General features: G+C 40.2%; 1 protein-coding gene across 1 annotated transcript; it reads right to left on the reverse strand.

Annotated features, from left to right (window-relative positions):
- Positions 1-26,707: 26,707 nt before the first annotated feature.
- Positions 26,708-167,063, reverse strand: unc13c (unc-13 homolog C (C. elegans)). The gene is made up of 32 exons (XM_030048203.1): positions 166,994-167,063; positions 154,312-158,569; positions 147,366-147,388; positions 146,602-146,648; positions 144,596-144,674; positions 141,532-141,585; positions 135,958-136,177; positions 134,019-134,246; positions 127,340-127,481; positions 125,016-125,185; positions 123,285-123,400; positions 122,174-122,337; positions 115,865-116,021; positions 114,898-114,966; positions 99,616-99,705; positions 98,292-98,420; positions 92,917-93,050; positions 90,549-90,634; positions 64,344-64,470; positions 58,819-58,915; positions 57,350-57,493; positions 57,043-57,120; positions 54,703-54,780; positions 49,309-49,397; positions 48,788-48,925; positions 47,233-47,356; positions 46,336-46,395; positions 44,082-44,162; positions 40,048-40,195; positions 31,727-31,819; positions 30,223-30,382; positions 26,708-28,321 (listed from the first exon to the last, which is right to left on the reverse strand). The coding sequence occupies exons 2-32, from the start codon at positions 158,369-158,371 to the stop codon at positions 28,036-28,038; spliced, it is 7,671 nt and encodes a 2,556-aa protein (XP_029904063.1). The 5' UTR covers positions 158,372-158,569; positions 166,994-167,063; the 3' UTR covers positions 26,708-28,035.
- Positions 167,064-204,748: the final 37,685 nt, after the last annotated feature.

The following is a 204,748-nucleotide window of genomic DNA, read 5'->3' on the forward strand; positions in this document are numbered from 1 at the left end:
TCTTGCCTACTCTTGTTATACATGCTTGTGTGGACTGACGCTTACATGTGTAATTAGATGTATTATTTGTGTGAGTAACTATATGCCAGGTGTGTCCTGTTTGTCACTGAGCATCTCCAGTGGAGCACCTGGTGGGTGCAGTGTGTTGTCCAAGGGCACCTTGACAGTATATCCTGAAGAAGATAAAGGCATGCTCATTTAGTTTCCCTGCTTGTATTTTCACATTCAATCAAGGGATTTGATTCAAAACTCTTCTGGCCATAAGCCCACTTCTCTAAGCTTTAAGCTCCTGCCACTTCATAACTAAGCAGCCTCCTCAACAGTCGAGCTTGGCTCTATTTCAGTATGTTTGATAGACGGCCACAAATACACATGTGTGCAATCCAGGGCATGTCAGCATGTATCAAAATCATGTTGCATGCTGCTTCTCGATACAGCATGATAATATATTACTCATTCAAAGGGAGGCAAGTGAAATTCAGGGCACACACAGTAATGAGATGATTCCTGCTACCTCTTCCCTTCCGCTTGCCTGTCAGGAACAGCTGGCTCCTTTTGAGGAGGACTCAGAAAACAAGAGGCAGAGGTTAATTACATATTTGAAAATCTGTTTCCTGTTTCTCATCTTTGGAATACACCCGGGCAATTCTCCCATATGAATTGTTCAAGAGGTAGTCTCCGGAATGGTATGGATATAGACTCCTCAAGAGCTTACTTTGGATATCTGCCCATAACGTCAAACTTAAATGATTTTTAGACCAAAACAACCCATGCTAAAATAAAATAAAATAAAATAAAATAAATAAAAAGAGAACAATGGTTTGCAGGATGTTTCTTGGTAGTGGTGTTCAGTTCATCAGCTTCCATCTGCTGGCAATCCCACAGAGGTTTGCTGCAGGTATGGCCTGGGCCTGCCCTTCATTTATGTTTATATTGTGAAGCCAGGGTTGGGCTCCTACCCAGCACCCTGGAGAAATATCCTGCTCTAAGCTATCAACAAATCTTCCTGGAAGGCAGCATCAGGCATCCCCCTCAACGTTCATTCGAAGCTACAGTGTAGAACGAAACAGGAGCAGGCCAAAGGAAAAGCTGCTGCAAATCATTCTTTGTGATTGCTTTAACCTTTTAGATATGTGGGGTTTATCATATAAGGAATATTCAAATCAGTTAAATATCAGTATTATATTGTCAATTGCAGAGTTGAGTTTCAGATACTATCCTGTTATTGCTAGACCTTTCTGTCAGCCATCGCATTACCCTCTGTGGCAATACCCATCCATCTGGCTCCACGGCAGGATGAACGAAACCATGTTAAGTCTTTACAAACACTATCTGACCCAAGTATGCACAGCAAGGAAGGACACTTTGACATATTGAATGTCTCTAAACAAATTACAGACCTCCCATCTCAGCCTGACTTTTCAGGCAGGGATGTGAACAGAGCATAAGCATCCTGGAGACAAGGCTCTGAGCCACTCCCATTCAAACAGATGACTTGTGCCATGGGGCCACGAGGACACTAACGGAGCCTGCTCAGCTGTTCGGCATGCTCAGCTGATTTATGATTTCTGCATACCACCCGGGCTGAGATGATTATGCAGGCGGTTCCCTGGGCCCCAAGCAGTACCATAAAGGTTATTAGAGGTGCTCCACCACTCCACATCCAGCCATATGGAGAGACCGTGGACAGATGAGTTTTTAACAGCCATGTGGGGGATTCAATCCCTCACAGGGGGTTGGGATCAATTCTATACAGCCAGTCAGCAAAATCCAATACGGCACAAACACTTTCACTTGTTCTCATCTAAGTTTCTAATCTAAGGCTGAGCGTGGTTTTAACACAGCACAGCAGATATCAGACTATCTTTGTGGAGCCTACCAAAACCCTGGTCAGCTATAGACAGTGTGCAGAGACTCTGGGGAGGGGAGGGAAGGGAATCGATATGGGATTGACTCTACCCCCCTCTGCACTGATCTTCTGGTGGCCAGTCATTTAAAGTCATTTTTTTTTCCATATGTGTGTTTATTAGGTGTGCTATTGCTGTTTCTAGTTAGACTGTGCCAATACTCTGATCTCCTGTGCTGTACTCATTGGTTTCGTAAAGGAATCTTCATTTGGAAGACAAATGAGCAGAATCTAAAAGGCAATGAATCTTTATGTGTACAACCTCTGTGCCCTGTCTTAAACCATTTGCTGAACCAAACATGCAATTACTTCATCTGTGCAAGGAGTGAGCTCAAATGAACACTGAAAGGAATCCATAATTCCAAAGAATATGTTTTTTTGCTGCTCTGTGTTTGTAATATTACGACAATGCTATTTTGTTTTTGCAATATATAATAAAAAATAAAATCAATAATAACCACTGTTATTTTGCATACATCACACTCTTTGTTTACATGCTTGGAGTCATTGATTCGACCATTGAGTGACCTACAGTAATTGTGTAATGGAAATGATGCCTCAATCTGTGGGCATGTTCAGTTTGGTTGGATTTGCTTTGAATCATCTTATCAATGCATTGTCAATGATTGTGATTGAAAATCAATGACTGGACAGTTGCAAGTGAAATGTACTTTGACAGCAAAGCTCTTTTAAAAACATAACAATAAAAGTGTGAAATATTACTGCTGTCCTCCTCCAGGCTGACCTTTTACAACTCATCATGGCCTCATTCCAAAGCATTTCATTATAGCAGAGTGATACCGGCCCCAGCTGAATGCAACCAATATCTTTAACGACATTCTAATGTGCCATCACTTCACCAGCTGAAACAAACAAACCATCGGCTATGCTGTCATTAACAATTCACTGTAACATTCTAACTGTCTGCTGCATTGCCTGATGGGTATACTGCACGCCGCCTGTCTCTGTAATGAGCCCTGCCACACTGCCCTCACCTTCATTTTCACTTTCAACCACCAAATGCTGCCTTGCATGACTTCAAATAGAAATTTCTCCTCTGATTTGTCTCTAACACACTGGTGGTGGGGGTGGCTTACCCTTTTTATGGGCTCTGCTGTTTAGAAATTGACCATCTCAACTGTTCTATTTTTCACAGTACTGGCCTCTGGCTATGGATAACAAATAGGTATGGACAGACTCCAGGCCTTGATAAACCACTGTGGGCGCCTTCCTCCACACAGTGTTTAACTAAATCAGACGCACTTTGTGTTATATTATCAACAGGGTTCTCAGCTGGTGGTACACACAACAGTGTATATATTAGAGGCACTTCAGCAATGCTAAATTCATGAATGGTAATTGTTTGGAGTATCAACAAGCCTCTATGTGTAGACTAAAATGTTTGCAAAGTTTTGTTGCTGCAATCTACATCTGACTGACATGCGTCACGGCTTCACTTTGGTATTATCGATGTTTATCATAGCCAATGTCAGGTCCAGTTTCTCATGTTTTATTCAAGTCCTGTAATTCCAGACCAACATAAACACACCCTGCTTTAAGCCACATAGATTCAAAGCACAACCTATGTGCTCAAATCAAATATATGCAAACTTGACCTTATCATTTCTAGCATCTGAATACAAAACATTGCACAGAGTGGCATCTGTACAAATAATGACAGGTCAGAAACAGTATGGGGGCAAGAGTTAACATTTTAGCACCAGAGGACAGCTTTAAACAACCCTAACAGCCTTTTCATGATCACCAATGCAACACTAGGTCACAACCAATCTCAGTGAAAAGTGTTCAAGTATCCTTTGATTGGGTTTTGGCAAGAAGAGAACTGAGAAGTGAAAAAGAAAAGAAAGTGTGGGGGAAAAAAGACCACCAAGGCACTTGTAAAACAGCCAGTTGTCTCCCTGGATATGCCACCCACACATCTCCCGCCCTCATTAAATTGCTCTTTTTGGTTTTGGAAATTGTTTACTACTGGTTCTTTTAGCAACTTAGAACTAGATTGAGGACAAGATGACAAAATGGCTCGAGAGGCCATCCTACATCCTCTCTAGTCAGAGCTGCTGAGTCAAACAGCATCTTCCATCCATCTCTCAATCCTCCTTGTAGGCGGACAATCAAAGTTACACTTGGTAACTCTTGTTCTGGGATCTCTAGAACTACAGCACGGCTGAGCCACTCAGCCAAATTGTGTCAGCTCATTATAAATTCCATGATTAATCTAACTTGGTGGTGGTAGCACTCAGGTCACCTGGTCACTCACTCACTGAGGTCACTCACATTCCTAGCTGAAGTCAAAGCAAGCAGCTGATTGTTTAAGACCATGATCACATAGGGGATGCTTGTTTACTTCTCAAATGTGAGGCATACATGAGTGTGAACCAAAAACACAGAGGATAAAATCACTGAGCACAAGAACCGTGATGTAATTTTTGTTGCTCTATACTTCTATGTATGTAATGGGGACAGCGTTGTTGAAAATGAAAACAGAAAGAAAAAGCTGTTGCAGAGAATATTGAGTCTCTGCTGTCGTGGAATTCACATATTATTATTCCTACTCTTATCACGATGGTCCACTGGCAAATGCACAAATAAAATAAAGTCTTTTTCAAAGTGTGTGCCAATATTGGCACGTTGACCCAATTCTAATATTTCATTTTAAAGCCAATCTCAGCCAATGCAGATGGCATGCTGATATTATCATATATGTATATTGTGCATATTATCTTGCATATATCACTAGTAGTATTTCATGTGTAGTTGTGTCATCATGGCCATATTTGAAATGGATGCCTCATAAATTTCTGTTTTTGACTGTTTTGAGGCATTGACAATGCCTTTACTCACAAAAAGGCCTGGTATCAGACCTAACACAATGGGTTTGAGAAATGTGTCATAAAAAAATTTTATAAATTAATTTTATGAATGAAAGTCAGCAGAGCTAATAGATACCAGAATCTATAATTGAGAGCAAAGCCAGAAGTAGGTGTGGCCATGTCAACTTGTCAGCCAGCTACACACTGAATCAAATGATGCCCCAAAAGGCCACCTTTGGAACAAAAACAACAAAAAAACAGAGGTATATGTGGCCTGAATGGAAGCTGACATGTCCCAACCATTGTGATAATTTTATTTTATTGTTTCTTAGCCCAGGATAACTTCTGTGGCCCATGAAATACCTGGTCCAAATTTTATGATGATGTGTGAATCTGTTCAGAACCTTACTGTGATATGCCACACCCACTACCATGCCCCCTATTGGACAAGGTCTTTGAAAAGTTAACTACTTCTTGTTTGACTTATGACCAACCTTCCCACCAAATGTGGTGGACATCTGTGTGTCTGTATTGAGGATATGCCACTGAGTGAGGAACAGACGAATGGACACACACCAATTTATGACCCTCCCACCTCCGATTTCATCGGTGGAGGCCAATAAACAAGCAAGGGAAATGTCTACTATCTGGTAATAATTTATTTTTTGGAAGCAAGCTAAATAGTATAGAATAAGTGCAAATGAGAAACTAGGACTACTTAAGGTGATGAAAGATGTTTGTGGTGTTGTGGGATTTAGTTGGCACTGATATTCGCCAAAGTTTGTAACGCACCTTGCTCTGCTTAGCATCAGACTTTAAAAAGCAAAATATTTCCTCACTGTTGGCAATGTCCTCTTTCTTCTTCATTTTCACTCAAATCTTCAGGGACACTCAGTATGTTAATTTACTTTAGCCTACCAACAATACAGCATGCAGTTCCTGTGTGCAGTGTATATCTCTTTGCTAACCAGGCTTACAACTGGACCTTTATTTCGGCAACATAATTGGCTGTTTATATTTCATTTGTTTGCTTGTTGTACATTCTTGTGACAAGACTGGCTATTTGTCCATCAATCATCGGATGTATTAATAATGAACATTATCTAAATTTTATTGAAAATGTTTTATATTTATATTGAGGAAAGTTATATGAAGATAATTATTGTTATTGCTTTAAGATAATCCACAAAATAGTTTCTTAAATGAGTACAAACTGGAAAAAATAGACACAGACTGATGCAGACATCATACATGTAATTTTCCAGTTATTTATATTCAACATATTAGACAAAGTTCAAATCCTTCAAATCCTACAGAAAAGAAAAATCACAGGCAATGCAAAACCAGGAGGACAAATGTCTGGATCCCTCCACCCTTTCCATATTTCTGTGATCGTAGTAAAGAGCAAAGTGCAAGGAAAAGCTATAGAATAAGAGCTAAAGATTGAGGTAGGATTTGCTGTAAAGTTATTAAAGTGAGCAGAAAGGGGATAATAATCAGGAGGGGATGATATAAAGTACTCCTTGGAGAGATCTGAATCCTATTTCACACAGGTTTTACCCTTTAACACACATACACTTGATTTAGCAACTTATCCTGTTGCCTCGGCTCAATGAAAATTCGTATGCACAGCTCATGCTCAGTCAACCAGGGTGAGCAGTCATATACTAGACAGAAGTAACACCACTTCAGGCTGTGAAGATGACATTATAGAGGACATCATCTCACCTTCCACTCGCCTTCTGAGCCACTACACAGACTTCTCTTAGGCAATGATCACATAAGGCAAGCTTTAATTGCGCCTGTGCCCTTTATCTCTTTGCAATGGTTTTTGCAACAGCCAGGTGTCTCCGACTAATGCACCTCATGATTATGACATAACGCATTTTAGTTGCATAGCATCACACATTACCAGCACCAGGAGTGACATATGTTTTGCCACATGTAAAGTTTAATGACATCACAGAGTCCATAGGTGGAAAAAAAATATGTACATAATATGTGGCATATCAGTTACTGGCAAAAATATCATGCATCCCTAATGCTTATACTTGCACTGGATGCAGCAAGTATATTCTTTCGTGATGTAACTATATATTATGCAGTAATAGCATTGCTATATTGCTTAAACTTCTCCTGATCCTTGATCTGTCTGTCCAAAACAGAAGCAGGGAAGGGGAAAAGCAATTCCATAATCATTTCAAGATGATCTCCTTGCCCTCCCCTTGGCGATATCATTCAGCACTGCGCAGTAAAAACCTATGATAATAACAACGGCTATCATCTGTATTCACAAGAGTAACTCAGGGGAAAGTGACTTTGGTGTCGTCTTACAACGACGTAGATTGTTGTTTTTCTTTGTTTTGTTTTTTTTGTTTCTGTGGCTTAGTGGGTGTTAAGGGATCCTGTCAGATGTGGAAATGAAGACGAGTGTGTAAACGGGCGGGCTGCTGGTGATGATGCATCATGCGAGGAGGGCAGCTCCTTAACATGCCCGGCCTGTGCTGTCTCCTCTCCTTATAGAGATTAACGACCCAGATATCCAAACTGGCCTATGGAAGACCCAGAGCCACTGCACACATCACCAAGCCATCAGCATGCAGGTAACCAATTCAATGCCTTAGACCAGGGCTTTTCAACTGGTGATCTGTAAAGGTACAGTGTTGCAAATGGTCTTTTACACCATTTTTTTTTTTGTTTTTACACATTTCCACTCATTACTTCTTTTTTGTGAAGAATCTAATTCATTCAAATGTAGAAAAGTCAAAAATGTTTGTTAAAAATAGCTAGTTGATCATGACTTCCCTTCAATTGTCTATGAAAAGTGAAACTAAGTAAAAGTAATTGTGAAAGTTAATGTGTGATGGGTGAATTTGAATTTGAAGTGGGCTGTTTCTCTGCTGTCTCCACCATAATGGTTGCTGATTCCTAAAAACAATTGGCAGACTACTTGGTTACCCTTAATATTGGCACACACACACACACACACAGACACACACACAAACACACACACACACACACACACACACACACACACACACACACACACACACACACACACACACGCACGCACGCACACACATGCACACAATGTGCCCTTTGACACAACAGGAGGATTTGTGTTCTGCCTCTCCAGGCCATTTCACAGAAATAACTGTCACATAACATCAAAAGATTTACAATCATTACAAAAATTAAATATTGCCATATATTCTAACACAAAAAAATGCTCCAGCCGTGTAGCCAATAACCTCCTCATTAACCTCCTTGACTATCATTTTATGGTATTAGTGGTTTTAAGATTGATTGCGGGTAGCTGGCACATCCAGATTCTTTTCCATACAGCATGCATTTCAGCATGCATTCCACACCAACATCCTGAATACTAATACCACTATGAAACAGATGAGGTGGCACATACAGACAATAAGATGGCACATATAGACAAGGGTATTTTATACATATGAGTGTTCATTCACATAAAATTAAGATAATAGTAAAGGATACATCTTTATGCTACTTTGACAACTGTGGTCTGTTTAAGAAAACATGCAATACAAAGCAAAATACAGCATAGCACTAAGTCTTAAAACATAACATAGCTTGCCCACAAAAAAACTTGGAAACCAAGAGTAGGTAACAGTTATTTTTACAATGTGATGTTTATCAACAGTGTCTGATGACCAAAATAAAGCCTGCAATTGTAAGGTCACAGACTCCTTTGTTTGTTGTCTTAGATATTCATTGGTTGGATAGATTGATAGTTCAGTCATTGCTATGACGTCTTTCTAAATGGAAACATATCCAGCTGATTGCCATGGAGATGATAGTTTCTGTCACAGATGCCCTCCAATGGTTTGTTTGAGCATAAATGCGCTGGTGTCCTGTTATTTTTTCCATCCCCCAGTATCTCAGAGATGAGATGTCATGTCTTTTGTTGTGGAGATGGACCGTAACATGATATGATTGATTGTTTCTTTGTATTGAGCTTTTACACTCACTGATGCTCTGTTTAAGAGGCTGAGGGGTTTTAGCAGCATAAACTAAGCCACATGGGCACTTAAGAATATATATAACAAATGGAGTGGAACATGTGATTAATGTAATGAATCGTTTTCCCATATGAGGGTGGCTAAAAAATGAATATTTAATCATATTATTGAACTGTGCATAACATCTGTATGATTGTTACTGAACCATTAGGAAGGGATGTTTGGTCTGGTTTTTCTCTTTGTTTGGAATAGGAATGGAATATTTTGTCTTACGAGCCAGGTCCCCTCCTACAGTCTATAAGAGGTGGTTGTCTTAATTCTTCTGTTACAGAATGGCACATTTCTGTATTCCATAAATTAGGAAATAGGGCAGAGTGGGGTAATTTGTGCCAAGGGGCAAGTAGTGCCACCCCTGTTATCTAGAAAACCATAGAAGAAGTTGGTCATGTGACCACATATTTTTGAAGAGGCATCCATTTCACTCATCCTGCAAAGAAGGGAGACACATGGCTTGAGAAGTAAGCATATTCAAGTTCAAAAAACATTTTTTTGCCCTCCAAAGTAAAATTTCCATGATCAAGGTTTTCTGATTGCTGTGTTTGAACAATTACAGAAAACTTTGAAAACAGTTCACACAGCTTTTAGTGCTTTAGTAAGCTACACCATGAGTCTATACAGTTAGCATGATGTTAGCTCAAAACAGCTGGGGGATGCATTTTTTTCAAAATGGTGGGCTTGGGGTAATTTGTGCCAAAGGGCCTTGGGGTAAGTTGTGCCAGTGGCACAGCTTGTGATTATATACTATATATTACTTTATTGTATTTTATTGTTATTGTATGTTGTCTTCTTACCTTTGATCACTAAAACTATTCAGATTCAGATGAAGATGATTTGCAGGTGCTCATTTTTGAATTTTTATTTTGTTCTGGGTATGTGTTCATGTGGCGCTAGGCCTCGTTATACAAAAGTGGCCTGTGATCTTGTTAAAATAATAAATAAACGTTAAATAAATAATTTTGTATTGAATTTGTTTTGCTTTCATATAGCATTATCATTTGTGAGATTAAAATGACCTGTTTTACTTCAATTATCAATGGCACAATTTACCCCAGTGTATTCTCTCTAATGGCACAATTTACCCCGCACTGGGGGCAAGTTGTGCCACAAAACCACTTTTTTTTCAAAAGCTATATTTCTCAAACAGTTTATATAAGATCCAATGTGATTGTTCCCAGGGATGCACAACATCCTATACAACATCCTAACTATATGTGCATATTTTAGTTGGAGGCATTACTGTAATCCCCTCGCTTTAAAGGCACTTTAAGTAAAAATTGGCACTATTTACCCCACTCTCCCCTATAGTAAGAGTTTTTGGTTCCCACTTTAAGAACCACTGCAAAGTGCTAACCTTACAAAATCGCACAAAATGAATGACTATAAAGGAAATGAATGATTGAAAGATGTTACACAGCAGTCCAGGTTTGAATCCAACCCAGGCCCTTTACTGCATGTCATTCCCTCTCTTTCCCCTGCCTTTCCTGTCTCTCTCTGCTGTCACTATCAAATCAAAGCAGAAATACCAACAAAAAAAACTTTCAAAAATCTGTTTCAGCTTTCATTCCTCCCACATCTGTTTGATTGACTCTTAAGCTGCACCTCTTATTTTCCACAAGGATCCACAAATGGTAGTGAGTAGGGGTGACACGATTCACTGATTCATCTGAAGCACAGAAAAAATCTGTGTGTCGGTACATTCCCGAAATGACACGCATGTTTTATTTTTTGCATCAACTAATTGCCATTGCTGTCACTCTCACATTGTGCGCATTTCTCTCTTGTTTTCTCTCCCTCTGCATGTCTCTCTCTTCACTGTGGAGTGTGAAGGGTCACATCAGGTCACATGACCCCCATTCCATTCGCCCAAAGAAAGTTTCCTTCTTGTGTCATCACCTCATTTCCTTAAAGATATTGCTTGACAGTGAAGAAATTTATTCTGCACCACCAAACATTCATAAATTGCAAATGTGGACTATGTTTGAGTTTTATAGAAAAGATGGGAAACCTTATAAAATTTTAGCATTGGGCAAAATAGATTTTGGGAGAGTGAGAGGCTGCTTCCCCCTTAAATGTGTAATGAGATGTTAACAATATTGTAAAACGCCCTCTGTCTCCTGCTACTGGATTTAGTAAATTGATCAGGATTTCTTCTTGTGGTTTCAGAAAAGTCTTGTCATCCTTCTCTACCCTTTCACTACTGAAGGTAGGCTGTAATTATTGATGAGATACAAAATAATCAAATATTCATTTTTTACTAATATGATGTATAGGCCTATTTTCTGAATTAAAAATAATTAAAAAGCAAAGAAACATGTTGCTTACAGACGGTAAATTAATCATATTATTTATGAATCAGTGACACTTCCTTCAATAAAGGAGGCGATAAAGGAGGCAGGGTGAAACTGATCCAGTCCAATTCAGCCGCTGAGCTGTTTTTGAGCAAGTCTGCTCTTCTCAGATGGGAATCTGCTAAAATCGGATCTCCTAGCTACTCTTTGGGTCTCAAGGTTTCACCATTTTCTCCTGTGGTGACCTATAGTTGTTTGCTGTTATTTCACCCCTCTGTGTAGTAGGCTACATCCCTGTCTGGTTATTGATGGTCAGAGTGGGAGATGTAACCACAGGGACGGTGTACATCGCATACCATGTCACTGCTGATATTTGAGATTCTAACCTGCCAGATTTCCAAATGTCATATGTCATGTTGTGCAGTCCCTATGTCATACACACTCTTGAGTACACACTAGTGTGTATTTGAGAAAATGAGTGACCCACATATAGTGTGTATGAAGTGTGAAAGGTGCTCCTACTCCAGTGATCATGATTAATAGCACAACTGTCAGTGTGCACCAGCCATAGCTAAATGCCTACATGGGTTATGTTCCATTGTATGAACATAACTTGTGTGTTTGGGAGGCTGCATGTGCACACAAGCCTCTTCACATTTAATTTACATTTAATATGCCAGACAGTGCCCCTGAGGCCGAGCCACTTATGCTAAATGGAATTTTACACAGCATTGCAAGCATAATGGCAATGTTGCTCATGAGGTGGTCTACCTGAGAGTTGGCAGAGGAAATCTTAATGGGTGGTTGGTAGAAAAAAGTGCCACTATAAATAAGCTATTTGTCATATAAATGAAAGTGCTGGGAAAAATATATATATAGCCCAGAAGAATTTTAAGGACATAATGGCTTATCCTAAATCATCCATTCCCTTTTTAAGATTTCCCTCATGCTCAGATCCAATAAGCCAGGTTTTCAAAAGGTTAGACCAGAAAAAATCCACATGTATCCATGAGCTTCGTAACTCAGAATCAGAAACATTATTGTCCATTGGTTGTTGATCTCCAACAAGGTGAGTTTTAGCCAACATGTGTGGGTTTTTCATCGCTTTACAAAAACAACCAGGACTATATGTATCAAACATGACTTCACATTTTAATATTTCATCCGTGGCTCATTGAGATATTATCATATCAAATCTGTTATTGTTCACAGAAAACAGGACAAATTCATTTTGCATCTAGAATCCTGATTTATCTGTCTTGATTGTACAACATGGAAGTGTGTTCATGTGTACGTCGTGGTGGGAAACTGGAATATACCCCATAACGCCAACTCCACGTGAATGGCGTATGAGGCAGAGCAGAGCAGAGGTCCAGCTGAGGCTCAGAGCAGTAATTAAACTCAGACAGATGGCATTGCTGGAAGAGTCTCCAGCCAGCCCCCTGCTCCCAGACCTGCTACCTGCAGCGCATGGAGCTCAGTGCGCTCAGCATTGTTGCACACTGACAACTGTCCACAAAGGTCACTGAAGCCATGGGCACTGTGGAGCAGCTCGGTGGTTAAAGAAACGCTTCTTTTACCAAGAAGTCACACGCTCAGTCCCTTACAGTCAAACTGTGTAGCTGACACTCTTAATTTATATCACTCTCAGAGGTGGGAAGCTCAGATTTTGTGAATAGAAGGTCAGTGTCACACTGCTGTACTCCAGGTTGCACTGAGAAAACTTTATTGCTTTGTTTCCTATTAAACCAAAACCAACTTTAAGGCACACACAAAGCTATATGTTTTTTTCCCCATGATATTGCCATTGCAGAAGAATCTTGATAAAACATGTCAAAATCTTTTTTTTTCCCATGTTCAAATCAACAAAACAAGAGCTGTGAGCCACTCCTTTATCACTCAAGAAGGGACCATTACAGGAATGGAACCATTCTGGGTCTTTGCCAGAAGACACATGGCTTTTGACAGAAACCACATTTCAGAAAAAGCACAAATTAAAATATTAAAAATTAAAATCACTACTATGGTCTCTTTCTCTCTTTCACTCTCTCTCTCTCTCATTCACACACAAACCCACACACACCCACACACATACACACCCCACTTGGTCTGTCACACTCATTGCACACACACCAGCTTACCCCCACCTCTCTGTCCCTTAGTCCTCTGATGTAGGAAACATCGACAGCCATTTTACAAAGAATTTTTTTAGAGTCGTGAAGCATCAGGCTACTTCACCCCCCTTACTGACAGATTACATCAGTCTCTGTGTTTCATCAGTGTTTTTCTCCCGTGTGTCTGCTCTGTGTTCTGTTTATTTTCTTTGGGTCACCCAAAAAACACAACACACTGCCTGTATTTTTGCACCTGAGATCAAAGCAAACTCGGCCACAGCAGGATAAAAAATATATACAGTACAGGCCAAAAGTTTGGACACACCTTCTTATTCAATGCGTTTTCTTTATTTTCATGACTATTTACATTGTAGATTCTCACTGCAGGAATCAAAACTATGAATGAACACGTGGAGTTATGTACTTAACAAAAAAAGGTGAAATAACTGAAAACATGTTTTATATTCTAGTTTCTTCAAAATAGCCACCCTTTGCTCTGATTACTGCTTTGCACACTCTTGGCATTCTCTTGATGAGCTTCAAGAGGTAGTCACCTGAAAGAAGGTGTGTCCAAACTTTTGGCCTGTACTGTATATATATTTTAGCCTGATTGGCCCAGTCGTGTGCGAGATTAGCTATGGACAGACAAAATGACACACAGACAGACACGCTAGACCAAACACATGGTCCTCTCTAGGCTACCACACAGGACACTGTCGTATGACATTTTGTGTACTTCCCTCGAGACATGAGAGTACAGTGGCTCCTGTGTGAATATGGTCAGTTGTCCCTAAGCAGGTTATTGCATCCCATGCTATTCCTGGCTCACCATGTGCTACTTTGTTGAAATGTGATAATGCAGGGCTATGTGTGTCTCTGAGTTTTATGCAAGGATACAAATTTCTCGTTTCACTTAACGTGGCAAGTGAGAGCTCTTGTACTCCCTCGAAGAAAGATGCCCCAGAATTGACTTTCTCTCAGGAATTTGTTGAGGTCTCACTTTGTTAGCACAATGTGAGACATCCTAATGAAGAGGCGGACACCTGTTGGGCAAAAAAAGGGAAAACATTTATTTTCACAGTGAGCTGAACTCTGTGTCCTCCAACCATGGCAGTAAGAATAGATATTAAAAATAAAATGAATGAATACAAATAATAGTATGCAGTGCTGTGTAGCTGAGCATTTTCCAAGAGTGTTTCTGTGGACTCCCACGAGATAAAGACTGAGCTGAATAGATGCTTGCTGTGTTAGCCATGTCCTTTGTTCTTGCTTTGAAATCACTCAGCTGATTTATGAGCAAAGAATACAAATAGTGTCTCTGTTGTATTTTTGCTGTGTAGCAGCGGCCCAATGGAGAGGGAGAGCGGTACAAACAGCTTTGAGTCCGACACAGGGAAATCTCTGGAGATATGTCAGGCAAAGAGATTGTAGAGGCAGGGAGAGAACAGGAGATTTTATTTCTCAGGACCAAGAAAAAAAAAAAAAAAAAAAAAACCTTGACAGATAAAGTTCAGCTCTGGCCTTTAAAATCCAATGATTACTCTAATCAAAATGAAATACTTGCTTTTCAGTGATGTGGTGACCAAATAATAGATGTGCACACTTCCTTTTAATCAAAAGTTGAAAAATGACACTGTGCAATCTTTTGAAAAGTGTACCAAGATGACTCTATTCCACACAGAAATAAATAACACTTATCCCTATTTTCAGCCCCACCACCTTCCCTTCTCACTGTCATGCGTGTTTGCTATAAAACTGTCAAACTGCAGAAGTAATTACAGCATTGTGCTACAGGCCCGCGGTGGGCTGCTCTGCAACGGTGCCATAGTTCAGTTCAACATCTCATCTGTTACAGCCAAAGAGCCAGAGCTGATGTCCTGTGCAATGCTGCAGAGGTCACAGAAGCTTTCCCCTGTGTCTAATGACCATAAGAGCCAAGCCTGTGCTGCCTTAGCAGTCCTTCCCTCTGTTCTCAACAGCTACAATATCCACCTCCATGTTTTAATGGCTTGCTGTTTTGTCCCCATTGTGGCTGTAGAGCAGCAGCTTTCCCTGTATTTAATGTCAGGCGCTGGAGCAGACTCCCTTGCCCACTGAGACACAGATTGCTGTAATTACACTGAGGCAGACTGGCGAGGGAAAGAGGGCAGAGTACACACAATCATATATGTCAAGAGACACACATTTGACCATATGTATGTTATAGGGAGTGGGTGCACACATGCCCAAATAGGCATAAAATGCACAGTCACACACCTACAAAGGTAGTGCTGTGTTACAATATAGATGCGGCGCTCACAAACACACACTCACAGAGACACACACCACACAATGCTGAAGATTTATTAATGCAGTAAGAGGAGAAAAGGAGACACACAAGGCACTAGTTGTGGAGAGGTGAGGGGAAAGCCTTGGGGAGATGAGGTGGAGCCGAGACCAGGAGGACTGTGGATGACTTAACACTGTGATGCTCGCAGAGAGTGTACTGTCCAGGGAAACTGCCTAGACAATTACAGAGAGATGGGGAAAAAATGATCACATCATTTACTTGTTTGCCCAAGGCAATGGACAGTAAGTTAGCAAGTAATTAGAGTTGTAACTAAGTAAGTAAATGTAACAGTGGAGTAAAGCAGCTGAATTAATACATCAGGTTATGTTAAGTGGATGAGTGATGACTAGGGGAAGTCAATTCTCAATTAACTATCAGCCACTCTATAAAGTGTGATTAGGTGTTACTCAAGAACTGGTTCACCATCAGTTAGATCCTCATTTGTTCCCTGGTAACTACTTCAAATTTTATGTACCTTATTGTGAAGTACCAATGAGCGTATTAAATAGAGCATTATCTAACAGTGTAACTAGGTGGATTTTAAGGTATACAGCTCTGAACAGAGCAGCTGATAAAAGGCCATAGTGTCCTGTTTACCAAAACCCCTGAAGGTCAAGAAATAGATTTCATTCATGGGATGGAAACATTTGAATATTTATGTATGTATGTTGGATAAATGACTTAGTTTATTCTTTTTCTTTATAGCTATATATCATAAGTGGTACTGTATTGATTTCCATTGTGCTCTATTTTCTGCATTTACTGTATCACACTGTATTATATCATATAACACGTATACTATTATGTTCATCGTGAAATGAAGTCAAGTTAGCTCTTTATTGTATTTCTCAGAGGGCTTTACATTTATCATTTGCATTGTATTCTTTTGAGCTGTACTGTATTATACTGTATCATATCAGATTGCGTCATATTGCATGGTAATATAAAACATCTCATCATACTGTATTTTTTAAGGAGAGGGAGAACACTGCCTTGGGCGAGCCTCTGCCCTTTGGCTCTCAGCTCGTTACTCAACGCTTGAGCAGCTCTGCCCTCTCATCCAGCCCTGTGGCTCTCATTCAGGCTAATGAGGAACCACATACTGTACTCTGCTGTATAAAGGGAGCTAGTAGCATAAGTCTAAGTGTAATATATTCTTTGAATTGATTTTTTTTTATATGTATATATTATTGAACTTTGTTCCTCCTCTTCATTTAACCAGGTTGGTCCAATTAAATTTAAGTTTCAACCTTTTTGTAACCTCAAATTTATAACAGCAACTAAGTCTATACATGGTCAGAGGTGGACACACATGTGGGCATATAGGTTAGCAAGGATATTGACTGGATGTTGTCTGGTCTGAGTTTTCATCCAAGAAGGAAAAATGCAATGAGTGGATAATCCTTGCCCCAAGGTGTGTTCTATCAGTCTTCCCCTGATACATTAAAAAAAAAAAAAAAAAAAAAAAAAAAAGGACAAGAAAAAAATGTGTTTGCAGTGAAGGATGCACAGAAAATCTAGGCTGGATGCTATATGCCTGTTGGGTGTTCCTTCATCACAACAGCTGGCTATAACATATTACATTACAGATTCCTCCTGTCTCATATGACCTGTATAATGCATCCCCCTCTTGTGCAGACTTTATCATTACATGGTTTTCCTTTGTCTTACGCTGTATCATTTGTCTCTGGAATTCATCGAGGCCTTTCCTTGTAATTGATTTTAACGAATCATCAGTGAGGTAAACCAGCTTTCTGGCTGTTTGCCAACCTCTCTGTTTATGTTTTTATGTCCAGCACAGGAAGCTGCTGTGCTTCAAGTGTACAGCAGATTGAGATAGGTTAATGGTTATAAAGGCCTAAACAAATTCTTATCTGATGTTATACATGGGCAAAGTAAAGATAGGCTTTCCTTTTACAAAAGTGCTTCTCTCATTGCCTCAGGAATGATACTGGAACAGTAATTGTACATTTAATACAGGTGAGTGAATGAATGAATGAATTTCCATGTCCGGTCATGAAAGCCTGACCCATTCCGACTGTCAGACATTCTTAGTTATGGGTAGTGGAAGGAAGGCAAGCCAGCTCGACAGGCATAATGGCTCAGGCGAGCAGCATCGTGAAAAGTAAAATTTATGCCAGGCACAATTAGCACAAAGGGTCCGAGGGTCAGATTGTTTTTGAGGAGAGGACCCATTTGCAGGGAGAGAGGCATGGTTGAATGCCACTGTTTATTATGGCTTCTCGGCATGACAAAACAAAAACCGAGGGAAGATTTCTGGAGGACAGGTAAAAATAAACAGACATGAAAATGTGGCACAAAAACACAGTACATACAAGGCAAAACAAAACAAATGACCAAGCAGGAAATAAAGTAAGCAAATTAATTAGCAGGAAATAAAGTAAGCAAATTAATTTAAATACTGCAGCTCACCGGTGAAACTACTGATCCTAAAATTTACCTGCACACACACCATAACACACATGGAGACCCACCCACACATGTAGATTCAAAGACTGTTGATATATTTAAAATCAATTAAAATGACTTTTCAAAAATTTCCACATTACATAAGGTATATTTATTTTGAAATTTATTATCCGCTTTTGTGGTGAGATTATGTTCTCACTCAGTCACTCTCTATTTGTTACTCACCTACTCCATAGTCATCACCTCTTCTTTTCTTCCACCATTTGAACTGTTTCCTCCTCCTTTTCTTCTTCTCCTCTGTTCCGGTGGCGATTCTGTAATATTATACATTGGATGGCAAGGTGAAATATAGGGGTGGAAGGAGAGATGCATCATTTTAAGCAGTGATATCAGTTTTCAGTGACAGTTGTTATACACTTAAGAAAATGGATTCTGAAAATCAATGTTCCCACAACCTGCTTGAAATAAATTAAATACATTTACAATATAGGTTACACTCTGGCAGGAAAAAGAGCAAAGTATTGTACTTGTGTGAATATAAGTGATTATATTGAGTAAATATAATTCAATTTTCAGTGCACGAAAACAAGACCGATTTTGAAAAGACTAATCAATGACTGATATTCCCCAGGGATAATTCCAGTAAAGGTAATATAGCCAGTGGTTACAGCAGCTACCAGCAGGATGATAATTCTAGCACCAAAGATGTGTAAAAAACAAACAAACAAACAAACAAAAAAACCATAAAACTGGTGAATTTATAATCCAAGAAAGCAAGCACATTATTAAGAATGCAAAAAAAAACTTCAAAGCAGAATGTGCAACATTTACTCTACATTTCAGAGACATATCTCGTACTTAGTTTTACTTCTTTTCCCGATACCTGTAGTTTCTTGCTCCTTTGCAAAAAAAAGTGTTTGCATGCAAAACATTGGAGAAGCTCATAAACAAATACATTGTTTGACTTCCAACCCGCCATTAGCATATGCATTAGAAAAGGCCAACTGCACCACCTTCAACATCAAAGTACTTCTTACAGGTGAGCATATCAAACACCCTGAAAGAAATGACTCTTCTGAAGTATAACTTTAATGTTTGTTGTAATGTGGACCAATACTTTTACTTTTGGTATAGTAAGTGATATTAGACCATTGCTTTCCAAATCCAGTGCTTTAGCACATCGGGACTCTTGACTTCACACTGACCACGGAGGTGACTGGTGATACCACAGCTAAATGACATAACCAGTGCAATCATGGCATCTGGAATGGAGTTATACACTGTAAATCCAGCACTTTTTGCAGTCTTTTTCTGTCTGCTGTCCAAGACTAGATGCAACCCTACCTTGAAGATGACCTGTTCTCCATCTGGCCCTTTTGACTTGTTGAGTATCTCTGCCCACAGCTCATCAAAAAAGGTCTCACTGCAATAATCTTTGAGAGTATCTTGGAGTGTTTCTGTCAGCAGGTTTAGTAAGATTGAGCTTTGTTGACTGGAGCATATCTGACAAAAAATTTTGAGTCGCCCAAAACCTTTTGGATGATTGCAACATATCCAATAAGATTCATATCTATGTGACTCAGTATCCCTCTGGCTCCAGCTGCTCTGTCAGCTTGTCTTTGTCTGAAATTTCTTCCAGAATCCACATTGTATCAGGCAACTGATCCATTACACTGAGACAAGATATGTACCTGCAGGCCCATCTTGTATCATTTAGACCCTGGAGCTCCCTTGGTGCACTCTCAGTTATTTGTGCACCTCCAACCATTTGTTATGGACATAAAAGCCTGACATAAACACATACAGTTGTTCTAAAAAAGAAAAGAATGTTGCTGCCTGGGGTTCAGATGTCATGCTGTCTGTGATCACTGAGTTAAACAATGTGCACTGCAGTGCACACAGTGGGCATGCTTGGCTACCTCGCTGATTCTGGCTCCAACACCTGTGTGTCTCCCACTCACAACTGCTGCTGCATCATAGTCTTCCCCTACTACAGACACAGTCACAAAATTAGAGGGAAAACCAACAGAGGCACCCTGGTGGCACACTCAGTAGAGTGCGTATCATGTATCACGCAGGTTTGATTCCAGCCCTTTGCTGCATGTAATCCCCTGCCTTTCCTGTCGCTCTCTACAGCTGCTATCAAATAAAGCCGGAATACTAAAACAAAGCTGTTTTGGCACCAACATAAAGTGTCTTAATGAGGTATTTGGCCACCATGAGCCACAATGTGCCTTGGCATAGATTCTACAAGTCTCGGGAACTCACTGGAGGGGGGGAAGACCACTCTTCTAAAAGATTTCTCTCTCATTTGGTGTTTTGATGATGTTTCACCTTCATCCTGTGTTTCATCACAGGATGTAGGTGATCACTCAGAATAACTTTGTATTGATTTGCAGAGAGCCTGCCCTCTAAGTGGACGTAAAGCAGTACATATGGTGTTTGTATTGCTGAACTCTCAAAAGTGCATTTGTCTTCAATAATGAGGGCTTTGCACACTACAGCCGATGTAATATCCCTATCTACGTACAGTATTTTCTGGAAGAAAAGGGGGTCTCTCCCTCCAATACAGTTCCAGAGTCTGCAGAGCTGTGTGGCGGCTTGTGGTGGCCAAACACATTACTACGACACGTTATGTTGGTTTTTCCTTTAATTTGTCATTCGGGTGTTCTATTTATAATCCAAAACACGCCTAGACAGCCAAAAGTTGTTTTAGTTAAACCAGCAGCATACTGTACTCTGTGTGCCTCTTGAAACTCTAAAACACCCTCTTGCACCATATCACTGTTAGCGTTTCTCTACATGCTGCACTAACCAAGTCGGTTGGGAACTCGTGATAGAGAATTTTGCATGGTGTGCTGCTTTTATTTCTGTCCTGAAGCCTAATGTGCTCACCAAGAGGGATAGTGTTTAATGGAGTGTCAAAGGCCAAGGCCTCTTCTCTGTTTGCTTAGGTGTTTGTTTAGTTCTCTGGAGTTTTCTCTGTCAGGTGTCATGTTTGGACATCATTAGTGAAAAAAGACCTAAAGAACGTTTTGTTTTTAATCATCCTTTAGATCAAAGAAGGCTGGCATTATATGTGAGTAGGATGCACTTGAGTCTGAGACACGTTTGAAGTGACTTCATATTTTGTGGTGGTTGTGTCGTGGAAATATCTTATTTGTGTGTGCGCCTATGGCTTTTTGGGTTATGCATTTTTGGTTTCCAGTTTCTTGTCTTTTTTCTCTTTATGGGTGTGTTAATTGGTTTGTGTAAACAAATTGCTTAGCTAATGTAAAGCAAAAGAAAGTGGCCATAACTCTGTACAATTCTCTAATTTGGTCAATTAAAGGTTGCTAATAGCTAGGGTAAAAAGGCTGATAAACACTATTAGGACTAGAACTTCACTTTGTTTTTCCCTCTTCTAAGTAGTTGGAAGTATGCAATTAGATCTTATCCTCATTTTAATATTGTAAAAAAAATATGATTTTTTTGTCCATTTGGTTCAGGAATGTGTTCAGTGCAGTATGCCGACAACACTATGTGCACATACATACTGGCTCACACAATCTGCAGGATTACAGTTCTGCATGTGTGCTGCTGTACCTGGTGCTGACACAGGCAACATTGGTTAAAAAAAGAAAAAAAATCCTCACTAAGCCACATAAATGCATTGCCGTTAATCAGTAAGGAAAGCCCTGTGGGGAGATGCGTTTCAATTGAGTGTAAGTTCTGGCATCATTTCGGTGTGAGGAAGATCCATTGATCTCCAAAGGCATTATGGATCAGAGCTAAAAATATCTCCCTTCCTTTCTCCCCTTCTAGTTCCTCTATATTTCTTTACTCACTCTGCTTTTTCCTGCATGTCTCCATTTCACTATCCCATCCTCTCGCCTCTATCTGTGCTTTTCCTGTCTCTCTCTTGATACCACTCATTTTCTTTCTATTGCTCTCTGCTCCCCAACAGCTTCTCCTGCTGTAAAGAAAAGACAATAAGATGACATTGACAAATTAACTTACTTTGTCTGGCCTGATTACGCCCTGGCACAGGTGATGAGCTATGTGGGCGTCTGACCAAGGCACAGCTGATAGCAAGGATAAGCAGCTTTGGAATGCACTTGGCCTTTAAAGGGAGAGTCTTTTTCATTGTCATCACCGGGTGTTAAAACATGAAACTCTGAGAATCTGAGGTTCTTTCTACGCAAGGGGAGGCTCATCAGTCAAGGGAGTCAAACAGGCATTCTTGCTGTGGAGGAATCAATTGACAATTCAATATAAATCAGTGCAGTTACATCCTAATTCAGCGCACAAAGTTCATTTACACATTGCAGTAGCATGTTCAAGGTATTCAAGGCAAATTCAGTGCTTATGCCATCTATTCCTGTCTCACAGCTGACTGCCAATCAGCCTGCTTGCCAGTTGTTTTGAATTTTGTATTTGTTGTGTTGTATAGCATCGGGTAGAGGGACACTGCAAAAATCTCTCTCTTCTTTTCTGTCCTCTCAACCTTCAGCTGTGACTGTGATGTTTTCTGTGTTACTAACAAGTTCTCCTCTGTCTGTGTGAGTGGTTTGTGTCAGGGTCTGCTGCACGGACGAGGCCCCCATCTTTAGGTCAGCAGACTATAGACTGTTGTGTGATTGTATGTTTTCTTTTGCTTTATGAGTGTAATGCTTTTATTTTGCTCACTGGGTTGATACCTATTATGCACCTGTCTGGCCAAGAATGTGGTTTCCTCTCTCTGTGGTCCCTCTCAAGATTTCTTCCTTGTTTCCCTGTTCAGCTGGGGTTTTTTGGTCATTTTTTTTCTTGGCTGCTACGATGATTAAGTCAGGGGGTGTTGTCCTGTTTGTTGTAAATGTGGCCATGTATACCCCTTTGAGACTGTAAACAGTGATATTGGGCTCTTAATAAACCTGAACCTGAATTTGTAACATGTTTTAAGATAGCCACAAATATTCCAAAAGCTGGTCTGAATAGCTGTCAAATCCAAATGGACATTCATCCTGTCTCTCTTCTGTCTGGACAGCTGGTCAACTGTCCACACAGGGATAGACTGAGACTATAAAACAACGATGGACTTTGACCCAGACTGGCCCACCTTTATTATATCAGTTACACCATAGCCCCCATCCAGTATAACTAACACATACACATACACACATCAGCTCTTAACACCTTCACCTGTCTGAATCACAGCTATAGTACACTAATGTAGAGGCCTGCCTTTCGTGCCAAAATACAGAACTATTTTCAGAAAGGTGCAGAACACACACACACACACACACACACTCTTTGAAGATTATTATAAGGCGTCTAATCACCACATACAAATTGTCCCAGTTGAACAGCATCCCATGATCTTATGCCTACAATAAAACAGATGATGTACTTACTAGAATAGTCACTGAAACATAGACCGCTGGCTGCCTTTCAAAGCCTGGCTGGCCTGACAACAAAACAGAAGCCCCAGCATTTGATAAAACTGGCGAATATATAATAATAAACCTTGAACTGTACAGCATGAATGGGCTTGTACACAGTATTAGTTTTAGTTGCAGAGCAAACGCTTTGAGGCTAATGTATGCTTAAAATCCTACCACTTAGGCTTCATTCATTTGACACAAGGAGTAGTTGTGCTCTATTTTCAATTAAGAGCAAAAGCATGAGAGAAAAAACTGTGTTTTAAATTCTAACGCTATGATTTAACAGGAGGCATAGGCGGAGTTTGCGGGGGGGGCAGGGGGGACATTGCCCCCCCTAGCATCTGAAATGTGTCACTACATTGAGTCAAAAATAGGTCCAATATTTTTTTTTTTCCTGTATACATATCTATAAACATTTAAGCAATGCAATAAAATAAGATTATTTTCAGAAATAAATCTGAATTACATTATGTTTGGTATTGTAATAAATAAAATAATAATAAAAAAAAACATTTGCCCCCCCCAGCGCAAATTTCAAACTCCGCCTATGACAGGAGGGTCAAACACTCAATAGTCGCTGGAGCTTTTGTCTTTATGTTAGGTTATCTCGATTAAGCAAAATCTTATGCAGAATTATTGCAGATGATTGTATTTATTAAGTTGTTGCATTTAGAATGGTATAAACAACAGTAAAACCTTTGCTACCTTAAATAGCATATTCATGAACTGATTTATTAAATCAACAAAACATTTTTATTGCAGGAAACAACTGAATAATTTATGTAATACATAGCTAACATATTCTCATCTAGTGGAAAGCCTGCCTCAATATCCCTGTCATATCTCCTGCCACTTTAACGACACTGTCTTGCTGGTTTGTTTTTGGCTCTCACTCACCTTCAGGCAAGTCCTCACCAAGCTTGTCCTTTGGGCTCCAGCTTTAGCACTTTCTTTTTAAGCATGTGATGTTGCATGCATTTTGTTGTTGTCTACATAAGCATCACTGCCAATTCCAACTTGTATTTACTGGTTGGCAGAAATGTAAAATGGCAAACATTTTATTCTGGCAACTGAGTTAAAATTAGAGCTTCTGTTTAGAAGTGATGATACCTAACATGTTGTGTGACAGAGGAATGGATGGCCAAGTGTGAAGCAACTTGTTGGCATGAGTCAGACACCCCACAAGGTAAAACTGCAAATAGCTCAAGTGGGCATGGCAAACCTTGAAAAATGTTGATATACTAATCTTTTGGTATGCTATGTGAGTTTTTGTGAATGCCTATGCCACACTCACTGTTATCTCCCCTTTGGACTGAATGGCCTGAAAAGTTATTCAGGTCTTCAGGTGTCCTGCTACATACTTGGTCAAAGTTTTCTGTTATCTGTTTCAGAGTTATGAGGCTTTTTGTTACATGCCACGCCCATTACCATGCCCCCTTTACAACAAGGGGCCCAAAATTGTAGCTACCTCTTCCCAGGCCCATGGCCATGCTTCCCACTGGATTTGGTTGAAATGTAAGCATCCTTTTGGATGTTATGCATTATCATTAGGAGGTACCTTAACACTGTGACTACCAAGCGCACACCGATTGATAGGCCCACAACCTTTGATTTCATTGGGTGGGGGACGTTTATATAGTGACTTTTCATCCCAAAAGGCAAAGATGTGTTGAATAAATTGAGGACTGTCAAATCTTGCACATCCCTGTTCTGCTTGATGAGAAGGAGAGTTCTCATGTAACACAGGAATGCAGGACAAACTCTCCAGTTTACACTGCTACACGTTGCTTAATGACACATGAACTGAAGGAGTTTCTCCTGTTACCAAGCTGTTGCAACTTTGTCCTCTAGCGCCACCACATTGGAAATTGTTGAAATGTGTGCTTCTTCTGGATGCTGAACTCTTGCAACTCTTACTCAATTCCTAAGTGGCACTAACAAGCTGCAGCTACTATGTGACCCATAAAAAACGATTTTCAAGTTCAAAATCCTGTAAGATATGTCACATGAACTGGTGAAGTTAAAATGTTTTCCTTTTAAAACTGAATTTTCTGCTGAAATGATCAGCACAATGTAAGCCAAAAGACTCCCCTCCTCTGGCACCATGTCTTTAAATGATGCCTCTGGAGTCCAGGCTTTCCACAGCCTCTTCTGTTATTTGGCAGTCAGCGTTTAGCTACCATGGTCTCTTGGCTCGTCTTGGAAAGTCCTTAAAGCTCTTAAGTGCAACTGATGTAGCTCCAGAGATAGCAGGCATTGCGAGAAACTGGAACTAGTGTGAAAATTTACTGTTATTGCAAACTCTGTCCATATTACTCTACCCTCCTTCTCAGACACTCCTACTTACACAGACAGACATAACCAACCTTGTCATTTAGATGTGCACAGGCAGAGTAAGACAAATAATACATTTATAAACAATGCTTCCATCACAATCTAAATTTACCAACACCAGTTGATCAATGTGATTTAGTGAAATAGAATATTGTAGATAATGCGGACATTTTGAAGATAATGTGTGTGAGAATTCTGGGTGCCATAGATGGGTATAGCTATGGGAAACACCATCTTACCTATTTGGGAAAACATGGGCCATATTCCTGGTTGGTGCTTGATTATTTACCAGCCCAAAGTCAGTTCAGTTCTTTTGCTGTGACATCTATTGATTTCCTTTTTTTTTGCTTGTAGACTTTCTGCAGAGACAGTTCTTCTAGGCTTGGTGGCTGCAGCCTTGTCTGCCACTGCTGTGAACAAAACCATAGCTTGTAGTCTTGCCATTTCGGCTTCGTAGATAACATGATTTTCTGAACGCCAAAAAGCTAACTTGTCTTGTGATATTGCCTGGTCTCGCGAGACGTGTTGTACAAGACGCTTTAGCAGTGAAAGTGCTTGATGTACTCAAGTGCCAATGGGTACGATCAAAGTCAAGAACGTCATTAAGTAATACAATTCTATTGCTTAACTTCTGAGACAGGATATGTTTTAATTACTTTCAGGTTGAACTGTTGGGGATTACATTGTCCTTGTTTGTGTGTGTTGGAGAGCAATGCTGACAGCAACCTGGAGGCATGTATATTAAAGTGAGTGACAAAATTTTGAGCACTATCAATTATCATGATGGCAAACACTAGGGAAACACCTTTTTTTGTGTCTCAACCCATGGTTTAAGATACAAGGGTTTATGTGTCTGTCTTTGGAATGTTAGTTACCCTTGACTGTAAATACACTCACAAATTATGAATGTCTGTGGATATTATTAAAGAAGAGCTGACTGGAAAATTGTTCCACATGACCCAGATTTTTTTAACACATTTGAACATACTTTATCCACATTGAAAAAAGGAGACTTTTGTACAATATCTCACTAAATATATTTACATGACATACAATTCGCCATCAGTGCAATACATAGGAATGTTGCATATTTACCAAATGTTAGACTCTTTCCTTTATGAAGAAAAATAAATCAAATGACAGAAGCTGATAAAACTAATGTGTAAAGTAACATGTGCAACTTTCATATTGGTTAACAGCTTCACAAGAAATCAAAAAATAAAATCTTAGTACCACCCTATCAACAATCAAATATTTAGCATTGAAAAAGTAATAGATCACATGTACATATATATCTTCATACATGTAATGGATTGCTTTTGTACAAATATTTTATAACTTTGGCAGTTTCTCAGGAACAAAGTTATCGTAAAATATGAAACAACAATATCAAACTGTCAGCAATGTTATGTAAGCTTGCCTTCCAAAGCTCATGTTCACAGTGGTCATTCAGAAAGGCTGGAAGCCGATGGACAAAAACAAAAGAAAAAAAAAAACAGCAAAAGAAAACAGGACCAAAAAAAATTCCATCCTTTCTGCTAAGACTGTTAGCACTGGAGGCTGTCATCATTGTTGTCATGGTTATAAAATTACAAACACCTATGAAGGTTTACATAGCAGTCATCGCCGTTTAAAAAAAATGGTCTATTTTCAGGTTGACTTAAAATACAAAGAGTTTGGAGGCCAGGGCACAGGACCCTGCCCAGTGGTCACTGTGGAGTCATGGGAGAGACATGGTCATGAAAAGGGACATGCACAACAGTGCTGTGTGGACAAACATGAAGCAAAACGAGGGTGCAAAATGAAAGACTTTTCAACGATCAAAACGCCACACGGTCAGAGAATGACTTACACCGGACAAAATAATCGAGCAAATTTCAAACATACTAAGTTCACCATAATTCATATACGTTTGTTTTGTTCTTTTTTTCTCTGGTTTGGCACTTTATTGGAACAAATCTCTGTTCAAAAAGACTAAATGTTGTACAAAAGGTATTTCATGTCTCGTTAACATAATTCATAGAATATAGTACTTAATAGTAAGCATACGGTAAGTAAACACTTTTACATACTGTAGTTTAAAATGAACATTCCAACAGATGTTTTACGCACATGCACAAAAACAAACAAACACAACCTTCTCTCTCTTGCTTTCCCACATCCAGTTGGGCCTCCTCCTGTTCTCTTTGGACAATCCTATTCTCCTACTGTCTCCATTCTATCTGGACAGCCCAACGTGTGCTACTGCTCTCGCCCTGTCTCTGTCTGTCTCTCGTTCTGTCGCTCTCTGTCTGTCTCTCTCAGTTAAGACAACACAACTGTTTCAATACTGCTTTTTGCTCCCCATTATGACACTTCTTCTGTCGAGCGTGTATCCGTCTTGAGACGTACAAACTCTTTGGCCACCTCATCGTGGGTCCTTTGAGAAAGTATCCTCATGATGGTTAGGCCTGTTTCGTCCATGGAGATGCTCTTTACTAAGGGGTAGCAGGCAGAGCAGCTGCCCTTTTCTGCCAGCTCTCGGAGCTGGATGACTGTCATGCCAATGATGCGGTCCTCCCGGGCAAAGCAGTAGTCCTTTACCGAGACGTGCAGCTCGTAGGCCTCTGGACCATGTTCGTTACTCAGAACACTGGGGAGAAACGATAAGCAGAGATCAGAAAGATCTAACTCAAGATATGTACACACATACACTGGACCTGATCCAGGTCAAATAGTTTTTGAAACTCCAAGTTCTTCAAAATAAGTACATATCACTGTTGGCCATAGCTCCAAATAATTGAAAAAAAAAGTCAGCAGTCTGTACATTGTAAAAGGTGCACTTTGCAAAATTACCTAGTGTCTCATGAAGTGAGCAACAGACGAAAATGTGGAATAAGCATGTAATCAATCAGAGATCCATACTGACAAAGACAGCCATGAAGGCTCAACCATCAAATTATATTCTTATTCTGTGTGTTATCTGTTACGGTGCTCACCTCAGGTGCCCTAATGCAATTTTGTGCAGTGCAGCTTTAAAAAAAAAAAAAAAAAAAGGAAAATGTGCACAGTGAGGCTTGCAATACAAAATAATTTATTTGGAGTGTCCAGTGTTAATGGGCAGCTTATTATGAAGTTAAGTATCTACATTAACTCAACTGTGAAACTAAACCAATACAAAACTGATAAAAACATATTGATAAAAATATTTCTGATAAAAATATAAACATTGGACAGCCCAACTAAAATGTGACCAATTCCTTAATACGAAACATCTAATTCTTAGTATTTTATTTAACCTGCATGGTGTACTAGATATGTCATGTTTACCACATCACCTAAGGGTCATGGCACAAGTTGACATGAAAATTTGCTGTAAATGACTGTGATATAAGTTATTTCTTGTGAATACCTAAGCTTATTGACTTGAGTATGCTGTCCTATACTACAAACCCAATTATCTGGTATCTATGCTGACTGTAAAGATGAAAATGATTTATAAACTCTACATGACCCAAGTCTGACACAGTAAAAAATGTGATAGATATTACAGAGATAAAATGCTCAACAGTCTCATTTAGGAGAGACCTATGTCCATGCACACCATTCACTTTTTAGATCTTGACATTTGGCTTTGTTCGCGGCTGAATATAATTTGTCAGTAAAAGACGCTGTCTGGGTGACATTTCAGCAGATAGAGGGGGGACTTATTGTATGTGTGTCTGTGATGAGACAATTCAATCATGTGTAGCAAGTGAAATGAACATCTCCATTCATAGCAGCCCTTATCCCCAGCCAGCCTTTCTTTAGGCTGTTTTGTAATTATCTCCGGCAACTTAATAACTTCTTAAAATTCAAACGACATTGCCAGGAGTGAATACATATGCAGACAGCGTTGAGCATGCATTGATCTTAATGGCGTTACTACAAGTCACAGTCTAAGATCTCACTACCTCTATTACATCGGTTGGCACGGCTCAGAGAATTACTGTGTCGGTGAGGGTACAAGTCTATAGATTACTGAAGCAGTCACCTGGCTTCCCCTGACTGCTTTTCAACAAAGTAATACTGCTGAATGAGCACTGCTCCCTGGTACAATAGCCTTGATGCAAACAAATGAGGTCTAAAGTCTTGATGCTAGGCCATGTTGGAAAACTTCTACTGATTACAAGCTATACACATCTGTTTGCTGCAAAAGCTTAGAGCATTTGAAAGTTGTTGATAAGAACCAGAAAAATTAGGAAGCTGTGGAATATGGCATGCTTAAAAACAGTTGTTTAATATTATAAGGTTTAAATGTTGCTGTATTTTATATATATCAACTTCCTACGTTTTTGCAGGTATTATGCAGACACGTACATTGCTGCGTGCTGTTTTGTAGGAAACTAGCATAGTGAACACAAGCCAAACGATAGAAAGTGAATACTATTTTGTAGCTTGTCTCAAGGTAGGTAGGATGCTGCACACTATTTAATGGTACTGCAGCACTCTGAAGCACATCCACAGTGTCCGTCCCTCCCTTTCTTCCCCAACCAATGAAGCAGGTTTACTCACTATTGGAATGTTTCATTGTACTTTGGTGACCAGTTGTTATTCTTGGTCTTAGTACTGAATTTGCGCTTCTTGTCAGCCAGGTGCGGTCCCACAGCATTGACCTCTACGAAAGGCCGGAACATGGCGTTGGTCTGCCAGCTGAGGTTGTTCACAGCCATCACTGGGGAGTGCAGAGGAGGGAATAAGCAACACAGATATGGTGCAGAAGAATTAAAAACTAAGCAGCATAAAACACAGCTGATTCAAGAACAATCATACGGCAGGAAATCTGTTGTGAGAAAGGCATATATATACATTTCTCCGCCGACAGTAGCTTGAAATAGACCACAATGTAATGTAGCCAGAAGTTGGTGCATTTTAAGAAATCATAGACATGCCTGATATTCACAAAATAGTTGGCTATCTACTTGTATTTTTTATCCCCAATATGCCCAACTTTGATTGAATGTAATAAAGTTCCCTAGGGTTTCTTAGACATTACTCTTGGACATGGAGGAGACCACTGACAGAAATTGATGAGACTGGTCCAAAAGTGAATATACCAAAAAAATAAACAGCAGCACTGTTCAGACTGCTGCCAACAGCTTTGTCATGTTACTGCCGGCTGATTGGAGTTAGCTGATTGCCAGCTGTAGTGCATATGGTACCTCAGTGATAAGCAGAACACACATCAATGCAAGTATGTAACTGGCAGTAGACGAGTGATAATGTTTTCAGCTTCGTCCAACTTTTTGTTGCTGACAAATGAGGAAGCAAGGCGACAACATGTCCCTGATTATAGAATAGATGTCTGAAAACAGTTGTTGCATTTTTAATCAAGGAAATGACAAGGGCTAGCACCTGTTTCTGCTACTTCCATACAAAAAGTTACAAATTTACTGAAATACAACAAAGCATAAAAATTCATTATACAAGAAATTAAAGTTGGTAAAGCAGTTGGCAATAGCAATCATTTGTACTTCACTAATTATTTGCAAAGACTCCTGTAAAACATTTTGAAAAAAGCTTTCTGATATTTAGCATTTGGAGAGTTTGGTCATTCATAATTTGATGGACTGTCAAAGAGCTCAACAGGTAAGTTAGGTTGTTTTATCAAAAAATTTTAGGCTAGACTGTATAAAGCAGTGTAATATAGCAGTGGTATTTAAAAACTTGCCTTTCCTTAAGTGAACCGGCCTCAACCATGATAGAAAATGGACTGTATTTTGCTACAATATTCCTGATCAAGTACTCCAAAATTAAAAAAAAAAATAAATAAAATAAAATTCATATGCTCCCAATTGTTGTTGTGGTCTTGGCTCTTTGGTTCTTATTCTCTGGGAAAAACAAACCTCCAAAGATGCCTAAGAATCTTGACGATAATGGCCACAACGTTGCTTTTGGACAAACAATATTACTCATATAATATTACTGCTGTCACTGGTGGTGGCCTTTAAACATCTGCAGGAGTACACATATTTGAAGAGAAATGATGAATAACAAGTGGGAGCACAGGAAATCTCACCCTTTACGCTGACTTTGTGCTCTCCAGTGCCGGGGTGAGAGATGAGATCCACTTGCATCGACACCTCCCCCACTGATCCATTGGATGACTGACCTGGACACACACCAAAACAGCAACAGGAGAATTGGAGAGAGGCGTAATAAAAGAGACAAAAAAGAGGGATGGCAGAGGCAGAGTGAATAAGAGAACGAGAATGTGTGTTTGTGTGTGTGTGTGTGTGTGTGTGTGTGAGAGAGAGAGAGAGAGAGGGAGAGAGATGAAGGCAGAGACTAAGGGTGTAGTTTTTGAAGATGAGGTACCGAGAGATTGATCCAAAAAAGTGTGGATAAACACCTCTCTGTGTGTCAGAGATGAAAAATAAACCCAAGCAGAACAGTGGGGTAGCAAGCTAGAATTTCACCCCCCCTGTCTCCCCGGCAACCAGCGCAGGAGTCCTTTAGCTTGAGGCTGAACAAGGCCAGAAAACAGTACAACATAAAACAACCGCCCTGGTTTCAAAGAGAATTCAGGTGGTGTGAACAGAAACACTGAATAAGTAATGTTTAACAAGATGAAATCACCCACATTGAACTGATCGACTCTGGAGCACCGAAAACACAAAGTGCTGCATTTGACGGTGTACTGACAACTCAAGTGACCAAGAAAGCAACTTAGTCTAATAGACACTGGGGAGGAAGACTGAAAAGTGCACAGGGAAAGTTAAGAGAAAATAAAGGGTTAAGGACGTGCTACAAAGGACATCTTTTTGGGCAAATCTATTGGACGACAGTATAAGGAGTTACATCATCATTGTTGCTTCAATAATGTAGGGAAATCTTGTTGCCAGGAAACAATTCACCATTCCGACGCTGGCAGCACGCATAGTTACTGTTGCTATGTCTCACAAGCCACTGCCCCACCTCAATGCAATCACCTGGTCTCACTTCGGCAGTTGCAACTTCAAGATGTCAGATGATTTATCTTTAATCCCCGATAATATAGGGCTACATTATCTAACGACTGACATAACAATGCTCTCCAAGAAGGTTTTAACTAAAGGGCTAAATTATTTTACCTAGCTAACTTAGGCTAGCGACAACAAACAGCTAACGTTATAACGTTATAGCCAGGGGTTAAAGTGGGCCGGAGCCCTCCGGAGCTGAGCTCTGCCACCTTAGTCAAATAAATAAATTATTCAATTCAAACTGGCAGTAGCGCCGCGGACTACAGATCATTTTCGCATGCACAGTCTGCATGGCTCTCTCATAAGCGCCAAGATGCGGCGGGAGGGGCAGGAGTAATGGAAGTTTAGGGCTCCCCCCACCGGTCAAATCCCACTTTAACCACTGGTTATAGCTGGAGCTAACGTTGCACTGTTGGACATGTCATTACGTTAGCATATCCCACTGTAGTACTCAAGGCTACGTTACTTCTAAACAAATTCATCTGCTTACCTCTGAAGTCTGAACATGCTCGCAGACTGAGCACACATTAACGTTCGTTACGTCCGGAGCTAAGACGCCTGGTGAACTCCTTTTGACCTCCTTGGTTGAACTGAATCCTTAACTGAAACAACCCCTGGTTTGGGACCGGATAGCTGGGCGGTCTTAGAGCGCCTATTAGTGTCAAGGACTAGTAACGTTACTAATGTATTGTAAATGCACTGAGAATAATTTTCTTCACCGCAAGACTTCAGTCTAGTAGCCGAGTGATACATCGTCGCTAAAGCAGTTTGTTTGTGAGACATTAGTTGGACGTGGAATTATGAGGGGCGTGGTCTTGTGAAATCGGCCAATCCTATTGGCTATATTTCTCCGGGTCGGAATGGTGAATTGGACCCTGGGTCTCATTTTAGCTGATACTGGGAATGCTGCCTGCTTAAATTGCCTGGTGTTTCACCACCCGAGGACAAACAGGCGTTGAACACAGGGAGGCAAGTTCTGCTGTGGCTGATGAAGGGGTATGTTGATCCAATAGCTAATCAATACATGCCAAACAAGCAGTGCCCATTATTGCTGGTAATGAAGAAACAAGCATCCTGATTTATGATAATGATGCCTTTAGTGGGTGGAGGAGGGCAGGGAAACACTGCAACTGCACAATTAAGCCCTGGACATGTGGGAAATTAACAGAGCAGTGCCATAGCACCCCGCTCTTGACTGATAAAATATATAGACGAGTGTGAGGTATGTTTCCTACTGCTAGTAAAAGACACGAGCAGCTTTGTCTGACTGACTGTTTGATTGAGTGTTTGTGTAAACCTAAGGGACACATGGAGGGAAGATCCTCATTTTCAGTGGTGCTGAGAAAAATCAACAGCAGGGCTAACAAAAGGAAAACATTTGTTACAACATGTAGAATCAGATTTAGATAGATTTACAATCAGTCCTGGTACAGTAGCCAATCGCAACAATGACTCAAAACACAGCTTAGTTAATTCCAAGTGTGCAGAGCACTGAGGCAAAACACCTCTTTTCCAGTTCAGAATTAAATTTAGTAACCTGATGTAAGAGCCAATCTTAAGAGAACATGTGCCTTTTAAATAACATTACAAACCAACAATGACAAGATGTTAGATGGTAATTTACTAAGGATGGCTTTATAAATTAATGAATACCAGTGTTAGTCACGCCTCAAAGACAGAGAGGACGAGCCTGCTTTCACATAAAGAAGACAATGATGTGCGTCATCGTTATCACCAGGAATGAACCTAGATGCAGAATGGTTGCCCCAAAATGGGGACAAAGATAGCTTTGACTGTTCTCTTCCTGCAAAACTCAGAGAAGCAGGACATGTTTCTAGACAGAAAACTAGGTTTTTTAAAGACAGCTCTTAACCGTCACTGTGAACTGTCAGAATCATCAACACTAAAGCCCCAGTATTTATGATGAGGCACCCTCTCTATAAGACTGTCATCCAAAGACAAAATGTAGAATTTACTGTAGCCAATCTTTGTAGCTATAGAAAAAAACACCCAGTTAGTTTTTAACACAATGTTGAGATTAATTAGCTAGTCTTGCAGAACATCAAATATAACCTTAAGATTTTCAGTGACTAAAAGCTTAGATTCTATACAACAGTAAGGAACAGTGTGGTGGGCACAGAAATGAAAATTACAGGTATTCAGATATTAGGCAATAGCAGTAATATAAACTGTGAGCAAAAATCGCACCTAGGACTGAACTCCTTGGTATTATGTAAAAGCCTGGACTGTACAACACTCACTTTTATGCACTGCTACCAATCGGAGAGGTAGTTGTGATACCACTGACATGACTTAGTGGCAGAATCAAGGCCAATACAAAATAATCATTGTGGGTCTTGACTGTATGGGAAGTAAAGAATGCCAACTGTATCAAAGATTTCTGGTATAGTGACAAAAAGCGTTTGATACAGTGACAAAAAGACATTGTGCTGTACTTAGCGCTGAATCCTGACTAAAAAGGAGTCAGCACAGAGGATTTTTACTAGGCTAGATAAATTAATAATAGGATAATAATTATTCAAGTCATTTTATGCTCCTCCTTTACACAGAGGAAGAACATGAGCAGTTGCCCAAGCTTTAGGAATTATACTTGGTATAATAGTTTTGATTAAAGATGTACATTATATACTCTGTAATAAATGGTCCTGACAGTTTGAGAAAGTAAAGTAAGTAAAGGGTTAAACTGTCCTGGATCAAACTCAGATTGTGGATCAAGAAAAAACCCAATAACATTCCAGACACTGGAGTGTGCTGTTTGAGAGACATGAGATGGCAGAGTTTGAAGGAGATGAATGGTATACAAAGGAAATACAGGAAAGTGGAGGTATATAAAGCACAGGGTGAAGTGAGACGACCAATAGATTAAGTTACAAAAAAGCTAATAAAAAGGGAGGTGAGCGGTAAGCGTGGCCGGAGAGTGGTACTTCAATTCATTATGAGTGCTTCCCCTTTGTGCTTTGTGTCAAACAACAAAGATGTTACCATTAGCACTCCCAGTGACAAATGACACTGAAAATTACTTTGTTCTCTCCCCAGTCTGCCCGTCTATGCTGTCAGGAGTTCAGCTAGCTTGTCCTCCTGTCCTCCTGGCAGCAGAACCTGGTCAGCTGACAGAGGGGGAAAGCACCTCACCCATTCACTTCTACCACAAGAGACTTGACTGGAGGGTAAATTTGATGTTCATGATCAATAACAGTTCCCTTCTCTGAGTGTTCAGTCCCATCCTCAATCTCCTGTGGCACCTGGATCCCAGTTGTCTCGCTTCTGTTCACTAACTCGGGAAGCCAGCAGGCATGCTCGCATCTCCATGGTGCTCTGAGCAGCATCGCCTCCAAGGCAGTTCCCAGGTAACACACCATTCTCATCACAGACACCACGGACTACAGTACTGCCTCCATCTACGATGACAGTTGGTGAATCCATTATAAGGGACGTGAAATGAAAGCTGGCTGCATCAATCTACTACCCGGGTGCTCAAGTCTCCGACCTAGTTTATGTCATCTCTGGCCTGCTTACAGAGCACCCCTCTGTTAAGAAGGCTGTTGTCCACGCTGGGACAAATGACACTAGGCGGCAACAATTTGAACTGATGAAACAGGATTTTACTGAACTTTTTGAACTTTTATAATCAAGTGGTGAGAACATTTTTTATTTAAGTCTCCATTCCAATGCTGGGTCAAGGGACTGGGCCTTTTAGCAGGCTCTTCAGTCTGCATGAGAGGTTTTAGGCTCAATGTGGAGCTCAAAATTTTGGTTTTATTGAGAATTTCAATCTATTCTAGAAGCACTCTGCATTCTTCAGAAAAGACTGTCTTCATCCAAATCGACTGGGTTCATGTTTGTTGTTCTGCATGAGTGTTTACAATCACTGGCATGTGTGTCCCTGCTCATTGGTCATCAGTTCTTCTTTGCAGCCATCTAAAGGTATTGCTTCTGAAATTTATAACATCCAGTATACTGACCTTTGAGAGGATTGTCATTACTGGTGATTTCAGCATCCATATAAAGCAGGGGTCCTCTGCATTTTTCCACCCCAAGCCTCCGCTATTCATCTTTATAACATGTCGGGGCAAAGCTGTTCTTTTGTTTATTAAACCAGTGCTGACCCTAATACCAAATTTTATGAATGGAAATGCGAGTAAGTTGTAAAATCAGAATTGTCTGTAAAAGTAAAAAAAAAAAAAAAAAAAAAAAAAAAAAAACATTCCAAGCTACCATAACTCCTTCAATAGAAACAAAACAAAAGAAAAACAAACAAACAAAATAAGGGATGTCACTGCCCTGACTGATAGTGAATGAAAGCGCACACTGATCATCATCAGCATTGATGAAGAGGTGAACATCTGATTGCTGAAAACACATCCATGAATGCAAAGTCAGCTGTATGGAATTACTTCAGTATGACTACAGACGGCGAGAATGAAGTTGTCAATGGATTCACTGTAAAGTTACAAAAAACCTTATCAAACAGAGTGTGGAGCGATGTGTTTGATAGTGGGTATGGGTTGGGTTGCGGGTCTTGCATTAATGGGTCAGGTCAGGTCCAAATTGGATTTAGAGGAATTTGCGAGTAACAGGTCGGGTGTGGTATTGAGCTTGTGGCTTCAGGTCAGACACGAGTTTGTACAACTTGACCTGTGCTGGGCCCTGGCTGCACAGTGCATGGCTGGAAACCCATGACATTCTGTGGCCCACAGGAAGGGCGCTTGTGGCCCACTGATTAGGGGGTATAAACTTAATTTTCACATCATGCTAATGACATGCAGCTTTACATTTCACTTGAATCTGACAATGACAATGCCTTGTGTTCCCTGACTACTAGCATGGCAGCAGATGGAATGAGTTGTAATTAGAGGAGCAATAACTTCTTGAAACTTAAAGAGGATAAAAATGAGATAACCTCAGTTGGCTCCTGAGGTAAAAGAGATCTACTCTCTTGCAAACATGGGCATCTGGGTTCCACAACATTAAATCAGAAGTAGCAAGCTTGAACATTGTTCTAGATTCAGAGTTACATTTTACTTCATACATAAAAAGGTGACCAAAACAGCTTTTTATCACTTAAGAAACATTGTTGAAACATTGCAACTTACTCATACTTATACTTCAAATTAATTTGATTATTATTATTGTCTTTTCACTGGTCTTTCTAAGCTGTTAATTGAAAAATTTCAACAAATTCAGAACTGTGCTGCAAGACTTTTAACCAAAACAAGGAAGAGAGAGTATATTACCCCGGTTTTAGCTACATTGGCTGCAAGTATCTCTAAGATTTTTTTTAGTTTCTAAAGATTTTAATGGTTTCGGACAGGCTTACGTTGCAGACTGTCGTTCTATAATCTTTCACAAGCTCTTAGATCTTCCACTGCCAGGCTTTTAAATATACACAGCTATGCAAGAATTTATTTAATTATTTAATTTAATTTGGCTTTTAATTAATTTAGGTAATCCTTTATAATTTTAATAATTCCCTCATATTTCATCATTCTTATTGGTTTATCATCTACTCATCGTCATTTTATCATTGACTGTGTTTTTATTGTCTAATTTTATTGTCTTTGTATTTGCCCTTGTTTCAATATGTTGAACTTTTATTTATTTTATTGTAAAGCACTTTGAGCCACATCTTTTGGATGAAAAGTGCTCTATAAATAAAGTTTATTATTATTATTATTATTATCATTATTGTTGTTGTTGTTGTTATTATTGTTATTACTAACAACATCATCATCATTATTAATATTGTTTAAAATAACTGTGGAATTATTCATGTATTATTTTGCCATTAAGCATTAAGCATTAAGTAGCGATACAATGTCATTCCATGTGTGTGCGTCGAAGCACACACTTTGGCAGCATAACGAGTGCATGCCCTGGTCTAAATGCACTGTTGTCAGAGGACCGAGGTTGGTGATTAATGAAGCAGTGTCCACAGTGCCACATCAAGCATCAGCCCATCCCCGCACTGTTTATTGACTTAATGCATGTCAACCACCTCACTACCTCCACTTAAGGACATCACATTAGACCACCTCAGATAAAGAGCCACGACGGAGCTACATGGTGTGAACACAGAGGAATAGGGCATGGGATAACAGAGAGAGTGAGAGAAGAACAGAGGCAGACTGAGAGAGCGCAGTCTCAAAATAGTGCCGTGCATCTATGCCCATCTGCTAGTCAGTGAGAGTGGCCATGATGGTTGGCCTCCTGGCTGCCTGGCTGACTCCCACTGCCAGCCTGTTTCCTGCCGCCTGCCTATGCAGCGTTCTGCAAGGCTGCACTCAATGAGGCAACCAGGACCTTAAAGCTTCAGTGCCCCACTGGGCTAAATTCCCTCTCACATCTCTCCAAACACCTGAAGGAATTTCCGCTTTGCTACAGAGACAGAGGAAAAAAACAATTCCATATCGAGAAAGATGGATGAAATATCAACGCATAGAAATGAGACAGTAATAACAAAAGGGGCGTGGCCAATGTAGTCCACAGTAAAAATGTGGTTTATGGAGAGATGAAGAATAAATGGGCAGTGGAAAACACAAGAGAGCTGGTAGACTTAACAAATTAATAAATGTATACATACAGTTTATACATTTGTAATGATAATGTTTTTTGATGTATTTCTAATAAGAGAAAGAGATAGAAAAAAAGGACTCAAAGCTTTGATACCCTTATGGTATGGCCTGAAAAGGGCACTGAGAGTCCTCACTTACTTGTTAATTTATTTATTTAAAGTGAAAGAGACAAATGACTAATGCAGCAAAGGGACAAATGCAATTATTTCGATGTCCACTGCATATAGTCAAGCCTAGAGAAATTAAACTGACACAGAAAGACCCTACCCACCCCGGATCCACAGTACAAATACAATGGGAGCTGGTAGAGGCTAGGGATGGTGAAGAAAACAAAGTTTGGTGAGGTTAAAACAAACCATGGCTGAGGTCAAATTCACTTTCTTTTCAATTCAGGTCCAAATGGAAAAGGAAACTGCAAGTCATTTCTTCTCAGAGACAGAAAGTCTATCATACACTAAAAGATTCAGTTGCTGTAATGAATCTTAACAGCAACAAAAACAAAATGTATTGAAGTGAAAAAAACATTACTTTGCCAGGCATCTTCATGTGTAATCATTCTGAAATGGGGTCTGAAGCCTTTCCAGTGTAAGGTAGAGCATATTCACCACTGTGTGAACTATTATTTCTGGTCTAACTGGCACCTTAGATGAGTGCTCCTATGCAGAAATCATCCATAACCTATTTGAAAAAAAATCCCAATATTTTTCAGCATCTGGATGTTGAAGTAAACACTGCCTGAACTGAAATGAACCCAACCTTGGTCAAAACTAATGGTACTACCTTACCTTGAGAGGTTTGGGTGCATATATATTTCTTGATCAAGGCATCTGTAGGTTGAGTATAAAGGCTGAGAGCATATTTCAGGGACTTCAGGTCAGGGCTCTTCTCAAGGAAGGTTTTCTTCAGCCCGTTTCCTCCGGCATGGAAGTATTGCTACGAGACAAAATACCAGCAAACAATGATGCATTTCTCTGGCCAGCCCAGAATCACAGCATGCCAAGCTAAGTAGAAATTAATGTGTTATTTTGGAATATGATGGAAAGCTCTGGTGAGTACACACAATAGGAGATGGTTGCCTTAGGGACAGCATGGGATTAAGGTATGGACAGTATGCATTTTAAGAGGCGGGGCTGACAGACTGTGAGATACCAGTAATAGCCACCTTGGTAGCTGATAACCATGCATTTAAAGCTGAGACCCAGGCTTGGGGGAGCAATGCAAATTTGTGCTGATAAGTCTGATAGAAGGCTTTGCTTGCATGTGGTGTAAGAAAGTGGCCATGGCCAGAAATTTTTGGGAAGCAGGTGTCCTGACCATGAATCTAGGTGCTTACATTTCTAAACCCTCTCTGTCCTTATTCATTTGATTTTATTTCTGTATCCAGCAATCTTTCATCATATTGATTATTCGAGGGACACATAAATATTTGTTACATCTGTTGTCAGGGTGCTGTGGCGCTGACCCTTGCATTCTTTACTCTTGGTTGCTTGTACTGTGACTGATCTGGAAATTTGAACTCATTCTACTGTTTTCTCATTGTAAGCTGCTTTCACTAAAATATAAACATTAATATTTGGCCTTTCTGTACAAAATCCATGCATGGTTCACTGCTCTCTGTGGAGGCAGTAGCTGAAAAGTTAGTGAGTCGGGGATGTGACCAGAATGTCACCAGGCTGAATCCCTAAACCTGCTGTGAAAATATGGGTGAGAAAAGTGAAAGAGTAATGCTCTCCACTTCCCCAAGGCATTTAAACATACATTGGTGTAGAGGGATGATGATAGAAATGCACATACTGCATGTGCTCAACACCCCCTCACCCTGGAAAAGTAAAAGTTGAAAATACTGTCTCTAATATGGCCAAGCTGGATTTAGTTAGACAGACAGAGCAGCTGAGTTTCTTTTATACAATCACTCAGAGTTCAGAGATACTCTAAAGAAAGGAACAAATTATGCATTATTGGAAAACATTTGAATGGACTGAATGCTATTTTTGCCAGATGTGGGTTCTTCTGGGCAAATGCATCTACCCATAATCTCATCCATTATAGTTCACTGGTTCAAAGTTCATTCTCAGTTTAATTCTGGGTAAACCATACTGTCAATGGGATCATCACTCAATGCATTCTCAAACACTCTCACACACGCACACATGTATGCATATATATATATATATATATATATATATATATATATATATATATATAGATAGATAGATAGATAGATAGATAGATATAGCGAGATATATAGATATAGATATACATGTGTGTGTGTGTGTGTGTGTGTTCCATTATCTATCCATCCATCCATCTATCCATTATCTATTCAACCAGCAGTCATGCATAGTCATGCATTATGGTGTATTTCTCATGGATATTTTATGATTCTAAGATATACTGTTTATCAGTGCATATGCAAATATATTTGTATGTAGGTATACTTAATATATTAAATTGTGTACATCACAGATATAACAGCCAACATATCAAAATATATATATATGTTTCGTTGGTTAATATGCGCCCCTGAGTTAACTATCTGGTGCTAATTTAAAATTGCTTTAGTTTTGTGATCAATTGTATTTGATAATCTAAAACTTCCTCTCTTCATTCACTCTCTAAATCACTCAACCACCTCTCTCTCTCTCTGTCATGGTTTTGTGTTTTGTTAGGTCTTGTATCTGTTTCATGTGTGTTTCTTTTGCCTGGTTCTTTTTAGTGATTTTCACCTGTGTCTTGTTTGCTCCTCCCGGTGCCACACCTGTCCTGTGTCTGTCAATTATCCCTGATTGTTCTGATCCCTCCCAGTGTTTTACCTCAGCCTATACTCTGTCCCTGTGTTCCAATACTCATACTACCATACTATTTAGTAGGAGAAAAAAAGATTTAGTATGTCCCAATACATAGTATGTCAGATGCAGTATGCCAAGAGTACCAGGATGTTCTACTACATCCGGTCAGATTTCGCAGTATGGATTTCAGCAGGCTGCTCTGGCCATTCTGACCCACAATCCTATGCGCAGCGGACGTTACGTCGCACTGACTGAGTTGCATGTACAAGCCACGCCCACATACGGACGACAACAAAGCACACATATCGCACAAAACTCGCTCAGTGACAGCAGAAGCGACAGGAAGACAGAAGATAAGAAATATGACAGACGGCAGTGCAGTATGAAACAGCACCGGCATTTTGACAACAACATACAAATTTGCCGCTACAGGCGGCGGCGGAAGTGAGCAAGAGGGGCGGACTTCAGGGACGATGTATGTAGTGTGCCCCAATAGTATGCATATGCATGCATATTTCATATTAAACTACATACTTTGTAAGGGCAGCTGCAGTACATACTAAAAGTAAAAAGTATAAGTATGCGATTTGGAACGCAGGGTATGTTCTCCTGTCTTGTGCTCCAGCCCCTTCCCCAGGTGTGTCTTGTTTGATCATTAGTTCTTGTGCATTTAAGTCCTGTTTTGACTTATGTTCCTTGTTGGTTTATTGTATTGTATTGTGCTCTTTGGTCATTCCTGCCTTGTGTTCCCTGGGCTTCTGGTGATTAAATTAAATATATTTTTGTTGCTGAACTTTGTGCCTCCTGGCTCCTGCATTTGGGTCCTACACCTTCCTCCACCCCTGACACTCTCTCTCTCTCTCTCTCTCTCTGTTTGTACCATTCTCCCTCTCTCTCACTTTCCATATTGCAGGCATAAAATCTTCAAGTAAACCTGTGCATGGCCTTTCTTGCTCTGACTGGCCAAGCTCTCCTAAAGGCATTACTGAACTGTGTTAATTGGCTGTTTTCATTGGAATACTGATGAAGAGAATTTCAGAGGCATGATTGATCTGCACCTGCAGGTGGTCTCCTTGGAGACACCAGAATCAATTAGTTTTCCCAGCACTTTCACAGTGCAGCATTCATCCCATGGCACCTCTCCATAACTGACTTTTGTCCCGGGAGAAATATGGCTTGGTCTTGCAATTGCCTCATATTCCCTGACCACAAATAGCCACGTGGAAGTAAAAAGGTGTCATAAATTAATAAGACAACAGCCCACCGATTTTTCAGGTGGGCAGCCTTTTCCAGCTTTCTGTACTCCTCTGTATTAATTGTAGTGCCTCGGATGGGTGATTTCTAGCATAATATCAAGTATTTAAAATTATGACAGTATTATTTGAAAGGATTTAGTTTAGGTGCATCATTCTCTTACAAACATTTCCCATCTAGAACAAAGAGCTACTATATCATCAAATTAATATCTGTGACCACCTCCTGTAACCAGCATCTTTTTGGGTCTGTTGCCAAACAGGACTAAGGATCAGGCAAACACGTGTGTAGAACATTGTTTGAAACATTATTTTCTGTGGTTAGGTCTGATGAAGCTGATGAAGCTGAAATAAATAAATAAATGAATAACAATGTGTAATTTTCAGAATACTAGATTTAAGTTCTTAGTATTTTTATTGCAATGACCCAACATAAATTTCTATGTTGTATATTTGTCCATGTGTAATTTAAGCGTATCTTTAGTAATTTAAGCGTATCTTTATTCATGTGGCCTATTAAAGCTTGAACATATATATTACTACTCAGATAGCTCGCTGAGCTTTCAGTCTTTACCTCACTGCTTGTCACGTGTTACATTTCTGCTTTACTAGCCAATACATGATGGAAAGTGACAGGAAGAATGGTGAACAGGGGACCCATCACATCCATAGGCACATGTAATGTGTTTGGGATGTGATACTAATGTAGCTCTGCTTTCCTTCTCAAGCTCAACAGCTCAGCCAATGAGCAACAATGTAACCCAGTAGGAAACTCACCTTGATGGTGGGAAGCACAAGGTCCATGGCTGCACACTGGCGTGGAGTCAGGCTTCTGGCTTCCTCTCGGATTACATGTTCCTGGAGGGATGAAAAAAAAAAATAATCTAGTAGCTAGAATAAAATAAAAACATACAGCTCAAATATGCAGTATAGTATTTCACACAGGTCAGATTTTTTTTTTTTTTTCATTTTAAAATATTCATCCAGTGGGATGAAATGGTGAGCCTTGGTGCTCTGTGTTTTAGCATTTATTTATTACAGTTTATTACAGCACAACCTTGGTCCTTGCAGACACTGATTGGTCTGCTGTGCATAAGCCTTTTCCTTTCAAGGCTAGCTCTTCCATAACCGACTTATTTTAATAATCGAAGACATCATTTTGCCATTTCAGACTGTAGGGTCCCTGATTTGTAAATGCAATTAGCTTGTGACACCTCCCGATTGCCAAGGTGTTTTACTTCGCTTTGAATTTGGACTAACTGGTTCAAATAGGAAGAAATGAAAGGAGATACTTACTTTTTCACATCAGTGGGGCTAGGTGGGTCAATATTATTGATTTTATTAAATGGAATTTGGTTATCTTTTTCTCAGGTTTAGACAGAATTGTGGGAAGCGGATAACACCATAACACCCTAATACCTTCATCAGCAGAGAGGAGCAATACAAAGTAGAACAGTTATCAGACAGCAGGACTGTCAAAGTGAGGCTGCATACAGCACCACTGCTCCACGTTTTATTTATTTCAGACAAACAATGCTTCAGTTTGAGTAGGTTTTATTATTCGATGAATGCGTAACCTTTCACGGGTCAAAAGTCATGGCACATTCACTGTAATGTGACATGGTATTCACACAGTTCAGTTATGTTACACTCGGTTCATGAGTCTGGGAGGTACGACATCCAAATTTTAAGAGGTTCCTTGCCAAGGAAAAAAAGCATACTGGAAACTGTTTATTTTACAGTAGCTGAAAACAGGAGCCAGTATAGCAGCTATGTACTGTGTCACAATTACACAAATGATCTAAATAACTCAGAAATGAAGTTTATAAACAATTGCGTAGTGGAAACCTAATGATATTTGTGATTGTACCTGACAGCATAGCAAGAAGCAGCACTTTTCACTTGAGCTCATCAACAACAGATCATCACATGCACGTGCACATGTACACACACACACATACACACAAATTCTAACAGCATATGTACCTAATGGACCTCATGTAAAGAATAAATCGAGTGAGGCAATCAGAAGATAATCAATTATAATCAGAATTAACAAGAGGGTGATTAATCACTCGAGTGCGTATGGGAAGGAGACACCCATCTGTGTGCTGATGCAGGGTACACAGCTGTTGCCTCAAAGGACATCCGAGAACCATCCGAGATCACCCCCACCAAACACACACACAAACACAGACACACACACTCACACACCCACATGCATACACACACACACAAACACATGAACACACATTGACAGTGCACAGCCGTTGTATGACTCAGTGCTAAGCAGCTCTCTTTCTGAGGTACTCCCACATCAGGTTTATTAGTTTCATCATGGTGAAACCTTTACATCGATCCATTCCAACACTTCATTTCCCAGGAAGGGAAGGAAGAAATATCTTCAGGTCAAAGCAGCAATTAGAAACCAGCCAGGCCTGGTGTAGCATTGACCTATATTGTACATTGCCAAAGCACAGCCTACTAAACCCTGTTTCAACCTGACACAATTTACTACCCATATCAGGACACAATGTAAATCTTGCTGCAGTGTATAAGCATACTGCATGTTTTACTCCTACATAAGGTTTACATGGGAGCACAGGCTTGGGTGCAGCTTAGGTCACTCGTCCCTCCATTGATAAATTGCAATTTTTAATTACAGTTTTAGGTACACATCTTGCTGGCTACCAAGTAAGAAGGAATCCCTTTTTCAGTATTGACAGTCCCGAAGAGAAACTCACTGCTTTTGAGTTAACTGTAATGGAACAGGAATCTACTCGGTGCCTGTCTACATATGCCATGTTTCCAATATGTAAAATATAAAGCATAATCCTTGATCAACAGGTCAGGAGATCTCAGCACAGCCTAATGCAGACATGTTGCATGTTCTAAAGCTGAGATGACGGCAAATCAACTAAGCTGCGAGAAATCCCTTTGGAATCACAGAAAGATACCAATAGGAGGTTTCAGTGCCGTGATGAGACTGGGGATGCACACAACACACACAATGGCCTCGTCCAAAAATTACCTTCAGTTTGGACAGCTGTCCTAAGTCCTTGGCAGCGTTGAATATCATCTGAGCTCCTTGCTGTTGGAGAGACAAAGGGAAAAGAAAGGTAGCTTACGATGTTGTTCCCATTTTATGCCAAAATAATGACGATGTTAATAATAATAAACTTTTCTTATAGCCCTTATTCAAAATCCTATATATATTTATATGTAATGGGAGAGCAAGTAAAAACTGCATTAGGCAACTTTGCACATTGGTGGCTCCAAATGACAAAGTAAATGTTTGAGAACTGTATGAATTGTAGCACCCTGAAATACTGAGATGTGACATCAGTAAACTGGACACAACACTCCTGTTTAACAACCAGAGCCGGCCTGTTACTTTTACCAGAGGGACAATAGAGGCACAATATATAACATTAGGACAAAGTTACATATTTTGCTTTTATGTTTCAATTCAATACTTTCCCACCAGTGCACACACTGGAAAACAGAATTTAAATTGAGTAAGCAGGGAAGGCCTACTAATTTTAGTTTCATGAGATGGGACACCCTTCTCTGTGATAAAATGAGTGTATTTTTATAAAAGGTCTGGCCTAGTGCAGCCTTAAGAAGTATTTAAAAGATGACGCTGAATTAGCGATCCTAAATTCCTCAGGCAGGGCATTCCACAGTCTAAATGAGATATCTCTGAGTTTAAAATGTGCCTTCTGCTCTTACAAAAAGATTAATAGTATGACAATATCACTAACTGTGTGCAAAGATTGGGAAAGGCCATGTTACTCCATCTACTATATGTAATTGGAGAGTGTTAGCAAGGGAACAGAGAAAGAGAGAGAGATGAATGGATGGAGACAGACAGGGAGATACAGACAGACAGAGGAAGAGAGACAGAGAAATAAGTGATTAAACTCACACTCTGGTCACTGAGTGGGGGCAGAACAATTGTTCTCTCGATGGTGTTCAGCACAATCTTCCACAGCTCTTTGAGGACTCGTTTTAGCACAGTCTTCTCACAAATCTTGGCAAATAGCATCAAGCTGAAAAGCAGCAAAAAGGAGTGCAATTGTCAGGTCATGACTTCAAGCACTTCTTGCAAAGTCAAGGCTGTGGGGCTCCAAGCCATGATGTCTTCATAGCTAACATATGCCCCAGGTTGAGGAAAAACATAAGAACGCCCATGATACACTGAGTAAATGCAGCAGCTTAACATTTTAATCTCAGCCTATTGTAAAAGCATGGTCTGGGAGATAGGAGGAAGGATTTAGCATTTCCATATCATTAAGAGGATTCTCTGTAATACCCCATTGGCCTCAATGTTGCTTTGACAAGTGGCTGAGAGCGATTCGTAGAGCTTAGTTGCAACATACCAACTCTGTGGCTCTTTAAAGAATGTCAAAGAAGTAAATACAATTCCTGCATTGACTCCTGGATTGATAACAATATTCAAAAGAGGATGCTGCTCTTGTAAAGTAGGCAGGAACAAGCCTTTCTTTATTCAACCACTGGCTCTGTCCCAAACACAAGGATTTGTTCTATTTAGGTACTATTTCCAGGAAAAGAGTGAAAAAATCCAAGTCATAGTACTGTTAGTACAAACAAGAAGCATCCATTTTATGTCCAGAGTCATTTTGGCCAATATTACATGAAGGATAAAGTGGTTCTGAAGGAGGACATCCCACAACACCTTGCAACATCAGCAAAGACAAACAAAACTTCACCAAAAGCTGCTAAAATGAATGGCAGACACATTGAGAAAAAGTTTTCCAAAACAAATCAATTGGAAATAATTTTACTTCATTTTAATACAGTCTCTTGCTTCAGGAATGCTGATGAAATTATTTTTACTCAATTTAGCATTTTGGCACAGATCAGCTAGTTAGTGACAGCACCACTACTGCAGCAAAGCCCATTAAAGGGTTAGCGTGATATCTGGCAGTGTGTAACATTAACAGTAGTGATATGATCTCTAGGAAGCCAGTCTAAAATTATTACTTTCTTTGCAACCTACAGTCAAAAAAGTACCTTATGAGGAAGGCAGGTATCAAGGAAGATCCAAACAGAGCCACTGTCTGCCATTTCATTTTTTTTTTCTTGAGCAACAGCTGTAATGATTATTATCCTACTGGATTTCTATATTTCATGTCACTCATTTCACTAGCACCACTGTGGGTCCACAAATGAACTGCACCAGGATTAGAAACAGAAACAGAGCAAAGGTGAAATATTCATCCTAAATGAAGGAATAGTGGTTCAAGATAGACACGGGCTGATCTCACCGCCAACTTTATCGCCTCACCTCTGCGCTATGTGAGACATTCTTGTGTCCTTACACCATGTGTCTCAGTATGGAATGTAAAGCTATTTGGATCACTGATTTTATTATTATTTTATTATGTTTTTTACATATTCTAATCCATGTGTAAAGCTTTAACACCAGCTCATATTTACAAATATTTACAGATACTTACTTTTTATCCAAGAGGTCCATGAGAGGCCGGAGGACAGTCTCCGCATCCATAGCAGCATTGCTCCCTTTGGCCGAACCTTTCATCTGCACCAGCTCCTGGTTCATCTGCTTCACACAGTCTTCAATCACAGGTTTGAAACTGAGTGGTGGAAAAATAGGGACATTTTTCAGACCCACTTATATTTTTGGTCTTGTAGCACTCAGCAGATGCTTTCAGAAGAAGCTACTTGGGCCCCCTGCTGATGTCATTAGATTATTAAAAACGTGTTAGGAGCATGACTGTCTTTCGCTATTGCTGAGTTTTTATTTTTTCAACTTGGGACGCATACTGGACACATTGTTTACACTGCAAGAGACTGAGCAAATTTTGAGTACATATCTTTCAATAACTGTACAGAAACTATTTCTCTGACAGCACTCTAACAGGATATAGAGACATTTGCCTTAATAAAAATGGTACAGACAGACACAGAAAAACAAAAAAGCACATACACACGTTGTGTCACACTCTCTCACGCTCACCTGGAGCCAAACACTCCGCTGAGCTCATCTAGCACTGTGTTGAGTTTATTCTGCAGCTCCTTTAGCAGATCACTGGCCTCCGCATCCAGCTGTCAGAAGAGGACAGAGTGTCACTATATCATTACATTACATACATGATACCACACTGACTAGATCTCAGTATCTCTGGAGGATGCCTCAACCAGGGTGGGGGTGTTGGGGAAGAGTACAGGCACAGAGGAGAGGTACCCAGCCTGGCTGGTGGCCTCCCACTCATACTGCCTGCCATCTGTACAGAATAGCACTCTGAATACAAATGGACAGCTCACCGCTTGAGTGCTGCAATGGTAACTGCTCGCCAAGTCTTGAGTACCAGCATGGAAGCAGCCAGCTACAGTATAGTGGTCACCTCAAAAGGAACAATTTTGTTGAGCACTATTGAGCAGAGCTAGTTCAGTCAGGACACTGTCCATGTACCATCAGCTGATTGCTTCCTGACTGGCGTGCTTTGACTGATCATCACTCCCAAACTCCCTCAATTTGAAACCCTTTTAATATCACATCAGTTTACCTTGACAGGTTGCTTGTCAAGCTGCCATGCTGCTGCTTCTTATGCATTACAGCATCACTTTAACCCACCTCCACCCCCAGCTACACCTGCTTAGATCTGTTTTTATGTTCAAGGATTGCTTTTCTCTCTTCCAAGTATGCATATGCAGCAGTGATTTATGAACTAAATGTGCGTAGCAGCTAACATAAAAGCAGATCTAGTCTACCAAAGTAAAACCCATTGTCATGCCTCATCATTTAATAAATACATTTCTTATATGTCAGTTGTCCTGACTGAATTATATAAGTTATAGCAGAAACTGTTCAGCATGTTGCTGGCCAGTTTTGCTACTGTAACATCTCAGGGAAATAAAGTTTCCATCCCAAGATACCCATACACATAAATCCTTGTATTTAAAAAAAAGCTGACTTATTAAAGTACTTGGGTTTTTTTTGTAACCAATCTTGTATTAGAGTTTTTATTTTTAGGAGCATAATTGTTACTCAGGCAGTATTAGCCAGAATTTTTGTTGTGTGTTTGTTTTCTGTAGGAAATGATTGCAAGTAACTGGGTGTCTGGCAGTTCTTGATTTATGGCAGTGGGTAAGCTTCATTAGAAGCCTCGTTAGGAATACTTTTCCCAAAAAGCTATACGTTTTGCATCATTTACTCACCCTGAATTGTCTTAAATGACATTGGAAAAAAATTCAATCATGTGCCTCACGGAGAAGGATGGTTCCAAAAACTGTAGCGACTTTTGTTACAATGGAGTTGATTGGTGACTTCCACAAAGAGTGGCAAAAAGGATATTAAAGATGTCTTTTTCAAATCATAGCATAATCTAAGTCTTTGACTCTCTATTTGTATGTTCATTATGTCCCAAACCAGGTACACTGCAAAATAAGCCACTTCACACCTCCGGCTTGTCCTACTCACTCATTGGCAACACTGATGGGAGGTGTCAGTGTAGCTGATGAAATCCATTCCAAGTTCAATTCCATTGTCACAAAAATGGCTACAATCTTTTAAAACCTTGTTGTCCGTGATGCTTGTAATTAAAAACCTTTTTCATCAGATATTAAAGACAATTCAGCGTGATGAAATGGTATATTTAGTTTTTGGGTGAAGTATTCCTTTAAATCCATCTGGTGTGCATCCTAGTGCCCTATGATATATAGACAAACATTTAGCTCTAGTATCCCTGTGTGGGTTAGCACTGGAGTCTCTAATTTCCCTGTCTATTCATCACATACTTTCAAGATCCCAACCCAAATACCCTTAACAGCCCATACAATCAGCTTTGCAAATTAAATTCACAGTGTTTATGTGTCCATGCATTGCTTGGCATATTTGTTTTTTGTAGCAGACCTGTATTTATGCATGAGCATGTGATGGACAGATAAGTACATAATTTTGTTTATCTTGTTTATCTAGTTTATCTATGACTTTGGGCATACTGTGAGAAAAATGTATTTGTTGCCATTGTGTGTGTGGGTGCATGTGAGTGTGCACCGTGGTGTTTGTGAGGGTGTATCCACACTGTGTCTATGATAGCATATCTGAGCATCCATGTTTGTGTCACTGTGTTTCCGTCTGTATGCATATGAATTATGTTTGCCATGTGTCTATGTCCAAATATTGATGCCTGAAATGGGGGTGGAGAACACAAGACACTGAGGCTCAGTGCCTGAGATGGATGTGTGAGGCCAGGCGCCGCACCACATGCATGACAGATCATCACATTAGTCCCGATAAGCTTAGCCATGGAGCCGCTCATCTCACACATTCTAATGGAGGATGGCTCAGCTGCGAAGAAGATGTGTAAACCAAACCATTTATACACACTGTTACACCGCAGACATGCTGCTATCCAGAGGAACAGGGCAGATCTGTGTGTGTGTGTGTGTGTGTGTGTGTGTGTGAGAGAGAGAGAGGGAGAGAGAGAGCGAGGGAGAGAGGGAAAGAGAGAGAGAGAGAGAGAGAGAGAGAGAGAGAGAGAGAGAGAGCACACACACATGTGCATATCATGTCTTTGGCCCGCTCATGCAAAATTTTTTCTGTCACAGAAAAAAAATTGCCCATTCAGGTTTGGATTGGATTGGATGGTCTTCATTGTCCCCAAGGGGCAATTTGGTTTGCAAACAGTAGCCAGCACAACCAATACACATCCTAAGAGTGGAGCTGGTATCTCACTACTGTTTCAGTAACAGATAACATCTTCTGAAGTGAGAGCAGAAAAATTGTGCTTGGTCTTTTATTACCCCCTTTGGTCTCAGAAAAGTTTTGGACTGAGGTGTAATCTGCAGTCTGTGAAATTGAGATTCTCTTTTCTTTTAAGAACGCTGTTCTTTATGGGAAATGGGGCTACAAGAGATTCACCCTGCTGTCAGATAAGCCGAGGTACCTGTTGCATTATGAGATAAGAAAAGTACATACTGACTCCATATGATTCCTGATGCAGCAGTCAAATGTCTATCTGAAGACTGCACACTTGTCGGAAAGACCTTTCTTCAAAGGCAGCCACAGACTGTTCTGGGACTCACCAAGTGGCAAAGCTTTGCAATATGAAAATATCAAAGAGGCATATTCAGAAATGTCAGTTTATGGTTAAGGTCTTGGATTATCTTAAAATGTCACATAATATCCAGTACTGGATGGTGAATGTAGAACATTCAGAATGCAGAATATTATTTAAAGTCTATAGTTTACATCATATCCTGCCCTGTCCCTTTGCACGGTGACGTCCTGTTTATAATGTGGAACTCTTTGCTGTCAATTTGTCTCTGCACCAATGTCGCCAAAACAAATCCCAATGCAGTTATTGGTCTTGGCAATCTGACTATTGTGGTGATCCAACTTGATGCAGTGGAAACATCAGGTTTGGAATCTGTAGAGCATCCAGCTACATGGTCGCCAGTTTCACTGGACACTGACTGAGTCTGACAGGCGTCCAGAGCCCCTACTGTACAAACTCTTCTCTGGCTAACAGCCTATCAACAGCTGCCCAGCCGCGTATCCCTCTGACTGTTTCAACACTATCTACTCACCAGCAGGTTGTTATTCTGAAACACAATTTGTCCTAAATGATTAACAGTAAATAAAGGTCTAATAGACTGCCGTCACTAAATGTGAGAAGAAATATATTAGCACACAGGCCAACACCCAAAATAATGCCTGATGCCAATCTGAAGAGATCAGTTAATGGTGATTTTATAAATGCGGGCACTGTGAGAGATTATTGCTAATCTCTGTTATTGGTAATGCCATGATAACAGCTTTCGGTAATTAGGTTGGCTCTCTGGGAGCTAATTGCTGATGGGGAACTATTCTGTGATGAGCACTACACAGAGGCATACCTAATAGAAAAAACTTTTACTTCAATTACACCTCAGCTGTATAATTCACATCTAAATGTGAAGTGGTTTAATCCTTATGTGCACACAGTCTGAAAAATATTCTTAATTGCCCAATAACAGGGCATTTTGTCCTGGGAGTGATCCAGGCCTGGCTCTGTTAGTTGTGAGAAGGCAGCAGCACCTCAGCTGAGGGCACTGCTGAGGAGATTTGTAAGTATTTGAGAAGCTCATCAAACATGGTCTGAAAAATCCTGTCTGACGTATTTTGTGGCTGCAGCCTTGGGAATAGATAGAGATGATCAAAACCACAACCAGCGACTCGGTGAGCGTCTGACTCCAGGCTCCAGGTTGAGAAAAAATAAATAAATAAATAAAAAAATAAAAATAAATCTCACTGTTAAATTAGCCATGGATAGAGAAGTGGCAGAGGAGGGGAAAAAGCAAGCTAAAAATAAAGATGGGATCGGATGGGTTGAGCCACTATCCCCAGAGCGCTGGGGATGGTGAGCTCTCGCAGCCTATCCAAAGGGTGATGGGTAATTCTGATTCCGTATGCTCTGTGGCACATGCTGCTGAAGGGGTGGGGGGTGAGAAGCATAGGAGCGTGAGGGGTGGCAGGGAGAAACGAGGGGGGAGGGGGCGTGCTTTTTAGTATCATTCAGTAAATGGTGGGAAGGGATGTTAAAGAGGCCTATTTCACACACCTTACAGAAGGACACAACCCCCTCCTCCTGGAGACAGAGAGACAGCACAGAAGGGAAATGGGGGAAACAGAAGACACATCGACAGGAGACAAAACGCAGGGCAAGACAGGCGTTAGATACTGAAGAGAAACATGCGTGTAAGTCGTAAGGAGTCGTGGCTGCTGTTTCTCAGGGTTAGAACGACACGTTGACAGACTGACATGGTTAAAAGAGGGAAAATACTCCACAGTGTTTCAAACTCAGCACGCAGATTCAGAGGAGTCATATCAACACTTACAAAACATTATCGCAAAACACAGTGCACAGAGGGGAATAAGAGGTGGGGAAACAGTGATGGGCTACAGAGGAATTTATAGAAGGACAGCTGTAGAGGGTAATAGTAGGAAAGGTAATAATAAAATAAACTACATGTCAGTTATTCAGTTGTCAGTTGTTAGTCCATTAGACAGATATACACAGAGGGAAAAGATTACAGTAGGTCACAGCTGGGGTCAATTCACTCTCACTGAAGCTCAAATGTAAACGAAAACTGTAATTTGCATAATAATAATAGTATAACAATAGATTAGGAACCAATCATTTGGCAGCAGGGTGGTGTAGTGAGTAGCAGGACCATGCTTTGCCCAGAGGAGCTGGGTCAAAGCCCCAATGATGTATCACAATAAAATACCCTGATACATTGTTATTATTGTGGCGAAACAATTCCAGTCTTTCATCTGAGAAAAAATCCACTGCATAAATTGAAGTCAATCAACTCCCATCTTGACACAGTTGCATCAAGTCGATGCACTAAGGAAAGCACAGACCTGTTTGCCGCCCATGGATTCGAACATCTTCTCCAGTTGGACTCGGAGCTGCTGAATGTTGTTGAGGAGGATGCAGGGCTGCAAGAGAGCATTGACAGGGGAGATACATGACCTTGCACAGCAATGAATGAATTTTTGCACTATGCTTTGAGTGGTAAAGTGTAGAGTTACATCTTATTTGATCTGAATATCAAAGCTATCAAATCCTTAATATTGCTGATATGCTACAAACAACTTGTATCATAAAAATGCAATTTTTCTTAAGTGAATAACATTATAAGTAATACTTTATGAGTTTGGGACCAACAAAATCACTGGAAACAAAAAAGTACAGTAACATGTCAAAAAGCGTACTAGTGTCAACTGAAAAAAATCCACCAGGAATTCTTTGTTGTGAACACACTGACTATATGGAAATGCAAGGTTCCTACATAACACTGACAACTATCAAGAGGGAGAGAAATGTCTGCACTGAATATATCAGCCAGTATTGATTCTCAGCTACACAAAAAGTCACCCAGATGACATCAGTCACACTGCTTTCTGTGGGGGACATGAGGCTGAAAACAAAAAAACAAGTTTTTAGTCCATGAAATATTATGTATATCAACTACCTAAAAAACAATATTAACAAAAATAAAACTCCCCAAAACTATGATAGCTGTAATGCATATCTCTAGAATGATAATTCTGTACCATAGAGGAGCAAAGTGACTGTTGTCTTTCATTACACAGAGCAGTCAATAGTGTCTCAGCAGCAGGACATAATGGCTTGCTATCTACTAGATTTATGTGCGTATTTGTATATGAGTGGCATTACATTAGATATTCTAAATCTGAATGAAAGCAAAGGCGATTCCACTCAGCTATACTTCTAGCTTGAAATAGGGTGAAAGATGAAGATTAGTGATCTTGGTCCACTGATTCATTGGTACTGGACCTAAGCTACCAGCTAAATGCCAGAGTAACAGACCCCTGTGATATCAGTCAAGCCCACAGATAGCAAGAAAAAGTGCAAAGCTGTTTGAAAGTGCTCAAATCACTCTTATCAACTTATTGCATTACAAAGCTAGAAAGGAGAAGGCTGTCTGATTTGACTGATGCTAAAAAAAATTATTGGCAAATACGATCAGTACCAAGACATCCATTCATAACAGCACTCAGTATTTGTGTATTGTACCGCACAAGGGGGGCACAATTCGCTGTTTACCAGGGATAATGTAGTTAACTGAAACTAAGCCCAGTGAAAAAACTGAATATATACATAAACATAGAAGTCTTCCTCTGAAATTAACTTAAGGGTACACTAAGCTGGCCCTGATCAACTATCAACACATCAAAACATGGGTCCTGATCAACTATCAATACATCACCTATACACTGTGCAAAAAGGTATTTTTCTGCCAGGATGGACCCAAGACAGCTACATACCACCACTCTCCAAGCAGAGAATGAATGAATGAAAAACTAAAACTTCAACTGAAACAAAATAAAGCTAAAACTATGGCAGTCTACAATACAACAAGTGAACAAAATTTGAAAACTAACTGAAATCAAACTGAAGAGGAAATTAAAATTCAACATAAAACATGACAACTGATGGAAACTGTTCAACTATAGTAACACACTTAGTAATTCTCATCCCATAGATGATTGGCAGGGAAGCCTGACAGATACATTATTACTATACATGGCTCCACAATATAGAACACAACAAAGTGCCAGCTGAACAATATAATAGAATAAATATATTTGGTTACATTTTGGCAAGAGCCTTCCATTGGCCTATTAATTTATGTTTTAATTTTCCTATTTACATGTTTCTATAGGTTTGCCACGCTAGAGACTTCTGTCTCTAGTATGGACACCTCAAGCTTTCTGGGTGACAAATGTAATGAGCTTGTCAACACTGCAAAGAAACATATGCCTCTTCCACTCGTACCCTGTGTGTTAGCTTTCACTTCAACTTAAAAGACCAGCATGGATAATTAGACCTCTCAGAAGTCTCTGTGCTTTGTCATCCGTCACATTAAACAATAGACAAGGAGCCCAGAAAATACCAATGAATTTTCCCCATTAGCTATGGGCCGTGAGATGAATAATTGCCTCATAGTTAATGGAGACACTTTGTTGAGTGCATTAAAAAATACAGGGCAGGGCTAAGCCTAGGACAGACTGGGCTATATACAGAAGGTTACTGTCTGAAACATTTCCACGAAGGTCCCCACCTCACCTGCTACTGAATATAGTCACTATAGAAACAGTGATGTCTGCATTGCGGCGAAGTGGTCAATGAAACCATTGCTATTAAAGTCAGGCAGACACGGAGTGGCCACTTACCACGTTCTCCTTGCTCAAATGCAAGTGAAAGTCCTTAGATATGATTGCGGCATACTGCAGAAGAACTTTGTTGATAGTCTGCGGGGAAGGAGACAGACACTTTTAGAATTATGGTTTGTTTGCTGTGCTATCATTAGATTCACTGAAGCTCAGTGGAAAACTCAGAACTTAATAACCAGATGATACCAAACAGAAAGCAAATACCCATAGGTCCCTCTCAGATCAATGGCAAACTCTTGTAGTGTGAGTTATTACTGTCTGCAAGTGTACTCAAGAGTTTAGTGGAGGCCTTTCCAAAGAGCCTGACCTTCGCGAAGCGGCACATGAAGTGGGCCAGAGCTTGTGGGTTTGGACACTCCAACTTTTTGATGATCTCGAAGCTCTGATTGAGTTGAGTGAACACATCCACCACCGAACAGGAAAACAGGGCATGCTCGGAGGTCTGCTGGAACTACAGCATCAAGGAGGAATGGAAGGAGGGAAATGGAGAAAGGGAGCAGGAAGACAGGAGTGTATGGGTGGAGAGAGGAGACAGAGAGAAAGAGAGAGACAAGGAGAGAGAAAGAGAGAGAGAGCATCTCATATCTTAACACCTTTCAGCATGTCATCTTGACACAACATTTTTTAAGATAGTGAAGAGGACAGTCCATCAAACATAAAAAGTAATCCACATCTGCATCACTCACAGAGAGAAAGAATATTCACTATGCACAGTTAATGATGCTAGCCAATGCTGCTGTGCTGTTAGTTGTTAACTGGTAACCTATGTTAAAGCACCTGTGCACGTTAGGTACTTATTACTTGCTGAGGTAAGCTACATTAATTGTGGCAACACGTAAATCCTGAGCTGAAAACAAATGACCAGAGGTGGGAATTTGACCTGCATAATAGCCCATGGCTGGGAATTTTCAGTCCACGCACGTGAATAATAGCCCTAAATAACCAGAGTGGGCTAATGGTGAAGGTATGGAGTTGACGGCCAAATGGAGAGACCAGGCTGGAGGCCAAAATCTTTAGACTCCATCCCTGCAAACCGCTTACACTGTTAACTTCGCTAACCATAGCTTACTCTGTTGTCAGCAAAACTAAGCAGGCATGATACAGTTTTTCAGCAGACTGCAGTATCCTCAGAAAATGTTCCTTCCTGCTACGTCCGAGTTTAATGCTGGCTACTCAATTAGTGCCTGTCTTCACAATGTTGGCAACATTGGATGAACTTTTTTTTTTCTTCTTCTTCTTTTTTCTTTAAGGTTTTTACACATTCCCGAGAGCTGGGCATGCTTTTGGTTCTCTACGGTAAAACTAAAAAACAGTATATAATCTTTACCCCAAAAATAGTGTTGTGCCACGCTGTGTTTTAAATAATCTCATAGCAAAACTAGATCTAATTTCTTCTACATGTTCTCTGCATTGCTCCTGTGCTGCCTTTAAACATTTCTCATTATTACTGCGTAATCTTATTAACTACTATCCTCGCACTGTGCCTCCTATCTTCCTTTTGCTGACATTTCTATTCTAAATATCATTTTTAAACATGATTAACTTCCTGTTATTATATTTTTTAAAAATTTACATTTAATTTTAACTCTTGCCTTTTTTTGATTGTATTACATTTTTTCACCACCACACTCTCCACCCACACATGAGGGGGTAAATTTAATCTTGCTGGGTGATCCTTGTGAGTGTGATCTTCATGCAGACTTAAAGAAAAGGTAAAAAAAAAAAAAAAGTAAAATAGAAAAAAAAAAAAATAAATGATTGAACTGTTTCACTCACTCCGTCCTTCTTGTCCCTTTCCAGTGCCCCATTGAGGAAATCCATGGCAACGTCCTCGTTCTCGTCAAGCCACTGGATGACAAATGGCTCGAACCACCTAGAAAATAAAAGCTTTCTGTCTTACGTTTTGATACATGAAACCTCCCCAGACGACGTCCTCGTTCTGACTGAAACATGGCTTTCCCCTAAGGTCCCAAATAACGACATTGCTATAGATGGATACAAACTTTTTAAGTGTGACTGCAGAAGTAAGTGAGGCGGAGTGTGGATATTGTGTTGGACCTCTGGCTTGGTAGGGACACACACATGACCACTGTTAGTATGTATTGCCCCCCTCAGCACATTTTGATGCTTTGGGGGACATTGCAAAGCTGTGGTCACTGCATGCCTCCTCTGAGTTAATAAAAAGGGCAGATGTTAACCTGGACTGGCTGTCTGACAACTCTAAAAATTAAAAGAACAGTGCCTGGAACTAAATCTTTTTCAGCACATAGATAAACCCACCAGACCAAATTTCAAAAATCCTCTTAAGTCCACATTGATGATTGTTATCATACTTACTAACAGACCACACAAATACCCTGCTTCTGGAGTTTTTGCCCTTGACATTAGTGATTAATGTCCCATCACTTCTGAAAGAAACACCTACAATCCATAAATCTCGATCTCAAATTATCTCCACAAGAAATGATAAGCATTCTAAATGATTAGTGAATGATTGATTTAAAAAAAAAAAAAAAGATTTGTCCATCTCTGACACTGATAACGTTATCCCCTCTACCTTCTCTTTTACTGGAAAAAAAAAAAGAAAACAGCCCTCCCCACAACTGTCCAGTGCCATCCACAACAGAGACAAAGCCTGGTCTAAGGATAGATCCAGCGATACTTCTGAAGACTGGTTAACCTTCAGGCAACAAAGACACATCTGAACCAGAATGATTAAGAAGGCTAAATCAAATTTTTATCAGTCAGCTCTTTCTACCTGTGACAGTTCCACTAAAGCTTCTCTTCCACTATAGCATCTCCTAGGAATTCATCATGGTCACATCTCCCACCACAAATCAAACAAGTATCTGGTCATATTTCCAAAAGATCATCCATTTTTGAAACTCTTAATCACGATTTCCTCTCCTGTAGTCTTCTATTTAATAATATGCCTGCAGATTCAGCCATATACAATTACCATATCTGTCCAACAGAAGAGGTCCCCAGTGCCTCACTTTCTTCTGACTGCAAATTTTCTTTTAGCTTGGTAAGCACTGCAGCTTTTTACAAAGCTCTGCTTAGGTTAAAGTGTGGAAAAATACTGCTGCAAATAATCTTGAGCTTTATCTTCTCCATCTATGTGCCCCCTTAATCTGTCCTGATTTAGCACATATTTTTAACCAAACACAACAGGCATGATTCTGATCTCAACAACTACTGTCTAACATCTAAACTCCCCTTCATAGCAAAAATCTTAAAATCACTTAGAATCACTGTTCACAACTATATGCCTATATTGATTCAAAAACCTTACTACAGTCACAATAGTCTGGTTTTTGCTGGGGTCAAAGCACAATAACAGCTGTTTTAGTCAGTGATGACATTGTCTCCCCCCTGGATTACAAAACAAAAGTTTGCTGCACTCTTCATTGACCTCTCAAAAGCATTTGATGCGGTCGATCATAAAATCCATAAAATAGTAGAGAATTCAGAGTGTTGTTGCTGATGGTGCTCAGTCAAGCCATCTTACCATCAGAAATGGGTTGCCACGGTCGCCTATCCTTAGTTCATCTCGTCTATCACTTAAATTTAGCAGCACACAATCCAGTAACTACTAACTAAGCTTACAGTGACCTAAGATATCCCTCATGTACACATTAATGTTGGCAGAACTGGTTTCAGGTACTATGCAGCTTTTAAGTGGAATGAGCATCAAACTCCTCTCAAATTTGAGTCTTACATTCCCCTTGGATTTCTGGTGTTTTTATTGATTCTTGTAAATGTTTTTCTTAATTCCTTGTCAGTGTAGTTTCTGTTTGCTGATTGTATTCTTTGCTCATAAATGGTTCTCAGGTCTCTCTTGGACAAGAGATCATAATCTCAATGAGGTTGCTTGACTAAATAAAGATTAACTAACTAAATAAATGAATAAATGAATAAATGAATAAATGAATAAATAAAAAAACACCTGGGACAAACCATTGTTGGAAATAATTCCTGGCATTTGTTTAATTCTGCTAGAGTAACAGGGGGTTACAGCACGAAGTAAATTCAGATGGCAGCTTAACCACAGAAATAAATTCTGCAATACCTACAGTAAATTAGCCTCTAACAGGATTTTCTGCACAAATCTATGTTTTTTTTTTTTTTTTTTTTTTTTGGCAGTTATTACATGTAACAGGAAGGAGGCTGTTTTTAAATCCTAAATGTTGGGTATGGTTGGGTGTGTCACTTTTCTCCTCACATGCACCTTGTTTTTCCAAGGATGTTGTCACCATTACTTGAAAAAACACTTTAAAGGAACATTAAAAATCAACACTACTTTTCTTTGCAAACACAAAAAAGTACTGGGCCAATGTTTAGAACTAATGCAATTATAATCACAAGGTATCCAATTTTAAACAGTTGCAGTGCCACATACCAGAGGAAATCAAATTAAGACTAAAATAAGAATGGATTTTGGACCACCACCAAACTAACCACAACTGCTGGTTATAAAGGGTTTTTCAATTAGCAAAAATAAATGAATAAATAAATAAATAAATAAGGGGAGGGGACACTGCATTCCAGACAAATCAACATGTCAAGCTGGAAAAGACATAGTAAAGCACATCTTTTGGCCCCAGCTGCATTTCGTGAGAACATTGATATCAGGTTTCAGTCTGACGACAGATTTGACTGGGAGGCTGAGACACAGAGGACAACAGAGGAGAGGACAAGCCAGGACGGATGAGTCGGGCAAGGAAGTACAGTTGTTAGTGGAATAATAATGCTGCTCTGTCTGTTTCACTTTGCCATTTCCTCCTTTAATGTAGCGTCTGAGCTTGTCCTCAGAGCAACGAGTGTCCCCCCATGACTGCTTTGTACTTTGGCTAAGGGCATCTGCTGCAGGGAGGAAAGCTAATAAATAAGGAGGGTGTGGAGTGAGAGAGAGAAAGGTGTGTGTGTGTGTGTATCTGTTTGCCTCGGGAGGAATCAATCCTGCTGGAGGTGGAGTTTGAGTGACAGTGTTTGGGAGGGGAGACGAGTCATTTCTCTGATACACTAGCAGAATCGCTGGGAGAGGGCATTGTGTTCCCTGCCTTCATTGGATGTATTTATACTGCAACTACTCTTGCTTTGCTGCACACTTATGCATGTGCCGTGGATAAGTAGGGATATATGAAAAAAAAAAAAAATGCTGTCAAAGTACAAACTCTGTCCCTAGTTAAAACCACACATTTTATCATCTGAGGGGGCACGCTAAAGGATCTGTCTGATGTTCACCAGATTTACTCATTCTGACAACTGGAGAAGAAATATCAAGCAGATGCTTGGTTGGAGCAAATGCTGGACCCAAAAAATCTTAACAAACCAATAAACATACAGGAGTCACTGCAAACTGCGTGTTTTAGTGTGTGCTTATTCAGTCATTTGTGTTTATGTACACATACTGTCATAACCACTGTGAATTAAAGTGATTTATGTTTCCATGTCCAACACTACAAGTTTATCTTTATTTGTGAGTGTGCTATTAACAATTTAATTGCTCAAAGGTGCAAAATGGCACAGCAGTGGGGATTCACTACTGTTATTACAGGTCAACTCACAAGTACCTTTATTGGAGGCTGTGGTGGAGAGGTGGACACTGAACAAACTGTTATTCATCATGGATAACCCTGATCACCCTCTCCACCACACACTGGACAGACAGCGGAGCTCCTTCTCCAACAGACTGTTACAGCTCCGCTGTCGAAGGGACAGATACAGGAAATCATTCCTTCCACAAGCCATCGCACTGTACAACAAATCACATCTGTCAGACAGAGACTTGCAACTGTCTGCTGTATAGTTCTGGTTTTAACACTCCACTACTCAGCACCTTAAGTGTTTATTTATTATACATCACCCAGCACGTTAACTGTTTATTTATTATCCATTACCTAGCACCTTAACTGTTTATTTATTATCCATTACCCAGCACCTTAACTGTTTATTTATTATTTATTATCTATATATTACATTCTAGGTTAATATACATTCACACTGTTTTTTCAGACTGGAGGGGAAGTGGTGATTCCTTAAGAGGCCGAATCAAGTCGGTTAGTTCCTGAATCCCAGTACCGGGCGTCGGTTCTGCCACTTGGTTCTTGGTTTCGGGGTTTCATGCTAACTCTCCTTATCTATACAATCATGTATATACTTCAATTCCATCTGTATATTTCATATTCAGTACCATCTGTATATTTCACATCTCATATCTCTTTTTCTTAAGTTAGCCCTTATTGTATATTTTTAGTTTTTAGCCTTCATAGTCTTTATTGTATATATTTAGCTTTTATTCTATGTTATTTAACTTTATTATGTGTTTCTACTGTTGCTGCTGGAACACCAGAATTTCCCTGGTTGGGATCAATAAAGTATATCTATCTATCTATCTATCTATCTATCTAAAAAAACAAAACAAAAAAAAAAAAAAAAAAAAAAAAAAAAACAAACAAACAAAAAAAACAAGTACCTCTGTTTTCTTTGGGAATAAATTCCCCCAACACACAAACATTTCTAGCTCAAGAATTCCCAGATGTGTTGAGTCAGTTTGGATTAAAATACACAGTTGGATTTTAAAACTGTTTTCATATATTGTTATGTGTACAAGAACCAGTCCTGACTTAAAGGGGGGAAATTTAAAAACTGAGAGACATTGTGAAATCCATTATAAATGCAAGTCATGCAATGAGTTCTTAAAACCTGTTAAATTCTTACTGTGGGTTCCGTTGTCAGAAAAGCAAAATGACTATTATTAGTGTGGATAAACTATGTCTATCTCTGCCAGTGAAGAGAAACATAAATGAAATTGCCACTACTCAGATACCATGTGTGGATCTATTGTTGCTACTCTTGCTTTGACTGCACAAGTGTTACTTATCACCACTCCTTTTTTATTCAACATTTTAACTGGGCTGTAAAAATAGTCATACATCAATATTACCCATGTATTATGGAACTTCAAACATCTTGACCTATGCTACCTCAGGCAATGCTTCCACTGCATCCCTATCTCTCTCTCTCTCTCTCTCTCTCTCTCTCTCTCTCTCTCTCTCTCTCTCTCTCTCTGTCTGTCTGTCTCTCTCGCTATATATCTATATATATCTATCTATCTATATATATATATATATATATATATATATATATAAATATATCTCCCTCTCTCTTTCTCTCTCTCTCTCTATATATATAGTTTTTTAAAAGATATCTTTCCTGCTTCAGTGTATCTGTGTAAATGTGTGTACATGTGTGTGCTATGCATGTGTGTTATGTTAGTTTGGGTAGGAGACACTTACAGAGAATACTCAGGTGGAATTCCCTTGAAGGCCGGCAGATCTCGGACGTATTCATTATGGAACCATTTCACTTTGAAGTGAAGATTCATGTACTCTGTACTTTTGCATAGGCGGTGCTTGTCATGCTCTGTAATTTAGATAAAAACGTGAGAAACAAACATGTTAGCATGTACATATACACAGCACTGAAAAATCTACAAGCCCTGGACACAGAAACCTAATGAGCTATGTTAACAAGTCTCTATATATAATGACTCTTTTGTCATTTGCTCTTACCTTCTGTTATCTAAGTAATGGCTCGATTCACTTATCAGCTATATCTATAGTTAAAAGTGAATGCGTTCACTCCATTCATTAACAGAACTGAACTGGAATTTCATATTAGTCAGTATCTGTGGCTGGACATGGGTTCTGTACAGTTCTTGAAGAGCCAACATGCTTGTAAACCTAAAACAAGTTCTTAGGTCAAATACAGCTTCAAGGTTGGCTGGCTAAACAGGCCAAACAACAATCACAACAAACTCACAAACTCTCAAATGTCATTGTTAATTTACTGTCATTACTATGTGACATCCAAAAGGCATGCTACTGTACTTCATGCAGCCTGGAATTTTTCTAGAATATTCAGCAAATTTATTTAATTATGAAGCTTAGTAAAAGAAAATGCATTTAAAAAAATAAATTGCAACCAGTGAAAATGTCTTCTGGATTTAGGTGTTAATCAATTTAATGATTCATACATAAAGCAATGAAGCAATGATGATTTCTATCTATTCTGACACCTCCAAACAGATCTACAGAGACGATTATAAACTGCATTGAGAGGGTGAAGATTTGTTTCTGATGCAGTCTGAATGATGATATCTGCATAATCTACTATAGGTAATATCAAATGTGAGAATACATTGGCACTGCTGGCGTATCTCCCTGTCTCTGGTGCTCGGACAGAAAAACAGGATTTTCAAGGTTCTGAATCACCGCAACCATGAGGCCCTTGATCATACAGTCATAACTGTGCACAAAAATTTTTAGGCTGACAGGCTCAGTAGTATGTGAGATCAGCTGTGGACAGAGAGCCTACACGCACACATGACAAAAAGCTATTTAATATCAGGGCTCAAAAAATGCAGCTGAAAACCACAGTCAACTCTAGTTTCACATGAGAGAGAGAGAGAGAGAGAGAGAGAGAAAGAGAAGCAGTGGTTGAGTGATTTAGAGAGTAAATGAAGAGAGGAAGCTTTCCACCATATAGTTTGAACCAAAACTCCACTGCAGGACAACACTGAGATTTCAGTATTACAGTATCATTATTGCACACCGTCTTGGAAAAGCAAAACAGAAAGTCTCTCTTTGAGCTACTTCTTTCTCAACATCACTTGCAAGTGCACACACGCAAACACACTCAAGCACATGTGCCTCCATCCTAACAAGCACAAGAAAGACCAGAGTAGCAGTGATTTCAGATAATCTAGCATCTTAAAAGGCCAGATTATGAGGAGCCTTGAATAATCAAACCATGTATCAATAAAACCCAGACAGTCAATAAATCAAGTTCCTTTTAACAAAAAAGAAAGCCCATCAATGACTATAAACAAATTAAGTAAACAAACTGAAACTAAAATGTTTAGGATTTCCTGTGAGCTGCTGTGACCGGTGAATCATTTAGTCCAGATGACTGCAGGCATTTAACAACATCAGACATTTGCATGGGATCCCCCTGAAGGAAAGGGGAGGGAAGTAAAAGGGAGGGGAGGGGCAGGCAAAGAGAAAAGAAGAAAAGAGAAGAGAAGAGAAGGGAAGAAGAGACGACAAGAGGACAAGGGAAGAAGAAAGGAGAGGGAAAGAAGTGACGTGAGAAGAAAATGTTGAAGGAAAAACAGAAATGGGTGCATGAGAACAGAAGATTGAGGAAGACCATGGTAATAAAAACAATAACCAGTGATATAGTGGTAAACAAAAAAGATAGACCCGTGATCACAGGAGTATAAACTATCACCAACATAAGCAAAAAGACATTAATAATTCGAGAAAGGCGTTTGATTTTTTATACTTTTGACACTATGAATATATTAAACAAAGATTTGAATCAGCCTAAAAAGGTGGCTAACCTTCATTCTGCAACCTCTAACCTCTATTCCTCTATTCTACAGTGGGCACAGAGTTTAAGTGGGTTTAGTCTCCACTACATCCTTGCACATGAGACAATAGTGGTAAAACAGAATAAAACACAGCAAAGACCATGGAGTAGAGGAAATACCATTGAAATACCTTAGAGGAGACCATTATTGTGGGATACAGGAGTCAACATAACAGCTAAAATTAATGAGTCTGAATACCTTGACCATACATGAAAATATGTGCAGGACGGGTCTATGATGCTCACCTAATTAAAGCTGGGCAATAAATCAAACATGATACAGAGAACCTGTTTAGCATAGAACGGTCACTGCACTGTTTGCTGTGTTCATTTGGCTTGCACACATTACAATGGCAATGATGGCTAGTTGCTGGGGTGACAGCACAAGTCGGTATTGTGTGTTAACTGTGCTTAGTGCTTGCTTGAGAACTGTGCAGGTATGTTATGGTGTGGTGTAGCCTTTAAGAAGAAATTGATAAAAGTATCATGATGATTTAAATCTGTGTGTCCTGCTACAGGAGCACTTAGGCAACCATCAGAAAACCATCTGATATCCAGAAACCAGGAAAAGGACAACATTTATGCCATATCATGATACCCAAACTTCAAGATGTCTAGTCTGATATCAAAATAATATAATAGCAACTGCCTAGCCTGACTCCAAATCCAGTGTAAAGCTCTCCTGTCCATTTAAAACTCCTGTCAAAGTGTTTCCTTCTGCAACAGTGAAGCCACGATGTGACTATCCAAAACAGCAGCAATACTGCGGAGAAACAAGTTCTACAGTGTATGTGTGTGTTTTTGTGTGTCTGTCTATGTGTGTGAGAAAAACCTTGCCTGCACAACTACTCCCCCAGGCAACTGCAGTAAATAAGAATGCCTCGGGGCTTAGACTGTGGAATAACCAAACGGCACTGCCATTATAGAGGAGAAGAAGAAGCAGAGGGGAAACAATCAGTGAGCAAGACAACATTAAATATAAAAACAATACTAAATACAAACAAAACAGCAAGGGGAAAGTAAACCGCGGGCAATTTAAAGGAGCACAAGACAGAAGTGGGGAATTTAGCGTATGAGAGTAAGAGAGAGTGATTTTTATTTTACAGCAGGTACTTCTAAATGGTAAACCTGTTTGAAATACAGACATGAGTCAAAACACACACAAGTGAAAACACACGCACACACACATACACAAACTCACAGACATAAGGATACAGATACAGGCACACAAAACCACACAACATCAAAGGCATATTTAAATCCAAGCATTGCACCCTGGCTGTCATGCCTTAATCCTGATAAGAACCTGGATGCTCACTCTATGATGAATAGTGCAATGCTTGCCACCCTTGTCTCCTCTCTGAGCCCCAAGGAAAACATTTACATATAATTAACATATCTACCTGTGGATAATGTATTCACACACAATGCAGTATTTTACACATCAGAATGAAGGTGATTTCTGAGGGTTCCAGTTGAATCAATCTGTTGGATTAGTCACTGCAGCTCATTTCCAATACCCGCTTACAGTTGAAGTTAAACGACAGTAAATGGAGAACTTTATTCTTGTGGCGAGGCAAGGCATGGTTTGCATGTGTGAATTAGTGTGTGTGCTTGTGTGTGGAATTGAAGGATTAGTATTAGGATTAAGTTGAGGGTAGCATTATAGCGCGTGGTTCGGGATTCATGCGCAAAACAAAATTTGTTTAACTGGTTAAAAAAAAAAAAAAGAGTACAAAATTAGCAAGTTAATAAGAGTAGAAAAAAATGCTGCCACTCTATCATATTATCATATGGTACAGTAGTGATTCCACCTATACCTGGTTCATCAAAGCTTTTACTTGCAGTGTTTCTGCATGTAAAAGCTTTGAAAAAGAAACAGTGGTACTCAGCCGGGGATATCGCCACTGGGGTTGATTTTGCCGGCCTCTAAAACAACCAAGGAACCAGTGATGTTCCAGGCCAGAGGGTGGGATAATGCTGTTGTTTACAGCAGCTGAAACTGAAAATTGAAAATAATAATAATAGTGGTAATAAAAAAAAAAAAAAAAAAAAACATCCAATAGCAGTGGCAGCAAAGCTTACCATATCACAAGAAAAAATGACCTATGGACCAAATAATTACAAGCTGAACAATAAAAAATAAAAACTGAGTACAGGTGCTGTGTCTCAAATCGCACACTTCTGCACTTACACTTAGTATTTTGAGTGCATAAGTGCGTTCACACTGAAAATACTAACAAAATGCAGTGCACTGCAAATAACCGGATGTACACTCAAAACGGTCAAAAAGTTGAGTGTGGAACGATGGACACTTCTCACCCTAACGGCACCACTGACCGGAAGTAGCTAGCTAAAAAAGCTGAGTTTACTTTTCGATTTATGACTGTTAATATGTCACTTTATTAAGTTTTAATTTTTTTTCAGGCGAGAAAGTAACTACGTAGATTCCAAATATGTGGTCAGTTTGTCCAAATAACATCTGTTTTGAAAATTGCTTCGACGTTTTCGGATAACTCTCAAGCTAGCGATTGTGCAAAGTACAGTCACTTCTGGTCGTTTACAAAAATAAAAAACTAATACATTAGAAGCAGTGGTGATGCTTTTATTTTGAAGATAGGATGTGTACACGTCTACTTCTGGATAACTTTACCACCGAAAACCAAAGCCGGCCGCGGCTCCGGTCGACATCAGGCGGACCAGCCGCGGCTCCGGTCGGCATCAGGCGGGCCGGCCGCGGCTCCGGCTGGTACCGCGCCCACCCGGTCAGGTCTGCCGGATCTGACAGGTGAGCGTCCGGTGCCGCGGTCGGCTCGCCTGATGCCGACTGTGGCGATCGTCATTTCCGGTAAGTGCACAACGGGAAGTGCGGCAATTGAGACACCCTTCTCTGTCAAAATTCGCACACTGTGCCGGTGAGTGTACTGTCAGCTAAGTGTACTTACAGACAGTGCACTAACGGAAGTGCGCGATTTGAGATACAGAGGGACTACAAGGAAGAATACAACACAAAGGGCAGGGGATGGTGGGACGTCCAAATCTGGAATGATGATTTCTTTATTCGTTCAGATCAACAAATGCAAACTGGCTCTCACAAAACCTGAGCTGAGCACTGACTGCACACCAGCTGAGCACTGCGTTGGTGAAAAAGGGGTAAATGATCCCAGAAAGTTACAGCTTCTTTTAACTGAGGCCAAACTGCATGAGCTGAGCTCTCATTCCATTACGACGGATCTTCAGTCTGTCTCACCGCCTTGATCTACATCTGCCCTCCATTACTGAGGTGGATTGACAAGGGATTCCAGGTTTCACCTGAATTCACCTCCGTGTGTTTTTGTGGAGGGAGCAGGTGGTCCTAATATTTTGCTCACACTGTGTGCATTGGGTGGAGGTTGTCTGATTAGTGAAGACCTGCGGTTAGTCATTGCGGGGGTTGTGTAATATCACATCAGAGAGGGATCTGCTGTGATGGTGCCACTTCAATAACTCAGCAGGCACTGCAAGGCAAAGACAGACATGCAGGACACACACACAGAAACACACGTTCACCTATAAGTGTGCACACACACACGTGCACACATACAATCACAGCTGGTCAAGCTCCCTGCCCTAAGCCCTGTCTGCACGCACTTGTCCTGGCACACACACACACACACAGGCACACACGCACACATATCCAACATCCCAGCTACTCTACGTGACACGGAACAAGCAAAAGCCTTACACTGTAACACATGTAATGAAAGGTGCATACATACACACACACACACACATACACACACACACGCACACACACACACACCACTGAGCACTGAGGCAGAGCTCCAGCCACCTAGAGGAAGCAGATGGAGGTCAGCTGGGAGACAGAAAGCAAGGGTCAGCGGGTGTTTTGTTTGAAGTGCTGCCAGCCAGTGTGGCGTGTGAGTGTGTGTATGTGTGCATATGTGTGTCTCACATTCACATTGGCATGAATGTAAATGTAGTCATACATACACACACTCGGGACTGGTCCCAGCATCATGGAGGGGCTTGACGGGGCTTTGCTCCCTCTGATTCACTCTCTCTCACTCTCTCTGATATTTTATGTTGTGCAGAAACAACAAAATGTTGGCTGAGATACAAGTGCAGGTACAAGCGAGTGCTGCTGTTTCAGAACCATGGACAGCGGTTTTTAGTGTTGCATTGAGGTCTGTGTCACAAGACAGTTAGGGTTGACCATTGTGACTAACCATATAAAAGCTGCTGAAACCCAAACTAAGTTACCTTGATGGGACCCCAGCTACTGCCAGTATCCCCTGTAGCCACAACAGTAGCGGAAGCATCAATGATATCCCTGTCAAGCCTCATCAGCTAAAGTTCTGCTAGCCACAGAAGATGCCGAGCTCCAGCAGCCCGGGGCAATCAGAATAAGTCCTCTGCATCTCCGATTGCTCCTAATCACCTTGGGACAGGGGAACCAGCCCATATTCACTTTAGGTTCTTCCCCAGTTGGATGTATAATGGCCAAAATCGCTTGTTCATGAACAACACAACTTCCTGTGACTTGCCAACAGCACCAAGCAGACCTGAAGATTTCCCAGCCGGAAAAAGGTGCTGCAAATATTCCAAAAACATGAAAAATGAAATAAAACCGCATTATTTACTGCTATCAGCGTTGTAATGTTGCAGTTAATGTTGCAGCTGTCCTTTCACTAGGTAAGCAAAATCAGATGAGAGGCAAAAATTGCTTTATTACGCTATGTGTCTAGTCCTCTATTTAGTACCTAACATGCCAGAAATTAAAGAAGTCGCTACATTTTATTTGGCCAGAAATTTCAATCAGTGCTGACATAGAGAGAGCCATTTATTCTCCTGATGAGCCATGATGAACTCTGTATATCTTCAAGATCAAGCTTTAAATCCGCATCAGTCCACCCTCTAGATAAAACAGAAATATAATGAAAAAAAAAGAGCAGGCATAAGTCTCTATTTTGTGGATTGGAGGCCATGGAACTGTTATGAATTTTACTAGCTACTGATAGTGGTTCAGAGGATCTGTGTGTGTTCATCTGCTATGCCTTGGTGTGTGCTGATGTGGGTGTGTGTTATAGCTCATTTCCACTATAAAGGGTTGTGCCGTGAAGGGCCGTGCTGGGCTCAGCCTGGCACGGCCCTTCCAAGGCCCTGTTTGGCCTTGGAGTGTTTCCATTGAATTAGAGAGGCGCGCTCGTTGCCATGGAGTTGTTATAGTAACAAGAGGAGCTGTCAGTTGTTAGCCTACATTAGCTTTTTGCTACTTTTTTTAATGGACAAAATCTTGTTTGAATAAAAAATCACCGGCTGGCAGCAGGTGGGCTGGCCGCGGCACCAGTCAGCGTCAGGCGGCCTGGCCGCGGCACCGGTCGGCGGCCTGGCTGCGGCACCGGTCGGCGGCCCGGCCGCGGCACCGGTCGGCGTCAGGCGGGTTAGGCCCGGAACGCTTGACGCCGACCGGTGCCGCACCTGATGCCATCGTCATCATCTTCACAGATGCTCTGCCATCTGCGCTTAGTGGTCACATTTCCATTTCCATTTGTAAGAAAAATGTAAACTAGGTTACACAACAGAAAAACCCAACAAAAAAACTCAGCAAGCAAATCAATTTCTTCCATAATCTCTCCAGAAACTAATGTTTGTAAATAATAGCCTACTGGCTTAAAGTTTAATGGTTGACACTTGTCACTTGTCAGTTTGTAGCAGCCTGGTTAACTGACATTCTAACGGACCAATCACGAAGGAGATCATATTTAGGGCCGCCTCCACGGCCCCGTTCTAACCAGGCCAGCACCAGATGTCAAACCGGGCTGAAATCTTTCACGGTTGGTTCCCGGAACCAAGCGGGCTGGTGTAATGGGAATGAATGCGGAACTGTGAATTTCACGGCACGGCGCGGCACGGTACTATAGTGGAAAAACGCTATTACTGTGCTGGCAGCCTGGCTGGACTGTGCATTGGAACTGGGACTATTGCATTTGTTTGTCAAACCATTGCTGATCGAAGTCAAGGTTTTGAAGGTTTTGAGATTGTTGTTTTAACAATGTGTGAAATGACAAACTAGAGGAATGGCACTCATTTTGCAAAAAACAATCAAAACACGCCTTCAGAGTCCACACACATTCACTGCATATGATCAAACCAGGTAGAACAGACTACTGCACATGCGAATTGACAACACATGCTGTGTTCATGCATCACAACAAGTTAAGCTAGAGTAGTTGCCTGCATGGCTGAAGTTAAAAATGAGTAAACAAACAGCACCTGGAGAAAAAACACAAACACCATCAGCGTCAGAATCAGTATCTTTAGATTTCATTGCTAGATGCTAAACTGCCTCCACTCGCATGGAGGCAGTTTGGCTTTGAAAAGGATGGATGTTGCTCAAAAGATGCCAATCTGCAGACTATGTTGGAAAGCATTCGCAGTTAAAGACAGCTCCACGATTAAATTGCTTAACTGTCAGCAAATTAACCACCGCACAGAATATGAAGACTATGAAAAGATTCAGGAGTCAGTGGTCAACCTCCACCGACTAGCTAAGGTACCAGCAAAACAAAAACACACTCAGTAAAGTTTGGCAGAGTCATTCTGCAAAAGAAGAATAAGAAGGACAACAGGTGGCAAGAAATAACAAACGCTGTCACCAAGTACATTGTAAAGGATATGGTGCAAATTCAAGCAGCCGAGAGAGACGGTTTCAAACAGCTTTTGACTACTTTGGACACCCTGCCTAGCTGGAAATATTTCAATCATACAGCTCTGTCTAAATTGTATGATTCATGTCACCAAACTCTGGAGCATTAACTGCAGAGGGTTTCATATTTTGCCATGACAATGGATTTGATATCACTAACAGAATATCAAATACGCTATTTTTTTACATATTTTTTAGGGATGCAAAATATTGTCAATTATCATTATCTGCAAAATCCCCTCAAAACATTGAGATATTGTTTCTTTTTTTTTTCTTTTTTTTTATCGCACACTCCTATTTGAGACTTTTATACAATTTAAAAATGCTTGACCCCTCACCATTTTTAACTGCCCCCTGTGTAATTTCATCCTAGCCCTGGGCCTGACTCTGACACATGTACTGTATACAGTACATACTAACACACACACACACACACACACACAGACATGCACACACGCACACACACACACACACCCACACACACACACACTGATTCAGTTCTCTCTCTAACAAAAATACTGTACACATGCACACACACACATGCTTACATGCACGTATCCACACAGGCAAGTATAAACCACTATCCTATTACCTTTGATGTTGCAACAACTACAAATTCAGCACAGTGGGGGATTTGGAAAAGGGAAATTATATATTTCATTGAGTCAATGGAATAGGTGGTTCTCTTGCCAAAAACAAACAAACAAAAATAAAAACAAAAAAATCAGTATATCACTATTTATTTTTGATGCCACAAACAATAATTTAATGCTTAGCTGCAGGTTTGCAATGACTCATAAAAATCCCCACATACAAAAATCATAACTGAGATGTGAAATATGTGTCTCACGCTGGGTAAGCCCAGTTAGAGTTAATGAGGGAGATGGTGGGCTGGTTAATAGTTTTTCTTGCCCCATTTTCACGTGTACTTAACACACAAACCAGTGCATGGAGATCCATTAAAAATATATTAAAGAGGCTTTCCTTTTTACCCCACCCATCCCTGTGAACATTAGACTCTAATTCATGCTTGTAAATCTATGCGTGGATAATGCAGTATATAGGCATTGCAGGTGGATGTTTTGATTGTCAGTATCAGAAATAGTGGACAGACAGGCATCCAGTGTGGCCTAATGCCATGTGACTGGCTGCCTTACGTTCAGGCCATATCAGCTCATATGTGACAGGACATGTCTGAAAGGCAGATTTTGATCAGCTGTAGAGCACTGAACTTTGTGATTGGTTGGGAAATAGAACATTATAGCACCAAGCTGCCATGTAGGTTATGTGGGAAAAAAAAACAAAAAAACTTCAGATTCTTCAGATTCTTACCCATATAGCCATATAGTCATATTTGCTCTATGTGAATGTAACAGATTGGGAGAGCGTTGCTAATGATTCAATGAGAAACGTTTGCTCTTGTACATCATTCAACAACTTTTCTTTAGTTTTGGGTCACTGTTCAATATGGTGTTGTTTGCTGGTCGATATCCACATTAATTTTGCAGCATAACACTCCCAGTGAAGCTCTTGGTCTTGCAACAGGGAAGGAGTTGATGGGCCAAAATTGGAGTATGTATTGTACTTATATGGGACAGCAAATATGACTACATGGGTATGAATCTGAATTATCATATTAAGGATATATATTTTGATGACTGAGCCATGTCCACAGTTGCCATGTTCACTTGCTAAGTTTGACAGGTGACTTTGGGATTGCTTTCACTTAAACTTTCCTGGCAGTTTTGGCAGTCGTGGGTTATGTTGTTGTGGCCTTGCTCCTTTTTTCATTTTTGGCATTCACTCAGCTAATGTACAGAAACCAAGCAGTGTCAGGTAAAATCCCAGCTGTCAATCATCTCCACCTTCTGCCCAACTCCACTATACCTGCTGAAACTGTTGCATGCATGCACACAGAGCAGCTCCTCACCATGCCTCTCACTAACTGCTGTCACTCAATCTGTCTCCTCACTCTCTTGCTGACTCTCTTACTTTCTAATCATCCTACCTGAACAGGTGGTAATAATGGCGTGCATGAAAACAGGTAAATATTGTTCCTCTTACGTTTATCAGAATGATGATGAAGGGCAAGTAAAGACTGTAGGTTTAGGCCAATTACTGATTTACTCATGAAAGTAGTAGATTTCTGAATCATTAACTAGAGCTAGTCAGCTATGTCTCTCTACATATCCTAACATCAGATGACAGAGAACAGTGGTGTTGGCCTCCGAATCCAGAGTACCGCTGTTTTTTGTTTGTTTGTTTGTTTGTTTGTTTGTTTGTTTTTTTAAATCCTGCCAGGTGGTTAACTGCATTCACATCTGTCCCAAGTCTAAATCAACCTCATTAGACAGCTGGAATGAAAATTACCTGGCAGAATGGATAATACTTTTTATCTGAAAATGCTACTCCAGACTATGTACTCTTGTGTAGTGGCCCTCACTGACAATTAGGTACAAGTACTGACACAGGGGCTGATCGTGCGGTGGTCAGTATTTTGGAGGGAGTGGCTCAGTGTACAAATCCTTCAGTTTCACAAAGTTCAGGTTAGGGTGGGTTAGGGTTAGGGTTCATCATCAAATGGCAGACCATGCAAGAAAGTGAATGTGACTCTGAGAATTTGGGAGCAAACAAATCCCCAACAATGGTTTGGATTGTGATGCTTTTATATCAAAGCCAAAAGCAAATCAAACAAACAAACAAACAAAAAGCTCTATCTATCTATCTATCTATCTATCTATCTGTATCACTTACAGTACTGTGATGCCATCAAAAGACTGTGAAGTGTCCACTAGTGTGTACTATTTTTGAGTGTATCTTGTGTGTTATAGCATTGCTCCATTTCCCCATCTTTGATGAGAGCAGTGGATTTTAGTACATCTGCCTCATTTAGTCAAATTGGCTACTGATTTAGTGTTTGGTCTGATTATGTCTGGTACTGTGTGTATGTTTTGTGTGTGTAAGATGCCAGTGCATTCATTTTGCTTTGTACTATATGTTTGTTTGTTTTGTTTTTTTGGGGACCAAATGTTTATTGTCTTTTTCATTTTTCTCCCATTTCCTTTCATTATTAAGGAGATATAACATAACAAAATCAAGTAACTGAAATATTTCATGAATACTGCATAACACAACCACATCTATTCCTATTCCTACATCTATTCCACATCTAAACCTCCTATGGTCCCCATTATAACTTTGTACAATATGTTTAACTATACAACATTTCTATCCAGGTCTGACTTTCTCTCATCTGTTAATCAAGGAGCAAGGAACACATTCTGATGCAAGGATGAACCTGTTGCATGGCACATCACCTCTGTTGACAGACTTGTTTTTATTTGCATACTTTTGGGGATTTTGGGCCCTAAGTTATGAAGTTAAACTTCTGAGCTGAGTCTTGCACTTTGAAACTCTTTCACCGTTGTGAAAATTCAGTCAAAGCAGTCAAAGTCTATACCCGGAAGAAGCCTGCTCTTCAGGTTCATAAAGATTTCATTTGTTGAAAAGCTTTCTGCCACCTTGAAAAAAGAAAGTGAGAGAGAATGAGTTTTTTTCACACACTCCAAATAAAACCAAAACGAGCAACACTTTGCATTCTTTCATTTGGCTCAGAAATGAGGCTGCAAGGAGCAGTGTTTTAAAAATACTGCTCACATCGGAGTCTTCTGTAATAAAACACAAAGAAGCTGCTTGGCTTCAGGATGAGTCATCTGTTATTTCCCAAAATGGCTCTATATTCTTTGATGTCTAAGAATTCCATTTCAAAATTGTATCCATTTGGCAGCCGATATTCTTGTGTTCCAAAACACTGTGAAGGCATACTCAAATCAAATCAAAACACAACTACACTATGCTGAAATTCATAACAGATTTTATGATGAATTTCAATTCCACAGCAGGAATTATATTTTATAAGAGCGGGTGTCAAATTTTTCAATTGGTGGATATGTCTTTTGGAAAGACAGTCAATTCATATTTAATACACAAATCCAACCTCCTGAGGCTCATCTGTGTCATTTAGATTGGCACACTAAAGCAAAGAAACAACAAAGCACTAAAGATACTGTGTGTATGCGTGTGTGTCTGGATGTGTGTTTTGCGTCTGCATGTGCCCTCCTGGTGGTAAACAGTGTGGGCTGTCCCGAGGGAGGAGTAGGCTCAGGGTCCCTGGTGAGGATGTCATCATGTTTGACTCAGCCCATAGGGACAGACAAACTCATAGGAGACTCACTCACACTCAGCCTCATTGATTTAAATGCCCCGGATATTATGATGAACTGCAGAGATTCTCCACAGCGCTTCTATCTTCCAATCACCACTCGCTGAATATATCTATGTGAGTGTGTGGACAGACAGATATTCCCAGGATAAAAGGCTGGAGGACCAGAATGGCAGCCAAGGCCAGTATAGATCTATGTGACATAATTCCTTCATCTTGGCTTCTGACCCAGTTCTGTCAAAGGGCTTCCTAAGCTGCATCACAGGGGCCTACAGACACGTCTCTGCCATAATACCACAGCCCACTGAGGGAGCAACGCCTGTTTATGTGACTCCAACATACAGAGCATTTGGACACGGCCCATCATACGGCTCCCTGATGGAAGGGTCCACCCTGGCTTGCTGCAGTGAATCACCAATGATGTATATTTGTGCACTCTGCGGAAAGGCTGGTGCAAATGTGTAAACATCCCGCTTACTAATCTGTACAATCTGTCAATACCTAGCACAGTGAAAATAATGAAAAAATCAAATATCAGACCACATTGGACAACTGAATATGATATCCTCTTTTGGTCAATACTGACTTCGCATCACTTTTGATTATCAAATAAACACATAAACAAAGACCCACCAGGAATTTGCAGACTTTTTGTGATCACTGTGCTTTAAACAATGCTATTTAAAAATAAATATATAGGAATCATATATTCCAGACACAATGAAAACCAATCATCAGGCTCTGATGGTGAGCTCCCAGAGCTGATAGACACTACGGGCTCTATCTTTCACACTGTGCTACCCATTGCCACTACCCGCTACCTGTGAATTACGCATTTAGCAGCTTCCACTATCCCTAAATGGTATCTTGCGGCCACACTACCCGCTATACATTATGCCAACTCCTTTATTTGCGCCTGGAGGTGTGTCCGTGGGCATGTTTATGCGCTTTCCCTACAATTGCTATCTTGACCACACACGTTAGGGAAAACGGATAGTGGGTGCTCAGGACCACCCGCTATCCCATTTGGGCTTTTACAAGAGTTTGCCCAGGCGGCTTCAATGCGCGTCCACTTGGACACATGTGGACGTGCACATGCGGCTCCACCTCCCCAATTAAAAGCCACCTTGCTTTAACCTCAGTTGAACCCCTGAGAAAATGGCAGAGATAGTACTAAATCGCAACCCAATAACTTGTCAATAATGACAAGTTATTGGGACACTGACATTTTTTGTTGTGGTATATCCACCACTGTTGTTGGCTTTTGTTTCAAGAAATTGTTTGAGATGAGGAAATCACCAGTGTATGCTTCTACTTAAATGCCCTACTTTCATGATATATCACTGTAGTGTGAACTTTTTACATTTTCCATAAATTTCACCCAAAAGCCAAATATCCCTAACTTTTTGTGAGTAGTGTGTGTGTGTGTGTGTGTGTGTGTATATATATATATATATATATATAATACATTTTTAAATGGCTCGAGTGTAACGACTTAGACCCAGCTTTCATGAAATCACTATGTATAAAAAGAAAGCACTATACCTGCACAGCAGGGCTGGAACCTGTGTGTTTTATAAACTACACCAATATAAAAAGTCATTGGCTGTTAGGTGAGGTGCACAGCAGAGATTAGGATTTAATGCACAGTGTTACACTGACAACCTGAAACAGAGGCATTACAGACTAATGGTCGGACGACAGACCAGCTTATTAAAATCAGACTGCAAGAGAGCACGCAGCTTAGCCATGCTGGAGCCTCGTAAACGTCTGTCTGTGGAAAGCAAAGCTCCCGTGGCCGAGGGACATGAGCTGAAATTAAATTACAATATTCTATAGAGTGAAGCCGTTCTAATAGGCTGAAGATGAGTTAATGGGCTGTGGGAGCATTCGATCTTTAATGACACGCTCTGGAGACCACAGCCATTAAACAACTACCAAGTATATATACTACAAAACTTCATCACCAACAGGATTCCTCTTGACAGCTAGATGGATATTGTTGGTGTTCAACCATCAGCAGGTGTATCAAGCACACATATAAACACTGTTTTCTGAGTCATGCTGAGGTTCAGTGAGCTGGCTCCTCCCTCTATAACTGTTGACATCAGAAGGGATTCAGTGCAGCAGGAGATGGGATATGCTCATCTAACCCAGACTCTGCTTGGTTTGCTTGCCCTCTCCTCCTTCCTCTCGTCTCTCTCTCTCTCCCTGAGGCCCTCTGATCTACCACCTAGCCCTCCATGGCCTGTCATGTGCCTCCGCCTAATTGTCTCTTGGTCTTGGTCGTGTAATCATAGTTACTATCATTCTCTCATTCCTTCTCCTTCCCATTCTCTCATTCTTGTCATGTCATTTGGTCTCCTTGCTTTCGTTCTGACTCTCTCTCTCTCTCTCTCTGTCTCTCTCTCTCTCTCTGTGTGTGTGTCTCTCTCTCGCACATGCACACTGAGATTCACACAGAGATGCTAAAATTAGCAGCATCCATTTCTGCACCGGTCCTGGCACCAAAGGCCTCCGAGCGGGAAGTAGAGGATGCATCAAAGACTTCATTAAGTAATGTGCGTGCACACACGTGCATGTACTGAAACACAGGCATTCACACACACATGAACAGACAAAGACAGACACATACTCTCATAGATTTCTGTTTTATTCTCATTCATTCTCTCCTCCACTTACACGCACAACTGTATGCCTGCACAAATGCACACATAAACATGCATGCATACATCACAGACACACACACAGATACAGCAACACACATTCTGGCCTGCCTCCTTCAGGGTGTCTCTATGTCTGCCGCTCTGCCACTCCTGTGTGCCTTCTTATGTAAACAGGTCACTCTGAGTTACTTCCATCCGCTTGGATGAAAAAGAGAGGCAGCGACCTGGACTGCCTCAGCATTCCTATCCTCTTCTACCTCATTATTCTCATTCAGCTTCTAACAACCACACATATGCGCACATGCAGAATATAGATGCATGCATGTAGGCATGCATGTCTGTGCATAATTCATGCACATACTAATAAATGTATGCATGCATACACATAAAACACATTTGTGCAGAGATCCTCCATCACCTCAACACAAAGGGCTCTAGTTTCGCAGACTGGGCGAGACAGGGGCGCAGCACAGCTGCGCCTCGCCAACTGGGTGTGGCCAGGTGGATTTTGCAAGTTTGGCACGCCGTGCGCTGTGACGCAAGGACTCCACCGTTCCTCCTACCGGCAGAAGGGAGGAGAGAAGGCGTGGAGTGGGTTTGATACAGCCGATTCACACCAATCAAAAAACACCCACAAAAAACACTATTCAATGCTACTATCTCAATCAGCACATAAATTTATCTCCATATTGACTGTCCCGTCACAACTGATGTCAGATCAAAGGACACAATCAGCACCGTTTGTGCTGATTGTGAGGTTTTGGTGATGTGCGCCAGTCAACCAAACTTCCACTGCGCCAGCCCCGCTCCGCCTGCGCTGAAAGTAGACGTGGTTTCAGATGGCGAGCTTTGAGTGCATCTCGGCGAAGCCTTTTGGCACGAAACTGTCACTGCGCCAAGCTGAATCTGTTGACACCTTCCCCTGCTGCGCCGCCACTCCCATCTCAGTGCACCTCTGTCTGCCAAACTACCAAACTGTGCGCGGCTCAGGTTGAGCTGGTCCAAACTAGCTCTGCGTGGGGTTCGCCTCACTGCGCTGCACCGGGAAACTAGAGCCCAAAGACACACTTTGAGAAGACAGTAGTGGAGCTGAAGGTGCTTGTTGCTATGATGCTGAGGACAGAGAAATATGCACCTTGATAAAGGTCCACACTTGACAAAACTTCGAACACAGTCTGCTCACGCACATCCATTTCCAAAGGGCCAAAACAAATTTTAACAAAAATGACATGAACACATCCTCCTCACCTATCCTTGGTCACTATGTATTTAACAAAATAAGTGCTGCCAAGTTTTACCACACTACACTGTAGAAGGTATGACTTGATCTCATCTTGAAATGTCAGTGGCAGTCCAATGTGGACTGAACTGTCAAGCAAGCTATTGTTGGTATTCCACAGATAGCCGCTAGCCAGCATGCAGTTGAATTATGGTGCTGTGACTGACCTCTGTGGAGAGGAGTGAGCAATTATTAGAGTATAAGTGAGAGTCACTTGATTTCACTGCTCTCCTTTACACATGACACATGCTCTACTCAACCATTCTTGCTTTCTTCTATAACCTCACACTCCAGCAGTACCTCGGCTTCTCTTACTGAAATCACATCCTTTTTTATAACCTCAAATGACCCAGCTGGACCTCAGACACATTCATTAGACAATTTCCACTGCAATAACAATCATCTGGTCAGCTGCAATGGTTCAGCAGGGCATACACACAGACACACAGACACACGCATGCACACACACACACACACACACACACACACACACACACACACACACACACACACACACACACACACACACACATAAGGAATCACCAACAAACTGAAAAAGCTAGCTAAAAAAAAAAAAAAAGTCAAGTTAAAGGTCAAGCTAAAAAAAAAGAAGAAAAAAGATAAAAACTGAAATTCAATATTAGCCTGTTTCATTTTCGTACAGTTTTTTTTTTTCTGAACGCTTAAACACTACGAATGATTCTTGAAGCACTATCTCTGAAACCATGAACACTTGTAGCCAATGCATTTACCAAGTGTGCCAAACTGAATGCACGCTCCCTGTTTTACAGAGAGTTTGTTGTTTTATAACACTCTTTTTGCACAACTGTAAATGCAGCTCACTGCTTTACACTCAGTTTGTAATAAGACACTTTTCGCAAACCTAGAAACTCTGCTCTCTACATCTGTGCACAATTTTACCAATTGTCTTTCCACATTTACACATGTGGAAACACTAACATAAATAAAGAGTTCATGTACAAATCAGAGGGGGGTTGTGAGGATCAAGTATGACAAAACTTTATTACAAACTGCTGCCCTGCATACAGAAAAAGCAAAGGCCACAACCTTTTTTTCATTTATATTATCAGTGCTTCATGTTTGTGTGTACTGTACTGACAAAAAAAACAAAAACAAAACAACAACAACAAAAAAAAAAGTTTTTTTTTTAAAGATTTTGATGAGTTTTCTGTTTTGGTGAAAGGTTTTGTGGTTAGTGTGTAGACTTTTGCAAAAATAGTCTGTATTTTCAAACATAGTGCCTAAGCAATCAAAAAAAAAAAAAAACTGTAATATACAATGCAATTTCTAGTTTCTTGAATTATTAATAATTTCATACGCATTAGTAATTTGGCTTTCCATTATTAGCCTACATTCTAATTACCAACGGCGACATACATTTCACATGTCATCACTACCAATTTCTGGTTAATATTCAGAACTGTATTTCTTAAAATACATATACATAAATTAACCTGACCTATAATATATTATACAAGTTATAAGCACTATGACAAATGACAAATTAAGGCAGACAGGATACTGCCTCTGGCCATCCAGTCCCACCTGAGACAGTAAGAAAGCTAATGAGGCCTCACTACCTCAGCTACCATAATCTATATTTCCTCTATCTGAAATATTTGTTTACAGCCTTGACAATAAAAGTGCTAATGTGAGCTAACCTAACAAAAAGGCCAGGTAAATCGTCACAGACATAAAAATTCTGTTAGCGAAAGATGTATTGTCTGTGTACAACATCTATTACTTCCTCATCCACTGTTTCAGAGCTGAAACTAACACACGGAGGTTAAACAGCAGCAGTGCATTTTCGGGTGTACTAATAGGTTTAGTGACACCATATCCTCAAAAAAATCGGCTAATGTTGTGTATACCAGGCCATTTTCTTGACAGCATTCCTTGCTGTTAATAGACCTTATAGGACAAACGTTTCTCTTCAAGCAATCTGACTGGTCGAGAGCCTTGTGTCATTTAGTATAACATCACAGGTGCTGCATCACTTTATCTGCATTATTCTGCGACAAGAGCGGTCAAACTCATAGCTGATTATCTATCACCTGCAGGTGATTCTGCTTCTGTTAAGCTAGCAACTGACAGCAACTAACGGAAAATACATTCCCCATGTTGCTAACAACGGATATGTTTCCAAATATAACGTCCAACTAAAATAAGGATTCATTCTCCAAGCGGCAATTGGAGGAGTAAAAATAACACACGCCAAATAATCACACCCTCAGTCTCTAAGTATACCTCTGTCCATTTTACTTCTGTCACCTCCCCCATGTTGTGTTTTCAAGATGAGAAAATGAAAACCATTGGCAGCACAAGTGAATGTCATGCCCGCTGACATCTGCAGCGGCTCTCAGTGTTGGTCATGCGGTTTGACAAGCTACATGTAAAACACATTATGTGGTTTACAATCTGTATCAACAAGCTCTAATAGGGTTTATGAGTTCTGTAACGCTCCGCTGTAATCACCTGTCTGTCATTGCCAAACCAGAACCGGAACGCCAACAGCCAGTAGGAGCGGCAGCAAACGAGCAACAACTTGTGCTGCTTTAAGGAGCATGGCAGTCATGTCCTCCTTCTGTCCTCCTTCTGGCAAGTGTCCCTGTGGGTGGCCAGTGATGTACTGACAGGACGGGATGAGGAGGTGAACAGGGGGCAGAGGGTTCGGGCTCAAGGAGGGAGCAAGAGGGTATGTGTGAGTGAGCGCATCCATGATTCTTGTCTCCATTTGTAGCACCAACACCCTCAGGCTATTCTCCAACACACACATGATGCCAAAAACCTGCTGTGACAGTCAGCCAGTAAGACCCAAGGTGGTCACATGCCTGCCCCATCGACACACACACACACACACACACACACACACACACACACACACACACACACATTCTGGTTTGTGTGATGATTCTGTGTAAAAGTGCTGCATGTACCATTTAATCACCAACATAGCATGATCACATTACCATATTAATGGGCATTTGTTTATTTGCCAAACAAACAGGATCGCTGATGATGATCAGCAGCCTCTACTGGCCTTCATGCTTAATTTTTACATTCTGTGCCACCAGGTTGGTATTTTTGTGGGAAATTCGCTCGACTGCTTTACTACAGAAAACAGCTACAGGGAGCTGCTATTCCAGTGCAAAAGGAGATTAAGTTTTCACAATTTCTTTACAGGGTTGGAGGATGGTGTAAGGAGTGAAAGGCAGATAGAAAAATCACTTCTAACATGTTTACCCTTTTCAGTGAGGCAAAAGAGACACTAAAACACAGAGCGATGACAGGAAGGAGGAGGGGTGACAAGCAGCGACATCTAATTCATGACAGAAAGCAATGGGCTTTCATGGGGGATTAACTTAAATTTGAGAAAAAAGTAGCACTAGCAGTAACACTGGTATGAGATACAGTCTACCAATTAACTTGACTTGGTCTTCTTTGTTTCTTGTAATTATACCATTTGTTTTTATTTCACAACTCAGCCCAGAATAGGTTTAAAAAAAAAAAAAAAAAAAAAGCCACAACATAGAGCAATGCACAGAAATCATTCAATGGGGGGAAATGCAGGCATTCTCCAAAGCACCAAGGTAAATTATGCATTGAATTTGGTAATTATATACCGATGTTTAAAATGCTATATGGGGCCCCTTTTAAAAGATTAAGCACTGGGATGTGATGTATAAATCTCAGCTCACATAATCCAGAAAGCTCACTGCTACTTTCTAGCTTCTCATTACATCAGTGCAGACACACACATGTATGTCAACACTCACATACATGCACATGCACAGATATCTTATAAAGATATCATGGCCACCTTTATGGTTCATATACTTTAGCCTGGCTCTCCCCTGACAACAGGCACAGATTACATTAACAACCATCTCATATATTAAACCATAATGCAAGTACAATATATAGATATATGGGCTGCTTGTATGTGTGTGTGTGTGTGTGTGTGTGTATCTGCATTCGTGAGGTGAATAAATTCACAGTGTCTCCACTACACTCGATACCTGGTTGTCATAGCAACTCAGATGGTTTAGCGAGGAGTGAGCAGGAGGCGGGTGCTGTGTAGATGAGGATAAATCACCAAGAAGCTCCTTCATTGTTTCTCTGTCTCTGCTCCTACGCATAGCGACGCTCTGTGGGCCAGCCGCAATTCTTGACCTCAATCATATCACTGCTCACTTTTTGCCTCTCCTGGTATTCTCGAACCAGCAAAAACCCTCAGTGTGCCTGTTTTTCCATGGAGGAAAGGTTGCAGGTTATAGCCGTTCTATAAAATAATTTTAAAATGATCCCATCTCATCAGCCTTCATTGCAAAGAAGGGCTGCAATAGAGAAGAGTGTCTAATCCTAATGCTGATTCAGATCCCTCAGGTTTGCTCTTTTTGCACAAATGAAATTCTGGTGTTGCATATGGACTGTATGGAAAATTCTCTCCACTCACAGGATGAGACAAATAAAAAACTTCAGAATAAAATATAGTTGAGGAGTTGACTTGCTGAAACAGATAAATGCCATTCCTGAAAACAATTAAAATAAATAAATAAATAGACTACTGTATGCAATGCATACACATAACAAACCTTCTGAATCCAAAATCCACTATACTGTCAAAAAAGCCAGTATTACATTTGCATTAGCTCACGAGCACTTCTGATTAATATTACCTGAATAAAAAAAAAAAAAAAAAAAAAAATGCTTTCTTGTTTCTTGTTTTTTGCTTTTTGTTTTTTAAATCCTACTATGCAGTTAATGGCAGGCCCTGGCATCCCAGGGACTGATTTAGACCTGAGCCAGAGACTGGAAAAAGTGAGACAGTTGATTTAGAGGCTACTTCCATCAGCATTTCTGCCAAAAAAAAAAAAAATAATAAATAAATAAATAAAATAAAATAAAATAAAATAAAATAAAAAAATAAAATAAAGACGTCACAGACCTGAAACTTAATTTGGTTAGAAGGAATTATTTCTCCTTCCAATTAAAATACATGAGGATTATTAGTTTGAGCAACACATCTAAAATAACTTAGCAATGTTATGGCATGTTTAACTCAGACTGTCATTCTGTAAAAATTTCTAAAAATATATTTTTAATGTCTTGCATGCATGATTTGATGATGTATGCCTGCAGCGTTTGAATGGCCAAATTGGTAAATATTTTGGTGCAGAACTGTCTTCTGTGTCATGTGTGAAAGGGATGTTTTTTCTTGTCATTATAACAACACACCATATGTATCCTGGGATTGCAAATTTTGCTTTATTCAATTTATGTTGAGTAACAGAGTTGTGCCCACAGTATGAGTGGCCAGCATTAACTTCATACATTAGGTCCATATTATATATATATATATATACTGTTTATATTTACATAGGCTGTTTATATTTTTCTCTATATTTTTATATTTACTGCCTATATATATATATATATATATATATATATATATATATATATATATATATATATATATATATATATATATATATATATATAATATTTATTATTTATTATACATATACTACTTACTTATATATAGGCTGTTTATTTATACTTATTATATATATACTATTTATATTTTTATTTACATTTATATATGTTTACACTTCTTTTTCTGGTCTTTTTTTCAGGTTTTTTTTTTTTTGGCTTATACTGGGACCTGAGTGCTAATTTCGTACCACTAGCATGTAAGTGTGAACTGGTATGACAATAAAGTTCCTTGAATCCTTGAATCCATTATGGGAAGTAGCTAACCGGACATCGCCTCTCATTCATTTTGACCTCAGTCAGACCTCTTCCTCAAAATCTATATCCTCTTTGCCCGGGCTGCCAGGTGAATGCAATTAACTGTCTGATACGATAGTAAACTTGCAGTAGTTTGGACCTCAAGGACTGGATTTGAGAAATCAACACATTTTGCTTTTATGTTATGTTAGATTTCTGGGTACTGGAGTTAAAACAATTATCAAAAACTTCCCCTTTTTTGCCATTTGGAGCTAACTGCCAAATGTACATCTAGAGGGAAAATCTACATAGAATTGCAACCCTGGGTCTTGTCACAGTGCTGAGTTACTAAGGCCTTGTTCAGACTGTACGCCTTAAACAGTTTTTTTAACATATCAAGATTATATCCAGATTGATTTTAAAAATCCTGGAGGGCAAAGAACCACATTAAATGTGATTTTTCACCTCAGATCCAAACCACATTGAAGGTATTTTGAAATGCGATTCCAATCAGATTTCTACAGATTGGTCTCACTCCAGACGCTTTGGCCACTCAAATCATATTTCAAACTGTCTTTTGTGACACTCGCAAAGCGTCAAGCAGCAGTGATGTCAAATCAAGAAAGACAAAAGTGCATCAGAGTGGCTGAGCAGAATCCATGCTGCTACCAGCAGAGCGGGACAACACAAGCAACAACACAAGCTGAAATTGTCTACTGGCACTTTGGTTGGAGGCTTCTGTACATTTTTCATGCTTCCACCTGGAAAGCCACGTTGATAGCATATGTTGTTACTGACGGCTACGTTGTTGCCACAGCAACCCATGTAGATAAGTTAGTGATGTCTGGACACACAAAACCGATCTGATCACTTTCAAATAAGAGTGCATACTGTCTGTCTTAAAGATCTGATTTGAGAAACAAATCTGATTTGCCTGCAGTCTGAACATGGCATAAATGCACACACTCACGCACACACAGATATCATATACACATGTGCACCACCATTTTACCTTCCCCAACCCTGACCTCATCACCTCATCTCCACTCAACCACCCTCTGAGTATTGCCTCTTTACCATATATCCTGGGGCTCTGAAACAGAAACCTCCCACTAATATAACACTAATTAACTACCCTCTAGTATAGGAGGGAGTGGTAGGGATTGTGAATCCAACGTGATGCAAAACAAAAAAAAAATAAAAATAAAATAAAATAAACCAGACTGCGTCATCCTGCCAAGTTAAGCAGCTGTAAGATTAATTTCTTGATCATTGAGTGGCATGGGCCTCAAGTGACTGGCTTTGTAGCAGGAGTTTCTGGTTGACAAGATCCATACTGAATGTAAACTAAATGTAAATAACAAATTTGTGTGGTTTTTTGTTTAACTGAGGGAGCACCACTGCTGCCAGAGAATGATGGATGATGAACACCAGGGTGGTGCAATAGTGGCGAAACAACTAGAAGAAAAAAAATATACTCTCCTCAAAGGCGGAAAGCCCTGCTGAATGTGATGGTGTAAAAAGGTTTGTTTAGCCTGACACATTTAATTTAGCCACCTCAGTTGCGAGAGGCCTTTTTGTTTGTTTGTTTGTTTGTTTACGTATTTATTTTCAGATAATGCGAGAGGCCATTATAAATGGCTTACTTCATGAGGTGCAGAGGTAGGCAATACACAAATCTCCTTCCATGCATTTATACTGCACACTGCAGGATAATTTTTTATTATTGTGTAATTTTTATTGTATAGTGCAATCACAGTATAATATTGCAAAATAAATAAATAAATAAATAAATAAATAAATAAGAAAAAAACAGCACTTAACCATCTAGTTACCAGACAGAACTTATTTTCCAATGCTTTGTAGGAAAAGGATCACTGAAGCCATTTTACTGTCTGTCATGGTTTATGTTGATGTGATTTATAGGCACGCATCTGCCTCCACTCTTAAACTGCTGGATGATGTTTATCATTCTGCCTCCAGGTTTATTACTGGGGATGTTTACAGTGCTCATCATTACATCTTGTATGAAAAAGTTGGGTGGTCTTCTCTGTCAGAGAGACATGATAGGCATGTGTTATTGTTTATCTACAAGGTCCTTATTGGGAGGCTGCCATCTTGTATCACTTTTATGCTAGAATGGTGCCGTGGACTGTGTCAAACTCGGTCTAATGACTCATTTTTTACTCCAAGTCCCTCACGTCCGTTCTCAGCATAGAAGCATGGAAGTTTCTGTGCTCTGACCAACTTAAAGTCTCTACAAAGCTCCCTAAACATTAATTCTTTGGTAACCCACAGTAATCCCAGATTGCAAATCATTAAGCTTTTGTTTATACCTGTTTTAATTGATTTGTCTTTCGTATCTTGTATCTTGTATCTTTAATTAACTGTATCTGTATACTTGTTTTAATTGAGTGTTTTCTTTCACCTTGTATCTTTTATTATTTTGTATCTTTTAAGTCAACTGGTACTTGACATCACTGTAAAAGAGGACCAGCCCTCAATATTTTCATTTTTAAATAAATTCATTAATAACAGTAATTCCTGGTAACCTCTGATTCAAAGACAGCAAAAAAGACACAATTTTTCCAGTTACTCTGACAATTGAGCAAAGATGCACCAGTCGTGTAAAATTTCTTACTGTAAGAAGTGAACAAACATGGCAGCAGCTGTGAAGAGTTGTGATCTTAAGCTAAATTTGGCCATTTATTCTGGTCTCGAGAAGTGTTACAGCATTGATAAAAGAAAAGACTAAGAAATAGCCAGTCTAAAAATGCTGCACTTCCATGTTGTTGTGGCAACGGCTGATGGCGCAGTCAGTTAACCTACTATGATTGTTTTTTGATTGGCACTTTGGTAGGACAAGTACTGATTCGGTAAATAATCTCTGATAGAGACACAGCCAGACAACATTGAATTACAGCGTGATTCATGGGCCTGGAAACCAGGCTATGTAATCATGACAACTTCACGGTACACATTTGGCAGCAGTATTTGATGCTATTGTACAGTGTTATCTATTTTGATGCAATGACTTTGTTCCAGCTTTTCATCTCCTTCCTTACCGAAGGCACCACACGAACGCACACACAAACGCGCCGAAAGCCGTGCATCTCTCTTGTGGTTGATTGTAGCAAAGATCAATGGTTTATCTTGATTAAAACAAGTTCCCCTCTCTCTGTAGTGATCAATAGTGGGAAATCAAGGGAGTGTAATCTAGATAGGCAGTGCAGCTGACCACAGCCAGAAATAGCCAATAAACAACACAGTGATGCCAGCCAGTAAACAACACTCTGATACGCAGACACGTAATTCCTCACAAAACACTCACTCGCTTTATCTTTAGCTCTCAGTCAGCTACTCGTGCTTTTTGAAACACAAACTGGCACACAGACACACACATGCACACAACATATTTGTCTGATAGGCAGCATTACTGACCTTCCATGGCATACTTCATATCCAGGGCAAAGAGGTTCCACATGATCTCGGCGCTGATCTTGCCCATATTCAGCTCCTGTGGAAACCTGATGGGATTGAAACGGATTCAGATCAGACTCATTTCCGCATAATAACATGCTTGACTGGGTGGCTTGATGGCCCGACCCAGCCTGAATGTCGACTGAACGAGTTAAAAAGATGTGCAGGAAGATACAGCTGGTGACTTTCATAATCTAATAATCCCCATCATTTGAATATATGTTGAATTTGGGCTGAGCAGGGATGAAGGTACAGGGCTGCGAGATAGGAGAAAGTGCAAAAGGAAGTGAAAGAGCAAAAGAGTGTTAGGGTGGCAACCCATCTGGCAAGTAAATTGTCATTTTGAATGCCTATGGATTTCCAGTCAAAACTTGAATGTGAGATGTCAATGGTTTAATTATCCATGGCTTCAGTGATGGGAGGACTTTTATAGATGACGGGGTCCTCAGCTCGAGGAAGGTCAATTTCCCTAGAAACACTTTACTTTTGCTGCAGAACGCCCTGTTTCAAACAACAAACACGTTCGCTGGACAATTTTTGTTGCAACAGTAATCATCTGCTTGGCCAGGAGCAGACACCAGAGCACAAGTACACTACATACACACATACTTGCGTCTTCTCTCCTCCACCTTAGGCATATCCTTTGATGGAGGGAAGAAATGAACGCTGAGACTAAAAGGCAGAGACATGCTCCCGGTGGTAACTGGAGGGGGAAAAAAAATCCACAAACAATTGCTCCCTCTGTTGTCTCTATCCACTATCTCTTTTTCTTTCTTTCCACCTCTATTCTTCAGTCTCTTCATACTCCCACATTGTGTTATTGGAGGCAAAGTAGACAATGAAATCCCTTTGTGGCACAAATTTATGTGACATCTCCAGCTGCTCTGTGTTGTTATGTGGTTTACAATCTATGCGGTAAAGCGCACAATGTTTTGTGGTCTAAAATCTGCAGGATGGGTATCTATTTCTGGAAATAATAAGCTCTCAAGCTCTGTTGTGTTATCCTTGTGCATCCATTTTTTTTTTAATTTTCTCCTTATGATTGTGAAATTAATTAAATCAATCCATATACAAGCATTTAGCTCGAGGCTAGATAAATTCTAGGTTTGATTCCCACAAAACTTCGGTGAGGGGCTGCTGGAGCAAAATGAGCATCGCTCTCTGGCTAAAGCCTCCATTATTCAAAGGCAATGAGTCAACTCCTGCCTATATGGTGAAAATCTGAGGTGCTGTCAATCTGAATCTTGACCAGGGGAATGTAGAAACAGGCATGAATATTGCAAATCTATCATTAGACAGTGTAGGAGAGAAAGCTCTGGGCATAAACAGAGTCTTAATAAGCATCATAAATCAGCAAGAGGCAGGAGAAAATAAAGAACGGGAGCAAAGAGTGAGAGAATGTATGAGCGTGTGATAGGAAAAAAATATGCTTCCCTTTATTTCTTCAATGGTGAGCACTATTAATTTTTTTTCAGGTCATATAATGTGTTTGATTTTATTCCTCAAATCAACGGCAAGACAAAACACCTCATGACTCCCTCAATCCATCAACCCATCCCCCAACCCCACTACTGTTTTCTACAGACAAATCCCTTGTCTGTTATATAATTCAGCACCAGTCTGCATTCCCTTTTTATCCATAAATACTATAGCATATCTTACCATACAAATGGAGCATTTTTATTGCCGGTTTCTCTACCTTGTTTGCAGCTTTCATCTGCAACTCTGCGCTCATATGCCTTCATAATCAGTGGGCGATATGTTCAAATTTAACATGGGAGATGGTGGGCAGTCAAACTGTTATTTTCCCTCGCATTTTCTCAAATATCAATGGCTGGCATGGCTAAAATAAGATCTGCTCTGAATACAGCATGTGCTTTAAAAGGCAGAAATCATTCCCTCTGCTCCCTCAAATTCCTCCACATAAATACTGTAGCCTGATTTGGCCTTGATATATTTAGGCCTTACCCTACTCAAACTGATAAAACAACACATTTTCTGTTTAAAATAGAGACCAAGGTGTGTGTGTGTGTGTGTGTGTGTGTGTGTGTGTGTGTACCCACTGGTGTTTTAGTGCACACTAGACAAACTAGGTCCCAAATTGTTTGCATGGTCATCCAGTGAGCCACGAGAAAGGGGATGACATACTAAACATTGCAACTTCCAAAGTATACCAGAGAAAGGCTTTGCAAAATGACTAATTGAGTACCTTTAACAAAATACCTATCTTAAGACAAGGGTTGGCATAGGAATCCGTAAAGTACAGCTGTCTGTGACCAATCAGAATAATTGGTCAAAGTCACCTGTTGTATAATGTAGCGGTACATACTGGTTAATTACTGGGGTGTAGGCCGTCCGGTCCTCGTCAATTACAGACACCATGAGAGTGATGAGCTTTGGCCAGAAGTCCAGGTTCTTTATTGATGGACCCTGCTCGTCACGGGGAATGTCTTGTTTCCGAGCCTACAATGACAGACATTAAAGAAAGAAAGGAAGAGTTGGAAGACAACATGAGAGTATGATATGGGTGAATGCGTAGACATGGAGATATGAGAAACAGAATTGGTGACGAACAGTAAAATCAAATGTTTTATCACATGGTATCAGGGGATTGAAACCAAGAGAAATGAAGAAAAATCCAGAGGGAGAGCAGCAAAAAGTGGGATGTTGCATTTAACAAATGAACATATTTATGTATTTATACGTGCATTATGTGTCACAATGTCCTGTTATGATGATGTTTTTAAGAGGTTGAATGCTGCAATTGCAGTAACTACCCTGCAGGGATAAATCAAATTTATTTAATTTGAATAAATAGGTAGGGAGGAATACAAGGTTAGCATTATGGCTGACAGACCTTGAACGTTGGAGAAAAAAAAAACAAAAAAACAAAAAAAACAAACTGAATGTGCTATGTAAGCCAAGGACCTACAGTAAGGTGGGTCTGGTGAAAAAAGCAGTTTGTGATGCATGGCTGATTCTCATATTTTATTCATACATTGGTAAAAATAATAACCTGAGTTAACCTAAGCCTAGACCATCCGTACGCCACAGTTCTATCCTAAACCTCAAAGGCACACTTCTGCTCCGGTCAGCGCATCACTCTCTGAAAATGTCTGTGTACTTGTGTGAGTGTGTGTGTGTGTGTGTGTGTCTGAACATGTAGAGGACCCTTTGAGATGCATTCATGATTGATGTTTTTTGCTTAGCTGCAGTGTTTACTGAGTGTCGCAGAAATCTCTTTGGCCATCCCAAAGTGAATGACGCTGATTCTGAAACCTCTCATTATTCTATCTTTACCATCTGCTTGCTCCATACTGGGTGCAACCAGATTGAGCTCCTCTAGTCACTAGCTGTCAGTGTTTTCCACCCTGCTGCTTCTGCCACAAGCAGGTAAGACAGAGAGGAAGCAATGAAACAGCAGTGATGGCGAGGCCACTCACACCAACAAAAACACAGCTGTGCGCACATAGAGGAACAAACACATCCACACCGACACCGCCAAATACTGTAGCATACACAGGCACTCATGATTACGAGAGCACATACCCACACACTAACACGGACTTACACATACTGACAATGACAAAATGCAATCTGTCACTGTGAACTATGCAGATGTATCCTCTGATCCAGGGATATACCAAGCACACATTCTCTTGTCTGTGTATGAGCATCTGGCTGGAACAAAATTTACTTTTGATTAATAGTAAATAGTGTTAAAAATGAGGTATGTTCCAATCTCGTATTGAATAATTTTGGTTGAATTATTAAACAACTGCTATTATATTGACTTTTGCGCAGCCCATGGAGGGGATATTAGGGAGTGTTGGGGAAATGGAAATGCAATATGAGTCAATTTATCCTCAACACAGTCTTTAGAACGTAATCAATCCGCTGGAGTTAGGAAAACAACATGTGTCCGGTGACATTTCAATCATTTGTTGGAAAGATCCGGTGATGTGAGACGTGCGGCGCTACTGCACATCTTGAAAATGATGCAGCTTGAAGAACCAGAGGATTTAATCTCACAAGAACACGGCACCCGGATATTACAGTTGAAATCCATGGCAGTTGATCATGTCATTCCTTACCTTTCATTTAGGCCCAAGGCTGTAAAAGTTAATTCTCTCATCTTGTGTCACAGGATGATGAAGATTACTGTTCATTTCATGGAAGGTACCATCACAAGTGACATAGTGATCAAAGGCCCATGAATTTCTCATTTGTGTTTTTGCTCATGATCTCTCATTAATCATGTGACAATCTAAATGTAGCAGTGCGTGAAACTGCCACTAGTTGCCCATGTGGAAGCAACAGGGAGGCAGCTGAAGCTCAGAGGTGCTGCTATTATGACCTGACAGCTTGTAGGCAGGACACCACTGACCTGTGTTAACATGTACCCAAGAGAGCACACCAACTCCAGTGTGTGATACTGTAACTGGTTAAGAATTATCTGGGCTGAGAGTCAAAATAAAATTCTTCCAGAGGACCATGAATTCAGGAAGGAAGCCCCAAAGACATATGTGCTAGATCCTTGACTCATGAAATTCAAACGATAAAGTGGCTAAAGAGTGAATTCCGAGTGGAAACAAAATGAATGATTTATGAGCCTAGACCCTTGCTACCAGAAATACACCTGTGATCCTTTTTGGAGTCTGACTCATAGTTTAGGGAACCACGATAGTGGCTGTAAGATTACACAGAATGATTTGCAGAGAAAGTTTGGGTTTGCCTGATGTGTGATGTCTGGCCTATCAAGGAAAGATATGCTGCTGAATTTAGGAAGGTGAACTTCAGTCTGCTAAATTGGAGATATGAATAATGAAACAAATGTCTCGGCAGGAGGTGAGTCAGCTATGCAAAAACCTCCGTGTGTGCACACATGTCTGTATGTGTGTATGAAGGACATTGAAGGTTGTGTCATCCCTATTAAACTGGGTGCAGTATGCATCCCGATAGAGCTCATCTGCTCATCTGTATTCCCCTCATGTGGATGCAAACACATTGTTAAAGGTGATTAAGCAGCCTGGTGTCTTTTTACAGTCAACAACACACCCATGGGCTTCAGTCTCATTTGTACTGAGAGGTGAATACTGGACCTGAGAGCACAATGTAGTCTCACCATTTCTACTATGTAGGGGTCAGGGACTCTAGTAGCAGTATACTGTATATGGCTTCCTGGCAGTGTATCATTGCCCTGGAGAGTAGCTAGCGGTTTGTGTTATGTTTATTGTTCAGCAATTTCTGTCTCTCTGTGGGAGAAACCAGCATTAGCATACGACTGCCCCCTCATCAATTTCCACAATGTGACAGAATTTGCAAGTCTGTGATTGTAGGGTGTTCTCGACACAACGTGATCAAACTCCCAAGAGCACTGGCTGAGAGTAAGATCAGAGCTGCTACTTCAGCGCAAACAGTATTAAACTCGTGATAAATAACATTGTTTATATGTGTGTAGATATGAGTAAATATGCACTCATGGATATACAGTATGTCCTGATGGCAAAGAACGTCTTCTTCAAACATAGCAATAGACCACTTAGGCATTATTGGAAAATACCTCATAAATGAAGCCAAACAAGACTAGTAGATCAATTCAAGTTGCTTGTTCAATAAACATGACTGTTTTCTAGGAGCTGCTCACTGATTTGAGGTTCAGTTTTGTTTGGTTCTCAAACAGTAAAACAGTAATATGTTATATTCAAGCTGGTGCAGTGAAACATGTTTGCCTGTTAACAATTCCCTAGCACACTATTCAAAACACAATTGCTTCTACTCAACTGTCTACTTATGCATAAGCATTTGCATAATGTATATGCATGTCTGTGCATGTATGACTACAAGCACATGGTAGCAGGCATTTCTGGTCTGTGCGACATCATTGCGACACTTCATTCCTTCACAGTGAATGAGCCTGAAAAAAATTGTTCCTTTTTTTTGACCTCTTCCATCATTCTGTCTGCCCCCTTCCTTTTCCCCTCTCATCTTGCTTTTCAAATCCTCCCTTTTCTGCTAGGATTTAAGAAAGCAGTTAAGCTGGATTCCCCCCTCCTCGCCTCCTCTTCCCCACCTCCCAGTCATCTTAGACCCAGGCAGAGGCAGAGAGCTTTGTTCGTATGTTATGCAAACCGCCTGCTTGTGGCTGGGATCTTTCACTGCCTGCCTAGCCACCATGTCAACTCCTGCGTCACCACACTCACAGTCACAGTCGGTGACTGGAAAACTAGGGTGCTAAATGCGATCCATCCACTATGTCAAAGGCTACCTTGTGCATATGAACACCATGATTAGTCACGCTGAGGTTTGCTTCAGGGGGAAGCCAATGTCTTTTCTTCTGCGGCAGAGGGAATGTTGATGGAGAGGCTGTCTACTGTGAAACTGCAGTGGACGGAGATGTAATTAGCGGAAGTATCTATCTCTCTGGTTTGGTAATTGCTTACAACCCTTCAGGCTGTTTAAACAAAGCAAGCTTATTATTCAACTTTTCAGTGGATCGCACCCTATTACGACCCAAAAAGACATTATCTACAACAATGTGGAGGCCATTCTCCATGGGAAGGAAACCGTGAATAATCAGGCCCAGTCGCCTGTTGCCTGATTACTTACTCAGGCAAGGCTGCTGCAGAGGTTAACTAGTGCACAGAAATACTGATTTATTCTGACAAACAAACCTGACTGGGAATTAGGTTGATGTTATATTTTGTGAGTATAATGACTATGTAATTAGGTGGATCTGTACTCTCTCAATCTTGGTATGACAACATATCCTGCAGCTATGCATGGCATGCTAGTCATATACCATTGCTTACAAGAAGAAGTGGCCACGTGCTTCCTTTTTTCAGCAATGTGGCTATTGCATTATAGTAATGAACAATATCTGTAACAGTATTTTCCTGAAATTAGTTTCAGTCCAAAGTTTTAAGTGGCTAGAAGATTGGGATAGGTCAGTATTTTGGTTTGGGCTTTAAATGTTACCTGTAACTCTGCAGAACAGATAATCAATGCTGCCCACAGTTCCAAACCCTTCTATCCTCAAAATCTGGCATGTAACCCCTTCTTTTTGCTTTTGACAAAAATGAATACATGCACAGTAGGCACTGTTGCTGCCCTTCTTCCTCAGTCTTCCTCATTTTAGCAGAGTCAGGTGAAGTATCAAAGTCGTATTTGGTGTTTGTTTTCATGAGACATCAGCGTTTCGAGGCCCCTAATGATCCTATCTGTATGAAAATCTTTTAATGCTAGTGCCACACTGCCACATTGTTTAGTATGTGCATCATTTACCTGACTAGATGAAACTACAGAAAAGAATATCAATTAACGTGAACAATACAGAGAGCTTAGGTCAAGAAGGATTAAAGATTCTGATGTCCTGCTCTTGTGCTCCTCTACTGAGGCAGAAACACAATGAAAGAATCTTTATTTTTAATTAATATTCTGTCGTGAAAGATTATTTAGAAGTATCGTGATATTCCATTCATATTCATGATGAAGAAAACAGCCATACACATATATTGACACTTTCGTGATAAATGCTTTTTATGTGAAATAAATTCATTTAACAATTTTGTTATATGAATGTTTGCCAACTTTATAGGCTTCCTCCAACCTCGTCCAGGATTAATCAATTGAAACAATGAAAAATAAAATAAAATAAAACAAAACGAAATAAAATAATGTACATGGAGATAGTGGTCTGCTTACTTGGTCCAGGAGCTGGTTGTACAGTTCATGACAGTTGTCAAAAATGTATTTGTATGTAGAGTCCAGACATGCTCTCACACAGTCCTTCACCACCATACTGGCCCTGGGTGGACTCTGTAGCTCTTGTACCTGTAAAACACACATATACACACACCCACGAAACAAAAAACAAGCAAACAAAAAGAAAAAAAAACAAAAAAAAACAAAAAAAAAAAAACACTGTCAGACTTAGGAGCTCCACTAGGCCTCCCATACTAGCAATGTATGTATTCCTGTATACATGGTATACTGTATGAAAAACACCACCCACAACTTGTATCAGTTACCATCACGCAGCATTTAGCCACATCTAAAGCCAATTAAATGCATCTGCATATCAGCATCATGTTTGCATGAATACTTAAACACAAGAATGTTTGTTTCTTATGTAATGTTATCTTATTACATGTTTGGAAGAATCATACACGGATATCTGTGATTCTACATCCCTGTGGAAATGTGGCAACCTGCTCATATCTATTATGCACATCACAGCTGACGTGTGCCTACACCGGCATGTATAGTGTATACTATGGCTCCTATGAGGTAACAGGGGTGTCCATATACAGCACTGTTCAGTATGTAAGCACTGGTGTGGCTCAGAATGAAAGCTTTGGCAACCCAAAGTGACAGTTTTCATTCCTTTGTTCATAGCTGCCATCTTAGCTTCGCCTCAGTGCTTTGAGTCCTATACCACCACTCTCGCCACAAGAGAGCTGAATGGAGCCGAGCTTTTCATAAAGCAGGAAACAACAACGCATACAGTCTGCTTGATGGGAAGAGGGAGAGGATGCAATCAGCCCGGGCAGTATAGTGAGAGCGAGTGTTTAAAACATGCAGGCTTAATGTAGTATGCATGTCAATACATATACACAACACAAATGCAGCCCCATTCCTTAAGCCTACTCCCTAACTCTCACATAAACCGCAGCATGTCAATCAGGAAAGTGTGTGGCAACATATTTCTTAGTGTGGATCTAAACAGGAATCAATGTCAATATTTTTACTGTGGTGTAGAAAGGGACAGGCTTTGCTGTTCAGAGGAAATGATGGCATTAGATTGATTTCATCTAAATGAAAGGATCCTAAAATCAATCTGGGTTTATGTATGGTATTGAATGTTGGGGGATTTTATGGCGATGACCAGTATTGACAGTATTGCCAAGCTCCTCCTTCATCTTCCTTCACATCATTCCGCACACACACACACACACACACAAACACACACACACACACACACACACACACACACACACACACACACACACACACACACACACACTACCTTCATCCTGAAGAAGGTAATGCTGGTGAGCAAGTCGACAGTGGACTTCAGATCTTGAAGACGCTCTGGATTTCCTGCCGGGAAATTATCCTAGAGAGAGAATGTGAGTGAGAAAAGACAGAGAGGGAGAGAGAGAGAGAGAGAGAGAGAGAGAGAGGGAGAGAAGGAGAAGAGACATCTGGTTGAGAGAAGCTTTTTCAAATCATACCCAAAGCCTCACAATGCTCAGGCCAAAACATTGAAATTGATTACGGAACAACACCCAGCAATCATAACTAAATGACTGTCTGTCTAATCGTTTAGTGGACAAGGGAGGTCTCTGCTGATGAAAACCTCTATTTCAGGGCCATGAAGTCATCAGGCTGTGCATAGCACCGTGACTGGAAGCATATAAAGCATGACAGCCCTGAGGAAAGGCATCACTGCCTCATACATTATCCTACTTCTCCTCCTCGCTCAACGCTCTAAAAAAAAAAAAAAAAAAAAATCATCCTCCTCTGTTCCTCTGCTGTCAATAAATGGGCATTGGAGAACCTGAGAACACATCCAGAAAACAGAGCTAAAAAATAGAAGCATTTAGGTGTGACGGCAGAAGCACAGGAGAGGTCTTTCTGAGATAATGGCCAATCAGCAGAGGCAAAACTTGCGTGGTATTTGTTTTGAGTATGAGAAGCGTGAGGGACTTTTTTATTTGCCTGAAAGGAATGCTTCAAGCCAACCATTTCCCACAAAATAAAGAAGAGACAGTAAAGGTTTGACAGCACAGCCGTTATATAAAATAAACATAAACCTGATATTGTTCTCAGAAGTACCAACACAGAGTAAAGAAAACATGAATTTTGCAACAAGCCCACAGCTTCCTGTGTCTCTCCCTGTTGGATGAGGAAAAGATGTGAATGGCCTCGGGGTTGATGCTTCAAACACAAAGAGCCAAGACAGTTATCTGCTGGGAGCTGACATTTCCTCGGACCCTATGATTTAGGGGAAAGGTGTAATTTAGAGGTGAAAGTGTTGGATAACCCAAATAGAAACAAAACAGCCTCAAGGCAGAAAGAGTTGACAGATACTGTGCACTTGTAAATGTGGGTGAGAGAGTAATATTTGGTAGCTGATTTGTTGCACAGAGAAAAAAAAAAAAAAAAAACGCCTCAGCACTCCAAATCCTATACCACCACCACCACAAGAGAGCTGAATGGAGAAAAGCAGGAAACAGCGAGGCATGCAGTCTGCTTGTTGGGAGGAGGGAGAGGATGCAATCAGCCCAGGCAGTATAGGGAGAGAGAGTGTTTAAAACATGCAGGCTTAATGTAGTATGCATGTCAACACATATACACAACAAAAACGCAACCCCATTCCTTCAGTCAACTCTCACACAAACCGCAGTCTATCAACCAGGAAAGTGTATGGTGACATATTTCTTAGCGTGGATCTAAACAGGAATCAATGCCCATATTTTTCCAGCGGTGTAGAAAGGGACAGGCTTTGCCGTTCAGGGGAAATGATGGCATTAGATTGATTTCATCTAAATGAAAGAATCCTAAAATCAAACTGGGCTCATGTATGGTATTGAATGTTGAGGGACTTTCAGGCCATAACCATTACTGACTGTGACTGAAATGGAAATAAATTTTCAAGTGTGTCACTCCCTCCAATAGTAGGGTACTTCTGTGATGACAGGTAGTATTTGGGTCAGAAGCGATGTCTGGCTTTTAAGTGGCAACACAGCCACAAAGACTCTATACAGACACACACACACACACACACACACACACACACACACACACACACAAACACAGACATATTTATTATGTATATTATGTATGTGTGTGTGTGTGTGTGTGTATGTATATATATATATATATATATATATATATATATATATATATATATATATATATTAAAAAGTTCTGTTTTTTACCTCAAAAACAAAAGTCAGTTTGCATCAGTGCCTTTTATATGAACAATACAGTTGTTCTGGTATTTCATCATTTCATTACTGGAGAATTTGAGTTATTCAGTTTAAATATTTAAAATCTGATTAAAGACACTCTATCCAACATCCCATCTCTTCCAAACCCCAGGACGCTCATGTTAATCTACATCCTTGTATTAGAGGAAAAGATTTTCTTGCAGCTACCACCAGAGCCTCATTAGCATTAAGCAGCCAAGTCCATAACTTCTATCAAACACTCCTTTTTGTCTCCTCTGGCTCTGACAATTCTCTTCAGAAACACTAAAAAATGACTCCCTTTGTAATGTGGATCCCACAAAAACAAAAAAACAAAAAAACACATCAAAAACAAAACAAACAAAGAAAGAAAGAAAAAATAACCTTGATCAGCCATTGTTATCAACGTAACACCTGAAATCTCCTATACAGGAACATCCTCAGCAGAAGGCGATATCTATTACTGTCATCAAATATCTGATAGTAGTTGTTACAGCTACTGATGACAACTAACTTACCAAATGAACTAACTTCAACTATAATGTCCAAAAGCGGCAAACTGACTTTGTCAGTAAGTATGGCATTAATAACTTGTTATCATGTTATCATCTTCATCCAAAGGCTGAAATCTTCATATTTTTTGCACACCTCAGCCCAAGTAGCATGACTCAGAGAATTATACAACAAAATAAGGATCGAGATCTTGCGAGGGGTTTGGTTTGATATTTGGAGTGAAGGTTTTTTAATAGATCTAATCACCTTTAAACCCAGCAAAAAGGGCCTGGACTCTACAACTTACCATCTATACGCACATATTTGCAAACCCTATATTATTATGACTATTTTAAATGTGATTTGAAAGTTGATTTTAGATACTTTCAGATACTAATCTGTAACAGCCAAATTCAGATACTGATCTGAATTGATGCAGCCACTCACCTTGTACTCAAATCATTTTAAGAATCAGCAATGAACACCATTGGTCCAGGTCAGATGCTATTAATCACATTTTCAGGAGGAGCAAAATCTCTGTGTAATGTCTGCCTCACAGCATTGTAGAGGCAAAGCATTCAATGATGCATTATCACTGTGGTACTAACTTCTGAAAAATTATGGTAGCTATTCCACTGAGGACTCTGCATTTTGGAAATGATGATAAAATAATGCTTGGTTTGTTGGCTCTCTAATAAAAAAAAGGCTTAACAGTTTAATCCAGGGGGAGAGAAATCTTACAAAAGACTAATATGACTCAGAGAATTATACAACAACCTAGAGTGTCAGTTCTCACCACTGCCTTTCTTCCCCTCAGTGAGTGCAAGTGTGATCCATTCACAAAGCCTGAATGATTCATTCAGACACACTGAAGTCTTAAATATAATGTTCTTTATATTTAAATGTTGTTTCTATTTGAATTCACTTTAGTGAGAAGCACTTTGAATCGATTCATTTGTGGATTCTCTGTGAAACAATCTTTTGTATAGTGGAAAAATTATAGTAATTACAGAAAGGTACTAATTAACAATCATTTTACAGTAGTTCTAAAAGAGGTAAATGGGTTCCTAGAAAAACCAAAAAGTGAGGCCGACAAACACAATGTTATAATGTCAGCAACCAGTGTGAGGGAACACCTTTTCATTTCTGAGGGAATGCCTGATGCTTGAATCTGCTTTGATTGTAGATGTCACGACAGAGTGTGAACTGCAGGGGAGCCAGGTGGAGCTAAGCTCACCTTAAAAAGACATGAGATCTCCTTAAGACATGGTTTGAGAAATTTTGGGGGTCTCTAAAATATTAATCGACAACATGCAGGATTTTCCTTCCATATAAAATTGGGAGGCAATCGTCTGTCTTACATTTCATGCCCCGGCATGATTAAAACCCCCTTTTTTTTTTTTTTTTTGGTGTTCATAGTAACAACCACCTCTCTAGGCTACAGTAGAGTTTTCTAATTTGACTGCAATAGCGGAGCAACCCAACCCAATCAGCACAATGCGCTATTTTAATTTATACACATCTGCAACAAAAAATATGCATTGTCACATAAGGCTAAATTCATAGTCCTTTTTTCCCCTCCACACACACACACACACATACACACACACACACACACACACACACGCACACACAGAGAAGAAAAAAAAAGAACAAAGAGCTCCTCAGAAAGCCATGGTATAGTTCACACACTGTCAAGGGTTCAAAAAATATACATTCTTTCATATCTACATTTGTTCAATTGAATAAAATTAATTACAGCTCAATACAACTTATATAAATTACACTCAGGGGATTCTCACTTGAGTTAGAATACCTAAAACAAAAACAAAAAGCAAAACATAAAGCATTCTTCATGATCACACTTTTATAATCACAGCTTTTTCACATAAACATCTATTTTGCTGCCATCATTAATTGTTACCATGCATCAGTGATTTAACCTATACACATGAAAACTAGTGTTGCAAAGGGGTGGAAAGTTTACGGTAAATTTCCCAGAAAGTTTCCGAAAATTCCTATGGGAATTTTCGCTCTGGAGTATTGGACGTTTTTAGAAGATTTTTGCTGTCATTTTTTTTCAATTTTTCCGAAAATTCCCGGGAAAATTCAGCTTGGGAATTTTGGGAATTTTCGTTTTTTTTCTTGTCATCAATTTGAATGAGGTTTTTAAAAAGTTTTTAAATTTAAGCTTTTAAGAAATTAAGAAATTAAGAAATTTCGTTTTTGTTGTTGTTAACTTAAGATGAATGGGGCAAAAATAAACAATCAATAAATCTCCTGAACTCAGGATTCACCTCTAACCCAAAGGCCACAATGCCAGCATACTGTAAAATCATCATCGCCATACCCAAGTGTGTGAAATAAAACTTAAATATAAACAGTCAATTTTGCATTTTGGTGGAAACAAATATGTTGCATGATTCAATGCAAATTCAACTGTCCACCATGATTCACATATGCAATTAATTTCGAGCACATTTGATCATCATCAATCAGTAGCCTATACTCCACAAGGCTACAGCACTTCCACTGAGACAGACGATCATCACATCAGCATCACAATTCAATTTCCTGCATTTCTTTGCATTTTAATGGGTAGTTTGAACCACTTCATATGCACACCTTAACAATAGTGCTGCACACAGTCCTATGCCTGAATTAATAGCCTAGACCTCTTACTAATGCTGTATAACTGCTGGTCGTTGTATTAATATCCTACAACAGAACAAACATAGGATTATTATAAAGAGAAAATTTGTTGCACACGGGTGATACCATTAATATCTTAATGTAGGATATTTACATAAAATGCCCTGGATCAGGTTAATTTCATTTGAACAACAGATTTCCCGAGCATTTATATGGGCTAAGCAAACTTCAATCCACATGATAAAAATTAATCCACAGACCACCAAAGTAACGTTTGACTGTTTAATTAACTCAACTTAAAATTACTCTGGCACGGTTGGAGGGGGTGTGCTCCAGTACGGTACGGGCGCTCATGCAGGAGCACATGCACGGTCATGCACGCAGCGCGCGAACGTTGATATGACGTAATTAATGCCGTCCTCCTGCTTCTGCAAAATCCTCCTGCTTCCGGCAGACCTGACCGGGTGGCCATGCACACTGCGCGGTGCTGGCCGGCACCGAGCAGGCATCGCTCCCCCAAAATTTCACAATGTTTCCAGCCAGGGGAGCTCATGTCACCACCAGGGGAGCTGTGCTCCCTTTTGCTCCCCCTTATTTCGCGCACTGGTTATGCCAATATTCATGACAGTTTGACTCAGCTAGGGAAAATTCCCGAAAATTCCCTGGAAATTCATTATAATGTAACATGTTTGCATGCATATCTGCTTATAACAAACCAAAATGTTTATTATGTATATATGTATATGACCAGGTGAATGCAGTGAATATAAATTCCTGAAAATTCCCCCAAAATGCCCGTTTATTCCCGTTAATTCCCATTAATTTCCGAAAATTCCCATGGAAATTTTCCAACTTTGAAAATTCCGGGAATTTTGCAACACTAATGAAAACCTATGAAAATTTAATGAATGTCTTCACATTTGCTCATTTGCCTATATACAATATAGACAATACACAGTACAATAAATTCTATCTATCTATCTATCTATCTATCTATCTATCTATCTATACAAGTACCTATTTTTCAAGAAATAGCCTTATTGCAGAGAATGTGAAGTACTCACATTTCTGGATACAGAAAAGGCGGTTTGTTGAGCATGAGCAGTGATAGCCACCATGGCTGAAAAGACAATAAAAAGAGTTCCACCTACACAAACTCAAACTTCTTCAAGAGAAAATCCAAGAACAAAGAAATCTTTCAGAAAAAGCTAAGAACAGAACAGAACAGAAAGCAACAGTGTCAAAACCAAAACTAGAAGAAACATCAGTGTTTCCCTTCCAAGATAAAAAAAAAAAAAAAAACATGAAAACAAGAAGAGATAATGGGGAGTGATGTGAATGTAGCCCTTGTTGTGTACTCATTTTCCAGTGTTCGGTGGGTGTCTTCATCATGTTGGCCCACTGCCTACAGTGAGAACAAAACCCTGAGGCCAAGACTGCTTCTCACCAAAGGTGTTACCAAAATCAAGGCAAACAAGATCCCAGCAAATTATCACTTTAAGTCCTTTAAGTACCTGGTCCCAGCAGGTACTTGCTCAAATAAAATAAATGTAACACACCTTCCGGAAAAGAGGTATTTGATGATGATCTTTTTGGACTTTTTGGATCATACTATAGGTGAAAACTTTTTTTCTTGTTGGGAAAAAGTTCAAGCAAACCATTTATAGGTCTAACTACATCGCACATTGAAACATTTATCTGCAACATACAGTCAGCTCTGGTATCAAACATTCAAGCAAATAATAATGATTAAATAATTAAACTGCATCCCAAGACCCAATGAATGAACTTCAAAATGTTTCAATTTTATACTTTATGTACTTTATATACTTTATGGTTTGACTTGACATTAAACAAACCTGACTACGAAGGCACTGATTTGTTTACTAATCACTGTGCTGAACCGAGAGTGAGGATGAGTTAAGGACATGTGCTCAGTCTTACAGCTTGCACTTTGCTGTTCTTGACATAACGCGGCACAATGCATTTAGATTAACAAAGGCAGATGACATGAAAGGTTGCTGGTCAAACCACTGGCGGCAGCAGAAGGGCCTATCATGTAAAAAAGAGAGAACCTTAGCACTCTTAAAATCAGTTCCCAACATGTTTTATCCCTGCTGCCTTCATCGGGGTAGGGACGATTTCTGTGGAATCATTTTATCTAAAGAGTTTCTAACACCACTTCAAACAGTAAGGCATTCCTGCCTGTCTGATTTCCAGGAGGACACAGTATCCCAAAGCTGGAGTGACTGGAGGGTTGCTGCTATTATATCTATGCTGCCAAACAACACTACAAAAGTGACCTTCAGCAAGGCTTTGCACCCCACACTGCCATGGGGATGCAGCACTGTGGTACACCCTGCAAGCTGACCTTTCTGAGGGAACGCATATGTGTATGTCACTATCTGTGTGCCCCTGTGTGTGTATGTGCGCGTGTGCGTGTGTATGTGTGTGTGTGTGTGTGTGTGTGTGTGTGAGTGCGGGCGCATGTGTGTGTTTTAGAGATTTCACTGAAAAGAAGATCTTGGGCTTCTTGTATCACAGCATCAGTTTTCCCCTAAATACCATGGAAGGGGTATACATTGTTAACAAAAAGAATATCTCTTAAAGGTCACATTCACTCTCACTTGAACGCATTAAAATCTTGGCTAGCATTATTTGAAATCATACAGAGCACAACTTCACACATCACTTAGTATTCAGGAACTCATCACTGGGTTTTAACACAGTCCAATGGGGCAAATGTTTAAAAATTCAAAAAACACACTAATTTCAAAATGGGAAACTTATGGTAAGCCAGATATGTCTTTAAATATTCTACATAAAAATGGTAGCTAATTATGCTTTCTATAAAGTTAGAGTAACATTATTTTGCACTTCCATAAACCCTTTCTCCTGGCTTGTGCAACAGTTTTATTGATTTTTCCCCCCCTCTACAATCAAAGCTACTGCAGGTAATGTTAGCAAGCTGACTGTTTACACATGCAACTACAGTGACAACTTTCTATTTTCAAATATTTTCTTTTCTTTTCTTTTCTTTTTTTTTTTTTTTTTTTTTTGAAGGCTTAAAGGCGCACTTTGTGAAACTGCCAAGGGTAAAAGGAAGTCAGGACTGTTAAGAATCAACAGAAATAAGCACGGCTGGCCCACTGGTGAGAGCCAAACAACATCAAATTATGTGCTTACTCCAACTTTTTTTTTTATCTGTTCAGTCTAATGGGTTATTTTATTTTTGCACGGTGCACCTTTAACCGGTTGTTTTATTGGACTGAGCTGAAGCCCTGAGAGAAGATGCAGGACAGCTCCTCAAATACTACAATGATTGAGAACTAGTGCTCTGTACAATTTAAAGTGAATCGAGACAATATTTTAACTCAACTCAACAATAAATTTTCTGAATGTTCCACTGATTTCAAAAATTGTGATATAAAGCAAAATAATGTATAAATGTTGAATTACTTTGTCAGGGACCTGAATTCAACACATTCTGCAGCTCTGAATTTTCTTGCCCCTGGAAAAGCATTACTTACTTGCTTCTTTTGTTGAATTACTTTTGTCTCTGCTAATGCACAAATTTGGCATGAAGTATGGGGGTAGTAAAGGTGTCAGGGTTGGGACTAGCTAGGTTTGCTCATCCTTTGTACTCTGTGACAGATGATACAGCCTGTCTCGTTTGCTGGGTCTTTCATTTTGCCCGTCATCAATTTCAAAGGGCTAGCTCTGGATTATGTGGGTTTTCCTCTGTGAAGAACCAGATTATCCCACATACTTCCAACAATGCAGATCCAGCTTTGTTCTCTCTATATTTTCTTCTGCCAGTAATGAGAAAAATTATGTTTGTCTTCAGGGTGAGAGTAGCACAGGGTGGTTGTGTGATTTTGTGGCTGACTGGGAGTGATGTTATTCTAAGAGACATGACGTCTTATAGCGAAGATGGAAAGGCCAGAGTCCTCACTGTATTGGATTTGACTATAAAATACAAATGAATATTTGAATTAGTTTTATTGTGAAGGCAGAAAACAAAAACTGGGTGTTTTATTTTCTGTTTATTTGAACCAGTGTAACACATCGGAAGATTTTGTTTAAGCAAGTTAATAGCTAGCATTGGGACCATCCAGCCTGTATCCAGTGCAGCAAGAACAGTGAGAAGAGTATGGTATCCTAACTGTCCTACATAAGGGTCAGCAAAATATTTTATTATTATTATTATTATTATTATTATTTTTTATGATTATTCCTTTTAAAAAGTCAAAAGTATGACAATACTACAATGCTGTCTGAAAGGAGGTGGAGGTGGCAGGAACCAGAACACAAAGCAAAAACTTGTTTGCATTAAGTAACCTCTAACGTCTCTAAAGGCCTAATGCTGCACACAATTCCATTTTAAGACTATAGCACACAGCTCCCAAGGGGCGCTTACTAACCAAACATCACTTTATATCAAACTGTCCAAACTAAGCCAACAGCCCAAATCCCTCACAGCCTGCTCTGAATACTGAATATTTAAAACGACGAAAAACCCACAAATCCCAGCTGGGACAAACTGGCTGTTACAAGGTGTTAGTGTGTATCATGACTGTTAGAATAAAGTTTACGGGGAAGAAATGCCAATGTAGCAGAATGCAGAGTGGCAGCTGTACCCAGCTCCCTCTGCTGATTCAAGCCCTCCGTTTAAAAAAAGCAAACTCAATCTGAATGTCATTATAGGGAAATCCATATGGTGAATGAGTGGACGGGCCAGATCTGAATCTTATTACTGTCCAGTAGTGGCAGGCAGGCTCTGTGGGATGGCCAGAGAGAGTGTGTGTATGTCTATGTGTGTGTATGTGTGTGCGTGTGCGTGTGCATGTATGTGTGTGTGTGAACCATTGGTCTGTAGCAGGCTTGACAAGAGAGCAGCGGGGCAGTCCTGGCAGGTGAAGCCAATGTGATATTCTGTGACTGCTCTCAGAGAATGTGTCATTGCCAAAAAAGCCAGGCCATCTGAAAATCACATTGGCGCAGAGGCCATCTCTCTTTCGCTTAACCCTTTCTCTCCTTCTCTCTTTCTCACCCTCCAAACGCTCTCTCTCTGTCTTTATTGGTTTCTCTTCCTCCAAATCCCAAGTGTCTCTCTCCCCTCCCTCCAACTCCACTCTGCCAAAATCCCCTTTCTCACCATCCTCTCCTCTTCCTCCTTTCCTTCCCACTCACCTTCTAAGTCCTCTCTCTCTCTCTCTCTCTCTCCATCTCTCCACACTAGTCTCTCTCTCCCACTGTCCTTCTCTCACCCTTAGCTTTCCCTTCATCGGCAGACAGCAGGCTCTGCTGCTATCTGGGTGTGTCACTGTAATCACATGTGGCTTCACACAGCGAGCCGCGACAAAGAGCAGGGGAACTAAAGCAATCACCCACTCAACAACACATTGCCTTTTGTGTCACATTAAAGGTGAGTGGGTCATCCGTCAGCTACAGTTCATCATGTGGCACCGGCAGCTGGAGAGCAGTGTGTGGGCGTGTGTGTGCATTATTGTGTGTGTGTGTGTGTGTGAGAGAGAGAGAGAGAGAGAGTGAGCGAGAGAGACAAAGAGACAGTGAATACATGTGCTAACAGCTCAAGAACATACTGTAAGCGTGTGTGTTGATATGCTTAGGGGTCAAACTTGAGAACTGCAGAACCCCTGACTCATAGCGTGATGTGGAAAGAGCGTGCAAATTTCACAGCTCACCATTTATTTCAAGCTTTTTACCATTACTTATGACACTGAATGTTAAATAGACTGTTTCTAAAAATATTACTTAATATACTGAATGCAATAATGCATTCAGATCTTATTTGAAATAATGACTGATCTTTGCACTGACAGACTTTATTGTGAGCAATATAATCAAATCACTTTTTTCAATTTCTTGCACAATTCTCTGCATCACCTACTCTATGATCTCCATCCGTATAAGGTTTTTGGGATGCCAAAATTCCACTGTGTATACTTTTCTTTTCTTTTCTCAATCAGTATTATCTTTTTTACTTTCTTTGATATCATGATCATGTACGTGTGTGTGTGTGTGTGTGTGTGTGTGTGTTTGGGGGGCTGGGGGGGCATGTGTGTGTATCTGCAGGTTACATGGTCTGCAACAGGATTAGCGTCCTTGGGTTTGTTCTGCAAGATTATGTATGTAATGATTTCAATCTCTGTAAGTAGAGTCCAGCAGCACCTTCACTGGCCCAAGAGTGGCAGATGGCAATCAGATGATTCTGGACAAGGTTTCAGTGGGATTGGCAGTGTGTCTGACACACACACACACGCACACGCACACGCACGCACACACACACACACACACACACACACACACACACACACACACACACACACACAAACATTTGTATTACTAGTCTTACGAGGACTTATCCTTGATAACATCCATTGCCTAAACCTGGGCCTGGCTTATTATATTTTTGTTTGCAATTGTTTTAATGGTTTGAGAGAAGTTATTTGAAGTTTGAAGTCTGAAGTTTATTTCGGCCAAAAATAGCAACAGGAATACAGAGTCCATACTAGCACATTAAGTGAGATTAGAATAATGACTATCAAATAAAGTAAATATACATGCTTAATAAATACCAAATGAAAGGCTGAAACAGGAATAGGCGGAAGCCAAAGGCTTATTTTAGCCTATCCTTTATCCTATCAAACCAGACTAAATACACACATAATGGCAAAGAAAAAAACAAGGAATAAACAGTGAAAAGGTACAAAGGCATTTACACAGTATTTGGGATGGGACAAGTACAAGTACAGTATCAGTAATGGTGCCGATACTACCCTCAAGCATTCACACTCAGTATCAGTTCAAATGCCCGATATTCCAGTTCAGTACCAGTTCAGTTATAATATGGTACATTTTGACATAGTCGTTTTACCAGATGGATACCAAACACTCTTCTAGGTCAGCAAAAGTTGTGTAATTATGACCTAGTCTCTACATCGCAAATGCAGACAGACTGCCAATCAGGCATGCAGCTGAATGGACAAAAGTTTACACAATATTCCACAGTCAATTTATTGTCTGTTTGTAACTGAAAGTTGCAGATGTGTACTCGTATCGGTACTCGGTATCGGTGAGTACTCGAAGAGTGAGTACTGCTACTCGTAGCCAAAAAAAAAAAAATTTCATCGTCCCAACCCTACACAGAATATTGGAGCAGTAACTCGCGTTTTAACTTACATTTAATTGTTTGTTTGTTTATATATTTATTCATTTATTTGTCAATCTTTCTGTCTGTCTATCCATCTACCTAGCTCTCTATCTGTCTAATATCTAACCTCACACACACACACACACACACACACACACACGCACGCACACGCGCGCACACACACACACGCACGCACACACACACACACACACACACACACACACACACACACACACACACACACACAACCTGCTGGCATAACGTATTTGGCCCAGATTGCCCCCACACACCCCCACCCCGCCCCCCACCCCCATCCACTTGCACACTACCACGCTCCTGCTCATTATTCAATAACAGACTTCACAAGGCTTTGAAACATTACTGCACCTCTTCACACACTCATCATTAATCATATTTTGCTTATTTTGGTCTTTTTATCTTTGACTCCAAACACTTGGCGTTGTAGCTGCTAACGTTAGCCATTTGGCTATCCTGCCTCAGTGTAACAGTACTTGTGGGGGAAAAAAAAATCCTGACCTCTTCTGTATCATTGCTCATTACGTATTATGTCAGCAGCTTGCATGCACATCCTGCCCTGTCTTTAACGTCTCAGCTTCTTATGATCATAAACACTGGCATAACTTTAACTAGCCAAGTTTTTTGTGTATATAGGTGCTATATACATGTCTATTGTTCTGTATTTCAGGTTGAACAGACAAATCCACTAGTAGTGTCTTCATGTCTAGGCCGTTCAAGATATTAGTTTATGTTTATTGTCAGAGCATATCACTCCCTAAATTAATTAACTCTCTCTATTTAAAATTGTTGTGCAGTGGCCATGGCGTAAGTGTGATAAAGCACTCTGAGCAGGGACAATATAGGAAATTAACACAGTCGAAAGAGTTGTTCTTCGCCTCCAACCTCTGCCAATAATTCCCCATACTGGGAAACCTTCAAGTGTGCTCTTGCTTTCTTAGCTCTCCTCCTCCTCCTTTTCCTTTTCTCTCTCTCACCTCTGTCCACCACCCTAACCCTTTTATTTTATGACTGAGTAACTTACAAATCCTAAACAGCAAAGCCTCTAATTTCAAATGCTGCCACTCAACCCCCCCACCCACCCAAAAAAAAAAAAAAAAAAAAAAAAAAAAAACCTGAAGTGAGTTATTACTCATGACAGGACACAGATAATTAACCTGTTGCTATATTAGACACGTATGGGTATAATTCTCAGAAATCCTATCAAAACAATGAGTTCTTTGTTTTCTACATCAACATGAGCAGTTACATTATGGCCATCTACAAGTAATATTCTTATATACTTGACACATGACCATCCAATAAAACTGCACTGTAGGTGCTGCAAATACATGAATTAGGGCTTTATTAGCTTATAGCTGTTTGCACTGTGGTCACAGAGGTGCACAGTATCCAAAATTCAATAACAACCACGGCAGACAATGCATCTGGCCCAGAGTGTTAGACAACAGTTTTTGTGGTACAGTAAGGCCTTGTATTTCTTCAGATGCTGATGGGAGCCTTGACAGCCTGGGCTGACTGCCGATATTTCCTCGCCTTGCTACACTCCTCTTATAACCAAACTGGCACTTTGGGGAATTTGCATTCAGTCCATGTTGAGTGAAGTTTCAGTCTCTCAGTCAATTTTGTTAACTAATGAATGCTATATGCAATGTGGTCTTGAGTGTAGAGTGACATATTGCACATATTGATTTTCTTTGAGTGGTGGACTAGGAAAAAAATAAAAAAACAGTCCTGGAAATTTGACCCATACTGCCTACCACATCCGATTGATAAATACTTGACCTCTATGCTGCTGCTCACAATATGGACACATGCATAACAAAGTATTACTGGTGATACAGCTCATTTATTCTTCATGCCGGGACACTGGGATTTTATATTTTACATGAGATAATGCATTAGATGTTTTAAAATATAATAAGATGCAGCACTTTTACCACAGAAAATGCATAATTTCCTTGTCATGATGTTTCAAGTTTTATATTGTTGATACACTTTCAACTAGCAATTAACATATTTCTGACAGGCAACTCAAGGCAGTGTAATATGCAGTTGTTAGCTCCACTCTGTCACACATTTCAATTACTTTCATTGTCAGCTCTACATATGTAAGACAGAATATACCACAGTAAAGTTGGCAGGGGGTGAAAGATGGATTCATGGAACGTGACAAATTTATGGCCCTTCCAAACACACCTCAAACAAGCTGGTCTGCCAGTCTACAACAGGAACACCAAACAGCACAGCACTTTCAGTCTCTTAGGCATTTTAATTTGGTTTTGCTGTACTCACCACCAGTCTACAGGTCTAGTCGTCTATCTTTCAACCTATCTACATTTGATTTTCCAATCATACTTTTGGTATTACCCCACATCACAAATCATCTTTCAAGATCGCAGCTAAAGACCTAAAAAGATCCTCAAACACCCTGATGCAGCACATCTCTGAAGTACAGACTTTCACACAAGCGTTGACACGCACACGCATGGACATAAAGCCTACATTATTGTCTGACATCATCAGGCTTTGAATGTATTTACTTTGATACCCTTTCTGCCTGGAATTCACATGTCTCCTGTTTGACCGGATTGTATTCAAGTACAGAAAAAAACACCTAAATCCAGGTTTAAATCATAGGTTTAAATACATATCTGAAAGCTGTTTCCACCTAAACTGTCTCTGGAAGGAGGCACAGACACATTTGGCACAGACAATGAAGTGTAAGTGCGTCTGCAAGCCAGATATAGCAAACACGTAATTGGAAATATTCAAACCAGGAAGCGTAAATAAAGCCAAACAGGTTGCAGGCAGGCAGACATCAACAATTTGCCAAATATAGATGATAAGGAAACTTATAAATGGATGGCCTTTATGCTGTGGTGACACCTATCTGCCACAAATATTCGGTCACGGAAGCAAACATGAGCACGATTCTGGAGCACAAAAGGCATCACAGGCCAAACATCATACATACCCGGTACTTGGAGAGGTCGATCCTCAGCGAGTTATGCAGCTGGTCCAGCAGTTTGACAAACTTCTCCCTCTGTTAGGATAGCAATTACAAAATTTAGCTTGGAGACTATCATTTGGCCGTGGATGTAAAACTTTACTATACTGAGTGGTCTGTAACGCCGTTATGCCTGCAATGATTCATTTTTTACTTCCTGGAACAAAATGTAGTCCAGCCATATTGCCAGGACTCTGCTTACTGCCTAGAAATGTATTTGATGCCTGGCAGCATTAGCTTATTAAACATTCAGTTAGAAAGCACTGGCAACTTTGCAAGTTGTGCCGATTTCAATTGCAAAACTTGTTTTAGACAAATGACTCTGGGAAGGACTACACAGTAAATACCAGAAATGATGATAATTCATGTCATAAATATACAGCATATCCACTTAAGATGTTAGTGCCTTGAGATCCCAGTCTTATACTATTCTTATTCCTATTCCTACTCTTGTTCTTAATGAAACATAATAGCTATATTCATGAAAAATAGCAAATTTAAATAAGATTTATACCATATAAAAAAACATGGTGGCATCAATGCTGAAAAAAATTATAATATAATGGATGTCAGGTATTTAAAGACATACACATATTGTAGCATCGTGAGCCAAAAGATTTTTGATAAAGTGTGCCCTCCTCTTAATGACTCATCTTTTTGGACTCACGTGATCTTTATGAGATAGTATTCATCATAGCAAGTAACATCAAATTGATGCAGATTTTGAGTGGAACATTCAGTTAATCACTTCATGAAAATTTAAAATTATTGATTTGCGTTCATATTTGTGGTTGTTTTCATTAAGATGATCACAACTAGAGGTCATAATTCAACCACCTTTCTATCTGACACCACATCCCTGTACGTATATTACAGCTGCAGAGCCTACAGATCTTAGACCACAATGCAGAAACTGGTGCGGCTGAAGTCTTACCCCAAAGTTGGAGGCAGCAAAGCGGTCTGAAGCAGAGGCGGTGGTGGTGGTGGTGGTGGTAGTATGGGCAAAGTAGGCGTTGATATTAGCAAGCAGGTTGCTCATCACTGCCGGCACACCGGGGCACATGTACTTGGAGGACAGACAGGAGAAATGCCTGCAGAGAACACAGACAGCTGTTAGCCTACTTTGCTACACTGTATGGGGGGCAGCACAGTAGCCATTTTAGGACCACAGGGTTGTGTGGTAAGTAGGGAAACCACCCTTCAACCAGAGTCCTGGTAGCTGGCCTTGTTCTCAGAGTTGCCCTTCCCCTACAAAGGGGAAGGGCAACTTTGGAGAGAATTGCTCCTTTGTGGATCAATACTGAATCACAAAAATAAAGATTACAGAAGGATGCTTGTGACCGGAAGGTTGCCAATTTGAAACCTTAGGCCACCTGGGAAATGTATGCCCTTGAGTAAGGCCCTCATCCCACCCAACCACAGCAGGAAACCACAAGACGGCAGAGTAGTATACTAATTCCCAGGTGTGAATGTGTAAAAATGTTATCAATGGGAAGCAGGATGGTGCTAATAAAGAGCACAAGAGCTCAGAAAACATTCCCTGGATAGATATACATGTAAGAAAAATAGCATACAAATAAAACCAGCTGTTCTTTTGCTCATTTGTAGCCACCAGAGATGTCCCCTACCCTGTATCTATCCATCACTGGGTACTGCAGTGGCCACATTGCCTGAACAGACATACTGAGAAACTCTGTGAATCCTCCTATAACAACAGTGTGCTGAGGCTAGCAAGGAATATTACCTCTAACTGTAGACATCCCTTAAATGGGGAATATGAGCTTATGCCCTCACAAAGAAGATATAGAGTACCGGGCTTCAGCAAGGTTAGACTGAAGAAGTCATTTGTACACCAGTCAGTCCTAAAACTAAATCAAACTCTGAACCACTGATCAAGGGAAAATGTTCATTATGCTTCTGTATTGCATGTGTCTGCTATGAACCGTATGTATATTATATGTGTGTCTGCTTTATGTGCTGCATGTGCTTGGCACTTTTTTGTGCTCTATGTTGCTTTCTGTTGCTTTATGTGATTATGTCTGCATACAGGTGCTGTGTTGTACAACCAATTTCAGTACCACTGACAATAAAGTTGTATTGTATCGTATCGTATCGTATCGTATCGTATCGTATCGTATCGTATCGTATCGTATCGTATCGTATCGTACTGACACAATGTCTGGCATCTGGCATTCTCTTTACCTTCTTGCTGAAAAGAGTGCAGTTTCAATGTTCAGAACAATTACTTGTGGTAGCTGAGTTAGAGTGCAGCACTAGTTTGATGCAGTGTGCAGGGCAAGCAATAAAAAGTGTGACTTCAACAGATATATCTAAAGCTATGTGATGCCATAAATCAAAGCCATATAACCCGCAATATTACAAATATAAGGCTGTAAAAACACAGATCAGCAAGATTAATGGAAAAGGAGGTGTTCCCATTGAGGTTAAAACACAGGGAAGATGTAATGAAGTCCTGAGAGGTGCTGTATGGCAGAGGAACTGGTTTATTTCACTATAGTATACAGGGTGAAACTCTTTAAGAGTTATTTCACTTCCCAATTACAGGGTATTCTGATGACATCAGTTCTATGTCATGGTCTCAATATTATGTAGAGAAAAAGAGCAGAGAGAAAGTAGACGTTATTGCTGCTGCTTCTATGAGGCTTTCACTGCTGCAAAGCCGATACATCCTGGCTAAATAAATCTTGTATCTTTTGTTGGCATCTCCCCTCTCCACCACTTTGTCTCATCCTCCTGAACTTTCAATTACAGACAATGACAAAGGAGCACAAATCACCACTTCTAATTTCAAGCACACACACACACACACACACACACACACACAGAGAGAGAGAGAGGGAGAGAGAGAGAGAGAGAGAGAAAGAGTGAGACAATGCAGTGTGAAACATGCCAGTGAATTTAAAATAAGCTCTCCTTAACATAAGATAGCTCACTAGCACCAACCTAAGACCTCAAAGATCTGACCAAAGCTCTGAACGCACACCAATTTACATACAATTTACAGACACAGACGTAACACACATATGATACAAGTGTCACAGAGGTTGGTTGGCAGTGGCAGCAAACACCTACACACCTGCATGTCTACATGCATTACCTGAGCACATTAGTAGCCACCTCTGAAGAGGTTGTTGGTTCAAACCTTGTCCGTGCCATTTTCCAGTTGCTAACCAATTTGCCCAGTTGAGGTCAATAAGGTTTTTTTTTTTTTTTTACCCTATCTTATTTTATCTTAGGTGAGTAAATCTTGTTTTGCTTTCCACTTGGTGCATGTTGGCTTGGCTTATGGTTTGTGTATGAGCGTTAAGCCTTGGTGAGCTGTACTGGCAAAGTGTAGAAGCACTTTCACCCACCTGAAAGAATAAATTAAAAGAAAGTGAGTTGGCTGGTCCTTAGTCACTTTCCTTGTCTGGTGTTACTGCCAATAAGATAGGGTAAAACCTTATTAACCCCCACCAGGGAAATTCACGAACAAGTCAAACTGACAAAGTTTGACTTGTACTTGCTGCAGCACACCAAATGTAACACAAGCTCCATTAACAATGCGTACCTCTATGCACACCTAACTATCTGTCAAACTGTAAGGTGTAGCATATTGTGGCATTTGCTACATTTCACCAAAGATATATGTGTACATGCACTGTAGCCATGGCAGGTACACAGAGAAGGCGCTGTGCATTAGTGAGCTGGCATGTTTCACACCCCATACACATACACACATAAACACACACACACGCACACACACACACACACACACACACACACACACACACACACACACACACACAAATGGACCATCTGTGACAGAACTACCCAGTAGTAATTAATTCTGGGAGCCTGAGAGGTTTGGTTTGAGCAGAGATCTCTGGGTCTGTCTGGGTGAAGAGCATATGTTCATTTTTAACACTTGATATACAAGAGTGGCAGCCAAGTCACTCCTCATTCATACAGCGGATTCTGGATGATGCTATTTCAAAGATGCAAGTGTGAAAAACTGTGTGTGTGTGTGTGTGTGTGTGTGTGTGTGTGTGTGTGTCTGTGTGTGTGTGTGTTATGTGGTTTTTGGTAGTAGACAATGACATAGGACTGCATCACCAGCCTGTAGCAGTGACCCACAGCAACCAAACATCTGGATGCATGGGTACAGTACAGTGGTTACAGTAAAGATGTCCATGGCTTAAAGCTAACAAATGTAGGCTGACCGCTATAATTAGAGAATTTCCCTGGATTCCACTCTGAAATACATGGATGGCTAGATTTCCTCATACCCTGCTGACTTCTATATTCATGTAAAACACACATCAGACCACAAATGTTCACTGACTTAATTCAATGGAGTCCCTGGCTAAATTTCACTATGATTTTTTTCAGATATAATAGAAAATGAATGAAATTCATTTTCATTACAGCATTCATACCTTATGTAAGACAGATGGGAATATGTAAACTCCCCAAAAACATATTATAAACACTTATGACTTATTATTCCTTTTTGTTGTCTATATATTTCAGCACCTTGGAGCCAGATGGGATCATGATGGGGTTGGGATATAGGGATTTCACTAACAGAAACATCTTGAAACAGGAGTGATTCCTACTTATACGCAAAAGGGGTAGAAACAGTCTGCAGGAATGATTTATTACAGATTACAGACCCGCTCCTCCTCCTGAGTAGAGATGAAGTAAGCACCAAAATGCATGCAAACACACACCTGCACACATGGACAAACACACACACACACAAATAGAAACACAAGCACGTTCTCATCGGGACGCCTAATTAATTACTTTGCTTTCAGCCTCCAAATTACCCAGGAGCACTTGTGGGAGGCGAGCAAAGAGAGTGATGATGGCCTCCACTGAATTGCCATGGTGCTTTTAGGCTGTGTCTCCTGAGCTCATTTTCAAAAGGAGGACTTCTCCCATGGTTGGCCTGCTTCTTTTGCTAATGCACACATGTACAATAATGTATGTACATATTATGCACATACTATGCCCATACTCGCACAGCAATTTGTGCTTTAAGAGGAAATGAGAAATTGGAGACATGCACAAGAGATAATGAGGTATTGAGAGAGAGAGAGAAAAGAAGGAGGAGCAAAAGAACGAGAGAGTGAGATGAGGAAAGGAGAAAATGAGCGTGTGATGTGTGTCGAGGGGTAGTAAGTGAGGGGCACAAGAGGGAGAGGGAGAGTCGTTGTGGCTGCCATGTGATTTATACAGCCATCATGTCAGGAGTGATTGGGAGTCAAGGTTCTGTGATGAAGAGTCCTGGGATGGCAGGCCCTTTCATAAATTCCTGGTGAAGCATAATAAGTGTTGGTATGAAAAACGTCAAGCTTAAATGGGGTGCAAGCCTGAAGAATTAACTCCACCTGCGCTAGCTGTAATATAGCCACTTACTGCTCCACTTGCCTGCACTCAAATAACCCGGCAGGAGGTAACAATCCCTCACATGCTTCAATACACTGTCACATAGCAACAACAGTTTGTCATATACTGTAGCAACACCATCCAGGCTCATATCAACAGAGCAGTCAAACGTGGCAAAAGCATGGTGTTAAAAACAGGTTTTTCTGTCAACTATGTACACGCTCTTGTTGTTGTTTTATTTTTTTGTTTAATTTGATCTCATTCTGTCGTTACTAAATTTGCTGACTGGTAAGCAAGGCTGGTCATTTGTGTAGGTACACTGTGCTGTTTCTGTTTCTATGCTGTACTATGAGGATATCATATAGTTACAGAGTAAAAATGCACAGACTGTTAATTATTTACTGTACTACAAAACCATAAAGGAACAGAGTCTGTTCTATGCTGTTTGTGAGGGAAATGTACACGTATGGAGGGCTGCTGTTGTTGCTGTGTCTTACTGTCATTTTATCCTCTTTCTGTAATGTCCGATTTTTGTTAAATGTAAAGCACACAGCATTGCATTTGATTGCACAAAACATGCTAAATAAATTCTGATCTTATATGGTTTTGATTTTGCTCATAAAGGAATTGTTGTAAAATTTAAGTTTTGTTCTTTTAAATGTTGATACATGCAACCACTAATGTCCAGTTAAGTTTGCCTGGCTGACATTTAAGTGTAGCTACATATTGCAAGATTTTTCGTTCCCACCGAATAAACAAAACTGAAAATACCTGAAAACCTCAGATACAACCAAGCTATTAATATGTGATCTTGAAGAAACTTGAAAGACCTGAAGCACACTGTACAGGGTTGAATGCAGCTCAGGGAGTTCATACAACATGTTTGTCCTGGGGCCACTGGGAAAGTAATTAAAGCAGCTGCTGCTGTAGAAGGTTAAATAGTGAAAACTGGGAATGTTAGTGGATAACATGGGCTTGCACTGGAGCCCAGGTGGTATAAAATGCCATGCTCTTATCAGTGAGGAGGTAGGAAGGGATGATTTGGACACCGGCAATTTGAAAGACATAAGTGTCCATTTCCAACAGACTCCTCTTTTTTTCTTTTTTCTAGCTAGTTGCACCAAACAGGTGCTTGGAGGTAGAATTGCTCTCTTGTTACTGTTTCAACTGTGGTACTCTTGTGCTAAAATTCTCAACCTTTTCTGGCAGTTTATACTCTGACCATCAAAAGCAAGCTAATCTTTCAGCTCTTCACGTCAAGGATGCATAACAGTATGCCCTACAACCGCAGTCCTGCTGGACACCTTTGAAGAAAAACGTCTATAGTGGCCACTAGACTTGTGCTGGAGAACAGATGAAAATTAAATAAATGGTGTGGGTCTTCTGCTGTGGCTACCATCGCATAAGCATACCACAATCCTTGATGACTTTCATCAAACAAAGTAATCTCAAGTAAAGGAACTCAGAGGTGAATATCGAACGATCATGTTTGAGCTGATGTGTGATCACAAATGCATGTATGCGTGTGTGTATTTATGTGTGTGCAACAGAGAGAGAGAGAGATTCACACACAGTGAGGTTTGGAGAGATCAAGAGTGGAAGAAGAGAGAGTATTTATGTGTGTCCACGATCAATGTGGCCAAAGAAGGTTAAGAGTTTTTCCAGGAGACCTGCGATCAATCAATCAAGCTTCAGAACCCTCAGAGCTCCAATTCTGCTGAGGAGACATCTTTACCACTCTTCTCCTCCTTCTGTTCTCCTCCTCTCATCTCCTTCCCTCCTCCACTCTGCCGAATGAGACAATGACGGATGGGTGAGGTAAACGGCCATAGATCAGTGTGGTACTAACGTCATAGCCTGATAGATGGACTCCACTCCGTATCTCATGGCGAACTCGTCCACTATCTCCTGGGACACGTCGTCAAAGTAGACCTTCCACGCCTCGTCCCCTTTCACCTCTGGGATCTTCACTGCCCCGCTGTTCTTCACCTCGGTCAGGTAGTGAAACAGGTTCTGTGAGGGGACGAAAGATAAGACGGAATAGGATAAGGTGAAGGGACAGGGTGGCACATCAATAAGTCATGGAAGTGAAACCCTTCTGACTACCAAAGACATCTTCTGCCTTCTATTAGCAATGCTCTAAGGGTCATTTGTTGAAAAATGTAATGTTAGATTCATAGTGTGACCGTAATAAATTATGTTTTCTTTTTTAACTGTCTTTTGCAAATGCAGAAATGTAAATTAAGTAATGGTTAATGCACAGCCAAGTCAAGACAAGACTCCTCCGCTTAGCATCAAGGTTCTGATCACCCTGTCAGGGTTTATTATGATCAACCATTCTGTGGGATACTGACTGGCTGGCTGTATGAGATAAAAAGAAAGCAATAATTTGAAGCAAAATATTAATTTTGAACTGTTTTAATTATCCTGCAAGATGCCGCTAAAACATCCATTGGTCCATTGGTTCTCTGCATTCATAACAACCAGATATGGATAGCTTAGATGGGTTAGCTGCATTTCAGCTACTGGTTATAGTCTTGCTCTAGATGTTTCTGTTGAAAATCTCCAACCATGAATCAAATATTTCATGTTCCCAAAATAAATTAAAAGTGATATCCATATTGCAATGTCTTTTTGGCTCCAGAGGTTGATTAAAATGGTAGAAAATGGACCGTACTTTCTATGCGGAGTGATATATGAAATGTGATTGATGTGATTGTAACGGTCAGTTATTCAGAAATAGTGGACCATGGAATGCCGCGATTGACCAATCAGAATTGAGTATTCCACTGAGTCATGTGGTTAGACAGTCTGACGAGTCCATGGTTAAGATAACTGACCTTAGTGACGACGGGATGTCTTCTACTGTGAGTGTGTTTAGACATGATGGTCGCTTAGCCACCCTTAAGTCGATCAGTGTTTAGCTGCACTTAACTTCTGAAACTACATTATGATATTACCTCATGTAGACAAGTGTACTGGCCGTGGGGTGGAGCCACTTTCTCCTCCCCCTTCATCTCCACACTGATCTTAAGCCTGATGGCGCCAGATACAGCAGACTTGTCGGTTCTCTTATCTGAAACGCACAAGCACATGGATTTAGTCCATGATGAGGACAACAATAACAGGAAATAGTGACATACCGCAACTTTTATAGATGGTGTGTGCTTTGTGTCACATTTCACCATCATAAATCATTTACAAGTTAATTTTGTCATAATTCATCATTGTCGAGTAGACTGGCCACCTCTACCAACCTCTCCACTGTTTTTTTTTTTTTTTTTTACATTGCGCGCTGTATAGCATCATGTTATGGCAAAAATGTACATTGCTTTATGGTGCAAAACAAAAAGAGGTCAGTTTTTACAGTGATAATAGAGCAAAATCTTTCAAAGTTCAGAGTTTGTTGCAAATGGTGGAACAAGGTGAATTGAAGAGCGCTTCTACCACATTTATCCTCTTTAGTGAAGCGAAGGAAGAAAAAAACTCTTCCACACAAATGACACAGAGCAATACTAGACTTAAAGCTGCGCCAGCACAGAACTTTTTTATGATTAATTTTCATTGAAACATGCAGATTAATTAAGGAAACACTGTATTTAAAATGATGGCCTCAGCCTGGCAAAACTCACTGAAACCCATTCTGATAACATAGGTTAACAGCTCTCTTTAACTCTGTATTTCTGCTTTTTCTTCCATTGTCCCGTATGATATGCTGTGGCTTGGGGGAACAGACACTATTACACACACACGCACACGCACACACACACACACACACACACACACACACACACACACACACACACACACACACATGCACACACGCACGCGCACACACAGTCCTGACAGGTCACAAGCTCATCTCGACAGCCAAAGCACAGTTGCTAACCTTTGTCACAGACTACAAATGCTCTTGCTGTGTACTCACGGGCTATAAAACCTCTACTTTTTCCACTGAGAGAAATGCTCAATTACAGTCAGTTGGTCAAGAGACAGACAAGTGAAAAATAACAATGTGACAAAAAGACTGAGTCTAGCATTTGAAAAACGCAAAAACCCAGATTGAAGAGTAACTGAAGAGGCTTAGTGAGGAGAGCAGCTGGAGGGGTGGACACCCACATCAGCAAAGGCCTGTTTAAACATTCATTGTGAACGTTTAAAAAGGCACTGAGCTGCAGCGGTGGGCAGGGGTCACTATTACCACAAATTGCTTCCTTTTAGCTAGAGAGGCAAACAAAGACAGCATCCGCCAGTCATAATACTTCAACATAAGTGGAAGCTCCCATTACGCTGCCATTTGACCTCGTGCAGCATGGTGACAGTGAGGCGGGAACGCACGAGAGAGGAAATACCGAGAGACCCTGAGGTAAGAGCAAAAGTGCCCAGACTGTACCACATGTTCGTCTAGCTGCTCAGTATCTGGACAGTGATGATGGCCTCAAATGGACCTCCCTTTATCAGACCATTCAGTTATGCTCAGATCCTATTATTATTGTGACAATGTACAGGGGAAAAATGGGTGGTAAACGGAAAAATTACATTTTACACCTTACAATTTAAATAGTAACACATTATTCCCTGTCTGCAATTATGTCATCACAAAAAACTATCAGAATTATTTTAAAATGCTCAGTATCTTATTTTGCAAATAAACTCTGCAAGCACAACCTGTGATGAGAGGAATAACATACCTAGGTTGTACCACACATCCATTTCGCCGCTCAGTGTGCGAACCTCAATGATGGTCTGGCCCAGGAAATCGTCTGACTCACGCTTGAAATGTTGCTTGACCCGAGATTTGATGTCATCATCCTCGTCCCACACACGCACCTTGATTCGGTCAGTGGCGTTGTGACATTCACTGCGAATCAGAAGATGATTATGGAAGGTCAAAGCACTAACAACAAAAGCAGCAAATGTACACTAAGCGGCAGTTCAGGTCGAGATATTCCATGGAGTGGAATGACAGTCAAATGTATAATTCAAGCATGAGTATGTGTTAAAACATTCATACGTCCTGAGCCCTGCAGCCGATACTCCCATCTCTGTTTTTATTGAGACTTATTATGTAGATGATTTATCCCGTACAAACAGGCCAACTGAATTATGGAGGTCCTGTGATAATTACAGACACTGTCCTGAAAATATATCCTGTCCGAATAGGGCTCTTGCAACATATGGAGACCAATTGTTACATGGCTTCAAATGCATGAAGCTATATGTGTGTGCACACATGTATATATGTGCTCATGTGTGTATGAATAGTGTGTACGTACAGATATGGACCCTCTGCTTAACAGAAAGAAGTCTCCTGAGACACTGCATGTCCAAATTGACCTTTCCTCTCCATTTCCTACATCCTTACACTTTCCACATAAACCAATTTACATCAAAATAATCAGGAAACACCTGTGAGAGCACTGCAGTGATACTTATAGTACTGTTTCACAGTCTGAAGCAAGGATTACCTTGTAATTTGATGGCTTCATGCTTTTTACTCATTTAACACATGTTATTTGTATTGTCTCTCTACTCTTTATCCCTCAGTGAATCTGTGTGGCTGACAGAAGTTTCAGAGTAATGACATGGCTAAATAAAACAAAGGTGGCCAAAGCACTTAGCTTTAGATGGGGTCAGATGGTTTAGCTCTAGAATTAAACATGACAGATTGCATTTTGTTCTGATGACATCTTGGGTGCGACAGACAGACAAACGGTATCTGCAGTATTATTTTAACTAATCCCTTCCTAAGTGCTGGCTGCTGCTGCTGCATTGGTCAGGGGCTTTGCTCTCTGCCGAACACACAGTAATGTATCGCTCTATTAATCTACATCCCTGTAGTACAGGAAAAGAGTTTTATTGCAGCCACACTGGAGTCTCATTACAGGTGTGCAGCCTGGCCCTTAACTGCCATCAGACACACACATAGTCTCATACATTCAATTATTCAAAGACCCACATTTTGTTTTGAGAATACACACGTACACACACTTATAAAAGGGTCATAAAACTGCTAGGTCCATATTTCAAAATAGTAGTTTCATACAGATACAATATCTACGGTTATGTACATAATTTTCTCCAAGAATGGCAGTGCAGAACATGAGTGCAATCGTGAACCAAAAATCACCTGGTCTCTCAGCTGTCTAAATCAACCTGACATACCCTAACACCTAATCCACAGTCAAAAAATTCTAGATATAAACCAAAAGAAAAATACAACAAAACAAAAATCATAATGCCTCAGTAAGGGCCCACTAGGTTATGGCCAGACCTGCATCAGTCAGCATTATTATTGTTATTTGTACATCAAAAGTGGAAACTATTTAATCTTTCTTTCAGATCATAGTACATGTAGCTGAATTATGTTTTACATTTTTAATGTAAGAGACTGTGAAAGTTGAACGTGCATTTTTTCTCAGTTTTCAAAATTCACTTCACAGAATTGTATTTACATTCGCCCACCAATTGAAAAGGGCAAAAAACAGCAGCTAACATACTCGTGCAGCAAAATGTTTTCCAGTTTGGTTGTATAGAAACACAACTCAATCTGCCTGTGAATTTAATAAATGGCTCCATGTCAACTTCCAATCATACAAAGAACAGAGAGTGAGGAATCCACACATTGATCTAACATCTGCTTCCGTTTGGCTATATCCTTAACATTTGTTTTACCAGATGGGTCGGATAACCCGCATACTACAACAGAAAGAGTTCCTACATCTTTAAATTAGTGACAGGGACATATCTGAAAGTTTAGTATATTTTTCTGACATGATTTGAACTGGTCTAATGCAGTAGGTTCCAGCCATCGGGTGCTCTAACTAGAAGAAAAGAAAAACTAAGAACTGCTACTACAAATTATACTTTTACTTTCATATTCTAAGTCTGGGTTGAAGCAGGGGAGCTTGTAAGTATTTTACAATCTCTTGAAATTGTCTTGAGCAGGCAATCCTTAATCTAAATGGAATTATCTAGTTGGACAAAGGGAGAGAGAGGGACAGAGAGCACTCACAAGTTGAACTTTTCATCCCAGACAGGGTTGAGGTTGCCAAAGATGGTCTTCGTCCTGCGTTTGGTCTTGCCCACCTGGACAGTGACATAGGGGTCACTGGAGCCGGTTTTATCCTTGGCCTGTAACCCCTGGGCACACATGACTGGGATGGGATAGAGGGGGTTGGAGAAGTAAGTGGGGTGAACAGGATGGTGATGAAAGAGAAGAGGAGATGCACTTAAGTGAAATTGGCAACTTAACACCCCATCTAAATTCAGATTACACTCACAATATTCTTGGAAGATGGAGAGTGAGTTTTCTGGGACTTTCATAATTCTCTCAACTCTTAGCCCTGAGCCTGTAGCGAGATCTACCCATCATTTATAACATGAGAAGCAATCACGACTCAGTTTGCTTGATCCACAATTGCAGTGCATCAGCAAAAAACAACAGCTGTTAACTGTCTTCGAATCTTCTGATGCCAGATATTAAACCAGTCAAATGTGGCAACAAATGGATTCAAATCTATACTGTGCAGAGAGATTTTATAACTTACATTTGTGGTATTTTCACTGGTATTAGACTTGCATTAGTGTGCGTTCAGGACATTGAATGCTTGCTTGCAGTGTTGGCTCTTTTATCACAGATTTCACACAGTGTGTGTGGGCCCCCCTCCTGCATGGTGATGTAAGTGGCATGATTATGTTGAGCGCCTCCATCCTCACTGGGTTTTTTTTAGATTGAGGCTTATTTTATTGTGTTATTTCTTTTTATTCAGTTTTTAGACATTTTTTGAATTTTGAATGTATAATTATTTTGTTACACTCCTATCCATCTCAGAGTCATGTATCTGTGTGTTCTTTCTGGTCGCTCTCTCTCTCTTTCTCTCTTAGAGTACCTAAAAACTCTTTGTGTCTCTGTTAGTGGATGGCTGCAATGGCAAGTGCAAATTTTCAGCTTTTGTATGCAAAAAAAAAAAAAAAAAAAAACATTCGTTATGTTTCAAAAGATGAAGGCCATCAATCAATCAATACCTTAGTTAAAAATCTGCCAGCTTTGCGACTCTGTACTACCTATGGAAATTGTGTGCATCTAAATAGTCATGTGTGAAAAATGCCAATGTATGGCACTACAAACACTTGCAAAATTACTGTATATTAATATGTGAATTCAAAATGGATTTCACAGTCACATTGTTTGTTAGTTATCTATAGCTAACATTAGCAAACATTGAATTTCCCTTCAGTCAATTACAAACATATTTAGTTTTAAATATTTACAGAACAAAGTAATGTGGTGGACTTCTTATAAGTCATCAGGCAGGAAGGGGTTCTACGTAGATTGCCTGATGTGTCTCTTTTATTTCCTGTGTTATTTAAAAATAGGTACATCACTTTAAATTCTGCATTTGTTGTGTTGGGACATCTGAGACATTTATACCTGGGGTCCCCAAAAGGCTAGAGCTAGCACTAAGCCAGCTGAAGGGTAAGACTGAGCTTTGTATTCTCCATCATATACATGAACCTACATCAACATTTAATTAAGCTGTCATACTAAATGCGGCTTTATGCAAATATTTAATTGTCAAACAAATTAATTCATCATTCATGCATGGAAATTTCAGTACTTCCCAGTCAGCTGCCTATATTATCTTAATTCGCTTCCGCCTCAAAATCCAAGGTCTTATCACTGCCTGAGCCAATCAGAACTCTGCTCTGTTGCCATGGTAGCAATGCTAAAGGTGAAGAATCAGAAGGCGACTTCTTGCTGACAAAAGTATTTTTCCTCCATTTTTGTGTGCATATAGTTTCGAATTGCATTTGTATTATATGACAAAATATTACATTTAAAAGGGACATGATTTTTATATGTGTGTATAATTTTATAGCATAATATGCCTTGGTAAATTTGATCATTACATTGTCACTACTGGCATAGATGTAATTTGTAAAACGTCACTCAACTAGCACAGCAAGCTAGACTTCAGAAATACTTTCCAACTCCTTGTCACATACTGTCAGCTTTTATATTAAAAACAACAGACAACACAGTTCAGAGTTGAAAGAAAAAAAATCACTTTAATAAATGAAAGTGTAAACAAAGCCAGTGCTGGGACAGCAGTAGATGCAGCAGCAGCAGCAAAATAAATGGCTATTACATAAGAGTTTGAGTCCCAGTGTGATGTGCTGTATCTGGATCTGCATTTACAAGGTTGGCAGGGTCATGATAAACCTCGAGTGTCTCTGTGCACTAAGAATATGTTTAATAAATGCAGCAATGCCAACAAACTATGGGGTAAGCTGAAATATACATTGTACACACCAGGCCAGAAAAAACCTCAGTCATGCACACACACACACACACACACACACACACACACACACACACACACAAAACTACCGGCACTCCCTCCAAGTGCAGGACAGTTCAGGACAAAGAGACAGTAGTATTTCACAGGGCCATAAAAGGGAAAAAGGACACTGAAACATTAAATATGCATAAGTGACAGTGTAAATTATTCAGAGTACATATATATCCCTCAACCAAATGCTGACAGGAATTGGTGGGCAGGGTATGGAGGGTTTTGACAAATGAGGAGCTATGGCCTGCTTGCCCCAGGCAGACTCAAAATCAAATGCCTCCCACACAGGAAATGGAGGGATATAACAGAGACACTGCAATGGTAGAGAGAGACATTGGGGCAGGACTTGTTTGGTTTACCTATTAGAGTATATTTCTGCATACTGTCTCTTTCTATCTTACTTATTATTATACTCATTTTATAGTTATATATCCTCATGTTAATTCAAGATGCACTATTGGATTTTATTTAATGTTTTGTCATTCGTAAATCACAAAAATATTGAGGAGAGTAGTAAAGCATGGTTGGGAAGAGGCTTAACCAGAGCCGTAAACAGATTAGATATGATGCCTGTGAAGTAAAAAAGGTAACTGAAAACAGGAGACTGAATTTGATCAGTGCATTTTTGTCTAACAGTAAAAGACTAACACTCTGTGTGGGTTTGAGCAAGTCACTTGAATTAAGCTGACAAAAGACATCCATTCACTAAATCCTCAAATTTTAATGAGAGCGGAGTACATGATTGGCTATGTAAGTTAAAACAAATGAAATGAAGGAGCCTGGGTCGTCTTAGTGAGTGTTTGTAGGAGAAGCCTCCATTAATTCACCCTCTTTTGGGAGCAGTGCAGCGGGGCGATTGGTGCAGTATTTTGGCAGGTAATGGAGTCGATGATTGGCGATATATTAGAATTAGCTGATTATGATCCTTCTGAGGCTCATATCTCAAAGTCACAGGGAATTACTTAACACCAGAACTCTTAATGTGCATATTCAGCTGATACAGAATCTCTCATGGTCACTGCTTGAGCCTGACAGAATCAATGAAAAATGGTGTTTATCAAATGAATAATAAATAAATAACAGCTCAATAAATACATTCTGTAATAGGAAGTTTGATAAGCCCCTGTAAGATTAAGGCAGCCCTTGCTGGGTTTTTCTCATCTCTCTCTCTCTCTCTCTCTCTCTCTCTCTCTCTCTCTCTCTCTCTTTCTCTCTCTCTCCCTCTTCCTCTCCTTCCATCTTTCTTCTCTTTTTTCCTCCTGTGTATTGACACTGGCAGAAATGCAAGCTGGGCAATAAGTCAGAGCAGATCTGGGCTCAGCACAGTTACCATGGTGATGGATTGGAGCAAGGAGCGGCAACGCCCCAAAAACAAAAGGCCATGCTGGCGGAGTGCAAGGAGGCAGCAGACCAAAGCAATAGGGGAGAGAGGTTACACTGCTAACCTCCTGGCCTGTTTTCACCAGCTAGTTAACCAATGCTCAGAGGGAATGAACTCTCTCTAACACTGCTGAGGAAAATCTATGCACTCAGCGATTATGTGGAAGTATGTGGTGTAGCCTATATAAATGCAGCGGATCACAGAGATGTGGACTTTCAAGTCAGTGTGGTCAATATTGATTTAAAATTAGACACAGAAAGTGTAAAATTTAACTTTCCCTGTAGGAAAAATGGACAATTACAGCGGCAAAAAGAAACAGGATACACCAAAGAAAAATAAGAACTGAACAAATGGTGGCTGTGCAAACACATTAACACACACATACTCAACTTCAATGAAGTGATTTAAGCAGAAATCTATGGATGTGAATATAAAGTATGAATTACAGTACAGTTAAATATGTTCAGCATGAAACAAGTGAAAAATGCAATATGTAATAGAGAACAAATGAAAGCAAAACAAATATGAATGCTACAGCATATACCTGATGTGCAACTGGCCATATTCAGATTAAAGGGGTTTAAACATGAGCATACATATGCATAGAAAGTGACTAGGCATGTAGAGGTGATTTATGGAAATTGTTGCTCAAAATACTGACTGATGAGAGGATATTGATAGAGTAAATTGTTTAATCATTGATGCATGTTATATAAGAGACTGACATGCTTTAATTGACTGTTTTGCCCTCTTGAGGTGTGCCTGACCTTAGAAAATAACCTTTATTTAGTACAACAAGCTGACAAAGAGTACATTCTCACTGACTGTAAGCTGTGAGTACTGCTCCCATTGACCTAATTTCCCCTCAGGTATCAATAAACTATTTCTGATTCTGATTCTGATTCAGAGCAGCCACACTCCAGCAGTAGGTTCAGTTTGTTGTTCAAGGGTGCAATCGTCATTCATGTCCCCCACACATATGTAAGGCACCCACTTGAACACACCCCCTCCTTTGACCCCTTCCTCCAATATTCCAATGCTATGAAAGCCCTCAGCCTAGACTATTGCATAAGGGATGGTTACATCATATCCCTTGTACTGGCAATCATGCATAAATTGCAGCATCGCTTGCAATCACTGTGAGTCATCGTTTGCATAAGACATATAAGGAATATATCGGCAGCTTTGTGGGATTCAACAGATTGGTTAGCCTTTTTGGTCTGCTCTCCTGATTTCCTGAGGCCCCTCAGGTGCAATTAAACCTCTGTTGCTGTGGGTGGCTCAGGGTGAGAGGTTAATGATTTGTGAAGTGTGAATGAGGAATAATTAGTGTTTAGTGTTTATTGTTTGAGTTTCAGTGTTTATTGACTGACTAGAAATGGGACTTCTGGGCGATTTAATTATATTTTATTAGGGGAATGATGTGAGGAAAGAAAAAGAAAATCATTAATTTTCATTCATTCTCTCTTTAAGACCCCACAAAGAGAAAATGATTTGATTTAATCTATAAACATAATCAGTATGTAACTCAAGGATAACATATAGACTGTAAAGGTATTCCAAAAACATATTCCAAATACAAATTTGGGCTCAAAACAACCCAAAGCCAGGCTTCTGAACATATCATGATGAGTTATGCTATAAAGACGCACTCAGGGGCATGACATTTTGATTGACACCTCCAAGAGTGTTTGACAAGCTGCTCATTTGCAAGGTGTATACGGTTCTGTTAGCACAACTTTACAAGAGATTAGCATGCTAGTGAGCTCCAGAAAAGCTTAATGATCATAGTCATTTGTAGCAAGCATAGAGATAAAATTGCCAAGACTATAGTCATACATAATCATTGTCTTTATTGCCACCTTCTTAAATACTATGTAATTAGTTGGTGCTGTTAAATATTTGGCAAATATTGTACCTGAGGAGCTCTCCCACTGCTCAGCACGTGTAACTGTTGCCCATTTTTTCCTTTTACCACCAAGATGTGTCATAGACTGAGCTCATGAGGTGGTGGTTAATCAAATCACATTGATACAAGTTTATTCTTAACAAGGAAATCAGATTTGGTGACTACAGTGAGCTCAAAGATGTATAAAAGTATTTTGGAAAGAATTGGACATAGGCATATGATGAGAAAATGCAGACTATTTCAATGCATTTCCTGCAAGTCTAAGCAATCTAATATAATATAATCATTTTTAAAGATTATTTTTGGGCATTTCTGCTTTATTTGACAGTCACAGTGGAAAGAAACAGGAAAAGCAGGGCAGAGAGAGGGGAAGACATGCAGCAAGGAGTCTGGGCCAGATTCAGACCCAGGCTGCTGCCTTAGTATTACATGGTAGGTGCTCTACACAGTGAGCCAGCAGAGCGCCCCAATATAGTACTTTCTTGAACACAATAAAGTGTAAATAGCCTAATCTAGATTAAAACTGGTATTGATAAAAAATAACACCACTTAGCTTTGCTACATTTGATATTGTGACTATTTCAAGAGCAAAATCATGGCTTGGAAATCAGTAATTCACAACTATGTTGTTTATTCTAGTTAGATGAGAGGAAAAAGCAAGCACAATGATGTTTTGTTCTCTAATATTAACTTATTCATATATTCATTTGCAGAAGAAAGGGAAAAGAAAGGGGGAGAAAATGGTTCACAGCTTTTAATTACACTTCCTTTCTCTCTTGTTCACTGACAAAATCAGTTATTACCAAAATGGATTAGGATAACTGGATAACTTATTGACTGAGTAAATCCCAGCTCTTGACACACCCACTGAAAAAATATTCATCTCAATCCCACCCCATTCCCAGGTGCATCTTGTCATAAAAATATCAAAGACACGCTGTGATGCCTCCTGTGCACTGGACATGTAAACTCGTTTTGTGTGGTACAGCAAGGCGCACTAAGGGCCCTGACTTTTCTGATGACACTGTGTTTCTCTGTTGAGGCTGACCTGTGATGGTGATTTTAGCAGACCACTTGGAGGTCCCCTCCAGCACGGCCTGCTTGGCTGTCTTTAGATGGCTGGAGAAATCTTCCTTAGAGACATGGAACATCTCCTGGATCACCTCAAACACCTCAGGACTGTTCTTCTCCCTGATCTTCATGCGCTCCTTCATAGCCATGATGATGTTCTGCGTCTTGTCCTCGGCACCGTGCTTGGAGCTCTTCTCCACTGCCCCTAAAACAAGCAAAGAGCAATGGGAATTTATCAGGTAGTCAGAGTGCTGATGGTCTGATAAAATCTCTAAGTAATTTAGTTTCATATTCAGCATTAAAATCTTGTTTTTCTTAAAACATGTGAGAAAATCTGCCTGTGGGATGAGATAATCCCACTAGTGCAGTTTCGCCTGTTTTGGGAATTTTTATGGGAGCCAAAATAAATATGTTGAAACAAGACAGAATATGGTAGATCAGCCCTACTATCGAGAAAGTGACATTTGAGCTAAGAAAGTTCAGGAGACAAGTTGATTAGCATTGAAAACAAGTTGGATTTTTACTTGTAAGAAAAAATAAAATTTTAAGACTGAATATGGGACAAAATGACTTGCTAAGATGGAGGGTTTCTTGTTTTTGTTTTTGTTTTTGCCATTAAGATGGGCAGTAACAAAAGTAAGTAAAGCATCCTGAAGTGAGCATATCAAACTCCCATGTACATGCACTAACCTCTTTCAAGTCTAAAGTGTATGCCAATGCTGTATTTGTTCTTCTAGATAGAAACAATAAATACACAACTGAACCAGAGTGTTACAGTATCCTAAAATAGAGCAACTCCCCAGAGCTAAAGTGTGTGGCTGTCACTTTGACTGTGTGAGCATGTGGAGGAAAGGGAATCACACATTCATGCACAGAGTCTATGAGTGTGTGTGTGTGTGTGCATCTGTTGTTTATGTAAATATATGTGTGCATGCTAACGCAAAAAAAAGGACATGTGCCAGTTATTTCCACTCCCTCTGCATCTACAGTAATCATGTTATCATCCTCTATCTCAAGTGAGGTCACGAGTGCAGATTGAAATGTGATTAAAAATTAATCACCATTTGAATAAAAACAGTGTGCTATACAACAGCCAGGGTGTAGCTAATCCAGTTAGAGTATGTGAAGATTGCTGTGAGGATCATCCTGAAGCTTACATGTCACATTGTTCCTGTGAGTCAACACTGTAACAGTGGGGGTGTGCCTGATTGAAAAAGCTGATTTGAGGGTGAGATGAGTGCCTTAGGAAGCAAAAATGCACCACATCACTCGCAGCTATGAGTGGATGGGAACATATATTATACAAAGCCTCATAACAACACATTATCACTCACATTCATATTCACATTCACATGTATTGTAGTTTTTAAAGCAGGACTTCCACAATGAGATGAGGGAAAAACATGCAGAAGAAGTAACACATTTGCATGATCTACTCTTGCAAATTCACACAAAAATGTATTTTTATACTAACAAACATAACATTTCAATATTTTTTGCTGCCAATTTTGCAATTCTGCTGCCAACAGACTGTAAAATTCTAAGAATTAATAACATTAAAATGTTAAAGGCATGAAGATGAAAAGAGGGTAGTCAGCTGTTGCCTGAAAGTTGCAAGTATCCAGGTGGCCTGTATTTGATGTTTTCAATGAAACGCAATATGATGAATGAAAACTTTCAGCACTGTCATCATGGCTCTAAGAATTTCTAGCCTGTGGTGGAAGCTGAAAAACAGCATGAATGTGTGAAAATGAGGATCAATGCACCAAATGTAATTTCAAAAATTGGTATACGAGTCATTGGACAACACTCCATAGATGTTTTCCATGAAACTCCCTGTACAATATTATGAGAAGCAAAAAATAGGTGACAAACGAAGGCTATTGGTGTGCTGATGTGTAAATCTGCTTCCTTACTTTGCAGACAATCTGCATTGAGCAGGTCCTGGCACTTCTCATGGCATTTGACACCACACTCAGAGCAGCGCATGCCTTGGCGGGCAATGCCCCACAGCAGCCCCTCACACTCATGGCAATAGGTGGGTGCCGTGGCCGTCCACACTTCAAAATTATGAGGGGTTGTCGATGAAATCGGGTAGATCAAGGCCTGGAGAGTCTTCTTAAAGACATGTAGTTTCTGAAAAAAGAGAGGGGAGTGTAAGAGGAAGAAACAAGAAAATAAGGAACAAAGAAAAAGAGAGAAAGGAAGTGGAAATGAGGGTAAATACAGTAATGATAAACCAAGATTGGTGCTGTTGACCTCACTGTCATGGGCCCATGAGCTATGGAAAATCAGATTTGATAACCATTGGATAAATTCAAAAACAAGTTTCTACTTGAACTGCTTTTTGGGAAAGCTGAAATGATGTACAGATTGGGACTAAATAAATAAATAAATGGATACATCAGCAAACTTTTAGTCCAAGTACACCAGAGCATCAGTGGGCCTGATTCATATTGATCTGCAGTCACAGCTGGATGATATTTCCAATTCATGTGCTGCATCTTCAATTATCCCCCAACCAGCAGCTATCATTCATCAGTCATTGCAGCATTTTACAAACAGTTTTTTTTTTTTCTTAGCAGAAGGAGTCTAACAGGCTCATACAACGTCGATAGCATGCCTTTGTGATAATCTGACCATCAATGGAGGGGTCAGTCATATGGGACTAAATCAGCCTCGCAGCACATTACACTCAGATTAATAGCACTGCAAGCCCACAGGCTTTGTTCTCAGTGAGTGGTTAACTGTCATTGCCTCTCCAAACCAAATACTGTACTCTAGTAGAGACCTGTCTAGACTGATTGCTTACTGTAAGGAAAGCGCTGTCGAATTGAATGCTTTACCGAACTGGCCCTGCCATCCACACAGGCTGGATAACTGGCTGGGATTTGCCAATTCTTGATGGGAGAATCAATGGATGCAGTAAATAAAGCTTTTACAGTCAGCATTGTCCAGATGGAGAGAGAGCATGGACAAGGGAGGGAGAGAGAGAAAGTGGCAGGGATTGCAAGAGAGAGATGTATGGCAGTAAAATAAATCTTGGAGAGGTACTTGTTCTCCATTTCTATTGAGCTCTGTTTGTCACCCCTCCTCTTTTGCCCCTCCCTGTATTCTCACCCAAATCCCCCTGAGCACTGACAATGTATATCATTAGAACAGCATTATGGGTCTACAGTGAAAGGTACTGCACTGTACACGTGGACATGCACATACAGACACAAACACACACTCGCACATGCACACACATTGGTGCAGATGATTAAATGGCACCAGATGACAAGACAACAGGGCAATCTAACATCATGGGACTCTGTGTTGCTGTTTGCTCCGGGCTGCAACAGCAAGCCTCCCAAACCCTGGAGGACTTTTAATGAAATGGAGAGAGAGAGAGAGAGAGAGAGAGAGAGAGAGAGAGAGAGAGAGAGAGAGAATGATTTCCCCTTTTTAATCTGAGCAAGATGAGAGGAAGCAGATGTCCACAAATGTCCAATGATCTAGACCAGGACCACACAAGGAAACCCTCTCCACACCAGATTTAATAATGCTGAACTAACCCTCTAATACTGATACAACCCACAGGAGATGAATGAGCCGGCTTCCGAGGTGCTGAAAATTCCTGCTCTCTCAATCTCTGTCTTTTTTTCACTGACCTGACTGATAACAGTACTGTTAATGTTGTTAAACTCATCACTGTTACTTACACTGCAGGACAACCCCCCCCAAAGCCAGAGTGGCCGGTAAATGCCAGATTTCACAGGCTACTATTTCATCATCCAACCATGCTATCTGAATGTTGTAAGACCAGATGGTGAGTTACCCTTTAAAGTGGCTGGTAAAACAGAGAAACATACCAGCTGCAGCTAAAATTTACCAGCTTTTGGCTTGTGCTCCAGTTTTCCACCCCGGTCAATTTCTGTCCTGCCCACTGAGCATGTTGTACTGCAAAACTTATTTTCTGCTTCTTTCCATAGTCGCTCCTAAAATGATCGGACTGATGTTTCAACAGTGAATGCGGTTAAGTAGCTTTTGCATCATAAGCCAGCCACAACTGTGAATGCACCATGTATTGGTCTTGTAAACTGATTTCAGTCCCAGTACAATGGATGACACTCTGTTTTCTGTGTATTTTTTCTGCCTCTCTGTGTTTCCCTGCCTTTCTGTCTCTCGTGCGCTCTCTCCTGACACTGCGTTTCACACTGAGTAGCAGGCGTGGGAAGTGTGTGCTCCATGTGTGAGTCTCATGTGTTACACTGTGAGGTAACCCTGGTGATGCTCTGCACAGACACTGGCAGAACTGATTGACAGCCACAGCCTCCACCTGAGCACCATGTGAAATGAAAACAATCTAATCTCTCCACTCTGCCTTTCAGTCCTTCTCTCCAATTTCACTAACCATTCTGCTTGTCAGCCACTTCGCTGCAGTCGTCATTCTCCTCATACAACTTTAGGCCTGAGGAATCAAGGAGGACTCTTTGAACAATTTTTGACCCACACTTAGGTCACATGGTTACTGCAAACGCATTTTATATATTTGCGGTTTGTGGTGCAAAAGGGTGAGATTTTCTCCATTTGACAGCATAATGAGTGTCATATAATTCGGACAACACTGTAAAAAAAAAGTCAATTTGGTGTACTTTTCTGAATAGCAAATTACATTAAACTATGTGAAATTACCTATGACAGTAATAACAGGCAATCACAGTCAAGTATTTTAAAGTCATTATGCAGTGATGTACTTCTCTGACTGACAACTTGTCTTCAGCTATTTGAAGAAATGCAGTCCATCAGTTTGAATAACTATTTGCATATACTATTTGTAATATCAAACGTCTTCCTCCTTTGTCCAACCATTGAAAATGACTCCCTCCCTCTGTCTCAGCAGGTAAACATGTGTCTAAGGTCACGTGGTTTAAGTTGATGTTCATAGATAAAAGGCTCTGGTGTTCATATCAAGCGCAGAGCAGCACATTGGGTGGACATGCAGGCTGTCAGCCAGCCCACACACACTGTTTCTTTCTGCTCTAAAAAGCAGAGAAACATGGGAGAAAAGGGGGTGAGCAAGGAGCAGAAAAGCATAAAGAGAGCATATTCAATAGGGTTGTGGTTGATTATCTGAAATACATTACACAACACGTTTGAATAATGTGTTTTTGTAGCACTCTCTTTACACTTCAATAATGGTCAATATAGCTGCTCTAATTAAATGTTGGATGACAGTATATGCCATCTGAAGAGTAAGAGAAAAGCAAAGCAAAATAGTGATATGAAGAAAATTGGGGTGGGGGGGAGATGAGCCAGAAAGAGAATGAGAAAGGGTAAAGGAGTATTAATTTGTGTAAACATCTGTCCAGGGACTAGAAAGCAAATCATTCAACATGGCTACTGGTTCAGTGGCATCACAGACACCAGGGCAGTGGTGACACTGTCACTCTCTGGTCTTCTATGCTCTTGTCTTGTTCTCCCTGATTTTCTCTCCTCTTCTCCTCTTTTCTCTTATCTCCTCTTCTAAACAGCATATGGTCGTTTACTGAGCGCTCCCAGAGCCCTCAAAGGGATGCACTCTCCTGGACCTAATGCACCAGATAAAACTCTGACATCTGTTCGCCCTACTTACCAAAGCCGTACAATCTGCAGCTTTGCTTGGTACTCTGCTCCCCTCGACCACCAATTAACACACATCGTCCATTGCCTTGGTCATCCCTCATCAGAGCACTGGACATCCATCCCCAAAGTTCAAGCCTTACTTACCAGTGCCACACAATCTCCAACTTTGTCTAAGACTCAGGTCCACTCGTACACCAATTATCACACTCTATCACGTCTTTCACAACATTCATCAGCCGTCCAAACAGCCCCTTCAATCAAACCCATGTCCCTTAGTAAGCAATCAAAATCCTGTCACTTTAGGCTACAGGGCATACAGACAATGAAGACCAAGCCAAGTGTGTAAAACAGATAAGTCATGTGGACATATGAACACATTGCAGAGAGTGAATAAACCACCATAGCCCCTGATGGAAAGGTTGAACTATTTGTGCCTGATGCAGTGAAATTATTTGAATCTAGTGATCTTGTAAGCTTATAGGCACACACATAAAGCAGATATAAAAGGAAGAGATATGAAATTGCCTTCTTGACTGTGTCTGTGAACTGCATTCTGCGGCTGTTCGCCTCTTATAACACGCTCCTCCCTTTGGGAGGGAAGGATTGCAATCAATTAATGCAGAGAGAGCTTTGGAGGTCAGTGCAAAAGATTCTCTCATCATCGATTGAGACATTCCGCCCTTTCTCTATGGCTGTGCCTTCTCTAAAGCACAATGTTCATTATTAAACGCAGGTCACTCTCTAAATGAAGTGATGGGGCCATCTCTTAATAACCTCCAACATTTCAGTTTATTTTCCTGCACTCTGTCTAGGTGGTCTGATGGAAAGAACACAGATCAAAGACCAATTAGCTGACCACAGAAAGCATTTCCTGTTTATTTAACCACAATAAAGTACGGATAGACTGATACATTTATGGAGAGATATATACACTCAGTGGCCACTTTATTAGGTTCATCTGCACAGTCTAATGCAACTCAGTGCAACAGCTCTGCCATAAATTCTACCTTTTAAAAAGAAGAATGTGTAAATTAAATTTTTTGTTTATTACTTTTGTTTATTACTGAGGTTGCATTATAGGTTAGATTACTTTTTTTTTTTTTTTTTTGTTCTCCCTGTTGATATACATGATATATGGGGGCAGAGTATAAGAAACACCTCTCAATAAAATACAGTCCAGTACAACACTAACCATGAGCTCAATGCCAAACATATAATTGAACTGAATTAATATAATTGAATTGAATTAATCTAATGTATTAGATTACGCAAGAAAGTGGCCACTGAGTGTAGATGTGGATAGACAGATAGATAGACAGATAGACAGATAGATAGATAGATAGACAGAGGCATACACAGATACATAAATTCAACATGGATTGTTACATCAGGAAAAATATTCAGCTGAATAATAACGGTATTCTGCATGCACAGTTAGAGAAATCTAATTTAATCCATCTAATTTTCATTTTGGAGCCCTGTGTTCCGGGCAGTGCAATGCCAGATCATAAAGTACAATGGCAGCACAGCTATCAATGTCTGTCAGTGTTCCAACCACCCCACCCCCACCCACCCACGCACACACACACACACGCACACACACACACACACACACACACACACACACACACACAAAACACCCAGAGAGAGAGAGAGAACGCAGTATCCAGCCTTTGTCCTCATTCAACCTCCAGCTCCACGACCCACCCTTCTACCGTTTCCCCAGCCTTGGCAAAGCTTCTCAAAAAATAAAGAGGACATGCATTGGTGTCCCCTCAGCATCCCCTGTGCTTGCAGAACCAGGTGTCTATTATCCACCGAGAGTTCACCATGAATGAACACAGTGATTTCCAAGTGCGCCATGTGGGTGTGTAGGTACTCACCAGGTCCTCATTATTTAGGGTGGACCGGTTCACCAGAGCGAACGAGATGCCTGCCTTTCGAGCAGCGAGGGTCTGAGTGAGTGAGAAAGAAGAGGAAACCAGAGATGACATCTAAATCCAGCCACAATATGTTCCCCTATCAGTACACATGCTGATTGATTTACAAGATAGATTCATGCAGAAGAAAACTCATCCATGTATGGTTACACAACTTGTAAAACGAGACAATGAGCTATGTTGCAAAAGGAATAAAGTACCACTATAAACAAAAGCAAATCCACAAAATGTGCTAGTGGAATTAAAAAATGGTGACTCTGTTATGACAACAAATTGAGCTGCAGTATCTTGTCTTAGCAGTAATGTTGTCTTGACCTGTTTTGATCGGATCATTTGTCATCAGTTTTGCTTACTGAGCATTAAGGTCCTATAAAGTCTCTGTAATGGAATCCTCAAAAGATAAAGCATTCCTCTATGTTACAATTGATGTTTTTCACTCATGCAAAGACAGAAAAAGAGTTTACCAAAGCCTGTGATTTCCAGGGAGCCGTGAGTAGAGGATGAAAGAAATAAAGAAATTGCATTAGGCAGGGAGTGGGAGGTTGAATGGATGAAAGCACAAACAGCAGAGGAACAGTATTTATCCATACTAAGTGCACAGGTGTCTCATCTGCCATGCAGGACTGCTGGATTAGGCCATAAAGCTCTCAAAAGATAGCTCCTCATAGAGAGACATTACACAGCACTTAAATAATTCCTTATCCATTCATGCACTGAAAGTTACAAAGTTGCAGTCATGCTTGGCATTTATATTTGGTTCTCTGTTGGATGAAGCTTTGATAATATTTTCTGCTGTCTGCTCTACTCATTAGTTTGACACAAACAGATAAACACAAGAAACACACACTCATGTATGGGTGAAGCCAGCTGTACTGCACAACACTGACTCACACACACACACACACACACACAAAACACAGACACGCACATACGCGCATATGCCCAGGCATACACACACTGACTCACACATGAACAGCACGCACCCGCAAAGGGCGCCCCCACACACCCACACACACACAAACAGATACATACACACACGCTACTATGTAAATCTCCATTGAGCCTGGATGACCAGATATATAGAGAGGGAAATAGATAAGACATTTATCCCATACTAGAGGAGGTTACGCAACAGAGGAATGCAGACATGGACAGCTGACAATATTGGATCAGTCTTTACCACGACCCTTTTGTCTGCACAGCCCAGCTATGGTAAAGATCCATGGAAGCCATGGAGAATGTAGGAGGGAACGTGACCTCTACATGAACTGTGAGTGTTGATGTAAGTTTATCAACATGCACTGGCACTGCTGAGGTTGCTGCGGGCAATACAAAATGACCCTGTGTCCAGTTGGTATCCGTTCAGGTACAATATGGTGTGAAGTGTTAAGCAAATCGATTTTTCAGCATGTGTTTTTTTTTTTTTTTTCTTTTTGCACCCCACCATAAAGTGGGGGAACCCTCCCCGTCCCAACCAATCACAACGCTGTTGCTGCCCTGAAGCAATCACACAGCAAATGGGGGACATTGACAAAGGAGAGGCATGAGAGGGGACCAATTAGATAGCTGACTACTGACTTCATCCCACGTGTAAAAGGCTTGCTCAGTGTCACTTTTACATGATTTAAAAGCCTCACACAGTTAAATCAGAAGTCAATGAAGTCCTCAGATATATTTTTGGGTTGAGCTGTCAACATTTCAAGTTCAATTTAATGTTCAACACCTGCCGAGCGAAAACAAAAAATGGTCAAGCATCGGCGAGGCTGAAATCTGACAACTCACTGAAAAATATCACCCATAGCTGTTATGGGTCTATGTAGGAATGGCAAATATACACGCAAGATTCAAAAATTAAAACAAAAATAAAAATTAACAAACAAAAAACAACAACCCATACTTACCAAGATATTGTTGGTTATTAATTTCATGAGAGATATGGACAAATACAGCATCAACTCATGTTGTTCACTGTGATATAAACATTCATCAGCATCTATGTGTATGACATCAAGCTGTACCATCATTTGCATAAAATGCATTTTGTCTGATATTACTGGACAAGAGACTCTAAATCTAAAGAGTTTACTTTAAGAGTTTATGGACAGCGTGTTTTAAAGAGACTTCACTTAACAGAGCTGTAAGAAGGGTAATATATCAGTCCTAAGTCAAAACATGATGATGAGAAACATACGCTGAAGGACAGGACAGACATGTACTGTGCAATACATACTGGACAAACAGCCATAAACAGACATAAACATTACTGGAATCAAGATGTCCATGATATCATTCAAAAAGACCGACAAGTGTGTTGATGGAACTGGCACAGTACTACAGTGAGCTGCGCTGTTATAAGCCTCTCTGTGGGATACATTATGTCAGATAATGTTGCAGTAAAAACAAATGGAGGAGAATCAGAATGATGCGACACCTCAAAGGCCCTCTCTAGGCTAATTAATCAAGCTATAGTTATGGCTTAAGTTAAATTTAACATTCCCATGTGGAAGCTACACTAGTGGTTAGTTGCATGCTGGTATATTAAGTAGTAGCTGCTAACACTAATCAGACTTTTTAATCACTACATAAGTGTTACATTATTCTTTCTCTTGACAAATTGAGCCAAAAAATGTCAGTCAACTCCATCATGTGTGGTAGTGTTTAAATCTGTATTTCTCGAATCTGTATTTGATATTACATTCGAGATGAATTACTTATTTCACTAACTATTGTTGAAGAGACTTCACTACAAAAAGCTGTTGTAAAGCTAATGTTGAAGCTTCATGGTTACTACACATGACAATGAGAGACAAACACTCTTCTGCTAAAGCACTTTTTAAGTTTCTCAAGGTGCCAGGAATGTAAAACTCTTATTATTGCCTTTAGGGGGACTGTGGTTTCCTCCTATATACTCACACACAGGAGGATTCCAGCAGTGTGGCATAATATGGGGTCAGTCAGAAAGATTTCACATAAATCACACATAACCTTGTTGAGGCAGATGACTCACCAGGTCTCGGACAAGAGGCACTGTCCTCTTGCGGCGTAAATCTGGCATGCTGTCAATACCATAAAGAATACTGCCAGCCCTGGAGAAGCAGACAGATTTAGGATGTATTAATATCATAATAATGTTGTGCTGGGGGAGACATTACTACAGTGAAAGGGGGCCATGATTTACACAGCCAGCAAACACTATGGATCATGCCTCCACCTAACCTGTCTTACCCCCCTCCCCTCCACCTGGCACTGACCACCCACGCTGGGGCTCACTGTAATCTGTCTCACCCTGTTTCCATAGAGTCCGTCTCTCTTTATCTCAATCTGTCATAAGAAAGAGCTCCAGTAGTGCCCATTAAATAATATATTTCATTATTCATTCATTAGAGAAGGTCCACTGCAGCAGGAAATTTGCCAACAAATAGCTCAGAATCTTTACGACTTTAAGACATGGCTCTCTCCCTCTCTTTCCCCTTGTGTATTTCACCTGTATGGGGACACATAATGTCTCCTGTTCCTTCACTCTCCCTATCCTCTATCTCCCCTGGGCTCACAGCATAGCTCCCTAAACAGACCTGCTCCTATTCCCTGAGTCTCTTGGTGGCATCACCTCGACTGTCACTCAAAGCCTCTCTAATGACCTCAACATGACATCATGGCCCCAATGCCTCCACACAGATAAAGCTCCTCCGGCACCTCCGTCAGCCCTCTCCGGTGACATCAGCAGTACAGCATGACCCTGAAGATAAAAATCCTTAATCTTCCGCGATGTGATGAGCACTGCAGGCCTTGGCCTCACCTAGGGGCCCCTATTTCTCGCTGCCACAATGCAAACCACATGCTAATGGAGCTGGGGGAAGTGCGGTCTGAGTAACTACATATGGGGCTCTACGGTGGAGCCGGCATTAACCCAGAGTTAGGTGCTAACAGGCTTAACACTGGCATTAAACAGTTTTGGCTGTTTTTGCGGATTTGGGAATTTCATGGTCTTAACTGAACTCAACACACATCAAGATGGGTGGGGTAGACAAGCTGGATGTGTTTCTTATGCAGACCAGCGCTGCTGTGCAATTTTGGTGTCACTTTGGTGTTAATTATCACCTTCACTAGCAAAAAGCAGGTCTTAGCTAAAGTGTTGCGTGCTATGCTATTTTCCTAATGTTAGTTGGCATAGTTAGAGGCGCAGTGACACAGAACTCTCCAAAATCACATGAACCCCTTCATGAATGATATGTTTGCTTGTTTCACGCTGACATAAATTCTCCCAGTGAGAAAAAAAAAATACTAGCTGCATATCAGAGCTATGGTTTTAATTTGATTAAGGTGCTAATTCTTGAGGGCTGATTCTTACCAGTATCTGGCCTCCACAGCTTGGTTAATCAAATCTATATCCATCAGAAAGCAACAGGACCAGTATGCCATTCTACCCGGACTGAGGGATGTGGAGCGTCTTTTGAGAGCACAGTGAAATTACACACAAATTATCTAATGCGGATACCTATATTAAATCTAGGTACATCTAGGTAAACCCTCACCAGCTCTTACAGAAGTACCCAGATGTCTTTGTTTTTGTACCAAACTGCACAGCTATGACTTAAAGTGTATAGAGTGTAAAACGCTATCAATGGTGACTCTACATCCTCATCCAAAAACATCAGGTTGACAAACACTTGAAATGAAAATAGAGCCCATGACGACTATCCATGCTGTGCCCTTCTGACATCATATGACAACCATGGACTTTTGTGATTAACAGTTTATACACATTTTCAGACAAGAACTCATTAAGGCATGCAAGGCAAATGCAGTTTTTTTTTTTTTTTTTGTATGTTTATCTTTTCTCTGTGGCATGACATAACAAGGCTAGAAATTACATCATGATTGGCACAGATCCAGAGAAACAGCACATCTGTGACATTTCTGCTAAAAGTGCTTTAACGCAGTGATAAAAAAAAAAAAAAAAACAGCCCAGTGGAAGTGTGAGCCGATCAGATCAGGAATGGAGGCACCACTCACCCTCCAGCCTGCAGACCCAGCACTTTGGGATCCAGGACATTGCGAGTCTGTAGACAGAAAATAGAAGTGCAGTGTTAAGATACAGCCCGACGTTACTGTGGCACATGACCACTTTAAGTGCATACAAACAAGTGGAGGGCAGCACGCAACAGCCGTAGAGAGGGGGAAAAAAAAAAAAAAAAACTCAATTTGGGAGAATACAGTAAATGTGGAGGTCAGATTAGGACACAAGTGAGACAAAGAATAAATGGCAAGAAAGGAGGAGTACAGCACAAAGAGAAGGGAGGGAAGCACCACAGGCAAGAGATCAAATTATTTCACGTCATTGTAATTTGTGGGTTCAAGACTGTGTGTTTTGCCGCTCATGGTGCTTCAGGCCAGATTTGCCTGTTTTATAACCCTCCCTCCCCCCACCAAACAACAGTCCAGTTTGAAACAAAAATCATTCTCTGAACAGAGAGGAGGAAGAAAAAGATAAATGGCACATAGAGACAGCAAGATGGCTAAAAGGCTTAAAGCTTGAATGGAACTTTCATACCCACACACACTTGGCATTTATCTACAGTTAACAAACACACTCACTCACCCTTACATCCTCACACACAAGGTGATTTATTGTTTTATATCCTTTTACAGGTATATACTCTCTCTCTCACACACACACACACACACACACACACACACACACACACAAAATGTACATACAAATGGAAACAGGGAAATCACAGGGTCAGGGTGATTAATGTTAAACAATGGCTTAAAACCTGAGTGTCCAAAGCAGTGCTATCTGAAAAGACAAAAGGAGGACAGGAGGGCAGTGAGTTAGAAAAGAGCTGCTCACTTAAAGATAGGCAAACACTTAGTTAAGACACTAATCTAGTAGTACAGTGTGATGACAATTGTGTTTTGCCAAACAAATTTATGCAGAAATGAGGACAGAGTCAACGTGCACCCGAGGGATAAGGGCTATGAATAGAGGCATACAGTAGAAACACAGTGCAAACACTGTCACGCAAAGGAGCCTCTAACCCTCAGTTTAAGGTTAGATGTGAAGATCATTCATTCAGCTCACAGAGCGTTTTCAATCGATACAGCACAAATACTAACTGGTGCCTTTGATCAATAACACTGCATGGCTTAACACCCACAGCAATGGTGACATGGGACATTAGGTAAGCGTGAGCAGTTGGGATCATGTTGCCATTTTAGAGACAAACTGTGAGAGGGCAAGCCCTTTAAATAAGCAAGACTGCACAGGTGTAATTACCCTGCTATTGATCCATGGGTGATGAATGCAAGCATAATCACGATCAAATGTGCTACACAGAGAAAACAGCTGTTCACAAGAGGAGGATCAAATGGCTGCTCTGTACAGACGTGATACACTGTTTGTTGTTGACAGGTACACTTATTGTAGCACTGGGTAAGATGTTAATGACCTGGAGAAACTTTTTATCTTCAGTTTAACTTTTTTGTTGTTTTATTGCTGATTGTTTTCTTGTTGTTGACACTGCCTCCTGCATGTTGAAAAATATTATTCAAATATTTAATGATAACCATAAAAAACATGTGATCACTGGGCCTCAGAACTTATTGGTAACATAATATGCGATTTCTTGCCTTATAGTACCTTACGTGCATACCTTTTCACCATCTGTGGTCTCCATAGGAACAATTTAAAATTTTTGGTGAAAGCTCTTTCCTGGCACAACAATGATTACGTGTTGTTTCTGCATGAGGAAACCCCAGACTTTGCTCACACCACAGAGCAGCAACACTTCAAAGAGACGTTAAGCTGTATCTGGGTGCCGTGGACAGCAACCAGCTAAACCACTTACAGCACAGCTACACGAGATAGATCCTTCTCCGCCACTAGCAAGCCTGAAGCTACACTCGGTAAAGCTAGGGTGCTAAGATAGGCAAGGGCGCTAATATAAAGGTCATTTCGAAGGAGCCTGAAATCCATGGAATAAAATGTAATCGATTGGTTGGGGAAACATGGCTGTGGTGTGGGTAATGTGTTGAGAAAGCAACACTGGCAGTAAGTCCTGTACTTGGCGGCACTGGCGACACGTGGTCACACAGCACATCAACCAGAGCTCAGCCTGCACATGACTGATAGTAAGGCCAGGTCCTGAACCACACTCCAACATACACAGGCACACACACTCTCATGTGACTACAAGCAGACATCAGTGACGACTGATTTCCTGGTCAACTGACAAAATTTCACAGGGGTAAAGGGCTAAAATCATAAAAGCATGGAATCTAACAATGTAAAATGATGTTGTTGGCAGTTAATTAAAAATGCTTATAAGCACAGAGAAAAAAAAAAAAAAACCTATGAGAGGAATAAATAATCATACCTCATTTCAAGAATATGTGCAACAAATACTTCAGGAGATCCCAGTACATCCAAACTTCTACAGTACACACATACAGTACCACACAACTGGACTAGCTCCTGCCACAGAGGGCACCACATGGATTCAAATCAATTATATTTGCAACATTAGCACTGACTGTTCTCCCACTCTCCTATTTTCTCAGCTGTGACTAACAACTGTAGCTGTGGCAGGCTGATGTCAGAGAGTTTATTTAGTTCAGTTTCAACACAAAAAAAGGAATCCCTGCAGGCATGAACCAGAAATAGAGCACTGGAAGCTCATTTCTACAAAGCCAACCAGGAAAAACTATAAAATGACATGGGTAAACTTATCAACCCTATCTATTCAGAGCCAAAAACGATTTTGTTTGGGACACTGAGTGAGATTTAAATTCCGTGGATATAGGTGAGATTATTGTTATATGTAGATGAAGATGTATTTGAGATTGCACTATTGAGGATTTAGGATAAGAAATCCAATGATGATTGTGCTGATGACCAAACAGAATCTAACCAAAGTAATCCACCAAAGCAAGCACTTGTTCGGGAGTCTACCTGAGGGCTTAAAACATGCTGCTATTCACCCCTCTCAGCATTCACAATAAAAGTCACAATGTTGCTTGTTGGTTATATGATGTCACAAAACTCTACCATTTGTGACTAGAAATTATGACTTTGTATGGATTTTGTACTCAGAAGTTGAAAACTTTGACTTCTTGATTGTCATGAACACAGCTTAACAATGACCGTGACAGCTGTGACTACTGGCATGAGTTTTTAGCTGTGACCAGCAGCTAGTATAAGCTACTCTGTCAGGTGGTCTGTCTATTTGTCTGTCGGTCAGACAGACAGATAGACAGACCAGATAGACAGTTTTGCTGGTCCCAAAACTGAGGGGCACTATACCAATTTCTGGCACTATGCATAAATGTGGTGTGCTGTTGTGTTGCATGAATGCTTCAACCTCACACAAACCCACAATAGTGACTGTTGTGTTTTAAACAAGGCTGGAGGAGACAAACAGTACGAACACATCAAAACCAGTAAAGAAACATGAAGATGGGGTAGAAGCCAAAATGATTCAGTTCATGGGCACCTTTTTCATCTACAACCACAGCAAGCTTCACTATTCTACAAGTTACACTACAGAAAGATTGCACGTGACTGGACAGACTGAGAGGGCGTTCGCTTCTTCATTTTAAAGATGGGAGAAAACTGCAGATTGGTCATCAATTTTATCATTTTCCAGCTAAATGGTATGCTGAAATATATTTCTGAAAACACTGGAGGACGGAAATACTGATGCTGAATATTAACTGATATTTGATCTGCACAGCATAATTTGACAGATTGACCAGACGTTTGTAAGCAGAGCACGTTTCACTGAATGTATTTCATCCCCATAAAGCTGAACTTGAGTTAACTTGCGAGTCCAATCTTCATTTTTTAAGAGCCAGACAATGCTGTGTTCATCATCAGTCTCTGGGGTATTTTCATTCTACAAGGTGTAGAGTATGTGTCTAGGACAATGTTTATTTCAATCAGACAAATTAGTAACCTCCCTCCAGGAGAAGGCTCAAGGGATTTAAGAATGTCGCCATAAAATTTCTGCTAAAGATGTTCTGCACAATACACAGCAATGGACTTTAATGGTGACACTGCTCTTGAAAAAAAAAAAAGCATATTAACATTTAACTGATTCCATTATTGATCTATAATAATAATAATAATAATAATAATAAATTAAAAAAAAAAAAAAAAAAAAAAACAGTATTACAGTGTAATACTGTTGTACACATCCATGTTACAGACCTGCTGCATTGCCTGTATTGTGATGGTGAAGTGAAGCATCAACTGTATTGTTAATTATTGTTCCATTTCAAAGCATTTATATGACTAAAGGTAACATCTTTTTAACAAACTCACCCAACTTCCCTCTCTGACAAAAACTACATTGCACCATTAGACATCATTAGACCATTAGTCTTAACTAGTCTATATCGATATGCTCCAATATCCTTTAACTTGTAGTATATTTCACACAGTACCAGTTCAAACATAATTCTACTGACAAGAAGCCATCCCACTGCACATCATAACTAAGAAATGCAACCTCTACAAACCTGCCATTGATGGTCACAAGTTATCACAAATGTTGTGCTTACTGTATTTGTAGCGGGATCTCTGCACATTTATTCAGAATTTAGCTGCCCAAGTTGTGTGAATAGCATAAATAAATACTGTTTTTGGGTGGCCTTTCCCTTTAACAGGCCTGATGGATTTTGATGTTCTCTGATAGAAAGCACTTAAGCTTGCTACATTATGTAAGATCTTTGCCGAGGAACACAAAGGCATATGTGAAGTCTCATGCTTTCTGGATGGCAGTGGCTGAGGGGCAGGCTGTTAACAGAGATCTGTCTCCATCTAAGGGAAGGTAACTAGAGGAAAATCCACAGTCCTGCTAATTAAAATCAGAGAGAAACGAAAAATTTACAGAAGAAACTGGACATGAAGTAGTGAGCAGAAGCATTTCCTGCTTTTGCAGACAGATTGTAAATGGGAGTCAACACTCCTCACAGCTGTGAGCATAAATTGTGGAGCAGAGGCTTTCCCCATTTCCAAAGGCAGTCAGCTGAGAGTAGTGATACTGGAGTAGTGAGTCCTAAGAGTAGGACTGCATCACCTAAAAACAACAACAGAGTCTCCTCATTCTCCTTATCTGCATGTTTCATATCTGACTTCCTCCAGATATGGCGCAATAGACACGAAGAGGGTCTGCCTCCTCAGCTCCCCTAGGAGCAAGCAGCAACTTCACTCGCAGCAGACCTCTATAAATATTCCAAGCAAGGCTGACCTGGTTACAGAATGCCCTTGGGAGTGTGAATTAGCATCTGAATACAGACACTGCTGTAGCCGAGTGAAGACAGGCCTGGCAGGAGTGGCAGTACTGTTGAGACTCCCTTCACAGCTCCCAAACAGCCCAGTCAGTACGCTTCATGAACATGGACAGCACACATCAGGTATGAGAACAAGAGAAAGTAAAGCAAAGACTGAGAAGAAACAGCAAAAGAGAGACAAAGAGAAAGTAAGAGAGAGAGAGCGAGAGAGAGCGAGAGAAAGAGAGAGAGAGAGAAAGAAAGACTGAAAATGAGAGAGCGAGAGTGAGAACAAGAGACAGAGAGAGAGGAAGAGACAGAGAAGGAACTCTATCCTAAAAAACACCTGCTGCACTGTGATCTACATAGTGAGGGCAGGGAGCACTGCTACAGTACCGAAGCTTTATCTTGACTGACAGCTATAGATGAACCAAAATAACCCAGGGTCAGTGTATGTATCTTAGAAAAGGATCTCTGCTCATCTGAGAGCAGTGTTTCCTCCACTACTGTCCAAGTAGGGCGGTCCTGCCTACAGTGGGACATACCTCTCTGAACTGCTATCGCCCAGTCTATAGCCACATTTCCATTAAGCCTTTCTTATGTGCATTGCGCTGTATTGATTAAAAAAATGTTTGATGGAAACAGCAAAAGTCAAAAATAAAAATAAAATCCCCCAAATTTGACTAAAAGTCCACTTGAGTTGGATAAACTGTATTAACTTAGGACACATTTGCCAAATAAAAAAAGGAAATGCACATAATGATGTCATCCCATAACTGGTTGCTCTTTTACCTCTGACCTCAGACAGAGCTGGCTGTCATCGACAGGGAAAGGTGGACAGATTAAGGGATCAAGAAATTCCTTTGTCTTATATGCAAAAACTGGAACAGTGCTATTAGATGTGAAGCAGCATCGCAATATGACTATTATTTAAGATTTTTAAGTACAAATGCAAAAATGTATCCTTGTAAAACTAGGCACAACCATGTAGCTAGTACACAAACTGGTTGCCCACAGCAACATCACATCATCATTTCGACCCACAGGAGGCTACAGGTCATCATTTGCTTAAACTTGCTTAAGAATGTTTAGCAACTAATGTATGGTATACAATGTAGTATAATGTATATATCTTGTCTTATATTGTTGTATGTCAACTTGTGGCAAGCATGGCCTGGCACATACTGGACATCACAGAAAATGAAAAACTCTCCTTGTCTGAGAAGTTTAGTAGATAACAATCCTGAAATCTGTTTTCTGTAGGATGTTTAGTGTACATGTCTGTCACACACCCCTCATAGCCTTCATTTATAACTTGTATTCCCTGTGCGACAGCATCTGCCTTATCATGAGCACAGAGTCTTGCAATTGCTGTTGTACATTTGGGGCAAGAGCCTTTTCATTTTAAGTAAGAGTAGATATTCCCTGGGCCAACCCGGCATTGTAATCTATATCTATATCTATATCTATATCTATAGATAGATAGATAGATAGATAGATAGATAGATAGATAGATGGACGTGAGTAAAAAATATCAATGGAATCACTTTTCTTCAACTTTACTTCAAAGAATAATTCTAACCCTATCCATTCTGTAGTATGATTTTTCAAGACAACTACTGGATGACAATTTAAAAAATATGCTGTTAGTACAACTGATCAAAATATATTGATTAAAAATTAGAAATGGGTGATGTGCCAACATCACAAATATAACAAATGTAAAGAGGTGTATTTTTCACGGTTACGTTTGTGACAGACTATGGTCATGTTTGTATTTCTTTCTAAAGAACTGATGGCTGCTTCAGGGACCACGAATAATGCAGCATTTTATGTCTGTTAGATTTTTCAAAGAGAAATCACAAACCCCAAGAATACATCTCTGATTAATGCTATTTACAGAGTTCCAAATCCACCACAAGAGAATCTAGCAATTTACCATAAAAATACAAAGCCTAACCCTGAACATAACCTCGACAACTGCCTTCAGAGAAAGTCCTCGCTTCACTTTATGATTCCACTCAAAATCATTTGCCAATCCAAGAGTCATATGGGGCAAATCCTGCTCTCTAAGTCAATTCAGAGTCCCACAAATCCTTCATACCAGTGGAACAAAGTTTGAGGTTCCCATAAATCCCTGGATATGATACCACAGAAGTTACAAGCCTTAGGCTTGTCTTCTTGATAGAATTGAAAACAGTGTAGAACATGAAGAAACTTTCTATATTATCTTGCTGTTACAACTCTAACTGACAAAATGGCAACAGGTGTTGACTTCAGTTGTGAGTAATGGCAAAACATTAACATGCACATTTTCACTAACAATTTTGATAATTTCGAAGCAGGTTTGATAGCACTACTGTAACAGCACTCAAAACCTATTACACCAAGCTTAAAAAAAATTAGACACAATGACACTGACAGATAATATGGAGTAAAGAGTTATACCCCCTGCCAGAATCTGCTGCTCTAGCTCAGCCATCTGTTTCCTGTAGGCCCTCAGTGCCGCCTCCTTGAACGTTGGACGAATACGCTTCTTGGGTGGGGTCTCTACAGGCTTCTCTTCTGGGACATTTTTGTTTTCATCCTCCTGCTGCTGCTCCACATTTTCAGACACGTCAGTGGCTTCCTCCATTATTTCCTCCACTTCCTCTAATTCCTCATCCCCCTCTTCCATTTCCTCTGTTACATCATTGTCCTCTGTCTCATCCGGCTCCTCTACATCAACATACTCCACCATGGCATCATACTCAGCAGTATCCTCAGTCAGTTGTGTTTCATACTCCTCACTATACTCTTCATCATACTGATCATCCAAACTGCAATCATACTCCAGAACACGGGCCTCTTTCGTTACCTCATAGTCCTCTGAGGCTTCAAAATCTTGAGAGGGCTCAAAATCCTGGGAGGCATCATTGTCTTGAGAGGCCTCAATGTCATCAGACACAGCAAAGTCCTGAGAACTTTCGTACTCCTGCACAGGCTCATGTATCTCCTCTGTATCATTGACATTAGTTCTGTTCTCCAGGTTAGCTAGCACCTGTTCCATCACTTCAACATAATGAGTTTCATTGTCCACTGGCTGTTCCCCAGCTTCTGCTGCTGCCTCTGGTTTCTCTTCCTCAGCCTTGTAGATGAATGGCTCTGTGTAAACGTCTGAGTCTATGGTGGTGCTGGAGTCATTGGCAGTAGAGGTGGAAAGGGTGCGGAAGCGGCCCATAAAGGAGGAAGAGGTGTTGGCGGGCTCCTCAGAGGGAGCAGGGGTACTCTGAGAGCCAGACTTCCAGACAACCTCCAGGGCTGACTTGGCCCTTTGCAGTGTAGAACCAAAGCCAAAACCAAAGGACTTCTCACTAAGATCTATACTGAGCCTGCTGCTCCAGGACTTAGGCACCTCCTCAACTTTCTCTGTTCGAATCTCACTCTGACTGCGGTACATGGTTGCAGACTTATTCTGAGTCTGGTGAAAGCTATGATTGACATCCAGTTCAGGGAATGTTTCCTTAGGAACTGTTTTAGGGGCTTCCTTAATGGCCCCTTTAGAGGGTTCCTTAGGGGTCACTTTAGAAGCCTCCTTGGGGGGCACTTTAGGAGTCTCCTTAGAGGCTACATTTGGGGCTTCTTTAGGTGCAACTTTGGGAGCTTCCTTAGGGGTTGGTTTAGGGGGCTCCTTAGATGCTGTTTTAGGGACCTCCTTAATGCCCTCTTTCGGGGTCGGTTTTGCAGCCTCTTTTGTAACCTCTTTAGCAGCAACCTTTGAACTCTCTTTAGGAGCAACTTGTGGGGGCTCTTTAGCAATTACTTTAGGACTTTCTTTAGGAGACTCTTTGGGAGACTCTTTAGGGGTTGCAACAGGACTTTCTATTGGAGTTATTTTAGGACTCTCTTTAGGTGACTCTTTAGGACTTTCTTTAGGAGTCACTATTGGGCTATCTTTTGGGGTCACTTTAGCAGTCACTTTAGCAGCGTCTTTAGAAGTGACTTTAGATGGCATTTTCGTCACATCTTTAGGGGGGACCTTATGAGCGTCTTTTGGAGGGAGTTTGACACTGTCTTTAGGAATATCTTGAAGTGATTCTTTAGCTGCTGGTTTAGGAAGCTCCTTAGATGTCTCTTTAGGGGCTGCTTTAGAAATGACTTTAGGTGAAATCTTAGCTGATACCCTAGGGCCTTCCTTAGGCAATATTTTTGAGTTTTCATCTTTAGCAGGCATTTTTGCTGCTGTTTTGTGAGTCACTTTGGAGGAAACTTTAGAGACATCTTTAGATGCCACTTTAGTGCTTTCTTTAGTGATCACTTTACATCCCTCTTTAGACTGGCGAACAGATGTTTTGATGACAGACTCTCTTTCTGTGATAGGAGGAATGATGTGGGTTGTTATAGGTGGGGGGGCAGAATCTCTGTCAAGCATCATGAAATCCTCATCTCCTTCAAACTGTAAATCAACCTCCTGGCATTTAGTGATGTTTTCTGGGAAACCAGGAATGGTTGATGGGTCAAAGGGGCTGCTGACCTCTATTGAGGCTTCCAAGCCAGAGTCAGCACCTTGTTCCAGATGATGCCAGTCTTTCCAGGGTGAGAGATCACCCTGCAGAGAGAGCTGGGAGCCACTATAGTGGCTTCTGTCCCCAGACATGCAGATAAGACCATTGCTCACCCCACTGTCAATAGTTTCTGTTGTCTCAACTTCATTGTGTTCAGCATAGGGTTGATTTTCCTGGCTGAGTGGGTGGCTAGGGCTAGCATACCAAGAGGAGGCCATGTCCTCTTGTTTTCTCTGCCACAGTTCTTGATCTGAGGAAGACAGCAAGGAGCAGCCATTAGCCCGTGTAAAGTACTGACTTTCTGAGAAGTCTTCAGAGTATGATTGACAGAGTTTTGAGCAGTCAGACTCAGAGCGGCTGAGTTTAGGGGTGGAGTAGTCACTCTGAGAAAGCCAGCCAGGGGTCAAATCAGAGTAGTATGCCTTCACATTTTTGTCTGGGTCATCATAAGACTCATCAGCATAGTGAACTGTGCCTGAGTACACTGCTTCGTCTCCTGACCGGCTATGGTCATGGGACCTCCTTTTTTCTGATTTGCTCTTGTGAACAGGTTTTGAAATGACCATTGCATATTTATTTCTGCTCAACTCATCTAACTCTTTATCACTGTCCATTGAGTCCCAGTCATCACTCTCCACTACTTTATCTTTTCCTGAGACCTTTATGTCCATGCTTTCGTAGGTTTGAGAGGAGGACATTGCTTTGTCTTTTCTCTCCTTTCCATCATGGGTTAAGCTATCAGTAGAGACTGTGATGCCTGTCCCTTTAAGTTTATAACATTTTTTCAAGACTAAATCCCTATCTTGGGGTGTTGCAAAAATAACAATAATAGGGCGGGGCTTTGCATTGGAACATTCTCTTTGTTGTCCTAACCTATGAGCTAGCTCAATTTTAATTGATTTATGAGCATCAATAAATCCCATTTTGTCTTTCAGTATTTTATATATAACACTCTCAGTTTTCTCTGACCTTTCCTCAGGAACATTGAGAAACCTCAGGGTTGAATTATTGGCCTGATGGCTAATCTGTTTTATGTAGTCATGGATATCACGTGTTTCTCTTCTGGACTGAACAAATCCTGAGCGAAGCTGCTCAATCTCACTCTGAACTACTTCCACACTGCTGGAGATTTCATCAATAGAGCTCTTTAGGGCATTTACATGGCCACGCAATTCAGACAGTTCCGTCTCTATCTGGCTGATACCCTGAAGCTCCTTAAAGATCATCTCCATAACATCCTGGGTTTGGCTGATACATCCCGTGGAGGAGGAGCCAGGCTCCAGGGTGGAGCTCTTTTGCTGCCGGCCAGCACGGTCCAGGGACTTGCTCCGGATGCCCAGGGTCTTCCTCCAGTTGCTCACCTCGGAGTCGGAAGAGACACATTCCTGGCTCTTCTTCCATTTCCTTAGCTTGCGTAGGGCACCCAGCCGGAGTGTGTGTAAACTAGAGCGTTCCACCCGCTCACCCTCTGAACTACCGTCAGAGGGAGCCAAACTGATGAGGCTCTTCCTGTTCCGTCTTACTGGCATAGTGTGTGATTTATGTTCATCCAGTCTACGGACAGGTTTGGTCTCACTCAGGGAGTCAGAGTAGCTGCTATCAATTGAGAGAACCTCTGGAAAGATGCTTTCATTATTATTCAAAAGAAGAGAGTTTTTGGGGAGTCCATTTGCTATAGCTACACGATAACTGAACGTGGGTGAAAGGGATGAGCAGTCGTTCTTGCTGTCGTCTTCTTCAAGCGATATGTTACGTGCCGAAGAGCATTTGGATATCTTTTTGACTGTGGTCTTCAGTGTGGTAGATAAAGTTAGACTATGTTCTTGCAAATCAGTGGTCAATTTAGGCTCTTTATTTTCACTTCTCTCTTTCTTCTTTATGGGGTTCGCCAATTTCTTTGTAAACATTCCTTGGCAAATCTTTTCAATGTAGGATGATATGGTCTTGATAAGGGCAGAAACCATGGAGGGCAATCCTGTAGAGTGTTTTATTTCATGCAGTGAAGGAGGAGTTAGCTGACAACACAGCTTTGGTGAGTCAGGTACAATCAACCTGTGCTTGACAGTTGAAGCCCAGCTCAGAATCACTAAAACCACAGTTTGAGTGGAGACTCACAAATACTTTCAAATCCAGTGGCCTTCCCCAAGACAAGGCGCATTTCCCTGAAAGAAAAAAAAGAGAGAATATTTACAATTTCGTTGAAGATGCTTGGCTTGCACTCACTGTTAAACACAAAGCTCAACAATTAAGCAAGAACTATATTGAGAGTCATTAATTTGCCATCAGCAGGTTGAAACAGTCGTTATTCTAGTGGTTAATCATTAAATCTCAAACACACATTATGTCTGTAGTCTCACAGCAGGCAGTCCACAAAACTATTGTATATGACTATTTGATGACACTACGAATGGACGTGCACACATGCATGCATATATGTGCATGTACGCAGGTGCAGCCACTGGTCACAGTAATGCACCCAGTTTCTTCAGTAGCAAATGACCAATTATTCTAATCACTTCAGTACTCCAACGCGCTGCTGGATGGAGTCCCTGTGGAACATGGGAAGCCTTAGTGTAAATACCAAACTAAACCCTGATCATGCCTCAGCAGTGTGTTAAAGATAACCAAATAGCTGGCTTGGATTTAAACTCCGGTGCGGAAACAACACTACAATAGGTGTCAGGGTTGTGATGCATAATGTTATTGTTAAATACAGTAAATTGAATAATATTTGGATTACATACACTTGCTGAACTTAGCTCTACTGTCTTGATAGGTACTGTGAATTTTTCCCTTTTATTTATCAATTTTCTAAAATGTGTAAATGTATGTGTTTGTGCATGTGTTTGTGTATGTGTGTGTGTGTGTGCGTGTTTTCAGGCTTATTTTTGATTTATTGATTGTATTGATGAAGATGATGATCACATTAAGCAATTTTTGACCACTAGAGGGTGTTGAGAGCACAAACTGGAAACATACAGTCAGTCCGGCTTCCGGGTTCATGGTACATTGCTTCTACAAAACCAAAAGTGTTTTGGGGATGGAAATGATGGATATATTTCACTTTCACAAGGCTCTTGTTGAATTATTTTGGCTCTGATCTCCGATTAAAAAATGTGGTGAAGTTGCAAACTTTCAGCAACAAGTGGTTTTGAATTAACTTCTGTAGCCCCAATGCTGATTGCAGCGGCAGAGGCACTCGCACAATTGATCTAAAATTCCGATGCATTTATCTACAGAATGTGTGATATTGGAAAAGTTTTCAACTTAAGTTGATGAGGAGAGGAGGTGAAGTGGAGGGCAGAGGAGGAGCTTATTCTCCGGCCGCTACAGTGTATAGTGTTGAACCTTAAACAGCTTGGAGTAGCTGTGGGAGGTACGTATGTGCTCTAAAGTTGAACTGGCCAACTAACTGGAAAGAGGGATGTTTGTTGTGCAGCAGATCTGACAGCTGCTCCACATTAGTTCTGGGGTTTAGAGCCCGATGCGTCCACAGTCTCATGACCACAGAGACATGCTCACTTCAAATGAGATGTGAAACACAGCGTCACAGTTAGCTTTTACTGCTGGGCTCTGACAAAGGACCAGGCATTAGCAAATAGAGCTTAAGGTTAGGTTCTCTGTGTGAATGTGCCTCTGTCAGCACTGTATGATGGAATGAATCCAGGGACCTGACCATTTGTCAGCTTCATCCGATAAGGTTTAAAGCAGGCCTCGGGCTGGAGTGTTTGTGGAGGACAAGCATTTAGTATACATAATATTGAAAAGTCTTGTGCAATTGTAACAATTTATGAGAAATTACATTTGGGTGACACACTGGTTGTGTTGCAGCTGTTATGCTTTATAAAACATTGTAAGAATCTAGGTACCACTTTATATTAAGGTTCTTGTAATAAGCGTTAGTTTGTAGGTATTAAGGTATTAAGTACTCATAAAATGCTTATTAATATTATGTATTAATTGTAATATGCAAGTGTTAATTATAGCAGTTATTAACACATTTAAAAGCAATTACAGGAAACAAATGATAGTTTAATAACCATAAATAATAGTTTATAACAGCATTACAAACACATTTATTGAGTCTTAATAACTTACAGTTTTATCATTGTTAAAATTTACTAAACATTTTCTTTTATTTTTTGCTTCATTAGCATTAATAAAATCATTTATTAGAAGTTAATTCTTTGAATTTATTAGCAGCTAACTATGCACACATTAACAGACTTTAACTCAGCTTTTTTCAGGTGCCATATCTAAAGCAAGAACAATGCCTTATTACGGTCAATTAATCTTTTATTACGCACTTATTAACATAACATTGCCTTATTCTAGTTCATTAATCCTTTCTTATGTATTTAGTAACAGTTAATTACCCTTTTGCAGCAACTGGGTCTGAGAACTATGCCTCATTAAGGTTAATAAACAATTTATTATCCATTTATTAACAATTAATTACTTTTCATAGCTCCCTCATTTGGAATGAGCACTACATATGAAGGTTGATAAAATGTGAATAAAAAATTATATATAAACACAATGTTTTAGCAATGAAACACAAAAACACACATAAAGACAGCTCTTTATTTATTTATTTATTTTTTTTTCAAAAGAGCTGTTCTGAAGTGTGCTTAAGGACTTATGAAGGCTTTGCTACCCATTAACTATAAGATTATTACCTTAACATAAAGCGTTACCAGAATCCAGATCATATGTCACTTTAAGACAGATGGAGTTGGTTCATTTTGTGTATGAGGTGTTCTGATCATTTGTGTCATTCTATATTTTGTCAACTATAACTGTGAAAATTCTGTCATAAAACTATTCTAGTTAAGTCACAGCAAACTGGCAAATCGGGGATCACCATAACAATATGAAAAAAATTACAGGGTCACAAAAAACATCAAATCAAAGAACTGTAATGGCAACTAGAAGAGCTATAGAAAGGCTGTATTTGATTTTGTACAAGGAGATTTATTGTATGACTCAGACCTACTGTAAATTGATCTTAACTATTCTTAACTTCTAAACTACTCGGTTTAGAAATATGTGCCTATGGTTTATAAACTGTGCTATCGGATTCATAATCCATGCCGTCGGATTATGCATCAGTGCCTACAGATTTGCAATCTGCAACTTCAGATTTCAAGGACAAATCTGTGAGCATGGGTTCATAATTTGTGGGCATGGTTTACGTGTATGGCTCCATACACATATGTCAACTTATTTGAGTGGAAAATCAATGTTTTATTTTGAGGGTCAGCTTATTGTGAACATCTGTGTTGCATTTTCACCATCACTCATACATACTCGTTTTCAGCAATGCTCTGCTTCAGATTTATTCCGTACATTTAGGGCATTTTCACCACTGCCTGGTTTAGTCAGACTGAATCGAATTCTAATGCATTTACCCCACTTGTCCAATTTGTTTAGGCATGGAAACTAGCAATCACACTCTGGTGTAGACCAAAACAACTGAACCAAGACCCTGTTGAGGAGGTCGTCTCAATATGGTTACAAACAACCTCTGGAGTGGTTTATTATTTGCAATGTGAACGCAAATTGACCTAGACTCGACCCAACTACAGGAAGCATTGTGCATTTTGGGCTTCAGCTCAGGTGCACATTATGGGTTCATAATTAATGACACAGAGAAGCAAGTCAACGATCATAAGCATTACCAACGATCAGTTAGCAACAAAAGAACAAAATGAAGTAAAGGTTGCCATGAAGCAAAAAGGAGCCACACTGCCTTTTGCATATATGGCCCAAACAAGCACTGCAATAGCAAAGAAATGCCAAAGCTTCTAATAGTGCTCGATGCCCATGTTGGATTGTATCTGCCAAATGTGTATGTGCAATTAAGTGAAAGTGGGTAAAAAAGCATCCCAGAAGTGAACATTTCCTTTCTGCACAATTCAACCTTTAACCCAACCTATATGTCTGACCCTAACCAGTGAGCAAGCTGACCCCTCCTACACGGCTTTCATTGTGAAGCACATGTGAAGCGAAAGCATCACATGTGTCACTAGTCTATCCATTTCCTTGGCCAAAAATATTTTCAGTGTAAGCTCTTAGGGTACACTGGTATGCTAATTAGTTAGTAGTACTGAGCTGCCCAGCACAAGAGCACCAAGCTGGTCCAGAATAATAATTTCTATTACTACTACCACTACTGCTACTACTACTACTACTACTACTACTACTACTAATAATAATAATAATAACAATGATGCTTACTATTATTATTACTACTATTATTAGTAGTAGTATTATTGTTATCATTATTATTATTATTATTATTATTATTATTAAATAGTTGCTGTTTTGGTTGTTGTTGTTGTTATTACTATCATTATCAACATACACTACTCACAAAAAGTTAGGGATATTCGGCTTTCGGGTGAAATTTCAGGATGAACCTAAAATGCATTATAACCTTTACAGGTGAACTCGATGTGACCTTCTGTAAACTTTTGAATGCACATGTCCAACTGTTCAATGTTTCAGTACTTTTTGCACAAGTTGCTGTTCTCTAACAAGGAGTTTAACGGCAAAATTCACATCAGGTGTTTGATCCATGAATCAACCAATAAATTTCCTGGTTCAATTAGAATTGGCATTTAAACAGTCCTCCCCATCATGCTGTTCACATCTTGACATCATGAGACCTAGACGACACGTTAGCACAGAACTGCCCTACACTTTGTGAATGGTACAGTGACAAGCCCATACTACCTGAATAACATCATTAATTCAGTCATTGTGCCCCTGCATGAACAACACAGGCCTAATTTCATCTTCATGGACGACCATGCTCCAGCTCGTCGAGGTCGCATGATTAGGGAACGGCTGCTGGAGACTGGGGTACCTCAAAGGGAGTGGCCTGCACTTTCTCCAGACCTGCATCCCATAGAAAACCTATGGGATCAGCTGAGTCGCCGTGTAGAGGCTGGAGCTCTGTACCCCAGAACCTCAATGTCCTGAGGGCCGCCCTTCAAGAAGAGTGGGATGCCATGCCTCAGCAGACAATAAGTCGACTTGTGAACAGCATGAGACGTCGTTGTCAAGCTGTAATTGATGCTCAAGGGCACACGACAAGTTATTGACACTGACATTTTTTGTTGTGGTATATCCACCACTGTTGTTGGCTTTTGTTTCAAGAAATTGTTTGAGATGAGGAAATCACCAGTGCATGCTTCTACTTAAATGCCCTACTTTCATGATATCATATCACTGTAGCGTGAAAATTTTACATTTTCCATACATTTCACCCAAAAGCCAAATATCCCTAACTTTTTCTGAGTAGTGTATATTATGATAATAATTAAAAAGGGGATTCTGATCATATGATATCCTCTACAGGAAAGCCATAGGATATCCTCCCAGACGAGGAGCCTGCAGTCTTCTTGTCTGGGAGCCTGCAGGCAGCCAATCACTGAGCCAACCCAAAAGCAGGTAGCAAATCATAACCCCAACAGCAGGCAGGAAGTCAGACTGAGATAATCAGAGTCTCAGCGTGAATTCATGAACAAAAGCCAAAGTTGAGATAACTCATTCAGCTATCAACACCCTATCAAAACACAATCTAGTCTGCTCTTGCTCTCATATCTATATTATACACTTTGACACACACAAGCCACCTGAACAAACAATAAGCACACCACCTGAACAGTTTACTTTCCAAAAGAGATGACTGTTCCCAACAACCCACTGTCTCGTAACTAATCACACTGTGGGACTGGCAAAACTAGCTTTCACACTTAAACTCATACAGCAATATCAGCATAACTAATATATTTTATTGTTTAGATATGAGAATTTTTAGCAAGTTCAATTGTTAAATATTAGATACCATTTCTGATTAATGCAACTGCATCTAACATGAGTTAATGTTCTATTGTATCTTGTTATCTCTTATCTCATGTGCTATCAGCAAGATAGTTTGCAAAAGCAAAATTACGATATCACACAGAAAACATATTTAATCAAAACCTGAACATTTTTTCATTCAAACTGGGTATATTACCTTATCAATAAATAACTGTCTCAACATCATCATGCAATTCTCAACTTGTCTCCACAGCATGGACAAAATGTGGAGTGTCAGCAAAGTCTCCATCCCCCACCCCAACCCTCTCCAACCCTCATCAGTGTACCTGTTGTTGAGCTATGACCACAGTCACATTGGGATGTGCCACTGTCACTGGAACATCACCTCTGTGAAATACTGTGCTGCACTGTGGCTGCACTCTGCCTGTACAAGTAACTCTAACAGAGTGGTAGTGTTTAATGAGTGTTGATTACCAATTAGGGAGCTGCCTTTCCCCTTACAGAGCCTACATCCTGACATCTACATGTTAAGGTTTGACAAATGAAGTTTTCACCAACTCAGAGCATGACTCGATATGCAGATTACCTGATAATACCCACGAGGTGTTTCCTAAATTGTTCCATTTTAAGGGAAACATGCAAGACTTAGGAGAAAAGGATGACAGATAACTAGATTACTTTATTCCACATTCATCTATGTGTGTATCAAACTGATCACAGAATCTGCACTGGTACGGCTCTGTGAGCAAAGACAGAACCAATAAGGCCACAGCTAAAACAGTGTAGTTCATTCACAGCCAACATTTCAGATCAGCTATCTGACAAGAACATAAATCGTGAGATTAAATGTAGGGTAGTGGCTATCTCCATGGTTAATTCTCACCATGTTGTGGGGGCATTATGTAAGCAGATTGAGTGTGATGTAAGTTAACAGTATGTTCTGAAGATGAGATAGACATTAACTACTATTATCTTTATTGTAGAATAACTTCATACATAATAATATATATGCATTATATGCATAAAATACGCTTGCACACATCACATAATAATCTCTATACACCACCATAAAAGGAGCCCATTCCAGTCCTCAAGATACAGAGCTTCACACTTGGTACATAATATTACTGGGTTTCAGATATGAGAAGCACATGTTGTTATTGTTTCTGATCTTTTGTTTTGTTTTGCTCTGTTTTGATCCCCTCTACCCTGAGTCTGCGTCCTCCAGCCTTAACAATTACTCTCCATGTACCTTTGAGCAAGGCACATAACCCCCAGCTGCTCTAATAGAGATGTTCTGTGGCCAACAATAAAAGATTGTGATTGTACTGTTTCCAGGTGTGGGTTGTAACACTCACTGTCCCTGCAACTACTTGGATGACAACATGAAAGAATATGTTATTATACCAACTAGCGTGGTCAAATAAGGGCTTTTCGAAAAGAGCTGCCTCTCTCTGTCATACAAGAAAATCTGGGCATTCCTGTGGCCCTGAGGTACAGCCCCTCCCGTTTGTGAGTCAGACTACATAAACCAGAGAAGAGAGGGGGAGCACCTCAGCCACACCCACTCCCTGTCCTTTGAGGCAGTGATGCCCCAGGCCCTGCATGGAGGGACACATTTCCCCTTTTGCTAACAAATTTGATTAGCAGACAGCTCTAAAATACTCGATTTCTTTCAGTAGTAGGTTACAGTCTCTGCTACTCTCTTTTACAGAAAATGAGTGAGTCAGTTGGAGGCATGCTAACCTATTTCTCACAATAGTACAATCAGCTATTTTCTTTTGAAAATGTAAGTATGCCAATTTGAGGTAATGGTGTTGCAAACAATTATTCTGCATCCTGTGATGTGATGCTCTTTTGTCTTCATGCCAGGGTGACTTTGAGCACAATATTTTGTGAAAATGCATATAGATTAAAGATGCTCATGCGTTACGTCATGTCTCCAGAGCACATCATTATGGATTATGCCTCTGAGTGTGGATTTGTGCACATGTAGGCGTGTGCATGCCTGTGTGTGTTTGTGTGTGCAGTCCTCTGTGCATGCACATGTGCACCACACATGACTCTGTGCACAAATGCTTTCAGCATGCATGTGAGTATGTTGCTTTCAGAGGAGAGAAGCAGCAGCAGGCTGCGTGTGCATACCAGTGGGGGTTTAGCGTGTGAGGGTGTGTGCATCTCAGATCACCAACATTACCCACACGCCCATCCTCAAGCTACAATCTGCCCTTCCTTCTCCTACCCTGTGTATTTCCCAGCACTGAAATCTATGACTGCCAACCCTCGGAGACCAGCCAGCACCAAAACAGCTTGTCTCCCCTAATGAATCAAAATATCACGGCATGACAACAACCGGTCTATCCGCGAATTTGCCCAATATGAGACAACAGCATTACTCACATGCGTTTACACTGTGGCTTATTCAAAATAACATGGGTAAATGTGAGGATCAGAGAGATGGCATATTGCTGAAACAGACACTGTTTGCATCAGAGCTGCAATAAATCAGAAAACGACTGGCGATGACATAAATAACACTGATCACCAATCGTATTTTTTAATTCGTTCCGCCTACATCGGCAGATGTTGCCATCTAACCGCATAATTGTCAAATAACATTTTAGTAATCCGTACACAGGGCCACAGGAGGGGAAGGAAGCAACAAGAAGAAATAGGCTGAAGTCAAGCACAGCAAACACCCCCCATGCAAACATGCATCCAATCACCCAAATGGACTGCGCCGCTGCACGTACCTGGTTGTGTCAAATCCCGCGCAGGACACCAATTGTAGTGAGCAAAACGGGCCGTGTGGAGCCGATTCCCTGGTTACAGCGAATGGTCGGTGCGAGCAGAGCAGAGACGCTGGCTGGCTGGGAGGGGAGGGAGGGGAGAGCGGCTCGGTGCGCAGCTGCCTGCTAATACCAGAGCTCACAGCATCGCTCCGCGTCCGTCAGACACCACATCCCACAGCCCTGCCTCCCCGTAGACACACACACCTCTCCTCGATCCATGCCATCTTCCCTCTTTCCTTCCTCCCTCCTTCTCTCCCTCACTCTTCTGCTTTCCCCCTGTTCCCGTTGTGCTGAGGACGTGAACAGTAGGTGCACTCTTGTATCCTGCGAGCCGCGCTTGGTCCTCGGATGACACACAGTCATATACACACGCACGCGCGTAAACACACATCCACACACACACGCATACACGCGCGCGCGCGCGTACACACACACAAAACCACACACACAGTTTCTCTCTTGCGCACGCAACCCGCGCACAGACAGTGTCACAACACGGGGTGTCTGGTCCAGAGCGGGGCTGCAGACTAGAGGTGATGGTGATGGAGAGCCAGACGGCGCTGCGCTGCTCTTAGATGCCCAGAATGAGCCTCTGCTCCTCGGCTGGAGAATGTCTGACTCTCCCCTGTGGAGAGCCGAGTACCTCTCTCTCTCTCTCTATCCCTCTTTTTCTGTTGCTCTGTACACTGAACCGGGCTGAGAGAAATGAGCTCGGTCTCTCTCGCTCACTCCCTCTCTCTCTCTCTCTCTCTCTCTCTCTCTCTCTCCCTCTCTCTCTCTCTCACACACACACACACACACACATACACACAGGCACAGGCACAGACACAAGACGCCTTAAGTGAGAGAGAGGGGGAGAGGTGGGGAGGCGGAGGGGGAGCGTGTGTGTGTGTGTGTGTGTGTGCGCGCGCGTGTGTCTGTGCGTGCGTGTGTGTATCTGCGTGTGTGAAAAAAACATTAAAAATATTTAGGGTTACCATACAACTATTACAACAAAAGCTTAGCAGAGCAAAACTATACGTTTCTACAGGAATACTGCTGACTAACGATACAATGGATAAAAAAAAGATACAGTAGGGTCACCGTAAACTACCGAGCACCACAGACACACCTGAAGGTCTTCTTACAGGTACTGTGTAAGATTACTGTACTGAATATGATTTCGTTGCATGTGTGTGCGTGCGTGTGCGTGTGCGCGCGCACCATGAGCTGAGCCGACCTCCCACCTCATTCCCTTCTGTATCCATCCATCCACCCCTCCTCCACACACACATATACACACACATGCACCACAAACAGCCGCACACGCCCTAACACATCATCTAATTACTGATCTCACGGGAAATTTCGTCCTACATGATTGCACATTCGAGCTGCAGATTATTCAGTGACGTAGACTCCATGTGTGTTAAAACGTCATCAGCCTCATGAAATGCATGCATGGGCGAATTATACGGCTGTTAGACAAACAATCAATCATTTCGGAGGAAAATATTATATGTAATTATAGTGGGTAAGGGTGCGCAGTTTCAGCCAATTGATTTCATTTGTCGTTGTGTGACACTAATTAAGTTTTTCATTTCACATTGTCATGATGGAATAAACACGGACACACTGGAATTAAATGAAACCATGAAAGGTAGTGTGTCACGTGACCGTTCACAGAATTTCGCCCATCTCTCATTCTGCAGCTTTGATGGCGATGAGACACTGAAAGACAATCTCTCTCTCTCTCTCTCTCTCTCTCTCTCTCTCTCTCTCTCTCTCTCTCTCACTCTCTCTCTCTCTCTCTCTCTCTTTCTCTCTCTCTCTTCATTTTTCTGTGTTTGTCTCTGTCTCTCTGTCATTCTTGGTCTTTGTTTGAGCTGAGATGTGTGTCATGCGACCTTCCAACAGCCACTAATTGTCTGGCCTTCCAGCGAAATTACATTTCTCTCTGTGTGTCACATGGGAGAGAGGATGGAGGAAGAGGTGTGTATGTGTGTGTGTGTGTGTGTGTGTGTGTGTGTGTCTGTTCGGGGATGCTGATGCTGTATATGGCCACTAGTCTCCCCCTGCTGGTGATGAGAGCAACAGCAACCTGAAACCTTAACTGTCTGAGAGCCAAACTGACCCAGATGATTTTTTTCCCCACTTACTGCAGCGAACTTGTGTTCAACTGAAAACAGAAGAGCAAAAGCTGATTTATTTAACTTTTTTTAAATTGTCAAGTTGAGTGTAATGTGATCCAAAGCTCGGGTACTCAAACAAATTATTGCCTCATGCACAGATTATGGTTTATTACAACTGTGCATAACAGTCATCACGTTCACTCTGCTATCCACAGTTGATAACTACACTACCACTATAATATGAGAAGCCATATCTGCAAAATACCACAAATGCTTAATGCTACTTTTTCAATGTTCCCTACTAACACAATTTTTTATTCCTTCCTTTCTGTCCATTTAAATCTCCTTCTTGTTTCTTTTCTCTCCCATACACCCTCCCTCTTATACGGTACATCTCTCTCTCTCTCTCTCTCTCTTGCTCTCTCTCTCTCTTGCTCTCTCTCTCTCTCTCTCTCACTCACTCTTGCTCTCTCTCTCTCGCTCTCTCTCTGTGCCTTCTCTGGGAACAGAGACCATAGCTGCTGTGCCAAGGGACAGGAAGCCAAAACTCCTGAGGTTTCTTGCCACCCTCCTCTGTCTTTCTCATAAATGTGTATTACTCCCCATTCTCTTGGCCAAGCTTGTGTAACCAATATCATCCCTCTCTTCCTGTGTCTGTTTCTCAGCCTCCTCTGTCCCTCTCTCTAGTGAGAGTGTATGTGTGCACTGTCCTCTCCTCTAAGCTCCTGTAACCATTATTTTCATCCTCTCTCTCCCACTCTCTCACCTTCTCTCTGTCTTTCTACCAAAGGTTTACTTCCCCTTCCTCCTGTGGCCAGGTAACCAGTACCACTGCTTTCCACAGCAGACAGAGCTAGAGTTGGAGCAGCACCACAGCTCTGCCAAATTCCACTATTGTGTCACTGTGTTTATACATGCATTGTTGAATACATGCATATGTGTACATGATATGCATATGTCCCTCATCAGAATATAAACACTATCTTGTCTGATCTGTAAAGGTGATGCTAAATGCTCAACTGCTGGTTACTTTTGCAAATGCAAGACAGATGTTCATAAGACAGGTCAGAGTATGGGTGCTGAAGCTTTCATCTTAACTAAGAGGAATAAAAAACACTATTCCACAGTCTACCAGGACAGACCATTATCTTTTGGGGGCAGAAACACAGGCAGACTGGTGCTAATGAGACAGGCAGATGGCCTTTATATAGTCTTTTAGTGTCTGAAATCCTCCTGTCGTAGCTGTGGGCTGATCTGGCATTAAATCTAATGCATGACCATCATCTTGAAGAAAAATATTGTTAATTTATGTTGGGGAGGAGGTGCGTTAACAGAGTCCATCCAGCTGACACAGTTGTCGACACACAGCTGGTATCAATTCACATTGCCTTAAGCACTAAAACAGGATTAACATTTTCATTGTATTAGCACTTGGTGAACCATCGAGAGTTGAGAAGTGCTGCCTGGGGTCTGCAGAGTAACAAAGGAGAATTGTTGTAAATGAGGGCGAGAGCAGGTTGAGTACAACTGAAGATGGTATGTATATAAATCCATATAACTAGTCTGATAATGATGATGCCTGGAGATCATGTTCCAGTGCATTCACAACCCAAGCAACTCAAGCAGCCATTGGCCAATCCATTTAATTTTTATGACCTGAGAAAGTCAGCAGTTGTTGACTATTCACTTTATTCACCTTCCAGCCATGTTCGGTTAACTGACACACTGACATCATAAGGGGGATTGGATGCGGAAGTGCCTTAGACTCCACTGTTAAATGCTCTACTGTAAAAATACTATTTCAAGAGTAGGATTAATCACAGTGACAACTGGAAATCATCCGAGTAACCTAAGTAAAACAAGTACCATTGCTGAGTTATGTTTTCTTAAGGTTGTTTCATTGCTTTAGAACGAATGAAAGTCATTCACCAGACCAGCCATTCGCCTCCATTTGTTTTATATCACAAAAATCACAATGTTTTAAACATTTGAAGTCTTTTATAGGGCTTTGAAATTATGAGAGTGTGATCTCTATGTAATTTCATGCACCACTACTCTTGAAATAGTATTTTTACTGCAGAGTTTTAACATTGGAGTCTATGGCATTTCTGCATCTAATCTTCTTATGACATCAATTGACCAAACATGGCAACACAGAGAATAAGGCAAGTGGTTGTCACGATTTCACAATTTGTCAGAAAGATTGTCTGCATCTGCACAACTAAATGACACTGCATATCATCAAGTCACATACTAACATTTCTCCAATAAATCATAGAAGAACTAGAAGTGGCAATCCCACCACAGTAGTGAAACTAGCTTCATCTGCTGCTCAGACTGCTCAAATATCTACCCGCTGAACAAAAGATACATTTAACAAAAATTTATTCTGTGTTCATCAATGGTGTACTCGCAACACACAAATGTAAGCTATTGCCAGTTGCCTACAGGAATATTTCAATCATAAAGCATTATTTTTTTCTCAAGCACTCACTGTGTGCTGACTTCAACCTCCAATGATGAAAGCTTTACTCACAAGCCTTCATGGTAAACTCATATTCCAAAAATGCCAGCGATCTCTGATTGGATCAGAGATGGCAGAGATGAGTGAAAGAACTTTTTTAAATTTCTGTTTTATTTGAAAGTCACAGTAGAGAGAGATGATAACATGCAGCAAATGGCCTGAGGTCAGATTTGAACCCAGGACACTGCGATCAGGACTCATCCTTGATAAGTGGTATGCACTCTTATCCGGTGAGCTACCAGGGCACGAGAGAGAAACCATCGAGGCGAGAGAGAGCTTTTGATAGTAAAACGCTATTCCATTGTGTACACTCATACTTGTCAGTATAATCCAAGTCTCCGGTCTTCAGTCGTATGGTCAGTACTTCCCAAACTTATATATGTTCGCTCAAATGTAGCTGTATAGACCACTTCGGCAAAATTCTCTCATGAACGTTCATGACGTTTGCATGCATACACAAGGGCATGTGTTTGAGCCACTTGGATGCTGCAGTTGTCACGAACAGCCAATATGACTCATGCAGAGGGATAATGCTGTTTCCACCAAATGAAAACTCATTGGTATGTTTCTATTTTAATTTCTAGCACTTTAATTTCTAGTAGCAAGTTTTCTCCCATAATGCTACTGATTTTTCCATGAAATGACCCCATATGGAATTTGGTTCCCTGCCCAAAAAATGGCTGGCATATACCGTCACAGAACTGAATGGCATTGTCCTTTCAAGTTCTCATATGATTTCCATGTATTTTTTCATGTCTTGCTGATTACTGCAAAACATTTGGCACGACATTTCAATCATCAAATCATCAATTTAAACTGGTTGAAGGACTGTAACACAGCAATGCACACATAATTTGAATTAATGGAATGAGCATGCCTATTCAAATTCAACATTCGCAGATGGTCAGGGCCATGGCCATTTTAATGTGTACCATTGTTCTAGCTTAAATTGAATTTTATCAAGTCATTGAGCTGAGAAGTGTTGCAGCAAGGGTCAAATCAGTGTTTTATTACCATCACATAGCTGAAATTGATAAGGCTTCTTAATGAGTGATGGGTTGATTGAGGCTTAATTGCTGTTATATTACTCTTGGTAAGTCAGATTCAAACATTCTGTCTGCATTTAGGCTACAAGCATAGTATGAAATCATAATCTGCAGAGTTCTCAATCAAAACAGTATCTGTCATGTAAGGTTCTTGTCGTCATGATAGATATATTGACATACAGTGGTGAAAAAAAGTTTTCGGACACCCCATGCATTTGTGAAATATTGCATTAAGAATCACTCTTAGGTCTTCAAGTGCAATTTCTTTTAGTACAGTCACAGCCAAAATACTAAACAAATAGTAAAAAAAAAAGCCATTAAAAACTTAAAAACTTAAAAACTTAAAGTTCCATAAAAATACATAAGAAATTTTGAGTATTGGGTCATTTTGGTACCAGTGATGAAAGTTGTTCTTTTTATTAAAAGACACAATTTTTGTTGCCAAGCTTCGTGTCTATATAAAGCCAGCATATTTGAAAGTTCTTCAGACACAAAAATGGCTAAAACAAGGAACCTAACACAGGAAACACGTCTGAAGATAAAGATTAAACTGTCAAGAATTTAGTTTTGTTAGTTTTTCTTGTAAACAATACACCAAAAAATATAATTTGTATTTGTTTGTATCTGTCTAATGCAGCCACACCTTTTGAAACACAAAAAAGATTTTTCCACAAATATTTCATGGTAATATTTGAGACTGTGAGATTTTGTAAAATTTTAAGGGTGTCCGAAAACTTTTTTCCACCACTGTATGGGCATATTGCACAAGCTTGTGCTGTCATGGAATTAAGCCATAAAATTTCATGATCCCTTTTTATGTTATACTATGCAAATCGTTATGTGGCAATGTACAAACAGCCTGACTTAGTTTTTTGTGAATTTGCTTAATCTATTATAACTCAAAACACTGGGGCAATATACTCCCACATTTACAGACACTGTGAATGTGGGGAACAGCCTCAAAAGACATGTGAAATGCATGCATAGTTGCTAGATGTTAGGCGATAAAACCCAGTGATATCCTCTCGGGGGTGCAGCCAACTTATTTTTGCAATTGCATTATCCTGCCGATAATCGCTATCCTGGGGGACAGGATAGCGATTATGTGCCAACCCCTCTCTGGGAAAAGGGCGTTTGGCACAGGAGTTAATGCCACTAGTAGGAGGGATGCATTATTAACAGGTTGGGGTTTGGGAAAACTTCAGCAAAGGCAAATAGAATCAGCTTCTTTCATTCCCTTTAAAAACACTTCCCACTACAAGACGCACACTGGCATTTTCTAATGGAAGAAATCAGATTGGTTTCTCTCTTCCTCTGATTTTTTGTTTCTGATGATGGTTTCAACCAGGTCACCATGTTTCCTGTGTGTGATGATGCTGATGTCATGGATTTGAGGACAATCATTCACACAATAAAAGTTCAGTTACAGCTAACTTTGAAGAATGATAGGTTACTTGACAATAATTTATATTCCTTATACAATTTCCTTAAATGAACAGCAATAGTCGTTTATCACGATTTACATGTTTACATGATGGCAGCATAAACCAACAACTCCACATAACAATGCTGAGAGAAATGTAGAAATTGGAATTTACCTAAAAATACACAAAGCACACTTGTTTCCTGCCTCGCCACTATCAGATTTCACCAAAACAATTACAGCCATGCTCTTGCACTATAAAATCATTTTCATCACAGCTATGGCCGTTTAACTATTGGAAATAAAAACACTGTCCCTCAATCTGGACAGAACAGCATACCAGTCTTGTTGCTTTCTGATGGCTACAGAAATGAATCAACCATTCATCATATAGACAGCTGTGGAGGACATATACTGGTAAGGATAAGCCCTTTATCTAGCCTAGGTAGGCCTACAGACATTCAAGGCAATAATATCAGCTTTTCTGGTATTATCTTTACATTTATCAAATTTAAAACACAGAATTTATATCAGTGTTAAACAAGGAAGCTTATCATTCATGAAGGGGTTCATGTGATTTTGGAGAGGTCTGTGCCACTGCGTCTTCATCAGCTAGCACAGGGGAAATAGCACAGCACGTACAGCTTTTGCTAATACCTGCTTTTGGCTGGGAAAGATGAAGGTGGTAATTAATGCCAAAGTGGCACCAAAATTGTATTGGTCTGCATAAGAAACACACCCCACCCTGCCACTCCATTCATCTCAGCGCTGGCGAGTTCAGCGTAGACCATGAAAAATCCTGAACTAACATAAATGGCCAAAACTGGTTCAATGCCAGCCAAAATTTGCAACTCGCCATTCAGCCCACAATGTAAGGTCAAGCCTTGCTTGTAAAAAGTGCCCACATTCCAAATGAAAAGAAGGTCTTCAATCCAATGAATCAATATATTAAATAAAGAGGGATGCCACACTGCAATCATGGGAGGGGCTTTTAATGTGTAGGTTGGTAGGCGTCAAGATGTGGCTATTGGGAGGTGTCTAGACTTGATGAGAGTTTTCAGCTTGGACCCAACAGAAATTCATAGGCAGTCCAGGGTACTTAGGTTCATTAACCCTTCAAACCCTTCCTTCTGTCATGTTGTATCTCTCAGGAAAAAGGCTGTTTGCATCTCAACCAATGGTTTGAAAAAACACTATTCTATGGTTTCACAGGAAGACGTGAGAGAAGCTGGATCAGTCACTGGGTGTGTGTAAGTCCCTGGCAGAGTCCAGAGTCCTCTCCTTAGTCCTTCCAAGTGCTGCATTGCAGATAAAAACCCTCCTCTGCCAGACCTCTTATACACTACTGGGATCAACTAACCTCCTGCACTTAGTACAATACACACTGTACATTACACAATAAATTATATCAGGTACTGTAAATTATTTTGCTGCACAAAAACACAGCAAATCTACTTATCACAGTATACTGAACAGACTAAAAGTATAACCAGGTATTAAAATAAAAGTCCATTTCCAATTAAAATCTCAATTTGTGAGCTGTAATTCCTTAACACTGATTCAAGCGAATACTATACTAAAGTATTTAAGGTTATCAACTGGGCATCATAAATGACCAGTGAAATTAAGCCAGACCTTACAAGACTTGGTATCTGTACAACTACTGAATTCTTACTGTCTGAAATACATGAAGCACTTGATGAACTAGATTACGCTGTTTCACTAAACTAAATTTAAAATGATGTAACAGGCAATTTGATTTAATACAAATCAGTGAAAACCTGAATGTAATTAAATAAATAAATGAATAAATAAATAATACTGGTTAGAAATCTACTGGCTGCCCCCACCTTTGATTCAAGGATATCTGTAGAGGACCTTCAGCACTTTGAAATCGATGTGGATACTTGAGAAGACACTGCCAAAGATCACCTTCTCTTACAACAGAGAACAGACCACACATAACAGACTTTTTGGCACAACACAAAGACAAGAAGTCTAGAAGAGGAAGGAAACTATGAATGCTGCTCCAAGTACATCAGGTCCAACCTTTACCTGTGACAGCTGTTCTGAAATCTGCTTGTCAAGGATTAGACTTCACCGCCACGGGAGCAAGCGTACAAAATCTGCTCCCAGGGCACAAGATTCTATGGTCTGGCAAGACGATGACGTTGACAATAAAAAAAGAGATAATAATCAACATGACATGATGGTAAAATTACCCAATCATAGAGTTAAAACAACCATGACACAATAATATGCACATATCAGCCTTTGGGCTGTAGTGTGGCTTGAATGTAGTGTGCTGAACTGCCATTTCATGTTTTAAAAAAATCACATGCTGCATGTTACACTGTAAAATGTGGTTAGTTTGCTGTCTGAATGATGTACTGTATAACAGAATTCATACATAGCGGAGCAAATTGTCTTTAATGGAAAACAGTGCATCTGCTCTGCTTCAGTGAACTAATTACCATCCTGGCTGTTGACTATGGCAGGTAAAGCAGGCTGTTTTGAGAGGGAGAGTGAGACTCAACACTTCAAACCTTATGGGCTGGGAGCTTATCCTTGGAAAACAGCATGTTAACCCCCCCGACAACAAACTGTCCTGTGCCTGTGAAACCACAGCCTTTTTTGAGTGCAATACTTGACAGCTACGATCTGAGTAATTATTCTTGCTGTTCACAGTGGCTCACAGCAAAATTGTCTCAATTACTGCTGCTGTTTACGCCCTAAGTAACTGTGATTAGCCGTCAGTCTGGAGTTGAGGGTGATTTGTCAGACGGTAATGCATGGTGGGAAACAAATGATGGTAAGTCTGTGTGGCTTCACAATTGTTTTCTTGATTGCTATAATGGGAACACTGAGGCTGCGGCTCTGTCAGTCCTATAGCTAGTAACATTCTTATTTATGGTATCACCTGGCACTTAAGTTGCTGGTGCTGAGTATACCTGCATACTCAACTGCAACTTGTGAAAGTGGTATGGTGCAGCATCAGTCTTTCTGATATTTTTTGGCTTGGTCCTATGCACTGATATTTCTATGGCCTTAAAGTCTTTGGGTAAGAAGAAACACTCAGTAAAAATGCAATCTATTATAGCGCAATAGAATCAGATGGGTAGTGGCAATGATCTGCGAGTCTCGTTGTTTTCCTCTGGATAAGCATAAGATAAGTATTTGAACTGGTCTCAAGTCACAACCTTGACCACTCAAGACCAGGCATAGAGAGGAATAATGTGTACCAACACTCAATACCCTACTATAACTTGAATAGAATAGAATAGAATACAATAGAATAGAATACAATAGAATACAATAGAATAGAATAACTCTGGAATATTTACCAGCCTTGTAAACATGACTATGTATGTCTGTATTGTGATTATGTGCTAATACAGCAATGATAGCATGTAGCCAGTGTTTTTAAAATGGGCATCAAATTCATCAATGAAATTTCCCTTGACAGCCAATCAATACATCTGACATGATTTGACTTGATGTGACCTAACAAATCCAGAGATGCAATTTGAGGATTGCCCCTTTGGCTCAGGAATTCACATAAATTTTGAGAATGATTTGTGAGTAACAAGGGTGCTTTGGCCTCACTTCTGGATAGGGGTACTGCTGAATGATTCAGCTTTCACCACAGGCTAGGAGTTACCCCTCTTTCTCACTAATATACACGCTCACACACACACACACACACACACACACACACACACACACACACACACACACACACACACACACACACGCAATCGCCAGAGCACATAGCATAGCCAAGAGGTGAAAACCTGTTGCTCTCCTTTTCTGTCCTCACCTCATCTCCCTTCTTCCTTGCAGCTGAGTCACTACAAAAGGACACACACACACACACACACACACACACACACACACATACACACACACACACAAACACACACAAACACACACAAAACCTTTATCATCCAGTGTGCACAGCCATGATCCCTGAGCTCAAATATTTCACCCAGAATTGCTTCCCCCATATAATAATATCATAACGCCACAATTCAAATAAAACTTCACCTATACACATAAATATGTGGCAAGCGCGCACACACACACACACACACACACACACACACACACACACACACAAGAGACCATTACACAAACAAACTGCACAAGCACCACCACTAAACCAAAATATTTCATAGAGAATGACTTCTGCTCCATATAACAAAGGCATTAACCTACAACAGACCAAAATAATCATACATAACCATATGCACATATGCTCACAGCAACTGAACATCTCTAAATCTCTCTCTCTCTCTCTCTCTCTCTCTCCCTCACACGCACACACACACACACACACACACACACACACACACACACACACAGGTGCTAATGCCTGATGCTCCAACAATGAGCAAACGTGGTTGATTATCATGAAAATGAGCTTTGAGATCTGCAAAGGCTCTCTGCAATACAGAGTTGGCTGTGTGGCTGTGTCAGCACAGCACTTCCTGTTTACTGTTTAGTCCTGCCACAGGCTGCAGACGCCAGATAACCACAGCACAAAGAATGCTGGGAGATAAAAGCACCACAAAGTGTGCTGGGCCCATGTAGCATCTGCCGCTGCCTGATGTGGCATCAGTCTGTATTACTGCAGAAAATGGCACTCCCCAAAACAACCTTGCATATCAGAGAAAGAGGGCATGATTTAGAAAGAGAGAAAGAGGGTTTCAGACACACTCACATTCACACATAACATACAGTTAAACATTTACACAACACTAAATCTACACTGAATTTAAACTGTATTTTCGATTGCGGTGACTAACCCGTTTGGATGGGGAACGTAGTGCTTTCAACACCCTCCCCCACAACCAATTGAAATTCTACTACATTTATGATGTTAGGTGTGCACTCTTCTACGATAAGTAACTGGTTACAGAAGGTTACAGAAGTAGACTTGAAATGGAGCAGGCCACTGTTATGATTGCTGCTGTCCATGGTGCTGAAACAGCCATCCCTGGCTGGAAAAGCAGAAGGATACACCAATCACCCACAAGAAGTATTCTCATCTTTGCCCTTATACACATGAAAAATGCTGCCTTGTTATGCAACTTGCTCCCCATGTTCCAGGACATGATCACTATAATCACCATTATTTTTCCTTCTGATGACCATCTAATTTACATTTGCTTATTTATTACATGAATACAAAGTAATAAAAGAGACAAAGCTTTGCTATTTACTCAGTTTTATTAACTGTTTCAAAATACAGTTCAACTGTTTCAAACGCTTTTCAAATTACAAACTGAATTATTGTACTATTCAAATATAATGCAGTATAGTAAATAAAAGATACTATAAAACTCCCAAAGTATGTCAAGTTCAGCTTTTTCTTGTTTTCCTCTGTGACTATTGCTTGACTTCACTTTATCACTTTATTACACACATTAGAGCCACACTCTGGAAGTGCATAACCACTTCCACTTTATCTCTTTTGTCATTTCAGTCACACTGAGTCTTGCATGTGCACTGCCACCAACAACACCCTCTATTCTAATGCACCGTCTGAGCTTTATTCCCAGAAAGTATAGTGTTTAAGATTTTTTTTTTCTTGGTGTGTGTGTGAGTGTGTGTGTGTGTTTGTGTGTGTGTGTGTGTGTGTGTGTGTGTTCACTGTCAATCCTTCTGACAGTTTAGAGTTTTGTAAGTTTATAATGTTGTGTTAGTGTTTTGTTTATCAGTTTTGGGAGGTATTCAGAGCTTTTTTCACCTGTTTATACTTATGTGTTCAATAAACTCTGTTGGCACCATTTTTCTGCCTCTTGCCTCTGCCTGTTCCCTGCATATGGGTCCTATACTGAAATCTTGTCAGTCACAGGTTTGAATTCTAAACACATAAGTTCAAATATTAGTAGCGGAACTGCCACTCAGTTACACCCTTGAGTGAGACAGTTGTGTGCATTTGAGACTGTCTGAGGCTAAACTATGATGGAAAATTTGCTTGTGCAGCCCTTCACTCTGGCAGGATGGTGAATAAAATTTGTATGAGTTGGGGCAATGTATAGTGAGTTATTTCTAGGAGACATAAAAAGTATGGTAAGGAGGTATATTCAGGATATATCTGTTTCTCCTTCTCCTAGGTTTGAGGACTTGTATTAAAACTGGAGTCAATTAAAATGCATTTCTCTGTGAGGGAAGACTGGCACAATTCAACAGCTTGTAAAACTTTTTATTACCTGTTTTTCAGGAGCCATGATGCAAAAGGGGAACTTCACACCTTGAACAGACTAAATGACTGTGACCGTAGCTGTATTGCATGCTAGATTTAAGGCTGAGACACTCATTCAATCCTAAAAGGTCACACCCATTCCTCATATATAATGGTTTGTGGTGGTATGAATTCTCTGCTGAGTCCTCCAAATGAGTTGAGCCAGCAGTTTTTATAGGGTACAACAGCAGCAGAGACGTTGCTCTAACTCGAACTATTCACAGAGCAAAAATACTCCAAAAGGAACATCACGTCACCCATGGGACCAGCATCATTAAGACAGAGTAGAGACTTACACATGCACACCAACGTGTGCAAGTGTACACGCACACACATACGCACACTGGCTTTAAACAGCAATTTAGAACTTGCTGGCCCAGTTTTATGAATGAGAGAAAAGATCATGCAGATTCCTAGATAAAGTGAAAATACTGACACACGCAGTTACACATACACAGCTGCATGCATTCACAAGCACAGAGACACACAAGCACACACCTCACCCACCACATATGCACGGTCAGTTCAGATAGAAGATTTGTTTTGTTAAACTGTGCCAAGTCCTAGCCAGTTTCTGGACTGAATGAAGCTGTAAGTGTCTGTGAATACTGTAATGTCTGTTGAACAATGCATCTGCCATTACCACAACAAAGTAATTGCGTTTCAGCTTTAATGAGAAATGTGGCTCCACAATGATTTACCTGCAACTTCCCTCACTATTCATAGCCTGTCTCTTCTCTCTTGGTCATATTCTCTCTTCACCTCTCACACACAAAAGGCAGTAATCCTCCTGGGAGCAATTACGGTGGAGTTCTACTGTGTGCACTTGTGTTATTAATCTCTTCACTTACTTTGACAATAAAACTCTTTCTGCAGTTATTTACAGAACAATTCAGTGGGTTTCACTGCAATCTATAATTACTATAGAGTCACAAAAAAAAAAAAAAAAAAAAAAAAAAAGCTGATGTATAGAAATCCAGTTAAAAGCGTGAGTGAGTTTATTAGTGTGGGAGCTTTCAACGATACAGGATTTCAGGCTACATGACCAGCTAGGCTACAACCACAAAACAGCCAATGTCAACTCTATTTTTCATTAATTTGGAATAATATTGAGATAAACAGACACATTCATCAGCAATCGGTGATCCAGGCTGAAATCCATGGCTATATTTACAAAATTTCCCAAAACAAGTTCCCTTAGAAATTTGTGTTGCCAGATTTCAGATTCTGGAGGTAGATATGGTCATTATTTGATGCTGTGGACAGTGGGACAAAACAGATAATAAGCTAGAGGAGGAGGAGGGAATGAAGAGAAGGGATGGAAGAGGGGAGATGCCCTGATAGTAATACAAGTTCCTGAGAAAATCTTTTATGGTACACTGGGCTTCAATTTGATGGTGTACTGGCCTAAACTGTTCAGTGAAATTTCAAGCCTGTCATTTTTATCTACATTTGTTTTATAATGTTGTTACATTTACTGCTGCTATCATTACTGCAGAGACCCTGAAGACACTTTGGTGGCTCCAGCTTTTTTCAGTATGGTACTGTAGGTTTCAGTTTGCTGACAATTGTTCGGTTGCTTTATTTAGCAGATCCTTGTAACCTTTAAGGTAAGTGCTGTACAAATAGTTATTTTCAAATTTGGTATTTGAAATGTAAAAGAACAAATCTGGGTGTGTTTACTTTGAATTTTTACTTTCATTCCTCAGTACATATTTGATAAATTAATGTTAGATCAGACATTTAGAAAAAAACGCTTACCTATGTCAAAATGTAATCAGTACCTTTGAAATTTTATTTGAATATCTTTTTCAGTGTACCATTGGTTCTTCGCAAGGTACTTTTTCCACCATTGACTGAAAACCACTTTGCATATGTTGTCCTGAAGGTTCACACACACACACATATACTTTCCAGTTGTGGCTTAATCTGTCAATGTTTCAGCCTTCCAATCTTTGTGAAGATAGTCCTTCTCTTGAGAAATGCCGGATAAACATTGTCAATCAAGGGGCTACTTTCTCCCAAGCGCCATAATAAATCATGCATTTGGAGTGTGCATGTGTCTCTTTCCTCTAAACTGCTCTCCTGAAATCTAATCCCATCCATATATGTGTTAAGTCTATGTAAATTCTTGGTATAATCTTAGAGGTTTGGTCGGGATTTAAATGTCTTGATCTGATAAAAGGAAGGCATTCCAGTATTGGGTCTATACTACACTGGCAGGGTTCCCTCATCACAGGCTGCTGAATTATCTATATTTTAAATTCTCTCTGCCCAGCGATCTGTAAAACAGCATTTATCTCTGTATGGTGCAGAGATCCTCCTCTGCTCTCAACAGTCAAGTTAGTTTGCAAAGAATTGGGTTTATGCCCTGCCTCTGCCCCAAACCTAATGGAATTAGATTTGTGCAGGCAGGTACTCTTAAGTGAGGTTATTGTGAGGTGCAAAAAGACAACAGGCTATGGCCGAGAAAACAACAGGTTTGCAAAAGAAGGGAGAGGCGAGGTGGGACTGCAACAGATGGTCTTACTCTGGACTGTAGCCCTGACTCATCCCTCTGCCATGTTCCTTCTTACCAACCTGCATCCTCCCAAAACACAAACACTGGCCATATTCCAGGATTTTATACTCAGATTCGCTTGCATTGGCTCTGTCACTGAGTAAGACACTGACACCCAACCAGCTCTGGGGCTCTGATCTGTAACTGACCCCATGCTCTGACACTCCAGGAGAGGGGAAAATCAACAGAATATTTTATTTTATTTTATTTTATTTTATTTTATTTTATTTTATTTTATTTTATTTTATTTTATTTCATTTTATTTTATTTATCAGATGGGTTTTGACCCCATTAAATGTTTAACATCTCTAAATAAATTATTAATTTTTTTTTTTTTTTTTTTGCTTTATATTTAATGACTTTTCCTAATTTAATAGGTACTACCGGGTAAACATGAAATTCACATGATGATATGTTTTCAATGTCTTGTACACACACCACATCAGTTATAAATAACAAAAATCTGTACTTAGAAATAATATAAAGCCATTAAAACACAAAAATTTCTTTCCAATTTTAGGTCAATCAGTGAGATTTTATGGTGATTTGCATATTTTTCCATAGTGGCGTAATAGGAATATTGGATGTATAAGTGGGGTTAGGGGGGAGTTATGTTTTATTTAAAGGGCTATTTAGGTAGTCAACAAAGAAAAATAAAGTACCAGACACAACTTTCGTAACAATTTCAATTATGATAATTTTGTGGAGGTTTAAACTGCTGGGTTCAAATTGACCCCAAACATAAAAGATGTTAGTAAATTTGAACATAACAGGAGGGTTAATACTTTCATATTTGGATTATTACTTTTCCCCCTAGGAGTAAGAAAAAGTCAAAAACTGTAAGCATATAAACTAAACTGAACATTTTGAAATCATTACCCAAAACTAACCCAAATTGTAGCTATTTTCTGTGCACCTATATCTAATGAACCCTTTCTGACTAAAGCTAACCAAACTGAACTCATCATATATATCAACCAATGTCTGCCTGTTTATAGTTGGCTCCAGTGTTTCTACATTTGAGCCTACATTGGACATCTGTATCCATTTGTTTATGTTTGGAAAATATAGCCCTGACCAGATCACAGATCTACAATCTGTTCACCAAGCACATACGCAGCCAGATCTTGGTTTTCAACGCCGCTCATTCTACTGCTGTGCAGCTGTTTGATTTGCTAGACAACATTAAAACAGGAGATCCAAAGCACTCCTCATGAGATTAAAAGGCAATTAGCTTGTTCACTGAACAAGCTACCACCTCCTGTTAACATATACTAATTGTAGGCCTTGTCTTAATGCTCTTGTGCACCGTTGCAGAAAGAGAAAGAAGAGAATAAAACCCTGCACGTAGCGGAGATTGGAGTATCACATTGAAGGTGCCTGCTGAGGCTCTCCCTCCAAAGCAACTCCAGTATAGACTTTCTGGTAGAACAAAGTAAAAGGAATGCTCTATGCTAAATTATGATAAATCATTTGAGAACTTCTTTGCATTTTAATTGAACCTAGTGATGCATGAGAGCAAAACCAAACTCATTCTCACCCAAAGAAATTTGTAATCATTATCTGAAACAGAAACTAAATTCCCCGGCAATTTTCCCAACAAATAACTTTGAAACTAATTACCAAAACGTAAATAAGTGTCATCACTGAGACAACATACTCGGTGACTGAGAACCAAGATAAGGGATCTCGGCAATCAAAGGAAGTCTAAGCCTGGCACTCACACGTGAATAGATGCACAAAGGTATGTACTCAAAAGTGGGTGTCTACACATACACACACATTAAATTAAATAAAACCAACAGATTATTAAAGTGCATGTTTATCGCTTGTACTGACCCTGTCTCTGCCACAGATCCAGGCTACAAACGGATACTGTGGGATATCCATACAACACTGTAGGGGTTGGTTTTTGTCTTATCCTGGGCAGGAAAACAAGCCAAAATTTAGAAAGCAAGTCTGCCAAGTATCACACAATCACACAGAGAATTGCATGCCCATAGGCAAACAATCTTTTATTGTGGTGTAGTTATTCTGTATCCAAAACATAGTGTTTATTCATGGAGTTTACACTGTGCAGGACAAGCTTTTGCTCAGGCAAAAAGGCGTCCAAAACAACATTTATATCATAAAACTTTTACTATCTGCATGACTCCGCTGAAACCAATATGAATGAATTTCTTTTTGACAGAGTGGCAGATGGCTCCTGCAGGAAAAGGGCCCCTCCCCCCATTGTCAATTCATGAGTAGAAGAAACATTTTTAAGCAAAGACAGAATGGGTCCTGTGTTAACAATTTTTCAGAAGCCTGAAAACACAAGAAAAATATTTGATCACCTCTAATCCTTGCTTTACCCTGAATCCAAGATGTGACAGAAGAAATCTCTCATGGCTGTCATTGTACATTCAGATATTCCCCAATGATACCTACATCATATCACCGTGTATTTACATTTTATTTTTAAAACAACAGCACACTGTGTCATAGATGTGAAGCACCCCTCTTTATTTGCACCTATGCTCTACTAGGGTTTATGTCTAAACTGGTATGGAAGTAGCAGCCTACGCTGAAAATGTTTTAGTGACCATCAGTAGCAAATTGAACATACATGTAGACAGGGCTCCAGACTAACTTTTTCACAGGTAGCACTGGTGCCACCTAGCTTTTCATTTAGTAGCACCAAAAGAAATTAGGTAGCACCATATTTTTCTATGTATAGCGTGTTATTAATGCACGACCTTATCATGTTAATGAAATTTAAAGATTAAAAATGACCCAAACTTGTCTGCAAAATATTGCAATTTGAAGTTTACATTTCTCTGCAGCAGCAGTACAAAATAGATCATCTTCTTCATATAAACAAAACATAAAAATGAAAGTAGGGATGTCCCGATCATGTTTTTTTTGCCCCCGAGTCCGAGTCATTTGATTTTGAGTATCTGCCGATACCGAGTCCCGATCCAATACTTCTATAAAACCAGGAAATTATATGTTGTTAATGATTGAACAAAAATGACAAGAGGATGCATCAGTAATTATTTCACCTGAGGGTTGACAGAGTACTTTTTACTGTAACAATATGTTAAATTATTATTTGTTTTAACAATGTAAATTGCTTATCAATTCAGCTACCAATGAATGAGCAGTAGTATGCACGTGATAACATAGATTGAAAAATAAGACGAAGTGATACCTCTTCTTTGAATAGACAAGCTAAGCCAGTGTGCTGCTGTTAGCCAGTGAAAATAGAGGAGTGGCACCTCTTCACTTTATTACTCAATCTATGTCAGTGCGCTGCTGTAGCCTGGAAGGTTTCTTTGCCTTTTCGACTCGGTTTCCGAGTCCAAAATTCGCTTGTCGCTTCCCTATTTTCAGACCCTCCAGCATCAACAGCCTCCTGACACATTCTTTTTCTTAAAATAATCAACGATAGACGCTTCATCCTCTTTGTTTAGTTTTTTTTTTTAGCGGGATCGTCGGTGATCATTCAGTGAGCGCGCTGCGTGTACACGCGCGTGTACGTCTGTGCACGTCACGCATTAAGACAGACAGGCAGGCAGAGACGGGGAGCGAGAGAGAGGAGAGATAGGAGTCGCGGGAATGAGCCAGAAAGTAGCCTAATTTTTTTATTATCAACCACAACCATTACTGCACTAACATAGCCACGGGAGTGATGAGAGAAAAAAAATATTTTTTTTTCACTCGTCCTCCTGCAAGTAGCACCGGCGCGACCTAATTAAATTTTAACTCGCACCTTAAAAAAAGTAGGTCGCATATGCGACCTAATAGGTCGCACGCTGGAGCCCTGCATGTAGACCTTTAAATTAGTGGCATTTTCAGGTAGAATAGTATAGAAAATGCAAAAAAAAAAAAAATAGGCTACATTGAGATACAACACACATTTTACATTTAATTATGGTGAGTGAACACTTCAGGGACAATCTATTCATGATGCTGGCATCTGTGTGACATGCAGTGGGAAGAATCAAGTTTCACTGGAAGTTTCTGTGCATTTTTGCATAAACCAAACGTGAAAACCAAAATAAAATGCAGCACCACTGGAAAACAAGAATGTTTGGTTGCTCAAAAGATTTCACCAAAGTAGTTTTTACTTATTCCACATCAGCAAAAATCATTGGGTGTTGTGCATACAGTAATCACTGATAAATAAAATGAGTATTTTTTGCATAACACAAAACTGAAAAGTGAAATAAAATAAATGTAGCCCTGTTTTTATTTTTATTTTTTCTAAGTCCAATTTCACGCTGGCTGCACAAAACTGCCTGTATTATAGCATTACCTACTAACTTATTACAGTGGAAACACTGGTTCAAAACATATTAATTACTCAACTTGGCCAATCATACAAGCATAAAGACCATACAATTTTTAAGGTATCTAACAGAAAACAGACCTATCATGCCCAGACAATACGCTACCACATAATTACTGACATAATTATGAGCCTAGGAAATACTCTAGGCTATAATTCCATTGTAAATTATTGCTAGGTTGCAGTTTTTAATGAGGAGGACAATAAAGTGTTTTAACCTGTAATTTGGTAACTCCTGCAATGCTAATGTGTAAGGAAATAATATTTAGGAAAAGTTAAGGAAGTAAGGTCTCGACCTTACTTCCTTGATGTGTTATATTATATTATATTATATTATCTAAATGTAAAGAGGTGATAGGATGCTACAAATGATCATTTGAAGTGCTTCAGCTGCTACTGATTAGATTTATTGTGTTGTACGAGGCTCTGTTCTTACCTTCTCTAGAAATGCTTGTGCTGCAAACACTGCATGTAGCTGTTGGGTTGCTTCAGAACGAAAAGTGAAATAATTCCACACAGCTGACATTTCAACAGTATGCCTCTCTCCTCAGTGTTGTTTACTGCCGTGCCCGGTGCGTATCACTCAGCTCAGCAAGCACTGAGGTACAACTTCAATCACTGCTCACAGGCGGACAGACAGCAGCAGAGTCGGAAGGGGCAGCGGGGGCAATGCTCCACACAGAGTGCCCCGTGCTGATGAGCGCAGTGCTGAGCGCAGATTAACAATAGAGAAGAGAATGTGCATCTCTGTGTATGGAGAGCTGAGCATGTGTGTGCCTCAATGCTGCCCCAGCAATTTGGCACGCTAAGCGATTGCCTACTGTACATCACGTATGCCAGGATCCACCACTGAGTGCACCTTAGCTGCAACCATGATCCTGTGAGTGAGTGAGTGAGTGAGTGAGTGAGTGAGTGAGTGAGTGAGTTTCATCAGAACCCATAAAGATGCTCTGCATTGAACAAATACAAAATGAGCACCACTCCACCCAGCTAAATCTTTGCTAAGGTGCTGGAAGCATCTCTGAGTCCAAACTGATACAATAGATTTCTGCACTCTTGAATCTATGCACTATTTTGCTTAATTTTGATCAGCAGTTCAGATCAGAGCATGCATGATTCAGTAAAGAACAGGCAGGTGAAAATAACCAATCCCATTGTAATCACTGGCAATGCACTTTACACCTGTCCACACTCTGGTTGTAGAAGCTCCAGCTCTTGGGAATTGTAGTTGTTGTTGTTGTTGTAGTTGTACTGAATGGAGTACAGTGAGACATACAGATGGAAGCCATACTTACAGTGTAAAAACAGGGTGGAGCACAGTGAATAAAATAAACACATTCAAATTGAAGGCTGAATAGAAACTACACTGTTATGAAGGTCTTGAACCTGAAATATCAAAACATGATTAAGGATTCTGCAAGAGAAGCTTTCTTCTCTATCCTTATCTGTGAAAGCCACCATGACTATAGGGAACTTTTCAGTATTACTGATTCAGTTTTTGGCCCTCTTCTAATCACTGCAGTAAAGCCCTGAAAAGTGCAAATCATTCTTAATGTTCTTCACAAAAGAGTCAAGAATGTGAGACAAAATTTACCTTTTGACATGGGTTTATCTGGTTAGGTATTAGTAATTTTGTTGTGATGAGCTGTTTCTCTGGTCCTGAAGGAGACAGTGTCTCACATGAAGTAAACTATCTGTCCTTTAGATGCTGTCCCTAAGAAGTTTCTAAAGGCATTTGAATGAGTCAGTAAACTGATGAAATTCTGATTTCTGATACTGAGAATAATGCTTGGAGGTCTAGCACCAAAGAAGAAGACAAGGCTCCCATCTTTGATTTTGTTGCAGTGCAAAATCAGGGTATACTTGTCTTTAACTACGTTTTAAAGTTTATTTATACATAGGAGATGAGTAACGAGTGTCAGCATACTAAAAGCAGACAAACGGATAACTAAATATGTCTGTTTGGTTGGGTGAAAATTCAGCATAGTTTTTATGCTACAGGGCTCGCTGAACTTTGTAGGGAGAATTACCCATGGAGTAGCACAGAAGCCTTTGGGGAAGGCAACAGCTGATCCAACTAATGACTACCAAAAGGTCTTGTATCAGGGCTAGGCACGGGCTATACCATTTCAAGGAGGTCGCCCAAATGGGCAACAAGCTGCTTGCCTGCTGCAGAAAATGACCAACTCATAATAAACTGAACCAACAAGATTTTTTTTTAGTCACTGGCAACACAGGGTGCTCCTGATGGCCAACTGTCCCTGGTAGCAAGACACTGAGCTGAAATTTTGATTCTAATGTGAACTCTGTTAAGCAGGTTAAGAGAGTTGGCAAAATATATTCCTTTCAAAAAAAATATTTTCAGAGTTAAGAAGTTTGTACCTTTTATAAAGTTCTGAAGAAAGTTATCTATGCTGTTATCACTTGTTGCTTACACTATTGTGGCTCTCGGCATTCCTGTGACAGTTAAACGTCTCTCTCCAACTCCAAAAAAGAGCAGCTTTGGAATCGAGTTTAAAATGCTGATAATTCTCAAAATTTAGATCTATCTAGCACCAATTTATATCACCGAACTAAACCTAGCTCTCTCCAATATTCATTCAGGAAGAACATTATCAAAATGCATATTAGTTTCAGCTGACTGAGGACTGGGAATAGGCTGAATGCCTCACTATTCAATTTCAATTTCATGAAAACCTTCATGAACTCATATCTCTGCACGATCACATACAGCTCAAGTGCTGCCATTTATTGCACTACACATGCAACTAACGGCCATCTCACATATCCTATAAGAAATACGCAAACACCTCATCACATAACATCTCTCTAACTGCTAAGAAAATCCAGGTTATCCATGGAATTTAACATTTTAAACTGATGTGGTCAATATGTATTACCTTACCATATGTAATCAAATTGAAAGCCATGTCTTGATGCTTCCTTGTTGTGAGTGTTATTACTATTATCATTATTATTATTATTAGTCATGGTAGTTGTAGTAGTAGTAGTAGTAGTATTACCATTATAATATAACCAAGTACATATTGACAACAAGAGGTGATTGGGCCTATGCTACCAAGGGTTCCTGAGGGCTTCAACAAACTCGGGCTCCCGTGTAGGTTGCTGGTCTCACAAAACCTAAAAAAAAAAAATGATCATGACTAACTGTGAGCATGAAGGTAATTAACAACTCACTCTGTCAAGCCAGGATTTTCTAAAACAGCTCTGAGCGTGTTCATGAGTTTTTAACAAAACGCCCAATCACATACCACATGGATATATCCAGATCAGACAGTTTAGGATATTAAAAGATTAAGGTATTGATCCCCAGGATGAAATGAGATTGCTGCAACAAAAGCGATAACAGAATAGGACATTGAATGCATAATCAAACTTTCTTCACACCAGTATTCTATCACCAAAATGAAGACTCCTTTGTCAGTGGTGCTAAAAACAACAGCACTGGTATGTTTTAATACTTGATTGGCCAGACTGTGAAATTGGACAGGGTGAAACTTTCTCTCTGCTGCAAAATGGTCCCCGAGGAAGTGTGCTTCATACAGTGAATTATCAGCTTTGTGGTTTATGAAAGGTGATGACTTTGTTAGCTGGAGAAGCACAACATCATCAGGTGTGTGTGTATGAACCAAAAATTCATATTTACAAATAGAGGGATTTTGATTATATGATGTGAAATCTCACACCCTCTGCATGATTTCCAAAAAGGTTTGTTGTGATGTAAAATGTGCTTAAATTGTAATAAAAGGGCCAAACTTTCAAAATTACTGATATGGCCCTTTAAAGCTAATTTCAAAGATTTCCTTTTACGTAATGAGCTTTTATTACTGTTTCAGATCTCCCTTTCATCACCTCCATGTTTTCATATTCCTCACCTTGTTTTTGAAGCTTCTGCTGTTGATGGTTATCACAATGCTTTGTAAGTGTGTTTTGAAAATGCTACACAGATGAAGATGGAGTGGCACTGTGAAACTGTGTGCTACAGCTCTAATAAAGCATGGGTAGAGGCTGTTGCCAACTTCTGATGCTAAATGACATTACTGGAGGCACCACCAACTGGCGACACTGGGAAGTTCATACAAATAACCCACAGGGCTTCCAACCCCGTACCAAAAAGTCAACCAGTTTGATACTGGCAGTCAGCACACTGAACATATGCTAGAACGTCCTGGAACCTGATGGATCTTCCCACGCTACAAATACACACGCTTTTCTAGCAATTTAGAGAAATGAGTTCACCAACCTACTCAAATCATCACAACGGCCCTCATTCATCAAGCAAACACATGACCCAATGTAACTTTAAACAAAACCTAGCGTCATTTCCATACTAAAACCTATATTAAATTTTGTGGTACCCATTAAGTTTGGCCCTGCTGACAGTTGTTTGGAGCACATTCTGCAGTATCCTTATATCCAAAATGTCTTGCACTCTGTGACAATGACCTCTGACCTACACTCTTATCCTTGTTTGTATTAAAGAATTTGACTGAGAACACCGAACAACCAAAGGGAATGCCATCCACCTGACAACTCTCCTGACAACACACAGTTGTGAAACTGCATTTACATGTTGATCATACCAGATGTGTCTCCAGGCACCCTTTGACTGGTCAGATATTGAATGTGTCATTTATACATGTTTTGTCCCACTCCGTGTTTTTTTGTTGCACTGAATCTTATTAATATCTAACTGCCTGATTGTACGATATTTAAAATGTATTTATTTATTTATTTATTTAGTTAGTTAGTTAGTTATTGTTAGTTGGAGTTGGTGGAGTTTATAAACAGCTAATGAAGTGCTTTTTGTGTAGCATTTGCCAGCCATTTCACACACAGAGTTTGCTATAAATAAATAAATAAATAAAGTCAAACTGTATTTGCTTACTGAATAGCATATGTGAGACAGCAACCTAATTGGATAATGTACCCAAAAAGGTCTGTTCATATATTTTGATTTATTCCTCCTGAAGGCTGTTTTGACTGAGCATTTCTCTCCGCACTGGCCTGACACAAGAGGAAATGTGCAAGTCAATAACATTTAGGACCATATACTGGTCTCTTTACACAGTAACCTAATTTTCACTAACAATAGTCTTATTGTTTTATTTCTTTTATTTATGCAGCGTACACATGCAGTGATGCTTCTGGCCTCTAATCAGATGAGCCAGTTTCTCAGTCTCAGGTATCAAGAAATTACGCATAGCCATTTATGGAAAAAAAAAAAAAAAAAGTGGAAAACCTGCTTAGTCAAAGCTGCTAAACAAAGGTAACTCCATTTTGTGCATACTTGGAAAGAATAAGACCATCTAAAATGCTTTACACCCAGGCCCTCCTCTAAGCAATAACAAGGCAATCAGCCAGACAGTAGGAATCACCCAAAGTCACATTCAAGTACACAGAGATAGAGCAATTATTCCAGGTCCAACTAAATCCCAAAAACCAAATATGCAAGCCTCACGTTAAATGGTAAAAAGCATGCTGCTGAAATGGCCTTCTGCCATTGGCTGATCTTTTGTGCCAGATGATGACAAGCTTTACACAGATATGGTTTTGGGATTTAGCTATTTTGTAAGATGAACAGGGCTCTATAACCCAATAAGACAGAGCATGGCTGGTGTGCAAAATTATTTGTCCTGAGGAATTTTTTATGTTAATGATGAACTTTCCTCTGTGTCCAGCAAAAACATAACTGTCAACCTTATGAAAGGGATGCCAGCAAAATCAGACTTTAGGCTTCACAAAATTGGCTCCAATAGTGCTCAAGTCATGGAAGCAGTCTCACCAGAAGATGAGGCTGCAGAACTCAAGGATCTGGATTTGGGTGCTGACACTGGAACTCCAGCAAAGCCTAGAGGTGAGCCGCAACCACAAAGATTTACTGCTGCAAAATATTCTGCTCAAATTTTGCGCTTGTCAAGCCTTTCACACAAAGAGGAATATGATATTCCTCTTTGTGTCCACTATTTTGAGAAATTTTGAGGAGTGGCACAAAAAAAAAAAAAAACAGCCAGTAGTTTCAATGAAGATGTCCATAGTTGCAGTGAGTGTCAGCAAGTGTTCCTATAATATTTCTAGAGTTAGTCAACAGTGACAAGCTGCTGAAACTTTTATATACACGTGTACTGTGTTTGTTGGATTTTTCAAAAAACTCTTGTTTACATGCAGTAGGGTCAGTAATCAGATTCCTCCCTTGCAAACAAAGCCAGAGCTTACCACACTGCCAGCTGTGGTGCTGCAGCCTGCGTGGGCAGCTGGTCTCTTGCAGTGGTGTCTTCTCTGTGCTTTTCAATGACCATGTAAAACAGTGAAGTTTTAGCCTTCATTATCGCCTACAGTGTGTTTGTGTCCATTTCTTTTCCTCTCTTTCCATGCATATGACTAATATAAAAAATCAAAAATTACCAGACTAACAGTAGGCTATAATCCCATTTTCATGCTCCGTTTGGACTATGTACGTATGTATGTATGTAGGTATTTATTTATTTATTTATTGTGCACGAATGTGTTGGTCTTTTTTGTTTGTTTGTTTGTTTGTTTGTTTAGTTATCTTGTCATTATATTTTGTTTTTTGTTAAATGATCAGTCTAATCGTGCTTGTATTACTGTTTTTGAGGACCGCCTCAAAAACAAGATGGTAACATATCAAGGTGTTATTCCTGAAGAAAGTCAAATTATTGAATAATTTTTTGCCTTAAATTACCATCCCAAGAATGCATTAAACATCAGAAACAGAGGATAACAGTATAAGGGTATTCAAGCACAGAATTTTCCCCTAAGACCTATTAACATCAAAACTACTGCAGAGTCATTTGAGTCTTAATGCAGCCACCAGATGTTATACGAAACCAGTACTGCAACAGAGGCAAAGACCATTCAGCGGTTTACGTCCTCAAGTGGGGATTGTCCAACAAACTGCCATTTAGCCCACAAATACCATTTTTAAACCTTCTCCCTAGTGTGCATTATCATGCAAAATCATACCGTCTCCCCACCTTACGTACCATCCTGAATTATCTTCCTCCCTCTCATGTCCCCACATCTAATTTTTACATGTTCCTACTCTTGCAATAGTATAAACAGCACAGAGCTGAAACCATATACATGCCTTTCCCCTCTGTTGATTGTTACTGCTAGTAAGTGGGGGAGGGGGCAGAAGGTGTTGAGACAACAGGAAATCAGAGCCCTGATCTTCAAACCATTAATTTATCTTTTCCTATTGGAATATCCTTCCTGAAATCGAGATGCACTATACTTTGCCATCAGGGATATGGGGGCAGGGTGGAGAAGCTGGGAGGTGTTGTAAGAGGGGGAAGGGAGGCAGATGAAAAAGGGCGGTAGAGTAACTCAGCTCTCAGGGCCATTTAAGTGAGTATCAGGTTCTAAGCATTCTAAGCAGTCTGCTTTATGGGAAAGATTTACCACTCAAGTTTTGTTTGTTTTTTTTTTTTTGGACTGTAAGCAAAGCTTCTTATCTGTTCTGATCTCTTCTCTTATATCCAGAAAATAGCTTTTTTTCTTATTTTTTCCTTTTTTTGTCTAGGCTGTATGAACCGCGTTACAAGGCACGGCAAATTTAAAATGTTGTAGATGTATAGCGTTATAACTGAATCATTCCGCTTTGTTACTTGTTCAATCATTTTTAAGTCACTGCTCTAAAACTGTGGCAAAATAGATTAGCCAAGATTCATCTCCTTTTTCTTGTACGTCCCCCATCACCAGCAGTTTCTACTGCTGTCATTTTATTGTTGGCCATCTTTAACTTTCTTCTCTATATGTTTGTGGTGCTAGTGTGTGCTGTGTGTATGTGTGTGTAAGAGACACCTTCAGTAGTGAACGGTGAATGTCAATGTCATGGAGTTGGAGAAACATAATGTGGGCGTGTGTCAGCCTGAGTTAAACCCAACCAGCTTCATGACTTAGGCACCCACTCGCCAGGGTCCCTGATGTAATGTAAATAGTCATATGGCCCAAAGATGAAGACTGCAGTCATCATCTTTATCATCATAATATTCATTACCATAATCTCTGCTCTTCAATGCAACAATCCTCTAGGTCTCTTCAGCAGGATGTATTACCTAATGTAATTTTTGTTGGTTCATAAAATGTCTACTGGAATCTAATACTGCAAACTCAGTCTGTACAGCATTAATGAAAACTGCAAAGCTGTAGGCAAGCATCTTGAGGCACAAACATACTGAAATGAAACTGCAATAAAACCTGAAGTGTTGTTTATTATAGGGTTAAATGTGGCAATTTCATTGCAACTTTGATTCACTGATGAAATGTACTGCATAAACACAGAGCAGGAAAAGATCAGGCTAAAATACTGCAACATTTTTGTTTGGCTTGCATAAGCAACACACAAGAATAAATCCATCATATACCACACTTTGTTCATGGTGTTGTGAGGCAGGGCTGTTAACTATTTGAAGAGAGAAGTACAGCTGTTTACTGCTTCAAAGACACAGATGCAGCACAGTGGTGGCTGTCTCCAACATTTCACTGTACTGCCCTTCAAACAATAAGCTTATAACTCCCATAATATCACCAGCGCAGGAGTTTGCATTATCTATGCAGCGCAACCATACCAATATAAAAGGTATTCCACCATTACTGTTTCTAGGATCACAATCTCTGCCTTGTCCAAAGTTTTGCTAGCCATTGCTTGATTCAACTTCAAAGTCTGTGTAGAAGGAAAAATTGCCAGCAGGGGGTTAGTAGGGCTGGGCGATATGACCTCAAATCAATATCACTGACCAGTTCACTTTGACTACGATTAATTAACAATTTTTGGTTTCCTCATACTTCACTGACAACATTTGTACTGTAAATATGGTCAACTATTTAAGCTGGGGTATTTTTTTTTCTAATAAAAGAGTGCATATTTTATCTTTGCAACTTTAAAATAACTGAAGGAAACAAACACAGATGAGCTATTAATCACTAACAACATTGTAAAATTTACTGACGACACCACTATAGTGTGTCTGATCACGAACAACAGCAAGGCAGTCTCCTGGGAGGAGGTCCAACATCTGGCACAGTGGTGTTCCCTTAACAACTTGGACATAAACACAACAAAAACAAAAGAACTAATCATAGACTTCAGAAGAACAAGGTGGGTGGAGCATTCTAACCTTTGCATACCTGGAGAGGGTGAACTGCTTCAAATAACTTGGCGTCTACATCTCGGCTGACCCCACCTGGACTAAAAACATCTCGCATCAGGTGGGGAAAGCCCAGCAAAGACTCTACTTCCTCAGGAAGCTGAAGCAGGCTCACCTTCCTCAAAACCTGCTGATAAACTTTTATCGAGCAACAACTGAGAGCCTCCTGACCTACTGCTGCACTGTGTGGTTTGCCAACTGCGCAGTGGAGGACAAGAAGGATCTGCAGCGGGTAGTGAGGACAGCAGAGAGACTGATTGGCACCACACTGCCCTCCCTCAGTGACATTTATGCTGATCGGCTCTGTAGGAAAGCCAGCAGCATTTTAAAAGACCCCAGCTACCCCGGACATAAGCTGTTTGCCCTCCTTCCCTCAGGAAAGAGGTACAGGACAATTAAAACACACACAAACAGACACTAAAACAGTTTCTATCCACAAGCAGTCAAGTGTGTGACCCGCCACCCATAAACACACACACACACACACACACACTCATGGGATGCTAGCAGCTGAACCACAGCAAGCATAGCACTTGCACTTTACCGTTTCCCTCTTTTTACTTGTGTTTTGTGTGACTTTATCATGTCTTTTATTTATTTTATCTGAATGTCTTTTATTGTTTATGGCCAAAGGGAGCTGCTAAACTGTTTTTCGTTGTTTTATGACAGTGACAATAAAGTATCTATTCTATAATTTATAGAAGATTTCGAATCTGCTTTGTGGAGGTACTTGTTGCTGGGCACTTGTCAGTCTTTTTTTTCAGCTGTGCTGTGTTCATGTTCGGTAACGTGATTGTGGGGTAACTGGCTGGGGGAAAGGCCTGAGGCTGGACTTTTGTTTGGAAGAGGTGGAACCGGAAGATTACATACTCTAGGCAAGGCTAAGCATTTTTGCCACTACATTATAGGGTACTGTCTCAGAATGCAACCTATAGCTGTTTTTGCTTCTCATATGAACAAGGAAGGATGGAAAAGGATGGGGGTGCATGCTTCCCTACAATCAAAGCTCCATTTTTGAATTTGATTAGAACAAAAAGTCAAGTCGAAGTTTGGCTGTAGAAGAAGTAATGATAAATAAAGTAAAAAAAAATAGACACAGAGGCAGCTATCTTTGTTCTTGGTCAGATGGGAGCTAGGACTGAACAAGGAAATTTGGCATCATGCCCTTAGAATAATAGAAGATTCAACAATTCAGGTAGCAAAAAACAAGGTTTTTTTTTCATATATATATACATATATATCTATATATCTATATCTATCTATATCTATATCTATATCTATATCTATATATATAGATATAGATATAGATATAGATATAGATATAGATAGATATAGATATAGATAGATATATATACACACATATATCAACAAAAGTAGCGCTGGCATTCAGCATTTGTGGCCATGCCAGGCTCAAGTAAAGGTGAGAGAAAAAAACATTAGCATTGATTGCTCTTTTAAGGTGTCAAAGTCAATGTAACTGCAGTCTTAGATTATTGTGTAATTCCAATGTCATTCCCCTTTGTCCCTTTCAGCAGTATGTGCTCTTTGCTACAACCTCTAATAAATAATGCCATCAACAATCACCATAGTGGGTAGGTGACTCCTCCAGGGAAGCCCTTGCTCATTGTTTGGAGTTACAGAGGAACTAGGAAAGTCCTCTGCCTGGGCCCTGTCTAAACAGCTTCCTTTGCAATTATAAGGCTAGCCTCACTCATCCCCCTTGAGCAATGTAGCTTCATATTCTCTCTTCTTTTTCCGTCTTTCTCCCTCTCTCTCTGTAACCCTCACATTCTCCCTCTTACACACACACACACACACACACACACACACACACACACACACACACAAAGGTCTACATACACTTTGTTATGTAAACCCACACGTATGACAAGAATAGGTTTGTCAGCTGTGTTTTACTGTCACATAAAAACGTAATGCCCCAGTGCGCGCATACACCCACGCATGCTCATGTGCATAACATTTGTGAGTGCAAACACACCCCCACACATTCACATCCATACAGACCAAGTAATTATGGCCTTTGACAGACAGCTTTTGTGCTTGGAAATAAAGTGAACCCCCTGCAGTCACCCACACAACCAAAACACACATTCATTTACAGTGTAATTTACTCAAATTTCAACAAGGGGAGATGGAGGGCAGGCAAACTGCTGTTTTTCTTAAAATCTATTGGTAGAAAGGGTGCTGAATATAACAATCTGAGCTAACAAATCACTCATTATTATGTTCAGGGGGCTTTGGTTTGGCACCTTATGATTTAAAATCTGCAGAACATTTGTTTGCACATGTGTAACCTTGATGAAGGGTTATGTAAGAACACACTGTTTAGTTTTTATTTTTATTTATTTATTTATTTATTTTAATGTGAAAACATGCACAGCAGACATCTGAACTCATTCATATGTGGGGGCAAAACACAATGTACCACACAATGATCTTTATTTTACCAAGGCCTTAGTAAGATAAACTGTAGGGTATTACATACCATACTTGTTGTCACAAGTGCTACCATTATTTTTACTCTGATTTGCCTTTGATTTGACAGCATAAGTCAAACATACCAGCATGAGCAGGTCTTGTTTGTAGGGTTGTTGTGACAAGGAGAAGAACTGCATAGTGACCAGTGCATGTATGGCGTGCAGTTAAATCAAGTAATAGTGTATGAAAATTCACAAGGTTTGGTGATCAGAGCTGGTTACAGAGACAGGATGCTCAGTGATGCTGAAGAAGCATCAACAAACATGACAGTCAGTGAGCAACACGATCAAGGCCCTCAGGGTTGTAGGTCATAGACTGAATAGAAAACTGAGCATTGCGTGTTTTAATTCACTTGGTTCTACAAATGGGAAGAAATTTAAAAGGCTTGGATCCGTAGTTTGTTAGAGAAAATATCCAATACTGTCTCCCTCCATCTGAAGTAAATCTGGGGTCAAGTGTCTTGTGTAAGGCTCTTTATTCCAAATTGCTTTTTGTAGTACTGCACAACAGCGAGCAATAGATGACTGCATACTGGTTTATACCGAGTAGCTCACTGGTGTGAATGTCTTAAGCTACAGTTTATGAAATGGAGTTTTGTGAGGAAACCGCAAGAACTCTGAGCTTCCCTGGCTTAAATGCATAAAACAAATGTCAAAGTATGCATTAGTAAGTAAAAAATTACTGAATATTAGCAACCACAATCATAGCAAGGTCACTGACAAGCTTAATGTATACTTTTCAGTCTGTGCAATTATGCAACTCTCTGCTTATTTTTTTTGTATCCACATATGTATGCACACACAAGCAGATGGAGGAAGACATTCTTTGACAGCTGAGTTTCTTCGATGCAGCTGGGACTGCTTAACACTCAATATCATGGGACACTGACACTGCTCATTTTGAATACTGATTCCATTCATCAAGATCAGACTAGCAAGTCAGACACTCTATAACTCTGTCGTTCTTCCTCGTCTTTCAACATCGAGTATGGGCCTGTCAGGTGTAATTAGAAATCAACAACTTGTCTGCAAGAGAGACTCCTTCAGCCTCATTCGTTAATATGTGCATAGAAATGCCTTTGATTTGTGCACCGAATGTTGTTCTTACCCCTGTGCATATGTTTACGAATCAGTATCATTCTAAATTGACAGGCCTGTGCCCACAATTTGCAATTAGTGTAATACCACACCACCTCATTTACCTATTTAAGGGAAACCCTGTTGCAGAGAGAGGTAGCGTAGGAGAAAGGAAAATTAGGTAGTTGAAAAAGGAGAAACGTCGTCCCTCAGGCTAAGAAAAAAAGTTTTTCTTCTTTGCAACTGCTGAAATCGAACCAATAACTTCAGACACAGAAGCCAGAAAAGGCATCTGTAAAGACATCTGTAAAGAAGAATGAGGCTTGGACTGCAATAATGGAGATAGGCGATGTTGTGTCCCTTGAGGTGCAGACTTGGCTCAAGTTAAAAGAAGTAGTTCAATATTAAGGTAGATGCCAAAAGACGAATAACAAGAGGTAAAGGGAGAGGTGATCCATCAGCCCAGGATGAAGACCTTGTTTCACGAGAAGAAAAATACATGATAACGAATTAAGGAAATTAATAAGTGTCACATTCCAATATGGAAATATGTGTGAACAACATGTATTACTGTATGCAGAATCAGACACACAGGGCAGGAGTAGAGCGAGAGTAGAGTCGAGAAACAGAAGAGTAGAGAGGGCTATCTGAGTTTGTGTTGCTGCAAGAGACCATGACATACAGTACTGTATACTCTGGCCATGACTGAAAATAAAAATGTCATAAGCATTAAATATGTATTATTTGTAAATAAGAATTATTTGTAATGTTACAATTTCAAATAGTGAATATTTAGGCCGAGCTATTATTTTAGCCAAAAATGGTTCTAATATACTATTGGATAATGCTGTATGTTATTGGATATACGCTGGATTAAAGTTGGCTACATAATTTCCTAAGACTCTGGCTCCTTTATGATTTGTTCCTTTGTGTGGTCTGAGGCAGTTCTAAATTTATTTGCAGCGTAAATACAAATTCAAGAACAGTGATGAATCCCAAATTTTTGCTTAAAACATTCATCCACAGCATTTAAATAAATAGTGTGAATGAGGACCCTTGTGTGTATGTGTGCAAGAGTGAGTGTGTGAGATTGTGGAGTTTACTTTGTAAGTCAAGAGGTCTCGAGGTCCAAGAACACACAAGGCTGATGGCCAATTGGTATAGCCCATTAGAGGCTTCTGAAACCCAACTCTCTTCCAGACATTATATGAGGCTTGTGAAATTCAAGCAAGGCACAAAGAGAATACATTGATAATGGTAAAAAAAAAAATAAGAAGAAGAAGAATAACTAGATATGAACTTTGAATATGAATATTTGTCATATTTCTTGTATTATACATATATTAGCTATTATTAGGGCAAACAGATCCACGAGGCAGATGATGCAGTGTAGATAGGGCATTGCCTTCCTCAGTAAGGCCCCTGGCCTTACCACTTAAATAATAAAAAATTCATGAAAAATTGCTCCCCTTTTTGCCCATTGTGCCAAGCCGGTCGAAGCATTTGTCAATACACTGTTCCAGGTCTTCCAGTTTGTCAGCTGTAGAGTTCTGAACAAGGGATCGATAATTATGTCCTAAACTTTTTTGTTGTGCAGTGTTATTAATTCAGCAGCAGAGCACCATCATGTTGAATTGTACACCAGGTCATGTGAGACTGGAAATCACAGCGCCATCACCAACCCAACGATCTAAAGTAATGAAATACTCAAAAAGTAAGTAAATGAGTGCTTCTATTGAATGTGTTATCCCAAACACTGTTTCTCAACCTCCTTAAGAAGTAAAGGTATTGCTGTGCCTTCCCCACTATAGAGGAGATGTTGGTGGACAAGAAGTGGAGAGATCCTCAGTGATGTTGAATGTTGCCCTTTGTCTTCTAGTTGCTCTCTGATACTGTGTGTACTGTGTGCTCTGTTCTCTACATTTTCATATAGTCTACAATAATTTATTTTGTCTTTTTGCTGTTGAGAACCAGGCTACTTTCTTTGCACCTCCCCAGATTTGGCATTTCTTCCCTATAAGCTGATTCACCAATATCCATTATCAGTCTAATGACTGTTGTGTCATCTGCAAACTTGATGATGGTTTGATTTAGATGCTGTAGGAGAGTGTTCAAATTATTCTATGAAAGTGAGGAAAGAGACAACAAGTCAGCATGTTTCTGGTCACCACTGGTAAGAGCTTTCCAAAAAATTAGCCACAAGGGGTATATTTATTTTTAAAGTGGTCATCTGTACTCAAAACTTTGGAAAAAGTTTGTTTTTGGATATAAACCTGATGAATCCACATTGAGGGTTCTCAAATGCTTGTTTAAATTACCAATAGAGGCTTTTAATGCAGTGGTACTGGATTAGGTTAACACTGCAGAATGGCAAAGATGAATTTGAAGATTCTGATGGTGCAGAACCTTTTTCTGGCTTGACAGCTTTGGAGGACTCGGCCTTTACTCAGGCTGCTGTCTGTCAAATCTTGCGGCGTTAGATAAGACTTGCATCTCCAGCTCACTAGCATTATCTGAATGACTGGCAGAAATATGCTGTGATAAGCAGATATTACCAACTGTGCCACTGGGATGGTCTTTGATCAATGGATCAACATGTGACAACCACACATCATGGCACACGCTCATGAACACTGGCAATGACACCTCTGTGCAAAGTATTTCCTTTCTTCTTTGTCAGGAAATCACTGTAAATCTACAACAAAAAGGGCCTATTATCTTTTGCGTTCCAGACTGTGTAATATGTGGAGGTGGCTTGAGATGAAAAACATATTGTCAAGAAGAATTGCTTAAGAACAGATAATCAGAAGAAGGAACAGGGTAGTGTCTCTGGCTCATTTCAATAGGATGCGAGCTTGTCTCTTCCTCTTCACGTTGCCTTATCTCCCACAGTGCCTGCACTGCCTCTTGCTTATCTGCCGTGACCCCCGGCACAATCTCAGAATACACACACCAATTTCTGCAAGCAGCTATGGGCTACACTAAAATCCTGAATGATGGTGCAGACATACACAACAGAAACTAACTTGAAAGAGTTTTTCCAAGATGTTTCATTTTAGGCGTCCATTCAAACACCTCCAGCATTAGTTGTGAACAGGAGGTTACAATAAACAGGAAGGAATTAATCAAGCCAAACAAGGTTATTCCTGATGTGGCATGCTATATAGGCCTCTGGATTACTGTACATTTAAATTAGGTACTATGACTACAGAAGAAGAAATTTTGTACAAGGCCAGCACTGAAGATGTTATATACACAGGTGTTAGGGAGACAGTGCATATTGAGGAGAACCAGCAGTCCTGACAGCTCAGGCAGGTGATGCTGTTTCCAAGGCAACAGTGAGACACCTGAAGCATTTCCATGGAAATTGTTTCCGAGGCATGACTGGGCGCATCAGATTGGTAAGGCTGGCTACAGACTCCCTCTAAGTGCGTTCAGACACGCCTGTCAATGAGTCTCATTGCCTGGGTTTAGCTCAGTGGGATTTCATTATGGAAAATCCATTTCCTGTTAAGGGGTTAGATTAGGTCAGGCTGGATATCCAATCAGTGCAGATCAGCTCGAAAATGGGCTGTGAACAGCTTATGGTAAGTCACGGGTACCATCACTGACATAAGCAACAGCATCACTCATATATTGTTTCAAATCAGGTACCGCTTCTTCTTTCTACATTTTTGAAAAAGAGGGCATTCTGTTTAATAATTTACATTAAAAAAGGGTATACAATCCACTTTGATGATACAATCACTGTCATTATCATCATCTTATACTCTTTGTTTTCATTTTTACTATCATCCTCATCATCAACTGGATTCAACTCCTGCCACATGTAATAATACATTTTTTTAAAAAGTTATTTTTTAGTGATTAGCAGTTATTCCTGTAGTGCTTTGCCCTTCACTTCCAAACAATCACCTTACAAAAGGGTCACCAAGACTTTGAAATTCACTGGTCTCAGCAGCTCTCACCGCCAAAATACACAAGCATGGGCTGTTCTACTATCACTGTCAAAGTAACTACAAATAATAAAAAGCCAGGATTTAAGGGACTGCCTGAATGTGGCCATGTCTACAAAGACAACCAATGCTACACTGTATAAAATAAAATACTCTTTATCAGTCACAACAATTGGTTACTACTGCATATGTATTGCAGATAATACACACAAGCAATTACTTGATATGGGGTGAGCCGGACAGTCACCAAATCTAACTATCCATTATCAACATCATGGTTTTTTTTTTTGTTTTGTTTTGTTTTGTTTTGTTTTGTTTTACTGACTACAACTGCTTGGACCCAGTATCCATGATCGGAAAAGAGCAGCTGGACTAGAGGATAGTAATGATCTATGTGGGCATGAGCCTTTAATGGCTGTCTGGCATTAAAGGAAGTTTCAACCCTGATAGCTTTGCAGGCTTAGATAGATGTAACCATATACACTGAATATAATTAGCATTTAAAGAATGCAAAAAACACACTGTATAACCATTTAATTACAGGGTTCAATAATAATGCTGCTGCTACTACTACTACTACTACGACTACTACTACTGCTACTACTACTACAACTAATAATAATAATAATAATAATAATAATAATAATAAAATAGGAAGAAGAAGAAGAACAATAATAATTTTAATAATACAGAAATAAAACATAAAGCACAGTAATACAAAATGACAAAAAAAAAAAGAAAAATCAA

Source organism: Myripristis murdjan, chromosome 3, assembly GCF_902150065.1.
Source record: "Myripristis murdjan chromosome 3, fMyrMur1.1, whole genome shotgun sequence".
Lineage (NCBI taxonomy): Eukaryota > Metazoa > Chordata > Actinopteri > Holocentriformes > Holocentridae > Myripristis > Myripristis murdjan.

Coding starts and splice junctions, on each gene's coding strand:
- unc13c (XM_030048203.1), bottom strand. CDS start 158,371: ATGGTTTCTGCCCTTATCAAGACCATATCATCCTACATTGAAAAGATT. Junction 47,357..48,787: donor ATGGACCTCTTGGATAAAAA/GTAAGTATCTGT, acceptor GCTGCTTTTCAG/CTTGATGCTATTTGCCAAGA. Junction 30,383..31,726: donor GCACAAAGTCAGCGTAAAGG/GTGAGATTTCCT, acceptor TGCACTCCCCAG/TGATGGCTGTGAACAACCTC.